Source organism: Oncorhynchus keta, chromosome 11 (assembly GCF_023373465.1).
Source record: "Oncorhynchus keta strain PuntledgeMale-10-30-2019 chromosome 11, Oket_V2, whole genome shotgun sequence".
Taxonomy (NCBI): domain Eukaryota; kingdom Metazoa; phylum Chordata; class Actinopteri; order Salmoniformes; family Salmonidae; genus Oncorhynchus; species Oncorhynchus keta.
The window spans coordinates 25,231,843-25,520,200 of NC_068431.1; the positions used below are offsets into that span (position 1 = coordinate 25,231,843).

Genomic DNA, 288,358 nt, shown 5'->3' on the forward strand with positions numbered 1-288,358 from the left:
ACCATACTAGGCCGAACACAGAAAAACAACCTAGAAACACAAAACATAGAATGCCCACCCAACTCACGTCCTGACCAACTAAAACAATTAACACAATAACTAGGGTCAGAACGTGACAGATGCATTAAGATAAAAGAATGGAACCAAATTCCGGGGATTACAAGGTACATTTACTAAGCCTACTGGTGACATGTAATGGGAAATAGATCAAAATAAACAAAGGGCAAACAATTCACACAATGAAACAATGAATGAGCAAGAATTGTCGAGAGAGACGCGCCAGCATCCGAACAGTGGGAGTCGTTGTCCCAAAGAAACGCATTGGACTTATTCTGGAAAGATTTTGGTGAGAGTGAGCCCTCTCGCATCGCGTCTTCCTCTCTTCTTAATCTCAATGGAGAAAGCACCAGAGCAAGCAGAACGGCGCCCCTCTGTCTTACTATATGTAGCCCATGTATCTGATGCTGTCTGGACAGAAATAGTACGACATACCATACTCTTTTAGTCTCTTTTTGTACATTGTCTTCCCCAGGGATGGGCAAATAGGTGTGTTTTTTTTTTTTTTGGTGGGGGGTTATAAAAATGAAATGATAAAATTACTAAATCTTATCTCTGCCCCATGGCAAAATGTGTAGAATTGCAGCAAACTAGCTTTAAAACAGCAACATTTTCTATAACCCCATGGCAAAATTGGTAGAATTGCACAAAATTAACTATAAAACAAACAAATAAACCCCCATCAAAGATGCCCATCCCTGGTCTACACATACTGAGACAGAGGGGCACTGTTTCGCTCGCTCTGACACTTTCTCTGAGATTGATGTGTCTTTCTGAAGGCGCGCGTCTTGATCAAATAAATTATCAATATTTCAATATTTTATTTGGACAGGCAAGGAATTACAGTAGGGCGGGCCAGGCCCCCTAAGGCCCGCCCTTAACTCTGGCCCTGACTGTAGATTATTACACTGTCACAGATTATCATGGAAAAGTCACATTACTTATTCAAAATTTGTGAGAGGCAAAGGAATTTTTTTTTTTCCGTGTCCACCACATTATTTCCTTCTGTCCAGAATGCGATTTTCTTCATAACGATTCCAATTTGGTTTGGCTAATGTTAGCTAGCTAGGTTAGCTTGGTGGCTAACATTACCTAGGCTAGGGGTTACGGTTAGGGGTTACATTTAGGTAACATGCTAGCTAAGTAGTTAAAGGGTTAAGGTTAGGGCTAACTTATGTAACAGTACTGCTTCCTTCCCTCTCCTTGCCCCAACCAGGGTTCCTCTGAACACATGCACAACTGCCTCTCACCTATTGCTCCACAAAAGCTGCAGCCCTTGCAGAGCAAGGGAAACAACTTCTTCAAGGTCTCAGAGCGAGTGACATCACTGATTGAAACATTAATAGTGTGCACCGCTAACGGGCTTGCCATTTCATACCCGTTAAGCTTATGTAACGGATGTGAAACGGCTAGCTTAGTTAGCGGTGTGCGCTAAATAGAGTTTCAATCGGTTACGTCACTTGCTCTGAGACCTTGAAGTAGTAATTCCCCTTGCTCTGCAAGGGCCGCGGCTTTTGTGGAGCGATGGGTAACGATGCTTCGTGGGTGACTGTTGTTGATGTGTGCAGAAGGTCCCTGGTTCGCGCCCGGGTATGGGCGAGGGGACGGTTTAAAATTATACTGTTACACTTACATGTTAGCAAAGTAGTTCAAAAGTAATAAGAAGTTGCTAATTAGCTCAAATGCTAAAGTGGTCCATCATGTGATTCAAACTTGCAATGTTTGAGTTGCTAGACCATTGCATTACACATCCGCCCATCCTCCCTGACCAACCTTGATTCTATCATTTTTGTCTTAAGTAACCTACTACCTTTATCTGTGATTAACCACTGCTCAGTCCCCAACAACTGGATGTTCCGGTTTTCTGGGGAAATGTAAAGAGAGCCTGTGACGCGACTTCCGCTTTTAGACATTAACAAGACGACAATCCATCCTAAATCCACCTCCACATTTACTGGATTGGTTGAACAGTGCAGAAGAGAACCTTCCCCGACAGTTTGTTGTTGTTGCCATCAACACCATATGTTGGGAATCTAGTTTCAGGCGTTTCTTTTTCACATCCTACATTAGGTTAATCTGTGATTGAAATGCACTGTATACACATTTGTGTGGTGGACACAAAAAATGTGTCTGTCACAAATTTTCAAAAGTAATTTGTCTATTGCATGATAATTTGTGATAGTGGGTTGTATCATTAGGCAACCAGCAGAATATTAATCATTCCTTTAAAAATTCAGAGCTTGTTAAATGGCTTTCATACTGTACAATCAATCAATCACGTTATGCTAACAGTGTGCAAGAGTAAATCTTACATAATGACACGTTTACATTGATTAGGTAAAATATTTAGTTTTGTCACTTAGTTGAAATGTCTGTAGCTTTGTAGGGCAATAGAAAATAATATATTATCATGCATTAAACTTCATTTGTCCACGATCCCCTGTCCAAGTGCATTTTGATGCCAAAGAATTATTGGGCCCAGCACATAGAAATAAACATTGAAGATGAGAGATACAGTGCATCTTGGTTAAGTGTCAACCTGAGTGCTGCCCAGCTGTAAAATGTCAAATAGAGGCTGGCATAATTGAGGGTCAGAAAGCATTGGCAGTCCACCAATGCTTCCATTAAAAACGTCTGAAATAGCAAACCATTCCCACTGTACTAGGCCTACTAGCTACGGAAGAAAGTGTCCATATTTACAACTGAAGGATTTACTGTTGTTTGCATAATGCTACTTTGCAAATCATACACAAATGACTTCCTTACTTATTGTTTTAACACTTTTAATACTAATATCTTCTCCCAATAGTTTAGAAATTGTGTATTATGTGGTTTAAAATCAAATCCACTGGACTAAACATATAGTATTTAAAGCTCTTATGATGGTATTTAAACCCTCCCGAGTAAAAAAAAACAATTACTACAGATTAATTGGCACGTGTTTACGTTTCAAAGTGTGTTCTGCATGTAGGCTACACTAATATAATGTACCTCTGAAATCTTCTATCCACACTGGTAATCGGCTAGATATGCATTCATAAAGCCTTTAGAACAGCCTACATAGGGCATTAACCAATCATATGGTATAGTACACACAACACAATAAAAAGCTCATCGAATAATGTTGTAATTACCACAATGGTTAATAACTTATTACAAAAGTGTAATAGCCTACGACTGGTGGGCTAACTATTAGAATAGCTATTCTCTGCGGTGGAGATACAGAATAGTTGTGCCAAGCAATGACAATTTGACCTATGGAAAGGGGAACTATCCTCAGAAAACACGAGATAAACTATCGAGATGTGTTCTTCACGGACTTATGGGCAGTATCGTTAGACGTTGGCGTAGCTCTACTCAGGGCTATATCAGAATGACGCATGTTGCGCTTCGGTTGATGGCAATATTGAATTATTGTTCCATGTAGGAAGTAATCCAATATTCCCTAACGCCATGAATCAGTAGAAAATATTGTAATTAAAGTCTGTGTCAATAAACGATTAGTGTATGATAAAGTAGCACGGTGGACCGCTCACCGTCAAGAGTGTAGGAGCGCGCGCAGGTTGCACCTGCAAGTCGCCTCATTGTTTTTGCATCAAGTCCCATGAAGATGGAATACATATTTGGAATCCTAACTCTCCGCAAGTGTTAGTGATGAAATTATGTTTTAGGTAGAGAAACTTGCATATTCGATCCAGAACCTATCACTGTTATTGCGCATGATTCTGCGGCTCTTGTACAACTTCACGCTCCAACTCACCTTGAAACAGGGATCGTCTGGTATTCTGGTAGTGCCTCCAGAGCGACAGTGGGGAAACCAATCCACGCCCCAAACCCTCCCAAACTCACCAATAAAAATAATGCGGAGGCGGATCTAATAGCTAAATTGTCATGCCTGGTTTCATGTTAGATTTGCCATCTAGACCGGAGTGCTCTCCTCTCAGTGTTGCAGGTGCTCTGTCTAAGCGAGAGAGGATGCGAAAGGAGTGCAGGGGAGGGATAGAGAGAAGGAAAGCGCCGGTGAAAAAGTCAGCAGTATGGTGCAGGGCATGATAAAAATGATATCAACAGCAGCAGATAGCGCGTTTATTGACCTGGGGGCTCCGCAATGAAAGGTTTCTTGCAAGGGACACTTTGAGATATGATGAGGTTTCTTTCTGGTTGGCAATAGTACTATGATTTGGTATGTGGTCACTTTGATAGCAAGTGTATTCAGCACCCGAGGAACGGCAGCTCAAGGTGAGTTGAAGTGCAATATTTTATACTGCTTGCTGATTAAGTTTTATTGTGGAAATGTTTAAAAGGGTATATGGCTTTCAGAATGATTGGTTGTTTGCCTGTCGTAAATGTTGTCCACAAGTAATTAACAGAAGTACGAACATTGAGATTAAATTGGATATTCAATGTGTTTGAAGTGCTTGCACCTGTTTCGAAGTGTCATGTTGCAAAATGGTCTCAGAGTATTTACTATTATTCTGTACGTAAATCCAAGACACTCCATTTAGTATGATATGTTACGTTTGGTTGAATGATGAGAGAGCACAAATTAGGAGGAAAAGTAATACAAATTATTTTAATTATGAATAGCCACTCCATGTCCAGTATCTAAATTAGGATAATGGGGGTGGATAATAAGAAATTAACATCACTAATCATGATATATATCACTAATATATCTAATAATATGGTTTGGGCATGGATTGTCATGCTGCTATAAATTTGATTAACCCTCTTTAGGTAGCTGCAGTGGCGCATGCAAAGCACCATCCTGATTCTCAATAGTGTTGTAAGCTACAGTAAGCATATTGACTGGTCTATAGCTTTTTGTATGTTTAAAAACGCATGGTTAGTTCAGTGTATTATAGATTCTAAAACACCCGTCCTGTAGAGTTTCTTTTAACTTCCTTCATTGCGAAATGCAGGCCTACTTGTATGTTTGTGCTACCAACTATGGTAATACATAATATCTTGCCAAAACAGGTAAAGTGATAAATGGACACATTTTCATCCCAATATACCGGTCTCTTATATGGACTCAATTAGCCCAGTACTTCCATATTTGTCCACTGGGTGGAGGGATCTTTGATATTATCATATTGTTGCAACATGGTACATTGTACAGTATGTTGAAGTATGGTGAAACATGCGCAAGTAAGTTTATACTGCATATATCCATTGACAGTTGACAGTTCATTTTTGGTTGAATAATCAAGAGGTTGAGTTTACTTTGACAGTTAGCCTTTCCTGCTGTGTAGATAATTACACGTAGCCTACAGCATTCATTACAATAGTAGTATATCTTCCTTTCACATGTAGTCCCATTCAATGCAGTATCAGCCAGGCAGGCAGCAGATGGTTGTCAATGCCAAGAAGACGAGGACAGTACAGTGAGTGATGCTGTGCTGCTGGTGTTATATGCCTCTGGGCGACTGAGGACTGACTGTCTGTCACCTTGCTCTGCCGCTCCTCTGCATATGTTCCCCGTCTCGGCGTTACAGACAGACAGTCACTGAGCTCTAGAGCTGTACACACTCACATACACACATACACACCAGCAGAAGCTGGCTGTACTACATTCTTCTGCCCGAACGCTCCATCTCAAGCTGTCAGCTGGCAAACGCCACCCTCGACTCTGACCAGCGATAATCCTGGACACAAGTTCTCTCTTTCTGCCCCCCATTAATCTATTACTCTCTCCCCGTCTTAAGTCTCATCTACTGTCTTTCTGTCTGCTCCTCTCTCTGTCTGTGCATCCTCTTCCCCCCCTCCCCCCACACACATCCTCCATCTCTCCCCCGTTCTTTGGTCAGGTGCTTTCTCTAAGTTATCCTCCTCTCTGCCTCACTCGCTTCCTCTGTCTGTCTGTCTCTCCTTCCACCTATTTCCCTAACTCTCCACACAAACTCAACACCCCCCACCACCATTTAAGTTGGCTGGCTCTAAGCAATATGGGATGACAGTGGGGGGGTGTGGGAGCATGGAGAGCGTTGTTAATGGAGGCCTGGAGGGGTGCATGGCAATCGGCTGCTAGTATCCACACTCCACTTGTTACATCCCCCACATAGCCCCCCTGAGGGAATAGTGAGTCTTTAACCATGATATGAGCATATGCCCACTACCAGGATGGCGCTCTCCCCCCGTAAAACTGATTATGATTAAGCTGTGAGTTAAATGCCACTCTGGTGCTCCACCATAATGCACATGGCACAGGTGCAGAGTGGCCAGGTTGTGTTGGGTCAAGGGGCGGGTTGGAACATCACTTGCCCCCCAGGATCGTGTGTGTGTGTGTGTGTCTGTGCATGTATTTGTGCTTGCGTGAGTGGGCTATATGTCTTGCGTGTGTGCAGACCGGGGAGGGTAAAGAGTGTAAACACACAGGAAGAGATTTACTTAAAGGCATAATGTTAGAGATTTCAGTTCCTAATACTTTTACTGCCTCACAGGGCCATTGCAAAAAAATATATACTTCAGTGGTATGTATACACATTGCAAAAGAGGAGATTTGTCACGCCCTGGTAGAAGTATTTTGTGTTTATCTTTATGTATTGGGTCAGGCCAGGGTGTGGCATGGGGTTTTTGTATTGTGGTGTGTTTTGTCTTGGGGCTTTGGTATTGGGATTGTAGCTTAGTGGGGTATCTAGCAAAGTCTATGGCTGTCTGGAGTTGTTCTCAATCAGAGGCAGGTGTTTATCGTTGTCTCTGATTGGGAACCATATTTAGGGAGCCATATTCTTTGTTTGTCGTGGGTGATTGTCCTTAGTGTCTTTGTTCCTGTGTTAGTTGACAAGTATAGGCTGTTTCGGTTTTCGTTACGTTTGTTTTGTAGTGTTTGTTTATTCGTGTTTACGTTGTTTATTAAATATGGATCGCAATCTACACGCTGTGGTTTGTTCCGACTCTCCTTCACACCTAGAAAACCGTTACAAGATTGGAGAGTGGGTGACTGTTGATGACCTCACAGAAACCTTAAGACTAGTTACTAATTAACCAAAAATGGAATGCTGAGACAGCCAATTTAAAGCAATCGATTTCATTGTGAAGGTTCGGTGTAAGGTGTGTATGTGTCTGTGTGAGTGAGCGCGTGAGATTGGTACAACTTTATAAATGCAGACAGATAATATGGTTCGTTCGACATGGTGTCGGTAAAATTCATTATGCAAGAAATGGTGGAAATGCTTTTATGTGCAAATATTTATATAACCATCATATCGAAGTAAACTAGGTGTCATATGATAAGTCAGTGGGTGGTCCTCAGACTATGACTCGGACAAGCATTGAGTTTATTGGACAGTACACAACTGGGTCAAATACCTCAAATGAATCAATTACTCCTTTGCAATAAATATCAAGGGTCTTATTCTGATGACATGATGATCGATACTTGGCTGCTGTATGACAAATACAAATAATCTTGCTATTTTGTCCATAATAATCTCATGTTGTAGGCTAGCCGCACTGTATCTGTGAGCTGTTGGCTAGAGCGCATATACCAAGACCAGAGTGGGGCACAATCGCTGTATGATGCAACTTTGTGACAAAACCATCAGTAGAGTTGAAAATGCGATGGAACCCCAGTTAACTTGTATCGGTACATGGTAATTGAACTGCAAAAGTTATTTTTATATGCACTACATCATCACGCACAGACGTAACAAGTACATTTTATGGAAACACCTCTGGTGGGAAAATGTGCACACTGTTTTTATGCGTATTTGAGAATATCTCATGAAAATCGGTCATAAATTGGATGGAAATCCAGCTAGTTAGAGTGAATTTGTGTTTGCATGTATGATGTGTCCATATGTGTGTGTGTGTAAGGTGTGTGCATTTAGGGCATTCCTAACACTGCTGATAGGTTTTAATCATGACATGGATATTCAAGTGACATGGTCACTTGGTGTTCCACATACACACAAATCACATAGCATATGTTGTATTTCATACGACAGTGGTTGCTCCACTAAATGTTTTGCGATAATGCTGCGGTAATTTGTGGTTTAATATGGTACCCTGTGTCACCACTTCATTGCTCCAGACCAGCGTAAGGGCGAGTTAGAGCACTGATTATGCTTTTGGATCCTACTGTGTCTCTAACTGATAATGAATGGGCGACATAAACCTAGAAAGAAACTGATAATTGTGCACGACTTCAGTATTACTTATTAAAACTGTTGTTACACTAAGTTTTTAAATTTTTTATTTTGTAAGGATAATTTTGATCTTACTATAGTAGTGTAGCCCACTCCCGACCGGTCACGTTGTACAGTGCCTAGGTGGCGCAAGAGTCTAAGACACTGCATAGCTGCATAGCAAGCTGTGTTGCTACAGATGCTGGTTCAATACCTGTGCTGGCCTTGACTGGAAGACTTGTGAGATGACTGTAGGTTTTTGGTTTATCTCCTCTAAAAACAGAAATAAATACAGTGGGGAGAACAAGTATTTGATAACCTGCAAAATTGGCAGTGTTTCCTACTTACAAAGCATGTAGAGGTCTAATTTTTATCATAGGTACACTTCAACTGTGAGAGACGGAATCTAAAACAAAAATCCAGAAAAATCACATTGTATTGATTTTTGTATGACTGTATGATTGTAATTCATTTGCATTTTATTGCATGTCATAAGTATTTGATACATCAGAAAAGCATAACTTAATATTTGGTACAGAAACCTTTGTTTGCAATTACAGAGATCATACCTTTCCTGTAGTTCTTGACCAGGTTTGCACACACTGCAGAAGGGATTTTGGCCCACTCTTCCATACAGACCTTTCCAGATCCTTCAGGTTTCGGACTGTCGCTGGGCAATACGGACTTTCAGCTCCCTCCAAAGATTTTCTATTGGGTTCAGGTCTGGAGACTGGCTAGGCCACTCCAGGACCTTGAGATGCTTCTTACGGAGGCACTCCTTAGTTGCCCTGGCTGTGTATTTCGGGTCGTTGTCATGCTGGAAGACCCAGCCACGACCCATCTTCAATGCTCTTACTGAGGGAAGGAGGTTGTTGGCCAAGATCTCGCGATACATGGCCCCATCCATCCTCCACTCAATATGGTGCAGACCTTGTGTGTGCTGCAGGATTACAATCCATGACGGCGTAGCGTGTTACTAATGGTTTTCTTTGAGACTGTGGTCCCAGCTCTCTTCAGGTCATTGACCAGGTCCTGCCGTGTAGTTCTGGGCTGATCCCTCACCTTCCTCATGATCATTGATGCCCCACGAGGTGAGATCTTGCATGGAGCCCCAGACCGAGTGTAACGGTTTTCTAGGTGTGAAGGAGAGTCGGACCAAAATGCAGCGTGTAGATTGCGATCCATGTTTTAATAAACAAACGTAACACGAATCTAAATACAAACACTACAAAAAACAATAAACGTAACGAAAACCGAAACAGCCTATACTTGTGTACACTAACACATAGACAGGAACAAGGACACTAAGGACAATCACCCACGACAAACTCAAAGAATATGGCTGCCTAAATATGGTTCCCAATCAGAGACAACGATAAACACCTGCCTCTGATTGAGAACCACTCCAGACAGCCATAGACTTTGCTAGATCACCCCACAAGCTACAATCCCAATATATACACACCACATAAAAAACCCATGCCACACCCTGGCCTGACCCAATAAATGAAGATGAACACAAAATACTTCGACCAGGGCGTGACACCGAGGGTGATTGACCGTCATCCTGAACTTCTTCCATTTTCTAATAATTGCGCCAACAGTTGTTGCCTTCTCACCAAGCTGCTTGCCTATTGTCCTGTAGCCCATCCCAGCCTTGTGCAGGTCTACAATATTAACCCTGATGTCCTTACGCAGCTCTCTGGTCTTGGCCATTGTGGAGGGGTTGGAGTCTATTTGATTGAGTGTGTGGACAGGTGTCTTGTATACAGGCAACGAGTTCAAACAGGTGCAGTTAATTCAGGTAATGAGTGGAGAACAGGAGGGCTTCTTAAAGAAAAACTAACAGGTCTGTGAGGGCCGGAATTCTTACTGGTTGGTAGGCGATCAAATTATTATGTCATGCAATAAAATGCTAATTAATTACTTAAAAATCATACAATGTGATTTTCTGGATTTTTGTTTTAGATTCCGTCTCTCACAGTTGAAGTGTACCTATGATTAAAAAAATACAGACCTCTACATGCTTTGTAAGTAGGAAACACTGCCGATTTTGCAGGTTATCAAATACTTGTTCTCCCCACTGTAATTCTAATTAACAAACTGGCATTATTTACAAATTAGTAACTATGTCTCACCCAAATCAAGTCAACATTTTTGTTGTCACATCCACATGGTTAGCAGATGTTAATGCGAGTGTAGCGAAATGCTTGTGCTTCTAGTTCCGACAATGCAGTAATAACCAACGAGTAATCTAACCTAACAATTCCACAACTACTACCTTATATACACACAAGTGTAAGGGGATAAAGAATATGCACATAAAGATATATGAATGAGTGATGGTACAGAACGGCATAGAAAAGATGCAGTGGGTGGTATCGAGTACAGTATATACATATGAGATGAGTAATGTAGGGTATGTAAACAAAGTGGCATAGTTTAAAGTGGCTTGTGATACATGCATTACATAAAGATGCAGTAGATGATATAGAGTACAGTATATACAGTGGGGCAAAAAAGTATTTAGTCAGCCACCAATTGTGCAAGTTCTCCCACTTAAGATGAGAGGCCTGTAATTTTCATCATAGGTACACTTCAACTATGACAGACAAAATGAGAAAAAAAAATCCAGAAAATCACATTGTAGGATTTTTAATGAATTTATTTGCAAATTATGGTGGAAAATAAGTATTTGGTCAATAACAAGTGTCTCAATACTTTGTTATATACCCTTTGTTGGCAATGACGTCAAAAGTTTTCTGTAAGTCTTCACAAGGTTTTCACACACTGTTGCTGGTATTTTGGCCCATTCCTCCATGCAGATCTCCTCTAGAGCAGTGATGTTTTGGGGCTGTTGCTGGGCAACACGGACTTTCAACTCCCTCCAAAGATGTTCTATGGGGTTGAGATCTGGAGACTGGCTAGGCCACTCCAGGACCTTGAAATGCTTCTTACGAAGCCACTCCTTTGTTGCCCGGGCGGTGTGTTTGGGATCATTGTCATGCTGAAAGACCCAGCCACGTTTAATCTTCAATGCCCTCACGATACATGGCCCCATTCATTCTTTCCTTTACACGGATCAGTCGTCCTGGTCCCTTTGCAGAAATACAGCCCCAAAGCATTACGTTTCCACCCTCATGCTTCACAGTAGGTATGGTGTTCTTTGGATGCAACTCAGCTTTCTTTGTCCTCCAAACACGACGAGTGTTTGTTCTATTTTGGTTTCATCTGACCATATGGCATTCTCCTAATCTTGTTCTGGATCATCCAAATGCTCTCTAGCAAACTTCAGATGGGCCTGGACATGTACTGGCTTAAGCAGGGGGACACGTCTGGCACTGCAGGATTTGAGTCCCTGGCGGCGTAGTGTGTTAATGATGGTAGGCTTTGTTACTTTGGTCCCAGCTCTCTGCAGGTCATTCACTAGGTCCCCCTGTGTGGTTCTGGGATTTTTGCTCACCGTTCTTGTGATCATTTTGAACCCACGGGGTGAGATCTTGCGTGGAACCGCAGATCGAGGGAGATTATCAGTGGTCTTGTATGTCTTCCATTTCCTAATAATTGCTCCCACAGTTGATTTCTTCAAACCAAGCTGCTTACCTATTGCATATTCAGTCTTCCCAGCCTGGTGCAGGTCTACAATTTTGTTTCTGGTGTCCTTTGACAGCTCTTTGGTCTTGGCCATACTGGAGTTTGGAGTGTGACTGTTTGAGGTTGTGGACAGGTGTCTTTTATACCTATAACAAGTTCAAACAGGTGCCATTAATACAGGTCACGAGTGGAGGAAAGATGAGCCTCTTAAAGAAGAAGTTACAGGTCTGTGAGAGCCAGAAATCTTGCTTGTTTGTAGGTGACCAAATACTTATTTTCCACCATAATTTGCAAATAAATTCAGTCAAAATCCTACAATGTGATTTTCTGGATTTTTTTTCTCATTTCTTCTGTCATAGTTGAAGTGTACCTATGATGAAAATTACAGGCCTCTCTCATCTTTTTAAGTGGGAGAACTTGCACAATTGGTGGCTGACTAAATACTGTTTTGCCACACTGTACATATACATATGAGATGAGTAATGTAGGGTATGTAAACATTATATTATATTAATTGGCATTGTTTAAAGTGCTAGTGATACATTTTTACGTCAATTTCCATGTTCTCGCTCATTTTACGTTATTTGAAAAATAAATAATCGAAATAAGCTATTAGTATTAATTTAGAATTATATAAAAGCCCCTTGGATATTCTCACAGATATATCATTTAAACTCAATTTTGTTGCACTTCCACCCAGCTCCACGACCACGGGTGAAACCTTGTTGAGATGATCAATGTATTTGTTGCATTGTTGTATCGGCAATTTCTCGAGCCAAAACATCTTGATGGCCTCAAACGGTTGGACACACCTAGTCATTCCAGGGTTTTTCTTTATTTGTACTATTTTCTACATTGTATAATAATAGTGAAGACATCACAACTATGAAATAACACATATGGAAACAGTTAAGAACAAATCATAATTTACAAGGACAGGCTACTCCTTCCTACCCATCGGGGAATTGAATCCTGGTCTTCCGCGTGCCTACACGACATGGGGATTCTTTAGCTAAAAAGCCCAACACTGTAGTCTACAACCGTCATGTTGAACAGCGCCATACTTTCCGTTCCATCCTATTGGAGACCCAGATGGTTTTTGTTTTTCTTGGAATATAAACACCATAATATCTAATTAAGCAACATTTCTTAAAATCAGTCCCATATATTATGCTTTTACAAAAATAGGTACAGCCACTATTGAAGGCTATCAAATGCTTCTCAAAGATGCCCTCTTGCGGTCAAACTATCACTAACTAGCATTAATGGTACCAGTGGTTGGCACTTAATCTTAAGGATCGCCACTTTTTTTTTGTTGCCTGAAATGACATACCCAAATCTAATTGCCTGTAAATCAGGCCCATTTTATACCATTTGTTACCATTTGAAAGGAAACACTGTGATGTTCGTGGAAATGTGAAATGAATGTAGGAGAATATAAACACAATAGATCTGGTAAACGATGATACAAAGAAAAAAAACAACCGTTCTTTTGTATTTTCATCTTTGAAATGCAAGAGACAGGCCATAATGTATTATTCCAGCCCAGGTGAAATTTATATTTTGGCCACTAGATGGCAGCAGTGTACGTGAAACGTTTTAGACTGATCCAATGAACCATTTAGTTTCTGTTCAAAATGTTGCATCTTCACAAGGTCCTTTGCTGTTGTTCTGGGATTGATGTGCACTTTTCGCACCAAAGTACGTTCATCTCTTGGAGACCGAACGTGTCTCCTTCCTGAGCGGTATGATGGCTGCGTGGTTCCATGGTGTTTATACTTGCGTACTATTGTTTGTACAGATGAACATGGTACCTTCACCTACTCTGGTACCTGATGCTCAACGTATTAGTATTATTATATGGCCGGTGACACTGTTTCTTTAACCAGTTGCGACAAACAAACCCTTATCCGGGAGCGTAATCATAGCCTCAAATGCATTAGCATAACGCAACGGACATAAATACCCCTAGAAACTTTCCCTATTCATGAAAATCGCAAATGAAATAAATATATTCAAACACAAGCTTAGCCTTTTGTTAACAACACTAATCTCAGATTTTCAAAATATGCGTTACAGCCAACGCTAGACAAGCATTTGTGTAAGTTTATCATGGCATAATGCTATGCTCGGCTCTGCTGGCAGCAGGCAACATTTTCCCGAAAATAAGAAAAGCAACCAAATTAAATAATTTGGACGCTTTCACTCAGGAGACTCCCAGTTAGATAGCAAATGTTCCTTTTTTCCAAAAATATGATTTTTGTAGGCGGAAAAGCTCCCGTTTCTTCACCATGCTTGGCTGAGAAATCAACCGAAAAATGCTACAACTATAACGCCAAACTTTTTTCAAAATTAGCTACATAATATCGACAGAAACACGGCAAACGTTGTTTTAGGATCCATCCTCAAGGTGTTTTTAACAAATATATTAGATAATATATCCGTTGAGGCAGTTGGTTTCTCATAAGAAGCGATTGGAAAAATGGCTACCTTAGTATTTTACGCAAGGTTTTCTGCGGGAGACACCACGTGACCACATGCCATATATGGTCCCTTACAGCCATTCTTCAAAGAAAATGCCTAAAAAGACGTCGCAATGCTGTAGACACCTTGGGGAAAACGTGGAAAACGTAAGCACATTCGTAGCTCATTCACAGCCATATAAGGAGTCATTGGCATGAGGCGGTTTAAAAAGATGCGGCACTTCCTGGTTGGATTTTTATCTGGGTTATCAAAAGTGTAGAAAATGTTTTTGGGAAACCGGTGCTCTGGCTTGGCAGTCGTACTTAGAAGTAGCTCTTGAAGAGTGAGGCCTTGGCCAGTATTTTAACCTGCATAAGTTCATAGGTTCTTCAATACCTTTTTGTAGAGATATTTTTTCTTTATTATGCTACTATGCATCTAATGGGATGTATTTTCTGGTGAGTAGTTAACCAGTATGAGAAAGAAGTCCGTTATGGAGAGATGTGGGTCACTGCTTATAAAGATTTTCTTGAAATAGATCTTAAAAAGATGCTTAAGGAATTTGGTAGAGCATTAAGAGCAGTAACACAAAGCTAGTTTTCATCTTTCCTATAGTTCATGGTTGTTTATGCTTGTTAGCATGATAATATGCTTTCGATAGAGTCCATGTCCCACTAAAGGAAGTCCTTCACCCTGTTTGAGCTTGATGGGAAGTACAGTTGCAGCCTCCCCCTCGCCCAGGGCAAATGCCGTGCTCCATAAAAGTCACCAACTTCAGACATCAATCAGCTGATATTTGGAATATGAAAGATTGCCTCAGGTCCTAAGCCCCCTGGGATCCAGACTCCATTTTGGGTCACTGAGAGAAACCAGTTTCTATGGTTGAGGTGCCTTCTGGACCAACTGATGCTAGAGAGTACTGGTGAAAGATGCTCCAGATGAAGATGGGTGGGAGCCTTGTGGAACATCTTCAATTATGCATGATTCTACTCCACAGAGCTTTAGTGTAGTAGTAAGGTCAGTGTGTAATTATTTCAGTCTTGTCAACACTGAAAACCACCCAGTTCACATTTGCAACTAAGTAAATTGCTGTTTTATTCATGTTGCAGTGGTGGATAACACACTCTATTTTACTTGTCTGTTTCCCCTCTCCATGTGTGCTGGACATCTAACCATTTGGAGTAGAAAATTGCTAATTGACCGATAAGGTAGCACATGTAGCCCTGTCTCAGTGTTTCATGTTGTTAGTATGATTTATATGATTAGCTATTGCCTTGTTGGAAGATGTCTTATGCAGACAGGGGTGCTCGGGCAACTTGTCAAACTGCCTCAAGGTCACGCAAGTGTCTTGTGTCTCAAAGGACAAAGCTGTGGCATTCAATTTCTTAAAAATATATTGCACTTCAAACAATGGCTTTCCACAGCAAAAGAAGACAGGAATCCACATTTGGTTTTTAGTCTGGCAGATTAGTGGCTTTGTGCATGCGTGCATGTGCTCAAGTGTTTGACGCCCCACCGCTTAAGTCTTTTGGGAAAAGCTCAAGTCTGTACAGGGAAAAGGACTTCCTCACCTTGTAACTTCCTGCATGCCTTAAATTATGTATCAGCCAGGAGGGAAGGTGGAGTAGAGGAGTATGGGTGCGCTGTTGTTTTTGTGTGGAGGGAGACGGGCGGGTAGTCTCTTGGCCCCGTGTACTGATCTCATGAAGGATGGAGACAGGAGCTGATAGTTGGGAGCCATTGATCGGCATGTTAATGCTATACTTGTCCTAATATGCATCGACAGGCCCACTCCACGGCCCACAAAAACCTGTGGTGGGATTGGACTTGGAGCCGCAGTTGCTACAGTACAGGCCTATTACCTGACTCGCAGTCGACTGAAAGTGTGTTTGTTTAGAGGAGCATTTGTGCTCTCATATGTTTGCGAAACATCTCCTCTTGTCGCAGTTCAGTCACATTTAAGCCGTCCAAGCTTGTAATCACTTGGGCCAAAGGCTGCAAAGGGAGAATACAGATCAGGCATATTGTCCAGAATATTAATTGTTGTGGCAAAGGCTTTGGCTTTTTCAAGGGTGAGAAGTCCCACACCCTGTTTCAACTAAGCGTCTTTCATGGCTTTTCAGTTCATTGACTGCTTGGCTGTTGATGACGTGAGTACTCTCCTCACAACTGCTGAACTGTCCTGCCTTGGAGACAAGCTTGATGTGGTTTGCGAAACGCCATGCACTGGTGGTTGGCCATCTTGCCTCTGCTGCAGTGATGCCTTTGAACTAATTTAAACTAGGAGGTCACTACCCAGGCCCCCAGGGCCCCCATGGAGGGCCAGGTTGGTAAGGTAACGCTCCTCTATGACTGTTTGTTTGCGATCACACCAGCAGAGAGGGATTCTACAGTGGGGACTATGTATTAGGAGGACAAAATATAATACAACAGCCAGGCCCTGCCAGGGTCCGTGGATTTTAGAGCGCTGTTGTCGATTTCACATAGGTGAACATTGATTCATTCTCTGTTGGTGCCATGGACCCAAGTGACAATTGTTTGCCTACCCAGTAATTGAGAGTCAGAGAAGTGCATGGATTAAAATGTTATGTTCTCTATCAGAGATCAAATCAGTTTCATCACAGTCTTCTGTATTGCAATGTTTTATGGCAAACATTACAGTTTATATGCGTTTACATTTTCCATTCATTCCAATATGTTACATTAATTTCAATATGCCATTGATCAGTGCTAGATCCCCAGTAAAATGGCTAGTGAAAATTATTAATATTACCTGGCAGGAACAGCTGGGGTGAATTACACCCATTTGCTGATTAAGGCTATTGTAGGTAATGGAGCTGTACATCATATAGCAACGGCCTAATGATTAAGAGCGTTGGGCCAGTAACCGAAAGGCTGCTGGTTCAAATCCCTGAGCAGAATAGTTGAAAAATCTCTTGATGTGCCCTTGAGCAAGTTACTTGACCCGAATTGTTCCTGTAAGTCACTCTGGATAAGAGCATCTGCTAAATGACTAAAATGTAAATATAGCTGAAATGTTTGTCCAGAAGTTGAAAGCCTAGTTCTCTGTAGTCTGATTGTCTGTCCGTCAGCCAAGTTCTTTGTCAATGATCTGCCATATTGGATGAGGAGCATACTCTCCCGGGGTTGCGTGAATGTGACGGCTCCGTGTGTGCATCCAAGTTGTTTCTGTTGGTGTGTGCATATGACATGCGTGCATAGAAAATGTGTACGAGTGTGCATATGTGTTGGTATGTGCGGAAGTGGGTACATAGGTCTGTGTGCTGAGGGGTGACTGTTGTAGATTTGTTTGTCTGGTGTGCATGCACCTTTGTGAAGTGTGTGTGTGTATTAGAGCTTATGAGTGAGGGTTCATATGCATCAATGCAATGAAAAGCCTCACAACTCCAAGCCTCCATTTGAATTTTGCAGAGGCTGGCATTTGCGGCAAATGCAGAAAAACACTTCCCCAAGCATGGCGGCCCACTAATTGACTGTAATCTACACCTCTTTGGCAGCGGCCACACCTATATCCAGGAGCATGTACTACTCGCCATCATACTGTGCACGGAGTCCCACACACTATACTACCTGTTTTTGGGAGTATGTGCAGCCAAGCACCACCACTACCCCTAGCCCGGGGTTATCTGGCAGCTTGGGCCTGCTCTGCGGCAGCTGTCCACACGCAGAATAAGAAGATTAAGACATCTTATCCTCCATGCCCGCAGTTTGAGGGCCCTTGATTAGAATTCCACGCTAGTGTTCACAACCTAATTGGCCTGTGTGCTTCGTTTGCTCCGGGCTTTGGTTGTGGTGGTAACAAAATTGTGAAGTGCGGTAGAACAAAACTGCATTCCATGGCAATCCTATTTTAGAAACATCTTGCAATGTCCTGTCTGTGCACAAACTTGTGTTAATATATTGATGTTGGAGGGAGCTTTGTTTCACATTACAATTAGACACCTGTTGATCTTAGGCCAGTGTCTCTCCCCAAAAAAATGATATCAGGGGCTAGTGGGCTTTGGTGTTCTGCCATTGGTGACCTTCTGAATTTAAACTAATACTTGAGAACTGATTATTGATGTACTAGAACTATCTGATAGACCAGTCTGAAACGCCCCACAGAACACTATGGTACAGGTCTATGGACAAGGGGGTTTAGAAACAATAATAATTTAAAATAAATATATATAGAGTACCAGTCAAAGTTTGGACACACCTTCTCATTCAAGGGTTTTTGTTTATTTGTACTATTTTCTACATTGTAGAATAATAGTGAAGACATCAAAAGTATGAAAGAACACATATGGAATCATGTAGTAACCAAAAAAGTGTTCAGCAAATCAAAATATATTTAAAATGTTTGATTCTTCAAAGCCACCCTTTGCCTTGATGACAGCTTTGCACTCTCTTGGCATTCTCTCAATCAGCTTAACCTGGAATGCGTTTCTAACAGTCTTGAAGGAGTTCCCACATATGCTGAGCACTTGTTGGCTGCTTCTCCTTCACTCTGCGGTCCAACTCATCCCAAGCCATCTCAATTGGGTTGAGGTCAGGTGATTGTGGAGGCCAGGCCATCTGATGCAGCACTCCATCACTCTCCTTCTTGGTCAAATAGCCCTTACACAGCCTGGAGGTGTGTTGGGTAATTGTCCTGTTGAAAAACAAATGATAGTCCCACTAAGCGCAAACCAGATGGGTTAGCGTATCCCTGCAGAATTCTGTGGTAGCCATGCTTGTTAACACTTTTTTTGCTTACTACATGATTCCATATGTGATTTCATAGTCTTGAATGAGTAGGTGTGTCCAAACTTTTGACCGGTACTTTATATATATATACATTTTGTTTATTTTTTTCAGTTTTATTGATAGACTAGACAGAAATGAGCTGGGAGACAGAAGGAGCTGGGAGACAAATAGAGGGAACATAGTGTAAATACCGGTGGAGCCCGGGATTTGATCGCACACAGGTTGGGGATGACATAAGCCGCCTCATCCAACCTCAGGCACAACATTGTCATTATTTTAGACGTTCGTCATTCAACACTCCAGACTGACTCGAAAGTGCGAATCACCTCAATGCTGTCATTGTCAGTGGGATACACTGTGTCCTTCTTTCAGAGGTTGACAGAAGCTGGAGGCATCTGCCTGTCTCAAGCCCTTTTTCTCTCTCAGAGGAATCCCGGGTTGTCAGTGTTATTTTTCCCATCAGAGTCCTGGGCAGGCTCACACAGAGACACACGCACAGAAACAAACACAAGGAGAGACCACTGCAACGCTGCTGGCTCTGTCATCGCTCTGTGAGCCCAGCCACTCTCCGTCACTCACACAGACAGAAAGGTGGGCAGGCAGGCAAGGCAGTTGGAAGAGCGTTTGAACTGCATGCACTCACTTCGATCAATGCTTTTCTCCATTTGCTAGACAGAGCAATGCTCTTTGGTGTGTGTGTGTGTGTGTGTGTGTGTGTGTGTGTGTGTGTGTGTGTGTGTGTGTGTGTGTGTGTGTGTGTGTGTGTGTGTGTGTGTGTGTGTGTGTGTGTGTGTGTGTGTGTGTGTGTGTGTGTGTGTGCGTGCGTGCGTGCGTGAGCCCTGAGTGGGAGTGTACAGTTGAAGTCGGAAGTTTACATACACTTAGATTGGAGTCATTAAAACTCGTTTTTAAACCACTCCACAAATTTCTTGTTAACAAACTATAGTTTTGCCAAGTTGGTTAGGACATCTTTGTGCATGACAAGTAATTTTTCCAACAATTGTTGACAGACAAATTATTTCACTTATAATTCAATGTATCACAATTCCAGTGGGTCAGAAGTTTCCATACACCAAGCTGACTGTGCCTTTAAACAGTTTGGTGTCACGCTCGTCAAAATTAATGGACCAAGGCACAGCGTGCATAGAGTTCCACATATTTTAATTAATAGAAACTCACCAAACAAAACAAACAAGCACAAATGAAACGTGAAGCTACTGGTGTGCACACAGGCAACTATCTGTAGACAAGATCCCACAAAGCACAATGAGGAAATGGCTGCCTAAATATAATCCCCAATCAGAGACAACAATAAACAGCTGTCTCTGATTGGGGACCATACCAGGCCAACATAAATCATTAATTACCTAGATGACCCACTCTAGTCACTATCACGCCCCAACCAACAGATAATAAACAGCTCTCTATGGTCAGGGCGGGACAGTACCCCCCCCCACCCCAAAGGTGTGGACTTCGACCGCAAAACCTGACTCAATAGAGGAGGGTCCGGGTGGGCATCTACCGTCTGGGGGGCGGCTCCGGTACGGGGCGAAGTACCCACTCCGCTTGCAGATACAACGTCTTCCTCCATGACGGCTCTGGTGCGGGGATCGTCGCAGGAGGAACCGGACCGTGTGTCGTCGCCAGAGGAACCGGACCACGTATCGTCGCTGGAGGCTCAGGACCGCCGACCGTCGCTGGAGGCTCAGGACCGCCGACCGTCGCTGGAGGCTCAGGACCGCCATGTTCAGGGGGTTCCGGACTGTGAACTGTCACCGGAAGCTCTGGATTGTGGAGGCGCACTGGAGGCCTGATGCGTGGTACCGGCACTGGTGGTACCGGGCTGGTGACACGCACCTCAGGGCGAGTGCGGGGAGGAGACACAGGACGTACTGGACTGTGGAGGCGCACTGGAGTCCTGATGCGGGGGACCGGTACAGGTGGCACCGGGCTGATGACACGCACCTCAGGGCGAGTGCGAGGAGCAGGACAGACCTGACTGGGGACACAACTGTTTGGCCATAATGACCATCATTATTTTGGAGGGAAAAGGGGGAGGCTTGCAAGCCGAAGAACACCATCCCAACTGTGAAGCACGGGGGTGGCAGCATCATGTTGTGGGGGTGCTTTGCTGCAGGAGGGACTGGTGCAGTTCACAAAATAGATTGCATCATGAGGGAGGAAAATTATGTGGATATATTGAAGCAAAATCTCAAGACATCAGTCAGGAAGTTAAAGTTTGGTCACAAATGGGTCTTCCAAATGGACATTGATCCCAAGCATACTTCCAAAATTCTGGCAAATGTATTTACAACAACGTCAAGGTATTGGAGTGGCCATCACAAAGCCCTGACCTCAACCCTGTAAAGAATTTATGGGCAGAACTGAAAGAGCTTGTGCAAGCAAGGAGGCCTACAAACCTGAATCAGTTACACCAGCTCTGTCAGGAGGAATGGGCCAAAATTCACCCAACGTATTGTGGGAAGCTTGTGGAAGGCTACCGGAAACGTTTGACCCAAGTTTAAACTATTTGAAGGCAATTCTACCAAATACTAATTGAGTGTATGTAAACTTCTGACCCACTGGGAAAGTGATGAAAGAAAGCTGAAATAAATCACTCTTTACTATTATTCTGACATTTCACATTCTTAAAATAAAGTGGTGATACTAACTAACCTAAGACAGGGAATTTGTACTAGGATTAAATGTCAGGAATTGTGAAAAACTGAGTTTAAATGTATTTAGCTAAGGTGAATGTAAACTTCCAACTTCAACTGTATGTGCATGTTGCATTGTACAGTATCTCTGCCAGTGTGTATATCTGTGTGTTTGTGTGGTGTGGTGTGTAGCTTGCACAGGGCATTTTGGCACCATGTCTTCCCATATGCAGAACGTTTGCGTGCACAGTGCTGTGCCTCTTCCTCAGTCCCCCAAACCCCCTGCCTGGGCCGCTTCCTCCCACCATCTCATCTTACAGCTGGCCACTGATGCAGTGCAGTCAGCTTCCTCCATGCCGGCTACTCCAGCCCCATTAAACATTCATGGGACCCAGGCCATGAGATACCATGGCCCAGCCCCGCTGCACTGCACTCAGCCCGAGAATTGAGCTCGCCTCCTACCCTCGGCAAAGACCCGGAGCCCTCCAATTCACCCATAGATATTCAATCCAGACTAAGACACGGTTCTGTATTCCAGAAAGGGACACTATGGTGTATTTGACCGGACATCTTAGAATAAGACTGGTTCTCCATTGGCGTATGAGATACTACAGTATAGAGGCAGTAGTAGAATATCTCTTGAACAGATGCACCTTGCAGTGCATGATGCATAGATATTAGTCTGAATTGATGTGTGCAGTAAGCGATGCACATCTTCCTGTCATTCTCTAGAAACTGATCTATACTACAGTATGTCGGCAACTTTCATCCATCCATCCCCCCACCTCATCCTCCACCTATCCATCTTGATCTCTCTTCCGTGCTGTAGATGGGCCCAGTAGTTGAATGCAGGGCCTCCTCTGGTCCATGTGCCAAATGAGAGTGAGAGTACACAATAACATCATCAGTTGTTCCCAGCCCAGGCCCCTGTCACCAGCCGTGACGCACTCCGGACGCTCCCTGTCACTCGCAGAAGGCCACGGCTGATGGATCAGCCCCTCGCATCCTGCCTATCCCTATTCTTATCTTCTCTCTCCATGTTCTTTTTTTGCTTTCTTTGGTAAGATCAATCTCCTCTCTTGGCTTCACCATCCCTACTCTCTGTATTGAATGTTCTGGGTTTGTGACTGTGGCAGGCAGAATGTGTACAAGTGTGTCTGTCTGCCTCTCTTCTCCTGTTCCTAACCTCTTTGGCACAGTGTTTAACTGGACATAACTGTACACACACACTTATCCTGCAAACGCCACATATTTTGGACACTCTCACGCTCACACACACACACACACACACCCCTGTGGTAGTGCAGGATGGCTTTTGGATACATGAGCTACTCTATCACACTGAGAAGTCCCAGAGCACCAACAGGAGCAGACCTCTACATCACTCTTATTCTGTTTACACGGAACCTCAACAGGCTCACAGCCAGGGTCAGGGCCAGAGTTAAAGGAGTATGTTTGTGTTGGCCTTGATTATGTGTGTGCCATTGATAGTGGTCAGTTATTGTTTTATGTCACTTTACTTACTCAAAATCCACCGTAACCTCACTCCACTGCTAGCTTGAAGTGTCACAGGTGGAGCTATCCAATTGGTAACTTTGTGTAGCTCAAATGGTTTGTACATTGTCAAACTGGCAGCCACGTGTGTTAGTGAGGTAGAGGAGCCTGGTCCAAGCTGGTCAGAGGCGAGTTCAGGGAGGCAGTGTATATATGCCAAGCTTGCACACACTGGTGCTCCAGAGTTGGGCTCAGCACGACTGCTAGGGTCGCTGTGGGGCGAGGTTAGATGGGGGTTAGTGTAACGGAGTAAGAGTTAGCTATACCGTAAGCTATACAATTGGTACCTTTTGTTAGGGCTGAGATGTTCATGGAATTTTGGATGCTGGTGTCATGACGTTGGCCTGGGGGTAGGTTTATGACAGTCATAAATACCTCTTCCCCCCTTTTTCCTCTCTCTACCCTACTGATGTGACATTTGAAAACCCCTTGGTTAACATAGAGATTCTGGGAACATCAGAAGGTGGGGGGAAATGAACTATATTATGGTAATCCGACCAATTGAACATATGCGGTGGTACTTAACTTTTTATGGCTACAGGGGCAGTATTGAGTAGCTTGGATGAAAAGGTGCCCATTGTAAACAGCCAGCTCCTCAGTCTCAGTTGCTAATATATGTATATTCTTATTAGTATTAGATTGAAAACACTCTGAAGTTTCTAAAACTGTTTAAATTATGTCTGTGAGTATAACAGAACACATATAGCAGGCAAAAACCTGAGAAATTCCACTTCCTGTTTTTTTTCTGGGTGTGGCAGATCTTCAACCAAGCTCTCATTGAAATTACAGCGAGATATGGATGAGTTTTCACTTCCTACGCCTTCCACTAGATGTCAACAGTCAATAGAACTTTGTCTGATGACACTAATGTGAAGGGGGGGGTCGAATGACACAGGAAATAGTCACCACTGCCACGAGTTGACCATACATTCACTATGCGCGTTCACAGGGGAAGCACCTGCGTTCCACTGCTCATTTGAAGTCATTCTAATTCTCCGGTTGGATCGTTATCCAAGATATATGTAAACAACATTCTAAAGATTGATTCAGTACATAGTTTGACATGTTTCTACTGACTGTTACGGAACTTTTGGACATTTCGTCACGTTATAGTGGACGCGCTTTGACTTTGGAATCGTTTACCAAACGCGCTAACCAAAGTAGCTAATTGGACATAAATAAGACATTTTCGAACAAATCAAGCATTTATTGTGGACCTGGGATTCCTAGAACTGCATTCTGATGAAGTTCATCAAAGGTAAGGAAACATTTATCATGTATTTTCTGGTTTCTGTTGACTCCAACATGGCGGCTAATTTGGCTTCTGTGCTGAGCGCCATCTCAGATTCGCCATCTCAGATTATTGCATGTGTTGCTTTTTCTGTAAACTTTTTTGAAATCTGACACAGCGGTTGCATTAAGGAGAGGTTTATCTATAATTCCATGTGTATAACTTGTATTATCATCTACATTTAGGATGAGTATTTCTGTTGAAACGATGTGGCTATGCAAAATCACTCTAAATAGCCAATGTAAACTCATTTTTTAAATATAAATATGAACTTTAACAAAACATGCATATATTGTGTAACATGAAGTCATATGAGTGTCATCTGATGAAGATAATTCAAGGTTAGTGATTCATTTTATCTTTATTTATGCTTTTTGTGATTGCTATATTTCACTGGAAAATGGCTGTGCTTATTGTGGTTTGGTGGAGACCTAACATAATCGTTTGTAGTGCTTTCGCTGAAAAGCCTATTTGAAATCGGACACTTTGGTGGGCCCGGACATGAACCAGATCGAACATCTCTGGAGAGACCTGAAAATTGCTGTGCAGTGACACTCCCCATCTAACCTGACAGAGCTTATGAGGATCTGCAGAGAAAAATGAGAGAAACTCCCCAAATACAGTTGTGCCAAGCTTGTAGCGTCATACCCAAGAAGACTCAAGGCTGTAATTGCTTCCAAAGGTGAACGGTCTGAATACTTACAGTTCCAGTTCAAAGTTTGACACACCTACTCATTCAAGGGTTTTTCCTTATTTTTACATCTTATCACAGCACTGGCAAACCATGGTTGACACACTACCTGACCAAAATGGCAAACTCCAAGTGGGCTGTCATGATCCTTTTTCTGAGGAGTGGCTTCTTTCTGGCCACTTTACTATAACGGCCTGTTTATTGGAGTGCTGCAGAGATGGTTGTCCTTCTGGAAGGTTCTCCCATCTCCACAGAGGAACTCTGGAGCTCTGTCAGAGTGACCAACGGGTTCTTGGTCACCTCCCTGACCAAGGCTCTTCTCCGCCGATTGCTCAATTTGGCTAGGTCTGGAATGAGTCTTGGTGGTTCCAAACTTCTTCCATTAAATAATGATGGAGGCCACTGTGTTCTTTGGGACCATCAATGTTGCAGAAATGTTTTGGTACCCTTCCCCAGATTTGTGCCTACGACACAATCCTGTCTCGGAGTTCTACGGACAATTCCTTAAACCTCATGCCATGGTTTTTGCTCTAACATGCACTGTCAACTCTGAGACCTTATGTGACCAGTTTCAGGAAATTAGGCATATGTCGCGGGTCACTTCTTCACAGGAGAGCTGTTTGAACGTGAACTTTTTTGGCAAAAATGCCTTCTTGAACATGTGAACTTTCATGTGCCTTAATAGCAAACGTGTATACCATCTGTAAATATAAATAGAATTGTTAAATTACAAGCCTAGTTGGTTTAGCCACAGAAAATGACAGCAACCTTCCCACTAGCCATGATTGGCTAAGATAATGAATGGGTTGGACATGCCAATAGATGAGTTTTGATTGGTCTGCCATATAGCACCCTTCTGTCTATTTGAGGTAGTCAGTATCAAATCAAATCCTTTTGTTTTTGTCACATGCGCCGAATGCAACAGGAATACAACATTTCACCTTACAGTGAAATGCTTACTTACAAGCCCTTAAGTAACAATGCAGTTTTAATAAAAATACAAAAAAAAAAAAAAAAAAAAAAGTACAAATAATTAAAGAGCAGCAGTAAAATAACAATAGCGAGGCTATATATAGGGGGTACCAGTACAGAGTCAATGTGCGGCGGCACCGGTTAGTCGAGGTAATTGAGATAATATATACACGTGGGTAGAGTTAATAAAGTGACTTATGCATAGATAATAACAGAGTAGTATCAGCGTAAAAGAGGGTGGGGGGCAATGCAAGTAGTTAGGGTATCCATTTGATTAGATGTTCAGGGGTCTTATGGCTTGGGGTTAGAAGCCGTTTAGAAGCCTCTTGGACCTAGACTTGGCGCTCTGGTACCGCTTGCCGTGCGGTAGCAGAGAGAACAGTCTTATGTCTAGGGTGAATGGAGTGTTTGACAATTTTTAGGGCCTTCCTCTGACACTGCCTGACAAAGGTCCTGGATTGCAGGAAGCTTGGCCCCATTGATGTACTACCCTCCGTAAGTGCCTTGCGGACCGAGGCCGAGCAGTTGCCATACCAGGCAGTGGTGCAACCAATCAGGATGCTCTCGATGGTGCAGCTGTAGAACCTTTTGAGGAGCTGACACCATGCCAAATATTTTCAGTCGTGCCCTCTTCATAACTGTCTTGGTGTGCTTGGATCATGTTAGTTTGTTAGTAATGTGGACGCCAAGAAACTTGAAGCTCTCAACCTGCTCCACTACAGCCCCATCGATGAGAATGGGGGCGTGCTCGGTCCTCCTTTTCCTGGACTCCACAATCATCTCCTTTTGTCTTGATCATGTTGAGGGAGAGGTTGTTGTCCTGTCACCACATGGCCAGGTCTCTGACCTCCTCCCTATATGGTGTCTTGTCATTGTTGCTAATCACGCCTACCGCTGCTGTGTCATCGGCAAACTTAATGATGGTGTTGGAGTTATTCTTGCCGTGCAGTCATGAGTGAACAGGAAGTACAGGAGGGGTGTGAGCCTGAGGGGCCCCTGTGTTGAGGATCAGCGTGGTGGCTCTGTTGTTACCTACTCTAACCACCTGGGGGTGGCCCGTCAGGAAGTCCAAGATCCAGTTGCAGAGGGAGGTGTTTAGTCCCAGGGTCCTTAACTTAGTGATAAGCTTTGAGGGCACTATGGTGTTGAATGCTGAGCTGTAGTTGATGAATAGCATTCTCATATAGGTGTTCATTTTGATCAGGTGTGACAGGGCAGTGTTGAGTGCAATAGAGATTGTATCATCTGTGGATTTGTTTGGGCGGTATGCAAATTTGAGTGGGTCTAGGGTTTCTGGGATAATGGTGTTGATGTGTGCCATGACCAGCCTTTCAAAAGTATTCATGGCTTCAGACGTGAGTGCTACGGGTCGGTAGTCATTTGGGCAGGTTACCTTAGTGTTCTTGGGTGCATGGACTATGGTGGTCTGCTTGAAACGTGTTGGTATTACAGACTCAGACAGGGAGAGATTGAAAATGTCAGTGAAGACACTTGCCAGTTGGTCAGCGCGTGCTCGGAGTACACATCCTGGTAATCCATCTGGCCCTGGGGCCTTGTGCATGTTGATCTGTTTAAAGGTCTTATTCACATCTGCTGCGGAGAGCGTGATCACACAGTCGTCCGGAACAGCTGGTGCTCTCATGCATGTTTCAGTGTTATTTGCCTCGAAGTGAGCATAGAAGTAATTTAGCTCATCTGGTAGGCTCGTGTCACTGGGCAGCTCTCGGCTGTGCTTCCTTTTGTAGTCTGTAATAGTTTGCAAGCCCTGCCACATCTGAAGAGCGTCGGAGCCGGTGTGTAGTGCGATTCAATCGCAGTCCTGTGTTGATGCTTTACCTGTTTGATAGTTTGTCAGAGGGCATAGTTAGAGTCCCACTCCTTGAAGGCGGCAGCTCTACCCTTTAGCTCAGTGTGGATGTTGCCTGTAATCTGGTTAGGGTATGTACGTACAGTCACTGTGGGGACGACGTCATCGATGCACTCATTGATGAAGCCAATGACTAATGTGGTGTACTCCTGAATGCCATCGGAAGAATCCCGGAACATATTCCGGTCTGTGCTAGCAGCTTAGCATCAGCTTCATCTGACCACTTTTTTATTGACCAAGTCACTGGTGCTTCCTGCTTCAATGTTTGCTTGTAAGCAGGAATCAGGAGGATAGAGTTATGGTCAAATTTGCCAAATGGAGGGTGAAGCAGAGCTTTGTACGCGTCTCTGTGTGTGGAGTAAGGTGGTCTCGAGATTTTTCCCCTATGGTTACACATTTAACATGCTGATAGAAATTTGATCAAACGGATGCTGGAATGTAACAAATAACTGTACAAAGGCAGACATTAGTCGAGTACCAAAGTTTGAGGCAAGAAAACAGGATTTTAATTCAAATAGGATTACTTCACTGTTGGTTTTGTCCTTAATTAATTTGCTGCCATCCTAGGGTCGAGCACTACCCATATTCGTATATTATTCAGAAATCAAATACTCTCATACCGTCAAAAATGAGAGAAATACTGCATTATGATGTTTTGTCCATATTGCCCAGCCCTAGTACTAGTATCAGTTTGTCTCAGGTGTTTGGATTACTCTGAACCAAATGGGTGTATATTGATTAGCCCAAATCCAAGTTGACCCCTAGACCCTACGTCCTATGTACTTGTGGAGATCTGAAAGGTTATGATTGGTAGAAGCAGTATGGTGACACTTTCACCTAGCCTTTTAGAGCAAGGTGGAGCTATTATGATATTGACTGCACATGTTAAATCCTCTTAGATCTCCACAAGCACATAGATCCTGGGGTCTAGGAGTCTATTTGGGATTGAGCCATTGTTCCACACCTACTCAGAGACATCTCTCCCCCTAGCAGTAGAAGGTCAACCCAGTGGTGGCCAGAAGAATATATATTTTTGTAATGTAGTCATTTAGCAGAAACTTTTATCCAGAGTGAGTTATCAACCAAATTTTGAGGAGCATGTATTCTCTCCCTGCGTGACATGTGATATTCCACCCAATCTCTGTTCCTGCTGCTTCCCAGTGCTTAATTTGGGAAACCAAGTGTAATCTGTTCTGGAACATTGATAGTAACATGTTTTCACAACAAAACTTACTTAATTAAACTGACAGACGCTCTCTCTGCGAGAGAGAGGAGGATATGGAAATGCACAGTGGTGAGATATTATGTAGCTCAAGGTAATGTGTCAGCCTAGATTTCTAGGGTATTCAAAATCAAATAAACTCAGCAAAAAAAGAAACATCCCTTTTTCAGGACCCTGTCTTTCAAAGATAATTTGTAAAAATCCAAATAACTTCACTGATCTCCATTGTAAAGGGTTTAAACACTGTTTCCCATGCTTGTTCAATGAACCATAAACAATTAATGAACATGCACCTGTGGAACGGTCACTAAGACACTAGCAGCTTACAGACGGTAGGCAAATAAGGTCACAGTTATGAAAATTTAGGACACTAAAGAGGCCTTTCTACTGATTCTGAAAAATACCAAAAGAAAGATGACCTGGGTCCCTGCTCATCTGCATGAACGTGCCTTAGGCATGCGACAAGGAGGCATGAGGACTGCAGATGTGGCCAGTGAAATAAATTGCAATGTCCATACTGTGCGATGCCTGAGACAGCACTACAGGGAGACAGGACGGACAGCTGATCGTCATCGTAGTGGCAGACCATGTGTAACAACACCTGCACAGGATCGGTACATCCGAACATCACACCTGCGGGACAAGTACAGGATGGCAACAACAACTGCCCGAGTTACACCAGGAACGCACAATCCCTCCATCAGTGTTCAGACTGTCCGCAATAGGCTGAGAGAGGCTGGACTGAGGGCTTGTAGGCCTGTTGTAAGGCAGGTCCTCACCAGACATCACCAGCAACAAACCCACCGTCGCTGGACCAGATAGGACTGGCAAAAAGTGCTCTTCACTGACGAGTCACGGTTTTGTCTCACCGGTGGTGATTGACGATAAACGCAAATCCGACCAAGGAATGAGCGTTACACCGAGGCCTATACTCTGGAGCGGGATCGATTTGGAGGTGGAGGGTCCGTCTCAACGCTGTGCGTTACAGGGAAGACATCCTTCTCCCTCATGTGGTACCCTTCCTGCAGGCTCATCCTTACATGACCCTCCAGCATGATTATGCCACCAGCCATACTGCTCGTGCTGTGTGTGATTTCCTGCAAGACAGGAATGTCAATGTTCTGCCATGGCCAGCGAAGAGCCCGGATCTCAATCCCATTGATTGAGGACATGAGGAGGAGATGTACTGCAGTACTTAATGCAGCTGGTGGCCATACCAGATATTGACTGTTACTTTTGATTTTGACCCCCCTTGTTTAGGGACACATTATTCAATTTCTGTTAGTCACATATCTGTGGAAATTGTTCAGTTTATGTCTCAGTTGTTGAATCTTGTTATATTCATACAAATATTTACACATGCTAAGATTGCTGAAAATAAACGCAGTTGGCAGTGAGAGGATGTTTTTTGCTGAGTTTATGTTCGCTATAGTTGTAGTTAACTCTTTAAGCTGCCCTGCACAATCAGTGAATCAACAGCATAGCCTGGGCCTATACATTCTCTCTAAGACTCATGGGTAGAACGTTTGGAGCATAGCATAAGTCAACTAGTCCATTCAGTCTGCATCATAGTACAGTCCACACTCAAAAGTGATGACGAGAATTTGTTTAATCTCGGAGTATAGGCTAGACCAATTATGTACCAAAGACATCTTAAATCAGTTAATAATTATTTGTTTTGCCATGCATATAATATGCAGTAAGCTATGCATTGTTTAATGCCATACAGTGCTTTCGGAAAATATTCAGACCTCTTTTCCACTTTTTGTTATGTTACAGCCTTATTATAAAATGGATTAAATAAAAAATCCAAAGCTATCTACACACAATACCCCATAATGACAAAGCGAAAAACAGGTTTTTGCAAATGTATTAAAAATAAAAACAAATACGTTACAGTGCCTTGCGAAAGTATTCGGCCCCCTTGAACTTTGCAACCTTTTGCCACATTTCAGGCTTCAAACATAAAGATATAAAACTGTATTTTTTTGTGAAGAATCAACAACAAGTGGGACACAATCATGAAGTGGAGCAACATTTATTGGATATTTCAAACTTTTTTAACAAATCAAAAACTGAAAAATTGGGCGTGCAAAATTATTCAGCCCCTTTACTTTCAGTGCAGCAAACTCTCTCCAGAAGTTCAGTGAGGATCTCTGAATGATCCAATGTTGACCTAAATGACTAATGATGATAAATACAATCCACCTGTGTGTAATCCAAGTCTCCGTATAAATGCACCTGCACTGTGATAGTCTCAGAGGTCCGTTAAAAGCGCAGAGAGCATCATGAAGAACAAGGAACACACCAGGCAGGTCCGAGATACTGTTGTGAAGAAGTTTAAAGCCGGATTTGGATACAAAAAGATTTCCCAAGCTTTAAACATCCCAAGGAGCACTGTGCAAGCGATAATATTGAAATGGAAGGAGTATCATACCACTGCAAATCTACCAATACCTGCCCGTCCCTCTAAACTTTCAGCTCATACAAGGAGAAGACTGATCAGAGATGCAGCCAAGAGGCCCATGATCACTCTGGATGAACTGCAGAGATCCTCAGCTGAGGTGGGACACTCTGTCCATAGGACAACAATCAGTCGTATATTGCACAAATCTGGCCTTTATGGAAGAGTGGCAAGAAGAAAGCCATTTCTTAAAGATATCCATAAAAAGTGTTGTTTAAAGTTTGCCACAAGCCACCTGGGAGACACACCAAACATGTAGAAGAAGGTGCTCTGGTCAGATGAAACCAAAATTGAACTTTTTGGCAACAATGCAAAACGTTATGTTTGGCGTAAAAGCAACACAGCACATCACCCTGAACACACCATCCCCACTGTCAAACATGGTGGTGGCAGCATCATGGTTTGGGCCTGCTTTTCTTCAGCAGGGACAGGGAAGATGGTTAAAATTGATGGGAAGATGGATGGAGCCAAATACAGGACCATTCTGGAAGAAAACCTGATGGAGTCTGCAAAAGACCTGAGACTGGGACGGAGATTTGTCTTCCAACAAGACAATGATCCAAAACATAAAGCAAAATCTACAATGGAATGGTTCAAAAATAAACATATCCAGGTGTTAGAATGGCCAAATTCAAAGTCCAGACCTGAATCCAATCGAGAATCTGTGGAAAGAACTGAAAACTGCTGTTCACAAATGCTCTCCATCCAACCTCACTGAGCTCGAGCTGTTTTGCAAGGAGGAATGGGAAAAAATTTCAGTCTCTCGATGTGCAAAACTGATAGAGACATACCCCAAGCGACTTACAGCTGTAATCGCAGCAAAAGGTGGCGCTACAAAGTATTAACTTAAGGGGGCTATATAATTTTGCACGCCCAATTTTTCAGTTTTTGATTTGTTAAAAAAGTTTGAAATATCCAATAAATGTCGTTCCACTTCATGATTGTGTCCCACTTGTTGTTGATTCTTCACAAAAAAATACAGTTTTATATCTTTATGTTTGAAGCCTGAAATGTGGCAAAAGGTCGCAAAGTTCAAGGGGGCCGAATACTTTCGCAAGACACTGTATTTACATAACTATTCAGACCTTTAGCGATGATATTCGAAATTGAGCTCAGGTGTATCTTGTCTCCATTGATCATCCTTGATGTTTCTACAACTTGATTGGAGTCCACCTGTGGTAAATTCAATTGATTGGGCATGATTTGGAAAGGCATGCACCTGTCTATATAAGGTCCCACAGTTGTCAGTGCATGTCAGAGCACCAAGCCATGAGCTCAAAGGAATTGTCCGTAGAGCTCTTAGACAGGATTGTGTGGGTTCTGCAGCACTGAAGGTCTCCAAGAACACAGTGGCCTCCATCATTCTTAAATGGAGAAGTTTGGAATGACCAAGACTCTTCCGAGACCTTGCCTCTCGGCCAAACTGAGCAATCGGGGGAGAAGTGCCTTGGCCTGGGAGGTGACCAAGAACCTGATGGTCACTCTGACAAAGCTCTAGAGTTCCTCTGTGGAGATGGGAGAACCTTCCAGAAGGACAACCATCTCTGCAGGACTCCACCAATCAGGCCTTTATGATAGTGTGGCCAGACGGAAGCCACTCCTCAGTAAAAGGCACATGACAGCCCTATGGAGTTTACCAAAAGGCATCTAAAGACTCTCAGGCAATGGGAAACAAGATCATCTGGTTTGATGAAACCAAGACTGAACTCTTTGGCCTGAATGCCAAGCGTCACGTCTGGAATGCCCAGCATCACGTCACTAGTCAGGATCGAGGCAAAGATGGACAGAGCAAAGTACAGAGAGATCCTTGATGAAAACCTGCTCCAGAGCGCTCAGGACAGCAGACTGGGGCAAAAGTTTACCTTCCAACATGACTAATGACCCTAAGCACATAGTCAAGACAACGCAGGAGTTGCTTCGGGACAAGTTTCTGAATGTCCTTGAGTGGCCCAGCCAGAGCCCGGATTTGTCCCGATTGAACATCTCTGGAGAGACCTGAAAATAGCTGTGCAGCAACACTCCCAATCCAACCAGAGCTTGAGAGGATCTACAGAGAAGATTGGGAAAAACTCCCCAAATACAGATGTGCGACGCTGGTAGCGTCCTACCCAAGAAGACTCAAGGCTATAATTGCTTCCAAAGGTGCTTCAACAAAGTTCTGAATAAAGGGTCTGAATATTTATGTAAATGCAAATTCTGTTTTTTATTTAGAATAAATGAGCAAAAATGTCTTAACTTGATTTTGCTTTGTCATTATGGGGTTTTGTGTATGGATTGATGAGGGGAAAAAACAATTTAAAACATTTTAGAATAAGGCTGTGACGTAACAAAATGTGGAAAAAGTCAAGGGGTCTGAATACTTTTCGAAGGCACTGTATGTGTAACCTCTAACATGCTAATGAGTGTTTTGAATTAGGCTGATCATCACCTTAAGGTGCTGTCCATTACGCTGTGTTAGGCTTTGAAACAACCTCCATGTTTTCCACTCAGTTTCAACCTGTTGTTGAACGTCTTTCTTCAAGTTGATCAATTTCAGTAAGGAGAGTTTTAAAAGCAAGATACTGTTTTGATGAGATTTGTGATGATTTCAGTGTGGTGAAGAGGGACAATAGAGCTCTGAGTGTCAGGCAATTAGCGACCTTATGATCGTTAGAGAGTTGGGTACTACCAACGAATGTCCAGAGTGCATAAGAGGAGATTACCATGACTCAACGGTCACGTGGAATTGACTCATGACTGTCGGCATGGCGGTAATACATCAGGCAACAGCAGTAACTGTACTGTACTGAGAGCTGGGTTTTTTGAATCACAGCTATTTTGTATTATACAGCAGAGCTCTAGTTTACAAACCCAAACGGTATATTACTGGAGTAAATATTCTGTTCTTCAAAAGTTGCTAGTACCTGAAATTACATTTTGTATCTACCATGTTGCTGTAGTCCTGCTATATTACAGCATAGATTTGCACACCGTCAGTACAAGATTCAAATAACAAATATAGAGAAGAGTTAGGCAGAGAAAAGGAGCAGGGGGCGTAAGAATACTTATGATAGGGTTCTACTACTTTTATTCCAGACTACAAGTAACACACCAGAATCATGATGTTCTTTTCTCTCCAGGACCCTCCTCACTCCTCTCCTTGTTACTGTCTGACCTCAGGATCCGGTGTGCTATTCTGTGCTGATTGGGTGGTCCATGTCTTCAGGGCTACGTATACCGGGGTATTTTGGAATACAGACATGATTTTCAATACAGTTTTTGGGGGGGAGGCGGGGGGGGCATAACAATAAGTTATAACTATAAGAAATCTAAGATATGTCAAATAAAACACATCCAGCTCAGGGCTCCACCTATGGTTTGCTAACTCTAGATATGAAGATCAAGCTTCTTGGTTACAGCAGAGACATTCAATCCCCTCCTGGATCAAGATCCCTGTTGCCTAAAATGTTTGGTGCAACCCCCCCAAAATTATATATATATATTGTTTTAAATAGCACCCCTTGTGTGCACTTCTGGTAATACCGTATTTTGGATACCGTCCAACCCTAAGGGATACTGCCTCTGCCACCAGGCTAAAGTTAGCGAAGTTGTTTCCATGGGCCGCATGGGGAGGATTAAGAATGAGCTCCTCTTCCTCCAAGAAAAAGTTGCAGACTATGAGGATAAGACACGGTCAACATTTTGCCAACAATATGGGATTTGTGCCCTTCGTCTGCCATAGATCTAATCATGTTTTGTAATCTCATTTAGGAGAGTGTGTTTATCTCTACCATTGTGGGATTTGCAATTCACCCCTCCCTGGACGCTGGCAGAGAGTGCATGCTGATGAGGCACACTTTTAGCCGTTTATGGCTGTGATAGAGGTTTGAGCCAAAGGGATGGCCTGTGACATGGTGTGTGTGTGTGTAACGGCTGAGCGAAAAAGAGTCTGAGATGAACAGAGAGAGAAAGATAATGAAGTCCCGCTATAACCTGGCTCTCCATTTAGGCTCCCACGGTTTCTGGACTGCCTCTCTTCCCTCGTCCCGTTCCCCCAACTGACGTGACCTTCAGAGGTGTGACAGGCACTCCATTATGACCCAATCAACGGCTGTGACCAGCCAAGCAGAGTCACATCCTTGATTGGGAGACCCCTTCCGCTACCATTACGGAGACTGCTGGCCGGCTGTGCCCGTTGGAGCACGGGCAGCGTAATTGAAATTACCTCCTTGCTGCCCTCTCATGCAACGCCACATCTTGATATACTATCTATAGATTTGGGCTGACCAAACACTAGTAATTTCTGAAGAGATAAGGGTTACACTTGGGTTACCATACAGATTGATATTTTGTATTTTAGAAATGCTCAGCCAGCGAAGTGGAAAATATGTTGAGTATTTGCACTGAGGCTAACTGACTAAATTGCTCAAATGGCTTGTTGTAAGGGCATTGATGTTAAATTACGCTTTATGAGGGTGATGCATTGGCACAGCAACCACAATTGACAGTATGTGGTGTCCCTCTATTGACAGTCAGAAGCACTTCCCTGGTTGACATTGACAGTGCAATGTTTGAAATAGGCGATTCCACTGCAGGATAGCCCAAAAATATTTTGGGGTTTCTCAGATTGTTCTAGAAATTTTCACAGAAACTTAATTGGGAGAAAGAATGTTTGACATGCTTTTTACATTTGTATCACCATTTTATTTTTGAAAATCATAAGTGACCTATACATGCCCTCCTGTAAGACCCTATGATCTGTTAACCGTACATGATACAGACAACATCTTTATCATTATACTGCTTTTAACATGCTCTAAAAGTTGGAGTATGCTTAGATTCTAAAATATACTGAACAAAAATATAAATGCAGAATGCAACAATTTCAAAGATTTGTTCAGTTACCTTTCATATGAGGAAATCAGTCAATTGAAATAAGTTCATTAGGCCCTAATATATGGATTTCCTCATGCAGTGCAACACATCTCCTTCGCATAATGTTGATCAGGCTGTTGATTGTGGCCTGTGTAATGTTGTCCCACTCTTCTTCAATGGCTGTGCAAAGTTTCTGGATATTAGCATGAACTGGAACACACTGTCGTACACTTTGTTCCAGAGTATCCCAAATGTGCTCAATGGGTGACCTGTCTGGTGAGTATGCAAGCCATGGAAGTACTGGGAAATTTTCAGCTTCCAGGAATTGTATACAGTTCCTTGTGACATGGGGCAATGCATTATAATTCTGAAAAATTAGGTGATGAATGGCATGATAAAGGGCCTCAGGATCAATTCAAATTGCAATCGATAAAATACAGTTGTGTTCATTATGCCGCCCCATACCACAACCCCACTGCCACCATGGGGCACTCTGTTTACAACGTTGACATCAGCAAACCGCTTGACCACACAATGCCGTACGTGCTGTCTGCCACCTGCCCAGTACAGTTGAAACCAAGATTCATCCATGAAGAGCACACCACTCCAGCATGCCAGTGGCCATCGTAGGTGAGCATTTGCCCACTGAAGTTGGTTACAACACCAAACTGCAATCAGGTCCAGACCCAGGTGAGAATTATGAGCATGCAGATGAGCTTCCCTAAAACAGTTTGTGCAGTTTTATCAGCTGTCCGGGTGGATCGTCTCAGGCCATTCCGCAGGTGAAGAAGTCGGATGTGGAAGTTCTGGGCTGCCAAATTCTCTAAAACGACAAAGGCGACTTTGGCAACAGCTTTAGTGGACATTTCTGCAGTCAGCATACCAATTGCACACTCCCTCAAAACTTGAGAAATCTGTGGGATTATGTTGTGTGACAAAACTGCACATTGTAGGGTGACCATTTATTGTCCCCAGCACAAGGTGCATCTGTGTAATGATCATACTGTTTAATCAGCTTCTTGATACGCCACACCTGTCAGGCAGATGGATGATCTTGGCAAAGGAAAAATGCTTACTAAGAGGGATGTAAACAAATTTGTGAAAAATAATAGCATTTAATGATGAAGAAAAGCAAGCATTTTACCTTTGAAAGAGCCGAGCAAATTTAACCCAGGATGTCAGGCCAAGACATGCCAAGGTGAATACGGTACAACCATTAATCATAGAGCGCTTGGTAATTGCGCTCTTAGAGTAATTGTCTCCTTTAATGTTGTAGAACAGTAAGCAGTTAAGTCAACAATTATTTGTCACTCATGCTTTGTTATGTGTTCCAAGCCTAATACTTCAGTGAGTATATCTGTTCATTATATTTTGAGAAATCTCCTTGTTGTCAGTTACAGTTGGATTTAAATTTTGTACTCACAGATTTCGGGCCTGATTAGGTTAACATTTTGTTGTTGAATGCTAACCTTTTGTTGTTGAATGCTAACCTATCTTCAGTGAGCAGAGTACTCTAGTCAACTGAACTCTGGTACATTTTCGAAGATTTTGCAAAACATGCCATTGATTTTATCTGTTCTCTTTCAGTCAGAAAAGTGTACAACCTAATCAAATAATGTGGATTAAGTCCCCGCAGAATAAAGTGTCTTTAAGTGGTAGACACAGATGCTAACTGTGCCCACCAGGCTACCAGTCGCAAAATCACAGGTCCATGTGAAAGTAGTTACAGAAACCTAACAATAACCCTCACAAGCCTAGTACTCCCAAAGACAAACCATATTTCGAAAATGAATTTAGTAGATTATTACTATCTTCAGTGAAGCAATATATTCCTCATCACCTATTTTCATATGTTTGCTGATTAAGTTTTTTATTAAACCTCAAATACCTATATCTATCCTACCATGCCTTTCTAAGGTCTTCGAAAGCCAAGTCAACAAACAGATTACCGACCATTTCGAATCTCACCATACCTTCTCTGCTATGCAATCTGGTTTTAGAGCTGGTCATGGGTGCACCTCAGCCACGCTCAAGGTCCTAAATGATATCTTAACCGCCATCGATAAGAAACATTACTGTGCAGCCGTATTCATTGATCTGGCCAAGGCTTTCGACTCTGTCAATCACCACATCCTCATCGGCAGACTCGACAGCCTTGGCTTCTCAAATGATTGCCTCGCCTGGTTCACCAACTACTTCTCTGATAGAGTTCAGTGTGTCAAATCGGAGGGTCTGCTGTCCGGACCTCTGGCAGTCTCTATGGGGGTGCCACAGGGTTCAATTCTTGGACCGACTCTCTTCTCTGTATAGATCAATGAGGTTGCTCTTGCTGCTGGTGAGTCTCTGATCCACCTCTACGCAGACGACACCATTCTGTATACTTCTGGCCCTTCTTTGGTCACTGTGTTAACAACCCTCCAGGCAAGCTTCAATGCCATACAACTCTCCTTCCGTGGCCTCCAATTGCTCTTAAATACAAGTAAAACTAAATGCATGCTCTTCAACCGATCGCTACCTGCACCTGCCCGCCTGTCCAACATCACTACTCTGGACGGCTCTGACTTAGAATACGTGGACAACTACAAATACTTAGGTGTCTGGTTAGACTGTAAACTCTGTAAACTGTAAATTCCAGACCCATATCAAACATCTCCAATCCAAAGTTAAATCTAGAATTGGCTTCCTATTTCGCAACAAAGCATCCTTCCCTCATGCTGCCAAACATACCCTTGTAAAACTGACCATCCTACCAATCCTCGACTTTGGCGATGTCATTTACAAAATAGCCTCCAAAACCATACTTAACAAAATTGGATGCAGTCTATCACAGTGCAATCCGTTTTGTCACCAAAGCCCCATATTCTACCCACCATTGTGACCTGTACGCACTCGCTGGCTGGCCCTCGCTTCATACTCGTCACCAAACCCACTGGCTCCATGTCATCTACAAGACCCTGCTAGGTAAAGTCCCCCCTTAGCTCAGCTCGCTGGTCACCATAGCATCTCCTACCTGTAGCACACGCTCCAGCAGGTATATCTCTCTAGTCACCCCCAAAACCAATTCTTTCTTTGGCCACCTCTCCTTCCAGGTCTCTGCTGCCAATGACTGGAAAGAACTACAAAAATCTCTGAAACTGGAAACACTTATCTCCCTCACTAGCTTTAAGCACCAGCTGTCAGAGCAGCTCACAGATTACTGCACCTGTACATAGCCCACCTATAATTTAGCACAAACAACTACCTCTTTCCCTACTGTATTTAATTAATTAATTTATTTTGCTCCTTTGCACCCCATTATTTTTATTTCTACTTTGCACATTCTTCCATTGCAAATCTACCATTCCAGTGTTTTACTTGCTATTTGTATTTACTTTGCCACCATGGCCTCTTTTGCCTTTACCTCCCTTATCTCACTGTCAGGTCTCCGGAGTGAGAAACAGTTACTTAACCAACTGAGCCACGAATAGTCGGCAGAACCCAGAAGAAGAGGCAGACACAGCAGTACTTGAGACGGTGTATTTAATGAAGTAAAAAGTGAAGTTCTTCAGGAAAACATGTAACTCCACAACCTCAAAAGGAATCCTACAAGAACAAAGGTAATCCTCCAAGACAAAAAAGGCAAATCCACAAGGTGGAAGGCAAAGCACAAAAAGCCTCAAAAGACACTCAAAAAACAAACAAGAACAAAAAAAAAACAGAATTCCACAAGAGAGTCCACCGGAATCAACAAGAGTACTAGGGCTGGGTGCTAACATACAAACACAGAGCAAAGAACAGAGGAAAACAAAGGGTTTAAATACAATCAGGGGAAACGAGGCACAGGTGCAAATAATAATGGGGATCAAGGGAAAATAAAAGGTCAAAAGGCACAATGGGGGCATCTAGTGACCAAAAACCAGAACAACCCTGGCCAAATCCTGACATCTCACCTCATTTGCTCACATCGTATATAGACTTGTTTATACTGTATTATTGACTGTATGTTTGTTTTACTCCATGTGTAACTCTGTGTCGTTGTATGTGTCGAACTGCTTTGCTTTATCTTGGCCAGGTCGCAATTGTAAATGAGAACTTGTTCTCAACTTGCCTACCTGGTTAAATAAAGGTGAAATAAATAAAAAATAAAATACCAACAAACTATCTGGATTTGCTGGACTCACCCTAAACCCTTTGCTGTGATGTCTCTGCAGAGAGCATCTATATCGTTCCTGTATGGTAAGAGTTGCACTGACTGTCCTGATTCTCCACCCTTTTCCAGAAGTGTGCACTTGCACACTCCTGTCATGGATTTAAAAGCATAAGGTTGGTGTATGCATCCATGCACGATAGTCTGTGAGTGCACACTTCAGGAAAAAGGTGGAGAATCGGGACTGTCAGTGCATCTCTATTGGCCTTAATTCCAGCCAGACACTAGGGGGAAGAGTCTCAAAATCAGACCCAGTTACTTTGTCCTCTTCAAAGACACTCTGTGGTGAGATCTTAAGTGTAAGTAGGCAAAAGGTTCAAATTCCACTTCCTCTGAAATTTCTGCATGAAGGTTGCCTGTTGCCTCCTAATAAGTACAAACTCTGTTTAAGAGCTATACAGTTCAATTGCATGCTCTGGTTTTGTGCATACTGTCTCGGCAGTCCCAAGCCTTTACATTCATCAGCAGGTGATGGTATACTGTTCACTGTCTCACAAACAAAGATGTCTATTTTACTGTCAAACCTTTTCACCATACTGATTCTTTCAAGGCAAATCTCATTATATACATTTTTGCAATGTTTTCTGACCTGCTGACTTTGATGTAAAGCTTCAGATGGTCTGTAAAGCTTAGAAACCAGATAACAGAAGTTCCCGGAATATGAAAACCCCTCTGTCTGACCTTAGTCCAATGACTAATTATCAACAGAGTCACCAAGGTCCCCCAAGGATTGTAGGCACCATGAATCAACAGGGCAACTACAAAGTGAAGTCATACACACCATATAAGAGCATTATAGGGACATGAGATATCAGGGGGGACCACAGGGCAAAGTAGAGGGAAGGGGGCAACGAGATGGCATTAACAGAGCTGTCAGAAGCAATATCCATCATAAAGGAGGCTGCTGCAGAAGCGGTGAACAGGTTAAGGTGAAGTAATCAACCTGCACAAAGGAGCAGCCTCTCATCAGGTTCTAAAATGCTAATCGACGCTGCGTGGTTGAGTTATGCACTGCCTCCTCCCCTCTTTCGTAATTAGAGGTCCATCAATGCTAACATACTACTCTATGGTTATTTATTGGAGCTTATGTGAGATAGGATTTGTCTGCACTCTGAGAGCAGAGGAGCACTGAAAGGATGTGCATTTGTATTAAGAAAGTCGTTAGGGCACATATGATGAGCATCAATACCATCAATGAAAGCAGGCAGTGGAGAGGCACGATGAATGGACACTAATGCAGTGTGCGCCTTTTATTGACAGCGCCACAACGTTTGGCCTCATAAGGTTCTTCACTCAGTGGTTTCTGTTGGAGGTATTGGTCCGAATCACCTTTGACAAGGATTTTAGGGAACACGTACCTTGTTGTCACGGCTGTTGCTGGAAGAAGACCAAGGTGCAGCGTGGTAGACAGCTGTCCCTGATTGAGAACCATACCCGGCCAAAACATAGAAACACAATCATAGAAAACAAAACATAGAATGCCCACCCCAAATCATACCCTGACCAAACCAAATAGAGACATAAAAAGGCTCTCTAAGGACAGGGCGTGACACTTGTAGTGGAATGACTTGAAGAATGCATGGTTGCATGACATAATATCAGTCGAAATGTACAACATCACAAATCTTCAATGTACAACAATCTATGAGATGTCCAATTTTTAAGTTTGGCCAAACATTGACTTTAGTTACTTGACTAAATGGCATATATTATTATTATTATTATTATTATTACTAAGCAAAATCTCCAGACACTATTAGCCCTTGACCAGTAATTGGCACAACTGGTCTAAACTTGTTGGGCTTAAAGATGGGCAATTGAGTGGTCAAGTTTGACACTACTAAACACTATACAAATGTATATACTAACTCCCCCTTTGCAAACCCAGCCAGCATAAGGGTACCACCCAAAGCACACATTTCAAATTCCTTATATTAAGCATGTCAGATGGCACAATTTTCTTGATTTGAAAATGTACGAACACCCGAGAGCAAACTCGTTTACAAACTAATCGTTTACAAACAAAGTATGTGTGTTTAGTGAATCCGCCAGATCAGAAGCAGTAGGGATGACAAGGGATGTTCTCTTGATAAGTGCATGAATTGGACCATTTTCCTGTCAGCTAAGCATTCAGAATGTAACAAGTACTTTTGGGTGTCAGGGAAAATGGTCCAATATGGAGTAAAAAGTAAATCATTTTCTTTAGGTATGTAGTGAAGTAAAAGTAAAAGTAGTCAACACTATAAATAGTACAAATATCCCCAAAAAAAGAGTTAAGTAGTACTGTAAAGTATTTTTACTTAAGTACTTTACACCATTGCACACAACTCGGCCATCCTTGTCACAGATGGGCTTTTGCAACCACACCCAGCTCCAATCCTATCAGCTAAAAACAACGGATGAAATGGGCTGTTCACAGTATGAATGTACCTTCGTCCAATCTGCAGCAACTGCATGATGCCATCGTGTCAGCATGGACCAACATCCCTTTGGAATGTTTCTGTCACCTTGTCACCCTGAAGAATTCAGACTGTTCTGGAGGCAAAGGGGGGTCCGACCCGGTACTAGATGGCTGTACCTAATAAACTGGCATGTGAGTCCGTTCTGGGGGAGAGATAGGTGTAGGGCAACAGGGCAGAGACGGTGTACCAGGGAGTTAGCTTGCAGAGAGGTAAACTGTTAGCGAGCAGTGCACACTAGACAGACTCAATGAAGGTTTCCTTCAAATGGTACTATCATACCTGAACCCAACTAACAATCTCTCACTTGGTCCTGTGAATAAAACTCACATGTATCAGAACTCTCTTTGATGTTACAAGCAGCAATGTAACCATTACCTTTAGATACGTAGACTTGAATAGACATGAATTCATGGCATGATAATAAGGCCATGACTACACTCTAGCAGTGATGCAGGAAGAATTAGATGCTCTCTGTGCACCCCGGCAGAGTCTCCTTTGAATTGAAAATGAGTGAGTGATACTCGTTGGAGGGCATGTGAGCCAAGTAGGTCAAATCCTGCCCTTCCCTCTGTGCTTCATTAGTTTCTCAAGCCACCATGATATTTGGGTTTTTGACAGTCGACATACACAGATGAGCAACGCAATTAGTCTGGCCGAGGAGGTAAAGCAATTCCATATTAAATTTCCCATTTCTTCTTCTACTGCATAAGTTAAACACCGCTAACGGACTATTTCACAATTCATTCTCTTTCACGGCGTGTGTCCCGCTGGATTTCTCTTCCCTGCGTGTGATAATTGCACAGTCAGGCACAATGAATCCAGTTTCTATGGTTTTGCAAATTCTCCCTTTATTGATCTTAAACTGAGTCATGCTGCCTTTGATCTTTGAGTGCTCAGCCTATTGGCTGCCACTACTTCTCTGGCACTTTTTGGTTAGGTAATAACAATGCCAAACATGTAAAGTGTTGGTCCCATGTTTCATGAGCTGAAAAAAAGATCCCAAATGTTCCATATGCATGAAAAGCTTATTTGTTTCAAATGTTGTGAACAAATGTGTTTACATCCCTGTTAGTGAGCATTCCTCCTTTGCCAAGGTAATCCATCCACATAACAGGTGTTGCGTATCAAGAAGCTGATTCAACAGCATGATCATTACACAGGTGCACCTTGTGCTGGGGACAATATAAGGCCACTCTAAAATGTGCAGTTTTGTCACAACTCAATGCCACAGATGTCTCAAGTTTTGAGGGAGTGTGCAATTGGCATGCTGACTGCAGGAATGTCCACCAGAGCTTTTGCCAGAGAATTGAATGTTAATTTCTCTGCCATGAGCAACCTCTAATGCTACAGACAACGAACACAACTGCATTTTTATCTATGGCAATTTGAATTTACAGAGATACTGTGACAAGATCCTGAGGCCCATTGTCGTGCCATTCATCTGCCACTATCACCTCATGTTTCAGCATGATAATGCATAGCCCCATGTCACAAGAACTGGTATCCAATCCCTGGAAGCTGAAAATGTCCCAGTTCTTCAATGGCCTACATACTCACCAGACATGTCACCCATTAAGCCAATGGTGGTCACTGACTGGTCCACGACCATACCTTTTCTTTAAGGTATCTGAGATCAACAGATGCATATCTGTATTCCCAGTCATGTGAGATCCATAGATTAGGGCCTAATTTATGTATTTCAGTTGACTGATTTCCTTTTATGAACTGTAACTCAGTAAAATATTTTAAATTGTTGTATGTTGCGTTTATATTTTTGTTCAGTGTAGTTTTACTACCCTATTATGTGTTTCTCTAAATTAATAGATTTTGAATATGCTATATCATCAAATTAGTTTACACCTTTTGGGTTAATACCCACTTAACTTGTAGGTTAATACCCACTTAATTTTGAGCAATTAAGTTCATTTTCAAAAAAGTAATTTTCTTTATTTTTTAAAACTCCCAACATAAGTATTTTCTGGAGGTAAGGACATTTACAGTGTAGACTGTAGAGTTTACATTTCAGTTCAACTTCTCCGCCATCTACCACTATTTCATCTTCCTGAACTTAAGAATTCTTTGTATTCAGTGCAAGCTAGCATATGGACTTTAGTATTCAACAATGGTCTCTCTCAATGAGTTTGTAAAGTCTTGCATATTTAATGTATACTTCTAATCTCTCGAGGAGTGTGATTGAGGGTGCTTCAAACTTCAGGCACAGTTCAGGAACAGTTCAGAAGTGAATGGTTTGTTTGATAAATGTAGCTATTAATATAATCATAATGAAATACTGTACTCTTAAAATGGTTGGACTGATAAAGAACATTTGGATTGGGCTCATTAAATTCGGACAGAGACACCATTGAGTGACAGCTGTCCAAATGTCGACCTTACAGCCGAGAGTGAAAGGACATCTCATCTTCTTGAACACAGACAGCCATGCTCAAACAGAGCCCACTCTATAGGCTGTCTGTGAACCTCTCTGGAAGGATATGCTCTACTCTTCCCTCTTGCAGCTCGGAGATTAAAGCGTTTGACCGTCCCACTCCGGGCAAAATCCTAATGGAAAAGAAGAGGAGCTTATTAACGCTTGTTTCTCCTCCCTCTCTCTCATCAATATAAACAGTGAAGTCATACCTTCCAGAGGCCTGTTTTCGCTCGCTGGTGATGTCACCGGCATCCAATCAACCCGTAGCGCTGGGCTATGTAGGGGAGGCAGGGGGAGTCTTGGGTATACGCTCTCTCCCGTCAGCCTCTGTTATTTATCCGCCCATTCCAAGCACAAGAAGAACACACACAGATCCACATAGTAAACCATCATCCAACATTACAGCAATGTTTCGGCAACCGTAAATATGCCTGTTATAGTTATAGCGTTCAATGTAAGTGCCTGACTTCCATACCTTAAAAAGACAGAATGAGAGGATTTCTCTGTACTGAAGAAGCATTTTGAGCAGCCTCCGACTGCCCAGAATGAAGCTGTTTTGGGTTCATCCGACATGTAGCCAAATACAACGGAATTATATGGTAATCATCCTCTGTTTAGTGTAAAGTGAGGTAATTAAGCTATTATTTTGTGTTGACCTCCAGCCAAGGTGACTGTTGAAGCTTTTCATGCCTCTGAATTAGAGTTCGACCGATTATGATTTTTCAACGCCGATACCGATTATTGGAGAACTAAAAAGCCCATACCTATAATATGTGCCATGTAAAATATGTGCCATGTAAAAAAGCTAACGTTTAAGTTCCTTGCTCAGAACATGAGAACATATGAAAGTTGGTGGTTCCTTTTAACACGAGACTTCAATATTCCAAGGTAAGAGGTTTTAGGTTGTAGTTAATATAGTATTTATAGGACTATTTCTCTCTTTACAATTTGTATTTCATGTACCTTTGACTATTGGATGTTCTTATAGGCACTATAGTATTGCCAGTGTAACAGTATAGCTTCCGTCCCTCTCCTCTCCCCTACCTGGGCTCGAACCAGGAACACATTGACAACAGCCACACTCGAAGCATCGTTACCCATCGCTCCACAAAAGCCACGGCCCTTGCAGCGCAAGGGGAATAACTACTCCAAATCTAAAAGCGAGTGACGTTTGAAACAGTATTAGCGCACACCAAGCTAACTAGCTAGCCATTTCACATTGGTTACACCAGCCATTAGGCTGATAGGCTTGAAGTCATAAACAGCGCTGTGCTTGCGAAAAGCTGCTGGCAAAACGCACAAAAATGCTGTTTGAATGAATGATTATGGGCCTGCTGCTGCTCAGTCAGACTGCTCTATCAAATCAGATTTAACTATAACATAATAACACACAGAAATATGAGCCTTTGGTCATTAAAATGATCGAATACGGAAACTATAATTTCAAAAACAAAACGTTTATTATTTCAGTGAAATACGGAACCGTTCGCTATTTTATCTAACGGGTAGCATCCCTAAGTCTAAATATTCTTGTTACATTGCACAACCATCAATGTATGTCATAATTACGTAAAATTCTGGCAAATTAGTTCGCAATGAGCCAGGCTGCTCAAACTGTTGCATATACCCTGACTCTGCGTGCAATGAACACAAGAGAAATTACACAATTTCACCTGGTTAATATTGGCTGCTAAACTGGATTAGTAGTTATAACTAGTGATTATAATTGATTGTTTTTTATAAGATAAGTTTAATGCTAACTAGCAATTTACCTTGCCTTCTACTGCATTCATGTAACAGGCAGGCTACTCGCGGAGTGCAATGGTTAGAGCATTGGACTAGTGTGGTCCTTCTGTAGCTCAGTTGGTAGAGCATGGCGCTTGTAACGCCAGGGTAGTGGGTTCGATTCCCGGGACCACCCATATGTAGAATGTATGCACACATGACTGTAAGTCGCTTTGGATAAAAGCGTCTGCTAAATGGCATATATTATTATATATTATAGTTAACTGTGCGGTTGCAAGATAGGAACCCCTGAGCTGACAAGGTGAAAATCTGTCGTTCTGCCCCTGAACAAGGCAGTTAACCTACAGTTCCTAGGCATTGAAAATAAGAATTTGTTCTTAACTGACTTGCCTAGTTAAATAAAAGGTATAAATCGGCACCCAAAAATACCGATTTCCTATTGTTATGAAAACTTGAAATCGGCCACAATTAATCGGCCATTCCGATTGATCGGTCGACCTCTACTCTGAATATGGGCTTAATATACACTTGAAAAGCTCATGCCGTTTTTACCTGCTTCAAACCTCTTGCCGTAAATGTTTTCCCTGCCTCTTGCTGTAAACATGAGTTAAGTCATTTGTAACATACAATAATATCCTTGAGTCTCTCCTCAACAAAGTGTACTTCACATAGTTTTCCTGGCTGCTGGCTTCCTTTCACCCTATAGTTTGTATACAGTAGTGCAGAATGTGATGTGGAAACTTGAAGGTTTACAAGCGTCACTGTCTCTGCTGCTCCTTGATTTGTTGCATTCACCGAGGCCCCTGACTATAGGCCTACTCCTATTCTAGCCAGGAAATAAAAGTGAATTTCCCCCTCCCAGCAGCGGGAATTAGGAGTTGGTGAGACATTGGTTATTATGTTACAGTAACAGATCAATAATTAAGTACCAGGGAGAAACGAAAACCAGCAGACACCAGCTGAAGAGCAACATGGATGTAGAGCATTCCTATAACAACCCACTGGCACTGGGTCATCCTCAAAGACAAACCCAATAATCCCAAGCATCCCTATGGGCCACAGAGGTGAGCAGACCACCATCTTATTAGCCGTATTGACTGGTAAAATGAAAGAACACTTCACTTCCGGTTGTAAAGCCAAGCCATACATGAATTAGTAGAGGATCAATGCTCTGGTAGAACAGATAGCCCTGTGGACATATGTACACACAGCTTCATCTTAATAAATCAACAATGTCAAGTTCCCTGTCAGTGTCTGCAGAATTACACTATACATACAACATTTTGTGGACACCCCTTCAAATTAGTGGATTCAGCTATTTCAGCCACAACAGTTGCTGAGAGGTGTTAAAAATCGAGCACACAGCCATGCAATCTCCATATTTAACAATGGCAGTAGAATGACCTTACTGAAGAGCTCAGTGACTTTCAACGTGGCACTGTCATAGGATGTCACCTTTCCAACAAGTCAGTTTGTCAAATTTCTGCCCTGCTAGAGCTGCCCCAGTCAACTGTAAGTACTGTTATTGTGAAGTGGAAACGTCTAGGATGCGCAATACCATGCGCAATGCAAAGCGTCGGGTGGAGTGGTGTAAAGTTCGCTGCCATTGGACTCTTGAGCAGTGGAAACGTGTTCTCCGGAGTGATGAATCACGCTTCACCTACTAGCAGTCCGACGGACTAATCTGGGTTTGGCAGATGCCAGGAGAAGGCTACCTGCCGGAATCCATGGTGCCAACTGTCTTGGGCTGTTTTTCATTGTTTGGTTTGCCCCTTAGTTCCAGTGAAGGGAAATCTTAACACGACAACATGCAGTGACATTCTAGACAATTCTGTGCATCCAACTTTGTGGCAACAGTTTGGGGAAGGTCCTTTCCTGTTTCAGCGTGACAATGCCCCCTGCACAAAGCAAGGTCCATACAGAAATGGTTTGTCGAGATCAGTGTGGAAGAACTTGACAGGCCTGCACAGAGCCCTGACCTCAACCCCATCGAACAACTTTGGGATGAATTGGGATGCCGACTGTGAATCGGGCCTAATCGCCCAACATCAGTGCCCGACTTCACTAACGCTCTTGTTGCTCTATGGAAGCAAGTCCCCGCAACAATGTTCCAACATCTAGTGGAAACATTTCCAGAAGAGTGAATGCTGTTATTGCAGCAAAGGGGGGACAAGCACCATATTAATTCCCATGATTTTGGAATGAGATGTTCGACGAGCAGGCGTCCACATACTTTGATCATATAGTGTATGTCTTGTAAAAAGTAAATAAGGAAGTTAAGAAATGTTCCATCACATTTTACAGCATCTAATGAAAGTCCAGTAAATGTACAGTGTAGTGTCTGTGTGTGTTTTTGTGAGCGTGTACCATAGCTTTCTCAAGTGAGTGTCTCAGACTCGTAGAAAGCCTCATGCCACGGCAGCAACTGGTGATGGTATCAAGACAAAGTGCACAGTTTTTTTCCCACACACAGAGCTATGTCCTTTATATTCCATTCCTAAAACTATTGGTCTTAGCTCAGGATGGCATTTGTTGTCGCCACCTTGAGTTGACACCTGTAGTTCTCTGTCATCACAAACAGGGTACTCTCTACGTGAGAGAAAAAGTAAACCAGGATGGTGGAAGTGGAGGAGGCTACTTAAAAGGCAGATGTTCTAACAAATAAGAAGACCTTATGGTTGAATAAGGCACTGTGGCCCAATCAGTGTAATTTAGGTTAGGTCTTCTGTTTATTACATTTACATTACATTTAAGTCATTTAGCAGACGCTCTTATCCAGAGCGACTTACAAATTGGTGCAAACACCTATGACAACCAGTGGAACAGCCACTTGCATCTAAATCTTACTTACCCTATCCTAGGTATTCCTTGAAGAGGTGGGGTTTCAGGTGTCTCCGGAAGGTGGTGATTGACTCCGCTGTCCTGGCGTCGTGAGGGAGTTTGTTCCACCATTGGGGGGCCAGAGCAGCGAACAGTTTTGACTGGGCTGAGCGGGAACTGTACTTCCTCAGTGGTAGGGAGGCGAGCAGGCCAGAGGTGGATGAACGCAGTGCCCTTGTTTGGGTGTAGGGCCTGATCAGGGCCTGGAGGTACTGAGGTGCCGTTCCCCTCACAGCTCCGTAGGCGAGCACCATGGTCTTGTAGCGGATGCGAGCTTCAACTGGAAGCCAGTGGAGAGAGCGGAGGAGCGGGGTGACGTGAGAGAACTTGGGAAGGTTGAACACCAGACGGGCTGCGGCGTTCTGGATGAGTTGTAGGGGTTTAATGGCACAGGCAGGGAGCCCAGCCAACAGCGAGTTGCAGTAGTCAAGACGGGAGATGACAAGTGCCTGGATTAGGACCTGCGCCGCTTCCTGTGTGAGGCAGGGTCGTACTCTGCGGATGTTGTAGAGCATGAACCTACAGGAACGGGACACCGCCTTGATGTTAGTTGAGAACGTCAGGGTGTTGTCCAGGATCACGCCAAGGTTCTTAGCGCTCTGGGAGGAGGACACAATGGAGTTGTCAACCGTGATGGCGAGATCATGGAACGGGCAGTCCTTCCCCGGGAGGAAGAGGAGCTCCGTCTTGCTGAGGTTCAGCTTGAGGTGGTGATCCGTCATCCACACTGATATGTCTGCCAGACATGCAGAGATGCGATTCGCCACCTGGTCATCAGAAGGGGGAAAGGAGAAGATTAATTGTGTGTCGTCTGCATAGCAATGATAGGAGAGACCATGTGAGGTTATGACAGAGCCAAGTGACTTGGTGTATAGCGAGAATAAGAGAGGGCCTAGAACAGAGCCCTGGGGGACACCAGTGGTGAGAGCGCGTGGTGAGGAGACAGATTCTCGCCACGCCACCTGGTAGGAGCGACCTGTCAGGTAGGACGCAATCCAAGCGTGGGCCGCGCCGGAGATGCCCAACTCGGAGAGGGTGGAGAGGAGGATCTGATGGTTCACAGTATCGAAGGCAGCCGATAGGTCTAGAAGGATGAGAGCAGAGGAGAGAGAGTTAGCTTTAGCAGTGCGGAGCGCCTCCGTGATACAGAGAAGAGCAGTCTCAGTTGAATGACTAGTCTTGAAACCTGACTGATTTGGATCAAGAAGGTCATTCTGAGAGAGATAGCGGTAGAGCTGGCCAAGGACGGCACGCTCAAGAGTTTTGGAGAGAAAAGAGAGAAGGGATACTGGTCTGTAGTTGTTGACATCGGAGGGATCGAGTGTAGGTTTTTTCAGAAGGGGTGCAACTCTCGCTCTCTTGAAGACGGGAGGGACGTATGTTCGATGATGTACCACTGTATATCAAGTTTTGTGAATATTGTACTTCATGAACATTTTCAAGGAGGCTTTCTTATCTTACATGTGAAAAAACAAACAAAATGTTTGTGGTTGATGTTGGAACTCTAAGACACAATGTGGATGCTATGCAAATAAAAGATTACCCTTTTGCTTCAAGGTTGCTTTCGGTTGGTTATTTCACCACAATTAAGTATTGTCCCTAGCTGTTACAAGGATACTCACAATGCCCGCCCCCTCACCGTTTCCCAGGTGCCCACGGCGTGCGAGAGGAGCCCCAGTTTGTGACGGCGCGCGCTGGAGAGAACGTCATCCTGGGATGCGATGTGGCCCACCCCCTGAACGGCCAGCCCTATGTGGTGGAATGGTTCAAGTTCGGAGTGCCCATCCCCTTCTTCATCAACTTCCGCTTCCACCCGCCTCATGTGGACCCGGAGTACGCCGGTAAGAGAACACCTCTCCCTCTTCATTAGCCCCAAACCACTGGTGTCACAGTTTGTTGCCGTTGGTCAGTTTTGTCAATGTCATTTTGTACACCTATTCAGCCCCTCTTCGACAAGGTGTTGAAAGCGTTCCACAGGGATGCTGGCCCATGTTGACTCCAATGCTTCCCACAGTTGTATCCAGTTGGCTGGATGTCCTTTGGGTGGTGGACCATTCTTGATACACATGGGAAACTGTTGAGTATAAAAACCCCAGCAGCGTTGCAGTTTTTGACACTAACAATTGACATCAATAAGGGATCATAGCTTTCACTTGGATTCACCTGGTCGGTCTATGTCATGGAAAGAGCAGGTGTTCTTAATGTTTTGTACACTCAATGTAGTTTATTTATGCTATATGTTACCTGGTAGACCAGCCTTGGGCATGAATTCAAAGTAAAGCTGTTTAGGCAATTACTATAGTAATTAAATTTACTCTGAAATCGTGCACGGTCGTGCCTGGTCTAGCAAGTAATGCTGCAACATGCAGCACATAAACATCACCCCTCATGTCACGTGTGCTCCCTCTCCGAGCACCAGGCTGCTCGTTATGGCACACAACTGTCACCAAAGTTACACGCATTATGACACTCACCTGGACTCCATCACCTCCTTGATTACCTGCCCTTTATATGTCTGTCACGTCCTGACCTTAGTTCCTTTTGTTATGTCTCTGGTCAGGGCATGAGTTGGGGTGGGCATTCTATGTTTTGTTCTGTTTGTATTTCTATGTGTTTGGCCTGGTATGTTTCCCAATCAGAGGCAGCTGTCAATCGTTGTCTCTGATTAAGAACCATACTTAGGCAGCCTGGTTTTGCCCTTGAGTTGTGGGTAGTTGTTTTCTGTCTCTGTGTCTGCACCAGACAGAACTGTTTTGTGTTGGTCTATTTTTCTTATTTTGGTCTTAGTGTTCTGAGTTTAATAAATATGAACATGGACACTTACCACGCTGCATATTGGTCCAATCCTTCCTCCTCAGACGAAGAGGACAGCCGATACAATGTCACTCCCTTTGGTTCCTTCCCCAGGCGTCATTGTTTCTGTGTCATGTCTGCATTGTTCGTGTTTCTTATTTTTGTATTATGTTGTGTTTACTTATTAAAACACACACTCCCTGAACTTGCTTCCCGACTCTCAGCCAACATCGTTACACCTCAGCATATACAGTGGGGCAAAAAAGTATTTAGTCAGCCACCAATTGTGAAAGTTCTCCCACTTAAAAAGATGAGAGAGGCCTGTAATTTTCATCATAGGTAAACTTCAACTATGACAGACAAAATGAGGGGAAAAAAATCCAGAAAATCACATTGTACGATTTTTAATGAATTTAAATGCAAATTATGGTGGAAAATAAGTATTTGGTCAATAACAAAAGTTTATCTCAATACTTGTTATATACCCTTTGTTGGCAATGAGGTCAAATGTTTTTTGTAAGTCTTCACAAGGTTTTCACACACTGTTGTTGGTATTTTGGCCCATTCCTTCATGCAGATCTCCTCTAGAGCAGTGATATTTTGTGGCTGTTGCTGGGCAACACGAACTTTCAACTCCCTCCAAAGATTGTCTATAGGGTTGAGATCTGGAGACTGGCTAGGCCACTCCAGGACCTTGAAATGCTTCTTACGAAGCCACTCCTTCGTTGCCCGGGCGGTGTGTTTGGAATCATTGTCATGCTGAAAGACCCAGCCACGTCTCATCTTCAATGCCATTGCTGATGGAAGGAGGTTTTCACTCAAAATCTCACGATACATGGCCCCATTCATTCTTTCCTTTACACGGATCAGTCATCCTGGTCCCTTTACAGAAAAACAGCCCCAAAGCATGATGTTTCCACCCCCATGCTTCACAGTAGGTATGGTGTTCTTTGGATGCAACTCAGCATTCTTTGTCCTCCAAACACGACAGGTTGAGTTTTTACCAAAAATTTCAATTTTGGTTTCATCTGACCATATGACATTCTCCCAATCTTCTTCTGGATCATCCAAATGCTCTCTAGAAAACTTCAAACGGGCCTGGACATGTACTGGCTTAAGCAGGGGGACACATCTGGCACTGCAGGATTTGAGTTCCTGGCGGCATAGTGTGTTACTGATGGTAGGCTTTGTTGCTTTGGTCCCAGCTCTCTGCAGGTCATTCACTAGGTCTCCCCGTGTGGTTCTGGGATTTTTGCTCACCGTTCTTGTGATCATTTTGACCCCACGGGGTGAGATCTTGCGTGGAGCCCCAGATCGAGGGAGATTATCAGTGGTCTTGTATGTCTTCCATTTCCTAATAATTGCTCCCACAGTTGATTTCTTCAAACCAAGCTGCTTACCTATTGCATATTCAGTCTTCCCAGCCTGGTGCAGGTCTACAATTTTGTTTCTGGTGTCTTTTGACAGCTCTTTGGTCTTGGCCATACTGGAGTTTGGAGTGTGACTGTTTGAGGTTGTGGACAGGTGTCTTTTATACTGATAACAAGTTCAAACAGGTGCCATTAATACAGGTCACGAGTGGAGGACAGAGGAGCCTCTTAAAGAAGAAGTTACAGGTCTGTGAGAGCCAGAAATCTTGCTTGTTTGTAGGTGACCAAATACTTATTTTCCACCATAATTTGCAAATAAATTCATTAAAAATCCTACAATGTGATTTTCTGGATTTTTTTTCTCTCATTTCTTCTGTCATAGTTGAAGTGTACCTATGATGAAAATTACAGGCCTCTCTCATCTTTTTAAGTGGGAGAACTTGCACAATTGGTGGCTGATTAAATACTTTTCCCCCCCGCTGTATATAAATCCCGTCCCCACCGCTACTCTGAATCTCCCCCTTCCATATCATTTGTCTGTCTCAATAAAAAAACACTTTCAAATGATCAGAGAGGCTAAAGTGTTTTCAGATTCACAAGATCGAGTGTGTTTAAGGAACGGAGCACTTTTGGGATTTTCACTGCAGTCTAGGGGAGGTTGTCTCTGTATAGGACATACCATCAACGCCCACACTCTCACAACCCTCCCCTTACACCCACAGTGGCAATCAAATGCTCTGTAAGACATATCCCCTTCTCAGGTGCAAGAAGTGTGATACTGCTTGTGAAACATGACATATGGCTGATCTCTGCTTTAGATATGAGACCATAATATTGTTGTTCTTTGACAGGTGTTATTAGGTATAATGAATGGGTGTAAAATGTGCTTCAATTCTTATTGATAAAATAGATCAATATATAATGAGGATGAAGATACAAAGATGTCTTCCTTTAAAATGGATAATAAACTCCATTGATTTTACAGGTGCATTTGTTCCTAGGTCATATATTTCGCTATTAAAGGTATCCTAGAATGATCACAGTGGAAAACAATCTGCTTCCCTTTGATCCCTTAAATAACATCACTCCCATTAGATGAATTATACTGTTAATATGACATATATGATTAGCACACTATAATCCCTTTGGTTGGGAGCCAGTCAAAAGATTATCTGCAGTCTGCATCAGACAAAGTGGAGGTTTCTGTTAAAGTGCCTTTACAATGCAGAGCCAGGCTCCCACAGCAAAATCTCTAGGATTTGGAGTCGGAGGCAGTCGCTATGAATGCCTTCTTTATAATGTATTATAAACGACTGATTATGACCGATAACCCAGCCATGAAGCAGAATAGTTAATACTGTAGCCAGATAGCTGACTGAGCAGCCAAGTAGCAAGTCACTTGCGTGTTTGATGTCACATGGTTCCAACAGAGACATACTGTATTATATACTGAACAAAAATATAAATGCAACCTGTAAAGTGTTGGTTCCATGTTTCATGAGCTGAAATAAGAGATCCCAGAAAAGTTCCATACACATAAAAATCGTATTTCTCTCATATATTCTGAGCACATATTTGTTTCATCCCTGTTAGTGAGCATTTCTCCTTCGTCAAGATAATCCATCCACCTGACAGGTGTGGCATATCAAGAAGCTGATTAAACAGCATGATCATTACACAGGTGCACCTTGTGCTGGGGACAATAAAATGCTACTCTATAGTGTGTAATTTTGTCACACAAAACTATGCCATAGATGTCTGAAGTTTTGAAGGAGCGTGCAATTGGCATGTTTACTGCAGGAATGTCCACCAGACCTGTTGCCAGAGAATAAGCTGCCTCCAACGTCGTTATAGAGAATTTGGCAGTACGTCCAACCGGCCTCACAACCACAGACCACGTTTAACCACACCAGCCCAGGACCTACACATCTGGCTTTTTCACCTGTGGGATCGTCTGAGGGGGTGCTGAGTAGTCTTTCTGCTTCTAATAAAGCCTTTTTATGGGGAAAACTAATTTTTATTGGCTGGGCCTGCCTCTCCAGTGGATGGGTGGCCATAGGCCCACCCACTTGGGAGGCCATAGGCCCACCCACTTGGGAGCCAGGCCCACCAATGACTGTGCCCTTGCCCAATCATGTGAAATTCATAGATTAAGTGTTACGCTCGTCGTCGGATGATAAATGACCGGACCAAGGTGCAGCGTGGTAGGCGTACATTCTCTCTTTATTTGAAAACGTAACACTGGGGAAAACCAATGCACACAAACCGAACATAAAGCTAGTTGTGCAATAAAGCAACAAACAAATGTCCCACAAAACCCAAAAGGAAACTGACAACTTATATCTGATTCCCAATCAGAGACAATGATAGACAGCTGCCTCCGATTGGGAAAAAAAACACACCAACATAGAAAACCTAGAATGCCCACCCTAATCACACCCTGACCTAACCAAAAATAGAGAAATAAAAAGGCTCTTTAATGCCAGGGCGTGACATTAGGGCATAATGAAATAATTTAAATAGACTGATTTCCTTATAGGAACTGCAACTCAGTAAAATCTTTGAAATTGTTGCATGTTGAGTTTATATTTTTGTTCAGTATAGATAGAGTCTATAGGACTCTGGCCTCCATGTCAGTCTCTGGGAATCAAGACTCTTTATAATAACAGGAAATAAGAGCAAAGGAAAGGAATCCATAATCATGAGAAAGATGTGTTCCCTCAAAGGTGATTTTATTAATCTCAATCATGTAAATTGGAGAAATATCCTATTTATATTTTAATATATTTGTATTAAGCACGTGAAACTCAGCAATGGCTTTTAGACAATCACTGCCCTTTGGGAAAAGGACAGACAACCTCTCAGAATAGCTCTGCTGACTTCAATAACCTGTGGACAATCGGTTGGGGGAGAATACCCACCCAGGTGGTATGCCATTGCACTTCAAACAGGAGCAGAAGTTGAAAGGCCTCCAGACCAGAAGTGCGTAACGGTAGAGGTGATGGGTCCAAAGTGTGTCGGACCATGTGTTTTTGTCTTCTTCATCTGGGCGATTGGAACATTACAGATACGGAGCAACCACAGAAAAGGCGTGTGGTAATTTACTGAGCATGTCCGTTTTAGAAAAGCTCAAATGAAACCTGATAGTTTATCAGATGTCGCCAGGGGCAGAATATGCTATTTTAATGGTTGTACTCACAGTAAATGTTAATGAGAGCGGTTGAGGATTTCTACATCAGGCCAAAGTCTGAGCAGTTCCTTCAGTTAGGTTACATCGGAATCTACAACAGGGACACTGGGGACAAAGTATGCCTCTTTATGTATTGCTGACTACTTGATTAGGTTGAAGCTGCAAACTATACAGAAAAAATATATAAACGCAACATGCAACAATTTCAAAGATTTTATTTAGTTACAGGTCATACAAGGAAACCATTCAATTGAAGTAAATTCATTAGGCCCGAATCTATGAATTTCTCAAGACTGGGAATACAGATATGCATCTGTTGGTGACAGATACCTTTAAAAAAAAGACATGGCCGTGGATCAGAAAACCAGTCACTATCTGGTGTGACCACCATTTGTCTCGTGGAGCATGACACATCTCCTTCGCATAGAGTTAGTCAGTCTGTTAATTGTGTCCTGTGGAATGTTGTCCCACTCCTTTTCAATGTCTGTGCAAAGTTGCTGGATATTGGCGGGTACTGGAACATGCTGTCGTACACGTAGATCCATAGCATCCCAAACATGCTCAATGGGTGAAGTACGGACAGTTTCTTTAATATTTTATTTCAGCTCATGAAACATGGGACCAAGACTTTGCATGTTGTTTTTATAATTTTGTTCAGTGTAAATCATCATTTAGAGAACAATAGTCAACAGAATTATTATATGGCTAAATGGCATCGAAGTGATACATTGACCGATTAATTGTGATTAATAACATTTTACTGGATCAAAGACTTAAATCATATGGACAGTGTTTTAGTGCATCAAGAGACAAATAATTGAAGGTGGTAGAACATTTTCAATCTTCTAAAATAGCTCCCAGCCAGCTCTAGATCATAGGCATTTTTTTATTGTTGGAATACCTTTCAAAGGATTTATGCTTCTCCTCTACAATCTTCCCCGTTGCTGTTTTTAGACAGCTCCTCGCACCCCGGCACAAATTACATTTGACAACCCTCACAGAGATTGACAACCCGTGCTTTAAACTTCAGCCAATTTTTCCCTGCTGCGCTGCAGTAGCTACTGAACAGGGGCCCTTTTCAATTAATGTTACTGCTGGATCCGAAGCTCTAGTCGCCGCTAACTGACTTCTGCCTCCCTCTACTGTGAGTTACAATGGAACACAGTGAGGATGGATCAGCGCCGGAACAGAAGGATGGTCAGCGTCAAGGCTAGGAATCAATTGCACTTCTTATTCACACAGAGGTCTGAGTTGTGCCCATTGTAGATTGGACAGCTGTTTTTTTCACCATGGAGGGCACTGAGGGGGCACTGCTTCCTCTGGGCGAAGGGCGGCCCTCCGTCTGTCGTGCCAACAAGGTGCATCTTTGTTTCGGTGTCGTGCCGTCTAGCCACCCCAAGCCAATGAAAAGGCTTTGTGTATTGGCAGGAAGGCATTTCCACTTTGTATGAGAGAGGACCATTTATCTATGGTGTTTGGCTTGTTCCATTAGGAGCTACAAAGAGTCTGTCATACACCACATTCTGGGCCTAAATGAGACCTCAGTTCAAACACCATTGACTTGGGTCTGCATTTGACTGTCTTCATAGAGAATATGATAAATCAAATCAAATTGTATTTGTCACATGCGCCGAATACAACAGGTGTAGTAGACCTTACAGTGAAATGCTTACTTACAAGCCCTTAATTATCCAACAATGCTTTAAGAAGTTAAGAAGAAAAATGTGTTCAGTAAAAAATAGATAAGTAACAAAAAAATGCAAATAAATAGAAAATAAGTTTAACAAATAATTAACAGCAGCAGTAAAATAACAATAGGTAGGCTATATACAGGGGTACCGGTACAGAGTCAATGTGCGGGGGCACCGGTTAGTCGAGGTCATTCAGGTAATATGTACATGTAGGTAGAGTTAAATTGACCGTGCATAGATAATAAACAGAGAGTAGCAGTAGCGTAAAAGAGGGGTCTGAGTAGCCGTTTGATTAGCTGTTCAGGAGTCGTATGGCTTGGGGGTAGAAGCTGTTTTGGACCAAGAAGCCTTTTGGACCTAGACTTGGCGCTCCGGTACTGCTTGCCGTGCGGTAGCAGAGAGAACAGTCTATGACTAGGGTGGCTGGGGTCTTTGACCATTTTTAGGGCCTTCTGCTATAGAGATCCTGGATGGAGGGAAGCTTGGCCCCAGTGATGTACTACCCTCTGTAGTGCGTTGCGGTTGGATCTGAGGACTCTTGCCAAATCTTTTCAGTCTCCTGAGGGGGAATAGGCTTTGTCATGCCCTCTTCACGACTGTCTTAGTGTGTTTGGACCATGATAGGTTGTTGGTTATGTGGACACCAAGGAACTTAAAGTTCTCAACCAGCTCCACTGCAGCCCCGTCAATGAGAATGGGGGCGTGCTCTGTCCTCCTTCTACTGTAGTCCACAATCATCTCCTTTGTCTTGATCATGTTGAGGGAGAGGTTGTTGTCCTGGCACCACACGGCCAGGTCTCTGACCTTCTCCCTATAGGCTGTCTCATCATTGTTGGTGATCAGGCCTATCACTGTTGTGTCATCGGCAAACTTGATGATGGTGTTGGAGTCGTGCCTGGCCATGCAGTCATGAGTGAACAGGGAGTGCAGGAGGGGACTGAGCACGCACCCCTGTTCCCCGTGTTGGGGATCAGCGTAGCGGCTGTGTTGTTACCTACCCTTACCACCTGGGGGCGGCTTGTCAGGAAGTCCAGGATCCAGTTACAGAGGGTGTTTAGTCCCAGGGTCCTTAGCTTAGTGATGAGCTTTGAGGGCACTATGGTGTTGTAGTCAATGAATAGCATTCTCACATAAGTGTTTCTTTTGTTCAGGTGGGAAAGGGGAGTTTTGAGTTGGTGCGGTATGCAAGTTGGAGTGGGTATATGGTTTCTGGGATAATGGTGTTGATGTGAGCCATGACCAGCCTTTCAAAGCACTTCATGGTTACAGACGTGAGTGCTACGGATCGTTTAGGCTTAGTATTCTTTTTAAAACTTTTACTTTCTTTTACCCCCTTTTCTCCCCAATTTCGTGGTATCCAATTACTATCTTGTCTCATCGCTACAACTCCCATACGGGCTCGGGAGAGACAAATGCCATGCATCCTCCGAAACACAACCCAACCAAGCTGCACTGCTTCTTAACACAGCGCGCATCCAAACCGGAGGCCAGCAGCACCAATGTGTCGGAAGAAACACTGTGCACCTGGCGACCTTGGTTAGCGTGCACTGCGCCCGGCCCGCCACAGGAGTCACTGGTGCGCGATGAGACAAGGATATCCCTACCGGCCAAGCCCTCCCTAACCCGGACGAAGCCAATTGTGGGCGCGAACCCAGAGTCTCTGGTGGCACAGCTAGCACCGTGATGCAGTGCCCTAGACCACTGCGCCACCCGGGAGTAGGCTTAGTATTCTTGGGCACAGGGACTATGGTGGTCTGTTTGAATGTTGGTATTACAGACTCAGTCAGACAGGTTGAAAATGTCAGTGAAGACACTTGCCAGTTGGTTAGCGCATGCACGGAGTACACGTCCTGGTAATCCGTCTGGCCCTGCGGCCTTGTGAATGTTGAGCTGTTTAAAGGTCTTACTCACATCAGCTGCGGAGAGCGTGATCACACAGTCGTCCGGAACAGCTGATGCTCTCATGCATGCTTCAGTGTTACTTGACTCGAAGCGAGCATAGAAGTAATTTGGCTCGTCTGGTAGGCTTGTGTCACTGGGCAGCTCTCGGTTGTGCTTTCCTTTATAGTCCATAATAGTTTGCAAGCCCTGCCACATCTGACGAGCGTCTGATCCGGTGTAGTACGATTAAATCTTAGTCCTGTATTGGCGCTTTGCCTGTTTGATGGTTCGTTGGAGGGCATAGCGGGATTTCTTATAAGATTCCGGGTTAGAGTCCTACTCCTTGAAAGCGGCAGCTCTACCCTTTAGCACAGTGCGGATGTTGCTTGTAATCCATGGCTTCTAGTTGGGGTATGTACAAACGGTCACTATGGGGACGACATCATCAATGCACATATTGATGAAGCCAGTGACTGATGTGGTGTACTCCTGAATGCCATCGGAAGAATCCCGGAACATATTCCAATCTGTGCTAGAAAGACAGTCTGCCTACCTTTGACTGCAAATGGATTAAGATCGCTTTAAAGGGTCTCTTTGTTATTGCTGATGGTCAATGTAGCAGGCATACCAGATCCCCCAAAATAACCCAACATATGGAATATTCCAACCGTCATCCCCTTGCAATTCTTGAGAACATTGCTGTCGAAGATTGCACATGGCGACCTTAGAGAAACATTGTCCCCAAACTGATGACTTTCCATACACTTGCCCTAATAACAAGCCAAACCGGATTTCTCTCCCTATGCCCTGTGTTTCTATAGAAACAAGCACTCAGCGTTGGATCAGGCATTTTTTCTGAAACCAAAAGATTGTGATACACTTGTTTCAAAGAAAAAGAGCCACAGTAACGGTTACATTAACTGTGGCACAGATACTGGCCACTCCACTGAGTAGAGGACTCTATTTACCTGTACCTACACTTCCAGCATGTCCCACAACTTTGGTACTATCTTCAACCTCCATGTCCGTGTAGTTTCCCCCCTCTCTCCCATCCCCACTTAAAAAATATAGCTGACTTTTAAAGCATTCCTTCCTTTCTATTGGCCAGGCAGGCTGTTATCCTTCTGAAGTATAGATCTCCAACACTGATCTCCAATATTCGCTACAGTGTGAGAGCCATTCTTCAACCACAGCCACTCTCCAATATCAATGAGGATCTCCAAGTAAGGCCCCAAAAAAGACTAGAGTTGCATAAGTTCCTCAAAGCGACAACATCCACATTGCCCTTATGTCGAAGTTTAGCAGAACTTATTAGGAATCCTCTCAGGTTTGCGTTGGAGCTAGTGTGAATTGTAGATGGCTCCTCTCACAATATCATCCCATTTGATTTGATATGACAATCACTAGGTGTGGCAGTCTGACATGCACTGACAGGTATGATGTCATTTGAGGAATGAGAGGAGAGAAGAGGGAAAGGAGGGACAAGTGTAACAGCTGGACTTGTGTCATCATTAGCTCAGAGAAGAGGTCTGACTGAGTGGTACTCTAGACCTGAGGATTCATGCTGCTGCCCTACCTGTACACACCAATTATGTATATAAAACCTGGATTACTGGTGCTATGTATTGGCCATTGAGAGGCTTTGAAGCCACCGGTTGTAGGATCAGTCCTCCATATGTATGTATTTAACAATTTCTTATATATTTGTTACGTATCATTTTTTAATGTTTAGCTCACATAATATAATTTCAAAGTATGCATTAAGGTGTCTGTAATATAATAAATGTGTAAAAAACAACAATGAATGTAGACATGTATAAATGCATTTCTATACCTTCCAACATATTTTTTTACAAGGGTGGGGGAGTGCCAAGATGGAGGCACGATGGATTCAACACAGTCATCGAGTGTATATATAAAGCATTGGTACACACAGAAAAATAAAGAAACACCGATATAGACATTCAGGCAAACAGTATATACAGATATAAACACATATGCATGTACAGTGCATTCGGAAAGTATTCAGACCCCTTTACTTTTTCCAAATTTTGTTAGGTTACAACCTTGTTCTAAAATTGATTAAATAGTTTTTTTCCCTCAATCTACACACAATACCCCGTAATGACAAAGCAAAACTGAAATATCACATTTACATATGTATTCAGACCGTTTACTTAGTACTTTGTTGAAGCACCTTTGGCAGCGATTACAGCCTTGAGTATTCTGGGGTATGACGCTTGGCACACCTGTATTTGGAGAGTTTTTACCATTCTTCTCTGAAGACCCTCTCAAGATCTGTAAGGTTGGAATGGGAATTTCGCTGCACAGCTATTTTCAGGTCTCTTCAGAGATGTTTGATCTGGTTCAAGTCCGGGCTCTGGCTGGGCCACTCAAGGACATTCAGAGACTTGTCCCGAAGCCACACCTGCGTTGTCTTGGCATCTGTGCTTAGTGTCGTTGTCCTGTTGGAAGGTGAAATTTCACCCCAGTCTGAGCTCCTGAGTGCTCTGGAGCAGGTTTTCATCAAGGATCTCTCTGTACTTTGCTCTGTTCATATTTCCCTCAATTCTGACTAGTCTCCCAGTCCCTGCTGCTGAAAAACATCTCCACAGCAAGATGCTGCCACCACCATGCTTCACCGTAGGGATGGTGTCAGGTTTGCTGCAGACGTGCCACTTGTCATTCAGGCCAAAGAGTTCAATCTAGGTTTTATGCCTTTTTGAAAGAATTCACTCATTTAATATATATCAAAGATCAAATGGCTATGGTAGGCTACAAATCGTATTATTCAGCTGAAGCAAGCCTACAAATTTTCTTCAGTACATTTACCTAATCTTGTTTCTCTTGGCCTGAGAGTCCTTTAGGGGCCTTTTAGGGGAAAACTCCAAGCAAGCTGTCATGTGCCTTTTACTGAGGAGTGGCTTCCGTCTGGCCACTCTACCATAAAGGCCTGATTGGTGGAGTGCTGCAGAGATGGTTGTCCTTCTGGAAGGTTCTCCCATCTCCACAGAGGAACTCTAGAGTGACCATCACCTCACTGACCAAGGCGCTTCTCCCTCGATTTCTCAGTTTGGCCGTGCGGCCAGCTCTAGGAAGAGTCTTGGTGGTTCCAAACTTCTTCCATTTAAGAATGATAGAGGCCACTGTGTTCTTGGGGACCTTCAATGCTGCAGAAATGTTTTGATACCCTTCCCCAGATCTGTGACTCGACACAATCCTGTCTCGCAGCTCTATGGACAATTCCTTCGACCTCATTGCTTGGTTTTTGCTATGACATGCACTGTCAACTGTTGACCTTATATAGACTCAAACAAGTTACAGTTTACTTACAATTAATGGAGGACAATCCAGGACAAATCACCATACTTAGATCTGGCTAACTAGCCTTTCCAAATCATGTCCAATCAATTGAATTTACCACAAGTGTTCTCCAATCAAGTTGTAGAAACATCTCAAGGATGATCAATGGAAACAGGGTGCACCTGAGCTCAATTTCGAGTGCTGAGGGTCTTTATTTATGGATAATAATCCATTTTAGAATAAGGCTGTAACGTAACAAAATGTGGAAAAAGTTAAAGGCACTGTACATACACTGATAGACAGAGATGAGTACAGATGGACACGTGGTGTTATGATGACAAAAGCAGATGGATAGAAACAGACCTGCACATTTGCACACAGGCTAGGAATAAAGTCACAGTTGTCCTATTAATAGTTATTTTCTATTTGCCCTTACTTAATGTGATATAACATGTGTTACATAACGGAAGTCACTCAAAAACATTGACTCTGGGGAGTGCGTAATGAGCCGTGGAGGACCTTGATAATGTTGATGTTGTGGGCCATTGCGCCTTCAAAGCCCTTTGTTTAGCCCATATGGTCGGCCGCCATCTGTTATGAGGGGTTGCCAGATTGCCAAGAGCAAAATCATAAATACCCCCCTTTCACTGTTTGACCTGTAAAGAGTGAAAGCTATTGTGACACTGGGCTGCTACACAACCCCTGTAGTCTTAGTTTTATGATGGATTCAGATTTGGCAGGCTCTTGTGTTTCTGTGCTCCATTTCTATGCATCTGGTGGGGTGTTTGGAAGAGTTAGGAATGGCACTCGTCACGCCTGCCACCCAAAATAAAACAAGCACATCTACTTACCGGTATTTCTTCAGATTTTGTAGAGCACAACAGTATATACAGGGTCCCTTCTTTTCATTTGGCATGCAAATTGATTTGCTATTTAGCAAGCAAATGTCACTTGGGAGAATACTAAAACCATTTAAACTCACCATTCTTGGATCCCTGGGAGCTATCCCTGATTTTAGTTGGCTAAAGAAACATGGGGCATTTGTTATTGGCCTTCTGTAGTTATTTGACCATAGGCTATTTACTCACCTCACTTCTGTTCAAACTTCTCATGTAAATCGTGGTTAGTCAATGTGCTAAAATGGATAGTATTATTGCATATCATGTCCATGTAAGCTTGCTCCTGTAAGTATAGTGTAATTTGGCTACTGTAATAATGTTTGAGACTTGATGCGTGTCCAGTCCATCCAACCAGCATATGTTGTGGGTAATTACTTTTTTCACAAAAATGCTTCAGGGAGTAAGATATGAGCTACTGGCTCTCAGACTGGCTCACAGACTAATGGAAGTTCGTGTAGTTAATGGAATACCCATCCCGTGCCCTAGAAAGAAGAAGATAAAGGTACAGGTCCGGGGCCCGGTGGTTCGGAAATCTGGTCTATATGATACAGTAGAGGGAGGATTATATACACTCTTAGAAAAAAGTGTTCCAAAAGTGTTCCTCATAGGAGAACCCCTTTAGGTTCCAGGTAAAAACCCTTTTGGTTCCAGGTAGAACCCTTTTGGGTGTCATGTAGAACCGTCTGAGGAAAGGGTTCTGCATGGAACCCAAACGGACTCTACAAAGGGTTATCCTATGGGGACAGCCTCAGAATCCTTTTAGCTTTGAGATAACACCTTTTTTTCTAAGAGTGTACTATGGATTATAGCGTACTGAATACTATGTTTCCTGGTTTGACCACTGTTATTAATCTCTCTCCCCTCCCTTCCTGCCCCCCCAGGCCGAGCCAGTCTGCACGGAAAATCTTCTCTGCGGATTGAGAAGGTGCGTTCAGACGACCAGGGCTGGTATGAGTGTAAGGTACTGATGTTGGAGCAGCAGTACAACACCTTTCACAACGGCAGCTGGGTGCACCTCACAGTAAACGGTGAGTTAGGTGGACGTCACAGGCACACACGCACACACACGCAACCAGTCCATCACTCTCTCATACACACAATTGCACGCCCAACCCTCCACACACACAGACACCTGTCGCTGTGTTAGCAGGCACCTCAGACAGACACGCAGCCTCCCCCGGTCCCTGGTCACAGCACATTAGCTCAGTGTCATCAGTGCTGTATGACTTACCCAGAGCTCTGGAGAGGAGCCAGTCATTTAGGCCCCAGGTCCCTCCGCTCTACCACTGTCCAACTGTCACACCTCTGCTAGACTAACTGAAATGGATTCATTGCAGCAGCCGTCTGCTGACTGGACACCCCAGCCCTTACTGCTGTGGATGGGTTGAATGTCCTATAATGAGACCTTAGTTATCAACATAACAAGTCAGTTTGGCTTCGTCAATGGGTCTTTGATGAAGGCGATTCTGTTGTTTGGGGTGGGTGGTTTCATGTTTTGCCATAGATTTTCAAGCCAATTTAACTCCAAACTGTAACTAGGCCACTCAGGAACATTCAATGTCGTCTTGGTAAGCAACTGTAGTGTATATTTGGCCTTGTGTTTTAAGGTTATTGTCCTGCTGAAAGGTGAATATCAATCAATTCAATCAATCAATCAATCAATCAATCAATCAATCAAATGTATTTTTTACATCAGCCGATGTCACAAAGTGCTATACAGAAACCCAGCCTAAATCCCCAAACAGCAAGCACGGTGGGTGGCTAGGAAAAACCTAGAGAGAAACCAGGCTCTGAGGGTTGGCCAGTCCTCTTCTGGCTGGGGTGGCTAGGAAACACCTAGAGAGAAACCAGGCTCTGAGGGTTGGCCAGTCCTCTTCTGGCTGTGCCGGGTAGAGATTATAACAGTACATGGCCAAGATGTTCAAACATTGATAGATGACCAGCCGGGTAAAATAATAATAATTACAGTGGTTGTAGAGGGTGCAACAGGTCCGCACCTCAGGAGTAAATATCAGTTGACTTTTCATAGCCGATGATTCAGAGTTTGAGACAGCAGGTGCGGTAGAGAGAGTCGAAAACAGCAGGTCCGGGACAAGGTAGCATGTCCGGTGAACAGATCAGGGTCCCATAGCCGCAGGCAGAACAGTTAAAACTGGAGCAGCAGCATGACCAGGTGGACTGGGGACAGCAAGGAGTCATCAGGCCAGGTAGTCCTGAGACATGGTCCTAAGGCTCAGGTCCAACGAGAGAAGAGAGAAAAATAGAATTTGAGGGAGCATACTTATATTCACACAGGACACTAGATAAGAGGAGAATATAACAGACTGACCCTAGCCCCCTGACACATAAACTATTGCAGCATAGATACTGGAGGCTGAGACAGGAGGGGTCGGGAGACACTGTGGCCCCGTCCGATGATACACCCAGACAGGGCCAACCAGGCAGGATATAACCCCAGCCACTTTGCCAAGGCACAGCCCTCACACCACTAGAGGGATATCTTCAAACCACCAACTTACTACCCTGAGACAAGTATAGCCCACAAAGATCTCCCCCAGGGCATGAACCTGAGGGGGGCACCAACCCAGATGGGAAGATCACGTCAGTGACTCAACCGACGCACCTCTCCTAGGGACACAATGGAAGAGCACCAGTAAGCCAGTGACTCAGCCCCCGTAATAGGGTTAGAAGCAGAGAATCTCAGTGGAGAGAAAGGAAACCGGCCAGGCAGAGACAGCAAGGGCGGTTCGTCGCTCCAGTGCATTTCCATTCACCTTCACACCCCTGGGCCAGACTACACTCAATCATAGGACCAACCTACTGAAGAGATGAGTCTTCAATAAAGACTTAAAGGTTGAGACCGAGTCTGCGTCTGTCACATGGATAGGCAGACCATTCCATAAAAATAGAGCTCAATAGGAGAAAGCCCTGCCTCCAGCTGTTTGCTTAGAAATTCTAGGGGCAGTAAGGCCAGCGTCTTGTGACCGTGACATGTAGGTATGTACGGCAGGACCAAATCTGAAAGATAGGTAGGAGCAAGCCCATGTAATGCTTTGAAGGTTAGCAGTAAAACCTTGAAATCAGCCCTAGCCTCAACAGGAAGCCTGTGTAGAGAGGCTAGCACTGGAGTAATATGATCAAATGTTTTGGTTCTAGTCAAGATTCTAGCAGCCGTGTTAAGCACTAACTGAAGTTTATTTAGTGCTTTATCTGGGTAGTGGGGAAGTAGAGCATTGCAGTAGTCTAATCTAGAAGTGACAAAAGCATGGATACATTTTTCTGCATCAGTTTGGACAGAAAGCTTCAGATTTTTTAAATGTTACGTAGATGGAAATAAACTGTCCTTGAAACAGTCTTGATATGTTCGTCTAAAGAGAGATCAGGGTCCAGAGTAATGCTGAGGTCTTTTACAGTTTTATTTGAGTCGACTATACAGCCATCAAGATTAATTGTCAGATCCAACAGAAGATCTCTTTTTTTCTTGGGACCTAGAACTAGCATCTCTGTTTTGTCAGAGTTTAAAAGTAACACATTTTCTGCCATCCACTTCCTTATGTCTGAAAAACATAAACATTATTAAAGTCACCAAAAAGTTTTATATTATCTGCCATGACTACAAGGTCCGATAGGAATTCAGGGAACTCCGTGAGGAACGCTATATACGACCCAGGAGGCCTGTAAACAGTTGCTATAAAAAGTGATTGAGTAGGATGCATAGGTTTCATGACTAGAAGCTCAGACGACGAAAACAGTCTTTTTTTATTGTCAATTGAAATTTGCCTTAGTAAATGTTAGCAACACCTCCAACCTTTGTGCGATGGATATGGTCAGTAGTGTAACCAGGAGGAGAGGCCTCAATTAACACAGTAAATTAATCAGACTTAAGCCATGTTTCAGTCAGGCCAATCACATCAAGATTATGATCAGTGATTAGTTAATTGACTATAACTGCCTTGGAAGTGAGGGATCTAACATTAAGTAGCCCTATTTTGAGATGTGAGATATTTTTTTATTTCACCTTTATTTAACCAGGTAGGCCAGTTGAGAACAAGTTCTCATTTACAACTGTGGCCTGGCCAAGATAAAGCAAAGCAGTGCGACAAAAACAACAACACAGAGTTACACATAAACAAACGTACAGTCAATAACACAATAGAAAAGAAAAATAGAAAATATATGTACAGTGTGGGCAAATGTAGAAGAGTAGGGAGGTAGGCAATAAATAGGCCCTAGAGTCGAAAATAATTACAATTTAGCATTAATACTGGAGTGATAGATGTGCAAGTAGAGTTACTAGGATGCAAAATCTGCTATTTACAGATTGGCTGTGCACAGGTACAGTGATCGGTAAGCTGCTTAGGCAGCTGATACTTGCAATTCGTTCCAGTCATTGGCAGCAGAGAACTGGAAGGAAAGGCAGCCAAAGGAAGTGTTGGCTTTGGGAATGACCAGTGCAATATACCCGCTGGAGCGCATGCTACGGGTGGGTGTTGCTATGGTGACCAGTGAGCTGAGATAAGGTGAGGCTTTACCTAGCAAATACTTATAGATGACCTGGAGCCAGTGGGTTTGGCGATGGATACGTAGTGAGGGCCAGCCAACGAGAACATACAGGTCGCAGTGGTGGGACGTATATGGGGCTTTGGTGATAAAACGGATGGCACTGTGATAGACTACATCCAGTTTGCTGAGTAGAGCGTTGGAGGCTATTTTGTAAATTACATCGCCGAAGTCAAGGATCGGTAGGATAGTCAGTTTTACAAGGTTATGTTTGGCAGCATGAGTGAAGGAGGCTTTGTTGTGAAATAGGAAGCCGATTCTAGATGTAATTTTGGATTGGAGATGCTTAGTGTGAGTCTGGAAGGAGAGTTTACAGTCTAACCAGACACCTAGGTATTTGTAGTTGTCCACATATTCTAGGTCAGAACTGTCCAGAGTAGTGATGCAAGACTGGCGGGAGGGTGCTGGCATCAATCTGTTGAAGAGCCTGCACTTAGTTTTACTAGCATTTAAAAGCAGTTGGAGGCCACTGAAGGAGTGTTGTATGGTGTTGAAGCTTGTTTAGAGGTTTGTTAGCACAGTGTCCAAAGAAGGGCCAGATGTATACACAATGGTGTCGTCTGCATAGAGGTGGATCAGAGAATCACTAGCAGCTAGAGCGACATTATTGATATATACAGAGAAAAGTGTTGGCCTGAGAATTGAACCCTGTGGCACCCCCATAGAGACGGCCAGAGGTCTGGAAAACAGGCCCTCCGATTTGACACGCTTTACTCTATCTGAGAAGTAGTTGGTGAACCAGGCGAGGCAGTCATTTGAGAAGCCAAGGCTAATGAGTCTGCCGATAAGAATGCGGTAATTGACAGGTTTGAAAGCCTTGGCCAGGTCGATGAAGATGGCTGCACAGTACTGTCTTTTATCGATGGTGGTTATGATATCGTTTACGACCTTGACCGTGGCTGAGGTGCACCCATAACCAGCTCAGAAACCAGATTCCATAGTGGAGAAGGTACGGTGGGATTCGAAATGGTCGGTGATCTGTTTATTAACTTGGCTTTCGAAGATTTTAGAAAGGCAGGGCAGGATGGATATACTGTAGGTCTATAACAGTTTGCGTCTAGAGTGTCTCCCCTTTGAAGAGGGGGATGACCGTGGCAGCATCCAATCTTTGGGGATCTCAGACTACACGAAAGAGAGGTTGAACACGCTAGTAATAGGGGTTGCAACAATTTCGGCTGTTCAATTTAGAAGGTCCAGATTGTCTAGCCCAGCTGATTTGTAGGGATCCAGATTTTGCAGTTCTAACAGAACATCAGCTGTCTGGATTTGGGTGAAGTAGAAGGGGGGGGCAAGATGCTGCGGGGGGTGCTGAGATGTTGTCCAGGATAGGGGTAGCCAGGTTGAAAGCATGGCCAGCTGTGGAAAAATGCTAATTGAAATGATCAATTATCGTAGATTTTTCGGTGGTGACAGTGTTTCCTATCCAGTGGGTAGCTAAGATGAGGTGCTCTTATTCTCCATGGACTTTAGTGTCCCAAAACTTTTAGAAATTAGTGCCACAGGATGAAAATATCTAAATCTAGCCTTAGCTTTCATAACTGACTGAATATATCGGTTCCTGACTTCCCTGAAAAGTTGCATATTGCGGGGGCTAATTGATGCAGAACACCACAAGATGTGATTGTGCTGGTCAAGGGCAGTCAAGTCTGGGGTGAACCACGGACTATATCTGCTCTTAGTTCTACATTTTTTGAATGGGGCATGCTTATTTAAGATGGCGAGGAAAGCACTTTTGAAGAGCAACCAGGCATCCTCTACTGACGGGATGAGGTCAATATCCTTCCAGGATACCCGGGCCAGGTCAATTAGAAAGGCCTGCTCGCTGAAGTATTTTAGGGAGCGTTTTATAGTGATGAGGGGTGAACGTTTGACAGCTTACCCGGTACGAACGCAGGAAATGAGGCAGTGATAGCTGAGATACTGGTTAAAGACAGTATAGGTGTATTTAGAGGGCAGGTTGGTCAGGATGATATCTAAGACGGTGCCCATGGTCACGGATTTCATGTTGTACCTGGTAGGTTGCTTGATGATGTGTGTGATTGAGGGCATCTAGCTTAACTTGTAGGATGGCCGGGGTGTTAAGAATGTCCCAGTTTAGGTCACCTAACAGTACGAACTCTGAAGACCGATGGGGGGCGATCAATTCACATATGGTGTCCAGAGCACAGCTGGGGGCTGAGGGGGCGTCTATAACAAGCAGCAAAGGTGAGAGACTTGTTTCTGGAAAGGTGGATTTTTAAAAGTAGAAGCTTGATTTGTTTGGGCACAGACCTGGATAGTATGACAGAGCTCTGCAGGCTATCTCTGCAGTAGATTGCAACTCTGCCCCCTTTGGCAGTTCTATCTTGTCGGAAAATGTTATAGTTAGGGATGGACATTTCTGGATTTTTGGTGGCCTTCCTAAGCCAGGATTCAGACACGACTCGGACATCCGGGTTGGCGGAGTGTGCTAAAGTAGTGAATAAAACAAACTTAGGAGGAGGCTTCTAATGTTAACATGCATGAAACCAAGGCTATTACGGTTACAGAAGTCATCAAAAGAGAGCACCTGGGGAATGGGAGTGATGCTGGGGGCAGCAGGGCCTGGGTTACATGGGTCTACATCACCAGATGAACAAATGAGGAGTAGGATAAGAGTACGGCTAAAGGCTAAAAGATCTGGTCGTCTAGTGCTTTCGGAACAGAGAGTAAAAGCAGCAGGTTTCTGGACACGGAAGAATAGATTCAAAGCATAATGTACTTAAAGTGCATTTCTTTGCCACATTTTTTGCGTGTTTTGGAATATTTTTTATTCTGTACAGGCTTCCTAAGTATTGTGGAGTAACTACAATGTTGTTGATCCATCCTCAGTTTTTTACTATCTGTAACTGTTTCAAAGTCCCCATTGGCCTCATGGTGAAATCCCTGAGCGGTTTCCTTCCCCTCCGGCAACTGAGTTTTAGTGGCGGGTGTACTGATACAGCATTCAAAGTGTAATGAATAACTTCACCATGTTCAAAGGGATATTCAATGTCTGCTTTTTAAAATTGCAATTTAGAATTTGTGTTTTAAATTCATTGCTGTACTGAGGGACTCTACAGATAATTGTATGTGTGTGGTACAGAGATGAGGTAGTCATTAAAAAATCATGTTTAACACTATTATTGCACAAAGAGTCCATGCAACTTCAGCTTTTAATTTTTTATTAATTTCTAAAAACATAATTCCGGGGTATTGTGTGTAGGCCAGTGACAAAAAAAATCATGTTTTTCACATTTTAATTCAGGCTGTCTCTCAACAAAATGTGTGAAAAGTCAAGGGGTCTTTCTGAAGGCACTGTATTTCAATAACCCAGCCTCCATGTAAAAACCTTGTTGTCACTGCCCGAATGCATTTCGATGATTTGTGTGCTCAATAAAGTGTCCCAATGTGTGAAACAAAAAATAAACTGCCAGAGTTCAATCATGCCGCCTCAGTGTGCTGGAAGTATTTTTTAACTGATCTAGGTAACCAGTTTAGACAAAACAGGGCTGATTATTATGTTGCTGTCCTTGAATTCTGTGTTTGTCTAAAGAAAAGCTTACCACAGCATCAACTCCCCATGACCCTGATCAGTAAGATTAGTTTCCAGATCAGATCAATGGATGAAATGTGGACACTGCCCGAACCGGAACTCACTGTAGCCAGCCAGCCAGCCAGCCAGCGTGTGTGTGTGTGTGTGTGTGTGTGTGTGTGTGTGTGTGTGTGTGTGTGTGTGTGTGTGTGTGTGTGTGTGTGTGTGTGTGTGTGTGTGTGTGTGTGTGTGTGTGTGTGTGTGTGTGTGTGTGTGTGTGTGTGTGTGTGTGTGCCTGCACGCACATGTGTGCTTGCTAGTGTGTGTGTGCCTGCACATGTGTGCTTGCTAGTGTGTGCTTATGCGCATGTGCTCATGTTTGTGTCTGTCTGTGAATGTGTGTACGCACTCTCCTGTGTGTGTTTGCAGTGCCTGCGGGCCTATTTGTGTCCGTGGAGCCGCCTCTTACAACACCAACCCACTGTAGCAGTGGCAAAGTCATAAATATCCATTGTGGGGTTTGGAAATCTTTTGGGATGTATGGATATCCAAGCTCCCAATGACATTGGTGAAGATCACGTGAAATTTGGTACTTGGTTCAACTATTTTGCTACCATGCTACCCTGCATTTCCTGTTTATTGAAGTGCAAAATATTTCAAAATATCTCTAGATACAGTATGAGAGACTAACCAACCCAAAAGGAGTTGTGTAATCTACGCACACACTATCGAGCAGCTTTATCGAGTCCCATGTTTGGTACTGCAATCATCGATACTGGATGGAGACTTCAATCTTCAAGTAATTAAATGGAAGCAACTCCAAGCCCTTGAACCGGCACGACAGCTCTGTGTTTTTGAATGTTTATTTTTTATTTTTTTTAAATTTGTGGAGATACCACTCAAAGAGCTCATTACCATCCCTTCCAACATCGTGACTGCCTTCCTTATGCCTTCAAATGACACAGGAAATGCCTTACGCAACGTCATGAATATATTTATGGTGCCTTGTGCTGCCAGAACTCTCTCGGGGTTTGGAGCCGGCACATAATGATAATGCGGCAGCCGCTGCCTGTTGTGCACTGGTGGTCTCTGTTGTCAGGAGGCTATTTGGGGAAGTTGCTAATTAATCAAATTTCAAATCACATGTATTTATATAGGCCTTTGTACATCAGCTGATATCTCAAAGGGCTGTACAGAAACCCAGCCTAAAACCCCAAACAGCAAGCAATGCAGGTGTAATTAGCAGTTAGCTTCAGTAGCGCTGAGTAACTGAGTAGGTTAGAGCCAGGTTAGCGTCCATAGCATTGAGTGGCAATCGGTTGGGCTATTGTGATGCTGATGTAGATACTGCTGTTCAAGTTCCTGTGATATTCCTCGCTCTCAGACCCTCACGCACCCTGTCAACCAAGGTGTGAGCTAAGTGTTGAAAGGGGGAAGGGGAGAGGGGTTGGTGGGAATTATGCTTTTCTGTGTAGAGTTGGGGATTTTTCCTCCCAAGCTTTTGATTTGAATGGGATGGGGGGGTTCAGATCTCCAAGGCTTGGTCCATTGACCCCTCAAATAGCTCCTCCAGCTCCCCCTCTCATCCTCCATCCCTCCTTTGCAGCAGAGGTCTGCATAAAAGCTGCACAGCTTCTCTATATCTTTCCTCTATCCCACTCTTTCACTCTCTGTCTCTATCTCATTCTATTTGTCTCTCTCTGTCTGCTGCATTCATTTAATCTCTAGTTCTCTCTCTCATAGCTCTCTGAAAAAAAACATATTTTTCTGTCTCCTCTTACGCCTCTGAACAGATGAACCCATGACCCCTGGCCACTGTTTAGGATTAAAGAAACCGCCCAGACTGCAGGAGAAAAGGGCCAAAACTCTACATTATGCTCCTTGCAACTATGATGTAAAAGGAGAAAAAAGTATAAAGACTGAAGAATTCACAATGATGATAATAACCAACTTTATTTGCGTCTTATAATAGAGGAGACAAGGCGACACATGAGGAGCTTTTAATATTCAAATAGACCAACTGCATTAAACAACATTCAGTTAAAACATGTAGAACAACTTGAAAGGGAGGATGGAAAGAAATAAATGGAATGAAAAGTAATGGTGTTGGAGTGTCTTTGGAGCAGTGCTGCCACATCATCAGAACATGACGCCTCACACCGAGTGGGAGGTTTCTCTGCACCGTCACGCTACAAAGTGGAAGGGACCAATACTCATTGCACATGCTGGCAGACTCAACAAACCAGTTAAACCACCCCTCTCATTCAAACAAATGATTCCTTCCTTCCTCGTCTGCAGCTTAGTTGTAATGAAAACGTTATAGCAGCACACTTTGAGACTGTACCACACTCACAGAGCATAGTGATAGCCTCTTAAAGGTGTAGTCACCCAAAATCAAAGTTGTCAGATTTGGTGAACTATCCTTTTAATTGAGAGATCTGAGAATAGATCTGAGAGCGTACACTTTTTTGTTGCTTTTTTGGAGCTCTGTGCCTATGAATCAGACTGGAAGTGCAGTCATGCACTGTCTGTGTTGTAGGATGAATGGAAACTCTTTTATCCTCCACTGCGTTTGATGTCAAAGAGCTAACATGTCAAAGCTTCTTCCCCGTTTCTTTGGTTGCACTTAAACCCGCTCCATACTAAGAAATAAAGAACTGGCTGTTCTCTTCGGGAGGACATCCTTCATATGTAGCTCCTCTAGTAGTTCTTTGATGCTTCTAACAAATGTTGAGAACCAACAGTGGAATTCTAGTCTGACAAAACCCTGTTTTATTCTACTCTATTCTAGTCTTGTGTTTCCCGATTGCCTCACTGCTGAGAAGGTACAGAATAGCCTACCATATTGTAGTAGAGCTTTGTTTATTTGTAATGCACCGGGCGTAGTGGGTGCGGAGTCAGGCACAGGAGGCAGAAGGTACAGAATAGCCTACCATATTGTAGTAGAGCTTTGTTTATTTGTAATGCCCCGGGCGTAGTGGGTACGGAGTCAGGCACAGGAGGCAGAAGGTACAGTATATCCTACCATATTGTAGTAGAGCTTTGTTTATTTGTAATGCACTGGGCGTAGTGAGTACGGAGTCAGGCACAGGAGGCAGAAGGTACAGTATATCCTACCATATTGTAGTAGAGCTTTGTTTATTTGTAATGCACTGGGCGTAGTGAGTACGGAGTCAGGCACAGGAGGCAGAAGGTACAGAATAGCCTACCATATTGTAGTAGAGCTTTGTTTATTTGTAATGCACTGGGCGTAGTGAGTACGGAGTCAGGCACAGGAGGCAGAAGGTACAGTATAGCCTACCATATTGTAGTAGAGCTTTGTTTATTTGTAATGCCCCGGGCGTAGTGGGTACGGAGTCAGGCACAGGAGGCAGAAGGTACAGAATAGCCTACCATATTGTAGTAGAGCTTTGTTTATTTGTAATGCACTGGGCGTAGTGAGTACGGAGTCAGGCACAGGAGGCAGAAGGTACAGTATATCCTACCATATTGTAGTAGAGTTTTGTTTATTTGTAATGCGCTGGGCGTAGTGGGTGCGGAGTCAGGCACAGGAGGCAGAAGGTACAGAATAGCGCTTTATTACGCACTGAAAAAATAGTACTCGCCAAGATACTGGGTGCACATACACACATGCCCAAAACCAGAACCTAACCAGTCCGGAGGGAAAACCCAAAAACAACACGCACTACCACACAATAACACAGTGGGAAATGAAATAAGCTGAAATGAAATAAGCTGATGGTAGCCAATTATTGCTGATGGAAGCCAAATGACCGGAAAAAAGCTTCTGGATTACACATGTAAGCAGATCAGATCCATTATGAGATGACTATAGATACGTAGAATATGAAAAAAGAGCTGTATGAGTCATTGGGTACATTTACGTGCTCACAATAATATGATTATTGGGAATACTCAAATTAATATAATAGGTAGATGAAAATGTTTACATGATTTACAAGATCGATATCCCTAATAATCCTGTTTACATTCACACTTCTGAAAACAGGCTAGTTGAAGGTGACTCTGATGAATGCAGAAGATTGCCAATCAAAATAAAAGTTCTACCACCATGTTATTTTTGGGAAATCTATTTCATTCTGAGTTCGGACATATGACCGTTTGGCTCCTGCTTTAAAATGATGTGCAGCTTATAAAGGTTTCATAAACCCTTTATAAACACTGCATAAATGTGTCACAAATCATCTATGACCGTATGTCATGGTCTATGAAGTGTTCATAAATGTAGCATAACTGTGTGAAATAACCACCATTGTAAAATGTGACACAACCCAGTATGTCAAACTCAAATATGACATAAACCTGTACTTTATCAAGGGTGGCATAAGCACCTCTTAATAAAGGCTTTATTAATCATATTAAATTGAGGCTTCACAAAGCATTTATAACCTTGTCATGCATCTTGGTAGAGCATTTCAACGCCAAGATAGTGGATTTGATTCCTGGGACCACCCACACGTAAAAATGTATGCACACAAGACTGTAAGTTTCTTTGGATAAAAGCATTTGCTAAATTGTATATATTATATTATATTAATCTAAAACATTTCTTAGGATGGCTCAACCTCTTTCCCTATTGGGTGTATAGCCAATATTGGATCTGACCTCAACTTTCCCCAAAATGCTGTGCTGCAGGATGGCACACACACCCTAAAGTGCAGTTTTTTTTCTTAAAAGTTATATTTTCTTGGTTTTGTTTTCCCAGGCTTTGGATATCCCCAGTTTTTGCATACTTTTTGAATAGAAAAACAACTAAATTAGATTTTCTGTGTTCACAAAAATGCTTAAACCACATCAGGGGACAACTTTTGATGTCTGTGAAAAATCTATGAAACGTTGATATTTGAGTGTAGTTTAATTCTCAACTGTTGTTTGGTTAGCGGAGTTTCTTGTGATGTTTGTAAATCAAATACCCACTTTTGGTGCCACTGGACAGTGAAAAAATAGTAAGTTAACCTTTTGTACATCGCAGTGTTCCGTACACTTGACCTTATTTTAGCGCCCCAAAAATGTAATACTTCCAGGTCAACTGCAATATGAATACCATTGTAAAGCACAATTTATTCCCTTTCCAGCAAAATCAATGACGAGACCTTCATGCACTAAATTTATCTTCACAAGTAATCTGCGGCTGTCACGGTTTTTGAGAGTCATGATGGCTCACAGTGATGACGTCAAAAATTAACATATATTTTTTATAATTACATTTAACTAGGAAAGTCAGTTATGACAAATTCTTATCTACAATGATGGCCTACACCGGCCAAACCCGGACGACGCTGGGCCAATTGTGCACCACCCAATCACGGCCAGTTGTGATACAGCCTGGATTTGAACCAGGGTGTCTGTAATGACGCCTCAAGCACTGATATGCAGTGCCATAGACCGCTGCGCTACTCGGGAGCCCAATTGTTTGAATTAACTATTGGTGAACTCAATTAATTAACTTTACACTCACCATTACGCTCAACATTGATAATTTCTTGTTTTTAATCTGCGAGAAAAGCCCTACCCCTGGTGGAAAGAGGCACACAATGAGTTGCATAACGTACAGCGTCAGAGCGGTCAGTGTTTTTCAACTTTTCTTCAATACTATTGGTACATTTCCATGTCAATCAACGCTTGAACAGAAACTTAGTTTACACCCCGGATTTTGATGCCAACACAGTCGCTACAGTCCCATTAGTTTTCATTGCAGCCTAGTTAGAATGCCGCTGTTACACAAAATGTGTACAGAACGGTGTTAGTCAAAGTTATTTATTGTAATTTGTATATAGTAGTTAAGTGTTGCATTACATTACATAGCTACCTCACACGTTATTTTGAATAATTTTGGTGACTTCACAATAATTGCTAGCTCGCTAGCTAACAAAGTTTAGCTAGCTAGCAGGCTCAGCTAAATAAAAATCCCCTAGATACAGCCAAGTCTCATAGTCACGTCATGAGATTTGTAAATGAAAGAGGAATATAATAATACAGATCGAATGGAGTTTCCCATCTCCCCATTTAGAGTATTTCTGGCACAGCACAGAAATGCTCTTATCCAGATGTTGTGACAAAGTGATTTCCTAACAGACCTGCTAACTTTCTTTGTTGTTACTTTTAAGGTTAGAACCAACATGCAGGACCTCCAGTAGGCAGAGAGTAGTGTAGCTTGTCCCTGCCAGCTCAGAGACAAGCTACACTATTAATATCCCTGCGTAATGTTCAATGTAATTGCATTGCTGGACTTTTTGGAACTTTGTAGAATATTTTTTTTTAAAGAAGGAAATGTATAGTTTAAAAATGTCTTTAATATTTAAATGATTTAGCTGTTATTGATAATTCCCTAAGTGTTAATACATTTGTGTTTGCATCATTAAGCCTTTATGCATGTGTTATGAATGACCAGAAGTGACTGACTTCATAATAAGTACAGCGTCATATCATATAAGGCATTTATGGAGGAGGTACTGTTTAGGGATAGTTAGGGAGATTTCAGCGAATCTAGGGGATTTCAATGGAGCTAAATACATCTTGCTGGGTGTAACAACTTTAGCCATTAAATCCTGTTCAATAGGGAGGTTTTGTTTCCCAAATACAACACACAGTGCATAGGCTAATGTGTCATGCTAAGTAACATACCCTTGGCCATTCACAATCTTAACAAGTGAATATTATGAAGTTTGAAGTCACATTCAAGGCACAAAAAAACATTAGATGGGAGATTTTTTTATTTTTTTTATTTTACTAGGCAAGTCAGTTAAGAACAAATTCTTATTTTCAATGACGGCCTAGGAACAGTGGGTTAACTGCCTGTTCAGGGGCAGAACGACAGATTTGTACCTTGTCAGCTCGGGTGTTTGAACTTGCAACCTTCCGGTTACTAGTCCAATGCTCCAACCACTAGGCTACCTCGCCACCCCGTGATGATGACATTGTTGACCCATAAGCCCATATTCAGGCTTGTGCCAGACATGGATTGGTTAGCTGGTCTTATGTCCCTGATGAACTGGGTTTAGCTCTCTCTATCTGAATATAAGGTGTAATCTATGATCCCAGACCCCGAGCTCAATGTATGAGATTTAGCTCATAAACAGAGTGCCAGCGGAATGATTGCATGGACCATACAGTATTGTTAGCCATTACCGTAGTGCCATTCAACATTGCAAAACCATGGTGAGTGTAACAAAAGAGAGAGCAGTGTAATACAATAAGCTTTTATTTGTGAAGGGGAACTCAGAGTTTGTGTGCATTCTTTCACGTGACAATGCTTCATTGTAAATAATGTATAAAGGCATGCATGTATATGTGTGTGCCATTGTCAGAATACGAATCTCTGTGTCGAAACAACTTTGACTTGACCTTGACACGTCCATCCTCACACAGAGATGCCATGTCAAGACAAACTGCATATGCTGAAGTGTAGATGTGTGTGTATGTGCGCAGCAGGATCAATGCAGATATTCAATATGCACTCATCATAACATGATATAGAGAATCTGACGAAACTTGTCACTGACAGTCTACTGCTAATAAAGTCCCAAATCTACCTACTGGTCTCTAGAAAGAGTAGTTTTGCTCCTGTGGTTGCTAGTTGCTGGATGTTGAACTAGTGAAACGGTGACATTGCACTGTAGTTACAGTATGTCTGAAAAGCTAACAGCTGTTTTTGTACTGCTCCAGTGCTGCATCATACAGTAATAGTATTGAACTGCTTTCACACATTTGACCCTGCAGATAGTACAGAATACAGATCAGTCTGAAATTCACACTCACAGTGTGGGACAATACCCATTGTTCAAACTATCGGGGGGATATGTTACAACTAGACAGCCGGCGTTATCAGTTCAACGATATAAAGAGAACATGCAAGTTTGAGCCTTTGTCTACCGAAAGCTTTGGGAAGCAGGGATGCCGAAATGAGAGATAGAGATGGAGAAACAAATGTGCAGTAAATAAACCGATGTGCTGATACACCACCGCAGCTAATTACGCAAAAACAAAAAAAGCGAGAAAGATCGCTTTGGGGCACTTTACTCAAAAAACAAATGCAAATCCCAATTTTATCTCAGAAATGAAATCCTCTTTGCCCCGGGGCTTGAAGATTGGGATCGGAACAGAACATCTGAGACAATTGGCGCGTCTCCCGACAAAACAGACCCCCGCTGTCCCTCCTGGACAGAGAGACACAACCAAGCTTATATATACATGCAGCATAAAATCCGATATTAAACTGATTATGGTATTAGTAATGTAAACACCTTAGTCCGCTTATCTTAATCGGTGTATGGTCATAATCGCTGCCCGCACCCGCCCGACTAGCATCACTACTCTGGACGGTTCTGACTTAGAATATGTGTACAACTACAAATACCTAGGTGTGTCTGGCTAGATTGTAAACTCTCCTTCCAGACTCATATTAAGCATCTCCAATCCAAAATTAAATCTAGAATCGGCTTCCTATTTCACAACAAAGCCTCCTTCACTCACGCTGTCAAACATAACCTCATAAAACTGACTATCCTAGTGATCCTCGACTGTCATTTACAAAATAGCCTCCAATACTCTACTCAGCAAACTTGATGCAGTCTATCACAGTGCCATCCGTTTTGTCACCAAAGCCCCATATACCACACACCACTGCGACCTGTATGCTCTCGTCGGCTGGCCCTCGTTACATATTCGTCGCCAGACCCATTGGCCCCAGGTCATCTATACGTCTTTGCTAGGTAAAGCTCCGCCTTATCTCAGCTCACTGGTCACCATAACAACACCCACCCGTGGCACGCACTTGTCGTGACGTTGTATTAGTTAATGTCACTACTGTTGTTCATCGAATGATTAAAGTTTCTAATTGCGTGATTAACTTAATGAAGCTATTATTAACTCATTAACCTGGGGCTCCATGAGAACTAGTTTTTATTGAGTTTCTATTTCCCAAATTAACTCAAAGAATATCAGAATATCGATTTTACAACAGCCGCTAATTAACCAGTTGCCTCTACCAATCTCGTTCTGAACGTCGTATAGCCCGTGAATCTGCATGGACCCGGGTCTCACCAATGAGTTCATACCACACCAATCTTAGTTGAGTATTTATTTACTAAAAAGCTAAAATGATACACATAGACAAAACACATTATAGGCTATTGATTAGAACTTAGTATAACGGGCCAACACACTATGGCGCGTGTTACCCACAATGGGGATTTCAAAAGAGAGAGAAAAAAGAAAGTACACAAGAAAAATATATATTTGGGTGAACTTGTCAGCTATGCTATTCCAACCCCAGCCTTGCCCCAAACTGCTGCTCTTATGGGTCAGAATATAATCATGTAATTACGTGGGGATGATCTCCAAGGATTCTCTGCGTAGGCTTTCAGCTGTTCAATGACGCACTACTCCGGCGCGCCTCTCTGAGCGTCCTCCCGATGTCAGTGTCCTTTTTGGCTTAGGAGTCTGTTCCCTCACCCTTTGCTCTGGAAGGGGTCTTCTGAGGACAGACAGCTCTGTAGCTCAGAGGTCACAATATAGGAATGAAACCCTTTAGACATCACGATTCGATGGGAGATGGCTTGGTGGTTTGACTTGAATTCACCTGCTTAGACACAGCTACTCATCCGTAGCTTGGTTAGAAAATTATTTCTTTGTCTTCAAACTTGCGTTGCGTTCTGGGTTCGTTGACTTTTTAGACCTTGCTGCAGCTTGGGTCACGTAGTCTTGTCGTAAATTCTATACTCACAGATTTTATACCCTTGGGTCAGAAGTGGGCGTAACCACATTTAGGGCAATTCTCTGGGCGTACCAAGTTAATGAGGCAAGGTCTAGATTTGATTCAAATCCAATTTTAGACAACTAACTTAACATTTCATCTTCCCCAAAACATTCTCTTTGATTTGGATATTTTCCATACAACGTACAATGTATACACATCAAACATATACTAGGAAAACTCTTCACATTACAATGTTTTCGTAATAACGTCATCTATTAACCTTTCATGACAAAACAAAAATGACATACATTTTTATATTCCATCTATTGTCATGACCACCATTGTGGCTGACAGAAACCATTGTTCCAAAGTCCCTTTATTTCATGTTTAATGTTCTGAGGCTGGTTCTCCATAGTAACAGGACAAAGGAATTTGTCTGTGGCCTGAGATTTACCAGGGGCGTGAGGGGTCATAAAACCCCCCACATCTTCAGACCCCTAGATCTCTCCTCCTCTGTTGGGGTTGAAAGATAATCTGTAGGGTTGTGGTATCCTGTAACCTGACCTGGTCAGGACAGTCATGACACACTCCAGCAGGTATATCTCACTGGTCATCCCCAAAGCCAGCACCTCCTTTGGCCGCCTTTCTTTCCAGCCGCCTTTCCTTACCGATCGCTGCAGCTGTACATAGCCCATCTGTAAACAGCCCATCCAACTACCTACCTCATCGCCATATTGTTTTTATTTACTTTTTTGCACACCAGGATTTCTACTTGCACATCATCATCTGCACATCTATCACTCCAGTGTTAATTTGCTGAATTGTAATTACTTCGCTATGGCCTATTTATTGCCTTACTTCCTTACTCCATTTGCACACACTGTATATAGATTTTTCTATTGTGTTATTGACTGTACTTTTGTTTATCCCATGTGTAACTCTGTGTTGTTGTTTTTTGTTGCACTGCTTTGCTTTATCTTGGCCAGGTCGCAGTTGTAAATGAGAACTTGTTCTCAACTGGCCTACCTGGTTTACGTAAGTTTTCCGACCATTTGTTGTGAGACTCGAAATTGAGCTCAGGTACATCCTGTTTCCATCAATCATCCTTGAGATGTTTCTACTACTTGATTGGAGTCCACCTGTGGTAAATTCAATTGATTGGACATGATTTGGTCATTTGATTTGGTAATTTGGGATGTTGTTGCAATGTTGTACATTTAGGGTGGCCAACCATCCTCCAAAAGAGCTAATGGGTGTGCAAGCTTTTATTCCAGTCCTCTAACAAACCACATTTTAGAAACCTTGATAAACAGGCTCTGATGTGTGTGAGGTGAGCTTGGTCAAAAGCCTGCACACCCAGTAGCTCTCCAGACTGAGGGTTGACCACGTGTTATATACAGTTGCCTAACAGGTATTCTACTTTGTGGGGGATTAAGTGCCTTGCTCAATGACAGGAGATGGTACATGGGATCAGAGAGCAGCCTCCCAGTGGCAATACCACATTGTGTAAACTTTTTTTTATACATACATAGAGACTCCACTAACGGTTGGTCATAGTCATTTGGTTTAAATTCATGGAGAATTCATGGAAAGCCAGGAAATTCCATCTTTCAAAATGTGTATGAAGCCTGGAAAGATTGCTTTGTCTCTCTCCAGCAGTCAGATGTATCTTTAGAGAATAACTAGAAGAATGCCAGGTGTTCCGAGTCTGAACACTAAGAGAGAGAGTGGGCCGATGCAGATGGTAAGGCCTGCTATGGGCCAGACTATTAACTAGAGTACTAGTTATGTTGTTTGGCCAGATGTAGTGTCTGTTGCAATTATTGTTTTTAATTGATTCATTTTAAACTGGCAAGATTTTAAAGCTCCAGTCTGGTATTGGAAAAATTCTGTTAGCATCAGGATCCACTTTCAGATATTGCTCCATGGTATAATACTACTACAGTCCTACTGCTACTACTACTACTACTACTGCTACTACTACTACTACTACTGCTGCTACTACTACTACTACTGCTACTACCACTGCTACTACTACTACTACTACTAATACTACTACTGCTACTACTACTACTACTACTACTACTACTGCTACTACTACTACTACTACTACTACTACTATACAACTATTTGTTTACTATTAATAACACTTTTTCATGTGGAGGTGTATTATTGCAAAAGGCATCAGGCTATTTAAAAGGTGCACTTGGAAACACTGCCACGTCCATTAGGGAAAGCGTTTAATTCCCACATTGGCCACCTCCAGTGGCCTCCAGTTTATTTTTAAGGTCCTAGTTGAAGCCCGAGCTACTGCATATGGATGCACTGTACATGTTTATGTCTAATTGAGCACATCTCTCTCTCTCTTTCTATCCCTCTCTCCCTTTCTCTTTCTCTCCTGCTCTTCCTCTCTTCCTCTCTTTCTCCCCTCAATCTCTCCTCTCTCGCTCCCTCTCTCTCTCCTCTATCTCTCCTCTCTCGCTCCCTCTCTCTCTCCTCAATCTCTCCTCTCTCGCTCCCTCTCTCTCTCCTCAATCTCTCCTCTCTCGCTCCCTCTCTCTCTCCTCAATCTCTCCTCTCTCGCTCCCTCTCTCTCTCCTCTATCTCTCCTCTCTCGCTCCCTCTCTCTCTCCTCTATCTCTCCTCTCTCGCTCCCTCTCTCTCTCCTCAATCTCTCCTCTCTCGCTCCCTCTCTCTCTCCTCAATCTCTCCTCTCTCGCTCCCTCTCTCTCTCCTCAATCTCTCCTCTCTCGCTCCCTCTCTCTCTCCTCAATCTCTCCTCAATCTCTCCTCTCTCGCTCCCTCTCTCTCTCCTCAATCTCTCCTCAATCTCTCCTCTCTCGCTCCCTCTCTCTCTCCTCAATCTCTCCTCTCTCGCTCCCTCTCTCTCTCCTCTATCTCTCCTCTCTCGCTCCCTCTCTCTCTCCTCAATCTCTCCTCTCTCGCTCCCTCTCTCTCTCCTCAATCTCTCCTCTCTCGCTCCCTCTCTCTCTCCTCAATCTCTCCTCTCTCGCTCCCTCTCTCTCCTCAATCTCTCCTCTCTCGCTCCCTCTCTCTCTCCTTAATCTCTCCTCTCTCGCTCCGTCTCTCTCTCCTCTATCTCTCTCTGATGTCTTGCTCACTTTTCTCCCTCCCACTCATCCACCTGATGCCACTAATATATTGTCACATTGAAGAAGGGACAGAGAGAAGAGGAGAGGCTATGAGCAGCAGCATGATGCGTGGCTGTGCTGTGGTTGCTGACCTGATGTGACACAGAAAAGGAGGAAAGGGAGAAAGAAAGATAAGAATTGTAATAGCTTCAGGTTTGGCCATACTAGTGCACCACTACTTCGGTACCTGAGATGTGAATACTGACCTGCACTACACACCTGAACCAAATAATTTTATTTTTATTTTTTTATTTCACCTTTATTTAACCAGGTAGGCTAGTTGAGAACAAGTTCTCATTTGCAACTGCGACCTGGCCAAGATAAAGCATAGCAGTGTGAACAGACAACACAGAGTTACACATGGAGTAAACAATTAGCAAGTCAATAACACAGTAGAAAAAAATGGGCAGTCTATATACAATGTGTGCAAAAGGCATGAGGAGGTAGGCGAATAATACAATTTTGCAGATTAACACTGGAGTGATAAATGATCAGATGGGCATGTACAGGTAGAGATATTGGTGTGCAAAAGAGCAGAAAAGTAAATAAATAAAAACAGTATAAAAACAGTATGGGAATGAGGTAGGTGAAAAAGGGTGAGCTATTTACCTATAGACTATGTACAACTGCAGTGATCGGTTAGCTGCTCGGATAGCTGATGTTTGAAGTTGGTGAGGGAGATAAAAGTCTCCAACTTCAAAGATTTTTGCAATTCGTTCCAGTCACAGGCAGCAGAGTACTGGAACGAAAGGCGGCCAAATGAGGTGTTGGCTTTAGGGATGATCAGTGAGATACACCTGCTGGAGCGCGTGCTACGGATGGGTGTTGCCATCGTGACCAGTGAACTGAGATAAGGCGGAGCTTTACCTAGCATGGACTTGTAAATGACCTGGAGCCAGTGGGTCTGGCGACGAATATGTAGTGAGGGCCAGCCGACTAGAGCATACAAGTCGCAGTGGTGGGTGGTATAAGGTGCTTTAGTGACAAAACGGATGGCACTGTGATAGACTGCATCCAGTTTGCTGAGTAGAGTGTTGGAAGCCATTTTGTAGATGACATCGCCGAAGTCGAGGATCGGTAGGATAGTCAGTTTTACTAGGGTAAGCTTGGCAGCGTGAGTGAAGGAGGCTTTGTTGCGGAATAGAAAGCCGACTCTGGATTTGATTTTTGATTGGAGATGTTTGATGTGAGTCTGGAAGGAGAGTTTGCAGTCTAGCCAGACACCTAGGTACTTATAGATGTCCACATATTCAAGGTTGGAACCATCCAGGGTGGTGATGCTAGTCGGGCATGCGGGTGCAGGCAGCGATCGGTTGAAAAGCATGCATTTGGTTTTACTCGCGTTTAAGAGCAGTTGGAGGCCACGGAAGGAGTGTTTTATGGCATTGAAGCTCGTTTGGAGGTTAGATAGCACAGTGTCCAATGACGGGCCGAAAGTATATAGAATGGTGTCGTCTGCGTAGAGGTGGATCAGGGAATCGCCCGCATCAACTGCTCATTCAATTTAGATTCGAATAGGTGAGGTAGTGCTGGACTGAAACAAAAAACAGCACGCACCATAGTCCACTGCCAACCTCTGCAGTATAACACCAGTTATAGCTAAGGGGTAAAGCCAAGGTATTGTTAAAACACCTTTGAATGCAGCAGGCTAGTGGAGATACAGAGAGCCAGTGGATGGACAGATGCTGTGCGCTCTTAATTGCCTGCTTTATTAGCTCCTGGCCAGGTGCTGTTGGTTGCATTAGAACATGAGGCACGAGTCCCACGGGGACAGTGGGATCCAAAGGATGTCATGGAATTGAGATCTGTCTGGATAATACTATAGTTAGTATCTGCGATACTACAGCTACCTGGGTTGGGAACTGCCTAAAGAATAAGTTAGTCATTCACAGATGTGTAACGCTGTGTTGACAGTGGCAGAATGTTATGATTCCCACACAGTATTGAGGTAAAATGGGCAGTAATTACCTAGAGTCCATCTTCCCATGCCTTTATGTCCTTTTGTTAAGGCCTCATGGCATCTGTTTTGGCTCTGATACCATCATGCCTGACTGTTACCCCATGATACATCTAAAAGTGTGGTCACTGGGGCAAACTGTCACACAGGTGTTCCCCAGCAGTAGAGTCAAGGCCAGGTGAAGGTTTCAGCACATGCATTTTGGAACTAAGGAGTTGACTAGTGTGAGGCCCTGGGGTACACTACATCCGATTCCATAGAGGTAGTATCTCGTCTCGTGATCACTGCAGTCTTTCTGTAGGAGAGTGCAGTGCACTTTGTGACTTTTTCTCTGTAAATATTTAATTATGTTTGAGGCCCCAGATATTTTCTTCTCCTAGCCCGTTTTCCAAGACTGTGTTTTTTGATATTTGTTACTTTCCAACATCAGGAAGACAGGGGTCTCTCAAACGTTTTAAATATGTGCGCTATACATTTTTCAAACACACAACAAAGTTGGGCGTTTCCGAAATGTTAGTGGATGAAGCATTCTTTCCAAAATGCTGTGTGACCTGGAAATTATTTTCTAATTTCAACCATGAAATCCAAAAAATATTTTGAAAAGAATTGTGTTGACTACTAAAATGCACAGTAAATATGTTCAGTCCAGTCATTGCCTTTGTGTAATTTAAATTGAGATTTTCACACAATGCCTTGTTTTCATCCACATTTTGCCTGTAATTGGGTATTACAGAAACCGTGTGTCCATTAACGTGCAATTCTGTAGTTAGTCAAATTAACAATTTATGTTTGAAGCTTCTGTAAAGCAAAATGTCCCATGGTATGATGTAAATGGAATATTGTTGTAAAAAGATTATGCACTATGGCGTTACTGTAGTATTGAATACATTGAACAAAACTCAGAGATGAATGTGTTTTTATTCTCTTGCCCCATTTATAAGGCATTTATATACAGTTTAAGTCAGAAGTTTACATACACTTAGATTGGAGTCATTAAAACTAGTTTTTCAACCACTCCACAAATTTCTTGTTAACAAACTATAGTTTTGGCAAGTCGGTTAGGACATCTACTTTGTGCATGACACAAGTCATTTTTCCAACAATTGTTTACAGACAGATTATTTCACTTATAATGTACTGTACCACAATTCTAGTGAGTCAGAAGTTTAATTGGATGTGTACCTGTGGATGTATTTCAAGGCCTACCTTCAAACTCAGTGCCTCTTTGCTTGACATCATGTGAAAATCAAAAGAAATCAGCTAAGACCTCAGAAAAAAATGTAGACCTCCACAAGTCTGGTTTATCCTTGGGAGCAATTTCCAAACGCCTGAAGGTACCACGTTCATCTGTACAAACAATAGTATGCAAGTATAAACACCATGGGACCATGCAGCCGTCATACAGCTCAGGAAGGAGAAGCGTTCTGTCTCCTAGAGATTAATGTACTTTGGTGCGAAAAGTGCAAATCAATCCCAGAACAACAGCAAAGGACCTTATGAAGATGCTGGAGGAAACAGGTACAAAAGTATCTATATCCACAGTAAAACAAGTCCGATATCGACATAACCTAAAAGGCCGCTCAGCAAGGAAGAAGCCACTGCTCCAAAACAGCCATAAAAAAAGCCAGACTACGGTTTGCAACTGCACATGGAGAAATGTCCTCTGGTCTGATGAAACAAAAATGTAACTGTTTGGCCATAATGACCATCGTTATGTTTGGAGGAAAAAGGGGGAGGCTTGCAATCTGAAGAACACCATCCCAACCGTGAAGCACAGGGGTGGCAGCATCATGTTGTGGGGGTGCTTTGCAGGAGGGACTGGTGCACTTCACAAAACAGATGGCATCATGAGGGAAGAAAAGTATGTGGATATATTGAAGCAACATCTCAAGACATCAGTCAGGAAGTTAAAGCTTGGTAGCAAATGGGTCTTCCAAATGGACAATGACCCCAAGCATACTTCCAATGTTGTGGCAAAATGGCTTAAGGATAACAAAGTGAAGGTATTGGAGTGGCCATCACAAAGCTCTGACCTCAATCCCATAGAAAATGTGTGGGCAGAACTGAAAAAGCGTGTGCGAGCAAGGAGGCCTACAAACCTGACTCGGTTACACCAGCTCTGTCAGGAGGAATGGGCCAACATTCACCCGACTTATTGTGGGAAGCTTGACGAAGGCTACCCAAAACGTTTGACCCAAGTTAAACTATTTAAAGGCAGTGCTACCAAATACTAATTGAGTGTATGTCAACGTCTGACCCACTGGGAATGTGATGAAAGAAATAAAAGCTGAAATAAATCATGCTCTCTACTATTATTCTGACATTTCACATTCTTCAAATAAAGTGGTGATCCTAACTGACATAAAACAGGGAATTTGTACAGGGATTAAATGTCAGGAGTTTTGAAAAACTGAGTTTAAATGTATTTGGCTAAGGTGTATGTAAACTTCCGACTTCAACTGTAAGTAGTGTGATGGTCATTTATTAATCATTACTCCTACATTCATAAACCATCTAAAGTGAGTGCTGTTTATACTTTATAAATACTTTATAAAGGTTTTGAGTAACTAGTGTAATTTCTCATAAGATGAGCATGACATTCGTAGACCTGATTCGTAGACCTGATGCTTCTTAGCTCTGAAAATGACCTAGATCATATCAATGATAAAAGAATAAGCACACAATACAGAATGTTTATGGAAATATATCTAACATTTTCCTATAAATCAGGGATTTTTATTTTTAAATTTGACCTTTATTTAACCAGGCAAGTCAGTTAAGAACAAATTATTATTTTCAATGACTGCCTCGGAACAGTGGGTTAACTGCCTGTTCAGGGGCAGAATTGTACCTTGTCAGCTCGGGGGTTTGAACTTGCAACCTTCCAGCTACTTGTCCAACGCTCTAACCACTAGGCTACCCTGCCGCCCTTGAAAAATGTGACTATCTCAACTTTTCCCCGAATTGTCCCCATGTTGGGGAATATGAGATTTGAATACCTGAAATAAAATGTCACCAATTACTGATATAAAATGTCATTAATTACTGTTCCAAAAGGACTCAGACAGGTGAGGAAACAAACCTCTTTTTCAAACCTCTCTTCCCATTCACTTTTCCTATTATAAACGATGAGCTTGATCAAAGGCGCATGTGGAGGATGCATACAAATAATGTGTACACTTTCCTTGACCTACATTGCATACTCTATGAATATGACCACCGCACATGATTTGGGGGGGAGGGGGGGGGGGTGTTCTTATGACATTGCCAGCAGTAAGATTTGAGTTCAATTTCCAAAAAGACAAAAACTGTATCTTTCAAATGTCACATTCTATTTTCTGACAACAACAAAACATGTGTGCAAAGCTGTCATCAAGGCAAAGGGTGGGTGCTTTTTAGAATCTCAAAACTAAAATGTTTAACACTTTTTTGGTTATTACATGATTCCATATGTGTTATTTCATAGTTTTGATGTCTTCACTATTATTCTACAATATAGAAAATAGTCAAAATAAAGAAAAACCCTAGAAGGAGTAGGTGTGTCCAAACTTTTGATTGGTACTGTAGTTCACAGCAGACTGAAATACAACAAAACTGTTTGACATATAAACACCAGATTTTTTGCAGGTCTAAAAAAAACGATATTTATGAATTATTAACTACATTCCACCCGAGGCCACTAGAGGGCGATTTTGTCATTTGACTGCAGGAAGGGTCTACTACTACTACATGTAGTGAAGACATGAATAAGGGGTCCTTATGGTATAGCTGACCATGGTTATTCCTGATTAATTTAAGATTTTAGACTAATCTGATGGAGTTGACCAAATCTCTGGACACATTTTTCTGGAAACACAGCTTTGAGAGAAATATTATTTAAAGTCACAGAAGGCTATGGCAAGAAACTGTATAAGATCCCTGTAATGCTCCGGGTGTCGTGGGTGTGGAGTCAAATGCAGGAGACAGAGTTCAATGCTGTGCGTCTTTTAATAGCACCAACGCACCACAGGGTGCTCACAGAAGTTACGTTTCCAAACACAGGGAATCAAAAAATACAAAGGAAAAAATCACGACCAGGTACAAACACGTACCTTTACAACAGAGGCGAAGGTTACAATGAAATAATCCCGCACAACAACCAGGCGGGCCGGCTGTCTAATAAAGACAAACTAATTAACATGAACAGGTGCTACCACTAAACATACAAGGAGGGGGAGGAAAAACAATCAGTGGCAGCTAATAGGCCGGTGACGACGACCGCCGAGCTCCACCCGCCCGGGAAGGGGAAACACCCTCGGTCGGACTCGTGACAATCCCATATTTTTTATAAGAGTTTGAAATTGGGATCCTTGTGGGAGTAATGATTAATAAATGGTGCACAAACTGTTTGTATATAACTTTATAAATGGTTTATTACTGAACGTTAACATAAAACTTTACCAGGGTTTGGGCTATTCGGTTAAACACGGGTCATATTTTGATCCAAACTTCAATTTCAAGTAGTTTTATTTGACATTTGCAGGTATTAACAGTAATATATACATTGGAAATGTTCGTTAAAGCTTACTCACGTAGTACAGTACATACACATATACAGTAAAAAGATCATAAAACACTACTGCATTGTATTCATTACTTGTATGTGGTAATGATTACATTGTCCAAGCGAAGTCTGTAAATATTCACTTGATTTTGCGCCTCTCCCAGCAACACATCTAAGGTTTGCTAGCTAGAGCTTCTCGTAGTGGATCATTGGATTAATACATTTGAAACAGAATACGTCAACTTTATTTTCCACATTATGGCTTCACACATTGACATAGACAGACATATAAACACAAATATCACACGAGAACACATACAACATTGGAACATTAGAGATTTTCCCTTCTGATATTTGCCAATAACATTTTTCTCACCGTTTATTTTATATTGTCCTCTTCACAGCTCCCCCCAGTTTCACGGACACGCCGCCACTGTACGTTGAGGCCAAGGAAGGCGGCAGCATCACCCTGAGCTGCGTTGCTTCCGGCAACCCCAAGCCCTCCATCAACTGGCTCCGGGAGGGTGAGCCCCTGGAGGACAGCATCAAGTACAAGGTAGGACCCCCACTTCACCACTTCATGTGTTTGCCCCACCTAAAATCAAATCAAATTTTATTTGTCACATACACATGTTTAGCAGATGTGAATGGGGGTGTAGTGAAATGCATGTGTTTCTAGCTCCAACAGGGCACTAATATCTAACAATTCACAACAATGCATGCAATACACACAACCTAAAAGTAAAATAACGGAATTAAGGAATATGTAAACATTAGGATGAGCAATGTCGAAGTGGCATAGACTAAAATACAGTAGAATATAATACAGTATATACATATAAGATGAGTAAAGCAAAAACATGTAAACATTATTAGAGTGACTAGAGTTCCATTATTAAAGTGGCTAGTAATTTCAAGTTTATGTATATGGTGCAGCATCCTCTAAGGTTCAAGGTTACATAACCGGGTGGAAGCCGCCAAGTGATGACTATTTAACAGTCTAATGGCCTTGAGATAGAAGCTGTTTTTCAGTCTCTCGGTCCCAGCTTTGATGCACCTGTACTGACATCGCCTTCTGGATGATAGCGGGGTGAACAGGCAGTGGTTCGGGTGGTTGATGACTCAGGTGGTTGTTGTCCTGACCTTTTTGGCCTTCCTGTGAAGGTGCTGTAGGTGTCCTGGAGGGCAGGTAATTTGCCCCTGGCTACCTCTTAGGTATTCATGTGATGATGACCCAAAGAAGTCTATAAGAAGTTCTACTAAGCTAGAAAGGACAACATTGTCTATACCATGCAAACTGTTGAGCAAGTGCAGGAGCGTTATATATGTGTGAATAATGTTAGAAGATAGATTCCTGGTTAACATTACATTTGACCTGCTCCATCTGTTGTCTAGTCTATGGCTCTATTCATTGGATTGCGTAGTCTGCTAGTTATATTATATGGAGAATTTCTATCCGATTCCATTTACAACTGACCATGCGTTAATTCCAGATAGAAATGGTATCTGGCTTTTCCGAGCATTAGGGAGTTTAGCGCCGAATAGCAATGGGAGGTCCTTGACTTTGTATTCACAGTATCAAATCAAATTTGAATTGTCACGTTTCATAAACAACAGGTGTAGACTAACAGATAAATGCTTACTTACAGGGCCTTTCCAACAATGCAGAGAGAAAAATAGACAAATAATTGAAAAACAATAACACAAGGAATAAAACACAATGGGCTATATATATTTGGTTAACTCTTTAGCTTGGGGGTAGAAGCTCTTCAGGGCCCTGTTGGTTCTAGACTTGGTGTATCGGTACCGCTAGACATGCGGTAGCAGAGAGAAGTCTTTGAAAATGTTTTGGGCCTTCCTCTGACACCGCCTTTTATAGAGGTCCTTGATGTACTGGGCCGTACGCACTACCCTCTGTACCGCCTTGCGGTCGGATGCCAAGCAGTTGCCATACCAAGCGGTGATGCAGCTGTGTTGGTATGTGCGGACAATGTTAATTCCTAAGTGATGTGGACACCGAGGAACTCGAAGCTCTTGACCCGCTACACTACAGCCCCATCGATGTGAATAGGGGTGTGCTCGGCCCTCCGTTTCCTGTAGTCCACAATCAGCTCCTTTGTCTTGCTGTTGTTGAGGGAAAGTTTTTTTGTCCTGGCACAACACTGCCTCTCTATACGCTGTTTCATTGTGATCATCAGTGATCAGGCCTACCACTGTCTTGTCGACAGCAAACTAAATTATCGGTACACGTCCTCTGAGTACGCATCCTGGTAATCCGTCTGGCTCCGCAGCCTTGTGAATGTAAAACTGTTTAAAGGTCTTAATCACATCGGCAATATAGAGCAAGATCACACGGTCGTCCGGAACAGCTGGTGCTCTCATGCATGGTTCACTGTTTCTTGCCTCAAAGCGAGCATAGAATACATTTATTTCCTCTGGTAGGCTCGTGTCACTGGGCAGCTTGCGGCTGGGTTTCCCTTTGTAAGATGTGATATTTTGCACGCCGTGCCAAATCCAATGAGCATCAGAGTGGGCGTAGTAGGATTCGGTCTTAGTCCTGTATTGGCACTTTGCCTGTTTGATGGCTCGTCGGAGGTCATGGTGGAATTCATTATAAGCGTCCAGATTAGTGTCCCGCTCCTTAAAAAGCGGTAGCTCTAGCTTTTAGCCTAGTGTGGATGTTGACTGTAATCCATGGCTTCTGGTTGGGATATGTACGTACAGTCACTGTGGGGACGATGTCGTCAATGTACTTATTAATTAATGAAGCCAGTGACTGATGTGGTAAGGTCCTCAATGTTATTGGATGAATCTGTGCTAGTGAAACAGTCCTGTAACTTAGCATCTGCTTCATCGGACCACTTCTGTATTGAGTGCGTCACTGGTACTTCCTGTTTGAGTTTTTGCTTGTAAGCACAAATAAGGAGGATAGAGTTACGGTCAGATTTGCCAAAGGGAGGGCAAGGGAGAGCCTTGTATGCGTTTCTGTGTGTGGAGTAAAGGTGATTGAGAGTTTTGTCGCATCTAATTGCACAGGTGACATGCTGGTGAAAATGAGGTTAAACGGATTTCAGTTACCTTTCAGTCAGCCAACTTCGGTACAACATACTATGGGGGAGTCGCACTCTCATGACTTCGGATATACAATCACGCATGACAAGGCCAATGAAATCCGCGCTTCGCTGGAAGTCCCGCCTTCCACAGGTGATAAGTGTGAGGCTCAGATTCATTCCTTACAAATTCCCGCTCTTCACCTCGGTGTGAACAGGAACGGTTCACGCTATTAAAACAAACAATTGGAACACGAGTCTTATGTTGCGCCAACTACTGTAAACTAGTGGTCGAGTATGCTGAAGTTTTTATGGATCTTTATTTATTTTATTTAACCTTTATTGAACTAGGCAAGTCAGTTCAAAACAAATATTTACAATGACGGCCTACCAAAAGGCAAAAGACCTCCTGCGACAAGAGAGACAACAGAACACTACATAAAGTGAGACCTAAGACAACAACCTAGCAAGGCAGCAACACATGACAACACACCATGGTGTCATGAACCGGCTCAAAGTGAGTATCAAAAAAGGAGACAACGTGGAGATAAGGAATAACAAAATATATTTATTTAAAACCTCTTAAGCCTAGGGCTGAATACTGCCCCCTATGGAGGAAGTGCATGCCCATAGTAAAAATATTGTTTTATTTTCCCAAAATTGCTAATATATGCATATAATAATTATTATTGAATAGAAAACACTCTAAAGTTTCTAAAACCGTTTAAATTATGTCTGTATGTAAAGCAGAACTCTCAGGGCAGCCTTTCTCCCAAACTCTCTCTTGTCAACAGAAAAGTTGGGCCAACTTTGACGTCATCGCCCCCACCCTTCCTAACCAGCTATGGATCTGGGAACAGTTTGTATGTGTTCAGCGCGAAGTCTGCTTTCAAATGGGGCGTTCATTGTGAGAATCACGCGCGCCCTCGTCTTTTGGCGGGCTAAAACGTTCGGGTCACGCGAGAATACATGCACTCTATTGCGCACGTCTGAATTGGTGTGCTCTCTTTTTCCATGAAGTACCAATTGATGTCGGTTTGTCTGTTCGCGCTGATTATTGTTTTACACGTTTAAAACATCCTAAAGCTTGATTCTGCACTTAGTTTGACCAGTTTAGTCGACATATAATATGTAATTTTGAAGTTTTGATGCGCAAGAGTGCGGGACCAGAAGTAATTTTCGGTGCATTTCAACTGAAGCTGTTAGCATATGCTAATACAGAGACACACAACTTGAAACCTAACGATGTATTGGGTAAGTATGACTCCTTCCACGTCTTCTGATCGAAGAACATCAAAGGTAAGGGAATATTTATGTGGTTATTTTGGGTTTCTGTGAACTCCAAACGTAGAGGAGACATACTGCTAATATCTGAGCGCAGTCTCATATTATAGCCTAGTGAACGAATTCTGTAACGTTAAAAATAAATGTAACACAGCAGTTGCATTAAGAAGAAGTGTATCTTTGTAACTATATGTAGAACATGTATATTTAGTCATGTGTATTGCTTGTTATCTGACGTTATCTGTCGGAGCTAGCATCATTTCTCCGGACATTTGAGTAGCATTTTTTGAAAATGTCGTCATTGTAAACAGAGATTTATGGATATAAATGGCATATTATTGAAAAAAACATAAATGTACCTTGTACCATGTCCTATTACTGTAATCTGATGAAGATTTTCAAAAGGTTAGTGAATGATTTATTTTTTAATCCTGCTTTTATAATTTTATATTTTCTGGGACAAAAGGGCTGCCTCTTGTCTTTGTTTCGGTGGTGGTGTAATATAAATATGTGGTGTGTTTTCGCTGTAAAACATTTTAGAAATCTGACTTGCTGGGTAGATGAACAAGGTGTTTATCTTTCATTTGAGCTATTGGACTTGTTAATGTGTGGAGGTTAAATATTTCTAAGAATATATTTTGCATTTTGCATTATGCTAATGAGCTTGAGCCTGTAGTCACAATCCCGGATCCGGGATGGGTAGCATCAAGAACTAAATATAATTAACAATGGTGTGTGTAGTCAGTAATCAGTAGTGTAAGTGAGTGGTTGTGTGCATAAATGTGATAATGAGGGGTGTTGAAAGGTGCCAACGCAAACAACCGCAAACAACCAAAAACAGCCACAAAAATGCCACAACCAAAATCTGTGTCTGCATGGAGAGAGTCTCCTCAATGAATGGGGAAGAGGTGAATTTATCCTGGGACACACCCAAGCCCAGGTTTGTCCCATTTCGCTGACGACCCTCCGGATCCACCCACCAACATCCTATTAAGGAAAATAAGAGCAAAGAGAGAATTTGGCACACAGAGTGGGAGTGTGGTCACAATGGTAGCATCACAACATGACAACAACATGGTAACAACACTAAGTGCATGCTCTTCAACCGATTGCTGCCTGCACCGTCCCGCCCGATTAGCATCACTACTCTGTACGGTTCTGACCTAGAATATGTGGACAACTAGAAATACCTAGGTGTCTGGTTAGACTGTAAACTCTCCTTCCAGACTCCAATCCAAAATTAAATCTAGAATCGGCTTCCTATTTCGCAACAAAGCCTCCTTCGCTCATGCTGCTAGACATACCCTCGTAAAACTAGCCTACCGATCCTTGACTTCGGCGATGTCATTTACAAAATTGCCCCCAACACTCTACTCAGCAAACTGGATGTATCTATGACAGTGCTATCCGTTTTGTCACCAAAGCCCCGTATACTACCCACCACTGTGACCTGTATGCTCTCGTTGGCTGCCCCTCACTACATATCCGTCGCCAAACCCACTGGCTCCAGGTCATCTAGAAGTCTTTGCTAGGTAAAGCCCCGCCTTATCTCAGCTCACTGGTCACCATAGCAACACCCACCTGTAGCAAGCGCTCCAGCAGGTATATTGCACTGGTCATCCCCAAAGCCAACACTTCCTTTGGCCTCCTTTCATTCCATTTCTCTGCTGCCAATGACTGAAACAAATGAAAAAAATCTCTGAATCTGGAGTCTTATATCTCCCTCTCTAACTTTAAGCATCAGCTGTCAGAGCAGCTTTACCGATCACTGTACACACCCAATCTGTAAATAGCCCACCTAACTACCTCATCCCCATATTATTACTTATCCTCTTGCTCTTTTGCATCCCAGTATCTCTACTTGCACATCATCATCTGCACATCTATCACTCCAGTATTAATACTAAATTGTAATTATTTAACCTCTATGGCCTATTTATTGCCTTACCTCCCTAATCTTCTACATATGCACACACTGTACATAGATTTTTATTTTGTGTTATTGACTGTACGTTTCTTTATGTGTAACTCTGTGTTGTTTTTGTCGCACTGCTTTGCTTTATCTTGACCAGGTCGCAGTTGTAAATGAGAACTTGTTCTCAACTTCCCTACCTGGTTAAATAAAGGTGAAATAAAATAAAAACACAACATGGTAGCAGCACAAAACATGGTACAAACATTATTGGGCACAGAGAACAGCACAAAGGGCAAGCAGGTAGAGACAACAATACATCACGCAAAACAGCCAGTAAGAGTGTCCATGATTGAGTCTTTGAATGAAGAGATTGAGATATCATAAGAATCTCATATGTTTCCTGATCACTAACAATGAGTTATTCTTCTAATTGCTTGGCCTGGCTATAGCAATAAGTAAGATGACTAATGCATCCTAAACGACGAAGGCTAACAAGCCGGGTTGGGTTCGCACCGATGCCCCAAGGAATCAAAATATACTCACATTGGTTGTCTTGTTTGTCTCGGGACGGTGCATGCTCAAGCTACCCTCGCTTGAATCAGTTTGTGTGTGAGTGTTATGCAGATGAATGAGGACCCAAAAGCGACTTGGCGAAAACAGAGTCTTTATTCCAGTAAAGGATAAGAGCACTACTCCTGGACAATCAGAGCAGAAAACAAAACATAAAAAACTTAAATCCACTCGTAGTGACGAGGACAGACTGGAGACTCGACCATTAACTGTAGGTTGCCTCGGGAAGGCACCGACCGTAGCGGACTCAGACACCTGCTCACACGCAGCATCTGAAGGAGACAAGACACGACAGGGCGAGACCAAGACACAGCACAGCGAACATCATACAAGGATCCGACAGGACAGAAACGGAAAACAAGGGGAGAAATAGGGACTCTAATCAGAGGACAAGATAGGGAACAGGTGTGCAAAGACTAAATGAGTGAGTAGGAGAATGGGGAACAGCTGGGAGCAGAAACGGAACGATAGAGAGAGGAGAGAGAGGGAAGGAGAGAGAAAATAGGGAACGAACCTAATAAGACCAGCAGGGGGAAACGAACAGAAGGGAAAGCATAATGACAAGACAATATAAGACAAAACATGACAGTACCCCCCCACTCACCGAGCGCCTCCTGGCGCACTCGAGGAGGAATCCTGGCGGCAACGGAGGAAATCATCAATCAGCGAACGGTCCAGCACGTCCCGAGATGGAACCCAACTCCTCTCCTCAGGACCGTAACCCTCCCAATCCACTAAGTACTGGTGACCACGTCCCCGAGAACGCATGTCCATGATCCTACGTACCTTGTAAATAGGTGCGCCCTCGACAAGGACGGGGGGGGGGGAAGACGAACGGGGGTGCGAAGAAAGGGCTTGACACAGGAGACATGGAAGACAGGATGGACGCGACGAAGATGTCGCGGAAGAAGCAGTCGCACAGCGACAGGATTGACGACCTGGGAGACACGGAACGGACCAATGAACCGCGGAGTCAACTTACGAGAAGCTGTCGTAAGGGGAAGGTTACGAGTGGAAAGCCACACTCTCTGGCCGCGACAATACCTAGGACTCTTAATCCTACGTTTATTGGCGGCTCTCACAGTCTGCGCCCTGTAACGGCAAAGTGCAGACCTCACCCTCCTCCAGGTGCGCTCACAACGTTGGACAAACGCCTGAGCGGAGGGAACGCTGGACTCGGCGAGCTGGGACGAGAACAGAGGAGGTTGGTAACCCAGGCTACTCTGAAACGGAGATAGCCCGGTAGCAGACGAAGGAAGCGAGTTGTGAGCGTATTCTGCCCAGGGAGCTGTTCTGCCCAAGACGCAGGGTTTCTAAAAGAAAGGCTGCGTAGTATGCGACCAATCGTCTGATTGGCCCTTTCTGCTTGACCGTTAGACTGGGGATGAAAACCGGAAGAGAGACTGACGGAAGCACCAATCAAACGACAGAACTCCCTCCAAAACTGTGACGTGAATTGCGGACCTCTGTCTGAAACGGCGTCTAACGGGAGGCCATGTATTCTGAACACATTCTCGATGATGATTTGTGCCGTCTCCTTAGCGGAAGGAAGCTTAGCGAGGGGAATGAAATGTGCCGCCTTAGAGAACCTATCGACAACCGTAAGAATCACAGTCTTCCCCGCAGACGAAGGCAGACCGGTAATGAAGTCTAAGGCGATGTGAGACCATGGTCGAGAAGGAATGGGAAGCGGTCTGAGACGACCGGCAGGAGGAGAGTTACCTGACTTAGTCTGCGCGCAGTCCGAACAAGCAGCCACGAAACGGCGCGTGTCACGCTCCTGAGTAGGCCACCAAAAGCGCTGGCGAATAGAAGCAAGAGTACCTCGAACGCCGGGATGGCCAGCTAACTTGGCAGAGTGAGCCCACTGAAGAACAGCCAGACGAGTAGAAACAGGAACGAAAAGAAGGTTACTAGGACAAGCGCGCGGCGACGCAGTGTGAGTGAGTGCTTGCTTAACCTGTCTCTCAATTCCCCAGACTGTCAACCCGACAACACGCCCATAAGGAAGAATCCCCTCGGGATCAGTAGAAGCCACAGAAGAACTAAAGAGACGGGATAAGGCATCAGGCTTGGTGTTCTTACTACCCGGGCGATAAGAAATCACAAACTCGAAACGAGCGAAAAACAACGCCCAACGAGCTTGACGTGCATTAAGTCGTTTGGCAGAACGGATGTACTCAAGGTTCTTATGGTCAGTCCAAACGACAAAAGGAACGGTCGCCCCCTCCAACCACTGTCGCCATTCGCCTAGGGCTAAGCGGATGGCGAGCAGTTCGCGGTTACCCACATCATAGTTGCGTTCCGATGGCGACAGGCGATGAGAAAAATAAGCGCAAGGATGAACCTTATCGTCAGACTGGAAGCGCTGGGATAGAATGGCTCCCACGCCCACCTCTGAAGCGTCAACCTCGACAATGAATTGTTTAGTGACGTCAGGAGTAACGAGGATAGGAGCGGACGTAAAACGCTTCTTGAGGAGATCAAAAGCTCCCTGGGCGGAACCGGACCACTTAAAGCACGTCTTGACAGAAGTAAGAGCTGTGAGAGGGGCAGCAACTTGACCGAAATTACGAATGAAACGCCGATAGAAATTAGCGAAACCTAGAAAGCGCTGCAACTCGACACGTGACCTTGGAACGGGCCAATCACTGACAGCCTGGACCTTAGCGGGATCCATCTGAATGCCTTCAGCGGAAATAACAGAACCGAGAAAAGTGACGGAGGAGACATGAAAGGCGCACTTCTCAGCCTTCACGTAGAGACAATTCTCTAAAAGGCGCTGGAGTACACGTCGAACGTGCTGAACATGAATCTCGAGTGACGGTGAAAAAATCAGGATGTCGTCAAGGTAGACAAAAACAAAGATGTTCAGCATGTCTCTCAGTACATCATTAACTAATGCCTGAAAAACAGCTGGAGCATTAGCGAGACCAAACGGCAGAACCCGGTACTCAAAATGCCCTAACGGAGTGTTAAACGCCGTTTTCCACTCGTCTCCCTCTCTGATGCGCACGAGATGGTAAGCATTACGAAGGTCCAACTTAGTAAAGAACCTGGCTCCCTGCAGAATCTCGAAGGCTGATGACATAAGGGGAAGCGGATAACGATTCTTAACCGTTATGTCATTCAGCCCTCGATAATCCACGCAGGGGCGCAGAGTACCGTCCTTCTTCTTAAAAAAAAAACCCCGCCCCGGCAGGAGAGGAAGAAGGCACTACGGTGCCGGCGTCAAGAGACACAGACAAATAATCCTCGAGAGCCTTACGTTCGGGAGCCGACAGAGAGTATAGTCTACCCCGAGGAGGAGTGGTCCCCGGAAGGAGATCAATACTACAATCATACGACCGGTGAGGAGGAAGGGAGTTGGCTCTGGACCGACTGAAGACCGTGCGCAGATCATGATATTCCTCCGGCACTCCTGTCAAATCACCAGGTTCCTCCTGAGAAGAGGGGACAGAAGAAACAGGAGGGATAGCAGACATTAAACACTTCACATGACAAGAAACGTTCCAGGATAGGATAGAATTACTAGACCAATTTATAGAAGGATTATGACATACTAGCCAGGGATGACCCAAAACAACAGGTGTAAAAGGTGAACGAAAAATCAAAAAGGAAATAGTCTCACTGTGGTTACCAGATACTGTGAGGGTTAAAGGTAGTGTCTCATATCTGATACTGGGGAGATGACTACCATCTAAGGCGAACATGGGCGTAGGCTTCCCTAACTGTCTGAGAGGAATGTCATGTTTCCGAGCCCATGCTTCGTCCATAAAACAACCCTCAGCCCCAGAGTCTATCAAGGCACTGCATGTAGCACCCGAACCGGTCCAGCGTAGATGGACCGACATAGTAGTACAGGATCTTGATGGAGAGACCTGAGTAGTAGCGCTCACCAGTAGCCCTCCGCTTACTGATGAGCTCTGGCTTTACTGGACATGAATTGACAAAATGTCCAGCAAGTCCGCAATAGAGGCACAGGCGGTTGGTAATCCTCCGTTCCCTCTCTTTAGTCGAGATGCGAATACCTCCCAGCTGCATGGGCTCAGTCTCTGAGCCGGAGGGAGGAGATGGTTGCGATGCGGAGAGGGGAAACACCGTTAACGCGCGCTCTCTTCCACGAGCTCGGTGACGAAGATCTACCCGTCGTTCTATGCGGATGGCGAGTGCAATCAAAGAGTCCACACTGGAAGGAACCTCCCGGGAGAGAATCTCATCCTTAACCTCTGCGTGGAGTCCCTCCAGAAAACGAGCGAGCAGCGCCGGCTCGTTCCAGTCACTTGAGGCAGCAAGAGTGCGAAACTCAATAGAGTAATCCGTTATGGATCGATCACCTTGACATAGGGAAGCCAGGGCCCTAGAAGCCTCCCTACCAAAAACTGAACGATCAAAAACCCGTATCATCTCCTCTTTAAAGCTCAGGTAATTGTTAGAACAATCAGCCCTTGCCTCCCAGATAGCTGTGCCCCACTCTCGAGCCCGGCCAGTAAGGAGTGATATGACGTAAGCAACCCGAGCTCTCTCTCTTGAGTATGTGTTGGGTTGGAGAGAGAACACAATATCACACTGGGTGAGAAAAGAGCGGCACTCAGTGGGCTGCCCGGAGTAACAAGGTGGGTTATTAACCCTAGGTTCCGGAGACTCGGCTGACCAGGAAGTAGCAGGTGGCACGAGACGAAGACTCTGGAACTGTCCAGAGAGGTCGGAAACCTGAGCGGCCAGGGTCTCAATGGCATGACGAGCAGCAGACAATTCCTGCTCGTGTCTGCCGAGCATGGCTCCCTGGATCTCGACGGCAGTGTTACGAGAATCCGTAGTCGCTGGGTCCATTCGTGGTCGGATCCTTCTGTTATGCAGATGAATGAGGACCCAAAAGCGACTTGGCGAAAACAGAGTCTTTATTCCAGTAAAGGATAAGAGCACTACTCCTGGACAATCAGAGCAGAAAACAAAACATAAAAACTTAAATCCACTCGTAGTGACGAGGACAGACTGGAGACTCGACCATTAACTGTAGGTTGCCTCGGGAAGGCACCGACCGTAGCGGACTCAGACACCTGCTCACACGCAGCATCTGAAGGAGACAAGACACGACAGGGCGAGACCAAGACACAGCACAGCGAACATCATACAAGGATCCGACAGGACAGAAACGGAAAACAAGGGGAGAAATAGGGACTCTAATCAGAGGACAAGATAGGGAACAGGTGTGCAAAGACTAAATGAGTGAGTAGGAGAATGGGGAACAGCTGGGAGCAGAAACGGAACGATAGAGAGAGGAGAGAGAGGGAAGGAGAGAGAAAATAGGGAACGAACCTAATAAGACCAGCAGGGGGAAACGAACAGAAGGGAAAGCATAATGACAAGACAATATAAGACAAAACATGACAGTGAGACTAGGGGACGGCTGGCATTGTTCCTCTACTAGTCAGTGGCGCTTGTTCTTTTGTCAATTGTGAAGCATTCTTTCGGGAGTTTGGTGTTTCTGATAGTGACTTCCTCTCCTGGGTGCTCGTACCTCGTCTGAGTCTGAGTTGCGGGACGTGGATGATGGTTTGGGTCATTGGTCAGGTCAAATGTCTGCCGGGCTCCAGAGCGCTCTGTTGCTGGTTACAGGAGGCTACTCAGAGAGAGGGCGACCAGATTTTGTGGGTATTTCCCAGCCGCCTGTGTCTGCCTTGGTTAAGCACCGCATGTCTCTTTTCGCAGAAGGGTGTGGGTCCCACCTCAGTGATCCGGTCCTACGTTCATTTTCGAGACCAGGCTAGCTAATGAGCACTGCATAGCATTCTAGCCAGATTGGATAACTTGCCGAGGCGAGCTACATATTATTAGCTATTCCTGCCTCCCCATGGTGGAGTTGCTTGTGTAGCTGTCTTGTTTACTATACGCAGCCTGAAGTCGCTTGGTTATTCTAAATGGACCGTGCTTTGGTCAAAGAGGCTAACTAGCCTAGCTTAGACTAATGAGCCTCCTGGCTAATGTCGGCTATCATCATAACTTCCGGTGAATCAAGCTTACTGGCGTTCCCCCGGCATATGGCAACCCCATTCCTATTTTCAATTCCTTGAGTTGGAGGGAGTAGAGAGAGGGGATTCCGTGCTCTTCCGATGAGGAAGTAGGCCCAGAGCAGCTGTGCCGATCTACAAAAACATTGCCATGACGACAGTGTCCACACATTTTGTTACAGCAAACAGGTTACTACGTTAGCCAATGCCAGAGCCCTCTGTGCCCATAAAGGGACTGGGCTTCATGCAGGCAATACAGTCTCACGGAAGCACAACGTGTGTTGGAAGCTTGTCCATGTTTAATGCCCCCCTGGTACCCTGTGCTCCACGGTGTTCACGGGGTCCAAGGCGTATATCAATCTCTGTCCACAAGGGGGCACCCCTCCCCATAGGTGACCCATTGCCGAGTCCTCTCTTTAGCTCACTCGTCCCTATGAGGTGTCTATTGATATAGATTATGGGCCCTGTAGGTGATTCCTGGGAATTCCATTGGATTACGAATTGCCCCTGCCTGTTACCACCGAAGGGGTCCGTTTTTCAGAGCTGTCTGTCCCATTCCCATCCATGCTACAAGGCACTTTGTTACCAGTGCCTATGACTGGTCGGTTGGGTAACCTCCATGATAAAGTTATTTTCCCAGTGTCTATTTTTAAATGCGTAAGGCCAAGTGCTGGGTGCCAGCCGGTTACCGGAATGCATCTTACCACCTAAACCGAGTGACGCTCGTTGTGACAACTGTACCCCCAGGTGGTACTGCCACTTGAGATATGTCACTGATCGCCGGAGCCCTTGTACCCAGAGTGGACCAGGCTTTAGGCAAACCTTGGCACATAAACCCCTAAGTTCATCAGTGTTCACGGGTGTCAAAAATGTTTTCTCCTGCAGGTGATTTCAATGAAAAGTGTCCCTTCTCCACGTTCAGACACATGGTTGTCAAAAGTAGTGGAAATGGAAAAATAACCAATCTCTCCCAGTCCATGAGTTGGCGTCCCGCCCCTTCAGATGGCACTTCACTGGAGGCTCGCTGTCTGCTCCGACCAATCGCGCGCATGCTCAGTGTCGCCCTGGATCATGTGAACAGTGACGTCAGGGTACAGACTACAATTTGTTGTGCGTACCCCACACTTCGGTGGCATCCTCACGTTGACTGTTCCCGAGGCCTAAGCGCCCATTTTGAGGGAGGATATATCCTCCCGTCTCCAGAAGCAGGCAATCCGAGTGGTTCCTATGTCGAAGATCCAGGACGGATGGTACAGCTGGTATATCCTGGTTCTGAAAAAGTATGGGACACAGTGTGTTTTTGCCAGTGCCAGTGCCAATGCCTAGCATTCCAATGGGGCTATTTTTGATGAGGCCCTGGATGCATCTCGCAGCCTACTGGACATGGCCCAGTAGTGGTCAGAACCAACAATATGTCAGTAGTGGCATGCATCAACACTCTGGTGCACCAGTAGCTCCCCGCTGGCCCAGGCAGCCTTGGTTCGCGGAGATCATTCGCTTTAGCCTCCGCTAAACGTGTTGGGGATCTCCACGCGTTATCCGGTACTCAGTTCTAACCAGGCGACTTTAAGGTGATGTTGCGTCCAGATGTGGCCTTCGCTCGAGAAAGTCATGTCTATGATCCTACAGGGCCTTAGCTTTTGAGCGATTTCCCTATTCACCTCCTTTTGCTTCTGAATAGCAACAGAGGTTAGGTGCAATATGCAGTGATTTTGTCAAATTTGTCGCGAAAAATGCAAAAAATGCTCTGATGAGGGAAAACTTTTGTTGACGTGTGGCTTGATAGAACTTTATTATGTGGTAAATGTACAGTGATTGGTTGAAATAGTGAGCCCTCTTTATACTGCTGTGATGGGTAATTTTATGCAATAGAATTTAGATGACCGTTTTATGCATAAATAGTGCAGTGATTGGTGAAATGTGCAAGCCCTCGCATACTATGTGGGGAATTGTTGATTTAGCAAAAAATGTAACAATTGAGGAATCCTGGGGGGACTGTAATTACATCACACTAGCAAGCATCGCTGAATGTTAATGTAGTTTGAAGTGTAAATTATAAGAAAATGGACTTTGCCCTCCTTGACGCTGCATCAGATATATGTTGTGGTGGAGAGCTGAACGAATGAACACTGGTTTTGACAGAGCTTACAACCGTATTTGTTCCATTGACTTTTGAGGGATAGGAGTGGAGGAGTGCTCTCATGTAGGTGTGTTTGTGTGTTTGTTTATGTGTTTATGTGTTTGTGTGTTCTTTTCAGCTGCTATCTATCTCCGCTCCCTGAGACACATACACACATGCACAGAGAAAAGAGTAGAGTAAAAGTGTGTGTGTGCGTGTGTGAGAGCACGAGAGAGAGAGAGAGAAGGGCTGTTGAGGCGTAGGTAATATGGCCTTTATTTCCCTCTTTGTCCTTGTATCAGCAGCTCTACTTTGATCTGAAAACCCCAGAACATCCAGTGATGATCACACTGAACTGGTGCAAGCAAAGTATCCAACACCAATCGCTTACACACATCCTGGGTTTTTTCATATCAGTGTAGATTAAGGACAGGTGACCGCTTTAGACTATTTACACACACTTCCTGCTTTCCTTCCCTCTTCCCAGTTGTAAGACCCCCCTCAAAGTAGACTTAGTCGTCCATCTCTTTGCCTATGTGGGCCCTCTGATTGAGGACTGCATGGATGCAGCCTCCACTCTCATCTCCTGTGACCTGTTACAAACAGGAAGAGACAACTCACTACCTTGTTTGTCCTCCTCCTCCTCCCCTCTAGGGCTACATAGCCATCCTCCCTTTCCACTCGTTTATCCTCTTTTTACATTTCATCCACCCTTTTGTGCCATATTAATGACATCCACCAGCCATCCAATCCTGTCAGATTTACCGTACCACGAAGTTCATAGGGGTAGGGAGCAAGACATGGGGACATTTTGGAATGGGGCAACATTGTATTAAAAGATTATAAGTCAAAGACTAGTGAGCCAGGTGGGGGTTGAAGCTGAACCAGCTACACATGAAACGCTCACACCTGATTGGATAATCCTATAGATCCTACATACACACCCCTTGCAAAGTTGTCACATTTTGCTGCCTTAAAACTACACTACATCTGAAAAGGAATTAAACTGAAACATTTTCCTACTGACCCACAACCTACTTCACATTTTCAAAGTGAAGGAAAATCTGCTTGAAAATCACAGAAAGGTTGAAATATTGCTGTACATCAAGGGTGCCACACTCATTTTGCCCGGGGCCACATTTGGTCTTCAACGAGATCCGGGGGGCCGCTCTGATAATTGGTTATATTTCCTTGCCGTCAAAATTTGCAAAAGATAGTCCTTTAACCATCATTTTTGGAATTTCCAATAATCCCTGACTGTTTACCTTTAGGTGATTATTAGCGAGCTGGACACAGTCAATAAACGTGTATAAATGTAGGTCCAATATCATTTCTACACAGTTTTGATTTGGTTTTAGTCATTTTAAAGAATATTTAGTTTCCTCACCAGTCTACACACAATACTCCATAATGACAAAGCGAAGACAGGTTTTTGTATTTTTGTATTAAAAATAAAGAACATAAATACCTTATTGACATAAGTATTCAGACCCTTTGCTTTGAGACTCCAAATTGAGATCAGGTGCATCCTGTGTCCAATGATCATCCTTGAGATGTTTCTACAACTTGATTGGAGTCCACTTGTGGTAAATTCAATTGGTTAGACGTGATGTGAAAAGGCACACGTCTATATAAGGTCCCACAGTTGACAGTGCATGTTAGAGCAAAAACCAAGCCATGAGGTCGAAGGAATTGTCCGTACAGCTCCAAGACCGGATTGTGTCGAGGCACAAATCTGGGGAAGGGTACCAAAACATTTCTGCATCATTGAAGGTCCCCAAGAACACAGTGGCCTCCATCATTCGGAAGGTTTCTGGATTGAATCCTGACAAGGTACAAATCTGTCATTCTGCCCCTGAGCAAGGCAATTAACCCACTGTTCCCCGAGCGCCGAAAGACTTGGATTAAGGCAGCCCCCCGTACCGCTATGATTCAGAGGGCTTGGGTTAAATGAGGAAGACACATTTCAGTTGAAGGCATTCAGTTGTACAACTGACTAGGTACCCCCCTTTCCCTTTCTTAAATGGAAGAAGTTTGGAACCACCAAGACTCTTCCTAGACCTGGCCAAACTGAGAAATTGGTGAAGGGCCTTGGTCAGGGAAGTGACCAAGAATCCGATGGTCACTTTGACAGAGCTTTAGAGTTCCTCTGTGGAGATGGGAGAACCTTCCAGAAGGACAACCATCTCTGCATCACTCCACCAATCCACAGAACTCTTTGGCCTGAATGCCAACTCCCCAAATACAGACGTGCCAAGCTTGTTGCGCCATACCCAAGAAGACTTGATGCTTTAATCGCTACCAAAGATGCTTCAACAAATTACTGAGTAAAGGGTCTGAATACTTATGTAAATATGATATTTCAGTTTTCTTGTTGTTGAATAAATTAGCCAAATTTTCTAAAAACTTGTTTTTGCTTTTTCATTATGGGGTATTGTGTGTAGATTGATGAGGGGGAAACAATATAAAAAAAAACAATATAATCAATTTTAGAATAAGGCTGTAACATAACAAAATGTGGAAAAAGTCAAGGGGTCTGAATGCTTTACAATCAGAAGTTTGGACACACCTACTCATTCAAGGGTTTTTATTTATTTTTTACTATTTTCTACATTGTTAAATAATGTGAAATAATGCATATGGAATCATGTAGTAACCAAAAAAGTCTTAAAAAAGTAAATATATTTTAGATTCTTCAATGTAGCCACCCATTGCCTTGATGATAGCTTTGCACAATCTTAGCATTTAAAAAAAAAAAAAAATTTAACCTTTATTTAACCAGGCAAGTCAGTTAAGAACACTTTCTTATTTTCAATGACAGCCTGGGAACAGTGGGTTAACTGCCTGTTCAGGGGAAGAACGACAGATTTGTACCTTGTCAGCTCGGTCGCAACCTTCCGGTTACTAGTCCAACGCTCTAACCACTAGGCTACGCTGCCGCCCCTAAACCAGCTTCACCTGGAATGCTATCCCAACAGTCTTGAAGGACTTCCCAAATATGCTGAGCACTTGTTAGCTTCTATTCCTTCACTCTGCGGTCCAACTCATCCCAAACCATCTCAATTGGGTTGAGGTCGGATGATTGTGGAGGCATCATCTGATGCAGCACTCCACCAGTCTCCTTCTTGGGTCATTGTCCTGTTGAAAACAAATGATAGTCCCACTCAGCGCAAACCAGATGGGATGGTGTATCACTGCAGAATGCTCTGGTAGCCATGCTGGTTAAGTGTGCCTTGAATTCTAAATGAATCACTGACAGTGTCACCAGAAAATTGCCCCCACACCATAACACCTCCTCTTTCATGCTTCACGGTGGGAACTACACATGTAGAGATCATCCGTTCACCTACTCTGCATTTTACAAAGACACAGAGGTTGGAACCAAAAATCTCAAATTTGGACTCCACCGGTGTCCATTGCTTGTGTTTCTTGGCCCAAGCAAGTCTCTTCTTATTATTGGTGTCCTTTAGTAGTGGTTCCTTTGCAGTAATTTGACCATGAAGGCATGATACACACAGTCTCCTCTGAACAGTTGATGTTCAGATGTGTCTGTTACTTGGGGCGGCAGGTAGCCTAGTGGTTAGAGCGTTTCGGTTGCAAGATCGAGTCCCTGAGCTGACAAGGTAAAAATCTGTCATTCTGCCCCTGAACAAGGCAGTTAACCCACTGTTCCTAAGGGGCTGTTGTTGAAAATAAGAATTTGTTCTTAATTGACTTCCCTAGTTAAGTAAAGGTAAAACAAAACATATTTGGGCTGCAATCTGAGGTGCAGTTAACTCTAATGAACTTCTCCTTTCCTGTGGCGGCCCTCATGAGAGCCAGTTTCATCATAGTGCTTGATGGTTTCTGCAACTGCACATGAAGAATCTTTCACAGTTCTGAAGCATGGTGGTGGCAGCATCATGCTGTGGGGATGTTTTTCAGCGACAGGGACTGGGAGACGAGTCAGGATCGAGGGAAATATGAACGGAGCAAAGTACAAAGAGATCCTTGATGAAAACCTGCTCCAGAGTGCTCAGGACCTCAGACTGGGGCGAAGGTTCACCTTTCAACAGGACAACTACCCTAAGCACACAGTCAAGACAAAGCAGGAGTGGATTCGGGACAAGTCTCTGAATGTCCTTTGATTGGCCCAGCCAGAGCCCGGACTTGAACCTGATTTGAAAATCTCTGGAGATCCAACCTGACAGAGCTTGAGAGGATCTGCAGAAAAGAATGGGAGGAACTCCCGAAATACAGGTGTGCCAAGCATGTAGCGTCATAACCAAGAAGACTCGAGGCTGTAATCTCTGCCAAAGGTCCTTCAACAAAGTACTGTGTAAAGGGTCTGAATATTTATGTAAATGTTATATTTCTGTTTTTTATTTTTAAGAAATCTGGAAAAATGCCCCCCAAAAATGTCTTTGCTGTGTCATTATGGGGTATTGTGTGTAGATTGATGAGGGAAAAATACTATTTAATCCATTTTAGAATTAGGCTATAATGTAACAAAATATGGAAAAAGTGAAGGGGTCGGAATACTTTCTGAGTGCACCTTATATGGGGCATACAACCATCTCACCTCTGCAGACTTTGCTACAAAGAGACAGAATCATTAGATCACTGACATTATTTTGGTATTGCCCCTACTGTATGTATCTATGGGGGAAAGAGGAAGGGTTTGTCATAAAAAATCATCCCAACGCCTATTATTTCACAAAGTGTCACACTCTGTGATTTAAGGGTGGGTTATCTAGGTGAATTATATTTCTATGTTGGCCTAGTATGGTTCCCAATCAGAGGCAGCTGTTTATCATTGTCTCTGATTGGGGATCAAATTTAGGTAGCCATTTTCCCATTGTGCTTTGTGGGATCTTGCCTATGTATAGTTGCCTGTGAGCATTATTCTAGCTTCACGGTTCGGTTGTTAGTTTTGTTGTTTTTGTTCTTTGAAGTTTTCTATTCCAAAATAAAGGATGGAAACATACCACGCTGCATCTTGGTCTACTCCTTATTACGATTGTGACACAGAGTGAGCCAATGTAAGTTATGTGATTTGTTCAACCACATTTTACTCCTAACTCATTGAGGCTTGCCTAAATAAAGGGGCTGAATACTTTTGCAAAGACTATATTAATTATGCATTTTTATATTTATATTTAAAAAAAAATCTTCCACTTTGACAAACAGAGTATTTTATGTAGATTGTTGACAAAATTACAATTAAATCCATTTTAATCCCACTGTAATACAATAAAATGTGAAAACACTGCAAGGCACTGTAGTGCTTAAGGAGACACGTAGCTGTTCTGTTGAATAGTGCAGCGGACAGTTATGGACAGAACAGTATTTATAAACAGTAGACGGGCTGTTTAAGAAAATATGGATTTAAGGGGTCTTGACTATTCTCCCCCATTTTACTGGAAAATACTAATCCTATCAATTTGTTTAACCGTTTAAACCAGAAAAACAACAAATCTTATGAGTTAATTTCACCCTTTTTACCAGAAAAAAAAAAGTTCACTTAAATCTGTTTGTCTGGCCTCATTTTCTCACGAGGTATTTGGTGTGTTTAACATTATTTTTGTTGTTGTGTTGTCTTTTTTTAAACCCTTCGTTAAATTACGGCAATTATACTGTACGGCTTTTAGTCTGACTAATGTTTGCTGAGTCCATAGTCCCCGTCAGTCTGCCCGCGTTCTCAGAGGATTTTCTGGCTATGCTTATGGTACACCTCTGTCACATTATGCATTGAAGAAGGGTGGTAGTGGAGTGTGTTCTCTCCATATAAATATATTCATTTTTTCTGTATTTCTTTTAGTAATGTAAGATGGTGATGTCATATGGCCCGCTTTTTCTTTGGGTAACAGGTGGTTGATTGGTTGTTGAAAGAACTGTTAGTCTTTGGTGGAAACTAAAGGTGATGGTTGCGTGGGAAGCGCACACTCTCACTCAAGCACACATACACATGCAGACATACACACACACACACACACACACCACATCTCACTTACTACTACGTCTGTCGACCTGGTCTCCCTATATCACATGTACAGTAACACATGTACCACATGTACATTAATGTCTACCACATGTACAGTATCACATGTAGAGGTCGACCGATTAAATGGAATGGCCAATTAATTAGGGCCGATTTCAAGTTTTCATAACAATCGTAAATCTGTATTTTTGGGTGCCGATTTGCCAATATTTCTTTATTTTAAAGAAATGTATACCTTTATTTAACTAGGCAAGTCAGTTAAGAACACATTCTTATTTTCAATGAATGCCTAGGAACGGTGGGTTAACTGCCTTGTTCAGGGGCAGAACGACAGAGTTTCACCTTGTCAGCTCGGGGGATCCAATCTTGCAACCTTACAGTTAACTAGTCCAATTCAATAACGACCTGCCTCTCTCTCGTTGTACTTCACAAGGAGACTGCCTGTTACGCGAATGCAGTAAGCCAAGGTAAGTTGCTAGCTAGCTTTAAACTTATCTTATAAAAAACAATCATAATCACTACACATGGTTGATATTACTAGATATTATCTAGTGTGTCCTGCGTTGCATATAATCTGACTGAGTATACAAGTATCTGACTGAGCGGTGGTAGGCAGAAGCAGGCGCGTAAACATTAATTCAAACAGCACTTTTGTGCGTTTTGCCAGCAGCTCTTCGTTGTGCATCAAGCATTGCGCTGTTTAATCCCACAAGCCTATTAACTCCCGAAATGAGGCTGGTGTAACTGAAGAGAAATGGCCAGCTAATTAGAGCGCGCTAATTGTTGTTGTGTTGCTGGTTCGGGCCCAGGGAGGAGCGAGGAGAGGGACGGAAGCTGTACTGTTACACTGGTAATACGAAAGTGCCTATAAGAACATCCAATAGTCAAAGGTTAATGAAATACAAATGGTATAGAGGGAAATAGTCCTATAATTCCTATAATAACTACAACTTAAAACTTATTACCTGGGAATATTGAAGACTCATGTTAAAAGGAACCACCAGCTTTCATATGTTCTCATGTTCTGAGCAAGGAACTGAAACGTCAGCTTTCTTACATAGCACATATTGCACTTTTACTTTCTTCTCCAACACTTTGTTTTTGCATTATTTAAATCAAATTGAACATGTTTCATTATTTACTTGAGCCTAAATAGATTTTATTGATGTATTATATTAAAATCAGTGTTCACTCAGCATTGTTGTAATTGTCATTATTACAAATATATATATATTTTTTTTAAATCTGCCGATTAATAGGTATCGGCTTTTTTGGTCCTCCAATCAGTATCGGTATCGGCGTTGAAAAATCATAATCGGTCGACCTCTAATCACATGTACAGTACCACATGTACAGTAACACGTCTACCACATGTACAGTAACACGTCTACCACATGTACAGTAACACATGTGGGTAAACTTTTCCTATTATCTGGGTGAACTATTAATGTTATCTATAAATTATTTCATATGGATATCAAGACCACTGTACTTGGCCTTTAATTGGTCCGTTAGATTTGAGGGGGAGAATGTTAGAATCAATGACTCTGGCTCTATTGAGTAAATGGCTTTGTAAAAACCAGTCTGCACATAACATTTTTTAATTTCACCTTTATTTAACCAGGTAGGCTAGTTGAGAACAAGTTCTCATTTACAACTACAACATAAATAACTATGGAATGATTTAGGATGATGTCAAAAGTAATTAATGAATGGCTACAGTGAGATTGACAAAGTTATCTTTCTGCTCAGGATGTGTGTTGCACCACTATGGAAGTAGTGTAGTGTGACTTGATCTCTTAAATGTTGTTTCTTGTCGGACAACAAGTCATGTCCCATCCTGTACTCTGGGAAATGAGAGAGAGATTATTCATTTCTCAGTGACAGCACTATGTGGCAGCCGTGGCTTATGTAGTGCTTGAGTAGTGTGTAATTTACAGTCTTTATGTTATAGGCTGTAAGTGTCAGTTCTGCTCTATTTATCCCACAAGGGGCAAGGTGAGTAGTGCTAATTGGTACATGCATGAACATACATACATATAAAACGATAACACTAATAGTTACACTCATAAGAAATGATGTATTATATGATGTAATGATACAACTGGTTAAATGCCTGGTCCAGTGGTTATTCCCAGCAAACATGACCCCATTGGCCCAATTTGAGTATTCGGTGGGCACGGGCTAGCCCACACCAGCCCAACACGGGCTAGCCCACACCAGCCCAACACGGGCTAGCCCACACCAGCCCAACACGGGCTAGCCCACACCAGCCCAACACGGGCTAGCCCACACCAGCCCAACACGGGCTAGCCCAACACCAGCCCAACACTGGCTAGCCCACACCAATCCCACATCAGCCCAACACTGGCTAGCCCCCACCAGCCCAATATGGGCTAGCCCCCACCGATCCCACATCAGCCCAACACAGGCTAGCCCACACAAATCTCACACCAGCCCAACACAGGCTAGCCCACACAAATCTCACATCAATTTGCACATTCATCTGTCAAATCTACCATTCCAGTGTTTTAATTGCTATATTGTATTTACTTCGCCACCATGGCCTATTTATTGCCTTTACCTCCCTTGTCTCACCTCATTTGCTCACATTGTATATAGACTTATTTTTCTATTATTGACTGTATATTTGTTTTTTACTCCATGTGTAACTCTGTGTTGTGTCGAACTGCTTTGCTTTATCTTGGCCAGGTCGCAGTTGTAAATGAGAACTTGTTCTCAACTTACCTACCAGGTTAAATAAAGGTGAAATTAAAAATTAATAGCCCACACCAGCCCAAAACAGGCTAGCCCACACCAGCCCAAAACAGGCTAGCCCACACCAGCCCAAAACAGGCTAGCCCACACCAGCCCAAAACAGGCTAGCCCACACCATCCCAAAACAGGCTAGCCCACACCATCCCAAAACAGGCTAGCCCACACCATCCCAACACAGGCTAGCCCACACCATCCCAACACAGGCTTGCCCACACCATCCAAACACAGGCTTGCCCACAACATCCAAACACAGGCTTGCCCACACCATCCCAACACAGGCTAGCCCACACCAGCCCAACACAAGCTAGCCCACACCAACCCAACACAGGCTAGACCACACCAAGCCCACACCAACCCAACACAGGCTAGACCACACCAGGCCCACACCAACCCAACACAGGCTAACCTACAGAACATGGGCTTTTGTATTTTGTAACATGGGTGTTATTTAGTGCCAATTGCAGTGCTTTATTGTTGTACAGATAGTGATCCAAAATATGGAAGGGAATGTGAGTGTCCAATGTCAGTCATAGAATCTCTTCTAGAATGTCAATCCCTATTTAAGTCAATGTTCCCTGATTTAGTGGACCGGCGGCCATATTGATGGTACCCTATGCCAGGAAGTAAAATCAGAAAGTACAGTATTCAATCAGTAATAATTATTTTATGGTGTCCTCTCCCTCCCCAGGTTTCTGATGGGAGTCTGACGGTGCTGTTGGTCAGCCGCGAGGACAGAGGGGCGTACACCTGCCGAGCCTACAGCATCCAGGGGGAGGTTGTCCACACCACACGCCTGCTTGTCCAAGGTAGCCTCACCACAACTCAACGTCTGTGTGTTTGTGTCTGTGTGTGGATGTAAGTAAGTGCATGTATACCTACGTGCAGCAGTGGGCAGGTGTGAATATCAGTCGACATGTACAGTATGTGTGTCTTTGTGTTCGTTCTCTGCTGGGTATATGTGTCAGTGGACAGGTGTACGTATGTGCATGTGCAGGAAGACGTGTAAGTGTGTGTGGTCTACCACTACAGGAGCTAATTGGCTGCCAAATGGAGCATGTCTTAGGATCAAGGCTTTAACAAGCTGTATGTCTGTCTGATGATGCATGTTTTAAAGGTGGTGGCTTTTGATTGGCAAATGACTGGGGATAGGGATTATGCTAATTCGGTGTCCCTGTTGGAAAGCCACTGAATCCGATCGCCACCAGATCAACTAAGCAAATCTGCAGCAGGCAGCGTTTCCAGTTGTGCCCCTACTATACACACCCATACACACACACGTGCCCATACACACCCACACACCCATACACACCCACACACTGTGGGTTTGCAGATAAGAATCATTCCCCTGTTAGAGGCTCAGGCCCTGGGCTCTGGATCAGAACTACCATATTAGGCTGCCAGCCAAAATCACCAAGCTGGCTTAAGGAGGAGGATGGACTGTGTGGGTGTGTGTGGGCTTTGTATTATGGACTCTGCAATCAGCTCAGCTTTGCATCTGCTAAATTACTCAAATGTATGTTTGTGTGTGCTGAGTATGTTTGTGTGTACGCACACGTTATGACATGAATTTGAGGATTTTCCATGGGTGCAGGCAGATGAAATGAGCTGAAATTACTGATAAGATATCATAGGCCATCTTTCCCTCTTTTCTCACTCCACTATTCAACTTAGTGACTTCAGAAACTATTCACACCCCTTGACTTTTTGTTGTGTTCAGCCTGAATGTATAATGGCTTACATTGAGATTTTGTGTCACTGGCCTACACACAATACCCCATAATGTCAAAGGGGAATTATGTTTGTAAATTAATAAAAAATGTAAAGCTGAAATGTCTTGAGTCAAGTATTCAATGCCTTTGTTATGGGAATCCTAAATAATTTCAGGTGTAAAAATGTGCTAAACAAGATAATAATAAGTAGCATGGACACTCTGTGTGCAATAATAGTGTTTATTTTTGAATGACTACCTCATCTCTCTACCACACACGTACAATTACTAAGGTCCTTCAGTCAAGCAGTGAATTTCAAACAGATTCAACCACAAAGACCAGGGAGGTTGTCACGACTTCCGCCGAAGTCGGTCCCTCTCCTTGCTCGGGCAGCGTTCGGCGGTCGACGTCACCGGTCTTCTAGCCATCGCCGATCCAGTTTTCCTTTTCCTTTTGTTTTGTCTTTGTTTTACACACCTGGTTTCAAATCCCCAATTACATGTTCATTATTTAACCTCTGTTTTCCCCATGGTTGTTGTGCGTGTTTATTCGTTGTGAAGTGGTCAGTACTTCTGTGAGCTGGTGTGTTTCCCAGTGGGGAATTTATTGTTGGTTTATTTCGAGTGAAGTTAAGTTTTTACTAATTTCTGTGTCCTGCGCCTGACTTTGTCCGACCCGCTACACACTTCTTTAGAGGTTTTCGAATGCCTCGCAAAGAAGGCACCTATTGTTAGATGGGTAATAAAAAATAAAAACATAAGACATTGAATATCCCTTTGAGCATGGTAAGGTTATTACACTTAACAAAACTAAAAATGCAACATGCAACAATTAAGATTTTACTGAGTTATAGTTCATATAAGGAAATCAGTCAATTTAAATAAACGTATTAGACCGTAATCTATGGATTTCACATGACTGGGAATACAGATACCTAAAAAAAAAAAGGTAGAGTGGATCAGAAAACCAGTCAGTATCTGGTGTGACCACCATTTGCCTCATGCAGTTGATCAGGCTGTTGATTGTGGCCTGCTGAATGTTGTCCCACTCCTCTACAATGGCGGTGCGAAGTTGCTGGATATTGGCGGGAACTGGAACACGCTGTCATACACGTCAATCCGAGCACCCCAAACATGCTCAATGGGTGGCATGTCTGGTGAGTATGCAGGCCATGGAAGAACTGGGACATTTTCTGCTTCCAGTAATTGTGTACAGATCTTTCGACATGTGGCTGTGCATTATCATGCTGAAACATGAGGTGATGGAGGCCGATGAATGGCATGACAATGGGCCTCAGGATCTCCTCGCGGTATCTCTGTGCACTTAAATTGCCATTGATAAAATGCAATTGTGTTTGTTGTCCGTAGCTTATGCCTGCCCATACCATAACCCCACCGCCACCATGGGACACTCTGTTCATAAAGTTGACATCAGCAAACCGCTTGACCAGATGACGCCATGCACGCTGTCTGCCATCGGCCTGCTACAGTTGAAACCGGGATTCATCCGTTAAGAGCACACTTCTCCAGCATGTCAGTGGCCAAGCTGCACATTTTAGAGTGGCCTTGTATTGTCCCCAGTACAAGGTGGACCTGTAAAATGATCATGCTGTTTAATCAGCTTCTTGATAAGCACCGCCTGTCAGGTGGATGTATTATCTTGGCAAATAAATGCTCACTAACAGGGATGTAAACAAATTTGTGCACAACATTTTTGAGAAGCTTTTTGAGCATTTAGAACATTTCTGGGAACTTTTATTTCAGCTCATGAAACATTTACAAAATTGGGGACAAAAAGGGGGTAAAATACAAAAAATATATGCAGTACCAGTCAAAAGTTTGGACACACCTACTCATTCAAGGGTTTCTATTTCTTTATTTTTTCTTTATGAAAACACATGACAGTAAGTCGCTTTGGATAAAAGCGTCTGCTAAATGGCATTTATTATTATTATTATTATCAAAACTATGAAATAACACATGGAATCATGTAGTAACCCAAAAAAGCGTTAAAACAAATCAAAATATTTTATATTTGAGATTCTTCAAATAGCCACCCTCTGCCTTGATGACAGCTTTGCACACTCTTGGCATTCTCTCAACCAGCTTCATGAGGTAGTCACCTGGAATGCATTTCAATTAACAGGTGTGCCTTGTTAAAAGTTCATTTGTGGAATTTCTTTCCTTCTTAATGCATTTGAGCCAATCAGTTGTGTTGTGACAAGGTAGGTGTGGTATACAGAAGATAGCCATATTTGGTTAAAGTCCATATTATGGCAAGAACAGCTCAAATAAGCAAACGACAGTCCATTATATGAAGGTCAGTCAATCCGGAACATTTCAAGAACTTTGAAAGTTTCTTCAAGTGCAGTTCCAAAAACCATCAAAGGCTATGATGAAACTGGCTCTCATGAGGACCGACACAGGAAAGGAAGACCCAGAGTTACTCCTACTGTAGAGGATAAGTTAATTATAATTAACAGCCTCAGAAATTGCAGCCCAAATAAATACTTCAGAGTTCAAGTAACAGACACATCTCAACAGCAACTTTTCAGAGAAGACTGCATGAATCAGGACTTAATGTTTGAATTGCTGCAAAAAAAACACTACTAAAGGACACCAATAAGAAGAAGAGACTTGCTTGGGCCAAGAAACACAAGCAATGGACATTAGAACAGTGGAAATCTGACCTTTGGTCTGATGAGTCCAAATTTGAGATTTTTGGTTCCAACAGCTGTGTCTTTGAGACACAGAGTAGGTGAACGGATGATCTCCACCTGTGTTATTCCCACCGTGAAGCATGGAGGAGGAGGTGTGATGATGTGGGGTACTTTGCTGGTTACACTGTCTGTGATTTATTTAGAATTCAAGGCACACTTAACCAGCATGGCTACCACAGCATTCTTCAGCGATACGCCATCCTATCTGGTTTGCGCTTAGTGGGACTATCATTTGTTTTTCAACAGGACAATAACCCAACACATCTCCAGGCTGTGTAAGGGCAATTTGACCAAGAAGGTTCAGTTTTATTGCTTCTTTAATCAGGACAACAGTTTTCAGCTGTGCTAACATAATTGCAAAAGGGTTTTCTAATGATCAATTAGCCTTTTAAAATGATAAACTTGGATTAGCTAACACAAAGTTCCATTGGAACACAGGAGTGGTGGTTTCTGATAATGGGCCTCTTTACGCCTATGTAGATTTTCCATTAAAAATCAGCCGTTGCCAGCTCCAATTAGTCATTTACAACATGAACTATGTCTACACTGTATTTCTGATCAATTTGATGTTATTTTAATGGACAAAAATTTTGAACGGTAGTGTATATAAAATACACAGGGATGTAACCCAAACAAAAGAGCAAGGTTTAACCTCTAATAATTACACGGGACAAGATGCAATATTACAAGTTCACAATACACGTAGCACGAAAGCCGAAACAACAAAGCATTGGTACTCACAAGACCAACGGATATGGGAACAAAAACCGACAAGGACAATGGGGAACAGAGGGCACATAAACTCAGCAAAAAAACTAAACGTCCCTTTTTCAGGACCCTGTCTTTCAAAGATAATTTGTAAATTCAAAATAACTTCACAGATCTTCATTGTAAAGGGTTTAAACACTGTTTCCCATGCTTGTTCAATGAACCATAAACAATTAATGAACATGCACCTGTGGAACGGTCGTTAAGACACTAACAGCTTGTAGATGGTAGGCAATTAAGGTCACAGTTATGAAAACTTAGGACACTAAAGAGGCCTTCCTACTGACTCTGAAAAGCACCAAAAGAAAGATGCCCAGGGTCCCTGCTCATCTGCGTGAACGTGCCTTAGGCATGCTGCAAGGGGGCATGAGGACTGCAGATGTGGCCAGGGCAATAAATTGCAATGTCCGTACTGTGAGACCCCTAAGACAGCGCTACAGGGAGAGAGGATGGACAGCTGATCGTCCTCGCAGTGGCAGACCGTGTAACAACACCTGCATAGGATCGGTACATCCGAACATCACACCTGCGGGACAGGTACAGGATGGCAACAACAACTGCCCGAGTTACACCAGGAACGCACAATCCCTCCATCAGTGCTCAGACTGTCTGCAATAAGCTGAGAGAGGCTGGACTGAGGGCTTGTAGGCCTGTTGTAAGGCAGGTCCTCACCAGATATCACCGGCAAAAACGTTGCCTATGGGCACAAACCCACTGTCACTGGACCAGACAGAACTGGCAAAAATGAGTGAATGAGCGTTACACCAAGGCCTGTACTCTGGAGCGGGATCGATTTGGAGATGGAGGTTCCAACATGGTCTGGGGCAGTGTGTCACAGCATCATCGGACTGAGCTTGTTGTCATTGCAGGCAATCTCAACGCTGTGCATTACAGGGAAGATATCCTCCTCCCTCATGTGGTACCCTTCCTGCAGGCTCATCCTGACATGACCCTCCAGCATGACAATGCCACCAGCCATACTGCTCGTTCTGTGTATGATTTCCTGCAAGACAGGAATGTCAGTGTTCTGCCTTGGCCAGTGAAGAGCCCGGATCGCAATCCCATTGAGCACGTCTGGGACCTGTTAGATCGGAGGGTGAGGGATAGGTTCATTCCCCCCAGAAATGTCCGGGAACTTGCAGGTGCCTTGGTGGAAGAGTGGGGTAACATCTCACAGCAAGAACTGGCAAATCTGGTGCAGTCCACGAGGAGGAGTTGCACTGCAGTACTTAATGCAGCTGGTGGCCACACCAGATACTGACTGTTACTTTTGATTTTGACCCCCCTTTGTTCAGGGACACATTATTCCATTTATGTTCGTCACATGTCTGTGGAACTTGTTCAGTTTATGTCTCAGTTGTTGAATCTTGTTATGTTCATACAAATATTTACACATGTTAAGTTTGCTGAAAATAAATGTGGTTGACAGTGAGAGGACATTTCTTTTATATATATATATATATATATATATATATATAACATACTAATAAAACATACTAATCAGGGGGAATGGGAACCAGGTGTGTGTAATGAGACGAAGACAGTCCGGGTTGGTGGTAATGGTCCAGTTCAGTGAAGCCTAGAAAGCTGGTGATGTAGACCTCCGTAGCTGGTGAATGGAATGAGCAGCAGTACCAGGGGGATCCGTGACAATTCCAGGATGTATGCAATAGGCATGCCCCTTTTTTTTATTTTTATTCAGGATTAAGGGCAGAGAGAACTCTTGGTTTAATGAGGAACTTACTAAAATCATAAGGGAACGAAATGCTATGTGAGCTAAAGCAAGAGGGTCTGGTTCGGTGGATGATTGGACTGTATTTTTTTTCTCATATCTTCTCCTTTTTAATGTGTTTGAGTACATGTAAAAAAAAAATGTTTAAAAGTGAATGTAGCTAATTGCCGTTGTTTTGTGCTTTGTGTCCCTCCAGGGCCACCGTTCATCATTTCCCCTCCCCAGAATCTGACGGTGAACATATCCCAGGCCGCCAAGCTGGACTGCCTGGCCGAGGCCTACCCTGGCAACCTCACCTACACCTGGTTCTGGGAGGATGACAACGTCTTCTTCAAGAAGTAAATTTATGATCGGGTTCATTACTGTTCCATCCTCTATCCCCCACCACCCTAAACACATGCCGTACAACTGGGGACACATTAAATATGAGTTTTGTGATGCTTTGTTTGGTGTGAATAGTGTATACCAACCACCACTTACAGAGCTGTTTGTTCATTGTCCTTGTGCAGTCACAGCACGCAGTAACATTTGAGAGAAAGAAGAACTCAAATAAAATCCCGCCCTGACGCACATACACAATGAAGTTGGAACTCTCAACCTGATCATGTAATCTCATTTTACACCCTTGCACAGAGAGAGTATTAGTTATTGTGTTGCCTGCATTATTGTGCACTTCTTTCTCCTCACATGGAATTAAGATGCCCTGTGATAGCATAACAGCAGTGCCTGAAATGGTGTCAAACATGCTGCAGTACCCCACCATGGTGACAGAAAAAAACTTGAGTGCAAGGGAGGTTTGCCATCAATACTTGATAATACCAAACACTGAACACTATCCATGGTAAGGATTGTAACACAAATAAAAAGGAAAATACAACTGATAAAGAAATACAATTCAAATGCACTATACCATTCAAGATAGGGAATGTAGTAAAATAATTTGTAGTTAACTTTCTATTTATAGTATTTATAAATAGATAAGATAGCATTAAAATAAAGTACAATTAACTAAATACATCTTCAAATAAGGAACTGGAACACAAACGTACTCAAAAGCCTGAAATTAGGCAGGAATCACATGATAGAAATAAAAACATCGCAAACAGAGGACATCGAAGGCACAGTATGTGGGTATGTACATGTGGTGGAAGATGGGGTGTGTGTTTGTGTGATTGAAAAAGTGTGTTGAGTGAAAAAGTAAATTTGGTTGCAAAAGCCAGAGCCCATGTGTGTCTGCGAGCAGGAGTTGTGACAGAGAGTTTTCAATTTATACAGATATGGGATATGCATTTTAAAATAAATTACAATATAGTTTATTTATTTATTGTCCTATCACGATGGAACCGTCGCCAACCCTATATCCTAGACACCCACCTGAGTGACCCACACACTAAGGATCTTTATCTATTTTATAGGCCTACTGCAAGTAGTGTCTATACTCAGCCAAAACAGAAAAATAAACACTGTCAGAGACCCACTAAAGCAGCATTGCCCACTTAGACTGCCTGACAGGGTTGGTCAAACAAAGCCAAAGGTCCCGGATTGGTGAGCATCAAGGGAAAGCGTGGCTACTTTGAAGAATGTCAAATATATTTTGATTTGTTAAACACTTTTTTGGTTACTACATGATTCTATATGTGTTATTTCATAGTTGAGGTATTCACTATTATTCTACAATATAGAAAATAGTAAAAATAAAGAAAAATCCTTGAATGAGTAGGTGTGTCCAAACTTTTGACTGGTACTGTATATGGTAGAGGCTAAATCAAGATAGTCATCTTCACTACTTTCTTATGTCATTCTCACTTGCCCCAAAAGTAAAAAGTTTTGATAGGGGACAGAATGCGGTCAGACCATCAATTAATTTGCATAATTATTGCTCTTACAGAATTCAAGTGGGCGAGGATTTTGGCAATGTAATCAAAGCCTATTGTAAGACTACTTGTTTTTAACCAAGACAGACATTTTCTGACATACACTAAAGGGATCTGCTGTACCTATGTTATGTGACACTTTTAATTGTCCTTTTAAGGGCCATGCAATGCAATACTCATCTTTAAAACAAAAGCAATATAGGTTAAAAGAGTTCATATTAACAAAGGAAGTAGATGGACTAACAGTACAGATAGACAGCAACAGAAACTGTACCAGAGAGGTATTGTTATGCAGGTGAGTGAGGACCCAAAAGCGTTTTAACAGAAACAGAGTCTTTTAATGTCCAAACACAGGGAAGACATATATCCTCTTCGGATGTATTGATTGACAAAATAAACAACCCGCAGAGAGGGCGACAAATAAAACATAAAGTCCTCTGATCCTTACAGGAGATTCCCCTTCTAGCAGCAGAGGAGAATAGCAGGGTTAGCGGCAACAGACTGCTGGTCTCTCCGGGTAGGCGCGGGTTGTAGAGGACAGAGGTACCTGATCCCACGTAGCATCCCATGAAGAGGCAGATTACGACAGGACGGGACAAGGGTGAAGCAAACGAGAATCTGACAAAGACAGAAGCAGAAACAGAGAGAGAAATAGAGACCTAATCAGAGGGAGAAAAGGGAACAGGTGGGAGAGAGTAAACGAGGATAGTTAGAGGAGATGAGGAACAGCTGGGGGAAGGAAAGGGAGAGAAAGTAACCTAATACGACCAGCAGGGGGAAACTAAGTGAAGAGAAAGAACAGGAACAAGACAATACATGACAGTACCCCCCACTCACCGAGCGCCTCCTGGCGCACTCGAGGAGGAAACCTGGCGGCAACGGAGGAAATCATCGATCAGCGAACGGTCCAGCACGTCCCGAGATGGAACCCAACTCCTTTCCTCAGGACCGTACCCCTCCCGATCCACAAGGTACTGATGACCACGGCCCCGAGGACGCATGTCCAAAATCTTACGGACCCTGTAGAAAGGTGCGCCCTCGACAAGGATGGGGGGGGTGGGGGGGAGACGAACGGGGGCGCGAAGAAAGGGCTTAACACAGGAGACATGGAAGACCGGGTGGACGCGACGAAGATGTCGCGGAAGAAGAAGTCGCACTGCGACAGGATTAATGACCTGAGAAATACGGAACGGACCAATGAACCGCGGGGTCAACTTGCGAGAAGCTGTCTTAAGGGGAAGGTTATGAGTGGAGAGCCATACTCTCTGACCGCGACAATATCTAGGACTCTTAGTCCTACGCTTATTAGCGGCTCTCACAGTCTACGCCCTATAACGGCAAAGTGCAGACCTGACCCTCTTCCAGGTGCGCTCACAACGTTGGACAAAAGCCTGAGCGGAGGGGACGCTGGACTCGGCGAGCTGGGACGAGAACAGAGGAGGCTGGTACCCGAGGCTACTCTGAAAAGAAGATAGCCCGGTCGCAGACGAAGGAAGCGAGTTGTGAGCGTATTCTGCCCAGGGGAGCTGTTCTGCCCAAGACGCAGGGTTACGAAAAGAAAGACTGCGTAAGATGCGACCGATAGTCTGATTGGCCCGTTCTGCTTGACCGTTAGACTGGGGATGAAAACCGGAAGAGAGACTGACGGAAGCCCCAATCAAACGGCAAAACTCCCTCCAAAATAGAGATGTGAATTGCGGACCCCTGTCCGAAACGGCGTCTGACGTAAGACCATGAATTCTGAAAACATTCTCAATGATGATCTGTGCCGTCTCTTTAGCAGAAGGAAGCTTAGCGAGGGGAATAAAATGAGCCGCCTTAGAGAACCTATCGACAACCGTTAGAATAACAGTCTTCCCCGCTGACGAAGGCAGTCCGGTAATAAAGTCTAAGGCGATGTGAGACCACGGTCGAGAGGGAATGGAAAGCGGTCTGAGACGGCCGGCAGGAGGGGAGTTACCGGACTTAGTCTGCGCGCAGTCCGAACAAGCAGCCACGAAACGACGCGTGTCACGCTCCTGAGTGGGCCACCAAAAAACGCTGGCGAATAGAAGCAAGCGTACCCCGAACGCCGGGGTGGCCGGCTAACTTGGCAGAGTGAGCCCACTGAAGAACGGCCAGACGAGTAGGAACGGGAACGAAAAGAAGGTTCCTAGGACAAGCGCGCGGCGACGGAGTGTGAGTGAGTGCTTGCTTTACCTGCCTCTCAATTCCCCAGACAGTCAACCCGACAACACGCCCCACAGGGAGAATCCCCTCGGGGTCGGTGGAGGCTACTGAAGAACTGAAGAGACGGGATAAAGCATCAGGCTTGGTGTTCTTAGAGCCCGGACGATAAGAAATAACGAACTCGAAACGAGCGAAAAACAGCGCCCAACGAGCCTGACGCGCATTAAGTCGTTTGGCAGAACGGATGTACTCAAGGTTCCTATGGTCAGTCCAAATGACAAAAGGAACGTTCGCCCCCTCCAACCACTGTTGCCATTCGCCTAGGGCTAAGCGGATGGCGAGCAGTTCGCGGTTTCCCACATCATAGTTACGTTCCGACGGCGACAGGCGATGAGAAAAATACGCGCAAGGGTGGACCTTGTCGTCAGAATGGGAGCGCTGGGAAAGAATGGCTCCCACGCCCACCTCTGACGCGTCAACCTCGACAATGAACTGTCTAGAGACGTCAGGTGTAACAAGGATAGGTGCGGATGAAAAACGCTTCTTGAGGAGATCAAAAGCTCCCTGGGCCGAAACGGACCACTTAAAGCACGTCTTGACAGAAGTAAGGGCTGTGAGAGGAGCTGCCACCTGACCGAAATTACGGATGAAACGACGATAGAAATTCACGAAGCCGAGAAAGCGCTGCAGCTCGACACGTGACTTAGGGACGGGCCAATCGCTGACAGCTTGGACCTTAGCGGGATCCATCTTAATGCCTTCAGCGGAAATAACAGAACCGAGAAATGTGACGGAGGAGGCATGAAAAGAGCACTTCTCAGCCTTCACATAAAGACAATTCTCTAAAAGGCGCTGGAGGACACGTCGAACGTGCTGAACATGAATCTGGAGTGACGGTGAAAAAAATCAGGATATCGTCAAGGTAAACGAAAACAAAGATGTTCAGCATGTCTCTCAGTACATCATTCACTAATGCCTGAAAGACAGCTGGAGCGTTAGCGAGGCCGAACGGCAGAACCCGGTATTCAAAGTGCCCTAACGGAGTGTTAAACGCCGTTTTCCACTCGTCCCCCTCCCTGATGCGCACGAGATGGTAAGCGTTACGAAGGTCCAACTTAGTAAAAAACCTGGCTCCCTGCAGGATCTCGAAGGCTGAAGACATAAGGGGAAGCGGATAACGATTCTTAACCGTTATGTCATTCAGCCCTCGATAATCTACGCAGGGGCGCAGTGTCCCGTCCTTTTTCTTAACAAAAAAAACCCCAGCTCCGGCGGGAGAGGAGGAGGGGACTACGGTACCGGCGTCGAGAGCTACAGACAAATAATCTTCGAGAGCCTTACGTTCGGGAGCCGACAGAGAGTATAGTCTACCCCGGGGGGGAGTGGTTCCCGGAAGGAGATCAATACTACAATCATACGACCGGTGCGGAGGAAGGGAGGTGGCCCTGGACCGACTGAACACCGTGCGCAGATCGTGATATTCCTCCGGCACCCCTGTCAAATCACCAGGCTCCTCCTGTGAAGAAGGGACAGAGGAAACAGGAGGGATAGCAGACATTAAACACTTCACATGACAAGAGACGTTCCAGGAGAGGATAGAATTACTAGACCAATTAATAGAAGGATTATGACACACTAGCCAGGGATGGCCCAAAACAACAGGTGTAAAAGGTGAACGAAAAATCAAAAAAGAAATGGTTTCGCTATGATTACCAGAGACAGTGAGGGTTAAAGGTAGCGTTTCACGCTGAATCCTGGGGAGAGGACTACCATCCAAGGCGAACAAGGCCGTGGACTCCCCTAACCGTCTGAGAGGAATGTCATGTTCCCGAGCCCAGGCTTCGTCCATAAAACAGCCCTCCGCCCCAGAGTCTATCAAGGCACTGCAGGAAGCTGCCGAACCGGTCCAGCGTAGATGGACCGACAAGGTAGTACAGGATCTTGAAGGAGAGACCTGAGTAGTAGCGCTCACCAGTAGCCCTCCGCTTACTGATGAGCTCTGGCTTTTACTGGACATGAAGTGACAAAATGACCAGCGGAACCGCAATAGAGACAGAGGCGGTTGGTGATTCTCCGTTCCCTCTCCTTAGTCGAAATGCGAATACCCCCCAGCTGCATAGGCTCAGCACCCGAGCCAGTGGAGGAAGATGGTAGTGATGCGGAGAGGGGGGCAACGGATAACGCGAGCTCCCTTCCACGAGCTCGGTGACGAAGATCAACCCGTCGTTCTATGCGAATAGCGAGTTCAATCAAGGAATCCACGCTGGAAGGAACCTCCCGGGAGAGAATCTCATCCTTCACCTCCGCGTGGAGACCCTCCAGAAAACGAGCGAGCAAAGCCGGTTCGTTCCAGTCACTGGAGGCAGCAAGAGTGCAAAACTCTATAGAGTAATCAGTTAAGGATCGATTACCCTGACATAGGGAAGACAGGGCCCTGGAAGCTTCTTCCCCAAAAACAGAACGATCAAAAACCCGTATCATCTCCTCCTTAAAGTTCTGATACTGGTTAGTACACTCAACCCTCGCCTCCCAGATTGCCGTGCCCCACTCACGAGCCCATCCAGTAAGGAGAGATATGACGTAGGCGATACGAGCTGTGCCCCTGGAGTACGTGTTGGGCTGGAGAGAAAACACAATATCACACTGGGTGAGGAACGAGCGGCATTCAGTGGGCTCCCCAGAGTAACACGGCGGGTTATTAATTCTGGGCTCCGGAGACTCGGAAGCCCTGGAAGTGGCCGGTGGATCGAGGCGGAGATGGTGAATATGTTTCGAGAGGTCGGAGACTTGGGCGGCCAGGGTCTCAACGGCATGTCGAGCAGCAGACAATTCCTGCTCGTGTCTGCCTAGCATCGCTCCCTGGATCTCGACGGCTGAGTGGAGAGGATCCGAAGTCGCTGGGTCCATTCTTGGTCAGATTCTTCTGTTATGCAGGTGAGTGAGGACCCAAAAGCGTTTTAACAGAAACAGAGACTTTTAATGTCCAAACACTGGAAGACATATATCCTCTTCGGATGTATTGATTGACAAAATAAACAACCCGCAGAGAGGGCGACAAATAAAACATAAAGTCCTCTGATCCTTACAGGAGAGTCCCCTTCTAGCAGCAGAGGAGAATAGCAGGGTTAGCGGCAACAGACTGCTGGTCTCTCCGGGTAGGCGCAGGTTGTAGAGGACAGAGGTACCTGATCCCACGTAGCATCCCATGAAGAGGCAGATTACGACAGGACGGGACAAGGGTGAAGCAAACGAGAATCTGACAAAGATAGAAGCAGAAACAGAGAGAGAAATAGAGACCTAATCAGAGGGAGAAAAGGGAACAGGTGGGAGAGAGTAAACGAGGTAGTTAGAGGAGATGAGGAACAGCTGGGGGAAGGAAAGGGAGAGAAAGTAACCTAATACGACCAGCAGGGGGAAACGAAGTGAAGAGAAAGAACAGGAACAAGACATAACATGACAATACATGACAGGTATAGAATAAATTAGAGGAAAAACAAAAAGAACTGTAGGAATGTTTTGAAGAAAAACCGAGTGTAATATATTCTAAAAAATAAATCAAACTGGATGGAAGATGGGGAAAAATGCACCAAATTATTGTTTAATCTTCAACATAGAAATGCTACCAAAAATAATGAACTGAAACTAGTTACAAATGACAGTCACCAATATTTTGAAAGAGGAAGCAAAGTACTTTAAGCATATGTTTTCGTTTCAGTCTCCTCCATTTCTATCAATAATGTAGAATAAACAGCTGTACAGAAAGACTCATGTGAAGGCCAATTTACAGAGGAGGAGCTCATTGATGCAATTAAAGCCTTTAAGTCAGGGAAAACTCGAAGGGCTGGATTGCATGCATACCAGTGGAGGGATATCATTTTTTTTTATGTACTCAGAGGACCGTTATTAGCATGTTTTAACCACTCCTATATATAGTTACTCAACAAGAAGGTCAGATCTCACAGGTTTTTGACATGGACGATACATTGGAGATAATATAAGACAAGTACTGGAAACAATAGAACACTGAAATCTGTGAAAATCTGTGAAACCAGGCCTATTCATAATTGACTGAAAATATTTGATAAAGTACAACGGGAATTTATATATAAATATGGAGGGGGGAGGGTAGAGAGAGGGGGAAGAGAGTATTGAATAAGATTGAAAGATAGGAAGGTAAAGAGGTACATGCACAGTGTAACATGTACCTCTAAGCAAAGTAGGGAATGAAGATAGACAGTCAGATGGAAAAGAGTTGGACTGAAGCAGAGGGAGGTCGGGAAGGAGGTACATAAGAGAATGAAGATAGAGAAAATGAGTGAGTCAAAGTCAAGGAATGTGGAAGGAAGAAAGTGAGAACGGTATGTACAGTGTCACCACAATGGAGACAGAAAGACAGTAAGCAAATAAAGATAGTGATGGAAAAAGGTAGAAGGCAATAGATAGAGGACCCCCTCACCAACACCACCTCTTCTTCACCACCCCTCCTTGTCCCCAGTGACAGGAATATCTAGTGACAGGAATATCTAGTGACACAGTGCTTGTGCCGTTCCACGCTCCACTAGCTATGATTACGGGACTTCCACCTAGCCCCCAGCAATCCCACATCCACTCATGCGTGGCCTGTACACTTTTTCAACCTCCACACTCCCAGAGAATGAAATGTTTAAGTGGAGGGAGATGGGGAGGGAGGAGAGACAAGGGAAGAGCCCTTGTTTCAATATGAGGCAGTTTGTTATTGGAGCCCAGGGAAGTTGAGACAATGGTATTAATACACAATGATATTAGAAAATGTACAGTATTTAACAAGCTATATGTCACGTTGAATAATATAATAATAATAAATGATTGGAGACAGACGCAGGAATACGTAATAGGGGGTTAATATCACATGCCATGAAAGGCAAGGGGACGAACCCAAACAAAAGAGCGAGGTTAAACCTCGGGCGAGACCCATAGTAACAAATGCACAACAATACACGGGACGAGACCCGTAATAACAAGTGTACAATACACGCAGCAAGCGAGCCGAAATAGCAAAGCACAGGTACTCACAGAGGAACGGACATTTCGCTAAACTCGCATTAATATCTGCTAACCATGTGTATGTGACAAATACAATTTGAGTTGATTTGATTTTTGATTTGACATGTGAACAATGGTGAACAGAGGGCACATATATACAATTACTAATCAGGAGAATTGGAATCAGGTGTGCATAATGAGAAGGTTCAGCGACGCCTAGAGGCCGATGGGGTAAACATCTGGAACTGGTGCACGGAATGAGCAGCAGTTGCAGGGGAATTCGTGACACTATGCCACCTGGACATTGCACCTAATAAACATTTGTATGTAAATCCACATTTCTAATCAAAGTTCATTTGCATATTTTATCACAGGTGCAGCAAAATGCTTGTGTTTCTAGCTCAAAACCAATGCACACATAATCCAAAACTAAAAAGAAAGAAATTAATAAATATTAGAACAAGCAATGTCAGAGTCCAGAATATATATATATATATATATAACAAAATTATAAACGCAACATGTAAAGTATTGTTTCCGTTTCATGAGCTGAAATAAAAGATCCCAGAAATCTTCCATATGCACAAAAAGCTTAATTCTCTGAAATGTTTTGCACAAATTTGTTTACATTCCTGTTAGTGAGCATTTCTCCTTTGCCAAGATAATCCATCGACCTGACAGGTGTGGCATATCAAGAAGCTGATTAAACAGTATGATCCTTACACAGGTGCACCTTGTGCTGGGAACAATAGAAGTCCACTCTAAAATGTGAAGTTTTGACACACAACACAATGCCACACAATTCTCAACTTTTTAGGGGTGTGCAATTGGCATGCTGACTGCAGGAATGTCCACCAGAGCTGTTGACAGAGAATTGAATGTTCATTTCTATACCATAAGACACCTCCAATGTCATTTTAGAGAGTCTGGCAATATGTCCAACCGTCCTCACAACCGCAGACCTCGTGTAACCACGCAAACCCAGGACCTCCACATTTGGCTTCTTCCATTGCGGGATAGTCTGAGACCAGACACCCGGACAGCTGATGAAACTGTGGGTTTGCACAACCGAAGGATCTCTTCACAAACTGTCAGAAACCGTCTCAGGGAAGCTCATCTGCGTGCTCATCGTCCTCACCAGGGTCTTGACCTGAGTGCAGTTTAGCGTCGTAACCTTCGAAGGCATCTGGCATGCTGGAAAAGTGCGCTCTTCACGGATGAATCTTGGTTTCAACTGTACTGAAAATGTCCCGCATACTCTGGATCAATGTGTTCGACAGCGTGTTCCAGTTCCCGCCAATATCCATTAACTTCGCACAGCCATTGAAAAGGAGTGGAACAACATTCCACTGGCCACAATCAACAGCCTGATCAACTCTATGCGAAGGAGATGTGTCGCTCTGCATGAGGCAAATGTTCACACCAACTATTGACTGGTTTTCTGATCCATGCCCATACCTTTACTTTTAAGGTATCTGTGACCGACAACTGTATTCCCAGTCATGTGAAATCCATAGATTTGGGCCTAATGAATTTATTTCAATTGACTGATATGAATATGAACTCTAACTCAACGCTTATATGAACTCTAACTCAGTGAAATGTTTTAAATTGTTGCATGTTGAGTTTATATTTTTGTTCAATGTATATATACATTACCAGTCAAAAGTTTGGACACACCTACTCATTTCAGGGTTTTTCTTTATTTTTACTATTTTCTACATTGTAGAATAATTGTGAAGACATAAAAACTATAAAATAACACATAAGAAATTTGCATACTTGGCATTCTCTCAACCAGCTTCATGAGGTAGTCACCTGGAATACATTTCAATTAAAAGTTCATTTGTGGAATATCCTTCCTCCATTAATGCATTTCAGCTAATCAGTTATGTTGTGACAAGGTAGGGATGGTATACAGAAGATGGCCTTATTTGGTAAAAGACCAAGTCCATATTATGCCGAGAACAGCTCAAATAAGCAAAGAGGAACGACAGTCCATCATTACTCAGTCAATCCGTAAAACTTCAAGAACTTTGAAAGGTTCTTCATGTGCAGTTGCAAAAACCATCAAGCACTATGATGAAACTGGCTCTCATGAGGATCGTCACAGGAAAGGAAGACCCAGAGTCACCTCTGCTGCAGAGGATAAGTTCATTAGAGTTAACTGCATCTCAGATTGCAGCGCAAAGGCTTCACAGAGTAAATGTTTTTTTTATTTTTTAAATTTTACCTTTATTTAGCTAGAGAAGTCAGTTAAGAACAAATTCCCGTCACAAGACCCACTGGTTGATGCTTTTTTATAAAAACCCTCTAAGGCCTCACTCCCCCCTATCTGAGATACCTACTGCAGCCCTCATCCTCCACATACAACCCCCATTGTGCCAGTCACATTCTGTTAAAGGTCCCCAAAGCACACACATCCCTGGGTCGCTCCTCTGTTCAGTTCGCTGCAGCTAGCGACAGGAACGAGCTGCAACAAACACTCAAACTGGACCATTTTATCTGTATTTCTTCATTCAAAGACTCAATCATGGACACGCTTACTGACAGTTGTACCTTCTTGCCTTTTAGTCTGCTGTTGTCTGTGCCTAATAATGTTTGTACCGTGTTTTGTTCCGCTACCATGTTGTGCTGCTGCCATGTTGTGGTCATGTTGTGTTGCTGTCATGCTATGTTGTTGTCTTAGGTCTCTCTTTATGTAGTGTTGTGGTGTCTCTTATCGTGATGTGTGTTATGTCCTATATTTTAATTTGATTTTTGATTTTTAATCCCAGCCCCCGTCCCCGCAGGAGGCCTTTTTCCTATTGGTAGGCCATCATTGTAAATAAGAATTTGTTCTTAATTGACTTGCCTAGTTAAATAAAGATTAAAAATAAATAATACACAATTATTTTGTCATGTGCCTTTTACCACTTCATCTACACTGATTGAAGTGGATTTAACAAGAAAGAGCAGATGTTCTTAATGTTTTGTACACTCAAATTGTAGGCCTCCACATACATATATACATATATACAGTTGAAGTCAGAAGTTTAGATACACTTAGGTTAGAGTCATTAAAATTTGTTTTTCAACCACTCCACAAATTTCTTGTTAACAAACTAAAGTTTTGGCAAGTCGGTTAGGACATCTACTTTGTGCATGACACAAGTCATTTTTCCAACAATTATTTACAGACAGATTATTTCACTTATAATTCACTGTATCACAATTCCAGTGGGTCTGAAGTTTACATACACTAAGTTAACTGCGCCTTTAAACAGCTTGGAAAATTCCAGAAAATGATGTCATGGCTTTAGAAGCTTCTGATAGGCTAATTTACATCATTTGAGTCAATTGGAGGTGTACCTGTGGATGTATTTCAAGGCCTACCTTCAAACTCAGTCCCTCTTTGCTTAACATCATAGACAAATCTAAAGAAATCAGCCAAGACCTCCACAAAAAATTGTAGACCTCCACAAGTCTGGTTCATCCTTGGGAGCAATTTCCAAACGCCTGAAGGTACCAGTTTCATCTGTACTAACAATAGTACGCAAGTATAAACACCACGGGACCACGCAGCCGTCATACCGCTCAGGAAGGAGATGCATTCTGTCTCCAAGAGATGAATGTACTTTGGTGTGAAAAGTGCAAATCAATCCCAGAACAACAGCAAAGCACCTTGTGAAGATGCTGGAGGAAACAGCTACAAAAGTATCTATATCCACAGTTAAATGAGTCCTATATCGACATAACCTGAAAAGCCGCTCAGCAAGGAAGAAGCCACTGCTCCAAAACCGCATGAAAAAGACAGACTACGGTTTGCAACTGCACATGGGGACAAAGATCGTACTTTTTGGATAAATGTCATCTGGTCTGATGAAACAAAAATGTAACTGTTTGGCCATAATGACCATCGTTATGTTTGGAAGCCTCCCCGGCTTGCAATCCGAAGAACACCAATCCCAACCGTGAAACACGGGGGTGGCAGCATCATGTTGTGGGGGTGCTTTGCTGCAAGAGAGACTGGTGCACTTCACAAAATAGATGGCATCATGGGGGAAGAAAATTATGGGGATATATTGAAGCAACATCTCAAGACACCAATCAGGAAGTTAAAGCTTGGTCGCAAATGGGTCTTCCAAATGGACAATGACCCCAAGAATACTTCCAAAGTTGTGGCAAAATGGCTTAAGGACAACAAAGTCAAGGTATTGGAGTGGCCATCACAATGCCCTGCCCTCAATCCCATAGAAAATGTGTGTCAGGACTGAAAAAGTGTGTGCGAGCAAGGAGGCCTATAAACCTGACTCAGTTACACCAGCTCTGTTAGGGGGAATGGGCCAAAATTCACCCAATTTATCGTGGAAAGCTTGTGGAATGCTACCAGAAACGTTTGACCTAAGTTTAACAATTTAAAGGCAATGCTACCAAATACTAATTGAGTGTATGTAAACTTCTGACCCACTGGGATTGTGATGAAAGAAATAAAAGCAGAAATAAATCATTTTCTCTGACAATTCACATTCTTAAAATAAACTAACTGACCTAAAACAGGGAATTTTTACTAGGATTAAATGTCAGGAATTGTGAAAAACTGAGTTTAAATGTATTTGGCTAAGGTGTATGTAGACTTCCGACTTCAACTGTATATACTTGTTAGGTGAGAATGATCGGTTAATTGAATGAGAGAACAAAATTATCTTATCAATACTGTATTCTATACCATCTACTGCATCTTGCCTATGCCGCATGGCCATCACTCATCCATATATTTATATGTACATATTCTTATTCATCCCTTTAAATGTGTATTTATAAGGCAGTCGTCGTGAATTTGTTAAGATTACTTGTTAGATATTACTGCACTGTCGGAACTACACTTGCAATAACATCTGCTAACCATGTGTATGTGACCAATACAATTTGATTTGATTTGATTTAGACCTCCGAGACAGGATTGTGTCGAGGCACAGATCTGGGGAAGGGTACCAAAAAATGTCTGCAACATTGAAGGTCCCTAAGAACACAGTGGCCTCTATCATTCTTAAATGGAAGAAGTTTAGAACCACCAAGACCTAGAGCTAGTCGCCTGGCCAAACTGAACAATCGGGGAAAGGGACTTGGTCAGGGAGGTGAGTTCCTCTGTGAAGATGGGAGAACCTTCCAGAAGGACAACCATCTCTGCAGCACTCCACCAATCAGGCCTTTATCAGGGATGCACACTAGTCACCTTTGGCGAAATTCTCCGTTTTGAATCCAAAATAAGTGACCTACATGATTCGTGTAGATCCGATGAGAAATGTTTGGGCGAGGAGGGGCTTTGGATGAGTACTGGCTGTATGTGAACGAGTGATGCACATTTGCTTGAAAGCGAACGAGTGATGCGCGTTTGGAGCAATACTGGCTGTATCCAATGCTCAGCTAATCGTTCACATAACAACAGAAAGCAGCATGCGACTGAAGAGAGAAAAGAAAACCAATTTTCTAGTTGCAGCATCAGCGTGCACTCTTGAAAGAGGCTTGGAAAGGCAGTTTGCCAGTTAATTTACAGCAGCGCGTCCCCTGAACGATAACGAAGAGGTAGGTGAGAAGCCTGACCACGGAAACAGGGGTGGGAAGTTGATGAAACTTACTTCATGAGCTGTAACCGAAAACTGGAATTTGACAAAAATGAGGTGAGGGAGAAAGTGTGGTGGAGCAAGTATTGTTAGCATTGTTAAGTATCTTGCTAGCTGGTTCGAATTATCCGTTATAGTTTGCCAGAGAAATGTTGAGCAACATTATCCAACTGAACTGATCAAATAATTTAGTTTATGGTGTGAAAATTAGCTGGCTAATAAAGTCAGCTAGCTAAAGTTACAACATAAGATGAGCTAATGTTAGTAACCTAACCAATTCACTATAGTATTAACTGGTAACGTTATATGACTCCTTGCCGTTCTTCAAGTTATAACGCGTTAGTTGCTTACTGGACCCTGGCAATCTGTGTGAAATGTTAACTAGCAAACTAGTTTCCCTAACTAGTTAACTAGCTAACGAACTCACTACTATCTGTGAACTAATGTTTTCCCTCTACAGTACTGTACGTTATGTGGTTAATTTTCAGAATGAGAGAATGAAGCGTTGCTTGTGTTATGTTCTAATTTTTCAGAGTAAATAACTCACGGACACTAGAGAAGCTTAACCAAGTTTAATTCGACACAGCTGTATTCAGACAGACATGTTTCCACCACTACCAGTATATATACTCCACTTCAGCCACTCCTCCTTCTCTCCAATCCTTACATGTAATAGGATAATAAACCATAATTTCACCCTTCAGGGGATCTGACCTGACCTCAACCCCTTCTTCGCCTCATCCACAGATGTCCATCCTCTTCCCCTATAGCAATCCTGTGACCACCTCCCGTCCACCCAACTCATTCCAAAGCCATCTGTCTTTCCACAGAGAACCATTAACCTCTGACATAAAAACCAGTCTCTTCCACTCCTTTATATACTATGCTTTTGCGTATAACAATGTTCAAAGTTTACCCCGGATCCAACACTTGTTAAACAGTTAAGTGTAGCTGGAGATGGGCCTGGTTTAAGCAGGATCCCACTATAGAGATGAAAGGAACACCACACACTTTCACTCTTTCTCACTTTTTCAATACAGTGGATAAAAAGTGGTATGCCAGGTGTATGCCAGGTCTGCTGGCACATTGTAGAACAGATGTCCACAGGCAGAAAGTGTACAATGTAATAATGTGCAGTGTAGCCCAAAGATATTGCTTTTGTTGTGTTGAACTTGACAGTAACATGTGTGTGAGTGAGGGGGAATTATTAAATTTTTTACTCAGTCAACGTTATTTTTGCACACATGTAGCCTTGTGCACTTGATCGGTGGCCACTATAATAGAGCAAAAATAGAATGCCTGTTTGTTTCGTTCTATTTCTACTTAAGATGTTTTTTCCCCAAGTGCAATATTTAGATGTGTGTGTGGTCACAAGCATTATATTATAAAGGCTGTCATGGCTAACTGCAATATTAGTGTATTGTTTTTTCTCAAGATTTGAGTATCATTTGCAGTAAAATATAGGTAACAAAAAACATTGGAATGCTTTCCTTACATTATTTAGCTGTGAGTTAGGTTCACATTAACCTCTTTTTATTTCAGACACAGAGACTGATCATGTCTCATGTGGGTCGGCAGGGTAGACTAGTGGTTAGAGCGTTGGACTAGTAACCGAAAGGTTGCAAGTTCATATCCCTTAGCTGACAAGCAGTTAACCCATTGTTCCTAGGCCGTCATTGAAAAAAATAATTTGTTCTTAACTGACTTGCCTAGTTAAATAAAGATACAATGTAGATAATATTCTTTGTTTAATTAGTTAAAACCTGCATTTCCCCCTAGCAGGGATTGTTTTGCATGTTTCAGTGCAAAAAAATAAAAATAAATATGCCCTCACCAGTTTGCATCCCTGCTTTAAGGTAGAGTGGCCAGACGGAAGCCACTCCTCAGTAAAAGGTACATGACAGCCCGCTTGGATTTTGCCAAAAGGCACCTAGAGACTCTCAGAGAATGAGAAACAAGACTCTCTGGTCTGATGAAAGTCTGAGCCTCAGACTAGGGTGAAGGTTTACCTTCCAACAGGACAACGGCCCTAAACACACAGCCAAGATAACGCAGGAGTAGCTTCGGGACAAGTCTCTGAATGTCCTTGAGTGGCCCAGCCAGAGCCCGGACATGAACCCGATCTAACATCTCTGGAGAGACCTGAAAATAGCTGCGCAGCAACGCTACCCATCCAACCTGACAGCGCTTGAAAGGATCTGCAAAGAAGAATGGGAGAAACTCAGAACACAGGTTTGCCAAGCTTGTAGCGTCAAACACAAGAAGATTTGAGGCTGCCAAAGGTGCTTCAACAAAGTACTGAGTAAAGGGTCTGAATGCTTATGTAAATGTGATATTTCAGTTTTTTATTTGTAATAAATGTACAACAATTTCCAAAAACCTGTTTTTGCTTTATAATTATGGGGTATTTGTGTGTTGATTGATGAGGAAAAAAACAATTTAATCCATTTTAGAATAAGGCTGCAACGTAACAAAATTTGGTAAAAGTGAAGGGGTCTGAATACTTTCCGAATGCACTGTATATAATGGTTTGTATAGACAGTATGGCATTGAAAAGGTGTGGTACTTGTATAGGATGAGCCATGACTAGAATACAGTATATGCATATAAAGCGACTAAAACCGTATGTAAACATTTTTAAAGTGGCCTGTGTTCACTTTAATGGTGGGTGGTAACCAGCTAGTAACAGTGATTCTGGTTCAGGGCAGGGTATTGGGCGAAGGCCAGCTAGTGGTGAATGTTTAACAGTCTGATGGCCTGTAGATAGAAGCTGTTTATTGGTCTCTCTGTCCCAACTTTGATTCACCTACGTGTACTATCTCCTCCTTCTAGATGGTAGTGGGGTGAACAGGCCCTTGCTCAGGTGGCTGAGGTCCTCAATGATATTCTTGGCCTTCTTGTGACACCGGGTGCTGTAGATGTCCTGGAGGACAGGCAGTGTGCCCCTGCGGTCGCGGACAGTGCAATTGCCGTACCAGGTGGTGATACAGCTCGTCAGGATGCTCTCAGTGGTGCGTCTGTAGAAATTTCTTCAGCCTCCTGAGGTTGAAGAGGCACTGCTGCACATTCTTCACCACGCTTTCTGTGTGAAGGGACCATTTCAGGTCTTCAGTGATGTACACGACGAGGAACTTGAAGCTTTTGACCCTTTCTACTGCGGCCCTGTCAATGTGGATGTGGGCGTGCTTTTTCTGCTGTCTCCTTTAGTCCCCAATCAGCTCCTTTGTTTTGTTGACGTTGGGGGAGAGGTTATTTTCCTGGCACCACTCTACCAGGACTATCATCTCCTCCCTGTAGGTTGTCTTGTCATTGTTTATAATCAGGCCTACCACTGTTATTTCATCAGCAAATAAGTTGGAGGCGTGGGTGGCCACGCAGTCATGGGTGAACAGTGAGTACAGAGGGGCTGAGCACGCACCCCTTTTGGGCCCCAGTGTTGAGGATCAGCGTGGCGGAGGTGTTGTTGCCTATCTTCACCACCTGAGGTCGGCCCATCAGGGAGTCCAGGACCCAGTTTCACAGAGCGGGGTCCAGACCCAGGCCCCCGAGGTTAGTGATAAGCTTGGAGGGCACTATGGTGTTCAAGGCTGAGCTGTACTCTATGAACAGCATTCTTACATAGGTCTTTCTCTTGTCCTGTTGGGATAGGGTTGTGTGCAGTGCAATGGCGATTGCATCATCCTTGGATCTGTTGGGGCGGTATGCGAATTGTAGTGGGTCTAGGTTGTCAAGTAGGGTGGACGTGATATGGTCGTTAACTAGCATCTCAGAGCACTTCAGGACGACAGAAGTGAGTGCTACGGGTCAATAGTAATTTCGTTCAGTTACCTTCAATTTCTTTGGAACAGGAACAAGGGTGGACATCTTGAAAAAAGTTGGGACAACAGACTGGGATATGGAGAGATTCAATATGGCCGTAAACACTCCAGCCAGCTGCACATGCTTTGAGGATGCGGCTTATTTCAGCACCAATATTCAGCATTATTTTTCAAAGTCACACATATGTCTGTCATTGGGGCAAATCCTAACTTCCACTTAAGTTGAATTTGAACTTTAAGTTTCCCATTGACATTAATGCACAAATAGGTAAAAATGCGTGTTGTGGAAGTTAAGATTTGACCCATTGAGTCAATGATGTGGTTATAGACGCTACTTTGATGCTCTTCCCTCCCTATCTTCCTCACTCCTCTGCAGTGGCCTGAGGGACAGGGTCAGTATTCTGGTGGACGGCTCGCTCATCATTGGCAGTGTGAAGCCAGAGGATGCTGGGAGATTCACCTGCAGCCCCAGCAACAGCCTGGGCCGGCCCCCATCCGCCTCGGCCCAGCTCACAGTGCAATGTGAGTGTCTTGCCCTATCCTCTACAGTCAACCCATACCCCCTACCCCTTATCATAATAATAATTTCTCCTGTTACACATGTTTTTCTTGCATATCCCTCTGAGACACCTGCAGGGAGTGGGGTCACGGCCAGGGTCACCATTATAGAGCAGCCCTTGCTCAAGGGCACGGCGACTGATTGTTCACCTTGTCGGTTACGGTATTCGAACCAGCGACCTTTCGGTTATGGCACGCTCTAACCTCAAGGCTACCTGCCACCCTGTGCTTGTCAAGATGTGGGTTATGTTCATCAGAGCACACAGAGCTACTGGGTGTACACTACAGCAAGATCCATCCTACTCTAACAATTCTAATTCTACTCATCAGTCGAATTTAGGACATTGATGGACTGATCCTAGATCTGTGCTTATAAGAGCAACTTGAACCTGCAGCTGTGCTATTGAGCAGTCCCACTGCAACTGTGTACATTCAGTCCGGCTGATGCTGTTCTCTACTTAATGAGTGTTATACTACCTAACCACCCTATGAATCACCAGCCAAATACCTGTTTCCATATTACTGTATATACATTTAATGGACGATTAAGCTTTACAGGAAATATGGCATGATATCTGGCCATGGTATGCACCAGGGATCATCAACTATATTCAGCCGTGGGCTGATTGTTTTTCTTGAGCGGATGGTCAGGGGGCTGGAACATAATTACAAATAATTCTAGACTGCAAATTGACCACAAGAAGTCCAAACAGAGAATATTTGACAAGAACATAATAATTTCAAACCTCGCTTTCATTTATATATGATCACATATATCTCTCTATTATGCATGGGAATACTTTGGAACAGATTTCCAAAATAAAAATCACTCAAGCAATTGATTTATTTATATAAAATCATGTCACCAGTTGGGGAACCCTGGTATAGACTTAGTTAAATAGAACCCCTCTCTCTCTATCCACTGCACGGTGTAATTGAGATTAATTGGAAGTTACACTGGTGTGTGGTCTCCGAGACAATTTCAGACCCCCCACCCCATATGCCAAGTGGGCATATTAGCCCTAACCGTGATCCCATTCAACCACTACACACACGGTGTGTCTAAACCCCAACACACATCATTCCCGGGAGCCCTGCTGGTTAGAATTGAAACAGTGACCTTGAAGTCACTCTTCTTCAAAGTCATTTGAGTCACTTTCACCAATGTTCTCCTCGCATTAAATGCTCTCTTTTGTTTTCAGTCACACAGGCTTTGCGTTTGATCAGAATTAATAAATATTACACGCAACCCGCCTTTCACTCATGATTTGTGACATTCAAAAACTCCAGCCCTGTCATTCCCCCGAGGTAAATCAGATGTATTGTAATATAAATGAATGGAGGCGAGGATGAATGTTGAGCACCGGTAATACCCATCCACCAAAGAGATGTGGCCCCGTGTCGGTGGGTAGTGACTCGTCTGGGTAGCCAAGGCAACAGACATTTTGCATTCCCCCGCTCTATCTCCTCCTACACGGCTCTAAATGAGATTTTTTTTCTTCTCAGGGCCCAAGCAGGAGAAAACATTACCAGTCATGAGGGAGGGAGGAAGCATTACACCATTGCTTTCAGAGACCAGATACTTTTTTGACACAGAGATAGAGGGAGCTTTTTTCTCTCAAGTAGTGACCACTACTTTTCCCAAAGCAAGTCACTGCTAGAGCCAGGATGCAGAGAGCGAGAGATTGCTAGCTATCTAGCGCTGTTCTATTTTTAGACTTGGGATGATATTCTTGTCTGCTTGGCTGCCACTGAGTTCTTCGTTGAGAGTTGGAGCTGAGTACTAGTGGTACAGTGTGATAACTACTGGTTCTCCAGGGTTTTTAGGGTGGTAGGATGTAGATAGACTGAACTACCAGGATATGCTTTCTCTCTCCATCTCTTAATCTCTCTCTCGCTGTCTATTTTGATTTATTTAACCTTTATTTAACTAGGCAAGTCAATTAAGAACAAATTCTTATTTACAATGATGGCCTAGCAAGAGGCATCTGCAGGTTCCTGCGGGGACAGGGGCTGGGAATAAAAATAAAAATATTCTCTCCATCTCTCTTTCTGTTTCTCCTCTCATCATCTCCTACCTCTCTGAATCCACATTGTCAACCTAATCTTTCTCGCTCTCTCCTTCTATCGCTCCTATTCTCTCTCTTCTCCCTCCTTGTCTTCCTTTCTGCCCCAGGAGAGCAGTACCATGGAAGCAGCCACACACACTCACATACAAACACACACACCCTAATGCTCACACTGACACATGCCACAACACGCCACACACACACACAGACCAAATTTGTCCACCGTGACCTGCAGTTTCGGTGCTGCGTGCGTATGACAGAACCAGAGAAAGCGAGGGAAAGGGAGAGTGAAAGAGAGAAGGAGGGGGGAGAGGTGACATCATCCTCTGTGGAAACCCTCTCCTCTGCAGTGATGTCAGCTCCAGACTCCAGGCAGGCAGGGAAGCAGGCAGACAGGCAGCGTGGGCGATAGCGACCCCAATAGACCACTGATGGCACTGCAGCACTACGACAAGATTACAGGCTGTGTGTGTGTGTGTGTGTGAGAGAGAGAGAGAGAGAGAGAGAGAGAGAGAGAGAGAGAGAGAGAGAGAGAGAGAAATACATGTGTGGATGTGAGTGTGTGTGTATGCTAGCTGTATCGAGAGTGGCACTGCCCCCCTCATCTTTCCTATAAATAGACTGTGGCACCTCGCCAAGCATTATGTTTTTTTTCCTAAACCGTTCCTTTCTGAGCTGCACCGGCCGTCGGAGGATATCCATTAGCGCGTGGCTTTGTGGCCATATGTACAGGGCTTTGAGCAGATGACAATGTCTGAATCTGCCATTAGGCCACAGATATTATCCATCAGAACCGACACAGCCTGAGACTTGTCCGGTAAAAGGTTAGATAACACAGAGGGAAAGAATGGGAAGTGCAGACGAGTGTTTTGGTTTGTGGGGTTGTCACTAGTTACCACAGCCACAAAATCATAAACCCAGGCCATTTCTACAATGTATCTTCTTAAAACTTGATTTTAAACCGAACCCTTACCTTAACCACACTGCTAACCTTATGTCTAACCTTAAATTAAGACCAAAACACTCATTTTAGTTTTAATTATTGCGATCAAGCAATTTGAACTTTGTGGCTGTGTTATCCAGTGGAAACCTGGTTTGTGCCGTTTTGTAATGTAAGGGGTGTAGTGGCGAATCTGTCACTATATAGGGCTTTTCACACACCTGAGCTGAACTGGGCCAAGCCAAACCAAGTTGGACTGAGCTGACCTGCTTACACAGCCACCAAAGTGTAAAAATATAGGGTATATGGTTATTTGAAACCAAAGTTAAAAGCTGGTGTATTGACTTTCAGTTCCAACTCCTCTTTCCTGTCGTCTATCCTTGTTGCCGGATGAAGTTAAATTAGCCGTGACTCCAGACAGACTGCCTCAACCATGGAAGCCTCTGTCTGAATACTAAAGAGGACAGCCTTCTCTAAACTAATTTTTATCCACACATTGATTCCATTCTACATATGTGACTGTCTCAGATTCTCCTTCCTTGTGAAATGAATTGACATACGTATTTCCCTGTTCACTAGTCAGTGTTTACCCATCTACTCTAAACACACGCACAACCTCCACATGAACAGCTACTGCTCTCAGACCAGCTGCTACAGAAGCACACAGTTTATCATGTTACGACAGCCCGTGTTATTTCTCCTGGCTCCTGCTGAAGTACTGGTCCCATAATCACTACCAATGTTACTCTACTATAAAGATAATGTTTTAGTATGATATTTATCTTGTGACCTGGATGGTCTAGCTAGAGGTTAGTGCCACTGCCTACACCATTGTATGTTTGCCCGTGTCATCGTGGGTTCCAATCCAGCCCACTGCCTTTGTGACAAACTCTCTACTTTTCCCACCATCTCTCCTATGTCCAATAAAAACATTTCTCGCCCCAGACCCTGCCCGTGTCAAAGACATGCCGCCTGCCATTTATGTGGCCATCGGCCTGCCAGGCTTCATCCGCTGCCCGGTGGACGCCAACCCGCCCGCCACGCTGGTCAAGTGGACCAAAGATGGCAACCCTCTCCGGATAGAGAAGGTGAGTCGAGGGTCGTATTCATTAGAGCACACCGGAGCAAAATGTTTTGCAATGGGTGAAAAAAAGTCCCTCTCTGTTTCAGTAGCTTTGCTTGCGTTTAGTTCCTAATGAATATGAGCCAAAACGTTCAGAGACAAATGTATTGTGTAGAACCAATATGATTATCTGTTAGGTAGGATAAGGGATGGTGTCAGTTCTATTTCTATCTGTAATGTTCAGAATATTTGACATCACTGAATACATAATCACTTGTGGACAGACGCATAGGATGGTATGTTATCGTAGCGTCCTGTCAACAGACTGTGGGATGCGACGACTAATGAGGAACGTTGTTCCAATGCGCATATTCTTCGTCACTAACAATTTGGACAAATTACGATTTCGAATTTTGGAAGAGGGGACATTTGGGCCGTAGACGTTCCCAAAACCTCTATTTAGAGGGGTGGAGAATTTGCTAGTCTCATTAGTATCTTTTCTCATACATCGAACTCCCCCAGAACTTCATCGAGCATCTGACGCAATTACAGAATATTTTAGTTCTGGGTTTCTGAGATAACTGAATACAGCCCAGTTAAGTAGGGTGAAGACACTGATCTAAAGTCAGTTTTGTGTTTTCCCCTAATGGTTAAGTTTAGGGCTAAGGGGTAAGCTGACAGTGCCTAGAAGGGCAACATCTACCCGGCTTGGGGATGGCAGACTGGGAAATCCCCTCAAGCTTTGAACTGCAACAAAGGTGATGAACTGAGCTAACTGCAGGGCTACTTTAGTGGGTAATTTCTACACTTCACATGTGCATTAAACTAGTGACTAAGTTTCCTAGTTTCAGGCTTCTACGGGTGGATAAATTGTTGTATATATCCTAGACAAATTCTAGCTGTTACTTTGCTGTTTCCTTTCACTACTTCTTGACATTGCCTTCAGTCCCCTTTGATTCAGAACTTTTAACTATTGAGAACAATGGGGGGAACGAGCGTACCTCTCTCTTCCTATTCCATCGGGCAGCCAGTCTTCTCAGCTCCTCTTTGCAGGATGATGGGATAGTGATGTGCCACTGGTGAGCTCAGCCATACAAGCATTGCGATGTCATAGTGTTAGCCCCTCTTTGTTCCCTCAGTACCCTGGTTGGAGCCAAATGGAGGACGGGAGCATCCGCGTGACTGAGGTGACGGATGACTCTCTGGGCACCTACACCTGCATGCCTTACAACGCTCTGGGCTCTGAGGGTTGGTCCGATCCCACTCCTCTGGTGCTAAAGGTATGCAGGCTGATGCTAACGCTAATTAGTGTAGCATACTAGTTAGCATAGCAGTGATTATGCATTTTCTATAAGAAGACTAGCATGCTGCAAGTTAGCCTAGCGACTACACCCAGGCTCAGTCCAAATCTCACACTTTCTCTGGGCAGGATCCCCCCAAGTTCTCGATTGTTCCCGGAGGGGAGTACAGGCAGGAGGCTGGGAGAGAACTGGTCATCCCCTGTGCGGCTGAGGGAGAATTTCCCTATCCCAACATCACATGGAGGAAGGTAAACGACCCCTACCACCACCCAAAGCACTCATGTTGTGGCCTGGTCTATTACTTTATAATAGGACAGAGCTACAGCTCCTCTTCTCTATCCTTTCACTCTAAAGTTCTGGGTATTGGGTAGCACGTTGCTGTACACTCACACAATATATTTGTCATTGAGAGTTAATGGTAACAAAGCTACTCGGTGTTACTAATTCCCCAAGTGATGTTAGGTGACCATTATTTAGTAATGATGAGGGGTAGTTATTACTACCATAAGCCCCCCCCATTGTGTTTACTTCCTAATGATTGTTGATATTGGAGTCATCTTCTTTTCCATCTTTGCCAAAATAATGAGATGAGATTGCAATCAAACTGGCTCCTAGAAATCCCAATGTTTTAATTGCATTTTAATGGAGGCATTATCAGTTGAAACAAACTCATTAGCATTAACCTTAAATTGTCTCTTGATTACGGAGCTTCTTAATAATCCTGTTGAAAACAATGTGATTTGCAGTTGTTTGTCTCCCCTTACCGTTGTGATGCAGATGCCGAACATTTTAGTTATATGAATAGCTGAGGAAGGATGAGTCTCTTACAACAGTGACATTGACTGAGGAAGGAGAATGTTTTAAAGGTGTTAAGTCTTTCTGTTTTGCCTGTCTGTCTGTCTACTAATCTACCTGTCTGTTTGTGTGTGTCACTGTTTGTCTGTCTTCATTTTTGTCTGTCTTCCTTTTTTTCTATCGGTCTTCTGTTGTCTGTCTTTCTATGTGTCTGTCTACTAATCTACTGTCTGTCTGGAAGCTATGTGGGTGGACGATAATGTCCTTTCTTGCCAGGACCAGTATAGTATGTGGTGTTCTGTGAGATGTGTGACTCAACCTTCTTCTCCTCTCCCCTTTTAGGTATGGAAGCCCAGCAAAAGCAAGCACAATGTCCTCCCCTCAGGTACCTTACAGTTCAAGTCCCTAAGCAAGGAGGACCATGGGGAGTGGGAGTGTGTGGCCACCAACGTCGCCACGAGCATCACTGCCAGCACACACCTCCTAGTTATTGGTACGAGCCACTCTGCCGCACACAGGAACAGGCATAGGCACACACATACAAACACATCAGATCTGGTGCAGATTTGATTATTTGTTATTAAAATATTTATTTTAAAATCTTGTGGCCCGAATCAAATACTTCTATTGGAAGTATTTAAGTATTTTCAAATACTTTCCTATAAATAGCCTATTATTTGAAAGTATTTTCAAATACTTATTTCAAAATACATGATTTCAAATACCAAACGTACCTGGTTCAAATGCATGGGAGTATATACAGTATAATATACAGTATATACAGTATACTGTGTATTTGAGTATTTTCAAATATTTTTCAAGTGTATTTACAAAATCATTCCAATATTCAACTGCTTGGTTTTTCAAATAAAAAATATCCAAATAAAAAATATCCATATGTCTTTGAACCCAGTAGTATTTTAACACAGGTCTGAGACACACACAGAGTTCAGTTTGACATTTATAAATTACAAGCCTTATCTCCATTCACATGGGCCCTGTTTGAAAATGTCAAGAAGTCCTCAAAGTTATCCCTGCTCTAACACGATTGGACAGGTGAAAGCAAGGGCAAACAAATCAATAGGATGAACGACCAGCCAGCTTGGGTAGCAACCCTAGATTTGGTTCGGGGCTATATCTTGTGGAAGGATGAAATAGTATGAAAATATGTCAATTATTATTTGAATATGTTTGTAACCCGTTGTATAAAAGTGATGTTTAGAGGATATATTGGCGCGGTTTGCCGGCCCTCCACTTTGTCTCGGGACTGGCAACACCCATGCCAATATATCATCCAAACACTGGCTTCTCAGGCATTATCACTTAAATAGACTAATAAGAGAGTTCCAAAACTCTCTGCCAATAACAGCTAGTTTTCAGGTTACATATCCCTCGCATTATGGTCCTCCAATTAGGCCCCTCATTCAGACTACTCCCAGACAGTCCTAGCAAAGCTATTGCTTGAGAAACAGTTTTTGGCTTATTTTTATGGAAAACTATTACAGTAAGGTACTTCATTGTTAAATTATTTGATAATGAGATAAAAACGGCTGCAATGGGTCTTTTAACACCATGGCGAATCAATCCAGTTAAATTTGAATCTACAATATAACTAGTCTAGTAGAAGTAGTCCAATACTAGAACATCACATCCAAAGGTAACCAATCTGAAATACTAATTTTGTAATGGTCTTCTCGGGAAAGAGAGGCGGACCAAAATGCAGCGTGGTTAGTTTTGTACATCTTTAATAAAGATGAAAGTACAACAATCTACAAAACAAGAAAAAAAACGAAACAGTCCTATCTGGTGCCACAAACACAGGAACAATCACCCACAAGAGACCTAAAGAATATGGCGATAAACACCTGCCTCTGATTGAGAACCACTCTAGGCAACCATAGACTTACCTAGAGTACTACTCTAACCACAATCCCATAACTACAAACAACCCCAGACAAAACAAACCACATAAATCCCCATGTCACACCCTGGCCTCACTAAAATACTAATGAAAACACAGAATACTAAGGCCAGGGCGTGACAAATTTTCATTATCTGTTACAAAACCGTTGCATGCCTTAATGATTACGACCCTTGTGTGCTCTGAAAGGGTAGTGAAGAGAGGCAGGGCTTTGCAGAGCGGCAGTGATGGCGGCATCCAAGAGTCAACCACTGACAATTTTCCAAAGCTTGACGTGTCAGCCAAAGCACCTGGGGGACATGTGCAAAGAGCAATTTGCAAGGTCAACGACGTGGCGCGCCAATATCCGCAAATCACAAATGAGCAAATTGAGCTCGCCGCATTAGGGAAGTAGACACAGAGATTGTTTCCACTGCTGAAAACTAGTTTGTCTGCTAAATAAAGACAAACGATAGATTAACTGTCACTTGTTGTGTCTAGGCCATCCAATTACTAATGATGCCTTTTTGGAACAGTCTTAGTGTTCCTAGCTGCAGCTGGCTATGTAGAAAGACCACTCAGTCTTCAGTTAGCTGGCCACTGATATTGCCTGTGTGGAGGTTGTTGTGCATAGGTGCTAGAGTTACAGATGGGGTAATCAGGCCACTGTTTCTTTAGCATTCTTGCATTCAATGGTCAAGCAACAGTAAATAGCACAATTCGAAGATGTTCAATAGGCCAATGAAATACGTTTTCATGTATTTGGTGGGTGATTAGATTATGGCCAAATCATTCCTCTCCTTTATCTTTCAACACATTTTCGTGTATAATTAGTAGGGAATATTTTGTACTTTTGCTCGAACATGGCTAGAGATTTCTGAAATCGTCTACTGCATACACAACATAGCAGGACTGCTATAAGACATTCTGACGTTCTACGGTTACAAGGTCAACCAATTAAGATACATTCTCCTCCATTTTCTTGGACAGCAGAAAGGCTTCCTGGCACAGGAGGTTGGTGGTACCTTAATTGGGGAGGAAAGGCTCATGGTAATGACTGGAGCGGAATTAATGGAATGGTATCAAATATATCAAACACATGGAAACCATGTGTTTGATGCCATTCCGTTTGCTGCGTTCCAGCCATTATTATGAGCTGTTCTCCCCTCAGCAGCCTCCACTGCTTCCTGGGCAATTTGTCTGCCTTCCAACCCCTACATCCTTTTGTCTGCTGAAACGTTTTGGTGCTAACATCTGGCGTCATTACGAAGTGACATGACCATACGAGGTCACACCTCTTATGACAGATGCTGATGTGTGATTGAAGGATGAAAGGGAAGAGGGTTTTAATTATTTTTCAAGTCTGACCTCACTGGTGACCATTTTAAGATGTTATTAAAGTATATGTGGACTTGGAATGGGGCAAACCCGAGCCAACTTGTCATGTAGGGATAATCTAGTGAGCCATAACCAATCCAGCTAGCTAGCTTGTCAGTCACAGGAGACTACATAGGAATGACTGTAGTTACAGTACATGGCTACAGTATATTATTGTCTCACTATGAAATTATATAATTCTGCCAAGAGTCACCTGAATGGAGGTGTAGAGAAGTTGGCAGCACACACGTACACACACACACAAACACACACTTACACACACACACACACATACACGCACTTACACACTCAGTATGGCTCTGGCTTCTTTGTATAACCACACAGAGGCCTACTTACACAACCACTCAGAGGCCAACCACCTGACTAGTCTTTACACAACCACTCAGAGGCCTACCACCTGACTGTAGTCTTTACACAACCACTCAGAGGCCAACCACCTGACTAGTCTTTACACAACCACTCAGAGGCCATCCACATGACTGTAGTCTTTACACAACCACTCAGAGGCCTACCACCTGACTGTAGTCTTTACACAACCACTCAGAGGCCTACCACCTGACTGTAGTCTTTACACAACCACTCAGAGGCCTACCACCTGACTGTAGTCTTTACACAACCACTCAGAGGCCTACCACCTGACTGTAGTCTTTACACAACCACTCAGAGGCCTACCACCTGACTGTAGTCTTTACACAATCACATAAAGCCTACACATATCAGAAAGAGCTGACTTCCTTCCAGGCCAACTCAAGTGTGTGTGTGTGTGTGTGTGTGTGTGTGTGTGTGTGTGTGTGTGTGTGTGTGTGTGTGTGTGTGTGTGTGTGTGTGTGTGTGTGTGTGTGTGTGTGTGTGTGTGTGTGTGTGTGTGTGTGTGTGTGTGTGTGTGTGTGTGTGTGTGTGTGTGATTTAAGTATGTGTGTGTGGGGTTTATGATTCATGTTTCACTCTCTTTCTCTCCCACCCTCCTCACTACCGCCACTCTCTACTTGACTCCTCCCCTCCCCAGGCACAAGCCCCCACGCCCCGGCCAACGTTCATGCGGCGGTCTCCACCACCTGGGCCAACGTGTCATGGGAGGCTGGCTACGATGGCGGCTTTGAGCAGACATTATCAGTCTGGTATGGCCATGTGTGAGTCATCCCAGCATGCTTTGCTTCCTGCTTCTTCTTTCTTCAAACTTTTTTCCCTCTAAGGCTACGTCCCGATTCTCTACCCTTCTCACTCCAGGCAATGCTTCCACACCAATACAGTGCTTTGAAGTAGATGACAGGGAGAGTAGAAGTGCACAGGTCTTGAAAAGGGTGGAAAATTGGGATGTAGCCCAACTCTCTGCCCCCTTCTGCTGCTCTTCTGCCTAGGGGAGGCTGCTTCACCTTGGCTGGGGAAGAGGGGGGCTGGATGGGGTAGTGGGGGGGAAGTTGCGCCTTGACACTATCAAGTTCAGTCTCACGTTTTAAGGTTTGGGGAGGGGTAGGCTGTTTGGGGAGGGGTAGGCTGGGCAACTGTTACCCAGAGCGGATGGGAAGAAGTGGGGATAATACGAGAGAGAGGGGACGGCTTAGCGTAACATGCCGTTCAAGTCATCCCAAGTCAACTACAATAAGTTTGGATTGAGACAAGCACAAAAACGCCTAATTCAAGCTATTTAAGACACCAAATTACTAATATTTTCAGTTGACTGTCATGGAAATGTGCTGTAGCTACACACCGATGTTCAGAACGGGGCAAATATAGCACGTGAAACCGGATCAACAATAGCTTGACTTTATCACCAATCCTTTTCACCCATTGATTCCTCAAATGGTATTCACCAGATAATCATGCTTATAACATCTACATGCTCAATTCCTAGCGTCACTACAAAAGTATACATTATCACCAAGCAGCTCACTTAGTACTACTGGGCCTGTATTGATAAAGCGTCTCAGAGTAGAAGTGCGGATCTAGGATCCGTTTTGCCTTTCAGATTATAATAAATAAGCTTACATGGACAGCGGGGACCTGATCCTAGATCAGCACTCTGAGATGCTTTGTGAATACTGACCCTGAAGCAGCATCCACTGAGCTCCTTATAGATCACCACCACTTCACTCACAGTCCACAGCAGACCAGTCCAGACCAGACCAGCGTAGACCAATCCAGACCAGTCCAAACCAGACCTGACCAGTCCAGACCAAACCAGTCCAAACCTGACCTGCCCCAGGATATTCTGCACTGTCATCAGCTCGTTCTCCTACTCCCAAACAGACACACAACAAATGGGCTTGCCCCTTACTTAACGACCACAGATAAAAACCAGCGAGAAGAACTGTCAGACTGTTACGATCCCTAGATGGGGGAGTTGTTATTAAAAGTGAATATGAAACGAGAAACGAGGAGAACAATTAGCGAGAAGCGTACTGGGCAATTAGCGCGCGCTTTAAGTACTGTGATCCTCTAAAAAAGTAATGATATATTGGAGATAAGGAGTAACAAAATATATATTTATTAAATACAGTAAACTAAGTACAATATACAATGGTGTGTGTAATCTGTAATCAGTAGTGTAAGTGAGTGTTTTGCATGCATGAATATGATACTGCAGGGTGTTGAAAGTTGCCAAAGCAAACAACCAAAAGGCCACCAAGATACACAACAAAATCTGTAAAGATGTCTGCATGGAGAGAGTCTCCTCCATGAATGGGGAAGTGGTGTATTTATCCTGGGACACACCTGGCCCAGGTGTTTCCCATGTAGCTGACGACCCTCCCAACTCCGCCCACCGGCATCCTAATAAGGAAACAAGAACAAAGAGAGTGGGAGGGTCGTCACACTATAAAAGCTGTGTCGAGCCCGCCCCCCTATGCCCTCATGCCACGCCACGCCAACGGGCGTGTTTTCGTTGGAGGCTTCGTCGCGCCCTCCCTCGTCGACTTCTGAGGACACCTACCATGTCAAGTAGTTTTTATTAATAGAAGTGGTTAGTAACTTAAGTTCATTAATATGCCTGTGCTTCACATTAAACAAGGTTTTTACAATATCACATATCCATTGTGCTAGTACTGAGATGCATCACATTTAGTGGAAATATTTTGCAATCAATTCATCAAACTATTTGAATGTTTATTTTCTGCCTGAAAGGGAACTCGTGAGATGACTGATTCCTTTAGAAATGCTGTCTTTTAGTTCCTATATTAGCAGCAGGCAAGGTGTACCATCGGATCTGTTTACAACACACTGGAATTACTGCCACAAATCTTCATGACATCATCTGGCCTCGATCGTCATCAACAACACAACTGTCAGTTCATTACACCACAATACTAGATATTCAAGAGTTAGCTGATCACACACAAAACAATGCTGATCACTCAAGGGTTTCTGTTTTGCCAAGCAAGAGTAAACAGATCTTCTCCTCCACTCTATCCAACCAACTGGCCCCCTTTACCCTCTCTCTCTCTTTCTGTCTCTCTCTCCCTCTCTCACTCTTTCTCTCACACTCTTTCACTCTCTCTCGGCTAGTGCCTAGACCTCCAACTACCTGCTCTCCCTAAAGCTGATGCAACTCTAATAAGTAGCAACCTTCCACTTCCAATATTCCTGCCAAATATCCCTATTCTATAGCCCCCACTGCTCTTAACTCTATAGAATGTTCTATAAAGAGCTGTAGTATCATTGTTTTTTGTATGTTTGTTTGATTGATTATGTTTCAGGGGTGAAGGACAGAAACAGCAGCTCATATTAATTTGAAGCGTTGATCGGGAAAATGTTGTCCACAAATGTGCCACAAACCCAGTGTACACCAGCCTCATATAACATTGTGTATTCTAACTCTGTATCAGGTGAAGAGGCTGTTATAACAGGTCGTAACCCTATGTATTATGTATGTAGACCCATAGGCACAGACAACCAATTCTAACCCCATGTCAGGACATTAGGTGATTATAGCAGGTGGTAAGCCCCATTTATAGCTCTATGTTCTGGATGCAGTCAGTCATTGACTCTAACGATCCTGTCTGATCTCTTTAGTTGGCCCACTTTAACACCTTAAGTCAGGTCACAATGGCGTTATAACAAGTCTCAAGCCCCATATAGCTATCTCCTCTCCAGAGTGTTAAAGCATGGTGGTGTGTGAGACTGCCAGGTTGCTGGGTGATGCTGACATTGGTCTGCATCCCAAATGGCACCCAATTCCCCATATAGTACACTACTTCTGACCAGGGTGCGCATGCGTTGTGTCTTTTAGCATCAGATAGGGAGCTGAATTTGGAGGACAGTGCCAGTATGCAGGCAGCACGGTTAAAAAGCTAAAAGTTAAAAAGCTTCTGCCGGTCGGGAGATTAAGACCAACGCTTCTCCTCTAGCAAACATGCTTGGCAGGCCTCCACCGTGATGCGTTTACACACACGTGCACTTGCACACACACACACACACACACAGTCGTACACACACTGTTGTAGAACACAGACACAGACGCACGCATTCGCATGCACACACACACTGATAAGATTTAATGTGTATTGCCACAAACTTCAATGTGTACACACTTATGTGCTCACACAGACACCCGTACACACACTTGCATGCATGAACTCACACATACTGGTACATGTGTGTGATTGACCTGTTATCGACCTGATGGTTTAGTTCCACTCACCTACCTTAGATCACAGATTAACTCGCTGAGCTAAACGTTAGCCTCAGTCAACAATAACAAACAAACTTGGTATGCTAAAGCATTATCACACATTAACGCCCGCACACGCACACAGGCTCCACACAGAAGTTCCATCTCCTCCTGAGTATTTCTGAGTATCATTATCAGCAGTCTAGCCGTAGTGCTTGGAAGACGGCTTTTGATAAAGTGAAAAAACGAACTTGTTCCCCAGACACCAGTCGCAAGTCCTTTTCAATTAAATGACTTGTGAAAATGTATACAGGATGTAGCGGAATTGTCTTAAACTCAAATGTAATAAATATTCATAGTACCCTGAATAGTACTGCCCCACTTATTGAAACCCCCCCCAAAATAGAAAATGAATTAGCCTCACTGGGAATGACGTACGGTCTTTACTGGTCTCATGTGCTAAGCAAAAATGGGACCGCCCCCAAACAGCCCCCGCGACCACATTACAAACACACCGACAGGCTAGCCACCATATCCTATTACAATGACTGCCACCATATGATTTACTCACTGACAGCCAGTACATTGTGGACGCACTGACAGGCTAGCCACCATATCCTATTACAATGACTGCCACCATATGATTTACTCACTGACAGCCAGTACATTATGGACGCACTGACAGGCTAGCAACCATATCCTATTACAATGACTGCCACCATATGATTTACTCACAGACAGCCAATACATTATGGACACACTGACAGGCTAGCCACCATATCCTATTACAATGACTGCCACCATATGATTTACTCACTGACAGCCAATACATTATGGACACACTGACAGGCTAGCCACCATATCCTATTACAATGACTGACACCATATGATTTACTCACTGACAGCCAATACATTATGGACACACTGACAGGCTAGCCACCATATCCTATTACAATGACTGACACCATATGATTTACTCACTGACAGCCAATACATTATGGACACTGACAGGCTAGCCACCATATCCTATTACAATGACTGACACCATATGATTTACTCACTGACAGCCAATACATTATGGACACTGACAGGCTAGCCACCATATCCTATTACAATGACTGCCACCATATGATTTACTCACTGACAGCCAATACATTATGGACACTGACAGGCTAGCCACCATATCCTATTACAATGACTGACACCATATGATTTACTCACTGACAGCAAATACATTATGGACACTGACAGGCTAGCCACCATATCCTATTACAATGGCTGACACCATATGATTTACTCACTGACAGCCAATACATTATGGACACACTGACAGGCAGTGCACCGTGATATACAAACTGACAATGAAAATATTCATTTCTTATGGTAATATACTCACTGACAACAAGTATAATGTACACAACAATAACAGACAACGAAGCACAATAAACCCACTGACGGTGTAGTAATATACACATCCTCATATTGAATGCATCATAATATACACGCACTCATAGTGAATGCATCATAATATACATACCCTCATAGTGAATACATCATAATATACACACCCTCATAGTAAATGCATCATAATATACATACCCTCATAGTAAATACATCATAATATACACACCCTCATAGTGAATGCATCATAATATACACGCACTCATAGTGAATGCATCATCATATACACACCCTCATAGTGAATGCATTATAATATACACACCCTCATAGTGAATGCATCATCATATACACACCCTAATAGTGAATGCATCATAATATACACACCCTCATAGTGAATGCATCATAATATACACACCCTCGCAGTGAATGCATCATAATATACACACCCTCATAGTGAATGCATCATAATATACACACCCTCATAGTGAATGCATCATAATATACACACCCTCATAGTGAATGCATCATAATATACACACCCTCATAGTGAATGCATCATAATATACACACCCTCATAGTAAATGCATCATAATATACATACCCTCATAGTGAATACATCATAATATACACACCCTCATAGTGAATGCATCATAATATACACGCACTCATAGTGAATGCATCATCATATACACACCCTCATAGTGAATGCATCATAATATACACACCCTCATAGTAAATGCATCATAATATACATACCCTCATAGTGAATACATCATAATATACACACCCTCATAGTGAATGCATCATAATATACACACCCTCGCAGTGAATACATCATAATATACACACCCTCATAGTGAATGCATCATAATATACACACCCTCATAGTGAATGGATCATAGTGAACACATCATAATATACACACCCTCATAGTGAATGGATCATAGTGAACACATCATAATATACACACCCTCATAGTGAATGCATCATAATATACACACCCTCATAGTGAATGCATCATAATATACACACCCTCGCAGTGAATACATCATAATATACACACCCTCATAGTGAATACATCATAATATACACACCCTCATAGTGAATGCATCATAATATACACACCCTCATAGTGAATGGATCATAGTGAACACATCATAATATACACACCCTCATAGTGAATACATCATAATATACACACCCTCATAGTGAATGCATCATAATATACACGCACTCATAGTGAATGCATCATAATATACACACCCTCACAGTGAATGCATCATAGTGAATGCATCATAATATACACACCCTAATAGTGAATGCATCATAATATACACACGGCAGCTATCATGTCACTTAATATACGCACAATGGCCAAGACCTGAGAGTCACTAGATGCTCCCTAGGATGGCATAATGATTTCCCGGGATTGGGAAAGTTGGGAACACCGTCTGCGCGTGGCATTTGCTGTAAATCACAGAGAGGCGTTTTGACCGTCAGCACAAAGGAAGCACATTGTGATTTATCACAGTCCCTAACCCCCAGCCTCTATCATGTACACCATCATGCAGCTTATACATGCATGTCTGTTAGGGAGAGTTATGCCTACATATTACATGACACAATGACATCGTACACGAGGATCCTGACTCCCCCTCAGGTTGATATACATGTTGGTGTGTAGTGTTATCTTTCTGAACCCTGTTTATAGTAAGATAAACCCATGGTTCAACAGTGGTCTCATACATTGCTATCTATTTAGGACTACACAATGTTACAATACGAATGGAGACTAATGCCATGCATACTCACTGGAAAGTAGAAGAACTCATTTACCCATATTACTTTTTCAGGGAGATCTGTTGCAGTGAAAGTCAGAAAAGTGGTGTTGAATCTAACACATGGTCCATCTTTAGCTTCAATGGGAATTTGCACGGCTGAGCGCAGCATGGGCTTACCACCATCAACTGTATTACTGTGTGAAATTATTTGACTGAAATACTGTGAAATGACATTCTGTAAATGAAATGTTCTAACAAATGATCTTACTGAAATGATACAGACACGATGACACCACTGACTGCAACTGCAATGAAGTGTCACTGAAATGTCATTCCAGAAATCCTGTTACTGAACTGACCGGACAAAATCTTTTTACAGAACTGACAGGATAGAATCGACCGTTACTGAAATGACAGAGTGCATTGACTAAAAGTCTCGGCCCTCTCCATATCCACTCCTATGTGTATTTCCCTCATCCCCCTCTCCCATGCCTGTTCTCCTATCATCCCCCTCCACCTTGCAGGGTGAAGAGGGAGCAGCTGGGCCCACATGATTGGCTGTCTATAGCCGTGCCTTCTGGCCAGACATGGCTGGTAGTGCCCGGCCTGGAGCCCCAGACTGCCTACCAGTTCAGTGTCCTTGCACATAACAAGCTGGGCACGGGCCCCTTCAGCGAGGTCATCACTGTGAACACACTAGGTGGGTATTACGGTATTCACCTCTGACCTACAGTATATGACCTAAGAGAGTGAGGCAAGAGTGACCTGGCTGGAACACAACAGAACTGTGTGTTGTAAGTACAAGATGGCAGCAAGGGAAAAGTTGTGATGGTAATTGATTGAATGATGTGTGGTTTTGTTGTTAATAGTGATGTAGACAGTGGTGTTGTGGCAGCAGCTGTAGTAGCAATGTGTTGTGGTTTAAAAGTTGCTCATCGACTTTCTAAAGTTACACTGCTACTGCATTTGAAATACAGCTCTCTAACCTCTCTGTCTCCCTTTCTCTTTCCAACTCTCCATCTCTCCCCCTCTATCTCTCTCTCTCTCTCTCCCTTTTGCTTTCCGTCCAGTTTTTCCTATAAGTATACCTGAACCCCTGGTGCTGCTTACCCCACCACGATGCCTCATAGCCAATCGGACGCAGCAGGGTGTTTTGCTCATGTGGATCCCGCCGGCCAACCACACAGCTCCGATCGAGCGCTACGTCATGGAGTTCCGCCTAGGGGAGAGGTGGGATGTCCTGGACGATGCCATCCCCGCTGGAGAGACAGACCTGCTAGCCAGAGACCTCATTCAGGTAGCTTACTGTATAAACACTGTTTCATACAGAATGACGGGTGGCCAGTTACCGTCATGGCTGGTGTGGGCGCATGCTTTAATTCCAGCCAAGCTCATTAACACACCTTCATCCAACACTATGGTAATGACTATACAACATTACCAAAGTATGTGGACACCTGTTCGTCGAACACCTCATTCCAAAATCATGGGCATTAATATGGAGTTGGTCCCCTCTTCTGGGAACACTTTCCACTAGATGTTGGAACATTTCTGCAGGGACTTGCTTCCATTCAGCCACAAGAGCATTAGTGAGGTCAGGCACTGATTTTGGGCGATTAGGCCTGGCTCGCAGTCAGCGTTCCAATTCACCCCAAAGATGTTCAATGGGGTTAAGGTCAGGGCTCTGTGCAGGCCAGTCAAGTCCTTCCACACCAATTCCAACAAACCATTTCTGTATGGACCTCGCTTTGTGCACAGGGGCATTGTCATGCTGAAACAGCAAAGGGTCTTCACCAAACTGTTGCCACAAAGTTGGAAGCACAGAATCATCTAGAATGTCATTGTATGCTGTAGCGTTAGGATTTCCCTTCACTTCGAGGTTGACACTATGTTGGCACTATGCATTCGGGCAGGTAGGGTTCTTCTGGCATCCGTCGAACACAGATTTGTCTATCGGACTACCAGATGGTGAAGCACATGATTCATCACTCCAGAGAACATGTTTCCACTGCTCCAGACTCCAATGGTGGTGAGCTTTACACCACTCCTCCCGATGCTTGGTATTGTGCATGGTGATCTTAGGATTGTGTGTGGCCATATAAACCCATTTCCTGAAGCTCCCAACGAACAGTGCTGACATTGCTTCCAGAGGCAGTTTGGAACGCAGTAGTGAGTATTGCAACCGAAGACAGTCGATTCTTACAGGCTACGCATTTCAGCACTCGCCGGGCCTGTTCTGTGAGCTTGTGTGGCCTACCACTTTGGAGCTGAGCTGTTGTTGCTCCTAGACGTTTCCACTTCACAATAACAGCACTTGCAGTTGACCGGAGCAGCTCTAGCAGGGCAGAAATTTGACAAACGGAAAGGTGGCATCTTATGACGGTGCCATGTTGAAAGTCACTGAGCTCCAGTAAGGCCATTCTACTCCCAATGTTTGTCTATGGAGATTGCATGGCGGTGTGTTCGATTTTATACCCCTGTCAGCTACGGATGTGGCTGAAATAGCCGAATCCACGAATTTGAAGGGGTGTCCACGTACTTTTGTATATATAGTGTATGATGATTGGGGATGGGAGTCAGTTGTGTTTTTAAAAATTGTGTTCTTCAAAGGACCAACTATATAATGTTACACTGAGTGTACAAAACATTAGGAACTTCTGCTTTTTCCATGACATAGACTGACCAGGTGAAGCTATGATCCCTTATTGAGGTCACCTGTTAAATCCACTTCAATTAGTGTAGATAAAGGGGAAGAGACAGGTTAAAGAAGGATGTTTAACCCTCGAGACAATTGAGACATGGATTGTGTATGTGTACCATTCAGAAGGTGAATGGGCAAGGCAAAATATTTAAGTGCCTTTTGAACAGGGTATGTTAGTAGATGCCATGCGCAACGCTGCTTGGTTTTCATGCTCAACAGTTTCCCGTGTGTGTCATGAATGGTCCACCACCCAACAGACATCCAGTCAACTTGACACAACTGTAGGAAGCATTGGAATCAACATGGGCCAGCATCCCTGTGGAACGCTTTCGACCCCTTGTAGAGTCCATGCCCCGAAAAATGTAGCCTGTTCTGAGGGCAAAATGGGGTGCAACTCAATATTAGGACGGTGTTCCTAATGTTTTGAATGCTCAGTGTATATGAAAATTACTTTTTTATCTTCCTTGTCAGCCCAAGCCTATCTCATATCTCAAAGAATTCATAAAACATTTTAGGATGCTTTTCAAACAGTACCAAATACCCTATTCCCCCATAGGGCTCTTGTTAAAATAAGTGCACTGTATTGGGTTAAGGGTGCCATTTGGAATGTATGCTTAGTCTCACATAAGTACACCATCTGGGGAGAGTAATGTGTTAAAGTATAGAAATGTATTTTTCCACCAACGTTGAAAAAAATCTATATTCCTTTGTTGTATGTCGGATTGCGCTCCTGGCGTGAAATGTTTAGTGTGTTTTTTTGTCTCATTCAACCATCAGTCACAGGACACATCCCAAATGGAAACCTATTTATTTTATAGTGCACTACTTTTGAACATGGCTCAAGTAGGATACTAAATACCATATTAGCACTATAAATGGAATAGGGTGCCATTTGGAACACATTCTATGCAGGTACTTTATTCTAGCATGACTCCCAACACCCACTCACACTTCTCTATCACTCATTACACCTATACTGTAGCACATTCCTGCAGCTCGCTTTTTACTCAAGCTATTGAGGTAATTGGACCACGAGGGACTGTCTATTTGTTGCTCTGCCTTTTTACTTCTTTGCTAAAATACAGTTAGTGATGCGAAACATTTTCATACCCACTTTGACAGGTAGATTTCCTTGTGGATTTCCTCCTAAAACGAACAAACTGCTTTCCTTTTTGTAAACAATCGTTTTTATTGACTCTAAGAAGAATTGGACAGACTACAACATGAATGACAGAGTTCAACATTAAACAGATGTTTCACTAACACACACAAATACAGTGTTTCCTCTGCCCCTGTCTTACTCTCATCTCCCTGGTGTGTGTGACTTAGGAGGCATGGTATGAGTTCCGGGTCATAGCAGTCATGGAGGAACTGGTCAGCGAGCCCAGTAACACAGTAGGAGTGTCCAGTACAGGTGAGTGAACAACACACCTCCGCATAAATATCTATGGACACCCCTTCATCACACAAAACATGTCTATGATTTGAGAGACAGAGGCATGGGGCAAGTGGCAGACTAAAATTGAGATATGGCAGACATTAACTGAAAACATGACAAAACAAAGCAAATGGGGAAATAATTGTAGGGATTCATCCTGTTAAAAAAATCTGTCATGTAATTTGGTGGAGTGGTAATTTAATGACCCATTTAAATCCCACAAAACTGTATAAAATGATCATACAAAATATACACTACCAGTCAAAGGTTTTTGAACACCTACTCATTCAAGTGTTTTTCTTTATTTTTACTTTTTTCTACATTGTAGAATAATAATGAAGACATCAAAACCATGAAAGAACACATATGGAATCATGTAGTAAACAAGAAAGTGTTAAACAAATTAAAATATATTTTATATTTGAGATTCTTCAAATAGCCACCCTTTGCTTTGATGACAGCTTTGCACACTCTTGGCATTCTCTCAACCAGCTTCACCTGGAATGCTTTTCCAACAGTCTTGAAGGAGTTCCCACATATGCTGAGCACTTGTTGGCTGCTTTTCTTTCACTCTGTGGATTTTGGAGGCCAGGTCATCTGATGCAGCACTCCATCACTCTCCTTCTTGGTCTAATAGCACTTACACAGCCTGGAGGTGAGTTGGGTCATCGTTTTGTTTGAAAAACAAACCAGATGGGATGGCGTATCACTGCAAAATGCTGTTGTAGCCATGCTGGTTGTGTGCCTTGAATTCTAAATAAATCATAGATAGTGTCACCAGCAAAGCACAGTGGGAAATACACATGCGGAGATCATCCGTTCACCCACACCAAGTGTCACAAATACACGGCTGTTGGAACCAAAAATCTTCCATTTGGACTCCAGACCAAAGGACAAATTTCCACCAGTCTAATATCCATTGCTCGTGTTTCTTAGCCCAAGCAAGTCTCTTCTTATTATTGGTGTCCTTTAGTAGGTTTCTTTCCACAAATTAACTTTTAAGAAGGCACACCTGTTAATTTACATGCATTCCAGGTGACTACCTCGTGAAGCTGCTTGAGAGAATGCCAAGCGTGTGCAAAGCTGTCATCAAGGAAAAGGGTGGCTATTTGAAGAATCTCAAATATAAAATATATTTTGATTTGTTTAACACTTCTTTGGTTACTACATGATTCCATATTTGTTATTTCATAGTTTGTATGTCATCACTATTATTCTACAATGTAGAAAATAGTAAAAAATAAAGAAAAACCCTTGAATGAATTGGGTGTTCTAAAACTTTTGGCTGGTAGTGTATATTGTAAGAGATCCAGAGGGATTGCCAATTCTTAAGTGTCAAATGTGACAATGACCATAGGAGTTAGCAAGACAGCACTAACACATCTGGGACCAGGCACGAATACTTCCTGGAACAGCCTGAAAAGTATGACATCACAAAAGCCCCGTTCATATTCCTCCTATGGACATTCCACATAGGATTTCCATCTTCAGTGCTGTCAGGTTGAAATACTCTCTACCCTGTGATGTTGTTCTGGTGTGGAGGTCACAGGGAATATATCGTCACAGAAATTGTGACTGTGAGCAACTGTGAAATCAAAAGGAGAGACTTAAGATTTCTTCAAAAGAATCAAACTTTACTATTTAATTACTGCAGTAATGGAACTGGTCGGTAATAACCCCTGGAGGTGATCACTGAGAACTCAACGAGCTGGTTTGAGCCACAGCATTTTATACCAAAGTCCATCCTCCTTCAGTCTACATGACACACAACAGATGTACGGTATGGAATGAGTCACAAGGTTAAGGTTTGTCTGAAAGATACTTATAATTCACAGCAGACAGTATTTGCTCTAAAAACATGAGAACTCATTGTGTAGAGACCAGTGTCTGGCCCCCCAACTCCATACTGGAGCCATCTCTCCATGGTACCTTGTAGAACAGAAACATTAACTCATGCTCTGGAATGCGGTATCACCCAAAGACATCGTAAATCTTCCAGAGGCCCAGCCTCAGTAGAAGACATACAAATGAGCATTCGAATAACCCCTTATTCTGTTGCATAAAACAACCATTTGATGCAATTACAGCATTATAAAATAATCTTGTAATTTCCACCATAATTCACAAATTTACTTCCTAAACTTGGAAGTACTTTGCTGCCCCCTCCTGATGAAATACTTGTACTACAATATTTGAACAGTATTTGATCACAGTCTTGCTGAATGTTGATATTTCAAATTCTCCCCAAGATAAAATGAGGAGGGCGGGAACATATTCACTATCCAGTCATCTAGACAGTCTGTGGTCATGAAAGGATAGTAGATGAGGAAAGGAGTTTCCTAATCCATTTCCATTAAGTGTCTATCAATTCAGGACGATAAATGATGAGTCGCTGAATCAGGTGAATTGGAAGGCCAGTTGGTGTGGTGATTGGCAGGATCCAGCTAGACACACACACACACACACACACACACACATACACACACGGACACACACACAGTTGGCCTGCAGATGTCAGATGTCTCCTTAAAGTCCAAGCCTAGTCCAAAAGGCTATATGGAGTTACTCAAGTAATTTACACAATGTAATACACTTTTTTTGCTCACAAGATTGCATGTTTAATGGCTAGACTGGAAATATTTGCTTTCTAATATACCAATATGCTTAGTTTACTATATGAATATAAAGCGAATATACTTATTATTGTGGGTGGATATCGGTCACAGTATTGTTTTGGGTCAAAGACCTCTCCAAGCCTATAGCCTCCCGGCAGACAAGTCATGTCATGTCTCACTCTCACTCTCTTTCCCTCTCTCTTCCTCCCTCTCTCCCCTCCCCCTCTTCCTATCCTACACTCCCCCAAACACTCTTTCTCCCCTCACGCTCCTCTCTCTCTCTCTTTCACACCCACACTCATTTCCCCCAGACTTCTTCCCACCCCCGGAATTGGTGGATGAGGGGGGGCTGGCGCGGCCGGTGGTGGCTGGCATCGTGGCTACCATCTGTTTTCTGGCAGCTGCTGTCCTCTTTAGCACACTGGCAGCCTGCTTCGTCAACAAGCAGCGCCGACGAACGCTCAAGAGGAGGAGAGGTGAGACATATAGAGACACACAAGGATTTACAGACAGACACACATACACAGGATTTGAAAGCTGATAAAGCAATATAGAGCTCTCTTGACATTTCTTTGAATTGACATCAAATTAAACATTGAATTAATCCCCCCCACCTCTTTTTCAGACCCCCCTCTCTCGATAACACACTGCAGAAAAAGTGTGGAAACTCCGTAAGTAACCTTAAGCCAAAAATGCTTATCTCTTTTTCTTACTTCGCTGTAAATTATGCAAATCAAGGGCAGGGTGCACTGCATCACAACTCAAGGCTTCTTGTTGACACATCCATCAAATAGAGAAAGCTTAATGGCAGGACCACCAATCACTGGCCAGCGATTGGCCAGATATTGACGGAAAGGGGGCTGTCACTGTGAAGCTAGCTATTACCCGTAGTTCATCTCAGCAAAGCCCATACTTGCTTTTTAACGATCATATTTGGAACGATACTTGTTGCGTACAGTAAATGCTCAATATGATATTGAAAAAATACAAACTCATATTTGATAAACATTTACCAAATTCAAATCATGTTGTCGATAATTCCCCACAAAAAGCAGCCTAGAGAAAACACTTTCAGCTACCTGTTTTCATTCATGTAATTTTAATGGACTAGTAGAGCTGAGCTTGTACACAAGCTTGTCTTTGTCACGGCCCAGGAAGTTCAATTCATCGTTGTTGACCTTGTTTTCCTAATAAAACAGTGGGACTGAACGATCAATATCTCTTGGTCACAGAGAGGGTGTCATGGCCGTGTTCACAAACATTGGTGTCTAATCTAGCAACCAAGTCTTTGTGTGTGTTCCTTTATATAGTGCACTACGTTTGCCCAGAGCCATATGGGGTGCTGGTAAAAAAAAGTAGTGCACTATAAAGGGAATGGGGTGTAATTTGAGACGCAACCCAAGTCTTTTAGTATCAAAAGAAAACAATCCTACATAGAGACATCAATCAAAAATCCCTGACATTAAAGGCAGAACGTTTGATAATTATTTGAGGGCGGTGCTTCAGAGGTTTGACAGACTGTTGGATTGGACAAATGGTTCTCCCTCAGATATTTCCAAGGGCCTCATTTGGCTACTGTGGCCTCATTGAAATAGCATCTTAATTGCCACATAGATTCTCTCTTTCTCAAACTCATTCCTTCTGTGAGCTTTGAGAACTGAACAAGCATATATCGTTGAGCTGCATTTCATGGAAGTATAATATATTTTGATCCACTCACTTACAGAGCATGTTTTGTTGAACTCCTGGTATAGTGGTACTAACATTGCAACAGGATGTACAACCAGCATTTTAGGGGAAGAGAATGTGTTATTTCTGTAAAGTTGTGGTGTTTTAAATGCATGTAAGAGGTAAACATTTTTTTTTTTTAAGTAACAGGTATCCAATTGATCATTGTAGCCTGTTATTTTTCCAAAAGCTGCCACTTGATTGTGATTCCTGTCTTTAGCCCTCGTCTTGGGACTCCATTTGACCCTTTTAACACTAAAGTGCCGACCCGAACCCTACTGTGCTGGTTCGGATGTTTTCCTTCCACATTGTCCTATCCTGCAAACTTCCAGCAACTATGGTGGGTATGTAACCAGGCCAGCCAAGTACGGCTCGGCTTGTCATGGCCCGGCTCCAGTAGCCAGATGACCTGGCCTCCACAATCCCCCGACCTCAACCATATTGAGATTGTTTGGGATGAGTTGGACCGCAGAGTGAAGGAAAAGCAGCCAACAAGTGCTCAACACATGTGGGAACTCCTTCAAGACTGTTGGAAAAACATTCCAGGTGAAGCTGGTTGAGAGAATGCCAAGAGTGTGCAAAGCTGTCATCAAGGTGGCTATTTTGATTTGTTTAAAACTTTTTTGGTTACTACATGATTCCATATTTGTTATTTCATAGTTTTGATGTCTTCACTATTATTCTACAGTGTAGAAAATAGTACAAATAAAGAAAAACCCTTGAATGAGCAGGTGTTCCAAAACTTTTGACCCCTAGTGTAGGTTTGGTAAATCATAAATCAATTCTAAACGTCTTGTTACAGTGTTTGCATTCAAGGTCAGTATTTTATGTAAGGGTATTAGGGTATTGTATGTATGGCAAATTATACCAGAGGGCTTAAAAAAAATTGGGGTGGGGGGCGTGGCACCCTGGGCCACAGGCACTAGCTTTACTCTGCTCAGCAGTTTACCATGGTACACTAAAACACTTTATCAATGTTATCATGGAAAGTTGACACATTTTCCAAACTCTGAAATCACACTTTAAAAGAACAACTGACCAAACTGCTCACTCAGCCTAATGAGATAAATTCTCTTGTTCTTCAATTCATTAATTTAATGAACCACTCTTTTGTGTGTCTTCTCCCCCCAGTTCTAATAACTGCCACCTTTGATGACTTTTGGATATGGCTTAATGGTTTACACACCATGCCAAGGAGAAATCTCTTGCGTTGTACATATGATCCTATTATTTGTGTAATATGCAGTACTCATCATCAACATTGCATACTTTCCATCCACTTGTCATTGAAGAAAAAGTGAAGGCGTTTGCCTTGGCTATGGTTATGCAATTGAACGTTATCTTCCAAATCTCTCTAATAACTGTACATATTATTAGGCTTGAACATAGTCACAGAAGAAAGAGAACAGAAATTTAAAACAAAGTTTAATGTATTGTTGTCAATGGGGTTTTTATGGACAATCCATTTTTCTTGGAGGGCAAGGCGTCATTATTGGCTTCTGTAAATGTTGGCACAAGCCAATTGCACTCCAGTTCACTAAGTCACTTTTGAACAATAGATCAATGAAAGATATATATATATATACACAGTGCATTCGGAAAGTATTCAGACCCCTTTACTTTTTCCACATTTTGTTACATACATTTTTTCCCCCACTCAATCAACACACAATACCCAATAATGACAAAGCAAAAACATGTTTTTAGAAAGTTTTGCAAATGTATATACAAAAAAAGACGAAATATAACATTTACATAAGTATTTAGACCCTTTACTCAGTACTTTGTTGAAGCACCTTTGGCAGCGATTACAGCCTCAAGTCTTCTAAGGGTATCATGCTACAAGCTAGGCACAACTCGATTTGGGGAGTTTCTCCCATTCTTCTCTGCAGATCCTCTAAGCTCGGTAAGGATGCATGGGGAGTGTCGCTGCACAGCTATTTTCAGGTCTTTCCAGCAATGTTCGATTGGGTTCAAGTCCGGGCTCTGGCTGGGCCACACAAGGACCTTCAGAGACTTGTCCCAAAGCCACTCCTGCGTTGCCTTGGCTGTGTGTTTAGGGTTGTTGTCCTGCTGGAAGGTGAACCTTTGCCCCAGTCTGCGGCCCTGAGCGCTCTGGAGCAGGTTTTCATCAAGGATCTCTCTGTGCTTTGCTCCATTCATCATTACCTTGATCCTGACTAGTCTATCCAGTCCCATGCTTCACCGTAGGGATGGTTACAGCTTTCTTCCAGATGTGACTCGTATTGTGGGAAGCTTGTGGAAGGCTACTGGAAATGTTTGACCCAAGTTTAACAATTTAAAGGCAATGCGACCAAATACTAATTGAGTGTATGTAAACTTCTGACCCACTGGGAATGTGATGAAAAAAAAATGACTGAAATAAATCATTCTCTCTACTATTATTCTGACATTTCACATTCTTAAAATAAAGTGGTGATCCTACTTGACCTAAAACAGGGACTCTTTACTAGGATTAAATGTAAGAAATTGTGAAACACTGAGTTTAAATGTATTTGGCTAAGGTGTATGTAAACATCCGACTTCAACTGTATGTCAATTTATATATATATACAGTACCAGTCAAAAGTTTGAACACACCTACTCATTCATGGGTTTTCTTTATTTTTACTATTTTCTACATTGTAGAATAGTAGTGAAGAAGACATCAAAACTATTAAATAACACACATGAAATCATGTAGTAACCAAAGAAAGTGTTGAAAAAAATCCAAATATATTTTATATTTGAATGTATTTTGCCTTGATGACAGCTTTGCACACTCTTGGCATTCTCTCAACCAGCTTCATGGGGTAGTCACCAGGAATGCATTTAAATTAACAGGTGTGCGTTGTTAAAAGTGAATTTGTGGAATTTCTTGTCTTAATGCGTTTGAGCCAATCAATTGTGTTGTGACAAGGTAGGGGTGGAATACAGAAGCCCTATTTGATAAAATACCAAGTCCATATTATGGCAAGAACAGCTCAAATAAGCAAAGTGAAACGACAATCCATCATTCCTTTGAGACATTCAAGGTCAGTCAATACAGAATTTTCTTTCAAGCGATATGAGGAAACTGGCTCTCATGAGGACCACCACAGGAAAGGAAGACCGAGAGTTACCTCTGCTGCAGAGGATAGGTTAATTGGAGTTACCAGCCTCAGAAATTGCATCCCAACTAATTGCTTCAGAGTTCAAGTAACAGACACATATAAATATTAACTGTTCAGAGGAGACTGTGTGAATCAGGCCTTCATTGTCAAATTGCTGCAAAGAAACCACTACTAAAGTACACCAATGATAAGAAGAGACTTGCTTGGGCCAAGAAACACAAGCAATGGACATTAGACTGGTGGAAATCTGTCCGTTGGTCTGATGAGTCCAAATTTAAGATCTTTGGTTCCAACTGCAGACTAGGTGAACGGATGATCTCCCCATGTGTGGTTCCCACAGTGAAGCATGGAGGAGGAGGTGTGATGGTGTGATGGAGCTTTTCTGGTGACACTGTCAGTGATTTATTTAGAATTCAATGCACACTTAACCAGCATGGCTACCACAGCATTCTTCATCGATACGTCATCCCATCTGGTTTGCGCTTAGGGGGACTATCATTTGTCTTCCTACAGGATAATGAACCAAAACACTTCCAGTCTGTGTAAGGACCGGAAGTGTGGACCAAGAAGGAGAGTGATGGAGAGCTGCATCAGATGACCTGGCCTCCACAATCACCTGAGCTCAACCCAATTGAGATGGTTTGGGATGAGTCGGACAGCAGAGTGAAGGAAAAGCAGCCAACAAGTGCTAGCATATGTGGGAACTCCTTCAAGACTGTTGGAAAATCATTCCAGGTGAAGCTGGTTGAGAGAATGCCAAGAGTGTGCAAAGCTGTCCAAAAGGCAAGGGTGGCTTTGAGGAATATAAAATCTAAAATATATTTTTATTTGTTTAACACATTTTTAGTTACTCCTTTTATCAAAGATTCTCTGTAATTAGTATTACGCGATCATGATTAATCAGTTGTAAATGTAATTAACTAGGAGGTCAAGGCACCAAGGAAAAATATTCAGATTACAAAGTTATCATTTCCTAAAATAACTTTTCAGATTTTTTATCTGCTCAATTAGTCTTCGAATTAATTAATTATTTACTTTCTCACGTTAGTCTCATTCCAAACGTCGTCAATTGTTGGTTATCTGCACGAACCCAGTCTTCACTGTATGAGTCATCCATACATAAATTCTCTTAAATCATTTATTTATTACTAACTAAGTAAATCACAGAAATGTATAAAAAAAACTGATAGGAAATGATAGGAGAATGTGCCCTAGTGGGCTAAACCGGCATGGTGGCTTGTTAGACAAAAGGGGAAGTGGTGGTCGACTAAGAAGTCACTACAGAGTGATAAATACAACAATTGAAATGCTAATCCTTTGCACATGAACGCTCACTCATTCGGGAACAATTGCAATCAATACATATATTTACGCTCGGTGTGTCGTCTTGATCGCTGGTGAAAAGTTTGTTTCTTTTGTAGAATTGTCTGTCTCTCACCCTCTCTCTCTCCGTCGTGGTTATAGTGGATAGTTCAGAGGGACATTCATTTGTTTCGTTATAGAGTGGATGTTTTTGCGGTTGTCGTTCTTCGTGTTCAATAATACCGAAATCCTAGCTGACTAGTAATTAATATCAAAGACTTGTTCTTATTCTGTCGGTATCAATAGTCTAAGAGTTTAACCACGTGGTATGGTTAAAAGAATCAGCAATGGTCCACAACCTTTGTCCTCCCCTAATGGAGAAAAACATGGTCTGCAACCTTTAGCCATTTCGTAATTGAGGTAAGCTCGGTCTGCTGATCGAAAACCCGAGTGTTTTATTTTTCTAAAGGCAGAAAGGGGCTGTCCCAGGACGCCTGACCCTAACTGGGCTCAGGGGCGGTCCTCTGATTTAGTTAACAGTAGAATAATTTTGCACGCCCAATTTTTCAGTTTTTGATTTGTTAAAAAAGTTTGAAATATCCAATAAATGTTGTTCCACTTCATGATTGTGTCCCACTTGTTGTTGATTCTTCACAATAAAATACAGTTTTATATCTTTATGTTTGAAGCCTGAAATGTGGCAAAAGGTCTTAAAGTTCAACGGTGCCGAATACTTTCGCAAGGCACTGTATATATACACTACCATTCAAATGTTTTCAGTCACTTAGAAAGGTACTTGTTTTTGAAAGAAAAGCAATTTTTTGTCCATTAAAATAACATCAAATTTATCAGAAATACAGTGTAGACATTGTTAATGTTGTAAATAACTATTGTAGCTGGAAACAGCAGATTTTTAGAGGAATATCTACATAGGCGTACAGAGTCCCATTATCAGCAACCATCACTCCTGTGTTCCAATGGAACGTTGTGTTAGCTAATCCAAGTTTATGATTTTAAAAGGCTAATTGATCATTAGAAACCCTTTTGCAATTAAGTTTAGCACAGCTGAAAACTGCTGTTCTGGTTAAAGAAGCAATAAAACTGGATTCTTTAGACTAGTTGAGTATCTGGAGCATCAGCATTTGTGGGTTTGATTTCCAGGCTCAAAATGGCCAGAACCAAAGAACTTTCTTCTGAAACTGGCCAGTCCATTCTTGTTCTGAGAAATGAAGGCTATTCCATGTGAGAAATTGCCAAGAAATTAAAGATCTCATACAACGCAGTGTTCTACTTCCTTCACAGAACAGCGCAAACTGGCTCTAAACAGAAAAGAAAGAGGAGTGGGAGGCCCCAGTGCACAACTGAAGGTCAGCATCGCGGAGTTGCCTCTTCACTGTTGACGTTGTGACTGGTGTTTTGCGGGTACTATTTAATGAAGCTGCCAGTTGAGGACTTGTGAGGTGTCTGTTTCTCAAACGAGACACTCTCATGTACTTGTCATCTTGCTCAGTTGTGCACCGGGGCCTCCCACTCCTCTTTCTATTCTGGTTAGATCCAGTTTGCGCTGTTCTGTGAAGGAAGTAGAACACAGCGTTGTATGAAATCCTCAGTTTCTTGGCAATTTCTCGCCTGGAATAGCCTGTTTGGCCATAATGACCATTGTTATGTTTGGAGGAAAAAGGGAGAGGCTTGCAAGCCAATGAACACCATCCCAACATGAAGCACGGGGGTGACAGCATCATGTTGTGGGGGTGCTTTGCTGCAGGAGGGACTGGTGCACTTCACAAAATAGATGGCATCATGAGGGAGGATAATTATGTGGATATATTGAAGCAACATCTCAAGTAATCAGTCAGGAAGTTAAAGCTTGGTCGCAAATGGGTCTTCCAAATGGACAATGACCCCAAGCATACTTCCAAAGTTGTGGCAAAATGGCTTAAGGACAACAAAGTCAAGGTATGGGAGTGGCCATCACAAAGTCCTGACTCAAACATATAGAACATTGGTGAGCAGAACAGAAAAAGCGTGTGCGAGCAAGGAGGCCTACAAACCTGACTCAGTTACACCAGCTCTGTCAGGAGGAATGGGCCAAAATTCACCCAACTTAAGGTGGGAAGCTTGTGGAAGGCTACCCGAAACGTTTGACCCAAGTTAAACAATTTAAAGGCTATGCTACCAAATACAAATTGAGTGTATTGAACTTCTGACCCACTGGAAATGTGATGAAAGAAATAAAAGCTGAAATAAATCATTCTCTCTACTATTATTCTGACATTTCACATTCTTAAAATAAAGTGGTGAGCCTAACTGACCTAAGAAGGATTTTGTTTTACTAGGATTAAATGTCAGGAATTGTGAAAAACTGAGTTTAAATGTATTTGGCTAAGATGTATGTAAACTTCCGACTTCAACTGTGTGTATATACACTGCTCAAAAAAATAAAGGGAACACTAAAATAACACATCCTAGATCTGAATGAATTAAATATTCTTATGAAATACTGTTTTCTTTACATAGTTGAATGTGCTGACAACAAAATCACACAAAAATGATCAATGGAAATCAAATTTATCAACCCATGGAGGTCTGGATTTGGAGTCACACTCAAAATTAAAGTGGAAAACCACACTCCAGGCTGATCCAACTTTGATGTAATGTCCTTAAAACAAGTCAAAATGAGGCTCAGTAGGGTGTGTGGCCTCCACGTGCCTGTATGACCTCCCTACAACGCCTGGGCATGCTCCTGATGAGGTGGCGGATGGTCTCCTGAGGGATCTCCTCCCAGACCTAGACTAAAGCATCTGCCAACTCCTGGGCAGTCTGTGGTGCATGGATGGTGGATTGGTGGATGGAGTGAGACATGTTGTCCCAGATGTGCTCAATTGGATTCAGGTCTGGGGAACGGGCGGGCCAGTCCATTGCATCAATGCCTTCCTCTTGCAGGAACTGCTGACTCACTCCAGCCACATGAGGTCTAGAATTGTCTTGCATTAGGAGGAAACCAGGGCCAACCGCACCAGCATATGGTCTCACAAGGGGTCTGAGGATCTCCTCTCGGTACCTAATGGCAGTCAGGCTACCTCTGGCGAGCACATGGATGGCTGTGCGGCCCCCCCCAAATAAATGCCACCCCACACCATGACTGACCCACCGCCAAACATCTGTGAAGAGCACAGGGCGCCAGTGGCGAATTTTCCAATCTTGGTGTTCTCTGGCAAATGCCAAACGGTGTTGGGCTGTAAGCACAACCCCAACCTGTGGATGTCAGGCCCTCACACCACCCTCATGGAGTCTGTTTCTGACCGTTTGAGCAGACACATGCACATTTGTGGCCTCCTGGAGGTCATTTTGCAGGGCTCTGGCAGTGCTCCTCCTGCTCCTCCTTGCACAAAGGCGGAGGTAGCGGTCCTGCTGCTGGGTTGTTGCCCTCCTACGGCCTCCTCCACGTCTCCTGATGTACTGGCCTGTCTCCTGGTAGCACCTCCATGCTCTGGACATTACGCTGAAAGACACAGCAAACCTTCTTGCCACAGCTCGCATTGATGTCCATCCTGGATGAGCTGCACTACCTGAGCCACTTGTGTGGGTTGTAGACTGTCTCATGCTACCACTAGAGTGAAAGTACCGCCAGCATTCAAAAGTGACCAAAACATCAGCCAGGAAGCATAGGAACTGAGAAGTGGTCTGTGGTCACCACCTGCAGAACCACTCCTTTATTGGGGGTGTCTTGCTAATTGCCTATAATTTCCACCTGGTGTCTATTCCATTTGCACAACAGCATGTGAAATTTATTGTCAATCAGTGTTGCTTCCTAAGTGGACCGTTTAATTTCACAGAAGTGTGATTAACTTGGAGTTACATTGTGTTGTTTAAGTGTTCCCTTTATTTTTTTGAGCAGTGTGTATATATATATATATATATATATACATACAGTATATTAATATATAAACTCCTTTACTTATTCTCCATCCCACCAATATGAACTATTAACTGCTAATAGGTTTAGGGTTGAAAGTAAAGAAGGAGGTTTGGAAATGTCTCCCAAAAGACATAGGAACAAGGGTGTGTGTGGTGCTGCTACCAAAGCCAGGCGGAGGGATACCACCGTTCTCTCTGAAATGCATTACTTCCACAGTACTCAGTATGTAGTCCTAGCATGTGTGGGTGTCTAATGGTATGCTGAATGACTCATTGTGCCTAATAAATGGAGAGCTTGTCAGACGTGCATTGTACAAATATCTTCTTGTGTCTTTCGCTCCTCCCTGTATTCTTTATTCCTCTCTGTTTCTAGCTCTTGCTTCTATCTGCTCTCCTCCCTTTTCTCTGTCTTGCCTACCTTTTGCTTTCTGCTTGTTTCTCTGACTCAGCTTATCCCCAGGTTTCTCTTCCTGTTTCTCTGACTGTATCTCTTTCTCCCCCTCTCTCTGTCTCCCTGTCTCTCCATCTTTTTATCCCTACCCACACCCTCTGTCACTCACTCTGTTTCTCTGACCATCTCTTTCTCTCTCCCTCCCTCCTCTCTGTCTCCTCTATCATCCCTCACTCTCTTCATCTCTCTCATTCTCTGTTTGGACATGTCGAAGCTCTGGAGACTCATTGACAGCATTCCTCCTCCTCCCTCTTCTCCCCTCTTTTTCTTCCTCCTCTCCCGTCTCTGTTGTATTTCCCACCGCAGGACTCCTCTTAGCCCATTGCCCGGCATAGAGCCCTACTGTGAGGGGCCAGACGCCAGCAGCTACCAGCCCCCGCCCTCCAGCCCTCAGTGAGTGTGGCTACCTGCACCTTGTTCAGTCCGCCCCTCAGTCAGTGTGCTGCTGGCTGGCTTGGCCGCATGCTTCGTGTGCTGGGCACAGTCGCACAGTCACATGCTGGTTCAAGCAATTGGGGCCCTAAGCTCCCTCATGGTCCACTCACAGGAGATGCAGAATTATTGAATAGCTGTAAAAAGATAAACACTAAGCAACATACCTGGAGTCATACTTGTTTTATGGTCCACGGAGATAGTCATAGTCTTAGATGTCCAGCAGAGGGTGACGTGCGTACAGCATTGTTGGGTAGAAAGTGCACTTTGAGAAAGCTGTTGAGCTGAATTTAAATACATCCGAATCAAGACGAAAGCCCTAGATCCCGATATCTCAGAAATTTTCCCAAATTGGGCCAACTAGCAATTCACACCAGTACTATTAATGGCCTCCCCGAGGTGCGTGCAAACGTAGCGTGATAACACCGCGAACTGAGAAGGATTTTCAGCGGTCAGACTGCTCCAAATTCAAATTGACATATAAGCCACGGTAAGTGGTGTAACTACAGTGAATTACACTGTACAAAACATTAAGAACACCTGCTCTTTAAAAACATATATTGATGTGCCTTTGAACGCTGCTGTGTTTTTCACGCGCAAGTTTCCCGTGTGTCAAGAATGGTCCACCACCCAAAGGACATCCGGTCCACTTAAAACAACTGTGGGAAGCCAACACGGGCCAGCATCCATGTGAAACACTTTAGATACCTTGTTAAGTTCATTCCCGAAGAATTGAGGCTGTTCTGAGGGCTAAAAGGGGTGCAACTCAATATTAGGAAGGTGTTCTTAATGATTTGTACACACACTGTATATGAATAACACAAGTGCCTGATTCAACATTGCACAGGAGGCCATTGTATTCAGTTTTCCCGAAATGGTACCAATTGCCCACGATGCTGACCACCATGCTGGACATGTAAGATGAAACCACTCCAGTGTGGTTGTTTACTCTCCTTTGAATCGACAGACGACTCTGTCCCACTGAGGATTTCCACTGGGCCTACACACCCAGTATTCTCTCTTCCCATCTCGTGGGATTCATTGGTCGGCTGTTGCTGCTGCTGCTTCTCCTCACGTCCCACCCCCTAACTTCCCTCCTGTGCCATACACTGAGAATATAACAGCAACATTAGAGGAACATATTGCCACTTGTCATGAAGCTCACGGGCATAGCATCCCATGCTCTGGCCTGACCTGTTTAAAACCTAGCACAGGTAGTGTCACGGTTTTCATGTGGTGGAGGAGAGTCAGACCAAACTGCAGCATGTATATTGCGATCCATGTTTAATAAAACAAACGTAACACGAATCAATACAAAACACTACAAAACAAATAAACGAAATGAAAACCGAAACAGCCTAAACTGGTGTCAACTAACACAGCATAAGGACATCAAGACACTAAGGACAATCACCCACGACAAACTCAAAGAATATGGCTGCCTAAATATGGTTCCCAATCAGAGACAACGATAAGCACCTGCCTCTGATTGAGAACCACTCCAGACAGCCATAGACTTTGCTAGATAACCCCACTAGCTACAATCCCAAATACATACACACCAAAACCCCAAGACAAAACACACCACAATACAAAAACTCCATGCCACACCCTGGCCTGACCCAATACATGAAGAAAAACACAAAATACTTAGACCAGGGCGTGACAGGTAGACCAATGGCGTTTTAAGTTTGGGATGGCTATATAAAGGGAACAGGTCTGGTGTACAACAACTGGAAAGCAATGGGTTTGATTAATTTATTACATCAGGGAGACCATCGGAAAATGGAGTCTCTTTTGTTCTACTTAAAATGAGATTGATATTCAACAGAAGCTGAAAGTTATTCAGTAATTATGACAATTTGCTTTTACTGCCCCATTATCTGTTACTTTAATTTCTAGTCAAACCTGTTGTCCCTGCATCAATGTGTACAATGTGTGGGGAGTTTGGGCAAATGTAACTTTCTTTCCCTATCAAAAGTGCAAATTACTCCCACAGTTATTTGAAGTCTGGGCTATCCAACTCCAAAAACACCCCTAGTAGTCTTTAGATTGGGGGAAGGTTAGGTTACCACATAATTCAAATAACTGTGACATATGTCAAGACCCACCCACACAGTTTACATATACAGTACCAGTCAAGGGTAGGACACACCTACTCAGTCAAGGGTTTTTCTTTATTTTGACTATTTTCTACATTGTAGAATAATAGCGAAGACATCAAAACTATGTAGTATCATGTAGTAACCAAAAAAGTGTTAAACAAATCAAAATGGTATATTTGAGATTCTTCAAATAGCCACCCTTTGTCTTGATGATAGCTTTCCACACTCTTAGTATTCTCTCAACCAGCTTCATGAGGTAAGTCACCTGGAATGCATTTAAATTAACAGGTGTGCCTTGGCATTCTCTCAACCAGCTTCACCTGGAATGCTTTTCCAACAGTCTTGAAGGAGTTGAGCAAATTTTGGCTGCTTTTCCTTCCCTGCGGTCCAACTCATCCCAAACCATCTCAATTGGGTTGAGGTCGGGTGATTGTGGAGGCCAGGTCATCTGATGCAGCTCTCCATCACTCTCCTTCTTGGTCAAATAGCCCTTGCACAGCCTGGAGGTGTGTTGGGTCATTGTCCTGTTGAAAAACAAATGACAGTCCCACTAAGAGCAAACCAGATGGGATGGCTTATCACTGCAGAATGCGGTGGTAGCCATGCTGGTTAAGTGTGCCTTGAATTCTAAATAAATCACAGACAGTGTCACCAGCAAAGCACCATCACACCTCCTCCTTCATGCTTCACGGTGAGAACCACACATGCAGAGATCATCCGTTCACCTACTCTGCTTCTCACAAAGACATGCCGGTTGGAACCAAAAATCTCAAATTTGGACTCGTCAGACTAAGGTACAGATTTCCACCAGTCTAATGACCATTGTTTGTGTTTCTTGGCCCAAGCAAGTCTCTTCTTCATATTGGTGTCCTTCAGTAGTAGTTTATTTGCAGAAATGTGACCATGAAGGCCTAATTCATGCAGTCTCCTCTGAACAGTTGATGTTGAGATGTGTCTGTTACTTGAACTCTGTGAAGCATTTATTTGGGCTGCAATTTCTGAGGCTGGTAACTGTAATGAACCTATCCTCTGCAGCAGAGACAACTCTGTATGGTGGTCCTCATGAGAACCAGTTTCATCATAGCGCTTGATGATTTTTGAAGAATCTTTCAAAGTTGTTGAAATTTTCCGTATTGACTGACCTTCATGTCTTAAAATAATGATGTACTGTCGTTTCTCTTTGCTCTTTTCTGTATACCACCCCTACCTTGTCACAACACAACTGATTGACTCGCATTAAGGAAAGAAATTCCATAAATTAACTTTTAACAAGGCACACCTGTTAATTGAAATGCATTCTGGGTGACTACCTCATGACTACCTCATCTGGGCAAGGCAAGGGTGGCTACTTTGAAGAATCTTAAATATAAATATAAAATAACACTTTTTAGGTTACTACATTATTCCATATGTGTTATTTCATAGTCTTGATGTCTTCACTATTATTCTACAATGTATAAAATAGTAAAAATGTAGAAAAACCCTTGAATGAGTAGTTGTGTCCTAACTTTTGACTGGGACTGTACATGCATGGGCAGCACTTTTGACTGGGAATGAAAGTTACAGTTTGTGGTTTAAACATAGCAAATACGTTGCCATAAAAATGTCAACATCATTCAGTTCTTAATTTAACTGTGGGTTGAAAGTTCCAGTAACAATTTACTTGAAGTGTGCAGGTGTAATCCATTATGCTGTTAGAATGCATCATAAGACTTGTCATAAGAATGTATGGCCCCTTATTATTATTATTATCTTATAATACTCTCATAATAAGCCATTTTGAGTCACTTTTAAGAAAATGTCCTACATTTCCTACATAGATGGACATATTATAAGAAATAAAGGTTCATACATGATCTCACACAAATTATCAATGAACCTACCAGGTACCACCCCAAAGCCATAAACACGGGCACCCTCATAGATATCATCCTAACCAACTTGCCCTCTAAATACATCTGCTGTTTTCCTGAATATCCTGGAAGGATATTCATCTCATCCCGTCAGTAGAGGATGCCTGTTTTTTTTTTAATGCCTTCCTCACCATCTTAAATAAGCATGCCCCATTCAAGATATGTAGAACCAGGAACAGATATAGCCCTTGGTTCTCTCCAGACCTGACTGCCCTTAACCAACACAAAAACATCCTATGGCGTTCTGCATTAGCATCGAACAGCCCCCGTGATATGCAACTTCTCAGCGAAGCTAGAAACCAATATACACAAGCAGTTAGAAAAGCCAAGTCTAGCTTTTTCAAGCAGAAATTTGCTTCCTGCAACACAAACTCAAAAAAGTTCTGGGACATTGTAAAGTCCGTGGAGAATAAGAACACCTCCTCCCAGCTGCCCACTGCACTGAGGATAGGAAACACTGTCACCACCGATAAATCCACTATAATTGAGAATTTCAATAAGCATTTTTCTACGGCTGGCCATGCTTTCCACCTGGCTACCCCTACCCCAACAGCACTGCACCCCCCACAGCAACTCACCCAAGCCTTCCTGTCACGGTTTTCATAAGGTGAAGGAGAGTCGGACCAAACTGCAGCGTGTATATTGTGATTCATGTTTAATAAAACAAACGTAACACGAATCCAAAACACAAACTCTACAAAACAATAAACGTAATGAAAACCGAAACAGCCTAAACTGGTGCAAACTAACACAGAATAAGGACGTCAAGACACTCAGGACAATCACCCACAATACAACCAAAGAATATGGCTGCCTAAATATGGTTCCCAATCAGAGACAACGATAAACACCTGCCTCTGATTGAGAACCACTTCAGACAGCCATAGACTCTCCTAGAACACCCTACTAAGCTACAATCCCACTAAGCTACAATCCCAGTAAGCTACACACCACATACAAAAACCCATGTCACACCCTGGCCTGACCAAATACATGAAGAAAAACACAAAATACTTCGACCAGGGCGTGACAGAAACCCCCCCTAAGGTGCGGACTCCCGAACGCACCTCAAATCAATAGGGAGGGTCCGGGTGGGCGTCTGTCCATGGTGGCGGCTCCGGCGCGGGACGTGGACCCCACTCAGTAAATGTCTTAGTCCCCTCTCCTTGCGTCCCTAGATAGTCCACACTCGCCGCCAACCATGGCCTAGTATTCCTCACCCAGAACCCCACTAGACTGAGGAGCAGATCGGGACTGAGGTGAAGCTCTAGACAGACGGGCAGAAGCTCTGGACAGAAGGGCAGAAGCTCTGGACAGAAGGGCAGAAGCTCTGGACAGAAGGGCAGAGGCTCTGGACAGAAGGGCAGAGGCTCTGGACAGAAGGGCAGAGGCTCTGGACAGAAGGGCAGAGGCTCGGGACAGAGGGGCAGAGGCTCGGGACAGAGGGGCAGAGGCTCGGGAGCCTCTGGGCTGAGGGACTCCGGCAGCAGCGGCGGACAGGCGGGAGACTCCGGCAGCAGCGCTGGACAGGCGGGAGACTCCGGCAGCGCAGGAGAGGAGAAAGGCTCCGACAGCGCAGGAGAAGCGAGGCGCACTGTAGGCCTGATGCGTGGTGCTGGCACTGGTGGTACTGGGCCTAGGACACGCACAGGAAGCCTGGTGCGGGGAGCTGCTACCGGAGGGCTGGGGTGTGGAGGTGGTACTGGATAGACCGGACCGTGCAGGAGCACTGGAGCTCTTGAGCACCGAGCCTGCCCAACCTTACCTGATTGAATACTCTCGGTCGCCCGGCCAGTGCGGCGAGGTGGAATAGCCCGTACTGGGCTATGTAGGCGAACCGGAGACACCGAGCGCAAGGCTGGTGCCATGTAAGCCGGCCCAAGGAGACGCACTGGGGACCAGATGCGTAGAGCCGGCTTCATGGCATTTGGCTCGACGCTCAACCTAGCCCGGCCGATACGTGGAGCTGGAATATACCGCACCGTGCTATGCACCTGCACTGGGGACACCGTGCGCACCACTGCATAACACGGTGCCTGCCCGGTCTCTCTAGCCCCCCGGTAAGCACAGGGAGTTTGCGCAGGTCTCCTACCTGGCGTTGCCATACTCCCTGTAAGCCCCCAAGACATTTTTGGGGCTGATTCCCGGGCTTCCGTCCGCGCCGTCGTGCTTGCTTCGCCAAACTCATTCTCCTGTAACCTTCCGCGCACTGCTCCATCGAATCCCAGGCGGGCTCCGGCACTCTCCCTAGGTCGACCACCCACCTGTCTATCTCCTCCCAAGAAGTATAGTCCATACTGTACTCCTCTTTGGGCTGCTCCTGTTTCGTCTTCTCCTGCTGCACCTTTGGGCGGCTACACTCCCCTGGTTTAGCCCAGGGTCCTCCCCCGTCAAGGATTTCCTCCCATGTCCAGAAATCCTTAATACTCAGCTCCTCTTTGGGCTGCTCCTGCCTGTTGACACGCTGCTTGGTCTGTTTACAGTGGGTGATTCTGTCACGGTTTTCATAAGGTGAAGGAGAGTCGGACCAAACTGCAGCGTGTATATTGTGATCCATGTTTAATAAAACAAACGTAACACGAATCCAAAACACAAACTCTACAAAACAATAAACGTAATGAAAACCGAAACAGCCTAAACTGGTGCAAACTAACACAGAATAAGGACGTCAAGACACTCAGGACAATCACCCACAATACAACCAAAGAATATGGCTGCCTAAATATGGTTCCCAATCAGAGACAACGATAAACACCTGCCTCTGATTGAGAACCACTTCAGACAGCCATAGACTCTCCTAGAACACCCTACTAAGCTACAATCCCACTAAGCTACACACCACATACAAAAACCCATGTCACACCCTGGCCTGACCAAATACATGAAGAAAAACACAAAATACTTCGACCAGGGCGTGACACTTCCCCATTTCTCCTACTCCCAAATCCAGTCATCTGATGTTCTGAAAGAGCTGCAAAATATGGACCCCTACAAATCAGCCGGGCTAGACAATCTGGACCCTATCTTTCTGAAATTATCTGCCGAAATTGTTGCAACCCCTATTACTAGCCTGTTCAACCTCTCTTTCGTGTCGTCTGAGATTCCCAAAGATTGGAAAGCAGCTGCGGTCATCCCCCTCTTCAAAGGGGTGGGACACTCTTGACCCAAACTGCTACAGACCTATATCTATCCTACACTGCCTTTCTAAGGTCTTCGAAAGCCAAGTCAACAGACAGATTACCGATAATTTCAAATCCCACCATACCTTCTCGCTATGCAATCTGGTTTCAGAGCTGGTCATGGGTGCACCTCAGTCGCGTTCAAGGTCCTAAACGATATCTTAACCGCCATCGATAAGAAACAATACTGTGCAGCCGTATTCATTGACCTGGCCAAGGCTTTTGACTCTGTCAATCACCACATCCTCATTAGCAGACTCGATAGCCTTGGTTTCTCAAATGATTGCCTCGCCTGGTTCACCAACTACTTCTCTGATAGAGTTCAGTGTGTCAAATCGGAACGCCTGTTGTCCGGGCCTCTGGCAGTCTCTATGGGGGTGCAGACTCTCTTCTCTGTATGGACCGACTCTCTTCTCTGTATACATCAATGATGTCGCTCTTGCTGCTGGTGAGTCTCTGATCCACCTCTACGTAGACGACACCATTCTGTATACTTTTGGCCCTTCTTTGGACACTGTGTTAACAACCCTCCAGCTGAGCTTCAATGCCATACAACTATCCTTCCGTGGCCCCCAATTGCTCTTAAATACAAGTTAAACTAAATGCATGCTCTTCAACCGATCGCTGCCTGCACCTGCCCGCCCGTCCAACATCACTACTCTGGACGGTTCTGTCTTAGAATATGTGGACAACTACAAATAACTAGGTGTCTGGTTAGACTGTAAACTCTCCTTCCAGACTCACATCAAACATCTCCAATCCAAAGTTAAATCTATAATTGGCTTCCTATTTCTCAAACAAAGCATCCTTCACTCATGCTGCCAAACATACCCTTGTAAAACTGACCATCCTACCGATCCTCGACTTCGGCGATGTCATTTTCAAAATAGCCTCCAATACCCTACTCAATAAATTGGATGCAGTCTATCACAGTGCCATCCGTTTTGTCACCAAAGCCCCATATACTACCCACCACTGTGACCTGTACGCTCTCGTTGGCTGGCCCTCGCTTCATACTCGTCGCCAAACCCACTGGCTCCAGGTCATCTACAAGACCCTGCTAGGTAAAGTCCCCCCTTATCTCAGCTCGCTGGTCACCATAGCAGCACCCACCTGTAGCACGCGCTCCAGCAGGTATATCTCTCTGGCCACCCTCAAAACCAATTCTTCCTTTGGCCGCCTCTCCTTCCAGTTCTCTGCTGCCAATGACTGGAACGAATAACACTTATCTCCCTCACAAGCTTTAAGCACCAGCTGTCAGAGAAGTTCCCAGATTACTGCACCTGTGCATAGCCCATCTATAATTTAGCCCAAACAACTACCTCTCCACCTACTGTATTTATTTAGCTTCTTTGCACCCCATTATTTATATCTCTACCTTGCACATTCTTCCACTGCAAAGCTACCATTCCAGTGTTTCACTTGCTATATTGTATTTATTTCGCCACCATGGCCTTTTGTTTGCCTTTACCTCCCTTATCTCACCTAATTTGCTCACTTTGTATATAGACTTATTTTTCTACTGTATTATTGGCTGTATGTTTGTTTTACTCCATGTGTATCTCTGTGTTGTTGTGTCGAACTGCTTTGCTTTATCTTGGCCAGGTCGCAATTTAAATGAGAACTTGTTCTCAACTTGCCTACCTGGTTAAATAAAGGTGACATAAAAAATAAATAAAATTATAACAAGCATGCAGGCTTTCATCAAAGGCTTTCCAAAGTAAAATTAATTTTTACAGAATTAATTTTAGACTTTTGGAAATGTTAATGTGGCTGTCTGCAGGACGTACTCACACAATACATAGTTGTTCTATCTCATCAAATTTCACTGTGGTTTCTCACGAGTTTGTCCTATCTTTAGACAAGCAAGTTTTTTCACTGTTACTTTGTTGTCAATAACAATAGCACCTTTTATTTGCTAGAATGGACAGCATACTGTAGAAATCTCCCTCATGTTGGTATGTCACAAAAAACCTTGTGTCCTTCCAGATTGTTTGCAGCCGAGCAGCCCTTGAATCTCTTTGTGATGAACCTGCCCCTGCACACCCGAGCTTGACTTAACCCTGCCCAAACATGAAACCCTTTCTTATTTTCTTTGTGAATTGATTTCATGTGATACGTAGTTAATTCAACACAATGTTATTTTCTCCGGCAGTTACTCTTTTCTATGCTTTGCTGTTTTCCTCTCAGCTATTCTGTTGCATTCCTTGAAAATTCAAGAGTATTTAGTGTTAAGTTTAGTAGAGTGAGTATGTGTAATGTTAAGCATACAGTGTTGGTGCCAAATGGTGCTCATGTTACTGTATAAAAGCACATGGCACATTATATACAGTACATACAGTAACATACTAGGAGTATAAATGTTGTATATGTGACCACCTGTAATTTTACAGCATTGTAATCAAACCAGTGAATCTATATGACCAGGAGAACCCTTATGAGGTTCTCACTTTTACATACGTGTATTGTCCTTATCTGCTGTACTGCTAAAAGTCATGCTATAACCAGTGTTAATACATCTTTGTCTCATAATAATATGAGCGGTGACAATCTTGAACATGAAAAATGGCACATTCAGTAAATGTCATACTATATTCAAAAGTGATTTTTATAGAAACAAACAAGCCAGCATATTACATATTACAGTTCTATCTAGACTGAAGTATGTGTATAGCATTGCTTGTAATAGCTATTTATATGTATTCAACTTGTTGATATACTTTTAGATATTATGAACCACATGTAGTAGTAGATATTGAATAGCTTGCTGGAAGAATCTTGAATGTGGGTTGTGCTCTGCGTCCAGTGGAGTCAGATGTGTTTGCCTGTGTCACGCACACTCTACTTAAAGACCCTGCACCACGACAGACAGTGCCTTCTGTGGAGAGAGAGCGTACGTGCCTCATACGTAGCAGAGAATGAGAACGTCATTGCTTTTCAATGCGGGTCCTCGACTGTCAGTTGCCTTAGAAACTCAGCCCCTCCATTGCCACCGCAGCCATCACAAGCACAGCTAGGCCTTAGTGATTCAGCAAAATAGAGAGACTGAAAAGCCTCAGCCTTACATTGTATGGTACTCTGAATAAAGTATTATCATATCGTCCAGATTTTTCTCTTTTCTTTTCTGGAAAATGCTTGTTGTTCCTCATTTCTTGGTATAACATAAATACTCTCTTGACTAAATGGGCTTTCAAATTTCTTCCTAATGAATAAAACCCATACAACTAATAACAAACACGTAGTCCAATTTCTACAATGAGAACCTTAGAATGTACTGTATTCTAAGTGGATATTCTTAAATTCAAATCACAATTTAAAATACAAATAACATGCATGTCAACACCACATATAACATATAAATATAGTGAGAACAAGGCTCGAGAGTATGTGGTCCAGGGAAGTTTGAGTAATGACAAGACTTATCGAGAAAAAAGGAGGGGAAAAGGGAGAGATGCCCACTCTGCTGAAGATGGTCACCTGAATCATTAAATGGCCGTGTCTGGGCAATGGGAATGTGTGGGTGGGATCGGGGCCATGTTAGAACCAACCAGAGGCAATGACTATCAGAGGTTTATTAAAATCTAAGTAAATGGAAATGTCAGGTGATACAACACACACATTAAGCATTGTTATTCCACTGAGACACTTAATGTGACTGACTTCACATCAATTACACTACCATGACTGAACAATGAAAATATTACTCAATCAGAAACTAACAGGCAGACATGATTTATAATCGACACAGTCTCCTGTTGAGCTGTTCAAGTGATGAGCAAATGGAAAGTTAATAGACAACATAGACTGTTAACCCTGTACATAAAATATACTGTAATGGTTTTCTTCTGGTGAAAGAGAGGCGGACCAAAATGCAGCGTGGTGGTTATTCATGTTTAATTTATAAAGACACTCTACATGAATAAACTAACAAAAACAATAAACGTGCGAAAACCTAAACAGCCCTATCTGGTGCAAACACAGAGACAGGAACAATCACCCACAAACACACAGTGAAACCCAGGCTACCTAAATATAGTTCCCAATCAGAGACAATGACTAACACCTGCCTCTGATTGAGAACCATATCAGGCCAGACATAGAAATAGACAAACAAGACATCCAACATAGAATGCCCACTCAGATCACACCCTGACCAACCAAAACATAGAGACATACAGAGCAAACTATGGTCAGGGTGTGACATATACTTTACTCAGTGGGTCATCTGACTCCATACCAAGATCATGCACCTATGACTCAACAATTTATTTATAATGTTGCGTAGGAGAGCAGTCCAAAACTCTAAAGTTACTGCTGCACATGGTCCCTCCATCTCCATCCTCTACTCATAATCAACATAATCAACATTCAATCACTGCCTTGTCAGATCAAATCATTTGCGCATCGTAGCAGTGTCTGAAATCCCCATTTAAACTTCAGGCTCAAACTAAACTTATTCAGATAAACAATTATGACAATATTTATTTTGTTACCTAAATAAGAAACACGTATAGTCAGAGCATGGCTATTTAAAAAGCATTTTTTATGGATGCATGTGTCATCTCTGATTGGAAACTTTATTTTATTTATTTCATCGTAATTTCCAGTTAAAATGTTGCCTGGCAGTAAAGGCATCGACAGAGGTGCTTAGTTTGGTTGTTTGCTGAGTCATGTTAAAGGAGGCAGGTGAGCAGGCATTGACTGGCCTTCTGTCTTTCCATTGTTTCTCAGGTCCTCCTCTGGTAAGGAGAGTCCGGAGAGTATGCGTTCCATGGGACAACCATCAGAGTGTTCTGAGAACGGGCATAGCATGAGCATGAAGAAGATCCCCCCGAGTTCTGCGAAGAAGGAAGAACTCTCCCTGTACAAGAAAACCAAGCGAGCAATAACGAGCAAAAAGTACAGCGTCTCCAAGTATGAAATGGAGGCAACCACGCCCATTGAGCTGATCAGCCGAGGCCCTGACGGACGCTTCGTCACGGACCCCAGCGACATGGAGATGATTTCCATCAAGCCCCGGCGAATTGAGGGCTTCCCCTTCGTCGAAGAGTCAGACCGCTATCCCGAATTCCGCCAGTCGGATGAGGAGAACGATGATCCCGGGCCCATGCCCCCCATCATGGCAACCCTTCGACCCCACCAAATCTCCCCCATCTCCAGCCAGGAGTCTTACCTGCAGCCACCAGCCTACAGCCCCCGCTTTCAGAGACCCATGGAAGGTATGACCATCATGGAGAGCAGTCGGCTTGAGGCCACGGGGCAGATCCAAGGCTCCCTGCACCACAGAGCCTTCCCCCAGAGCCACGATCACTTCTATGGGTACCTTGGCAGCCCTGGGGAACCCGACCCTCCACCCCCTTTCTACATGGTAGACACCAGCCCTCTGAGCTCTGTCATGTCATCACCACCTTACCACCCCGAAGGGCCCTTTGGTCACCACCGCATCCCTGAGGAGATGGGGGAAGGAGATATTCATCACTATGCCGTCTCAAGCTTCCCCCTTCCCCTGACGCTTACCTCTTCCTCTCACTCCCCGGAGATCTGGCACAGACCCGATTTCCCCTTTGCAAATCTGGAAAGGCCCCACTTCATTTTCCCACCGCACCAACCTTTGCATCTCCACCGGGAACCTTTCTTTCCTCCTCCCCATGTTCTTCCCCCTGGTGCTCTCCAGCCATCCTCTCTCCAGGTGCCCTCCTATCCCGGTGTTCTGCAGCTGGAGGTCCCAAAGAGCTGTCCAGGCAAGTCTCCCAGCAAGGTCAAGCCTCAGGGCCTTCCAGTCAAGCGTTTAGCTATGCAAGAGGCTCAGAGTCTAGGGAAACTAAGACACATAAGCTACGGTATGGGTGTGCCGGTTTTGCCTTACCCCGACCCAACAGCCCTCATGGGCAGCCCTAGCACATTCAGTAGCCTGGACACCCGGTGGTTTGAGCCTACCCCCCGGCTCAGCCCCAGGCAGGCTCGTAGAATGGAGCCTAGCATGATGGTCCTCCAACCTTCCCGCCTCTCGCCCCTCACCCAGAGTCCACTTAGTTCCCACGAGGGCTCCCCAGAGATTCTAGTGCGACCGCGTCCCCGTCCTAGCTTCGTCCAGCCCTCCATACCTCCAGAGATGTCTGAGATCACCCTGCTTCCCCCCTCTTCAGCCAGCTTCTCTCGGAGGTCGTCTCCCTCTTCCTCTCTCGCCCATGGTCAGGTTAGCAAGAGGGCAAGTCCCAGCTTCCGCTCCCACATGGCCTTTGCCACCTCCGCCACAAGCTACCCGTCCCAGTCCCCGTCACCCCCCATGGAAAGCAGCAACATGTTTGGGCAGATCCCAAGTGATCCCATTGGGCAGATACCATCCCAGAGGAGAACTGAGGAGGAGGTCCTTCCGTCCGAGCCCTCTCCACCCCAGTTTTCAGCTTCAGGGTAGGTGCACTAGGCCTTCAGAGAGGGATTTACTTGTTATCTGCCCCATTACAAATTGCTTTAACTTGTTAGGTTGCACCTTGAGTTCTGAACGCAGTTACATTGAAGACAATTCTGGTTTTACTTTTAAAAGCTAAATGTACTTGGGTTGGACTACATACAAATGTCAGTTTTTAGAGTGAAATATCAATATATATGTTTTTCTTTTTTTCTTGACAAATGACTTCATCAAAGGATAGAATTTATGATGATAAATTGACTAGGGACTCTTACATTATTCATTGCAAAGTAATTTTGCTGTATAGATTTATTTTATGGGCTTGGGTGTTCTGATGTTTTCAACTCGATCAATGCTGCTTTTCATGTCAGACATCAACTTTCAAACATCCATCCATTGAATCTGTGAAGCACTGTACCAAACTTGTCTTTTGACAAACCCCGATTGTTAATTTTCCTCTAAATTCAGACTTGGTGGATCAACTCCTTCGTGACCTAACAAGAGAAATGATTTGCTTCACAGATTACCTTACAGACCTTTCGGGGCTACAGTAAGTCTTTGGAGAAATTGCCATTATTATCTAAACCATTTCAAATGCATTGTGCAGTTTGTTTGATACAAGCCCCTAAAAGCCTGGAATCAGAGGGACATCACCACAGGATCCCTGGTTTTCCATGTGTGTCATGCTTTACCCTGCTTTCACCCAACAGGAGGAATCCCATATGTGCATCCGAATTGACTCTCAGACAAAACAAACACCATTGCTGTGTCTAACTCTTAGGCCTTTTAGGACTCTGTATTTATAATGCAGAGGGTACTTTTATGAGAGTCCATCTCAGCAGGCACAGGGGGGTCCATCCTCGTCCTTAGTAACCTGACTGCATGAATTGCCTCTTCCTTGAACCTTCCACCCCAACCCCATCCCTCACCCACCCCTCCATTGCTCCCAGGACATCCCTGGTCTGACTGCCAGGGAGGCTTGTTGGGCGAAGCGTGTTGCAGGGATCTGTCCGCTTTCATGTGTTGCAATGTCTTCATCATTATTGATTAGGGGCAGTTGGTGGTTCTTGATGGCTCCTGGAGTCTTACCTGCTTTGTTTTTGATTGATCTCAGCTATCTGGGCAGCGTTGTTGTGACCAGGTCCTCTACACCACAATAGGTAAGGGTTGGATCCATGTCTGAAAGGGGGGGGGGGCAGCAGGTGGGGCTTTGAATCACCTCGTCCTTTAAAGGGGAATACGAGTCTTTCGTTCTTGCTTTGTTTAGTTTGTTACTCCAATCAACTTGCATTTCCCTTTTTTCCTTTTTTCAAAGTACTATGCATTTTGAGTCCTATAGTCTGCAATAATGTATGCATTCTGACATAAACATGCATATGTCACCCTTTATGATAATTGATTTGGAGGTTAGACACATACAAAGCCTTCGGAAAGTATTCATACCCCTTGACTTATTCCACATTTGATTGTGTTACAGCCTGAAAACAAAATGGATGTTTTTCCTCAACCATCTACACCAGGGGTTCTTAAACTTTTTCCGCCTGGAAACCAAATGAAAAAATCTGTGTTTTCCTGGGACCCAAGCTTAGTAAAATATGCAACTATACGTACATATCGGTACATTTCTTAGCCCTTCTGCCAAAACAAAATACAATATAGACAAAAACAAATAACAATGAAATACCCATAAATATATTTTCATGATTATTTTTCCCCATTAAAAACACTCCTACATACCTGTCTAGGTTGGAACTGTTAAGGTACAATAAATAATTTCAATCTTAACTGGAATACACGGATTGATCCCATCACACAGGATGTATAACAGAACACACACACACAGGCTTTTTGATGTGCAACCCTAAGTAAACAGTACAGGAAAAAAAATGATCAGGCCTATTGTACATCTTACTGTATAAATTATTGTTGATAGAAAGTCTAGGTTGGAACTGTTGCTCTTAAAATACATATGTTTTATTCTGAACTGGAATAAACTGATTGATCACATCAAACAGATGTAGACCAGAAAACACACACATACACACAGCCCTAATGAGAGGTGGGTTCAGTTTTTGACAGTGCAACACTGAGGTCATGGTCAGCATTGACACTGTTTCTGTACTTGAGAACTCTGACTTGCATAGGTATGTGGTGCCAAACTGGATCAGAATATCTACTGCTTTCTCAGTCAGACAGGAGACCGCTTCCTGCTGCAGATGAGCAACCCAGAACTGTGTGTGTTTGCCTCAAAAAGCATCTTGCTTCAATCAGTTTATTCCAGTTCAGAATAAAAAAATATTACTTGTATTTTAACAGCAACAGTTCCAAGCTAGACTTGTTTCCAACAATAGTTTATACAGTAAACTGTACAGTAGGCCTGATACTTTTTCATCTTCATCTGTACTGTTTCTTGGGGTTGCACTATCAGGAGCTAGTTAACGTAAACTCACGTAATCTCGTACATCGCCTTGGTCTGTACAATTGCCCTTATTTTAGCGCCCCCAAAAAAGGTAATATTTCCAGATCAACTGTAATGTCAATACCATTGTAAAGCACAATTTCTCCCCTTTCCAACGGAATCAATTACATGACCTAAACACTGCCCGTTTCTGCATAATTCAAGCAGGCAATGAGCCTCGTCGGGTCTTTTTAAAAATGGCGGGTGGGGAAGCAAAACTAATGCGTGATAGTGAGAAGGAGAGATGTCATGTGGGAAAATTGCTTTTTTTCACTTGATCTGTCCAACTTATCACCTTATCACCTCTAAAATGTAAATAATACACTATAAAGAGTTTATATAATGTGTCATTACATGACTATTTGAAGGTTTGTGTCGAATTTGAAGGGCGGTTTATAGGGCGGTGCTAAAGTGATCTAGTAAAGTTAACAGCGGTTTTGACAATGATGACCGCATGCAATGATGATGCAAAAAATGACTAGGTATCCCCCTTTACCATTTCTTGTTTTTAAAGGATGAGAGAAGTGCTACACCTGGTGGAGAGAGATTGTAAGACAGAAATAGTTGCTTTATGTGTGCTGTAACTTTGCGACATGACATGTCCCGATGTAACGGAGCGTCCGTTTATTCAACTTTTCTCCAATACTATAGAGACATTACCATGTCGATCAACGCTTGAATAGAAACCTAGTTCACACCCCCGAATTTGAAGTCAACACAGTCTCATTAGTTTTCTTTGTAGCCTCGTTTGAATGTCGTGGTTACGCACATTTGTACGGAATGGGGTGAGTGTATGTTACCTTGCTTTGGCTAACGTTAGCTATTAGCTGTGTAACGTTACAAGGCCATGGGATTGTTTGAAAGAGAAACTCATATCTACTACTATGAGAGATAGTACTCCCTTATTTCTGCTTATCATCCATCACCTGTTATAAAATGAGAACAATGCCTTGCGAGTTGACTTACTATTCCACTTTCGAAGCAGTTTCCTGAAACATTCTGCCCTCTTCTGAAATAACACCATGGGTTTACCGTTATGTTGTGCCTGGATGTTTGGTCAGGATGTGTCGTTTTATTAATTTGTTCGTTTTGAGAGACTCATTACTAAGCACTTCCCCACACAAAACACAGTGGGCGCTCCTCGTTATTTCTCAAAGTTTGTATGAAAGAGACATAAAGTCATCAATGGATTTGCATTTCATTATGATTGAGCTCAGTCAGAACTTGTGGCTCGCATGAGTCAATTTCATCACAGCGGTGAGTGATGGCGAGTGGGAATAACAAGTCAGTGGCTTGAACGGAAAACTGCAGGAAAAAGATCCGGTAAACCGCGAAGCACACGGGCATCTCCCAATCGCAATGAACCGAGAGCTGCCGTTGCGCTTGGCCAAGTCAATTCCAGTAATTTATTCAATAATTATATATTTACGTCGCGACCCACCATTAACAGGTCCCGTCGCAACCCATAGTTTAAGAAACGCTGATCTACACACACACACAACCCCATAATGACAAATTGAAAACTTTTTTTTAGATACAGTACCAGTCAAACAGTACTACTCATTCCGTGTTTTTTCTTTATTTTTACTATTTTCTACATTGTAGAAGAATAGTGAAGACATAAACTATGAAATAACACATATGGAATCATGTAGTAACCAAAAAAGTGTTAAACAAATCTAAATATATTTTAGATTTTTGATTCTTAAAAGTAGCCACCCTTTGCCTTCGTGACAGCTGTACACACTCTTGGCATTCTCTCAACCAGCTTCATGTGGAATGATTTTCCAACAGTCTTAAAGGACATCCCACATAAGCTGAGCATGTGTAGGCTGCTTTTCCTTCACTGTCCGACTCATCCCAAACCATCTCAATTGGATTGAGGTCGGGTGATTGTGGAGGCCGGGTAATCTGATGCAGCACTTCATCACTCTCATTCTTGGTGAAATAGCCCTTACACAGCCTGGAGGTATGTTTTGGGACATTGTACTATTGAAAAATATATTATAGTCCCACTAAGGGCAAACCAGATGGGATGGCGTATCACTGCAGAATGATGTGGTAGCCATGCTGGTTAAGTGTCTCTTGAATTCTAAATAAATCACTGACAGTGTCACCAGCAAAGCACCCTCACACCTCCTCCTCCATGCTTCATAGTGGGAACCACACATGCGGAAATCATCCGTTCACCTACTCACAAAGACACGGCAGTTGGAACCAGAAATCTCAAATTTGGGCTCATCAGACCAAAGGACAGCTTTCCACCGGTCTAATGTCCATTGCTCATGTTTCTTGGCCCAAGCAAGTCTCTTATTATTATTGGTGTCCTTCAGTAGTGGTTTCTTTACAGAAATTCAACCACGAAGGCCTGAACAGTTGATATTGAGATGTGTCTGATACTTGAACTCTGTGAAACATTTATTTGGGCAGCAATCTGAGGTGCAGTAAACTCCAATGAACTTATCTTCTGTGGCAGAGGTAATTCTGGGTTTTCCTTTCCTGTGGCGGTCCTCATGAGAGACAGTTTCATCATAGCGCTTGATGGTTTTTGCGACTACACTTGAAGAAATGTTCATGGTTCTTCAAATTGTCCGCATTTACTGACCTTCATGTCTTAATGTAATGATGGACTGTCATTTCTCTTTGCTTATTTGAGCTGTTCTTGCCTTATTTTGGACTTGGTCTTTTACCAAATAGGGCTACCAAACCACACCTACCTTGTCACAACAAGTGATTGGCTCAAACGCATTAAGAAGAGAGAGAAATTCTACAAATTAACTTTGAACAAGGCACACCTGTTAAATTAAACGCATTCCAGGTGACCTCATGAAGCTGGTTGAGAAAATGCCAAGAGTGTGCAAAGCTGTCATCAAGGCAAAGGATGGCTACATTGAAGAATCTCAAATATAAAATATATTTAGATTTGTTTAACACTTTTTTGGTTACTACATGATTCTATGTGTTATTTCATAGTTTTGATGTCTTCACTATTATTCTACAATGTAGAAAATAGTACAAAATAAAGAAGGACCTTGAAATGAGTAGGTGTGTCCAAACTTTTGACTAGTACTGTATGTTTGCAAATTTATTGAAAATTAAATACAGAAATATCTTATTTACGTAAGTATTCACACTCCTTAGTCAATACTTTGTACAAACACCTTTGGCAGCGATTACAGCTGTGAGTCTTTCTGGGTAGGTCTCTAAGAGCTTTCCGCAACTGATTGTGCAACATTTGCCCATTATTATTTTCAAAATTCTTCAAGCTCTCATTGCTTGACAACCATTTTCAGGTCTTGCCATATATTTTCAAGTAGATTTAAGTCAAATCTGTAACTTTTCCCCCCAGGAACATTCACTGTCTTCTTGGTAAGCAACTCCAGTATAGATTTGGCCTTGTGCTGAAAGGTGAATTAATCTCCCTGTGTCCGGTGTAAAGCAGACTGAACCATGTTTTCCTCTTGCATTTTGCCTGTTTGCTTAGCTCCATTCCTTCCAATCCTTAACGATTACAAGCATACCCACAACATAATGCAGCCACCACTATGCTTGAAAATATGGTGAAATCCCTGAGCGGTTTCCTTTCTTCCTGGCAAATAAGTTAGTAAGGACACCTGTATCTTTGTAGTGACTGGGTGTATTGACACACCATCCAAGGTGTAATTAATAACTTCACCATGCTCAAAGGGATATTCAACGTCTGCTTTTATTTATTTTTTACCCATCTACCAACAGGTGCCCTTCTTTGTGAGCCATTGGAAAATCTCCCTGGTTTTTGTGGTTGACTCTGTTTGAAATTCACTGCTTGACTGAGGGACCTTACCGATAATTTCATATGTGGGGTACAAAGATGAGGTAGACATTCAAAAGTAACGTAAACACTTTTATTGCACACAGAGTGAGTCCATGCAACTCATTATTTGACTTGTGAAGCACATTTTTACTCCTAAACTTATGTAGGCTTGCCATAGGTAGCCTGTTGGTTAGAGCGTTGGGCCACTAACCAAAAGGGTGCTGGTTCAAATCCCCAAGGTAAAAATCTGTCATTCTGACCCTGAACAAGGCAGTTATCCCACTGTTCCCTGTGGATGTTGATTAAGGTAGCCCCCCACACCTCTCTGATTCAGAGGGTTTGGGTTAAATGTGGAAGACACATTTCAGTTGAGAGAATTAAGTTGTACAACTCACTAGGTATCCCCCTTTCCCTTAACAAAGGGATTGAATACTTATTGACTCAAGACATTTCAGCTTTTCATTTTTAAATGATTTGTAAATATTCAGAAAAAATATTCCACTTTCACATTATGTGCTATTGTGTGTAGACCAGTGACAAAAAAATCTCAATTGAATCCATTTAAAATTCAAGCTGTAACACAAAAAACAGTGGAACAAGTCAAGGGGTGTGAATACTTTCTGAAGGCACTGTATCACTGACACAACTGCATGCTTGAGATGAATGCTAACAACACTATTACAACATAATTTTTCGATTAAAAATGTTTTGGTTAATTACCATGACACTGACAGGTACATATAAAAATCTGAAAGAAAGTCCTTGCACAAGCAAGGCCCTGACAAAAATGTTATCTGTTCTTTTGACCACAGAAGCATTTTTATGTATAATGGTGTTACTTTAGCAGCTTAGCTGCACTTGTCCTTACTTTTTTTGTGCTTTCTTTTGTGTCCTCATTAAGAATAAGCAGTAGATATCAGAGGAAATATATATGTATCGGACAATTGTAATAGCCTTTTTCTAAGCCTACCCAATGTTATATTATGGATTGTCCAGACTGTAGTAGCTTGTCTCTCTCATCTAGTCTTGTGGGTTGTGGCAATGGGCACTTTGTTATGTCCTCTTTGACTTGTTACATTCTTAGCATTCCTCTCAAGCAGTAGACATACTATCCTTTCTTACTTAAGGTGCTTTTGTATAATACACCAATTAAATATTTTGGACCCATGCTCTTAGGAAATATTTTATATGATTGGCAGTCGAAACTCCCTTAACTTCAGTCAGTATGAAACAAAACATGCAAATAACCTAATTACACTTGTAAGTTTGGACTGCAGAACAGTTCTCACTACCATGTGAAGCAAGTGTCCTTCCACAACTGTTGACACACTTTCTTGATATTGTGGGGAAAGTAGCATTAGCCCAGGGTGTGAGGGGACCAAGCACCCCTGGTTTTAGGTCACAGTCCTATGAAGTGCTTTTATATAATTATATAATATATACCATTTAGCAGATGCTTTTATCCAAAGCGAATTGCAGTCATATGTGCATACATTTTAAGTATGGGTTGCCCCAGGAATCAGCCCCACAATCCTGGCGTTGCAAGCGCCATGCTCTACCAACTGAGCCATACATGACCACTTTTCAGAGTATTCCCCTTTAAAGTCCTGTTCCATGTGCAAACTGCCATGCATGCCATCGCTAAATATTTATATTCAGTTCCCCCCCAAAAAACAAATATCTGAATAAACTCTTGTTACATTTGTTGTCCGAGTGCTTCGTTTTGGTTTTGGCTTATTTTTCGTAATGTGACTGTTCCCAAGTAGCCATTTTCCCCTCCCGCCATCTCTCCCTGTCAGCATGGTGAAGCCCATTGTAGACAGTATCCATGTCTATGAATACATATTGATGATGCTTTGTCGCTCAGCTGTGATTTTCCCCCTCTTCTAAATGCTTTCAATTTCTCTCTGCAGGCACAGCTGGAGGACAGCCCCTTTGTAATGCTATTTGTTTTTGTGTCTTTTGTGGAACTGGTGTGTTGGTGACAGAATTTGTGGGCTGCCGTTTTAAGGTGCCTCGGTATCTGGATAGGGATACTCGTTCATGTTCTACAAATGACAATATTGTTTCAGATTTGCAACTGTTATTTTCAGAATAAAAATGGTAAAATAAACTACAAGAAAGTGTTGCTCTTTACACTTAAGCTTGAAATCAAATTCCATTTTTATGGTTTATTTTTTATATATATATCTTTTCACTCCCCTCTGAAAATAACATGTGCAGATATTTTTTCTAAATGTTTAAGCATTGTAATAATCTTTTATACCTCACCTTGGGATAAATTGACGCATCACAACTTTGTTACAAGGATGATTATATTTTTTAACAAATCATAGAACAGATAGTGTAAAATACAGGAACACCCTAGATTCAAGTCACACAAACATACCTCTTGATTTAGTTTGGCCGAACTATTGGCTTTGTTCAGTCAGAAACCTCAGGTGTGTCACATTGCTCCAAACGTTAGGTAATGTGAAGCAGAACTCATAAGGTTTGATCCTTGGACTTTGAGGGCCTCTCATGCAGACAGAGAGGTCCAGTAGACAGATATTCCTCAGGGTTACGTGTCTTCTCCCTCCTTTTTTGTTCAGAAATCGTCGAGGTGAGCCGAGTGCCCCTGCGGGGTCTGAGAGGTTTGATGCATTGAGGTACCAACGTATTAAAAAGGCCAAGAAGATGATGGTGGTCAACAACAACAACTCCAAGTCCAGAAGAAAAACAGGTGAGTCCTCTGGCGTTGTGGTTGTATGGTCCTGACGTAAGACAATGATTGAATAACATGCACATTTTGTGGCATACCGCTCTTTTGACAGAAATTGTGTCTGGCAGACTCAGATTTGTTTTCAGTAGCCATATATATTTTTAAAGACTTCACCACAGCAGGATTAACAAGGACTTTCTCTTTTACAGGCGCCAATCGAATTACATATATGCATCATACGATGCTATCTACTCAGCGGCATGCCACTATGGTGTGATTAAGGTACCATGGTGTGATATTTTCCCCATCTCTGATACCCAGCCGTAGTGGTGGTAACACCAAGGTAGTTCCCTCAATGAGTTCTGCAGTTCTCCAGAAACCTAACTTTGACACCAACTTTCTCCATAGTCATGACATAATTTCTAATAATACTTACACAGGTATCAAATGACTGTAGATGATCAGTTAATACAATTTATCTTTTGAATCATGCAATTCAACATCTCACTTATTCATGTTGCATTTCTAACTAATTAACTTATTTTAACCATTGTAAGATAATTACCTTATTTTGATCCCAAACATGTAGGTGCCACATTGTAGAAGCCCTTTAATGAATTTGAAACATTCAAACCAATAGTTTCATTCATCTGGCATTGAAATGCATTTTATGGACTGTGTCACGTAGAGTAGGCCAGAAGGCTAAACTGGATAACCTAACCTCTATCAAAATAAAAAGATGGCGGAACCGCAAAAGTTCTTTTGTGCAAAGGTGTTTATTTACAAGTGAATTCCGGAACAAAAAACAACAGTACTGCCATCAACGTCTACCTTATGGGACAGCTTAAAAACAATGCTGCCCCATCCACAGCTCAATCCAAAATATGCCCTCTATGACTGAAAGAGAGGCTCCTTTTGTAGGGCTAGCCCCTCCCCTCAGAACAATTAACCCTAATTAATTAATCAATTAACAATACAAACCTACATTTTCCATGAACTAAACATACTAAAGGATATACATTGCAACACGGTTTTAAACAATATCACAACATAACATTTACAACATTACATCACTACTGACAATATCTTTCAATATGCCCATATGCATTAATGAGCCATTTGGGACAGGCACTATAAAGCCAACCCAATTCCCTTAGCTCGGGTCCTTTTCCAGCATACCCGGAAGCTACAGAGATGGAGAGAGAGGAACAGAACAAACAAACAATGCGCTCATCCACAACATTGATAAGTATAATAATTATTGTATCTCTCAAATATGAACACTGACAAGTGTGAAATGCATGCACCAAGACAGAAGTTAATTTGTGTGTCGACCCACATTGTTAACTTATCTTATAATGGCGCAGGGAGGAGTGATGAATATGTGTGTGCGTTAAAGAACCAAATGCTGCCCGCGGCCAGTGACGGACTTCTACGTCACAGACTGTTGGCTAGCTAGCATTTGCTAAACCTAAAGCCTACTGTAGCTATCCAAATGTGTTAATTTATTATTATTGAGGATGGGGACGTTATGATGATGTAACCCGAGTAACGTTTACATTTTGCTGATTGGGAAGTATCTACTCTCCTAGAGTATTGTGCGCAAATAACCATATTGTGGTGGTATGGTGTGGTGAGTGGTACAGTGTAAAGTATTTACCTTGGATTGGAACTGAGATCATTCTCTAATTCAACCACCCTTTTTTCTGACCCATGGTTTCCTGTGTGTTTTGCATGCATCACCTTCCGTCCCAATGTCTGTCTGATAGCACCCAGGACCCTTACTCTCCACCTCTGCCCTCTTATCCTGACCTAGGGCTCGCTCACCTCTGACCTGTATGTCGCTATCCCCATCCTCCAGGTGTCTCCACCTTTCAGACCCAGCAGGACTACACCTCTCAGGTACTCCAGCCCGAAGAAGCTCTCTACCTCCGCAAGAAGAAGAAACGGCCAGTCAAACAGGACCCGTATTCCCGCTTCTCCGCTCTGCTGTACCGTCGCCCGCCCCAGGAGGACCGGAAGGCCATTTTGGCCAGCATGGATAACATGGACCCAGACCATGCCACTCTCCTCTGACACTGTGGGGGAGTCAGGTTACACTCTTCCCCCAAAATGCCACAAAACCCCACCTGGAAAATGACCTCTGTCTAAAGCGTTGCTCATTCCCCAGCATCAATCAATGGATTTAAGTTCCTTTTTTAAAAGAAGTTGAAAGTAAAACAGTGGCTATCCAATGTTTCCAAAGTTTTACTCCAGTGCAAAACATTTAATTTTAGGGAAGCAATACTGTGTGCTACAACATAGATTACTTTGAAACAAATGTTCTAACCATTTGGAAAAGGACCCCGTCTGAGGTTTTCACTTTCTATCTCATCTTTATACTTCAGTACAGGCGTAGCCCATTGTAAATACGGTCCATGAAGCCTAGTACGGTCTCAGTTTACAGCACCTTGCTCACCTGAGTATCCTCACCTGCCTCACTCTGCTAGCCCTCTATCACCTCCCAGAGACTCTCCCATCCACACAGGGTTCTCACTCAGATCCTACAAAATATACCTCAGAGCACAGGACATGGCACCACAACGAGGCTCAGCTAGCTGAACACAACTGTATTGGCATGTATGTTTTTTATGATCTTATAACTTATTTAAGCAGGGTTTGGTTGAAATTTGACACAATTTTAATAACTCCAAATGTGAACATCCAATTGGTAACTGTCACAATCGTCGTGAGGAGTGGACCAAAATGCAGCGTGGTATGTGTTCATGATGATTTTTTAATTAAAGAAAGCACTAAACACTGAATACAAAACAATAAACGAATAAGACGCTATAATGAGACCTGTGCTGACACAAGCAACTAACATAGACAATCACCCACAAACAAACAGTGACACCCAGGCTACCTAAGTATGATTCTCAATCAGAGACAACTAATTACATTTACATTACATTTAAGTCATTTAGCAGACGCTCTTATCCAGAGCGACTTACAAATTGGTGCATACACCTTATGACAACCAGTGGAACAGCCACTTGCATCTAAATCTTGTTGGGGGGGAGAAGGGGGGTGAGAAGGATTACTTACCCTTACTTACCCTATCCTAGGTATTCCTTGAAGAGGTGGGGTTTCAGGTGTCTCCGGAAGGTGGTGATTGACTCCGCTGTCCTGGCGTCGTGAGGGAGTTTGTTCCACCATTGGGGGCCAGGGCAGCGAACAGTTTTGACTGGGCTGAGCGGGAACTGTACTTCCTCAGTGGTAGGGAGGCGAGCAGGCCAGAGGTGGATGAACGCAGTGCCCTTGTTTGGGTGTAGGGCCTGATCAGAGCCTGGAGGTACTGAGGTGCCGTTCCCCTCACAGCTCCGTAGGCAAGCACCATGGTCTTGTAGCGGATGCGAGCTTCAACTGGAAGCCAGTGGAGAGAGCGGAGGAGCGGGGTGACGTGAGAGAACTTGGGAAGGTTGAACACCAGACGGGCTGCGGCGTTCTGGATGAGTTGTAGGGGTTTAATGGCACAGGCAGGAGCCCAGCCAACAGCGAGTTGCAGTAATCAAGACGGGAGATGACAAGTGCCTGGATTAGGACCTGCGCCGCTTCCTGTGTGAGGCAGGGTCGTACTCTGCGGATGTTGTAGAGCATGAACCTACAGGAACGGGACACCGCCTTGATGTTAGTTGAGAACGTCAGGGTGTTGTCCAGGATCACGCCAAGGTTCTTAGCGCTCTGGGAGGAGGACACAATGGAGTTGTCAACCGTGATGGCGAGATCATGGAACGGGCAGTCCTTCCCGGGAGGAAGAGGAGCTCCGTCTTGCTGAGGTTCAGCTTGAGGTGGTGATCCGTCATCCACACTGATATGTCTGCCAGACATGCAGAGATGCGATTCGCCACCTGGTCATCAGAAGGGGGAAAGGAGAAGATTAATTGTGTGTCGTCTGCATAGCAATGATAGGAGAGACCATGTGAGGTTATGACAGAGCCAAGTGACTTGGTGTATAGCGAGAATAAGAGAGGGCCTAGAACAGAGCCCTGGGGGACACCAGTGGTGAGAGCGCGTGGTGAGGAGACAGATTCTCGCCACGCCACCTGGTAGGAGCGACCTGTCAGGTAGGACGCAATCCAAGCGTGGGCCGCGCCGGAGATGCCCAACTCGGAGAGGGTGGAGAGGAGGATCTGATGGTTCACAGTATCGAAGGCAGCCGATAGGTCTAGAAGGATGAGAGCAGAGGAGAGAGAGTTAGCTTTAGCAGTGCGGAGCGCCTCCGTGATACAGAGAAGAGCAGTCTCAGTTGAATGACTAGTCTTGAAACCTGACTGATTTGGATCAAGAAGGTCATTCTGAGAGAGATAGCGGTAGAGCTGGCCAAGGACGGCACGCTCAAGAGTTTTGGAGAGAAAAGAGAGAAGGGATACTGGTCTGTAGTTGTTGACATCGGAGGGATCGAGTGTAGGTTTTTTCAGAAGGGGTGCAACTCTCGCTCTCTTGAAGACGGGAGGGACGTAGCCAGTGGTCAGGGATGAGTTGATGAGCGAGGTGAGGTAAGGGAGAAGGTCTCCGGAAATGGTCTGGAGAAGAGAGGAGGGGATAGGGTCAAGCGGGCAGGTTGTTGGGCGGCCGGCCGTCACAAGACGCGAGATTTCATCTGGAGAGAGAGGGGAGAAAGAGGTCAGAGCATAGGGTAGGGCAGTGTGAGCAGAACCAGCGGTGTCGTTTGACTTAGCAAACGAGGATCGGATGTCATCGACCTTCTTTTCAAAATGGTTGACGAAGTCATCTGCAGAGAGGGAGGAGGGAGGGGGGGAGGATTCAGGAGGGAGGAGAAGGTGGCAAAGAGCTTCCTAGGGTTAGAGGCAGATGCTTGGAATTTAGAATGGTAGAAAGTGGCTTTAGCAGCAGAGACAGAGGAGGAAAATGTAGAGAGGAGGGAGTGAAAGGATGCCAGGTCCGCAGGAGGCGAGTTTTCCTCCATTTCCGCTCGGCTGCCCGGAGCCCTGTTCTGTGAGCTCGCAATGAGTCGTCGAGCCACGGAGCGGGAGGGGAGGACCGAGCCGGCCTGGAGGATAGGGGACATAGGGAGTCAAAGGATGCAGTAAGGGAGGAGAGGAGGGTTGAGGAGGCAGAATCAGGAGATAGGTTGGAGAAAGTTTGAGCAGAGGGAAGAGAAGATAGGATGGAAGAGGAGAGAGTAGCGGGGGAGAGAGAGCGAAGGTTGGGACGGCGCGATACCATCCGAGTAGGGGCAGTGTGGGAAGTGTTGGATGAGAGCGAGAGGGAAAAGGATACAAGGTAGTGGTCGGAGACTTGGAGGGGAGTTGCAATGAGGTTAGTGGAAGAACAGCATCTAGTAAAGATGAGGTCAAGCGTATTGCCTGCCTTGTGAGTAGGGGGGAAGGTGAGAGGGTGAGGTCAAAAGAGGAGAGGAGTGGAAAGAAGGAGGCAGAGAGGAATGAGTCAAAGGTAGACGTGGGGAGGTTAAAGTCGCCCAGAACTGTGAGAGGTGAGCCGTCCTCAGGAAAGGAGCTTATCAAGGCATCAAGCTCATTGATGAACTCTCCGAGGGAACCTGGAGGGCGATAAATGATAAGGATGTTAAGCTTGAAAGGGCTGGTAACTGTGACAGCATGGAATTCAAAGGAGGCAATAGACAGATGGGTAAGGGGAGAAAGAGAGAAAGACCACTTGGGAGAGATGAGGATCCCGGTGCCACCACCCCGCTGACCAGAAGCTCTCGGGGTGTGCGAGAACACGTGGGCGGACGAGGAGAGAGCAGTAGGAGTAGCAGTGTTATCTGTGGTGATCCATGTTTCCGTCAGTGCCAAGAAGTCAAGGGACTGGAGGGAGGCATAGGCTGAGATGAACTCTGCCTTGTTGGCCGCAGATTGGCAGTTCCAGAGGCTACCAGAGACCTGGAACTCCACGTGGGTCGTGCGCGCTGGGACCACCAGGTTAGGGTGGTCGCGGCCACGCGGTGTGGAGCGTTTGTATGGTCTGTGCAGAGAGGAGAGAACAGGGATAGACAGACACATAGTTGACAGGCTACAGAAAAGGCTACGCTAATGCAAGGAAATTGGAATGACAAGCGGACTACACGTCTCGAATGTTCAGAAAGTTAAGCTTACGTAGCAAGAATCTTGACTAAAATGATTAAAATGATACAGTACTGCTAAAGTAGGCTAGCTGGCAGTAGCTGCGTTGTTGACACTACACTAATCAAGTCGTTCCGTTGAGTGTAATAATTTCTACAGTGCTGCTATTCGGGGCTAGCTGGCTAGCTAGCAGTGTTGTTTACGTTACGTTGAGTTAAAAGAACGACAATAGCTGGCTAGCTAACCTAGGAAATCGGTCTAGACTACACAATTATCTTTGAAACAAAGACGGCTATGTAGCTAGCTATGTAGCTAGCTACGATCAAACAAATCAAACCGTTGTACTGTAATGAAATGAGAATGTGATACTACCTGTGAATGCGACCGGGTTGTTGAGTTCTATTCAGTAGACGTTGGCTAGCTGTTAGCTGTTAGCTGTTGGCTAGCTAGCAGAGTCTCCTACGTTAAGGACGACAAATGGCTGGCTAGCGAACCTCAGTGAATTAAGATAATCACTCCAAGGCTACACACACTAAACTACACAATTATCTTGGAAACAAAGACAGCTATGTAGCTAGCTAACACTGAACTAATCAAGTCGTACAGTTGAGTGAATAGCACTACAGTGATAACTAATGACACCTGCCTCTAATTGAGAACCATACTAGGCCGAAACATAGAAATCCCAGAATCATAGAAAAACAAACATAGACTGCCCACTCCAACTCACGCCCTGACCATACTAAATAACGACAAAACAAAGGAAATAAAGGTCAGAACGTGACAGTAACAATATATACCAACATTTGATTAGGTCGATGTAGGTCTACTATAAGTTGTAGAATGATATCATGCAGATCAAAAATCTATCCCTGGGCTCTGGTCTTTTGACACCATAACTGAAGTGTTCATAATGGCTATTAGGGAAATGGAGCATGTTATGCTTCACATATTTGATATGTTGTGGACATACAGTATCCATCATCAAGTATTCTCTTGGAATCATTTAGAAGGTAATTGTACAGTTTAGTTATTCTTTATAAACATTCATTCAATGTTATTCTCCCTTAACCCCATAAAGGAATGGTGAGTATATCCCCTTATGGGGAAGATCTGTCATAAAGTAAGCACAAAAGCTCATAGATCTATTTTGAATAGGGTGAGGGGAAGGGATTACATTGGGATTATGCTCCATTTGAACAGAACACTCTAGGCTACTGTACATCTCTCAAGGCATACAACCTCACACACTCTACACAACACAGTTACTATTCAGGTTGGACTTTGTTGTGTCATCGTCTGGGAAAGGAGTTTGCACTGGAGCAAAAGTTTGTCTTTTGCCATTTTGCTAAATAATGTTTGTTTTTCTCTTTATTTGATGCCATCTTCACTTGTACTATTATACTTACTGTAGCGTTGTGAATAGTTTCGAGGGCTCCATATCCTATTTAAAAAGTACTATAGTAATGCCAAAAATACTACAACTTCCTTAATCAATAAAAACATCATGTGTACTGTAATGAGAGGAGGATAGGATTTTGTGCCATAGTATACTATAGTATTTTTTCATTCATATGGGCCTGATTCGATGAACAAGGGGCTTATGATGGCCTTTATAGGGCTTCTTCTGGTTGCCCCCTTCAGTTTTGTTTATTTTTTGGGGTCTTTTTTTGTAATTTTGTTCTCAATTGTTTATGAAAGTAACTGCCTTTGATGTCCATTTGCTTTATTTGTAGCCTTGGCATCTTTTTGTCTTCGTGTGCTTGAAATTCCACTGTGATGAGAAGAATGTCTCAACACTTGTCTATTCTCCTTCGGAAAGATCAATGGAGGAGCTTCTTGTGGAATAACGGCTACGCAGAGCTGCTAAAGTCTTTATTTTTTTTTAATGTGTTTTCCTGTCATTGAAGGGTGCTTTTTTATAAATTGGCCTGTATTATCATGTCGATATAGACATATCTAGGCTCGTCAAGGCTGAGCTGTGTGTGTCATGGCAATGGGGGGGTCTGGTGATAGTCAGAACATGAGAGGTGTGTTTGGAATGGTTTCACCCATACATGTAGGAACACAGGTGCTGCTGTGCACTGGAGACCAATTGTTCATATGTTTTGGTTCAACTGTTTGTTTCACTGTTGGTTTGACATTTCTCTGAATTATGTAAAGCAGGCACTTTGATTTGGGTATATTAACACATTTCCCTCATTGGGTATATTATTGATACTGTACAATAAAGGCACTTAAAGGTAACCCCCCCCAAAACAAAAAAATGATGTTTTGGTATCTGTTTCATTACTTCATTGTTGACATGGTCAACATTTTGGGACTTTGTCAACAATGGACTAATGAAACAAATATCAAAATATAGTTTTTGTTTGGAGTTTTCCTTTAAGAGTTGCAGCTTCAGGTGCTAACAAACTCACCAAAACTGAAAGTGGTATTTCTACTTGCAGAGAGAATTTCAGAGGAATGACAGCTACCACATATATGAAATTATACTGTAATTGATCATACTTGATGTTTTAAGGTTGGTGCAATACAACCATACGCCTTTCAACATCCATCTTGGTGCTTCTTAAGCTGGATGTGTACATTGAGTCCAAGAGAGTCTGAATCATGGATACCAATGCTCATATTATGTTTATTTTTTGGCGTGTAGAACTTATATACTTTGCCTGCATATGTATTTTACATCATAAACAGATTAAATATTGTGGATGCCTAGTCATGTACCTTAAAGAGTTGAAAGAAAGATGAGCAAAATTTCTAAAGAAGAAACTCTCAAAGTTATTCTACGATGGTTTTATGGAGCCAGGTTACAGTCTGTTCTGTTGGACTTCAAGTGAGAAACCTCAACTGAGGAACAAGTGTGTCAAATGGCCACAATTTCTTGACTTTTGTTTGACAGTACAGGACTTTTTGGATGGTTTATTATCAATTTGTGGCAAAACTGAACCTGAGTGTTACATATTGCGTAGTCGGCAGGATCAGGATATTCTATTTATCAGTAAATCCCCCACGTTGCACTTGTAAACACATGACATTGAGTACGGTTACATGCACACAATAATATGATTATTGTGGATAGTCAGATTAATATAATAGTTTGATTTAAAAAATTGCATATTTTCAAGAAGAACGATTTCCCTAATTATCCTGTTTACATGGACACATCTGAAATCAGGCTGCCTGATGGCACTCTGATAAATGCAGAAAATCGGCAATCAAAATAAACGTTCTACCACAGCGACCATGTTATTTTTGGGAAGCATATTTGATTCTGAGTTCGGACATATGAAGTTTCTATGTGAAAACTACTTCTAAGACGCATACATACACTTGGGATGGCAGGGTAGCCTAGTGGTTAGAGCATTGGACTAGTAACCAGAAGGCTGTGAGTTCAAATCCCCAAGATGACAAGTTGCAAATCTGTTGTTCTGCCCATAACCCACTAGGCCATCATTGAAAATAAGAATTTGTTCTTAACTGACCTTAAATAAAGGTCAACAACAACAAAAAAGCATTTAATCTGAACTCACTTCACTCGCTCTAAAGAGGGAGGCTCACTCGGATGGTGCTAGCTCAGATCAAATACACTGCTGGAACACCGATTAAGGTGTTTACATGTCCTAATAATTTGAAAGATTCACAGAAAACAATTGTTTTAATCGACTTATGCTTACTTCGATTTTGACCTTATGCCGATTAAGATAAACAGAATAAGGTGTTTAAATGACTATGGCATAATCTTCCTACTGCCATAATCAGTTTAATATCAAATTATTAATGTGCATGTTAACATACAGTATAGGCTGATACTTTAAATAATTAGCATACTATTCACTTCATAGACTGATGATTTTGAAATATTCCTTCATTTGTGCTGATCCAACAGGATTTATCGACACTGTAAGCTTCAATTTTAAAAAAGTACACGTTAAATCAAAATCAAGGTGCTTTGTTATGGCAATAACATTCAGAAATATCTTATGGTTTCTCTATTTTTTACAAAAAATATGTATCTGCTGATTATTTAGGAATGCAAGTTGTTGCCATTTATTTTCAAACCCTCCCTCGGAAGAATTATATAAATATGACAATCCAAAAGGCAAGGAACATATTCTATTATAGAACATATATTAAATATATAAAATATATTCTACATTCAATTATAGCATATATTGCACAATGTATTATGAAAAAGTATATATTTTAAATAAATTGGACAATATATGCATGCATTACATATATGCGTATATATTTTTTCTGATATTTTGGATTTCATATATGAAAATGATATTTATGTAGAGTACTTTTTTCACACGGGTGACTACTTGCACAAAAGCAACTGGTAGTGGCTCAGGTAAGGAACAATACTGCCTTAGGGCATTAATATCATTGTCGAGGTAACTCAAAGAGTATCAAATCTCAACTATTATCCTGGGCCTGGTTTACCAAAAGCATCATAGGGTAAGTTCATCTTTGAAAACCTAAAGCTCTTTCAGACACCCATTTGACTTTTTAAGTAAACATAAGTTATAGGAACTTCTTCAAGTAATATATTATTGACACTTAGCTTTGTTTGTTTATGAGAGAAACCAGTTCTGATTTACAATGGCACAATTCTTTCACTGAATTGAACCATCATCCCAGTCAGCAAAAAGAAACCGATTGAATGATCATGGTCAGTACACAGTACATACAGTTGAAGTCGGAAGTTTACATACACTTAGGTTGGAGTCATTAAAACTAGTTTTTCAACCACTCCACAAATTTCTTGTGAACAAACTACAGTTTTGGCAAGTCGGTTAGGACATCTACTTTGTGCATGACACAAGTCATTTTTCCAACAATTGTTTACAGACAGTTCATTTCACTTATAATTCACTGTATAACAATTCCAGTGGGTCAGAAGTTTACATACACTAAGTTGACTGTGCCTTTAAACAGCTTGGAAAATTCCGGAAAATTAAGTCATGGCTTGAGAAGCTTCTGATAGGCTAATTGACATCATTTGAGTCAATTGGAGGTGTAACTGTGGATGTCTTTCAAGTCCTTCTTTCAAACTCAGTGCGTTTTTGCTTGACATCATGGGAAAATCAAAAGAAATCAGCCAAGACCTCAGAAAAACAATTGTAGACACCATGGGACCATGCAGCTGTCATACCGCTCAGGAAGTCTCCTAGAGATGAAGGTACTTTGGTACGAAAAGTGCAAATCAATCCCAGAACAACAGCTAAGGACCAAGTGAAGATGCTGTAGGAAACAGGTACAAAAGTATCGATATCCACAGTAAAATAAGTCCTATATCGGCACAACCTGAAAGGCCGCTCAGCAAGGAAGAAGCCACTGCTCCAAAACCGCCCTATTAAAGCCAGAATAGGGTTTGCAACTGCACATGGGGACAAAGATGGTACTTTTTGGAGAAATGTCCACTGGTCTGAGGAAACAAAAATAGAACTGTTTGGCCATAATGACCATCGTTATGTTTAGAGGAAAAAGCGGGAGGCTTGCAGGCCGAAGAACACCATCCCAACCGTGAAACACAGGGGTGGCAGCATCATGTTGTGGGGATGCTTTGCTGCAGGAGGGACTGATCAATGGCATAATGAGGGAGGAAAATTATGTGGATATATTGAAGCAAAATCTCAAGACATCAGTCAGGAAGATAAAGCTTGGTCGCAAATGGGTCTTCCAAATGGACAATGACCCCAAGCATACTTTCAAAGTTGTGGCAAAATGGCTTAAGGACAACAAAGTCAAGGTATTGGAGTGGCCATCACAAAGCCCTGACCACAATCCTATAGAAAAAGTGTGTGAAAGCAAGGAGGCCTACAAACCTGACTCGGTTACACCAGCTCTGTGGGCCAAAATTCACCCAACTTATTGTGGGAAGCTTGAGGCAAGACTACCCAAAACATTTGACCCAAGTTTTTTTAAATTAAAGGCAATGCTACCAAATACTAATTGAGTGTATGTAAACTTCTGACCCAATGGGAATGTGATGAAATAAATAGACCCGAAACGTTTGACCCAAGTTAAACAATTTAAAGGCTATGCTACCAAATACAAATTGAGTGTATTGAACTTCTGACCCACTGGAAATGTGATGAAAGAAATAAAAGCTGAAATAAATCATTCTCTCTACTATTATTCTGACATTTCACATTCTTAAAATAAAGAAGTGATCCTGACTGACCTAGACACATATTTTTTACCTGGATTAAATGTCAGTAATTGTGAAAAACTGAGTTTAAATGTATTTGGTTAAGGTGTATGTAAACTTCCGACTTCAAATGTATTTATATTTACACATTTACATTTACGATATATTGTGGCCCTTAAAGTATCAGCAGAATAATGCAGAAATCTGAATAATGCAAACTGGCCTTTTGCCTTCTCCACTCAGACGGACCCTTTGTAGATATTTGTAGAATATCTCCAAGGCTGTCAAGGGCTCTGTGCGTCATATTCTGTTGTTTCTGTACATGTGTCTGTTATGTAAGCTGAATGTAGAGAGGATGATAAACACCTCTCCAAAGTTGATAAGTAGCTCATAACTAAATAAGTATGTAGAATAACAGTAGTGCTCTTGCTTTCAGCAACCACATTAATAATCACCAGCATTCAAAAAGTTTAAATATTGACCATAAATCTCCAGATAGAGGGAATAAGCCCTTTGCTATTTTTCAGAATGTACAGTTATTTAAAAATGAATGGCTTTCCTAAGGCCTAAGACATGAGACATCTGAAAAAATATACTTTTTGAGATGTGCATACAGGCAGATTTAAAAAAAAGAGTTAAACATGAAGAAAATACTGTAAGGCATGAAGGAAGGGGAGCAGTAGAATGTCCCTCTTAAAAATATAAATATATTTACCATTTAATGTGCAATGGATATGGATAAAATGTACATAGTGTATAGCAGAGAGATCATTGCATGTTAAAGTTTCTGAATGTTGCTGTGAAAAGAGGGAATGCATATACAATACTTAATATATATGAGAAGAGAGGATATGTAAAAAATACATTTAAAAAAAGTTTAAAAAACAAGAACACTAATTTAGAGGTCATAATAACCATTCATATTTTGGGGAATATTATACATATATTGCCAGTTTACTGAGTCAGTGGAGTGTTGATATTGAGTACAGAGTCACATGAGAAGGATTTAGAAATCACAAAACCGACTAACCTGAACCTTTGAATAAAATAATTGCGTTTTGCCAACATTAAGATGCAATCAAAGCACATACATTGATCCACCTCTCCCAGAGTTGGAATTTGAAGCAGAAAGTACTATTCTATATCACAATGGGCAGAGGTTGAAAATCTGTGGCTCTGGAGAGAATTTGAATGATTTAAATGGCATCGCCTTGATAGAATCCCATCCCATTCAAGGGGTTGTGGACCAACGATTGGTTAACTTTGGCGAAAATATGATGCTAGCCTAATATATTTGCTGAGTTTAACGAATAAGACAAAAAAAAGTTGGTGCCTAATCATGCCACGGACTAATCGATGTACCATTTATAATGCTGAAATGCGTTCTTTAAGTTCAAGTCAAGTCTAAATGTTTTAATAATAATAATATGTATAGATATATTTTTTTGACATTTCATGACTCTGAATTATTAGTATGACATGTAATAAGCAAGCGTTTGTGTGTTGTGTGTGAATACACTCTGATTTGACTGTATCATAATAATTATATAATATCTGCCATTTAGCAAACGCTTTTATCCAAAGCAACTTACAGTCATGTGTGCATCATTTTATTTTACATTTTGGTGGTCCCAGGAATTGAACCCGCTGTCCTGGCATTTGCAAGCACCATGCTCTACCAACTGAGCTACAAAAGACCATAGCTCAACTGATTTTACAGTGCATTACTTTACCTCCTCAATCATGTGTAACTTGGATTTCCCTTTATGTTTTCACAGATATTTGGGGCATTTGTGTAAATGACTTCAGGAGATATACAAGCAGTTACATGATGTAGTGGCCCACATCTAAACTGTACAGCTTTACATTTTACAGTTAAAAATGACATGATACTGTCTGTGAAGTATAGCAATAGCTTTTTTTCTGGTGTATCTGGACCATACTCAGAGGTCATCTAATATCGATCATATTGTTTGCAACTTAGGGGTTTGCAAAGTAACACCTTGTAAGAGGAACTGTCATCATAGTTGTCTGCTCTATGGAAGAGGAGATGTTTGGTGCTTACTTCTTATTTGGTTTGAACTAAGATATGAGCGCGGTTGTGGTTTGCTTTCCCCAAGGAGTAATGATACTACTTCATAGCAGAGAATAGAGCATTTACAGAGCATTTTAAAGCCCCTATGTATTTTGGTCTTTGATGGTTGTTCTATGCCTAATTCATTAAATGGTCTGTAGAGTAAGAACCTCTGGTGCTCAAACACAAGTTTTCAAGGACAGTGTTTTATTTGAATAATTATTTTCAGAATTTTACTTCCTCTGGTAGAGCACACTTATTATATGTTGTTATTTTTAATAGAACACTGGTAATCTCCCATATGCTAATCTGAGTTTCACACAAAATTATGTAAAAACCAAAACATAGCTGTATAACAAAATACCAAAGCATCATGCCACCCCAAGAAAATGACATTTGAAAACACTGCACAGTACTGTACTGTACACAGTCAAGTCGAGGCCAAGCATTATGTACAGTATGAAATACAATCAACCTTGTGGGTTTACTAATTACTTGGGGTGGCAGGTAGCCTGGTGGTTAGCGCATTGAGCCAATACTTGCTAGGTTGCTTGATCAAATCCCTGAGCTGACTGGGTAAAAAAAAAAAATCTGCCCCTGAACAAGGCAGTTAACCCACTGTTCCTAGGCTGTCATTGTAAATAAGAATTTGTTCTTAACTGACTTGACTAGTTAAATAAAGAAAAATGTGCTAGACTCAAAAGACTACAGCAAATGCAGTGTAAATAATATTTTAAAAAAGCATACCTTGTCATATATATTTTTTGTACATGAGAATATGATACACAGAGTACATTGCAGAGTGAGTGGGAACTGAGTAGTGTACAGTCTATTTCAGTGGTACATTGTGACAAGTAGCAGACCACTAGATTTCTATGTGAGTGACTGAATTATTCTAAATACTACAAATGAGTTTTAATTATTCAGTATTGTAAATCAAACAAATATAGAATACATTTGGTGTCAATGGTTTTCATGGTGTATTATTTAATGTTGTTTTTATTTTTATATCCACTTGTTGCTTTTTTAGATAAACAGAGCCATACAAATAAAGAATATTTATATTCCACTGACACAGAAATGCCTTTGAGGCAAACCATTTCAGTTCTGTACAAAACAAAATAAATAACAAAAAAAAGGTGCAAGTGTCATTGGTTTATTACAGACTAAGATAAAGATGCAGGGTTTTACAAATTGTTAAGCATAACTGGAAAGCACTGGAATTAATTATTTACTTAATTTAACCTGCAATGAATCATTCCGGACAAGTTGTTCTTGGGATATGTTAACATGGCTAGCTTGGCCAATGGGAATAATGAATAACTATGTGGCACTACAAGAGGTCCATCATTATACCAGTCTGTTCCCAAGACTGCCACAGATCCTCAACTCCAAATGTTACTGCTGGCCCGCTCAAGAACCATGTATCTTGTCTTAGACTCAATTGGCTTTTGGAAAGAGGGAACGTTTTCATGCAGGTGTTCATTTGCGTTCTGTATAGCAGCAGATTACAATATACTGTATGTGTAATCTATATTCCTCTCGTCAACAGATTGTGTAATCAGAGATATTTTACAGCGTATGTGTACGTAACAGATATTCAATGCTGCTTTGAAAAACAATTTTAGGGGTTCCTAATGTTTTTATGACAGCAAAGTAAGTGTGTTTCCAATTTAGCCACATTGTTTATGGTGTAATGTATATGTTCTGCCTCTAGCTCTCAATAGGTGCAAAGATTTGATTAGTAGAGTTGCAGCAGACTATAAAGATGACAGTAACATTTTCTGGAGACCCATAAGTGGCGCATATTGACTTTGTAATTCCATTGCACACATTCTGACAACAACTGGTGCTATTATCAATCCATTTTGTGGTGCTTTAGGTGGTGAGTTAACACCTCTACAGGATCGGTGGGTCCCCCGTGGGATGGCTGAGATAACATAGATAAATGCGATTAGCATGAGATTGTAAGTAACAAGAACATTTCCCAGGACATAGACATATCTGATAATGGCAGAAAGCTTAAATTCTTGATAATCTAACTGCACTGTCCAATACCATGCTATTGTTTGAGGAAAGTGTACAGTTATGAACTTGAAAATGTATAAATAAACCAATAAGGCACATTTGGGATGTCTTGATACAAAATGTTTAACAGCAATACAATGGTTCATTGGATCAGTCTAAAACTTTGCGCGTACAATATAGATTGCGCCTGGGCTGAAAAGATTGCGCCTGGCCTTTCTCTTGCATTTCAAAGATGATGGTAAAAAAAATATACAAAAAAAATCATTTTTTCTTTGTATTATCTTTTAACAGATCTAATGTGTTATATTCTCCTACATTCATTTCACATTTCCACAAACTTCAAAGTGTTTGCTTTCAAATGATATCAAGAATATGCATATCCTTGCTTCAGGTCCTGAGCTACAGGCAGTTAGATTTGGGTATGTCATTTTAGGCGAAAATGGAAAAAAAGGGGCAGATCCTTAAGAGGTTTTTAACTCCTTGCTTCACACACCTTGTGAATACCATGTTGTTTTTTTTACCAACAAACAATGTTGTAGTCTACTGTAGAACCGTCCTGAAACTGTACATTGTGGTTAGACATTTTGGCAATCAACAAACATATATTTAATATTTTTGTTTACTCACACAACTTATTTATTAGCTTTTCTACATAAATAATTCACAAATACAAGAGGCACCCAGAGGGTTAATTGCACCTCATCTTGAGGTGGTATTATTGGTATATGAATTTCCCTGATACATTTCCTTTTATGTGAAAGAGAGAAACAAACATGTACTGTATATGGTGCTGAACAAAAGCCTTGCGTCATACTGTTTTTCTGTTTTTACCACCCTTTCTCCTGTGCTCTCTGGGCAGACCAATGCCTCCCCCAGGAATGTATGGAAAGCTTTAGAAAGTGCATACTACTTACGCATGCCATCACAAACAAAAACTTGTCATCCTGCTTCACGTGACTGTAACATGAATTGTAATTAATCAATCAGTTGGATAATTGTGTTCAGAAATGCACAGAGTGACAGAAGTCATTCTTAGCTGCCACTGTATGTATGTTTTGGGTTTTTGAAATTATGATTCAGTCACGGAGGAACGAGACAAAGACATCAAGAATGTGTGACAGCCCATGCAGCTTTACGGGGGATACTTGTTATATAAAAACATGTTTCTTGTTGTCTGTGATTGATAGTGGAGCAGGATGGCCCCAACAGGCACTTGGATATCAAAGGATTGGATAGGTTCAACCAGGCGCAGAGCTTGGGTTTCGCCACAGGGGGGATGAAAACATTTCAGGGGCCCCCTATTTATTTTTATTTTTTACAATTAGGGCTAATAACTTCAAAAGTAGCTAGTATTATCAATGCATTAATGTTTGAATGGTCGTCAGTCATCATTTAGTACACTATACCTGTACCCAGATTATGGAGTGCGTAGATTGATAAAAGGCAATGTGCAACGAGCAGCTAAAGTCAAAATTATGAAGAAATAATTAGGCCAAGCTAGGCTACACCTTGTTCTTTAGAATAGTCGGACAGCAACAAAATCACATCAATCATGTAAGATCAGGTAGACAACTGTCTTCACAACATAAGCAGCAGAACCATCCAATTCGATATTGCTTTATCAAATCACATTTTATGTGTTACATGCTTCGTAAACAACAAGTGTAGAGACTAACAGTGAAATGTTTATTTACGGGCCCTTCACAACAATGCAGAGAGAAAGAAAATATAGAAATAATATAAAAGTATTAACACTTAATAAAAGTGATAATAAGTACACAATGAGTAATGAAAACATTGCTATATACATGGGGTACCAGTACAGAAACGATGTGCAGGAGTACGAGGTAATTGAGGTAGATATGTACATATAACTAGGAATAAAGTGACTAGGCAACAGGATAGATAATAAACAGTAGCAGCAGCGTAAGTGATGAGTCCAAAAAGTTAGTGCTAAAAGGGTCAGTGCAGTTAGTTAAATAGTTAACCAAATAGCTACCTGGACTAACTATTTAGCAGTCTTGTGGCCTGGGGGTAGAAGCTGTTCAGGGTCCTGTTAGTTCTAGACTTGCCGTGAGGTAGCAGACAGAACAGTCTATGACATGGGTGGCTGGAGTATTTGACAATGTTTAGGGCCTTCCTCTGACACTGCCTGGTATAGAGGTCATGGATGGCAGGGAGCTCAGCCTCAGTGATGTATTGGGACGTACGCACTAACTACAGTAGTGCCTTGCAATCGGATGCCAAGCAATTACGATACCAAGCGGTGATGTAGCCACTCAAAATGCTCTCAATGGTGCAGCTGTAGAACTTGAGGATCTGAGGGCCCAAGCCACATCTTTTCAGGCTCCTGGATGGGAAAAGAGGCATTGTTGTGCCCTCTTCCCGACTGTGTTGTTGAGTAAGGACCATGATAGATCCTTAGTGATGTGGACACAAGGAACTTGAAGCTCTCAACCCGCTCCTCTACAGCCTCATCAATGTGAATGGGGGCATGCTCTGCCCTCAATTTCCTGTAGTGCACAATCCTCCTTTGTCTTTGGCAACGTTGAGGGAGAGGTTGTTGTCCTGGCACCACACTCCCATGTCTCTGACCTCTTCCCTTAAGGTTGTCTCAACATCGCCGGTGATCAGGTCTACCACCGTCGTGTCATCAGCTAACTTAATGATGGTGTTGAAATTGTGCGCAGCCACGCAGTCGTGGGTGAACAGTGAATACGGGAGGGGAATAAGCAGGCACCCCTGAGGGGCGCCCGTGTTGAGAGTCAGTATGGCGGGTGTGTTATTGCCTACCCTCACCACCTGAGTGCGACCCATCAGGAAGTCCAGGATCCAGTTGCAGAGGGAGGTGTTCAGTCCCAGGGTCCTTAGCTTCGTGATGAGCTTGGAGGGCACTATGATGTTGAAAGCTGAGCTGTAGTCAATGAACAGCATTCTCACATAGGTGTCCCTTTGTCCAGGTCGGAGAAGACAGTGTGGCATGCAATAGAGATTGTGTCATCTGTGGATCTGTTGCGGCGGTATACAAATTGAATGGTTTCAGAGTGTCCGGGATGATGGTGTTAATGTGAGTCATGTTAGCCATAAACATGTCAGTGAAGACACTTACCAGCTGATCAGCGCATGCTCTGAATACACATCCTGGTAATCCGTCTGGCCCTGCAGCTTTGTGAATGTTAACCTGTTTAAAGGTCTTACTCACATTCACTATAACAACTGGTTCTCTTGTGCATGGCTCAGTGTTGCTTGCCTCGAAGCCTGCATAGAAGGCATTTGGCTTAGTAGGATTCAATCTTGTATTGATGCTTTGCCTGTTTGATGGCTCGTCGGAGGTCGTAACAGGATTTCTTATAAGCGTCCGGATTAGTATCCCACTCCTTGAAAGTGACAGCTCTAGCTTATAGCTCAGTGCAGATGCTTCCTGTAATCCATGGCTTCTGGTTGGGATATGTACGTACGGTCACTGTTGGGAGGACGTTGTCGATGCACTTATGAAGATGGTGACTGATGTGGTAAACTCTAAAATGCCATCGGATGAATCCTGGAACATATTCCAGTCTATGCTAGCAAAACAGTCCTGTAGTTTAGCATCCGCTACATCAGACCACTTCTGTATTGGGTGCATCACTGGTGCTTCCTGTTTGAGTTTTTGCTTGTAAGCAGGAATCAGAAGGATTCAGTTATGGTCAGATTTGCCAAATGGAGGGCGAGGATGAGCTTTGTATGCATTTCTGTGTGTGGAGTAAAGGTGCACAGGTGACATGTTGGTGGAAATGCAGTTAGACTGATTTCAGCTCCCCTGCATTAAAATCACTGGCCACTAGGTGCTCCGCTTCTGGATGAACATTTTCTTGTTTGTTTATGGCCCTATACAGCTTGTTGAGTGCAGTCTTAAGCCAGCATTGGTTTGTGGTGGTAAATAAACATCTACGAAAAATATAGATAAACTCCTTGGTAAATAGTATGGTCTACAGCTTATCATGAGGTATTCTAGGCGCGCAGAACCTTGAGACTTCCTTAATATTAGAGATTGTGCACCAGCTGTTGTTAACAAAGAGACAGACACCTCCCCTTTACCTTACCCGAAGCTGAAGTTCTGTCCTGCTGATGCATATAAAAAACAGATAGATGTATATTATCCATGTCCTTGTTCAGCCATGAATCAGAGAAACAAAGGATGTTACAGTTCTTCGGGTCCTGTTGATGGGATCATCTAGAACCAAGCTCGTCCTGTTTCTTCTCCAGGGATTGTATGTTTGCCAATAAAATGGAGGGTAGAGGCAACATAGTTTCATCTAAATGCCCGCACGTCGGCCTCGCTTACGTCACCTCTTTCTTCTATGCATCTCAGGGATTAGGGCCTGGTACGGGGTAAGCAGTATGTCCTGCGATGACGACTCATTGAAGTAAAAATCTTCATCCAAATCGAGGTTAGTGATTGCTGTTCTGATGGTGCAAACATTATGTACAAAATAAGTTAAGATCAGCTCAAAAAACACACACAAAATAGCAGAATTGATTAGGAGCCCGTAATACGGCAGCTATCTAATCCAGCACCATTTTACATGCTTGTAGTCAAGCACAAGGAACTGAAACCCATGTGCCTGTTAGGCTATAGTTCAACCTTGTCATCTGATATAAAATATCCAACTTTTGCTTTCAGAGGCCTTTCAAAACAAAGTTTTTAATTTCCTACTGTTAATTTCCTACAAACAATATATTATTTATGTGATGGTATATATTACATTGATTTATTAGACTGTTTAAAATGTAGACAAAAGGCGTCATTGGCTGTTTCTTGTATAGGCCTACCTCAAGTTCTGGCAGTGTGTTAACTAAATTTAAACTATTAAACGTATTAAATAACTTACTAAAAATAAATAAATATATAATCATTTTGAAGACCCTGGTCCCTCAACCACCACCACCAGCAGCCAACCAGAAGCATAGCCGCCAGTCCCAGGCCAGGGGGCCCCTCAAGGCAGTATAGCGACAGACACAGCTGTACATTGTGGCAGGGAGCCAAACGGTCAGATCTTTGGGCCAGCGAAAGGTTGCTAGTTTGAGTCACGCCAACTGTCGATTTGCCCTTCAGCAAGACAATTAACCCTAATTGCTCCAGAATGGATATCCTCTCTTTGACGCCTTTGCTAACAGGTATTGGGTTTTAAATTGACACATTACCTGCTAGCAAAGGCGTCAAAGAGAGGATGTGCAAGAGCTTACAGGGATTTGTAGTCTTGCATAATGTCTACTTTAATGCTAATTGGCATTTTCGTTTCTGAGAATAAATAGAGCCAAATATATTGATAAAAGTTTTACACAGTTATCAAAACGTCATGCCAGGATAAGCCTACATGAAACACAGCCCTTATTTTAAGTTTTTCTAAAATCCCCTATGGGAAAATGAATGGTCGAAAAACGATTGGAACCATTTCCCTGTTTGACAGCTAGGTATTATGACTCATACTGTGGTACTCTATGTGCATGTGCCAATTGAATCTCAATTGACATAGTAAGTAGTATGAGAAATGCAAATGAGGAAAATGTCGGTGGTTGTATTCGATACACGTTTTTATTAAAAGTATGAATTTTAGCACCCTGCGGAAGGACCGCAGTTGTACAGCACAAACATAGGTCCAGGTAAGCGTTTTCAGAATTGACATTTTTACAAGAATCGACTGATGGTGACTCAATGTTGTTGCTACCAAATCCTGTGACCAGTTATCAAAACTCAAAACCCTGGATATAAGAGAATGGAGTTGAGCGTTTCTTAGCTATTGATTAGCCAGAGGCTCATGGGAAGTAGCCATTCATGTCTACTGAGATGTGTACCCTGCTTCCCAAGGTAGTGTTGTATTGGATAATAGTACCAATTAAAGGCCCCTTTCCCTCTCACCCATTCCATGCTGACTATGCATAATTTATTGAGTTGACATTGTCAGATGCTAAAGTCTCATGTAACCTTTACTCTGCTTCAGATATGTTTTGTATTTTGATATAATAGAAACGTAACAAATCAATTTGTTTTTTCCCCGTCATTTTTACTGTAGCATGCCTCTTATTTGCCCCCGGACACCTGCTTTTGGGGCCCCAGACTAAGCTTTTCCTGAGGCAATTTGGTGTAGTGGCCAGTCACTGGTGTAGTGTACTGTCACAACAGTGCAAATTATGGTAACCTTTAGAGGATGCCATTACAGACAAGTACCAGAGGATGGCAGAGTAGTAGAGTAAAAATACACTTCAAAGATTATAGTTTCAGAGCTGAGTTTCAAACATACTTAGTGTTTTCCAAAATAGCAATCTGATTGATGAGCAATGTCCTGAGAGACCGAGCATGTTAAATCTAATCCACGTGCGCTCATTCCACGAGAGCGCGCACAGTCACGAACGGTACGCCTCTGCGCGTTCACGATGTTCTCGGATTCTCTCCTGGAAGTGGTGGTTCGAATGTTTTAGTGCGAGCCTCCAGTTTGATAGTAAAGTTTACCTATAAAACTGTCCTTCAACTGGCTGCAAAGGGAATTTCAGTCAATGTTTTCTCATTGTGAAGTACCATCACATTTTTTAAGGCAGTCTAGCTTTACTTAAACACGATAACAGCTGTTTGAACATTGCCAACGAGCCATCTCCAGCGGGACTTTTTGAACACACGGACAGCGAGATTGAGGCGATATTATTTTTTTATGGGACGTAACGTTGTTGTTCAGGAAACATTTACCTAACAAGCTTAACGTTAGCTATATACAATATCTAGCGTCTTTGGTTTGTTTTATAATGCGGTGTTTTGGCTCCAAGGGATCAAGCTGTGTTTCTGCAGCTGGCGTGGAAGACACCAGGAGGAGGAAACTGTGGTGAAAGCGAGAGTGATAAACCCGAAAAACATCTCTTCAAACACACCGGTAAATTTCTGTCACTTCAGTTAACGTTATCAAACGTTTACATGAATACCAACAATTCCATATTAAACTGATTAAGGCAGTAGTCCGAGTATGGAAATAGAGTAAAGTGTTTACATGACTATCTTTAACGTATTAATGTCAAAATCAAAGTAAACATACGCCAATTAAAAAACCTGGTTTTCGGAATAATCTTTTTAATTATTAGGACATGTAAACAGTTTAATCGGCGTTCCAACGGTGTATTTGATCGGTGCGTGTTCCAAAACCAGTAGCGCAAGCTTCCCTTTCATGCACGAGTGAAGTGAGTTTTGGAAAACCAAGTATGGATCTTTAGAAATTGTTTTCACATACAAATTTAACCTTATGTCTGAAATCTGAATCAAAAATGTTTAGCAAAAACACCATGGTTACTGTGGTATAACGTTTATTTGGATTGGCGATTTTCTGCATTTATCTAAAGTCCTAGCCTGAAACCCCAATGTTGAATTGCAAAGAATTCTATGTAGGCAGAAATGAGCGTTCGGAACAGGAAAGTTAACTCTCACGACCAATACAAGGCAAAAGAGTGAATAAAATATTACTTCACCGGTTGTCCGTGTGGTTGGTCGTTTTACAGGTAAGAATGTGAGACAAAATATCCACAGAGTAGTGTAGCAACCTGACCTAGAGTATGTTGGTCAATATCGTTTTTATTTTCAATACTGATGCAATTCGCACTGTGACTAATCAAACTGCCAGGTGAGGTAACATGCTTAGGTCGACTACATTCCCATATGGTTTACATATTGTGTAATAGAGCCCCACAGTGGAGGTGTAATAATACCCAAAAACCTAGCGGGTAAATGGTTCCAATCGTTTTTACACCATTCCTTTTATCAATAGGGAATTTTAGAAACACTTAAAATAAGGGCTGTGTTACATGTTGTTTTGGTGTGATGTTTTGATAACCATGTAACTCTCTCCTGGACAAGGTGCCTTTAATCAATATATTTGGCTCTATTTGTTATAGAACCCCCTCAGCCCCCAGCTGTGCCCTGAACACCATATGTGAATTGATTGCCCACCCATCTATCTTAAGAGTTCGTACTGTTAGGTGACCTAAACTAGAGGCCCTTAATCTCACACAAATTATCAACCCTAAATCCATAACCATGGGCACCCAAATAGATATCATCCTGACCAGCTTGCCCTCTAAATACACCTCTGCTGTCTTCAACCAGGATCTCAGCGATCACTGCCTCATTGCCTGTGTCCGTAATGGGTCCGCAGTCAAACGACCACCCCTCATTGCTTTTAAACGCTCCCTTAAACCCCTCAGCAAGCAGGCCTTTCTAATCGACCTGGCCTGAGTATCCTGGAAGGATATTGACATCATCCCGTCTGTAGAGGATGCCTGGTTGCTCTTTAAAAGTGCTTTCCTCACCATCTTAAATAAGCATTACCCATTCAAAAAATGTAGAACTAAGAACAGATACAGCGCTTGGTTCACTCCAGACCTGACTGCCCTTGACCAGCTTAAAAACATCCTGTGGCGTACTGCATTAGCACCGAATAGCCCCTGCGATATGCAACTTTTCAGGGAAGTTAGGAACCAATATACACAGGCAGTTAAGGAAAGCTATGGCTAGCTTTTTCAAACAAAAATGTGCATCCTGCAGCACGAATTCCAAAAAGTTTTGGGACACTAAAGTCCATGGAGAATAAGAGCACCTCCCAGCTGCCCACTGGACTGAGGCTTGGAAACACTGTCACAATCGATAACTCTACAATAATTAAATTTCAATAAGCATTTTTCTACGGCTGGCCATGCTTTCCACCTGGCTACCCCTACCAACAGCTCTGCACCCCCCTGCAGAAACTTGCCAAGACCCCCCTGATGTTCTGGAAGAGCTGCAAAATCTGGATCCCTACAAATCAGTTGGGCTAGACAATCTGGACCCTTTCTTTCTAAAATTATCCACAGAAATTGTTGCAACCCCTATTACTAGCCTGTTCCAACCGCTTTTGTATCGTCTGAGATCACCAAAGATTTGAAAGCTGCCACGGTCATCCCCCTCGTCAAAGGGTGAGACACTCTAGACCCAAACTGTTATAGACCTATATCCATCCTGCCCTGCCTTTCTAAAATCTTTGAAAGCGAAGTTAACAAACAGATCACCGACCATTTCGAATCCCACTGTACCTTCTCCACTATATCTGGTTTCCGAGCTGGTCATGGGTGCACCTCAGCTACGCGCAAGGTCCTAAATGATATCATACCCGCCATGATATCATACCCGCCATCGATAAAAGACAATACTGTGCAGCCGTCTTCTTCAACCTGTCCAAGGCTTTCGACTCTGTCAATCACCACATTCTTATCGGCAAACTCAACAGCCTTGGTTGCTCAAATGACTGCCTCGCCTGGTTCACCAATTACTTCTCAGAAAAAGTTCAGTGTGTCAAATCGGAGGTCCTGTTGTCCGGACCTCTGGCAGTCTCTATGGGGGTGCCACAGGGTTCAATTCTAGGGCCGACTCTTTTCTCTGTATATATCAATGATGTCGCTCTTGCTGCTGGTGATTCTCTGATCCACCTCTACGCAGACGACACCATTCTGTATACATCAGACCCTTCTTTGGACACTGTTATCAAACCTCCAAACGAGTTTCAATGTCATACAACTCTCCTTCCGTGGCCTCCAACTGCTCTTAAATGCTAGCAAAACTAAATGCATGTTATTCAACCGATTGCTGCTCGCAACCGCCGCCCGACTAGCGTCAGTACTCTGGACGGTTCTGACTTGTGGACAAATACCTAGGTGTCTGGTTAGACTGTAAACTCTCTTTCCAGACTCACATTAAGCATCTCCAATCCAAAATTAAATCTAGAATCGGCTTCCTATTTCGCAACAAAGCCTCTTTCACTCATGCTGCCAACATACACTCGTAAACCTGACTATCCTACCGATCCTTGACTTCGGCGACGTCATTTACAAAATAACCTCCAACACTCTACTCAGCAAGTTGGATGTTGTCTATCACCGTGCCATCCGTTTTATCACCAAAGCCCCATATACTACCCACCACTGCGACCTGTATGCTCTCGTCGACTGGCACTTGCTACATATTCGTCGCCAAACTCACTGGCTCCAGGTCATCTATAAGTCTTTGCTAGGTAAAGCTCTGTCTTATCTCAGCTCACTGGTCACCATAGCAACACTCACCCGTAGCACACGCTCCAGCAGGTATATTTCACTGGTCACCCCCAAAGCCAACACCTCATTTGGCCGCCTTTCATTCCAATGACTGGAACGAATTGCAAAAATCACTGAAGCTGGAGTCTTATCTCTCCCTCTCTAACTTTAAGCATCAGCTGTGAGAGCAGCTTACTGATCACTGTACCTGTACACAGCCCATCTGTAAATACCTCATCCCCATATTGTTATTGATTTTTCTTGTTGCTCTTTTGCACCCAAATATCTTTACTTGCACATAATCATCGGCACATCTATCACTCCAGTGTTATTGCTAAATTGTAATTATTTAGCCTCTATGGCCTATTTATTGCCTTTATCCCATGTGTAATTCTGTTGTTTTTGTCACACAGCTTTGCTTTATCTTGGCTAGGTCGCAGTTGTAAATGTGAACTTGTTCTCGACTGGTCTACCTGGTTAAATAAAGGTGAAATTAAATATTAACACTCAGATTTATGCTCAAATGTTAATTAGCATAAAAGTAGACTATGCAAGACCCTGCAAGCTCCTGCACGCTAACAGGTATTGTGTCAATTTCAAACTTGCACAAGACAGTTCACAGAATTGTCCATTTTAATGAAATTTTCCCCAATTTATTCATTACTACATTTAGTCAACATTATATAGTTAATCCAGAGAACCTTTTTTCTTGATTCGTAAGTCTTGTCCACATCATAGCATTTGTAGTTCTTTGATAGCCACCTTAGCAGCTAAATGTAATTTTGTTTTTGGGGGGTAAGTGCAGGAAAATATATTGAAAGTATTCAGACCCCTTCACTTTTTGCACATTTACTTTGCAGCCTTATTCTAAAATTGATTAAATAGTTTTTTCCCCTCATCAATCTACACAAAATACCTCAAGGACACAGCAAAAACAGTTTTTTATCAATTTTTGCTAAATACCCCCTGGAAATATCACATTTACAAAGTTTTCAGACCATTTACTCAGTACTTTGTTGAAGAACCTTTGGCAGCTATTACAGCCTCTAGTCTTCTTGGGTATGAAGCTACAAGCTTGGCACACCTGTATTTGGAGTTTTCCCCATTCTTTTCTTCAGATCCTCTCAAGCTCTGTCAGGTTGGATGGGGAGCATCGCTGCAAAGCTATTTTCAGGTCTCTCCAGGGATATTAGATCGGGTTCGGACTCTGGCTAGGCCACTCAATGACATTCAGAGACTTCTGAATACTTATGTAAATAAGCTATGTATGTTTTAAATTTGATAAATTAGCAAAAATGTCTAAACCTATTTCCGATTTGCCGTTATTGTGTGTATAGATTGAGGGGAAAAAACTATTTGATCCATTTTAGAATAAGGATGTAACATACATTTTTTGGGGTCAAAGTCAAAGGGTCTGAGTACTTTCCAAATGCACTGTACATGTGGGTAGGGGTGAAAGTGACTTGGCAATCAGGATATAAACTCAGAATAAAAAGAAACGTCCTCTCTCTATCAACTGCGTTTATTTTCAGCAAACATAACATGTGTAAATATTTGTATGAACATAACAAGACTCAACAACTGAGACACAACTGAACAAGTTCCACAGACATGTGACGAACAGAAATGAAACGTGTCCCTGAACAAACCTTCAATGCTGCAGAAATGTTTTGGTACCCTTCCCCATATCTGTGCCTCGACACAATCCTCGGAGCTCTGACATGCACTGTCAACTGTGGGACAGTGCAAAATGAAAAGTAACAGTCAGTATCTGGTGTGGCCACCAGCTGCATTAAGTACTGCAGTGTGTCGTCTCCTCATGGACTACACTAGATTTGCCAGTTCTTGCTGTTAGATGTTACCCCACACTTCCACCAAGGCACCTGCATGTTCCCAGACATTTCTGGGCGGAATGGCCTTAGCCCTCACCCTCCTATCCAACAGGTCCCAGACATGCTCAATGGGATTGAGATCCGGTCTCTTTGCTGGGCATGGCAGAACACTGACATTCCTGTCTTGCAGGAAATCACGCACAGAACGAGCAGTATGGCTGGTGGCAATGTCATGCTGGAGTGTCATGTCAGGATGAGCCTGCAGGAAGGGTACCGCATGAGGAAGAAGAATGTCTTCCCTGTAACGCACAGCGTTGGGATTGCCTGCAATGACATCAAGCTTAGTCTGATGATGCTGTGACACACCGCCCCAGACCATGACGGACCCTCCACCTCCAAATCGATCCCGCTCCAGAGTACAGGTTTCTGTGTTCCTTCAATGATAAAAGTCAATCTGACAATCACTCCTGGCGAGACAAAATCGTAACTCGTCAGTAAAGAGCACTTTTTTTCAAATCCTGTCTGGTCCAGCGACAGTGGGTTTGTGCCCATATGTGACATTGCCGGTGATGTCTGGTGAGGACCTGCTTTACAACAGGCCTACAAGCCCCCAGTCCAGCCTCTCTCAGCCTATTGCGGACAGTCTGAGCACTGATGGAGGGATTGTGCGTTCCTGGTGTAACTCAGGCAGTTGTCGTTGCCATCCTGTACCTGTCCCGCAGGTGTGTTTAGATGTACCAATCCTGTGTAGGTGTTACACGTGGTCTGCCACTGCGAGGACGATCAGCTGTCCATCCTGTCTTCCTGTAGCGCTCACAGCAACGGACAGTCCTCATGCCTCCTTGCAGCATGCCTAAGGCACATTCACACAGATGAGCAGGAAACCTGGGCATCTTTCTTTTGGTGTTTTTCAGAGTCGGTAGAAAGGCTTCCTTAGTGTCCTTAGTTTTCATAGCTGTGACCTTAATTGCCTAATGACCATTCCACAGGTGCATTTTCATTAATTGTTTGCTTCATTGAACAAGCATGGGAAATGGTTTTTAAACCCTTTACAATGAAGTTCTGTGAAGTTATTTCGATTTTTACAATTTATCTTTGAAAGACAGGGTCCAGAAAAAGGGACGTTTCTTTTTTTTCTTTTTTTTACTGAGTTTATTGTAAACAATAGCAGCAGCGTGTTTGTGTGTTGGAATGTCAGTGTAGTAGTGTGTGGGTAGAGTCTAGTGAGTGTGCATAGAGCCAGTGCAAGGGAGTCTGTTCAAAACTATTAAGATAAATAAATAAATAAATAAATAATGTAGGCGTTCAATGTAAATTGCCTGGGTAGCCATTTTAATAACTTTTCAGCAGTCTTGTGACATGGGGGTAGAAGTTGTTCAGATGCCTTTTGTTCATGTACTTGGCGTTCCGTTAACGCTTGTCGTGCGGTAGCAGAGAGAACAGTCTATGACTTGGATGGCTGGAGTTCGGCCCCAGTGATGTACTGGGCCATACACTCTACCCTTTATAGCGACTTGCGCTCGGATGCCGAGCAGTTGCCATATCAAGTGTTGATGCAACCAGTCAAGAGGTTCTCAATGGTGCAGTTGAACTTGAGTTTAACTTTTTGCCAAATCTTCCAGCCTCCTGAGGGGGAAAAGGTGTTGTGCCCTCTTCACGACTGTGTTGGTGTAATTGGACCATGCTAGGTCCTTAGTGATGTGGACACCGAGGAATTTGGAAGCTCTCGACCAGCTCTACCACAGCTCTGTTGATATGACTGGGGGCGTGCTTGGTCCTCTGTGTCCATGATAAGGTCATCTGTCTTGCCCACATTGTGGGAGAGGTTGTTGTCCTGGCTCCACACTGCCAGGTCACACTGCTGTCTCATCGGTGATTTGGCCTACCACTGTCGTGGTGTCGACAAACTTAATGATGGTGGTTGAATCGTGCATGGCCATGCAGTTGTAGGTGACCAGGGAATACAGGAGAGAACTGAGCATGCACCCCTGAGGGGTTCCCATGTTGAGGATCAGTGTGGCGTATATGTTGTTACCTACCCTCACCACCTGGTGGCAGCCCATCAATGTTCAGGATCCAGTTGCAAAGGGAGGTGTTTAGTCCCAGGCTCCTGAGTTTAGTAATGAGCTTGGAGGGTGCTATGATGTTGAACCCTTAGCTGTAGATAATGAACAGCAATCTCACATAGGTGTTCCTTTTCTTCAGGTGGGAAAGGGCAGTGTAGAGTGCAATATAGATAGCTTCATCTGTGGATCTGTTGGGGTGGTATGTGATTTGGAATGGATCTAGGGTGTCTGGGATGGTGGCGTAGATGTGATCCATGGCCAGCCTTTCAAAGCATTTCATGTAGGTATTACAGACTGGGTCAGAGGTTGAAAATGTAGGTGAAGACAGTTGTCAACTGATCAGTTCATGCTCTGACTGAGAGTCCTTGTAATCCGCCTTGTGAATTGTAACCTGTTTGTAAAGGTCTTATCACATCTGCTACATAGAGCGTGATCATACAGTCGTCCAGAACAGCTGGTGCTCTCATGGGTGGTTCAGTGTTGCTTGCCTCAAAGCGAGCATAGAAGGCATTTAGCTCGTCTGGTAGGCTCACGTCACTGGGCAGCTCTTGACTGGGTTTCCATTTGTAGTTTGCAAGCCCTGCCACATCTGACGGGTATCAGAGCTGGTATAGTAGGATTAGATCTTAGTCCTGTATTGACGCTTTGCCTGTTTGTCGAAGGGGAGAAGCGGGATCTCTTATAAGCGTCTGGATTAGCTCCTTGAAAGTGGCAGCTCTAGCCTTTAGTTCAGTAAGAATGTTGCCTGTATGTAATCCATGGCTTCTGTTTGTGGTGTATACGGTCACTGTGGGGACATTGTCGTCAATGTGGTGAACTCCTCAATGCCATCAGATTAATCCCGCAACATATTCCAGTCTGTGCTTGCAAAAAAGTCCTCCAACCACTTCCGTATTGGGTATGTCACTGGTACGTCCCGTTTGAGTTTTTGCATGTAAGCAGGAATCGGGAGGATAGAGTTATGGTCCGATTTGCCCAATGGAGATCAAAGGGAGAGCTTTTTATGCTCCTCTGTGTGTGGAGTTAAGGTGATCTAGAGTTTTATCCCTCTAGTTGCACAAGTGACATGATGGTAGATGGAGGTAAAACGTATTTCAGTTTTCCTGCGTTTAAAATTATTGGCTTATGGCCCTATACAGCTTAGGGGCGGCAGCGTAGCCTAGTGGTTAGAACGTTGGACTAGTAACCGGAAGGTTGCGAGTTCAAACCCCCGAGCTGACAAGGTACACAATCTGTCGTTCTACCCCTGAACAGGCAGTTAACCCACTGTTCCCAGGCCGTCATTGAAAATAAGAATTTGTTCTTAACTGACTTGCCTGGTTAAATAAAGGTAAAATAAAATAAATAAAATTGAGTGTGGTCTTAGTGCTAGCATTGGTTTGTGGTGGTAAATAGGCTGCTACAAAAATACAGATGAAACCACTCTTGGTAAAGAGTATGGTCTACAACTTATGAGGTATTCTAACTCCGGTGAATAGAACCTTGGGACTTCCTTTAGATTTCAGCCACACCACCACTAAAGAGACATCACCACTAACCCTGATCTTACCAGACTCTGCCATTCTGTCCTGCCGATTCATAGAAAAAAACAGCTAGCTGTATATTATCCATGTCCAGCCATGACTCAGAAGTATGGTATTTTACATTTCTTAATGTCCCGTTGATGGGATAGTCTCGAACGAAGCTCGTCCAGTTTATTTTCCAGCGATTTCTAATTCGGCAATAGAATGAGGGTAGAGGTGATTTTATTAATTCACCACCGTAGTCTCACCTTCTAGGAGTGTCGGGGATTAGGGCTGGTACAGGATAATCAATGTCGACTTTAGTGATAGCTGTTCTGATGTCCAGAATATACACTGCTCAAAAAAATAAAGGGAACACTTAAACAACACAATGTAACTCCAAGTCAATCACACTTCTGTGAAATCAAACTGTCCACTTAGGAAGCAACACTGATTGACAATAAATTTCACATGCTGTTGTGCAAATGGAATAGACAACAGGTGGAAATTATAGGCAATTAGCAAGACACTCCCAAAAAAGGAGTGGTTCTGCAGGTGGTGACCACAGACCACTTCTCAGTTCCTATGCTTCCTGGCTGATGTTTTGGTCACTTTTGAATGCTGACGGTGCTTTCACTCTAGTGGTAGCATGAGACGGAGTCTACAACCCACACAAGTGGCTCAGGTAGTGCAGCTCATCCAGGATGGCACATCATTGCGAGCTGTGGCAAGAAGGTTTGCTGTGTCTGTCAGCGTAGTGTCCAGAGCATGGAGGCGCTACCAGGAGACAGGCCAGTACATCAGGAGACGTGGAGGAGGCCGTAGGAGGGCAACAACCCAGCAGCAGGACCGCTACCTCCGCCTTTGTGCAAGGAGGAGCAGGAGGAGCACTGCCGGAGCCCTGCAAAATGCCACAAATGTGCATGTGTCTGCTCAAACGGTCAGAAACAGACTCCATGAGGGTGGTATGACGTCCACAGGTTGGGGTTGTGCTTACAGCCCAACACCGTGCAGGACGTTTGGCATTTGCCAGAGAACACCAAGATTGGCAAATTCGCCGTGGAGAATGTTCTGCTGCCAGCAACATCCTCCAGTATGACCGGTTTGGCGGTGGGTCAGTCATGGTGTGGGGTGGCATTTCTTTGGGGGGGCCGCACAGCCCTCCATGTGCTCGCCAGAGGTAGCCTGACTGCCATTAGGTACCGAGAGGAGATCCTCAGACCCCTTGTGAGACCATATGCTGGTGCGGTTGACCCCGGGTTCTTCCACAAATCTAGACCTCATGTGGCTGGAGTGTGTCAGCAGTTCCTGCAAGAGGAAGGCATTGATGCTATGGACTGGCCCGCCCTTCCCCAGACCTGAATCCAATTGAGCACATCTAGGACATGTCCAGGAGTTGGTGGATGCTTTAGTCCAGGTCTGGGAGGAGATCCCTCAGGAGACCATCCGCCACCTCATCAGGAGCATGCCCAGGCGTTGTAGGGAGGCCACACACACACTACTGAGCCTAATTTTGACTTGTTTTAAGGACATTCCATCAAAGTTGGATCAGCCTGTAGTGTGGTTTTCCACTTCAATTTTGAGTGTGACTCCAAATCCAGACCTCCATGGGTTGATAAATTTGATTTCCATTGATATTTTTTGTGATTTTGTAGTCAGCACATTCAACTATGTAAAGAAAAAAGTATTTAATAAGAATATTTCATTCAGATCTAGGATGTTATTTTAGTGTTCCCTTTATTTTTTCGAGCAGTGTATTTTAGGTCATAGGAAACAATGGCGAAAACATTATGTACAAAAAGATGTTAAGATCAGTGCAAAAAAACAAACACAAAATAGCACAATTGGTCAGGAGCCTGTAAAACGGCCATCCTTCCTGCCGGCGCCATCTCCATTCCAATTGTGCATCCTTACAAACGAGCACAGTTGGATCGTTCCTGTCTAGTGGTTAATTGGCCAACTATGGAACCTTTAGACACTTCTTAGGATGGTTATCAATTACCATGTTTCATTGCGGGTGCAATTAATTAAGGAGCTGTTTGTCACGGGTATTAATGTAAATTATCGTTTGTGCCTGTTTCTCTAATACAGGAGTCTGGCTGCTGTAAACTATGGACACAGTGTACTGACTCAGTATAGGATGTCTTCATATCCCATCATTTACACTCTAGTTTGAAGCTAGAGATAATTAGTTACTTATCTCACTGCAAAAACAAGGCCATCTTTCCAATTCCTGTTTTCCACACACAGAACGACTCATACCAAATAGCTGCCACTGTGCCAATGACAAAGCAGAAACTTTAATAGTCACCATATTCATTTGTTTGGTATCAATTGCATGTAAAGCGGGATTTATGATGTAGTGGTTAATTGGCCTCTGTAGTGATTTGGAGTAGTTTTAGCTGAACAGCACAGTACTTTGTCTTCAGAGATAAATCATTAGGAAACCTATTTGCAATAGTCATTCATTTGTGTGGCTCACTCATTGAGTTCATCCATTTTGTTCATTGTCAGCGGACTTAACTGGGATACTGAGAGCAGGGTGTTTTTATTTTTCATATTTTTTTATTGAACTTTTATTTAACTAGGCAAGTCAGTTAAGAACAAATTCTTATTTACAATGACGTCCAAACCCGGACGACACTGGGCCAACTGTGCGCCGCCCTATGGCACCCAATCACGGCCGGATGTGATGCAGCCTGGATTCGAACCAGGTCTTCATGGTGGCAGGCAGAGCTCACTAGTGTGGATATAAATGGCTCTGCATCTATCTGCCTTTGCTCTTCATTTATAAGTGTGCTGTCCCGGCAGGTTATTTAAAACAGGCCAGGCTAATGCAGCCCCCCTATTAAATGAGCTAAATAACGTCAGGCCTGTAGGGTACCAGCCACTCAGTTCCCCTCTCTATTCAGTATGCCTTCTGCCATGGTTGATTTAATACTAAGAAAAATAAGATGCAACGTCATCGCCTCAGTGAGCTGTTAGCCCAACTGTCCAAGCACTGGGAGTAGACTACTGCTCAGATGAAGTGGTGTAAATTGAATGAAAAGATTTTAGACTTAGTTGGCTTGAATTTAGATTTTTTTGAAGTTGGACAAATTGCCTATTTTCTTAAGCTCGAAAAATATGTTTAATCCATGGAACATGACTGTCAAATTCACCCTGTCAGTAACTTCAGCTTTATTAAAATAAAAGGATACACTGCCTGTTCTACTACATGTCCCTCTATTAACATTCAATTATTCTATGACATTGGAGAATCTAAAATAATCTTGTCATGGTTACACCAATCACGAGTTTACCCCTTCTAAATCCAATGTAATGGACTCAGTGGCCTGTTATTTGTCAATTATTTGGAACAAGACTTTCTGTGGAAGATGTTGAGCTCTGCCCTGTATCACCTTTTTTGATCTGGGGCATCTTTCCTCAACTTTTTTCAAGTCGTGTCTTCAAGATTTTCACTGCTTCCACTGCTAGCTAGCCAACTAGCCCCCGAATAGCAGCACTGTAGAAACTATTACACTCAACGGAACGACTTGATTAGTGTAGTGTCAACAACGCAGCCACTGCCAGCTAGCCTACAAAGTCAACAACGCAGCCACTGCCAGCTAGCCTACTTCAGCAGTACTGTATCATTTTTAATAATTTTAGTCAATAAGATTCTTGCTACGTAAGCTTAACTTTCTGAACATTAGAGACGTGTAGTCCACTTGTCATTCCAATCTGCTTGCATTAGCGTAGCCTCTTCTGTAGCCTGTCAACTATGTGTCTGTCTATCCCTGTTCTCTCCTCTCTGCACAGACCATACAAACGCTCCACACCGCGTGGCCGCGGCCACCCTAATCTGGTGGTCCCAGCGCGCACGACCCACGTGGAGTTCCAGGTCTCCGGTAGCCTCTGGAACTGCCGATCTGCGGCCAACAAGGCAGAGTTCATCTCAGCCTATGCCTCCCTCCAGTCCCTCGACTTCTTGGCACTGACGGAAACATGGATCACCACAGATAACACTGCTACTCCTACTGCTCTCTCTTCGTCCGCCCACGTGTTCTCGCACACCCCGAGAGCTTCTGGTCAGCGGGGTGGTGGCACCGGGATTCTCATCTCTCCCAAGTGGTCATTCTCTCTTTCTCCCCTTACCCATCTGTCTATCGCCTCCTTTGAATTCCATGCTGTCACAGTTACCAGCCCTTTCAAGCTTAACATCCTTATCATCTATCGCCCTCCAGGTCCCCTCGGAGAGTTCATCAATGAGCTTGATGTCTTGATAAGCTCCTTTCCTGAGGACGGCTCACCTCTCACAGTTCTGGGCGACTTTAACCTCCCCACGTCTACCTTTGACTCATTCCTCTCTGCCTCCTTCTTTCCACTCCTCTCCTCTTTTGACCTCACCCTCTCACCTTCCCCCCCTACTCACAAGGCAGGCAATACGCTCGACCTCATCTTTACTAGATGCTGTTCTTCCACTAACCTCATTGCAACTCCCCTCCAAGTCTCCGACCACTACCTTGTATCCGTTTCCCTCGCTCTCATCCAACACTTCCCACACTGCCCCTACTCGGATGGTATCGCGCCGTCCCAACCTTCGCTCTCTCTCCCCCGCTACTCTCTCCTCTTCCATCCTATCATCTCTTCCCTCTGCTCAAACCTTCTCCAACCTATCTCCTGATTCTGCCTCCTCAACCCTCCTCTCCTCCCTTTCTGCATCCTTTGACTCTCTATGTCCCCTATCTTCCAGGCCGGCTCGGTCCTCCCCTCCCGCTCCGTGGCTCGACGACTCACTGCGAGCTCACAGAACAGGGCTCCGGGCAGCCGAGCGGAAATGGAGGAAAACTCTCCTCCCTGCGGACCTGGCATCCTTTCACTCCCTCCTCTCTACATTTTCCTCCTCTGTCTCTGCTGCTAAAGCCACTTTCTACCACTCTAAATTCCAAGCATCTGCCTCTAACCCTAGGAAGCTCTTTGCCAGCCACCTTCTCCTCCCTCCTGAATCCTCCTCCCCCCCCTCCTCCCTCTCTGCAGATGACTTCGTCAACCATTTTGAAAAGAAGGTCGACGACATCCGATCCTCGTTTGCTAAGTCAAACGACACCGCTGGTTCTGCTCACACTGCCCTACCCTGTGCTCTGACCTCTTTCTCCCCTCTCTCTCCAGATGAAATCTCGCGTCTTGTGACGGCCGGCCGCCCAACAACCTGCCCGCTCGACCCTATCCCCTCCTCTCTTCTCCAGACCATTTCCGGAGACCTTCTCCCTTACCTCACCTCGCTCATCAACTCATCCCTGACCGCTGGCTACGTCCCTTCCGTCTTCAAGAGAGCGAGAGTTGCACCCTTCTGAAAAAAACCTACACTCGATCCCTCCGATGTCAACAACTACAGACCAGTATCCCTTCTTTCTTTTCTCTCCAAAACTCTTGAACGTGCCGTCCTTGGCCAGCTCTCCCGCTATCTCTCTCAGAATGACCTTCTTGATTCAAATCAGTCAGGTTTCAAGACTAGTCATTCAACTGAGACTGCTCTTCTCTGTATCACGGAGGCGCTCCGCACTGCTAAAGCTAACTCTCTCTCCTCTGCTCTCATCCTTCTAGACCTATCGGCTGCCTTCGATACTGTGAACCATCAGATCCTCCTCTCCACCCTCTCCGAGTTGGGCATCTCCGGCGCGGCCCACGCTTGGATTGCGTCCTACCTGACAGGTCGCTCCTACCAGGTGGCGTGGCGAGAATCTGTCTCCTCACCACGCGCTCTCACCACTGGTGTCCCCAGGGCTCTGTTCTAGGCCCTCTCCTATTCTCGCTATACACCAAGTCACTTGGCTCTGTCATAACCTCACATGGTCTCTCCTATCATTGCTATGCAGACGACACACAATTAATCTTCTCCTTTCCCCTTCTGATGACCAGGTGGCGAATCGCATCTCTGCATGTCTGGCAGACATATCAGTGTGGATGACGGATCACCACCTCAAGCTGAACCTCGGCAAGACGGAGCTGCTCTTCCTCCCGGGGAAGGACTGCCCGTTCCATGATCTCGCCATCACGGTTGACAACTCCATTGTGTCCTCCTCCCAGAGCGCTAAGAACCTTGGCGTGATCCTGGACAACACCCTGTCGTTCTCAACTAACATCATGGCGGTGGCCCGTTCCTGTAGGTTCATGCTCTACAACATCCGCAGAGTACGACCCTGCCTCACACAGGAAGCGGCGCAGGTCCTAATCCAGGCACTTGTCATCTCCCGTCTGGATTACTGCAACTCGCTGTTGGCTGGGCTCCCTGCCTGTGCCATTAAACCCCTACAACTCATCCAGAACGCCGCAGCCCGTCTGGTGTTCAACCTTCCCAAGTTCTCTCACGTCACCCCGCTCCTCCGCTCTCTCCACTGGCTTCCAGTTGAAGCTCGCATCCGCTACAAGACCATGGTGCTTGCCTACGCAGCTGTGAGGGGAACGGCACCTCAGTACCTCCAGGCTCTGATCAGGCCCTACACCCAAACAAGGGCACTGCGTTCATCCACCTCTGGCCTGCTCGCCTCCCTACCACTGAGGAAGTACAGTTCCCGCTCAGCCCAGTCAAAACTGTTCGCTGCTCTGGCTCCCCAATGGTGGAACACACTCCCTCACGACGCCAGGACAGCGGAGTCAATCACCACCTTCCGGAGACACCTGAAACCCCACCTCTTTAAGGAATACCTAGGATAGGATAAAGTAATCCTTCTCACCCCCTTAAAAGATTTAGATGCACTATTGTAAAGTGGCTGTTCCACTGGATGTAATAAGGTGAATGCACCAATTTGTAAGTCGCTCTGGATAAGAGCGTCTGCTAAATGACTTAAATGTAAATGTAAATTTAACAACAGGCTTGTAGAATTGAGAAAATAAAAGTTAATTGCCTGCATTAACTGGTCAATGGAACCAGTGGCAAGTGCAGCACACACTTATTATTATTGGCCAACAACTAGGGATCTCAATGGTTAACCACCTGTCCTCTTAAAGTGGCATTGGATACTGAGTGGAGGTATCACCTCCCCTTTTGTATCAGGAGAGGCACACGGAACCTATTATTCTAAAGCCCTATAAATTGTTTTGTTTTTCCAGGTTTACATTGCACCTTGTTTTTTCCCCAGCTTTTTTATTTGTTAAAACAACTAAATTGATTAGTTTTAAGTCTAAAACCAATGCTTAAACCACATGAGGGGACCACATTTGAGGTTTGGCATTTTTTTTGCAGTGTGCTGTGTTTTTATAGTGTGATGGTAGTGTTTGCAAAACAAATACCCACTGGATTGATGCAAATAATCATGATATCATTCTGCCAGGTAAGCATAGGCTACTTTATAGTTAACATTTTAATTGAAGGTTTTTGGGAAAGCCTTCCCATCTACCAGAATATTTATTTTCGTTAGCTTTATCGCTAACGGCTACACAAAGTGAAAGCTGTGCACACTGCACATACACAGATGGGGAATTCATGTTGCCTCTTCAGAAAGTGGCAGGGTATGCACTGATGCATTTTTATTAATTTCTCTTGATATACACTTAATAATTTTTCAATACATTTAGTTAATTGCTTACTAATAAGTTCAATACATTTGTGAATATTGTTGAATTCTGTTTTTCTTTTCTGGATTCATTGATTCCATCCGTGTTCCCCGTATTGCAGATTTGATTAAGGCCCTACAATTCCCATTACCAGAATATGCCTCCAAGGCCTGTGTTATCATGGCCTCATTTCCATTATGCAAAGTGCCAAGTTTGACCTCCTCATAGATGGATAGCTGATGTACAGTTGAAGTCGGAAGTTTACATGCAGCTTTACATGGCAGCTTAGCCAAATACATTTAAACTCAGTTTTTCACATTTCCTGACATTTAATCCTTGTAAAACATTCCCTGTCTTGGGTTAGTTAGGATGACCACTTTATTTGAAGAATGTGAAATGTCAGAATAATAGTAGAGAATGATTTCTTTCAGTTTTTTATTTCTTTCATCACATTCCCAGTGGGTCAGAAGTTTACAAATCAAATGTATTTATATAGCCCTTTGTACATCAGCTGGTATCTCAAAGTGCTCTACAGAAACCCACCCTAAAACCCCAAACAGCAAGCAATGCAGGTGTAGAAGCACGGTGGCTAGGAAAAACTCTCTAGAAAGGCCAAAACCTAGGAAGAAACCTAGCGAGGAACCAAACGGGAAGGATATAACCCCACCCACTTTGCCAAAGCACAGCCCCCACACCACTAGAAGGATATCTTCAACCACCAACTTACCATCCTGAGACAAGGCTGAGTACAGCCCACAAAGATCTCCGCCACGGCACAACCCAAGGGGTGGCTCCAACCCAGACAGGAAGATCACGTCAGTGACGCACCCCTCCGAGGGACGGCATGAAAGGGCACCAGTGAGCCAGTGACTCAGCCCCTGTAATAGGGTTAGAGGCAGAGAATCCCAGTGGAGAGAGAGGAACCGGCCAGGCAGAGACGTACTTTATGGAGAAAGTCCCCTGGTCTGATGAAACAAGAATAGAACAGTTTGGCCATAATGACCATGGTTATGTTTAGAGGAAAAGGGGGAGGCTTGCAATCCGAAGAACACCATCCCAACTGTGAAGCACTGTGGTGGCAGCATCATGTTGTGGGGGTGCATTGCTGCAGGAGGGACTGGTGCGTTTCACAAAATAGATGGCCTCATGAGGGAGGAAAATTATGTGGATATATTGAAGCAACATCTCAAGACATCAGTCAGGAAGTTAAAGCTTGGTCGCAAATGGGTCTTCCAAATGGACAATGACCCCAAGCATACTTCCAAAGTTGTGGAAAAATGACTTAAGGACAACAAAGTCCATGTATTGGAGTGGCCATCACAAAGCCCTGACCTATCCTATAGAAAATTTGTGGGCAGAACTGAAAAAGAGCGTGCGCTCAAGGAGGCCTACAAACCTGACTCAGTTACACCAGCTCTGTCAGGAGGAATGGGTCAAAATTATTGTGGGAAGCTGGTGTAAGGCTACCTGAAACGTTTGACCAAAGTTAAACAATTGAAAGGCAATGCTACCAAATACTAATTGAGTGTATGTAAACTTCTGACCCACTGGGAATGTGATGAAAGAAATAAAAGCTGAAATGAATCATTCTGTCTCCTATTATTCTGACATATCACATTCTTAAAATAAAGTGGTGATCCTAACTGACCTAAGACAATGATTTTTTTTTAGGATTAAATGTCAAGAATTGTTAAACTGAGTTTAAATGTATTTGACTAAGGTGTATGTAAACTTCCGACTTCAACTGTAACTATCTATTTATTTCTTCTTCTCGTCACTATATTTTAGCTAGTATTGTAAAGCCAGTTTATTCTCTAGGTTCTCTAAGTAAACAAGGGTTTAAAGAAGGTTTTTATTCTTAATATTTGTCTTCTGACCATGCATGGTTACTTGTTTCCAGGTATCAGTATTTTGTGGTTAGACATTGCCATTGTAACAGATGTCTGACTTTTTCAGTAAGCTTGAAGCATTTTGGCATTTGTTTGTATTTTCTTATTTACCTGGGAAAAGCCCCCTAATTGTAGCGTTATGTAGAAACCGAGAACACTTGGCCTATATACTACACTTCTCTTTCTTTCCTTTTTTTTAAATTTTTTTTTTTACATAGGCTACTAAATGTCAAGCTTCCTTTTAGTATCGGTCTTGCATCCCACTAGCGGATCTCAATATATTTGGTTCAAGAATCATGGTGTGATTATCTAACAAATCTTATCTTATCTATGCCTAGTCTGTAGAAATACAAATGTAAACATAATAAATTATTCAAGATTATCTAGAACATAATGAAAATGTACAGGGTATGACTTAGTTTAAGGATTAGGCTAGATGGTGACAAATCTTACTTTCAACCCCTACCCACCCCTTCAGCGTGAGTTCAGGTTTCTCTCAAACAAGCATTACTCAAACTAAGCTTTGTCAAAATTATAATTCTTTATTTCTGTGAAATGGATGGTGCAATTTGGAGCATTGCACAGTCTCATCTAAGCTTGTCACGTTTGTGAGAAAAGACCGACAAGTGGGTGATTTTACACAACAGCCTCATTGCTCTACTTTTCGTAGCATCGTGTTTTGACTGCTGCAGTCCTGTAGACTGAAAGAAGCAGTACTAATCCTCTCAACTGAACACATTTGCCATTACATTTATTATAGATGCCATGTTTGTGTAGCAGATGATTGTTCCTCATTTTAAAAGGGCTGCTGTCATAAAAACAAGCTAAAAGCATTTGTGTTATGAGAACAGGCCATTCAGCTCATCTCGCCTTCCCGTTAACTGAACTCTAAGTAACAGTCCCTAATAAATGTGAAACAAATGTGATTTCAGGTTTAGGTAAATATCAGGATGCTCGCATAATCTTTATAGGACATTCATAGTGGTGTCTGTGTCGTGGTTAGATAGACAGGCTGTTACTCATCAGTTAGCTGAGAGTAAGGTGTGCAGAGCAGCCACCAGAGCCTCGTTAGCTGGCACTCCAGGGTTTCTAGGCCATAGGAGGGATGGGGGTATATTGTGCGTAGCCACCGAGACACAAGGATTTATCGACGGATTCTTGACCTTGGCCTGTCGCATTGCAGCCTGACCTGAGATACTTGGCAGATGAGCAGAGCGAGTGAGAGGAGTCTTATGGGAACGAGAGTGAGAGATCACGAAAGAACAATAAGGCGATATACATGCGCCTCAACAATAGGAGCTCACATAACTGTGTGGCAGCCAAATCACTTGAGGGACTTCCTCTGCTTAGTTTCAGTGTTTTGTGGCATCCGCAATTACGCTAGGTTGTCTGGTGTCTTAATGACTGAAGTGCTATGCTTTTGGAAACTCTTTGGCACGCACAGCATTCTAAACAGACCTGACATGGCACTTTTTCAAAGACTATGTCAGCTCTCCACTCGGAATTGTGGGGCACTTCTGTTCTATTCTGGTGCTGCTCTCTGTCCAAAGGCTTCCATTTGATATGTTTTCCTGGCCCTGAAAAGAGGTGCTATTAGCTAACAAGGTGTGAACACCCTGTTTGACTTAAACACAACCCTTTTCAATTGACCTGCTTTTTGCTAGCTGACGCCAGCAGACAATTCTGTAAATAACGGCCTTTTTATCCCTCTAATAGCGAACTTGTATTTAAAAAAATAATAATCTCAATGTTTCCATCACCTGGCTAGGTAGCTTGGCAACCACCAAGGCAAATGAAGGTGTTAACAAACAAGCATAAACTAGTGGACATAAGCTTGAGTTTAATCAGATGTTCTTGATATTCAAAATGGAGTGGCTCTAAACAGCCCTGCATTCATATTACACAACCAACCACACTCCTTTGTACACTTGTTATGTCTGTGAGTGCGCATACAGTCTCAAAGGGCTCCTTGTTTGTCTTCGGCCTCTCAATGCTGGATGCCCCGGTTGCTGGAGGAGCATTGTGTGGGCCGCAGCGCCCATTGTGGCTCCCCTCTGCATGTTCATTAATTACATAACTGGCATAGCCCAGTGTCCCTGGCCCTGACACCACACATTAACGGAACTGCTAACTCGCTCTCCCTGCAGCCTCCCTGGCTGTACATACACCGGCTTTTGAGGATGCCATGGATTTCCCTAACGGGATTCCATTCCCCCGTAAACAATTTCTGCATTGAGAGGGGAGGTTGGAAAGCTGCCAGGGTATTCCTACAATGGAGAGGCGGGGATAATGAGGCGGCAGCGTTGACTAAGGGAATTCTCATTCAGGGCCTGGATTGGCAACATGGTGTGAAACTGTGTGGCAGTGCTTAGAGAGCCACAGAGCCGATACCTGAGCAGGATCTTCCACCAACACTCACAATCCCAGACATTGTGCTCCCTGTGCAGGGGAGGCATCCAGTCATGCTGTTGGCAGGAATTTCAGCTCGCTTTTTTAGCAAGGCTTGAGAAACATTCACACTCCTCTCATAGTTTATACTTTTGCTCTTTAAAAAAATATAAAGATCTAGAAGCTAGAGTAATTGAGGATTGGTCGTCTATGTTCCATGTCTTCACTATATGTTTTTCCTTAGGTTACCATGCTAATGTTTTCAGTGAGGAATCCCATCGGCATGCATTTGTGCCTCCCTAGCTACATGTTTAGGGTTGCAGGTTTTACTCAGTTATAGAATAAATACACTGAAAAGTCAAAGTACTTAAAACGAGTGGAAAAAGTGCACCGGCTCTACGTTTGGGAGAGTTGTTTAGTTCCTAAGTGAGGAGATCAGTGAAATTGGGTGAGATTATTGCTGTGGTAGTAATTTCATTTTGTCAGCTGATTATTGTCATGCAAAAGACTGGCGGTCTCACTGTAATTGACCATTAGTTGTTATAAACATGTTGAGCATCTCCAGGCTCCAGTCATACAAGCAGCATACAAGCCTCTGATGCACGCATTGGAACATTTACATTTAAAAAAATAAAAGGTTGTCATGTGCCTTTTACTGAGGAGTGGCTTTTGTCTGGCCACTCAACTATGAAGGCCTGATTGGTGGAGTGCTGCAGAGATGTCCTTCTGGAAGGTTATCCCATCTCTTCAGAGGAACTCTGGAGCTCTGTCAGTGACCATCAAGTTCTTGGTCACCTCCCTGACAGTTCCTTCTCCCCCGATTGCTCAGTTTGTTTGGGCAGCCAGCTCTAGGAAGTCTTAGTTATTACAAACTTCCATTTTAAGAATGATGGAGGCCACTGTTCTTGGGGATCTTCAATGCTGAAGACATGTTTTGGTACCCTTCCCAGGATCTGTGCCTCGACACAATCCTGTCTCGGAGCTCTATGGATACTTGCCTCGACCTCCTGGCTTGGTTTTTGCTCTGACATGCACTGTCAACTGTGAGACCTTTTATATAGACAGACAGATGTGCCTTTCCAAATCATGTCCAATCTATTTGAATTTACCACAGGTGGACTCCAAGTTGTAGAAACATCTCAAAGATGATCAAGATGATAGCAAAGGGTCTGAATACTTACAGTACCAGTCAAAATTTTGGACACATACTCATTCCAGGGTTTTTCTTTATTTGTACTATTTTGTACATTATAGAATAATAGTGAATACATCAAAACTATGAAATAATACAAATGGAATCATGTAGTAACCAAAAAAGTGTTAAACAATACAAAATATATTTTTATTTTTGAGTTTCTTCAATAGCCACCCTTTGCCTTGATGACAGCTTTGCATTCTCTCAACCAGCTTCATGAGGTAGTCACCTGGAATGCTTTTCCAACAGTCTTGAAGGATTTCCCACATGCGTAGCACTTGTTGGCTGCTTCTCCTTCACTCTGCGGTCCAACTCATCCCAAACCATCTCAGTTGGGTTGAAGTCAGGTGATTATCGAGACAGGTCACCTGATGTAACACTCAATCACTCTCCTTCTTGGTCAAATAGCCCTTACACAGCCTGGAGGTGTGTTTTGGGTCATTGTCCTGTTGAAAAACAAATGACAGTCCCAGTAAGTGCAAACCAGATGAGATGGCATATCACTGCAGAATGCTGTGGTAATAATAATAATAATAATAATATATGCCATTTAGCAGACGCTTTTATCCAAAGCGACTTACAGTCATGTGTGCATACATTCTACGTATGGGTGGTCCCGGGGATTGAACCCACTACCCTGGCGTTACAAGCGCCATGCTCTACCAACTGAGCTACAGGACCACCATGCTGGTAGCCATGCTGGTTAAGTGTGCCTTAAATTCTAAATAAATCAGTGTCACCAGCAAAGCTCAATCACACCACCATCTCCATGTTTCACGGTGGGAACCACACATGCGGAGGTCATCTGTTTACCCACACTGCGTCTCAGACACAGCGTTTAAAACCAAAAATCTCAAATGTGGACTCATCAGACGAAAGGACAGATTTCCACCTTTCTAATGTCCATTTCTCGTGTTTCTTGACCCAAGAAAGTCTTTTCTTCTTGTTGGTGTCCTTTAGTGGTTTCTTTACAGCAATTCGACCATCATGTCATGATTCATGCAGTCTCCTCTGAACAGTTTATGTTGATGCGTCTGTTACTTGAACTCTGAGGTGCAATCTGAAGTGCAGTTAATTGCCGTTTTCTCAGGCGGTTAACTCCAATGAACTTAACCTCTGCAGCCTTTCTGTGGCGGTCCTCATGAGAGCACTTGATGGTTTTTGCGACTGCACTTGAAGAAACTTTCAAACTTATTGGAATTTTCCTGATTGACTGGCCTTCATGTCTGCGTGATGATGGACTGTTTCTCTTTGCTTATTTGAGCTGTTCTTGCTATAATATAGACTTGGTCTTTTACTCATCTTCTGTGTACCAACTCTACCTCTTCCTTCTCACAACACAATGGAGTGCCTCAAACGCATTAAGAAGGATAGAAATTCCAGAATTTTACTTTAACAAGGCACACCTGTTTTAGTTTAAATGCATTTCAGGTGTCTACCCCATGAAGCTCATTGAGAGAATGCCACGTGTGCTAAGCTGTCATCAAGGCAAAGGGTGTCTACTTGGAAGAATCTCAAATTTGTTTAACACTTTGTTTAACACTTTTTTTTTGTTATTTCATTGTTTTGATGTCTTCACTATTATTCTACAATGTAGAAAATAGTAAAACAAATAATAATAAAGTGAAATGAGTAGGTGTGTGCAAACTTTTGACTGGTACTGTATACACATGAAGTGAGTAAAAGTACACATTAAGTGAGTATGTAAACATTATTAAAGTGACCAGTGATTCCATGTCGATGTGCATAGCCTCTACAGTTCAGAGGTTGAGTATCTGGGTGGTAGGTGGCTAGTGATGGCCTTCTGGGTGTTAGCGGGTTGAACAGGCCTTGGCTTGGGTGGTGTTTGTCCTTGATGATGTTTTGGCTTTCATTTGACGTCAGGTGCTGTAGGTGTCCTGGAGGGCATGTAGTGTGCCCCCGGTGATGTGTTGGGCAGACCGCACCACCCTCTGGAGAGCCCTGCGGGTGGTGCAGTTGCCGTACCAGGCGGTGATACAGCCGAACAGGATGCTCTTTATTATGCATCTGTAGGAGTTTGTAAGGGTCTTAGGGGCCAAGCCACATTTCTTCAGCCTCCTGAGGTTGAAGAGTCTATGTTGCGCCTAATTCATCAAACTGTCTGTGTGGAAGGACTATTTCAGATGGTCAGTGACGTGTACGCCGAGAAACTTAAAGCTTATCACCTGCGGTCCCATCGTTGTGGATGGGGGCGTGCTCCTCTGCTGTGTCCTGAAGTCCATGATTAGCTCCTTTCGTTTTGTTGAGGGAGATGTTGTTTTCCTGGCACTACTCCGCCAGGTCCCTCACCTCCCTTGTGTGCTGCCACGTCATTGTTGTGTAATCAAGCCTAGTCCTGTTGTTGTGTCTGCAAACTTGATTGAGTTTGAGGTGTGTGTGACCACGCAGTCGTGGGTGAACATGGAGTGCAGGAGGGTACTGAGCACGTAGCCTTGTGGGGCCCCTGTGTTGAGGACTTGTGTATTGGAGGTGTTGTTTCCTACCTTCCCCAACTGGGGGCGACCCGTCAGCAGGTCCAGGACCCAGTTGCTTTGGAAGGGGTTCAGAGCTTAATGATGCGCATGGAGGGTACATTGGTGTTGAAGTCTGAGCTATAGTCAATGAACAACATTATTACATAAGTATTCCTCTTGATGCAATAAACCACTTTACAAAATATAATGCATTATTATTCCCATAGCATAATTTGTCTGATTCTCTGTAATAATGCTCTCTTCTGCCTGATGGCTACTTATTTTATTCAATCCAGTCTCAAAATACAAGACTGCCCCTTTTAAGAGGAAAAAAAAGCTGTTTTACCTGACTTGCTTTTCAAATATGTCTATTAATGTGCATGTTTTGTGCTCTTGTAGGAAGCAATCACTCCCCCATTGCTCATTACAGATTATCTTTAATTGTGCTAGTAACTTACTAACTAGTAAAGGATATGAACAAATGTGCACACGTGGCTACTGTACATGCAGCTCTCGCTTTGATCTCAAAACAAGCACATCTACTCACGACCGCTCATGCTGTGTAAACAGTCCAGTTCAAAATCTCTTGCATAGTTTTGAATACTAGTTTGTTTTGTTTTGGTACATAAGTCTTTACCGATGACAAGCATACGCATAACATGATGCAGACACCACCATGCTTGTAGAGTGGTATTCAGTGATGTGTTGTTGGATTTGTTCCAAAAATAATATATATATATATATATATATATGCCATTTAGCTGACGCTTTTATCCAAAGCGACTTACAGTCATGTGTGCATACATTCTACGTATGGGTGGTCCCGGGAATCGAACCCACTACCCTGGCGTTACAAGCGCCATGCTCTACCAACTGAGCCACAGAAGGACCACTATGCTTTGCTTTGTGTTCAGGACCTAAAGTTAATTTATTTTCCATATTTTTTTCAGTTTTACTTTAATTGCATTATTCAAACAGGATGTATCTTTTGGAATACTCTGTCATTTAGCTTAGTATTGTGGAGTAACTGCAATGTTGTTGATGAATCCTCTATTTAACTATGGAACTGTTTTTAAAGTCACCATTAGCCCCATGGTGGAATCCCTGAGCGGTTTCCCTCCTTTCCGGCAACTGAGTTAGGAAGGACGACTATCTTTGTAGTGACTGGGAATATGGATACACCATCCAAAGAGTAATTAATAACTTCACCAGGCTCAGAGATATTCAATGTCAGCTTATTGTATTTTATTTGAGTGAAGTAAAGCCCCACCGGCCAAACCTTCCCCTAACTCGGACAACGCTTGGCCAATTATGCGCTGTCCTATTATCTGTATGTGTGGGGTACAGAGATGAGGTCGTCATTAAAAAGATCATGTTAAACACTATTATTGCACAGAGTGAGTCAATGCAACTTATTATGTGAACTTATTTAGGCTTGCCTTAACAAATGTGTTGTGCACTTACTGACTAAAGACATTTCAGCTTTTCATTTTTAATTTGTAAAAAGTTCTAGGAACATAATTCCACTGACATTATGGGGTATTGTGTGTCATGCTGTAACACAACACAATTTGGGACAAGTCAAGGGGTGTGAATACTTTCTGAAGGTACTGTAAATAAGTGCTCTGAGTGAAACTGAAGTGTGTGGTCTGAATGTAGAGGTCGACCGATTATGATTTTTCAAAACCGATTTATTGGAGGACCCAAAAAAGCCGATACCGATTAATCACCCGAATAAATATTTTTTTACATCTATTTGTAATAATGACAATTACAACAATACTGAATGAACACTTATTTTAACTTAATATAATATATCAATAAAAATCAATTTAGTCTCAAGTAAATAATGAAACATGTTTGGTTTAAATAATGCAAAAACAAAGTGTCGGAGAAGAATGTAAAAGTGCAATATTTGCCATGTAAAAAAAGCTAACGTTTAAGTTCCTTGCTCAGAACATGAGAACATATGAAAGCTGCTGGTTCCTTTTAACATGAGTCTTCAATATTCCTAGGTAAGAAGTTTTAGGTTGTAGTTATTATAGGAATTATAGGACTATTTCTCTCTATACCATTTGTATTTCATATACCTTTGACTATTGGATGTTCTTGTAGGCACTATAGTATTGCCAGCCTAATCTCGGGAGTTGTTGATAGGCTTGAAGTCATAAACAGCGCAATGCTTGAAGCACAACGATGAGCTGCTGGCAAATGCAGGAAAGTGCTGTTTGAATGAATGCTTACGAGCCTGCTGCTGCCTAACACCGCTCAGTCAGACTGCTCTATCAAAACATAGACTTAATTATAATAACACACAGAAATACGAGCTTTAAATCATTAATATGGTCAAACAAAACAACTTTTATTCATTCAGTGAAATACGGGAACCGTTCCGTATTTCATCTAACGGGTGGCATCCCTAAGTCTAAATATTGCTGTTAATTGCACAACCTTCAATGTTATGTCATAATTATGTAAAATTCTGGCAAATTAATTAGTCTTTGTGAGGAAGAAATGTTCTTTACACAGTTCAACGAGCCAGGCAGCCCAAACTGCTGCATATACCCTGACTCGGCTTGCACAGAACGCGAAAAAAGTGACACACTTTCCCCAGTTAAAAGAAATTCATGTTAGCAGGCAATATTAACTAATTATGCAGGTTTAAAAATATATATACTTCTGTGTATTGATTTTAAGGAAGGCATTGATGTTTATGGTTAGGAACACATTGGTGCAACGACAGTGCACAAGGTCCTCTACTCAACAACGACAATTAATCCACACACAAACGGTCAACCGACTCGTGTCTAGTTCTCTCCTCCTTCAAGGCTTATTTTTCTTCTTTGGACTTTATATGGCGATTGACAACTAACTTTCATAATAAGGTGCATTACCACAACCAACCTCAGTTCATCTTTCAATCACCCACTTGGGTAAATGTTCCTGATGATGGCATGTGGTTAAATGCTTCTAAAAACCGAAGGGAGAGGTGGGACTTGCAGCGCATTCTATGTCACCAATAGAATCAACTTCCATTTTAGCGCCTGACAACGCAGATGCTCATTGGCGCTCTCAAGCAGTGTGGGTGCAATGATTGAATAACATGTATTTGTAAATTTCTTTTGCAACGCTCGCGGATGCGATGCATCCGGTTTGGGCATTGTGTCAGACCAAGTTACAACCCTACCACACACCCACACATGCACTGTTTCTCTAATCTGTTTTAGCTTAAGGATAAATGGAGCAAGAACATTAGATTTATATAAAGCTTTTTTTTTCATCAAACAAGCTACAGCCAGCCCTATATCAGGTTATCAGCATAGAACAGGTCATTAAAGATATACAACGGCAATATTGAATGTTTCTGTTAAAATAAAGTAGGCTTAGTTATGTTTTCTATTGCAGGCATCTTTGTTTCGCTATGTAGGCTTCACCTGCTGCCTCAGCGAACTGTATTTGCCATCAATCTTGTAAACCAGAGGTAGATGAAAGAATGACTATTTGCATGGTTCCTTTCCTCTACTAAAGTAAATACCTACTTGCCATTACTCGTCTCACATCCAAAGTTTAGCCTACCTGCTATTGCGCTTGTTTTATTTTTTGCTTTACTCTGCAGGCCTACATGCTTTTCCCCCCTCAGAGTACTTTTTTTTTTTTTTTTTTGCTCCATCTTGTCTGACACAGACCCCTTGATAATTATTTTTGTGTTGTCATAGAACCCTGACTGAGGCCTATGTAATAGTTAAATTTTTAACTATATATAAGCTATAGTATGCAGACTGTCTTACTGCATACCCTGGGAACCGGTAGCGAGTGATTCATTTTGATGGGTGTCGCATACCCTGGGTGCAGTGGGGGTCAGATTCAGGAAGTAGGTTACAGTGGGGGGTTGTCACGTGCTGCCACTGCACATTGCAGCCATATTAATCACTCTCCAATTTATTTTAGGCATGCACATGCTACTTTCATTTTGTCTTTGGCAGGTCTACTGAAGTGACTGTCATAAGCTTAAATGCTTTGGCAACTCTCCTCGTCGGTCCAGTTATGACTGTCACATGGGCCTAGTACTGATGTTGCTGTCGGTGAAAACATTGAAAGTAGGGCTGCCCTAGAGGATTTGAATTAGGTGACCGTTTGAAAACAAGAAGTTAATGTTTCCTAACATGGGAGGATATTTTTTAAGGAATTAATTATCAAATGTCCCAGTCAGTCGGCTTAAGTCTCCTTTGTTTTTGAGATTTCTGCTAATAAATTCGGGGACTTCTTTCGTAGGCTGCCCGTATCCTGAATCATTTGCGTACTTGGGTTAGTTAATGGTGGAATTAGTCATAAATAAATCTACTTCTTTTGCTTTGTTAATATCTGCCAGGATATTAGTAATCCCTCTGTCTGAAGGCTTTCCTTCTCTGGTTTGGAATCCATTCCACTCCCTTCTAAAAGGTCAACTGTGGGACAGCAACACCTCTGGGCAATGGCATCCTCACTCACACACTTAGATTTGAATGTGGATAGGATGATGCTGAGAAATGAGTCCTAAATTCTGTCATGAGTTTAGAAAGTCAAGTCTCTTGTGAACACCATTGGAAAATAGTCTCATCCACTCTATTTCCTATGTCTCCTTTTAGAACTATCATACCAGCTTGACCCAGTGTACTCTCCATCTATTAGTCTACCTTACCTTCTATTACTTTTTGGTGTGTATTCAAAACACGTATACAGAACGAGTATTCTGTGTGTTTTGTATTCTCAGCTTTCAGCAGAGATACTTGTCAGTATGTCATAGGAGGGTGGTCTCTTTCTTTTGAGTGGCGATGCCATTACCTGGTTTCTAATTGTAGCTTTTGATAGGATTGCACTCGACACTGCCTACAGAAGTAGGTTAATCATAATTTCCTTATGGTAGCACCGTTGAAGTAAGGTGCTCATAATAACGAAGAGGAACTGCCCCCCCCTCCCCGACGTGAAAGACAAGTGGCTCAGCTCTGCTCCCACCTGAAGCGCTTCTCAAGTTGAGAATGAGCCTATGATGGTCTCTTTCAACTCCTCCCCCAGTCCATCCCTCCACTCAAATAGAAGGCTTTATCTGAGAGGATCTGTTCCTTTGTAATTTCCAGAGTGCGTTTCCAACAGCACAGTTATTCAAAGCAAGCTACACCGTGCCTGATCCTTCAGCTGTGGGGAGAAGAGGCAATTTGAGCGATGAGTCATCAGTGGAGAAGAGTCCCAAGCCTGACAACCAGGGCTTATTATTCTTCCTACTGCTCCTAATTTGACTGAAATGCAAATGGTGCCGTGCTTTGTTGTGCGCGGGAACGGATGTGCCGTGACTAAGAGGCTCGAGGAAGCTGCGAGGTGGATGTTGGCATTGGTGCAATTTACAGAGGCGCTACGTCCCCATAGGCTGTTTTAAAATGCATCTCCAGGGCCAGAAGCCATCAAGCCAGTGGCAGTCTTATTGGATTGTATGAGGATATTTCCCCTTCTACCCCTGGAAGAAATTCAGAGTTATGGCACTCACTTTTTAACATATATAGCCCATTGGAAAACCTACATTTGGTATGGATGGAGTGTACATCGTTCTTGGAAGAACTGGTAATAACTAGAAGCTTCCTCAATCTCAAACAGGGTTGCTGGATGGTAGTTTCAAGCCATCTGATATTCTGTACTCTGTCTGTAGGCCAAAAACAACCTCTGTAATCTGTCTGCAATTTAGCCATTATGTCTGTTGGAAATTATCAACCAAATGGCCCTGTAATGGAAAATATCAAACTACCTGCTTTTACTACAATTCAATATGTTTGTCATCATAGCCCCTTACAGTTGCCAAACACCCTCTCTCTCACTCACTCAGTCAGTCTCCATCCTGTTATCTGCCACTGCGGGTGCTGTTTTGATGAGGCAGCTTGTCTGGATGTGGCTGGATTTCAGTGAGCCCGTTAATCCCAGACACATGTAGCGAATTGGTTTGGATTCTGTAGACCGATGGGTCGGATAAGGTCAGGGATGCTAGATTGCTGGACTCATTCATGAGCAGTATGAAAACAAAGAAGTGATTGAAAAATGCATTAGGCTATTTGTATCATACATAGCCTACATACTGTAACTATGGGAAATGATCCATATTGACACCCAACCCGACTATCACTACCTACTTCATGTGTACTCAAGGGCTGATGCCTCGGACTTCGGCTTGGACTTTAATGTATTAAAACTCAATAGTGACTCCGAATATGTGTCATTTCAACACTGGTTTCAAGATAGCCCTACACTGTATCTCTTACATATTGACTGAGAGCCTCAGAGCTTTGATTTTAGTGTTTGAACAAAAATCCAAGTGGTCCACCAGCTCTCATCCTGCATTTACTGATGTGGAGTCCATTCGGCTTAACACAATTACAGTCTAGTTGCATGCCATTTGTATAACACAGCCTAGAGTGCGTTGAATAGCAGGATTAGTAATTAGAGCTCTATTCACTTTGAGATCAACTAACCTAACCATTGACTGACCAATTTAGCTATGCAAATCAGCCATAGCTACTCTTTGTTATACAAAAATAAATGACGACACGGGAAATGCTGAACAAAATGTAAAGTTTAATCCATTGCTTATTTGATGAATGACTAAGTATTTTTGTGCACCTTAAGTACCCTATCAAACTTGAATTCATAATTAGGCTATTCTTAGTTGAGGGAAAATAAGCCATAGTTCTCATACTTAAAAAAAAAAAAAAAAGTCCATTGCCGTCAGGCTATGCTTATCATATTATTTGTTATCTTCTGAGTACGTGAGAATGCTAGTGCTGAAATGTTAAAAATTGTGTCACAGGTCATACCCCAGGGGCAGACCACTGGTTTAGGGCTTAGTCTGGCAAAGGGATCAGATTTATTTACAGTGGTGCTGATAGATGAACACTTTGTCTGACCAAGATGTTCACTCGGGCATGGAGCCACATGAGAATGCTCTTTAGAGGCTTGCCCTGATCTCTTCAGTCCCTCTGGCTTGACGTGAAGTTGAATGATCAGAACTGTTCTTTGAGAGCCATTCATACAAAACTAAGGATATGTCTATTGATTTCTACATTTCCCATTCCTGGGAAAATGCACAATTAGCACTGTGTTACACAGGGAATTTTCTGAAAGGATAGGAAAGGTGCATTCCACAAATGACGTAATCTGACTGTTTTTAGAGCCGGATGATATGGCCTAAAAATCATATCTCGATATTATTTTTATTTTGTATTTGTTTTAATTTTATGGGCGATTCACGATGTCTCGATTTGATGTTTTTCTCTAAATAGCCTTTGTTGTACAATTTTAAGAGTTCAAATACACTGCATTTCAAACAGTTAGCAATAATCGAATGAATTCAGGGCTCGTGAAATTATACCTAAGCTAAATATAAGCCTTCCACAACCATAAGAACCACTTATTTAATTTAAATAGTTGAACCTACTTTTTTCAATAATTAATGATCTGCCTTTCAAGTCTGAAAATGGCCGGCTTGTTACAAATTTAACCATAATGACTAACTTTTAGCAGGCATTATAGAAAATTAACACAAACCATCTCTCAAGCACAAGCTCACCTGCTAGTGAGTAGCCAGATTATAATATTTATATTTCCATAATATTTATGTTTCCAGTTTATCCAACTTGGATCTATTTGCTAGCTAACAAGGTAGAACAGTTTAATTGTTATGAACACACCCTTCGGTTCGTCTCCAACTGTTTGAACAGCATGCTAGCCTGTCCACATTGTTTAGATGTTGAAACCAAGTGGCCTTCCTTATTTCGCAAAATAGGACAGAGTTTCCAATTGTGTTTTTATGGTTATTGCACATTTATTAAACACAGCCTAGAAAGCTAGTATAACAGTCTGGCTAAAATGCTGCTAGCAGTACAGCTAGCTGTACGTGGCGTGACAAACTGAGCATGCGACAGGGGATACACGTGACTCCTGGGATATGCAGCGTCTACCAGGAGATCGATCGCACAATCCCTCCCGTCGATGGGGTGGTAATTGAGTCGCCTTCTTTTTACAGAAGGCGAGAGCCAAATCGGCATATTCGGGGGGAATGTGCACGGTGGAGACCTGGTCTGGACTTTCCCCTAACACCTACCTGAGCACTCTCGCGACCACCCCGTAAGAGTGGTAATTTATTTTACTGTTTTAGTAGTGTCTGATCTGCATGCAATTTGAGGAATTTAGATGAAAAGGGTATCTTATTTATTACAGTAAAATGTCTCCATGCCTTTCGGTGTCCATACGACCAAGTTGAAACCGCTTGTCAGAGAGGTGAGCTCATCTTTATTGTGAGGCAGGAGGAGGAGCTTGGTAGGCGGGTGTGTGTAAATGGCAAGATGCACAGTCACGGCAGAACGAGCGAAGGAGCGTGTTTGGTTTTTGACAGGCACAATGGGACCCATGTCGTCCAAAAATTGACTTTTGACTCATCTCGTCTGAGATTCCCAAAGATTGGAAAGCTGCCGCAGTCATCCCTCTTCAAAGGGGGGGGGGGCACTCTAGACCCAAACTGCTACAGACCTATGTCTATCCTACCCAGTCTTTCTAAGGTCTTCGAAAGCCAAGTTGTTAAACAGATTACCGACCATTTCGAATCCCACCATACCTTCTCCGCTATGCAATCTGGTTTCAGAGCTGGTCATGGGTGCACCTCAGCCACGCTCAAGGTCCTAAACGACATAACCGCCATCGATAAGAGACATTACTATGCAGCCGTATTCATCGACCTGGCCAAGGCTTTCGACTCTGTCAATCACCACATTCTTATTGGCAGACTCGACAGCCTTGGTTTCTCAAATGATTGCCTCGCCTGGTTTACCAACTACATCTCTGATAGAGTTCAGTGTGTCAAATCGGAGGGCCTGTTGTCTGGACCTCTGGCAGTCTCTATGGGGGTGCCACAGGGTTCAATTCTCGGTCCGACTCTCTTCTCTGTATACATCAATGATGTTGCTCTTGCTGCTGTTGATTCTCTGGTAAAACCCCTACGCAGATGACACCATTCTGTATACTTCTGGCCCCTCTTTGGACACTGTGTTAATTAACCTCCAGACGAGCTTCAATGCCATACAACTCTCCTTCCGTGGCCTCCAACTGATAAACTAAATGCATGCTATTCAACCGATCACTGCCCGCACCTGCTCGCCCGTCCAGCATCATTACTCTGGATGGCTCTGACTGAGAATATGTGGACAACTACAACTAATATGTGGGCTTCCTATATCGCAACAAAGCATCCTTCACTCATGCTGCCAAACATACCCTCGTAAAACTGACCATCCTACCAATCCTCGACTTCGGTGATGTCATCTATAAAATAGCCTCCAACACTCTACTCAACGAATTGGATGCAGTATATCAGTGCCATCCGTTTTGTCACCAAAGCCCCATGTACTACCCACCACTGTGACCTGTATGCTCTCGTTGGCTGGCCCTCTGTTCATATTCGTCGCCAAACCCACTGGCTCCAGGTCATCTACAAGTCTCCGCCTTATCTCAGCTCACTGGTCACCATAGCAGCACCCACTCGTAGCACACTCTCCAGCAGGTACATCTCACTGGTCACCCCCAAAGCCAATTCCTCCTTTGGTTGTCTTTCATTCCAGTTCTCTGCTGCCAATGACGGGAACGAACTGCAAAAATCTCTGAAGCTGGAGACTCATATCTTCCTCACTAGCTTTAAGTACCAGCTGTCAGAGCAGCTCACAAATCACTGCACCTGTACATAGATGGGCTGTTTACACTTGGGCTATCGGCCTACCTCATCCCCATACTGTATTTATTTATTTATCTTGCTCCTTTGCACCCCAGTATCTACTTGCACATTCATCTTCTGCACATCTACCATTCCAGTGTTTAATTCCTATATTGTAATTACTTCGCCACCATGGCCTATTTATTGCCGTAACTTACCTCATTTGTACTCACTGTGTATATGTATATGTGTTTTTGTTTTCTTTTGTTCTACTGTATTATTGACTGTTTTGTTTATTCCATGTGTAACTCTATTGTGTGTCGAATTGCTATGCTTTATCTTGGCCAGGTCGCAGTTGCAAATGAGAACTTGTTCTCTACTAGCCTACCTGTTTAAATAAACGTGAAATAGAGCATTCTTCCAAGAGTCTTGATGATCATCCAGGTGCTTTTTGGTAAACCTGTGTCAAACCTTTTGAACGACATGGGTCCCATTATGTCTGGCGAAAACCACACACTGCCAAACCAAACACTGCACACAGTAAGAACTTCATACCAATGGTCAAGCATTGTGGTGGTGGTAGTATGATGGTTTAGGGATGCTTTGCTGCCTCAGAACCTGGAATTATGCTCTTTATCAGAGAATTCTACAGGAGAATGTCAGGCCACCCGTCTGTGAGCTGAAGCGCAGCTGGGTCATGCAACAAGACAATGATCCTAAACACACAATCAGGTCTACATGAACATGGCTAAAAATAAACTAATTTGACATTTTGGAATTGCCTATTCAAAGTCCAGACCTAATCCCAATTGAGATGTGGCAGGACTTGAAATTATTGGTTCATGCTTGAAAACCCACAAATGTTGCTGAATTAAAACAGTTCTGCATGGAAGAGTGGGCCATAATTCCTTCAGTGACAAGAGAGACAGATCAACTACAGGAAGCGTTTGTTTTCAGTCATTGCAGCTAAAGGTGGTACAACCAGTTAGTGAGTGTGTAAGGGAGCAAATACTTTTTCACACAGGGTAATTGGGTGTTGCATACCTTTTGTTAAATTAAATAATTATCCTTTTTCCCGTAAACTCCGGTTCCCTTTATCTAATATTAGGTTTTGGTTGAAGATCTGCTAACATTCAGTATAAATAAATATGCAAAAATAGACAATCAGCAAGGGGCAAATACTTTTTCACTGCACTGTATTTCTCTAAAGCCATGACTATGTGTAGGCCTGAGGTCTTGCTGTGTAGTTACTGCAACATATTGTTGGCAATCCTTTTTATTTGTAGCATAATATAGGCTACAGTGCTTGCTTTGTAACAGCGATTTCCCTGGTGTATGGCACTGAGTGGCAGCTGAGAATATACAGTAATTCTTCAGTTTTTATTTGTGTCCACTCATGAATCTTCACTTTAATGTGGTATGAATTCTACCCAGGACAGCTCTCATGCATTATAGCAAGTGTTGTAGTGCTCCCAAGGCCTCTCTTGTAATATGCCTATCACTTTATTTGTGCCAGTTATGTTCAGTGGAAATTAAAGAGGAGACGTGCAGGTAAGCACAAAACAACTTGCCAAAGTGATGAGCAATATGTCAAACACGCAACTTGTGCCACTCGGTAACTCAATGCACTTGTGACTGTGCAGGCTCTAGGTATGTTAACCGATAGTCGGAAGAAATGTAACATTAGGTTATAGGTTCATTTGCATAATGTTGTAGAATTACATTTTCACGTATTTTAGTTCGTATAGCATTCACAGAGCCTAGGTGGAGCGGAATATCACCTTTCGGGCCGCTAGAGCTTGCAGCTACTCAAACAGCTTTGTTTTATGCTACAATATTTTTCCAATTGTTAGACAAGCCTATTTTGTACAATTTACCAATAGGTTAGATGGGAAAACCTAGGCTACTACTGTTATTGAATATTGAAAATTTAATTTTACATTGGCTGTTTCATAGTAGTTGCATCTTTAATAATCCTCTTGGCTATATAATCCGATAGGCTTCTTAATGTTGCCTGTTTCAATTAAGGTCTTAATGAAAAATATCCGTTCCTTTGTATGCATACATTTGTATTTTCTTTTGGTCATGTCATTGGGCTCCTGAGTGGTGCAGAGGTCTAATGCACTGCATCTCAGTGCAAGAGGTGTCACTGCAGTCCCTGATTCGAATCCAGGCTGCAAGAGGTGTCACTGCAGTCCCTGATTCGAATCCAGGCTGCATCACATCCGGCCGTGATTGGGGGTCCCATAGGGCGGCTCACAATTGGCCCAGCGTCGTCCGGGTTTGGCCGGTGTAGGCTGTCACTGTAAATAAGAATATCTTCTTAATTAACTGACTAGCCTAGTTAAATAAAGGTTAAATAAAAATAAACAAATAAAATGTACTATCTTGAACTTTTTTAACCGGTTAATGTGGGTCAGTTAAACGACAGCAAAATGTACCAATATGTGTACACCTATCAGACATTAAGCTGATTTTGTGCTGCGCTAACAGTCATTTGCAGTCTGTGACCTGTGACAAATTGTGCCAACCCACCACTTAACCAATGGCTCATTTTCAGTTTTCATACTCTCATCTGGAGAAACATGCTGGAGCCGGCTTCCTATGATACAGGGAGAATTTAAGCACGTACTAAATCCTGAGAGAAACCATGCCTGACAGAATCGGGACATCCCTAGCAGGGTACGAGAGGGAAGCAGAGATGGATAGCAGTGCAGTGTAAAATCTTCAACCCAAGCCCCTCCCAGCATGGATATCACATTCTTTGAGTCATCTGTAATATTTTTCACATTAACGTCAAGTTTTTTTCCTTTGATGCCAAAGGGCCTTTGCTAACCTTTTTGAGAGTGATCAATCATTCTTTTCCAGTCAATGCTCCAAAACGTTTCTTTCGATCGAGGAGAGATCGCAAAACTGATGGGCCCAGTCTTATCTCATCGCCGTCATGGGAAAGGAAATGTCTGACTGTGCAAAGCTGCATTAGTGCTGAGTAATTAGTGCTTTTTGAGGTAATTTTGATTCAATTATTAAAAAATAATCACTTTTCGGTTTCGATAACAATACAGAATACAACTATTCATAAAAGTCCCTTGACGGTAGACTGCCCATTACTACTTACCACTTATTAACAATAATTTATTCACATTACTGTACTTTAATGAAATATTTCCATTGTGTACATTACATTTGTTACAAGTAATCTGTTCTCTATAGAGATGCTGCTAACAAAAATCACTATTTTAGTAGTTCTTCAAAGTTAATAAGGTATACTTTTATGACAACTGAATACCAACTATCAATTACTTAGATCATCTATTTTCAGCTAGAGATGGCTCTCTAACCCCCTCAATCTTGTATTCTTCTCTTTTCTTCCCGTGTCTGCACCACACTAACCTAACGTAGCGGGCGTAAAAGAAACACACAGACCGTAGTCACACAATGGATTATGGTCATTGTAGTTAATTACCACTATCTGTGCTAAACTATGTAGAATATTGGCCTGTTGGAAACTACAACTCCTACTCCATCTCACAGTTCGGGCTTGATCTGATTTATCTCTAGAGAAACTGAGCAAGAGAAAAAAAAACTAAATGGATTCAAATAATTGCTATTATTGTGGATATTCAGGTTAATATAATTTTTAAACGTTTACATGCTTTGCAAGAACGATTTCCCTAATAATCCTGTATACATGGACACATCTTAAATCAGGCTTCTGATGGAACGTTTGATTAATGCTGAAAATCGGCAATCAAAATAACCTGGTCACTGTGGTAGAAGTTTATTTTTGCATAGACTTGTTTTTCCAAACTTCACTCGCATAAGAGGGAACTCCTATTTAAGTTGTTTACTACATGTCCCTATATTTAGAAAAGATTGCTCAGAAAACCAGATGTTTTAATCGGCATATGCTTTGATTATGACCGTACGCCGATTTAAGATAAGCAGAGTTAGGTGTTCACATGACGAATGCCATACTCTGCCTTCTGCCATAATCGGTTTAATATCAAATTATTAGTGTGTATGTACACACTCATTGAAGACATTAGTTGTTTGAAAAACTAAATATAACCAACATTTTGGTTAATTGCTCAGCACTATTGACCCATTTATTTTTTTAGGTGTTAATGAATTCCATATTCTCTCCATACATATATTTGTTGTTGTAGTTGGCCTGGTTTGGGTGTGTTTGTGCACTGCACAAGCTGTGCTAAAGAAACAGAGTTCAAGCCGAAGTGAATAGGCCTGCAACCCAGCCAGCTTTTGATTCTCAAATGTACTGGTTGATTTTCATGCTCTTTTGCTTTGTATTTAACAATGTAATCCATTATACTTACTGTATGGCTACTGATCAATTTTGAAGGGATTTTTACATGGCTGTTGTTGACTTTGTTTTATCATAATGTGAAGTGATTGGAATCCTGGAGCAATTGTCAGTTGTACGCCTACAATGCCTTGCCTGAGGGAAGAGACCAGTGCTAATTTCACCTTTATCTAATATGGATTTGTGGCTCAAAGTAATTAGGATATAGTTATTTAATTATTCATCATTGACTGAGGCAGTCAAAGCGACCGCTCATTGGTTTACTCACTCTGTTTGCGTTTCTGGCTTTGGTCTTTGGGTCTTAATTTGTCAGATGGCCATATTGAGACAAATTTGAGGAAATTACATTATTCTGAAAGAACCCCTTTCCTGTTCCCCTGACTGTTTTGTAAGATCTAAAGCACCAACACTTCCAACAAATAGAATATCATCACTTGAACTCAATGACTCAGATGCTGGGTTTAGTCTGCTTGGTTAATTGAAATCTCACTACAAGTAAAATCAAATTGTATTTGTCACATGCGCGGAATACAACAGGTGTAGACTAAACCGTGAAATGCTTGCTGCCTACGAGCCCTTTCCAACGATGCGGTGTAAAACATTTTAAATAGTAACACAAAGAATAAAATACACAAGAATGGAGATATATACAGGGTGTACCAGATCATTGTGCAGGGGTATGAGGTATATGGTATTTATTAGGATCTTCATTAGCTGCTGCAAAAAGCATCAGATACTCTTCCTGGGGTCCACATGAAACATGACATAATACATAGAACAGAACATTAATAGTCAAGGACTGAACTACATAAAATGTCACGCATAGGGCTGTTATGGTGACTATTACTGCCACACCAGCGGTCACGAGTCAGGAAGTTAATCAAATTCCACGTGACCGTTTAGTCATGTTAACTAGGCTTCTCCAAGCTCTGATGCTGCTGATGGTCATTAGTAGCCTACCGAACTTGCTGTCTCGTACTCAGCACTCTGTCCCTCTAATCACTCTGACATCAATGCAATCTAATTGAAAATCCAATCAAACACTTCATTAGAGCCCATGAGCTCACGGTACACAACATTTCTATAGGCTATGCAATTGCATGAGGAGATGGAGAGAGTGATGGTCTCTATTAAAATGAGGAGGATCCCATCAGCTTTCTATAGGCTAGGCCTACTATATTTATTTCTCAACTTTCCTAATATTATGCACATTGCTTGTCTTTACAACAGGAGTATAGCCTACCTACCTGGCTGGCATGAAAATTAACCATGGGAAAAGCGTCCTCCATTCACTATTTAAGTGCGTAGATTACATGTATTTTTTCCCCCTACCCTTGTTTTGAGACCAGTGCATGATAATGGTCCATTATAAATCAAAACAAATTTCACACATATATTATTTAGTAAAGACATGATTAGATCCAGAATAGTCTGATGGGTGACAATATTAGCATATTACTTGTGAATTATATATTATCACTTGTGAATGATGCCCAGCGTAAGGCCAGAAACGATGCATACCTTTTTTTTCAGACTTTTTCAAATCATAGGCTTATGTTTTGATTAGGTTTGTTTCACAACTAAAATGGCCATTACATGCATAATTACATTTGCGGTCACTTCTGATAACTGTGTTTTCCCGCTAATGGAACATTCGCGCTTATAGCCTACTGCCGTGTGTGCATTGCTGCGCTTATCATGTGAAGAAATAGCCTAATAGTAGCCTAATAGTTTATCAACATTTTTAAGCTAATCGTTCTTATCTGTTGGATCAGCCTCAATGCGTAATGTTTTTTTTTTAATGCTAGGGGTTGTATTAATATGGGATCTATCGCAGTCTGGAACAGTTGTTGGATATATTTGGAATATTTATTTATCACACAGAATAAAATGGGTCAACTTTTGTACTATGGGGATAGTAGATTGACATAGGATAGTGCTTTTGCTGTTTGTTAGGCCTACTCATCTTGTTTGCTGACAAAGTAAATGTGGACAGTTCTTCCAATATCTTCAACATGCACCTCGGGATTGGATAAGGATGCGCACAGTTGCGTCCCCAATGTGTCTGTCTTAACTTGTAGCCTGTGAGAAAGACCTGATCACGTGACCGAGAGCCATGTTTCGCAGCACGCAGGGAGAAGGGAAATAAAATGATTATATTCAGCCCAAGGGCAAAACGGCCACTGTCCGCAAAAGACATGGATTTTTATCAGGGGGTATTACAGCCACAGGAAGGGGATACCGCCGGGAAATTCTTGTCAATTTTTTTTATGAGGGACTTTTGAAGTGTGCCTTTTAATGCAACTTTTTTCAAATCATTATTAGTCACATCATGCAGCCTTAAAAATCAAAACATACAGTGCAGTCAGGAAGTATTCAGACCACTGGACTTTTTCCAAATATTAAGTTACAGCCTTATTCTAAAATGGATTAAATTGTTTTTTTCCCCCCTCAATCTACGCACAATACCCCATAAAGACCAAATCAAATGTATTTATATAGCCCATCGTACATCAGCTGATCTCAAAGTGCTGTACAGAAACCCAGCCTAAAACTCCAAACAGCAAGCAATGCAGGTGTAGAAGCACGGTGGCTAGGAAAGACTCCCTAGAAAGGCCAAAACCTAGGAATAAACCTAGAGAGGAACCAGGCTATGTGGGGTGGCCAGTCCTCTTCTGGCTGTGCCGGGTGGAGATTATAACAGAACATGGCCAAGATGTTCATAAATGACCAGCATGGTCCAATAATAATAAGGCAGAACAGTTGAAACTGGAGCAGCAGCATGGCCAGGTGGACTGGGGACAGCAAGGAGTCATCATCTCAGGTAGTCCTGAGGCATGGTCCTAGGGCTCAGGTCCTCTGAGAGAGAGAAAGAAAGAGAGAATTAGAGAGAGCACACTTAAATTCACACAGGACACCGGATAGGACAGGAGAAGTACTCCAGATATAACAAATTGACCCTAGCCCCCCGAAACAAACTACTGCAGCATAAATACTGGAGGCTGAGACAGGAGGGGTCTAGGTTAGACTACTGCAATGCCCTATTTTCCGGCTACCCGGATAAAGCACTAAATAAACTTCAGTTAGTGCTAAATACGGCTGCTAGAATCCTGACTAGAACCAAAAAATTTGATCATATTACTCCAGTGCTAGCCTCTCTACACTGGCTTCCTGTCAAAGCAAGGGCTGATTTCAAGGTTTTACTGCTAACCTACAAAGCATTACATGGGCTTGCTCCTACCTACCTCTCTGATTTGGTCCTGCCGTACATACCTACACGTACGCTACGGTCACAAGACGCAGGCCTCCTAATTGTCCCTAGAATTTCTAAGCAAACAGCTGGAGGCAGGGCTTTCTCCTATAGAGCTCCATTTTTATGGAACGGTCTGCCTACCCATGTCAGAGACGCAAACTCGGTCTCAACCTTTAAGTCTTTACTGAAGACTCATCTCTTCAGTGGGTCATATGATTGAGTGTAGTCTGGCCCAGGAGTGGGAAGGTGAACGGAAAGGCTCTGGAGCAACGAACCGCCCTTGCTGTCTCTGCCTGGCCGGTTCCCCTCTTTCCACTGGGATTCTCTGCCTCTAACCCTGTTACGGGGCTGAGTCACTGGCTTGCTGGGGCTCTCTCGTGCCGTCCCTGGGGGGTGCGTCACCTGGGTGGGTTGATTCACTGTTGTGGTCGGCCTGTCTGGGTTGCCCCCCTTGGGTTGTACCGTGGCGGAGATCTTTGTGGGCTATACTCGGCCTTGTCTCAGGATGGTGAGTTGGTGGTTGAAGATATCCCTCTAGTGGTGTGGGGGCTGTGCTTTGGCAAAGTGGGTGGGGTTATATCCTTCCTGTTTGGCCCTGTCCGGGGTGTCCTCGGATGGGGCCACAGTGTCTCCTGACCCCTCCTGTCTCAGCCTCCAGTATTTATGCTGCAGTAGTTTATGTGTCGGGGGCTAGGGTCAGTTTGTTATATCTGGAGTACTTCTCCTGTCCTATTCGGTGTCCTGTGTGAATCTAAGTGTGCGTTCTCTAATTCTCTCCTTCTCTCTTTCTTTCTCTCTCTCGGAGGACCTGAGCCCTAGGACCATGCCCCAGGACTACCTGACATGATGACTCCTTGCTGTCCCCAGTCCACCTGGCCATGCTGCTGCTCCAGTTTCAACTGGCCTGGGCCCTAGGACCATGTCCCAGGACTACCTGACATGAGGACTCCTTGCTGTCCCCAGTCCACCTGGCCATGCTCCTGCTCCAGTTTCAACTGTTCTGCCTTACTATTATTCAACCATGCTGGGTCATTTATGAACATTTGAACATCTTGGCCACGTTCTGTTATAATCTCCACCCGGCACAGCCAAAAGAGGACTGGCCACCCCACATATGCTCTCTCTAATTCTCTCTTTCTTTCTCTCTCTCTCGGAGGACCTGAGCCCTAGGACAGTGCCCCAGGACTACCTGACATGATGGCTCCTTGCTGTCCCCATTCCACCTGACTGCTGCTGCTCCAGTTTCAACTGTTCTGCCTTATTATTATTCGACCATGCTGGTCATTTATGAACATTTGAACATCTTGGTCATGTTCTGTTATAATCTCTACCCGGCACAGCCAGAAGAGGACTGGCCACCCCACATAGCCCGGTTCCTCTCTAGGTTTCTTCCTAGGTTTTGGCCTTTCTAGGGAGTTTTTCCTAGCCACCGTGCTTTTACACCTGCATTGTTTGCTGTTTGGGGTTTTAGGCTGGGTTTCTGTACAGCACTTTGAGATATCAGCTGATGTACGAAGGGCTATATAAATAAATTTGATTTGATTTGATTTTGATTTGAGACACTGTGGCCCCATCAGAGGACACCCCCGGACAGGGCCAAACAGGAAGGATATAACCCCACCCACTTTGCCAAAGCACAGCCCCCACACCACTAGAGGGATATCTTCAACCACCAACCTACCATCCTGAGACAAGGCTGAGTATAGCCCACAAAGATCTCCGCCACGGCACAACCCAAGGGGGGGGGGGGCGCCAACCCAGACAGGATGATCACATCAGTGACTCAACCCACTCAGGTGACTCACCCCTCCCAGGGACGGTATGAGAGAGCCCCAGTAAGCCAGTGACTCAGCCCCTGTAATAGGGTTAGAGGCAGAGAATCCCAGTGGAAAGAGGGGAACCGGCCAGGCAGAGACAGCAAGGGCGGTTCGTTGCTCCAGAGCCTTTGCGTTCACCTTCCCACTCCTGGGCCAGACTACACTCAATCATATGACCCACTGAAGAGATGAGTCTTCAGGAAATACTTAAAGGTTGAGACCGAGTTTGCGTCTCTGACATGGGTAGGCAGACAATTCCATAAAAATGGAGCTCTATAGGAGAAAGCCCTGCCTCCAGCTGTTTGCTTAGAAATTCTAGGGACAATTAGGAGGCCTGCGTCTTGTGACCGTAGAGTACGTGTAGGTATGTACGGCAGGACCAAATCAGAGAGATAGGTAGGAGCAAGCCCATGTAATGCTTTGTAAAACAAGCTGTAAAACCTTGAAATCAGCCCTTGCTTTGACAGGAAGCCAGTGTAGGGAGGCTAGCACTGGAGTAATATAATCCATTTTTTTGGTTTTAGTCAGGATTCTAGCAGCCGTATTTAGCACTAACTGAAGTTTATTTAGTGCTTTATCCGGGTAGCCGGAAAGTAGAGCATTGCAGTAGTCTAACCTAGAAGTGACCAAAGCATGGATACATTTTTCTGCATCAATTTTGGACAGAAACTTTCTGATTTTTGCAATGTTACGTAGATGGGGAAAAAAGCTGTCCTTGAAATGGTCTTGATATGTTCTTCAAAAGAGAGATCAGGGTCCAGAGTAACGCTGAGGTCCTTCACAATTTTATTTGAGACTGTACACCCATTAAGATTAATTGTCAGATTCAACAGAAGATCTCTTTGTTTCTTGGGACCTAGAACAAGCATCTCTGTTTTGTCAGAGTTTAAAAGTAGAAAGTTTGCAGCCATCCACTTCCTTATGTCTGAAACGCATGCTTCTAGCGAGGGCAATTTTGGGGCTTCACCATGTTTCATTGAAATGTACAGCTGTGTGTCATCCGCATAGCAGTGAAAGTTAACATTTTGTTTTCGAATGACATCCCCAAGAGTTAAAATATATAGTGAACACAATAGTGGTCCTAAAACGGAACCTTGAGGAACACCGAAATTTACAGTTGATTTGTCAGAGGACAAACTATTCACAGACGAAGCAAAAAAAACAGGGTTTTAGACATTTTTTCAAATGTATAAAAAAAATGCTATTGCATTTTCATACGTTTTCAGACCCTTTACTCAGTACTTTGTTGAAGCACCTTTTGGGAACAATTACAGCCTCAAGTCTTCTTGGGTATGATGCTACAAGCTTGGCACACATGTATTTGGGGAACTTCTCCCGTTCTTCTGTCAGGTTGGATGAAGCGTTGCTGCACAGCTATTTTCAGCTAGCTTGTCGATATTGGCCAGCAGCTAATTTTTCCACCTGGAAAAACAGGAGGAGACTGCAAGAAGTGCAAAGGCTGTCTCTCTTGCTAAACAAGGGCAATGGACGCGGTGGGAAGGCCTGGACAGGAGAAAGATCAACTGGAGTGAGCTTTGGCAAATGGAGGCAAGCAACATCAGCTTCATCATAAGAGCTGTTTATGATGTGCTTCCATCACCAAAAATCTACATCAATGGTATGGCGAGGACTCGACCTGCCCCCTCTGCCCAGCTCCAGCAACTCTCAGGCATATAATGACAGGTTGCAAGACCAGCCTCTCACAAGGCCGCTACACCTGGAGGCACAATCAGGTCCTCAAGAGCCTGGCTGAAGCACTTGAGACCAAGAGGAGTGCGACCAATTCATTACCTCCAAAAACAAGCAATCCCGTCAAAACAACAACATTCATCTGGGAGGGACAGAAAAGGCCCAAGTATCCTCCTACGAAGCCAGAAACTGGACACCTAGCCATGGCCCGGGACTGGAAGATGCTTGTCGATATTGGCCAGCAACTAACTTTTCCACCTGCTTCTACCAACCTTAGGCCAGACATGGTACTCTGGTCCCCTTCACGAAAGGCTCTGTACATCATAGAGCTCACAGTCCCATGGGAAAACTCTGTTGAAGAGGCATACGAGCGTAAGAAACTGTGTTACACAGAGTTGGCAGCAGACGCAACTCAGCGTGGCTGGAATGCAAAAGTCTGATCAGTTGAAGTGGGATGCAGAGGATTCGTGGCTTCTTCCACCATCAGGTTGCTGAAAGAACTTGGAATCCATAGACAGGCTCTGCGGCAGACCGTCAGAGCAGTTTCTCAAGCAGCTGAAAGAGGCACCCAGTGGATCTGGATCAAACGGAAGGACCTTTGCTGGGCTATAACTTCATGACCCCCCCCACCCCCACCTGAGAACCCAATTCACATCCCTCCAACTTGAGGAGGGCATATGAGGTATGCGGTCAGCTGTAGGGCTGGCTCAGGGAAGAGGACGCCCCTGCCTTGCATAGTCCCGTGGGACATCTTAATTGGGCATGGGACACAAGCTAAGGCTTGATCACCCTTTAGCTGGCCACCTTTGATGAGGGTGTTTAGTGATTAAAGGCCGAAAAACACACACTGATTCGAATGCACACTACTGAGGATGTGTCCCAAAATTGACATCTTAACCCAGTCTAAGAAATAAACCTCCCATGCCACTCCGTCAACATCACGGCAAATCTCATGCGAGTGTATTCCATCTATTGGCACAATGGACAGTTTTTAACATCTCGTCCCGTGCTTTATGATTCAGGTCTCTCCAGAGATGTTTGATCGTGTTCAAGTTCGGGCTCTGGCTGGCCCACTGAAGGACATTCAGAGACTTGTCCTGCGTTGTCTTGGCTGTGTGCTTAGGGTCGTTGTCCTTTTGGAACCTGAACCTTCACCCCAGTATGAGGTCCTGAGCGCTCTGGAGCAGGTTTTCATCGAGGATCTCTCTGTACGTTGCTACGTTCATCTTTCCCTCGATCCTGACTAGTCTCCCAGTCCCTGCGGCTGTAAACATGCCCACTGCATGATGCTGCCACCATGCTTCACCATAGGGATAGGGCCAGGTTTCCTCCATATGTGACACTTGGCATTCAGGCCAAATAATTCAGTCTTGGTTTCATCAGACCAGAATCTTGTTTCTCATGCTCAGAGTCCTTAGGTGCCTTTTTGCAAATTCCAAGTGGGCTGTCATGTGCCTTTTACTGAGGAGTGGCTTCCGTCTGGCCACTTTACTCTAAAGGCCTGATTGGTGGAGTGCTGCAGAGATGGGAGAACCTTCCAGAAGGACAACCTTCTCCACAGAGGAACTCTGGAGCTCTGTCAGAGTGACCATTGGGTTCTTGGTCACCTCCCTGACCAAGGCTCTTCTCCCCCGGTTGCTCAATTTTGGCCAAGCGGCCAGCACTAGGGAGAGTCTTGGTGGTTCCAAACTTCTTCCATTTATGAATGATCGAGTGTGTTCTTGGGGACCTTTTTAATGCTGCAGAAATGTTTTGGTACCCTTCCCCAGATCTGTGCCACAACACAATCCTGTCTCGGAGCTCATGGCTTGGTTTTTGCTCTGACATGGACGGTCAACTGTGGGACCTTATTTGTGACTTATTTGTAGAGGTCGACCGACTATGATTTTTCGATACCGATTTATTGGAGGACCAAAAAAGCCGATAACGATTTTAAATCGGTCGATTACATTTTTAAATTTTTAATTCATTTGTAATAATGACAATTACAACAATACTGAATGAATGCTTATTTTAACTTAATATAATAACATCAATAAAAATCCATTTAGCCTCAAATAAATAATGAAACATGTTCAATTTGGTTTAAATAATGCAAAAACGGTGTTGGAGAACAAAGTAAAAGTGCAATATGTGCCATGTACAAAAGCTAACGTTTAAGTTCCTTGCTCAGAACATGAGAAAACATATGAAAGCTGGTGGTTCCTTTTATCATGAGACTTCAATATTCCAAGGTAAGAGGTTTTAGGTTGCAGTTAATTAATATAGTATTTATAGGACTATTTCTCTACCATTTGTATTCCATATAGACTGGGGAGAACAAGTATTTGACACTGCCGATTTTGCAGGTTTTCCTACTTACAAATCCCGAAAATCAGATTGTATGATTAACTAATTAAAACCAATATGTCACATAAACATTACAAATGGTCCTTTTTTGTTCGATTCATTCCGTTGATATATATCCAACATGTCCATTTTATTTGGCGAGTTTGATCCAGAAAAACAACGGTTCCAACTTGCGCAACATGACTAAAAAATATCTCAAAAGTTACCTGTAAACTTTACCAAAAGATTTCAAACTACTTTTGTAATACAACTTTAGGTATTTTTTAATGTAAATAATCTATTAAAATTGAAGACGGGATGATCTGTGTCCAATACAGGAGGAATACAAACTGTAGCATGCTTTCTGGTCATGCGCCTCTATCTAACAGTACACTTCAAGTTACCCTCGTTCAAGATGGCCGTACTTCTTCATTACACAAATGAAAAACCTCAACCAATTTCTAAAGACTGGTGACATCCAGTGGAAGCGGTAGGAACTGCAAGAAGGTCCCTTAGAAATCTGGATTCCCAATGAAAACCCATTGAAAAGGGTGACCTCAAACCCCTCTGGATTTCGCCTGCTACATAAGTTCTGTTATACTCAGACATGATTCAAACAGTTTTAGAAACTTCAGTGTTTTCTGTCCAAATCTACTAATAATATGCATATCTTATCTTCTGGGGATGAGTAGCAGGCAGTTGAATTTGGGCATGCATTTCATCCGGATGTGAAAATACTGCCCCCTGTCACCAAGAAGTTAGTACATAATACAGCCTTGTTGGTTAATTCACAGAAAAAGCCAGCAACCTTCCCACTAGCCATGATTGGTTGAGATAATACGTGGGCTGGACATATCCCAAAAAGTCTGTATAGTTGGCACCATCGATTTGAGTAATCCACTCTTTCAACTTGAAGAGAAAGGGATCTGAAAATCTACCCTTAAACTTTGTTTCAACAAGTCAAAATGGGTTTGTATTTACTCCTCAGACACCCTAAAATGTAATCAAACTATAATATTTATTTCTGAAAGAAGTATGTTCAATAGGAAATCGATTTTAGAAGGTGCTTACGGATTTTCAAGACTGTCCTCATACAAAAACTGTTTTTTCTTATTTGTTTTTGAAGTTACAAGCCTGAAACTTTTAACATAGACTGCTGACACCCTGTGGAAGCCATTGCATCCAGGGAGCTATTTTACAATCGGAGCTTTCTTGCATTTCTAAGAGGATGGTCTCTCAAAAAAATAAATCAGGTTGGTTTTTCTTTGGATTTTCTCCTACCATAACGATTGTTATATTCTCCTACATTGTTTTAACATTTCTACAAACTTCAAAGTGTTTTCTTTCCAATGGTACAAATGATATGCATATCCTGGCTTCAGGGCCGGAGCTACAGGCAGTTTGCTTTGGGCACGTCATTCAGGCGGAAATGGAGAAAAAGGGGCCTGATCCCTAAGATGTTTAAATAACAAACTTGTACGCAATCTGTAAATACGAATACAATTGTTAAATTACGAGCCTTGTTGGTTAAGCCACAGAAAAATCCAGCAACGTTCCCACTAGCCATGATTGAGATAATGAGTGGGCTCGACATGCTGAGATAGTAGTTCGGATTGGTCTGCCATATAGAAGGCTGTCTAGTTGAGCTGGTCAGTATGTGTTGGTAATCCTGTCGAACGCAGCTTTTTTTATGTATTGTTTAGTAGAGCTGCATAAGTGTTTCTCTCTACTGTTCTGGAGGGTTGAGTTTTGAAATCAGTGGAATTGGAGTATGATAGCTAAAGAGCTGGAGAAAACACCTGTCTCCGGATTACATCTTCAAGCTAAGGGCAACCGTGGCATGGCATCTGTGACAGGGAGACGTGTCCATCATTCATGCATGATTTATACGGGTAAGATAGTCCAGCTAGCTACATTTTCAGATATTACACGTTCCTAATTTTTGACAGTGGTTTCATTTCAAGTCTACTTTTACCTAGCTAGCTAACGTTAGCTACCTGGATCCCTAGCTAATGTTACGTGTATGACGTTATTAGTCGTATCGCAGAACTGTTTGCTTTGCTAGTTAGAGCCTAATGTTAGCTAGCTAACATTGAACCTGGTTGGTTAGTTCCCAGCAAATTCATGCAGGGCAGTAACGACGTGATTTGGTACTACGTTCATTGTTGTTTAACTAGCTAACATTACGCAACCTGTGTGATCTTACACGTTGTTTATCTAGCTAGGTTCATTGTTTACCTAGCTAGCTACATGTCTTAAGCTAATGTTTCCTGGCTCCCTAGCTAACGTTACGTGTATGACATTATTATTTGTATCCCAGAACTGTTGCTTTGCCAGTTCGAGCCTAATGTTAGCTAGCTAATATTGAACTTGGTTGGTTAGCTCCCAGCAGATTCATGCAGGGCAGTAACGACATTTTTTGGCACTATGTTCATTGTTGTTTAACTAGCTAACGTTAGCTGGCGTGACGTTTGTGTGCGTGTGATCTTTTACATTGTTTGCCTAGCTAGGTTCATTGTTTACCTAGCTAGCTATATGTCTTAAGCTAAAGTGTACAACACCCGTTGAATATGGCCGGTGTAAATAAACATTTGGGGGAAAAAGCGTAATTAAATTGTTGCCAGCAGAGCAGGTTAGCCTGTGTTCATGTTATCCAGAGTTAAACAAATAACCGGCCAGAGTTCCTGTTTCATATACAACATTAAGGATTGAGATTTCGTACATGTGGTGTATATACTTTTTAAGTTAGTGTTTCCTTTATAACACTTTAAATGACATCACTAAATAAAAACCAATATGACATTGGTTAGTGGTGAGCTATAGAAAACTATTTCTGTTAGGAATATTTTTTCCATGTTTCGCTTTAGAACGTGTTAGTTTTGGCGGGAAACCTGTGTAGACAAATCACATTCCGCTGTGAAATTTGGATTTTCCCTAAATTTCCCTAAATTCTTATTTTCAATGACTGCCAAGGAACAGTGGGTTAACTGCCTGTTCAGGGGCAGAATGACAGCTTTGTACCTTGTCAGCTCGGGGGTTTGAAGTTGCAACCTTCCGGTTACTAGTCCAACACTCTAACCACTAGGCTACCCTGCCGCCCCGCAATAGAAGATATATAAAATGATTCCAGTGAAGACCTCTGGTTGCATGTGTTATTGTACCGATGAGTGTCCGAACTATTTGCAAACTGCTTGAACAGACAGTTTGGTACATTCAACACATCAATACCTCGCACAAAGACCAACCAGTGATGCAGTCAATCTCTACTCAACTTTGAACCAAGAGAGAGTGACATGCTTATTACTGTCACTTTCTCTCCGTGTAAATCTAAGTGCGATACGTGCTGCTTTTTTCTAGACCAACTGCAATTTACCTATGTCCCCTTTGCCTCACATGACTACACAGCTGGGCAGTAGTCCAGGGGCGACAACTATGGCCTGTAGGACCTGTCTGGTCAACTGGGATGTCAAGAAGGCAGAGCAACACCCTATCATTGACATACCTCTTCCCATTTTAGAAACAGTTTGCGCTGTTCTGTGAAGGGAGTAGTACACAGCGTTGTATGAGCTCTTCAGTTTCTTGGCAATTTCTCGCATGGAATAGGCTTCATTTCTCAGAACAAGAATAGACTGAGTTTCAGAAGAAAGTCCTCTGTTTCTGGCCATTTTGAGCCTGTAATCGAACCCACAAATGCTGATGCTCCAGATACTCAACTAGTCTAAAGGACAGTTTTATTGCTGCTTTAATCAGCACAACCGTTTTCAGCTGTGCTAACATTGCAAAAGGGTTTTCTAATGATCAATTAGCTTTTTAAAATGATAAACTTTGATTAGCGAACACAACATGCCATTGGAACACATGAGTAATGGTTGCTGATAATGGGCCTCTGTACGCCTATGTAGATATTCCATTAAAAAACTGTTGTTTCTCGCTACAATATTAATTTACAACATTAAGAATGTCTACACTGTATTTCTGATCAATTTGATATTTTAATGGCCAAAGTGAGCTTTTCTTTCAAAAACAAGGACATTTCTTAAGTGACCCCAAACGTTTAAATGGTAGTGTACATGGCACTGCAGGGTGAAGTGACTAGGCATTAGGATAGATGGTAGAGGTTGACTGATATCAAGTTTTCATAACAAATCGGTAATTGGCCTTTTTGGATGCCGATTATGGACGATTTACATTGCAATCCACGAGGAAACTGTGTGGCAGGCTTGACCACCTGTTGAGTGCAGCGTCATAAGGAGCCAAGGTAAGTTGCTAGCTAGCATTAAACTTATCTTATAAAAAAAACAATCAATCAGTCTTCACTTAATCACTAGTTAACTACACATGGTTGATATTAGTAGGTAAGCTCGCTTGTCCTGCATTGCATATAAATTAACAGGCACCACATTATCATTGAATCACAGCCTACTTCAATTTTGCCAAACGGGCGATGATTTAACAACAGCGCATTGCTGAAAAAAAGCACAATCTTTGCACAAATGTACCTAACCATTAACATCAATGTCTTTCTTAAAATCAATACACAGAGGTATATATTTTTTTAAACCTGCATATTTCGTTAAAAGATTCATGTTAGCAGGCAATATTAACTAGGGAAATTATCACTTCTTCACTTTCGTTCAGTGCAACCACGAGCCGCCTGGCTCGTTGCGATCTGTGAACTACTTTGCCAGAATTTTTACATTATTATGACGTAACATTGAAGGTTGTATAATATAACAGCAATATTTCGACTTAGGGTTGCCACCTGTTAGATAAAATACGGAACGGTTTAGTATTTCACTGAAAGAATAAACGTTTTGTTTTCGAAATGATAGTTTCTGGATTTGACCATATTAATGACCTAAGGCTCGTATTTCTTTGTTTTATTTTATTAAGTCTATGATTTGATAGTGCGGTCTGACTGAGCGGCGGTAGGCAGCATCAGGCTCGTAAGCATTCTTTCAAACAGCACTTTCCTGCGTTTTGCCAGCAGCTCTTAAACAGTGCTGTGCTTCAAGCACTGCTAACTTCAAGCCTATCAACTCCCGACATTAGGCTGGCAATACTATAGTGCCTATAAGAACATCCAATAGTCAAAGGTATATGGAATACAAATGGTATAGGGGGATAGTCGACGCGTCAAAATTCCTATAATAACTACAACCAAAAAACTTAACTGGGAATATTGAAGAACTGGGAATATTGAAGGAATATTGAAGAACTGGGAATATTGAAGAACTGGGAATATTGAAGAACTGGGAATATTGAAGAACTGGGAATATTGAAGAACTGGGAATATTGAAGAACTGGGAATATTGAAGAACTGGGAATATTGATCCACCAGCCTTCATATGTTCTCATGTTCTGAGCAAGGAACTCGTTAGCTTTTTACATGGCACATATTGCACTTTTTTCTCCAACACTGGTTTTGCATTATTTAAACATGTTTCCATTAATTATTTGAGACTAAATAGATTTGATTTATGTATTATATTAAGTTAAATAAAAGGGTTCATTGTTCATTCAGTGTTGTAATTGTCATTATCACAAATATATACAGTGGGCAAAAAAGTATTTAGTCAGCCACCAATTGTGCAAGTTCTCCCACTTAAAAAGATGAGAGGCCTGTAATTTTCATCATAGGTACACTTCAACTATGACAGACCAAATTAGAAAAAAAATCCAGAAAATCACATTTAATGATTTTATTTGCAAATTATGGTGGAAAATAAGTATTTGGTCATTAACAAAAGTTTATCTCAATACTTTGTTATACCCTTTGTTGGCAATGACAGAGGTCAAACATTTTCTGTAAGTCTTCACAAGGTTTACACACACTGTTGCTGGTATTTTGGCCCATTCCTCCATGCAGATCTCCTCTAGAGCAGTGACGTTTTGGGGCTGTTGCTGGGCAACATGGACTTTCAACTCCCTACAAAGATTTTCTATGGGGTTGAGATCTGGAGACTGGCTAGGCCACTCCAGAACCTTGAAATGCTTCTTACGAAGCCACTTCTTCGTTGCCCGGGCTGTGTGTTTGGGATCATTGTCATGCTGAAAGACCAAGCCACGTTTCATCTTCAATGCCCTTGCTGATGGAAGGAGGTTTTCACTCAAAATCTCACGATACATGGCCTCATTCATTCTTTCCTTTACACGGATCAGTCGTCCTGGTCCCTTTGCAGAAAAACAGCCCCAAAGCATGATGTTTCCACCCCCATGCTTCACAGTAGGTATGGTGTTCTTTGGATACAACTCAGCATTCTTTCTCCTCCAAACACAAGGAGTTGAGTTTTTACCAAAAAGTTATATATTGGTTTCATCTGACCATATGACATTCTCCCAATCTTCTTCTGGATCATCCAAATGCTCTCTAGCAATCTTCCGATGGGCCTGGACATGTACTGGCTTAAGCAGGGGGACACATCTGGCACTGCAGGATTTGAGTCCCTGGCGGCGTAGTGTGTTACTGATGGTAGGCTTTGTTACTTTGGTCACAGCTCTCTGCAGGTCATTCACTGGGTCCCCCCGTGTGGTTCTGGGATTTTTGCTCACCGTTCTTGTGATCATTTTGACCCCACGGGGTGAGATCTTGCGTGGAGCCCCAGATCGAGGGAGATTATCAGTGGTCTTGTATGTCTTCCATTTCCTAATAATTGCTCCCACAGTTGATTTCTTCAAACCAAGCTGCTTACCTATTGCAGATTCAGTCTTCCCAGCCTGGTGCAGGTCTACAATTTATGTTGCTGGTGTCCTTTGACAGCTCTTTGGTCTTGGCCATACTGGAGTTTGGAGTGTGACTGTTTGAGGTTGTGGACAGGTGTCTTTTATACTGATAACAAGTTCAAACAGGTGCCATTAATACAGGTAATGAGTGGAGGACAGAGGAGCCTCTTAAAGAAGTTACAGGTCTGTGAGAGCCATAAATGGAGCTTGTTTGTAGGTGACCAAATACTTATTTTCCACCATAATTTGAAAATAAATTCATTAAAAATCCTACAATGTGATTTTCTGGATTTTTTTCCTTCTGATTTTGTCTGTTATAGTTGAAGTGTACTTATGATGGAAATTACAGGCCTTATCTTTTTGCACAATTGGTGGCTGACTAAATACTTTTTGCCCCACTGTATAAAAATCGGCCGATTTTGATCAGTTTGGGCTTTTTTTGGTCCTCCAATAATCGATATCGGTGATGAAAAATCATAGTCTGTCGACCTCATAGATGGTGGTAATAATAGCAAAATAAAGCATGGCGTAGCAACAGCATATGGTGAGTCTAAAAGTGTGTGTGTGCGTGTGTGTGTTTAATGTGTACACTGAGTGTACAAAACATGGCATGCTCTTTCCATGACAGACTGACCAGGTGAAAGCTACAAACCTGTATTGATATCAACTGTTAATCTACACTGATTAAAGTGGATTTAAGGGGAGATGGGTTAAAGAAGGTTTTTAAGCTTCGAGTCAATGATTGTGTATATGTGCCATTAAGAGCGTGAATGGGCAAGACAAAATATTAAAATGCCTTTGAACGGGGTATGAAGTAGGTGCCAGTTGCAGCAGTTTGTCAAGAACTGCAACACAGCTGGGTTTTGCACGCTCAACAGTTTCCCGTGTGTGTCATGAATGGTCCACCACTCAAAGTACATCCAGTCAACTTGGGAAGCATTGGAGTCAACATGAGCCATTATCCCGGTGGATTGTTTTTGACACCTTGTAGTCCATGTCCTGACAAATTGATATTTTCAAAAGTGTTCCTAATGTTTTGTGCACTCTGTGTATAGTATTGTGAGTGTGCATAGAGTTAGTGCAGGTAGCCCGGGTAACCATTAGTTGACTATTTACCTTCTACCCCAAGCCATAGGCTGCTGTCTCGGAGCCTTTTGATCTGCGAGCCGACTCTCTGGTACCGTTTGCCCGGACTGTAACAGAGTATATAGTCTATGGCTTGGGTGGCTGGAGTCTTTGGCAATTTTTCAGGCCTTTTTTGGCACTGCCTGATATAGAGGTCCTAGATGGCAGGGTGCCCCAGCAATGTACTGTTGCCCTTTGCGATCTAGGGTGGTGCATTTGCCATAAGTGGTGATGCTGCCAGTCTAGATGCTCTCGATGGTGCAGCTGTAGAACGCTTTGAGGATCTGAGGGCCCATGCCACATCTTTTCAGCCTCCTGAGGGGGGGGAAGAGGTGCTTTCATGCCCTCTTCATGACTGTGTGTGTTAAGTCCTTAGTGATGTGGATACCAAGGAAATTGAAGTGCTTCACAGCCCCCTTGATTTGGATGGGCGCATGCTCTCCTCTCTTTCTCCTGTAGTCCATGATTAGCTCCTTGGTCTTACTTATGTTGAGGCAGAGGTTGTTGTCATGGAACCACACTGCCATGGAACCACACCTCCCTCCCTGTAGGCTGTCTCATCACCGTCTGTGATCAGTCCTATCGCCGCTGTGTCGTCAGCAAGCTTGATAGCGTTGGAGTCATGTGTGGCCACGCAGTCGTGGGTGAGCAGGGAGTACAGGATAGAGTGAAGCACACTCCTTTGAGAGGCCCCGTGTTGAGGGTCAGCGTGGCGGAGGTCTTGTTGCTTACCCTCACCATCTGGGGCCTACCCATCAAAGTCCAGGATCCAGTTAGAGAGTGGTGGGTCCCCAACTTGGTTATGAGCTTAGGGGGGGATTGTGTTAAACACTGAGCTATAGTTTATGAACAGCATTCTCACATAGTTATTTCCCCTCTTGTCCAGGTGGGAGAGGGCAGTGTGACATGCAATTGAGATTGCATCATATTTTGGATCTGTGACTTCATTTAGTAGGAAGTCCATTGTAAAATAAACAGTCCTCACGTCTGCTCCTTTTCGCTTGAAAGCCATTTACAGAGAAACTTCACACCAGGTCTTCATGCCTAGAGCAACCCCCTCTTTACAGCGTGCGCTAAGAGCGTCGCTGTGCCTCTCTTTACTCTTCTCATTCTTGAGTGTTGTTTGGCGTGGCTCCCTGTGTTCCTCTGATCAGAGGCTGTAACACTTAACTGGCACACTGTGCCCCAGGCCCATGCCAACCGGCTGGTCGAGTGAAAACCATCTGAGTGCCCCCTGGTATACTGCACGGTTCTCCACATTTGCTCCACTAAAGTCCATTGATGTGCTGCCCGGCTGGGCGTATCCTCCCGCTATCTCACTCATTCTCTTTCTTGGTCTCAAGCTTTTTTTTCACTCTAGTGCTTTGCATCTTTATTTCTTCCCTTTAGTTCTTCCTATTTGTCTCTCTTGCTCACTCTCAATATGCATTTCTCTCTCCCTCTTGCAGTTCATACATTCCTTGCAATGTTCAGGCAATATTTTGAAAAACTTAACTGACAGCCAAAGTAAGAGTGTACTTAACAATTAAAATTAGAATGTAATTGAAATCGGCTTTGTATGTACCTCATACTTGTCATTCTCAAAACACATTGGCTGAGCAGCACGATGTGTTGGTGTAGCACTCCCAGGGGAGCCATCTTCACCACAGTCAGCACGCCTCCTGCACTCACGCCCATCTTCTACTCTTGACTCACCTTCTACAGCAAATTAATATTGAAAAAAGGTATGTACAAATAGGGCTGTGAAGAAGCCATACATATCAGGTTAGGAGTCAATAAACTTCACACTGAAATTGCACTTGATATCAGGCCGACAGCTTGTAGAGGGCTGTGTGAAATGATAAAATATTATATTTGGCTGTCACACTACAGCACACTCCAGTATTGAATTCATGTTAACAATAGAGAGAAGTTTACATCAGTAAAATATATACTGTTTAAGAGCATTGTGACAGATTGCATTAAAATGTGTTCCCATCTAAATGCAACTTATCTTTCTTTCCGTCCCGGCGTCTGTCATGCACCATGAATCATGTCTGTTGCACACAGGCGTTCAGAATATACACTACCTTTCAAAAGTTTTGGGTCACTTACAAATGTCCTTGTTTTCCATTAAAATATACATGAAATGAGTTGCAAAATGAATAAGAAATAATATCAAGACATTGCCACGGTTATAAATAATTGTTTTTAATTTAAATACTAATTGTGTCCTTCAAACTTTGCTTTGGTCAAAGTATTCTCCATTTGCAGCAATTACAACCTTGCAGACCTTTGGCATTCTAGTTGTCAATTTGTTGAGGCAATCTGAAGATATTTCACCCCATGCTTCCTGAAGCACCTCCCATAATTTGGATTGGCTTGATGGGCACTTTTTACGGTCAAACTGCTCCCACAACAGCTCAATAGGGTTGAGGTCCGGTGACTGTGCTGGCCACTCCATTATAGACAGAATACCATCTGACTGCTTCTTCCCTAGGTAGTTCTTGCATAGTTTGGAGCTGTGCTTTGGGTCATTGTCCTGTTGTAGGAGGAAATGCATGGCGTTGCAAAATGGAGTGATAGCCTTCAAGATCCCTTTTACATTGTACAAATCTCCCACTTTACCACCACCAAAGCACCCCCAGACCATCATATTGCTTCCACCATGCTTGACCGATGGCGTCAAGCACTCCTCCAGCATTTTTTTCTGCGTCTCACGAATGTTCTTCTTTGTGATCCGAACACCTCAAACTTAGATTTGTCTGTCCATAACACTTTTTTTTAATCTTCCTCTGTCCAGTGTCTGTGTTCTTTTGCCCGTTTTAATATTTTTATTGGCCAGTCTCAGATATGTATTTTTCTTTGCAACTCTGCCTAGAAGGCCAGCATCCCAGAGTCGCCGCTTCACTGTTGACGTTGAGACTGGTGTTTTACGGGTACTATTTAATGAAGCTGCCAGTTGAGGACTTGAGGCGCCTGTTTCTCAAACTAGAGACACTAATGTACTTGTCCTGTTGCTCAGTTGTGCACCGGGGCCTCCCACTCCTCTTTCTGTTGTGTTTAGAGCCAGTTTGTGCTCTTCTGTGAATGGAGTAGTACACAGCGTTGTACGATATCTTCAGTTTCTTGGCAATTTCTCACATGGAATAGCCTTCATTTCTCAGAACAAGAATAGACTGACGACTTTCAGAAGAAAGTCCTTTGTTTCTGGCCATTTTGAGCCTGTAATCGAACCCACACATGTTGATGCCCCAGATACTCAACTAGTCTAAAGAAGGCCAGTTGTATTGCTTCTTTAATCAGGACAACTGTTTTCAGCTGTGCTAACAGAATTGCAAAAGGGTTTTCTAACCATCAATTGGCCTTTTAAAACAATCAACTTGGATTAACTAAGACAACGTGGCATTGGAACACATGAGTGATGGTTGCTGATAATGGGCCTTAGATTATTGCATAGTTTGCTTTCTCCTTAAAGTTCTTTTGAAATCTGACACGGCGGTTGCATTAAGGAGAAGTTTATCCAAAGTTCCATGTATAATAGTCGTATCTTTATCAATGTTTGAGTATTTATGTAAATTGATGTAGCTCTCTGGAATATCACCGCATGTTTTAGAACTACTGAACGTAACGCGCCAATGTAAACTCAGATTTTTTTAAATCTAAATATTAACTTTATCAAAACAAAACATCTATTGTGTAACATGAAGTCCTATGAGTGTCATCTGATGAAGATCATCAAAGGTTAGTGATTAATTTAATCTCTTTCTGCTTTTTGTGACTCCTCTCTTTGGCTGGGTTTTTCTGTGACTTGGTGGTGACCTAACATAATCGTTTGTGGTGCATTCGCTGTAAATCCTTTTTGAAATCAGACACTGTGGCTGGATTAACGAGAATTGTATATTTAAAATGGTGTAAAATACTTCTGGAATTGTAATTATGAGATTTTTGTTGTTTTGAATTTGGCGCCCTGCGCTAGCGGAACCCCCTCCCAGTCCTAGACAGGGTAAAGATACAATTCTCGTTAATCCAGCAACAGTGTCTGATTTCAAAAATGCTTTAGAGCGAATGCACCACAAACGATTATGTTAGGTCACCACCAAGTGAAAAAATTTTTTTAGCCAAAGAGACGAGTCACAAAAAGCACAAATAGAGATAAAATGAATCACTAACCTTTGATGATCTTCATCAGTTGACACTCATAGGACTTAATGTTGCACAATACATGTATGTTTTGTTCGCTAAAGTGCATATTTATATTTAAAAAATCTCATTTTACATTGGCGCGTTACGTTCAGTAGTTCTAAAACATGTATTGATTTTGCAGAGAGCCACATAAAGTTACAGAAATACTCATAAATGTTGATGAGAATACAAGTATTACACATGGAATTAGAGATGTACTTCTCCTTAATGCAACCGCTGTCAGATTTAAAAACAACTTTACGGAAAAAGCAAACCATGCAATAATCTGAGTACAGCGTTCAGACAACAAACCAGCCAAAAAGATATCTGCCATATTGGGTAGTCAGAAATAGAGTTATAAATATTCACTTACCTTTGATCTACATCAGAATGCACTCCCACGAATCCCAGTTCATCCATAAATGTTTGATTTGTTCGACAATGTCCATCAGTTATGCCCAAACATCTTCTTCTGTTAGGGCGTTTGGTAAACAAATCCAAAGCGTATTCAGGTCGCGCCGAACATCGGACGAAAAGTTCAGAATTTCCGTTACAGCCCATAGAAACCTGTCAAAATAAGTATAGAATCAATCTTTAGGATGTTTTCAACATAAAGATTCAATAATGTTCCAACTGGAGAATTCCTATGTCTGTAGAAAAGCAATGGAGCGAGAGAACTCTCTCGTGACCGCACGTCAAAGCCCAAGGCACTCTGCCAGACCACTTACTCAAACAGCTCTCATGAGGGGTCCTTTATAGTAGAATCCTCAAACCAGTTTCTAAAGACGGTTGACATCTAGTGGAAGCCTTAGTGGGATATTGGTTGTTGCACTTCCTATCTACAATAGGGGCCAAGTAAAATAAATAAATAAATACAAGCCTCAGATTTCCCACTTCCTGATTGATTTTTCTCAGGTTTTCGCCTGCCATATGAGTTCTGTTAGACATCAGACATCATTCAAACAGTTTTAGAAACGTCAGTTTCTAATGCTACTAATAATATGCATATATTAGCATCTGGGACAGAGTAGCAAGGCAGTTTACCTTTGGCACCTTATTCATCCAAGATACTCAATACTGCCCCATATGTCACCAAGAAGTTAACTTGGAATGTAAAAAAGAAAAGAGACACCACTGCTGAGAGCATGAAATAATCAGTGGTGCAACCAGTAGTTTTCCCCTGCTAACGTTAGTAGCTTGTGTTCTAGCAGTGTGACAATAGTGAAATAAGCGGTTGTCAACTTCAAGGTTGATGTTGTTGCTAACTTGTTAGCATCACCCTTTTCAAGATTAACTTTGAAAATGTGTTCAGACTTCGTTTACAAATGATCATCATATGGTGAGGGGCACTTATTTTTGCATCTCGCTTGCTGTTAACTATCTCTTTAAATATAATGACTGAAACACTGTTGCATTTAAACTTTAAATCCCCGGTTAGTGTGATGCGCAATAAAATATATTTGCAATGGGATGTAATTGCTGTTTTTTTTCATTTCGGAAATGAAATGGTTGTGCTTTTGTATTGTTATGATTTCATGGAGCCTACTGGAGTGAATAGGATGCTTATTCTTTAACATTATTTTATGCTCTGTGAGTGCTATTGCCTGTCTGTCTGCCATGTCTTTGTTTAACCAAAACGTGCTCAACTTCAGCGCAATTGAGTGCACAGGTATTATTGTCGCTGTCCTTTCAGCACCATAAATTGTTTGATTCATTTAGAATGTCATCAAAAAGCATTGTTAGTTCCTCCTTCACTAGAATGTTAAAACTGCGGAAGGTATGTCAGGTGCATTAAGTGATACTATATTTTCTGTTATTTTCTTGATTATTTAGTTTGATACAACATATTGGATGGTTTTTGATCCCTCTGAAGTCCTAGGTCTTAGTCACTGTTCACCAATGCTAGCTACTCTAGATTTTCATAAGCGGCTACTGTGAGGGAATTGTTTATTGAATGAAAAGTAACTGCAATAATGTTGGATCAAAATAACTACTGCTGGTAATAATGCAATTCCTGAGTGATCACCACCTGCATTTCGCTGCTTGACTAAACCAGAGGGATTCATTGTGTCCTGAGTGGGAGCCATACTCAGGTCTAGCCCTTTGCAACAAGTAAATATCTCTTAAAAGGCTCTTCTCCCCATCTTCCTTTCTCTCTTTTCTTTACCCCCTTTCTCCTTCTCCTGCTGCGCTTGCCTCTTTCCTTCTGTACTCCTCTCAATTGTCTATCCCACATTGTCAGCTGTCTTCTCTACTCTACTACCTATCCTCTCTCAGAAACGCTGCAGTCCTTGGGGTGGCGACCTATTTCCCGCTTGTTTCCAAATTACCCCATGAATATGCACTACCTGCTGGATTAGGGTCCGTGCCTTTCAGTCAGGGAGATCAAACAGGTCTGGCTGATGACCGTGCGAGACAGACGCAGAAAATCCCTGCATTGTACAAGAGCAATCCGGATCTGCAATCCCTCAGGATGGCTAGAGAAAGCGCTTTTGATTTCTTCTTTATAAAGGGACAAAATCCAAGCTGGATCTGCAATCTTTCTCTCCCCACATGGCGCAAAATCCAGGCCCGTAAACTGGGATTGAATCCAGGCCCGTAAACTGGGATTGAATCCAGGACCATAAACTCTCGGATTGATTTAGCCTTACCTTTGCGTGCCTTAAATTTTCATTTTCTCTTTTCTTTTTTTTTGATTTGTCTGAGGTGCCATGTTTAATTGGAGAGAGATCACTATTGATATAGGGGGAAATACAATGGTGCAGAGGGGTTGTTCCCTCATGTGTCTCATGTTTTTCATTTGACTGCTCTACCATATCAGCATATCCCTTGATTTTGACATATTTTAGCTTAAAGGACTATTTCACCCCCTAACCCCTTGCTAACATATATCATTCAATGATCTGGAGGCATTGACGTGTGTGTTTGTGCATTAAAACACTGTCGGTCTTTTGCAACTACGCCTATGTTTTACGTGTTTGCTTTCAATCATTTTAATGATCAGATTTGGTGATCCATCAATGGAAAAAGAGAAGCCATTCTGGCCTTATCAACACACTAGAGCAGCATTGCCTTTATCAGATCCTCTCTCAAGACTTCCACTGGTACTGGAGCTAATTTTGCAGCCTCGCTCTCTGTGTGCCATCCTGTTTCACATGGGCCTTAATTAAGTAGCTGTTCAAGTGGAATGAAGACTCAGTTCCTGTAGTCTCACCCTGAGCCTCTGTGTGCTTTTCTTTTGAATTAAATCTAGAGTAGGCTGGCGGTAGCGCACAACCCCCTTTTATTCTTCAACCCATCTCTTGATTTCCTTGCTTATTCACATGCTTATACGCATGGGAAGAGTTTCTTCAGAAATGATATTTTTCTGTCTTTATTAATTAATTTCAAAGGGGTAAACTGTGGGTGGACAGTAATCCTGTACATTTACAGGCCAGACTCTCAATGCCAGACTACATTATTCTGTACCTGTAGGTGACTTGCATCCATTACGTATTTAATCCCTAGTGCACCAACAGTGTTTCACTGACTATTCACAATGGAGATGTAGAAATCCTTAATGCTCGGAGCATGGGGATTGTTGACCAATCATGTTCATGTTGTCATGCTGCATCACATGGTTCTAAACCATTCGTCAGGTATTTCCTAAAAAGTTAAGGAATGAGTCGAAACAACTTATTCTCCTGTAAAGTACATTGTCACGATTTCAAACCTATATGATATTACGAAGAACAAGTTAATCTCACATCCCTGAAAATATCTGTAATTTTGTGCATCTTGTTCACGTAATTCATGCTAATGATGGGTTGTTGAATCCCATTCATTCCTGGTAGGAATGTGGTCCTTGAACCAGAATGCACTGAGCCGCTCATTGAAAATGAACAGATCATTCTCATTGGCATTATTACGGCTAATGCTAACCTGGTTAGGCTCTCCTTTCTTTGAATATTGCTAAACGCACTGCTTACAGGCTCACTTCCTCCCTCTTGTTTGTCGTCAGAGGTTCATTTTGTAAACAAGGGATGATACTGATGTGTGGCCACCCAGGCCTATAGGCTACAGGCTAACCTCCCGTAAGAAGTTAGGTAAGTGGGAGTTATCCATGAGTGCCAAATGACTCATGGGTACCAAACAGTGTCATTTGAATTCGGGATGGGCACGGTTATACAAATATCGGAACGGATGTTGGTATTCGATTACTTGGGAGAGTATTCATTTTTTGGAGAAAAAAAAACAGGCCTTTTTATATTTATCTAAAATGTTATAAAATGATCTGTTACATTGCTTCATACCATACAAGGATAAATCATTACATTTGACATTAAGAAAACAAAAGTTTTTGTGTGTCCGCCCCATTAAAAAAAAAAAAAAAGAAGTGGCCTAGACATGTGTAGCTTGTTGTTATTGTGGTCAATCAAAGCAGGGCTACAGTCACACTCCATGTGTAGCAGGTGAATTGGGAGATTTCTAATCAATGCAAAATGTAATTAAATTGGCTAAATGAGAAGGCTACAATGATCATCCAACAGGTAGGCTGTTTCAAATGAATGGAGTTGTTGTAGACATAGGACAGTGAGCGCAGGAAAATAGTCCCCAATTAGCCTTGCTACTTTCGTTAGCTGGCTAGTAGCTAGCTTGCTTCTTTACGATTTGACACAGTCAAAGGTACTACCAGATTTGTAACCTATGGCAGCAACACGTTTCTCTAACTAGCGCGAGTCTGTTTGGCTACTTTCTCCCTCTGTGCCACACACAGATTGTCAGAGCGCAGCGGACTGTTGCTCTCAAGTCGCACGAGCAAGTCTCCATTGAAGTTTAAAAATATATTTTCTTTAAAACGTGTATTTCGACCATCCCGATAACCCAAAGAATATCATAGTAATCAAATGCTGAAATAAATCCAAATGCCCATCCCTAATGTTGAATATATGTCCCCTAATTTGTATTCAGGGAACATGCATAACCAACTGAAAACAATGAAATGTTATCAAAATGAAAACTGCTCTCTGTTCTTTTGCCTTGCTAGCTATTGCCAACAGTTGGTTGATAAGGAGCCAGTGTCTTTTTTTCTCCATCTGTCCTGTCATATTAGGGCTGTTGGGGATATAAGCTTCCAGTACCTTTTGAACAGCACTGGAAGCCCACGAGGATTTGTGGTTGTCAGTGTGGGAGCTGAACGGCAGGGCCCTGGAGATTTGCACAGTCCTTGTGTGTCTCATCCCCCCATTTCATCTCCCATATTTTAGAATGTTTGGAGTCACAGCTCAAACTATCTACGCCACAGATATCACCTGCATATCCCCGGTTCCCAAATCCCAACCAGATTTACACAATGCTACACTGTTGGTCACACTTATGGGGTGTCCTTATGATGTACACTGGGAATGAGCCATAATGAGTCGCTATGTTGGCATGATATAAACTAGAGGTCGACCGATTAATCGGAATGGCCGATTAATCAGGGCCGATTTCAAGTTTTCATAACAATCGGTAATCTGTATTTTTTGGGGCGCCGATTTGCAGAGTTTTTAAACTCTGCTGTTGGCTCTGCGAGTGACTGGTGCCAGAACATCCCCACAAGTCTTGTTTTGGACCTTGACTGTGCACTCGCTATTACCTCATTACCTCACACCACAGACCCCACACCTAAGCATGATGCACAATGTATAACCCAGGGATGTAGAGTATCAAAATACACACTTCAAAAACACTCATCAATATGGATGCCTTTTCTTTACATGTAGTTTCACGGCAGCTGTTCTACTTTTCCCCTCTCTATCTTGTATGCTATGACTCATTAAAGAAGATGGCAGCGCCCAAGTCTCATAGAGGAGGCATGCCTACAGGCATCTCATCGCCGTCT

At 43.0% G+C, this 288,358-nt stretch overlaps 2 protein-coding genes and 1 long non-coding RNA gene across 8 annotated transcripts in view; 2 read left to right on the top strand and 1 right to left on the bottom strand.

Moving 5' to 3' along the window:
* Positions 1 to 3,981: 3,981 nt before the first annotated feature.
* On the top strand, positions 3,982 to 203,078 carry LOC118389972 (protein turtle homolog B-like). 4 transcript variants are annotated; one of them, XM_035780029.2, is made up of 21 exons: positions 3,982 to 4,296; positions 51,916 to 52,107; positions 66,275 to 66,421; positions 93,260 to 93,411; positions 117,251 to 117,368; positions 123,687 to 123,828; positions 142,353 to 142,498; positions 146,489 to 146,631; positions 147,746 to 147,886; positions 148,036 to 148,155; positions 149,045 to 149,195; positions 153,007 to 153,130; positions 160,313 to 160,488; positions 160,859 to 161,085; positions 163,819 to 163,903; positions 166,854 to 167,018; positions 167,168 to 167,213; positions 177,361 to 177,447; positions 189,415 to 191,094; positions 199,935 to 200,065; positions 201,906 to 203,078. In XM_035780029.2, exons 1-21 carry the CDS (start codon positions 4,233 to 4,235, stop codon positions 202,118 to 202,120), a joined length of 4,452 nt encoding a protein of 1,483 aa, XP_035635922.1. In that variant the 5' UTR covers positions 3,982 to 4,232; the 3' UTR covers positions 202,121 to 203,078. The 4 variants fall into 4 exon arrangements, with proteins under 4 accessions (XP_035635922.1, XP_035635923.1, XP_052385758.1 ...); XM_035780030.2 differs by having other exon boundaries at positions 153,007 to 153,118; XM_052529798.1 differs by lacking the exon at positions 201,906 to 203,078 and adding an exon at positions 192,207 to 192,252 and having other exon boundaries at positions 199,935 to 200,068.
* On the bottom strand, positions 45,171 to 52,846 carry LOC118389974 (uncharacterized). Its single transcript, XR_004826890.2, has 3 exons — positions 52,741 to 52,846; positions 45,850 to 45,967; positions 45,171 to 45,771 (listed from the first exon to the last, which is right to left on the bottom strand). It is a non-coding gene; the product is annotated as an uncharacterized LOC118389974 (long non-coding RNA).
* A 19,701-nt stretch (positions 203,079 to 222,779) lies between the features above and the next one.
* LOC118389975 (rho GTPase-activating protein 32-like) overlaps positions 222,780 to 288,358 on the top strand; it is a 262,757-nt gene continuing 197,178 nt past the window's right edge. For all 3 annotated transcript variants that reach the window (XM_052529794.1, XM_035780032.2, XM_035780033.2), the window contains exon 1: positions 222,780 to 223,297. The gene's annotated coding sequence lies outside the window, so the exon portion shown is untranslated. The remainder of the gene's footprint in view (positions 223,298 to 288,358) is intronic.

Excerpts from the sequence above, each read along its gene's own strand:
- LOC118389972 (XM_035780029.2), top strand. The coding sequence starts at position 4,233 with ATGATTTGGTATGTGGTCACTTTGATAGCAAGTGTATTCAGCACCCGA. Across the intron at positions 117,369-123,686 it reads CACACGCCTGCTTGTCCAAG|GGCCACCGTTCATCATTTCC; the intron begins GTAGCCTCACCA and ends GTGTCCCTCCAG. Across the intron at positions 167,214-177,360 it reads AGAAAAAGTGTGGAAACTCC|GACTCCTCTTAGCCCATTGC; the intron begins GTAAGTAACCTT and ends TTCCCACCGCAG.